General features: G+C 45.3%; 2 protein-coding genes, 1 long non-coding RNA gene, 1 other non-coding gene and 2 pseudogenes across 7 annotated transcripts; 3 read left to right on the forward strand and 3 right to left on the reverse strand.

The window, feature by feature from the left end:
- Positions 1-3,114: 3,114 nt before the first annotated feature.
- Positions 3,115-80,858, forward strand: MAPT (microtubule associated protein tau). 3 transcript variants are annotated; one of them, XM_054709316.1, is made up of 17 exons: positions 3,115-3,155; positions 40,140-40,298; positions 44,256-44,327; positions 46,883-46,969; positions 50,905-50,970; positions 51,799-51,813; positions 52,334-52,665; positions 52,720-53,137; positions 55,978-56,033; positions 58,814-59,011; positions 60,044-60,176; positions 61,667-61,720; positions 63,427-63,692; positions 72,800-72,892; positions 75,858-75,939; positions 78,505-78,617; positions 80,387-80,858. In XM_054709316.1, exons 2-17 carry the CDS (start codon positions 40,157-40,159, stop codon positions 80,600-80,602), a joined length of 2,343 nt encoding a protein of 780 aa, XP_054565291.1. In that variant the 5' UTR covers positions 3,115-3,155; positions 40,140-40,156; the 3' UTR covers positions 80,603-80,858. The 3 variants fall into 3 exon arrangements, with proteins under 3 accessions (XP_054565291.1, XP_008147688.1, XP_008147690.1); XM_008149466.3 differs by lacking the exons at positions 44,256-44,327; positions 46,883-46,969; positions 51,799-51,813; ... (2 more) ...; positions 58,814-59,011; positions 61,667-61,720; XM_008149468.3 differs by lacking the exons at positions 44,256-44,327; positions 46,883-46,969; positions 51,799-51,813; ... (3 more) ...; positions 61,667-61,720; positions 72,800-72,892.
- On the forward strand, positions 30,097-31,928 carry LOC103293255 (E3 ubiquitin-protein ligase TRIM38-like; annotated as a pseudogene).
- Positions 77,981-80,491, reverse strand: LOC129147376 (uncharacterized). The gene is made up of 2 exons (XR_008554752.1): positions 80,407-80,491; positions 77,981-78,597 (listed from the first exon to the last, which is right to left on the reverse strand). It is a non-coding gene; the product is annotated as an uncharacterized LOC129147376 (long non-coding RNA).
- A 4,572-nt stretch (positions 80,859-85,430) lies between the features above and the next one.
- KANSL1 (KAT8 regulatory NSL complex subunit 1) lies at positions 85,431-236,925 on the reverse strand. Of its 2 annotated transcripts, XM_028157465.2 has the most exons (15): positions 236,322-236,925; positions 215,577-216,942; positions 147,654-147,795; positions 136,919-137,017; positions 122,694-122,806; positions 122,025-122,220; positions 103,965-104,136; positions 94,903-95,085; positions 94,285-94,473; positions 93,801-93,949; positions 89,514-89,635; positions 88,831-88,888; positions 88,512-88,624; positions 87,526-87,778; positions 85,431-87,219 (listed from the first exon to the last, which is right to left on the reverse strand). In XM_028157465.2, the coding sequence occupies exons 2-15, from the start codon at positions 216,857-216,859 to the stop codon at positions 86,992-86,994; spliced, it is 3,300 nt and encodes a 1,099-aa protein (XP_028013266.2). In that variant the 5' UTR covers positions 216,860-216,942; positions 236,322-236,925; the 3' UTR covers positions 85,431-86,991. The 2 variants fall into 2 exon arrangements, with proteins under 2 accessions (XP_028013266.2, XP_028013269.2); XM_028157468.2 differs by lacking the exon at positions 94,285-94,473.
- Positions 158,003-158,109, reverse strand: LOC114234429 (U6 spliceosomal RNA). The gene has a single exon (XR_003620631.1). It is a non-coding gene; the product is annotated as a U6 spliceosomal RNA (small nuclear RNA).
- On the forward strand, positions 159,135-159,517 carry LOC129147382 (60S ribosomal protein L31-like; annotated as a pseudogene).
- Positions 236,926-261,500: the final 24,575 nt, after the last annotated feature.

The following is a 261,500-nucleotide window of genomic DNA, read 5'->3' on the forward strand; positions in this document are numbered from 1 at the left end:
GTAGCAGCCATAGCTTACAATTTAATGAAACTCTTGCTGTGTACTCTGATGGAAGTTTTCCCTTTGGAAGACCAGGGCCTCTGACCCTGCAGGGCCTACAGTTGTGAGGATGGGAAGCTCAGATTCCCTGGGGGAGTCACTGGGAATGCTGGGAAGTAGGAGCACTTCAGCTTCCAACCCTTGGTTCCCAAATCCATGTATTATTTTCCTGTTTGGACTTGTATAAATTCTATAGGTATCTGGATCTCATTGCCAGTCCTGCCTGGGACACTATTACATTAAAAAATTGAAACCCAGAGAAGTTAATGAAGTTGTCTAAGGTCACACAGGATGGCTAAGATTAGGACCCAACTCTTCTGCAACCTCATCCAGTTCTCTTGCCCTATGCCATTCCACCTTCTATGCTTCTGGATGGTGGACATGGTATGCTGAATTACTTAGGAGACCTCTATCGCAACAAGAGGGAGGGGCAGGGAGGAAGCAAGAGAATGCATTTTCTTGGCCTGAATTAGTGAGCCATTAGCTACCCCCAGTGATTAAATTATCTGGAATGAACACTCAACACCACATCACATACAGTTAAATGATGGACCTTCTTAAGATTGTTTCTAGCATTCATTATCTCAATTTAATGCAGGCAAATGTGATCATTCAGTATCTAGAGGCCACAGTGGCATCAGGTTCCTATCGGTTCTCGGTAATCCTGTATCTTAAAGAAAAGAAAATGAAAAATGCCAATGGGAAGAGTGTTTGTTTGACTGCTGAAGTTTATTTTACATATAGAAATAAAATAATGTGTAGCAAAAGCATTGATGGTGGTGATGAAATAAATAACTACTATTTATCATTTAATGAATGCCCACTATTTGTGAAGCACTGTGTAAAAAACTTCACAAACACATACTGTATAAGAAATTTATTTAAATATATATATATATCTTATCCCTTTTATCAGTCACTCACACAATAAGTGTCTATTTATTGCTCATGTTATACATATATGTACTTCCTTGTGTTTTTTCATTCTGGGGCCTCAGCTAAAGGAGTAGTCCTATAGAGGCATGCCATTCTGGTGGGGGAAGACACAAGTAAAAGTGTAGAAACTCAAAATGCCTCTTAAAGCTTCTGCTCAAACATGCCTATATCACATCCATGTTCACATGTCGAGGCCAAGTATCAGTGGAGGAGTGAAGGGGGAGGGCAGTCCAGATCACATAGGAACAGGAGAGGACATACAATCCCCTCACAGGAAAGGGGGCAAGGAAACAATTGGGGAGAACAATGAAACTTAAAACAAGGTGGCTATTAATTCCACTCCCCTCTCCACTTTCAGAGAGAAGATGAGTAACTGCTAAGTTTCTCCTCGAGTTTGAAAATATCCCTTCCAGTTGGGTGATTAGGTTAGGTGTTGGTAAGATTTGAGCTAGGGTTTGAAGGGTGGGTAGGATATTGGTGCATGGAGAAAAAGCAAACACACTGTAGGCAGAGGAAAACCCCAGAGTTCAAATGGCGCTAACCACACTGGTGGCCAAGACCTCGCTGCCTGCCCCGCCCCTGGGGAAGCTCTCGCTGCTGCTGCTCACACCATTCGAACCTTCATCTAATTTAAGATTTTATTCTCTGGTCACTTAGATAAATAACAGATTCGAAAGTTCCTTGTTAAACACACACACACACCCACACACACACACACCCACACACACACACACACAAACTTCACTACTGGATTACTACTGAATTAGCCTGTTTTTAGAGGGTTTGCTAAGAAAAGCGGTAGCCTTGGTCAATAACAAGAAAGGTGGAAAGAAAACAGGTGGAAAGGAAGCAGGTCCAGGGAAACGTATCTCCAACAGGGGGACCATTTCCGGAGACTCAGGAAAGGGTCAGGGTGCCCACGAGCCACAAGCAGGCTGAGGTCCAGGGTGGAGGGACTGAGGAAACAAGCCCAAGACCTTGCCCAGATTGGATATCGCCCCCGGAGGATGTTAACACATTCAAACCTGTGAAGAATTTTTTGTGAGTTTATTTGAGCCAAACTGTGGACACCTGCTGGGAAGCAGAATCTCAACAGATTGAAATAATGCTCTGGAGAAGGGCAGTTTTGCACCCTGTTTTATACGTTGCATTTGAAAGAGGGGACTAAGTGGGTTACAGAAAATCCATTGGTGATAGCTTAGGGAGGTGGGAGAAAGCAAAGCAGGAAACCTCTGGGATTGGATAAAAAGTAAAATAATAGGCACATACTTCTTTTACTTAAGAGGGTGCAGGATCGTTAACAGTCAACAATTCACTCAATAACAATGAGGGGATCTGTGGTCTCTGAAGAGCGGTGCCTGGGCTTTGAGGGGTCCAGAAAAAGGAACGGTACTTTGACATTCCAACCATATATCATAGATGCAGAAAGAAAATGGGCTCAGTTAAGGTAAAGACTAACCTTTGTCAGGAAAGATACCGGCCTAGGACATGACTACTCACCATAAACTGCTTTTTAGTTTTAAAAGTTTTAATTTCAGACCATCCTTTGTGGTTACTTCAGGTCTCTGAGTTTGCAAGGCCGCCATGCAGGCCTGCCCTGAGCTGGTCACCTTAGCACGTGGTCCCTTTTCGTCAACCACGGCGAGAAGGAAGGGAGCAGCAGGTCTAGGGGCAGGGCACCCAGCCTCTGCTCCACCCGAGGCAACAACCAAGCCTCCCTCCGGGGGAGAAAAACCCGCTGATAAAACAAAGGCTCCAGCCGGGGCGGGAAGAGACCTAGAATGCGCGTGCGCCACGGAACGCGCGTGCGCGTGGCGGCCGGTGCCCCAGCCCGAGGGGAGGGGTGGGAAAAGGGAGGAGCCAGCCAGGAGGCCGGAGACCGCGGTGGGCGGGGCACTCGCGCGCGCCCACTGGTGGCCGGAGGAGAAGACGCCCGCGGAGGCCTAGCCGTCCGCCCCGCCCCTGGGGAGGCCGCGCTCCCGCTGCTCGCGCCTGCGCCGCCCTCGGTCTCGGGAGCGCGCCCTCCGGCTGGTGCGCGCGCTCGCAGTCTCCGCCACCCACCAGCTCCCACACCGGCAGCAGCGCCGCCGCCGCCGCCGCCGCCCACCTTCTGCCGCCGCCACCACAGACACTGTCTCCTCTGCTTTCCTCTACTGCCCTCGCCCTCTGTCTACTGTCAGGTAAGCGCAAGGCTCTAAATGGTGCCTCCCCGTCCGCCCCCTGCGCCCGCATACCGCCGGCTCAGCGATGGGTTTCATGAGGTGGACATTGGTGGGGGGCAACGGTGGGAGCCACTCCCTGTGCTCTCTTCCTTCGGGAGCTAGGTCTGGGGTGGCTTGGAAAGGGACCCATGCGAGGGATGCACACGTGCGTGTAAGAGTGTATGTGTGTGCACAGGTGTGTGCATGTGTGCGCAGGTTGCGCTTGTGTGTGCGGGTGTGTGCATGTGTGTGCGTGTGCGGGTGTGTGCTGGGGGTTCCACACGACCTGCTTCGCGCGGACCCAGGCAGAGGCTGTGCCCGCAGGGTGGGGCGCGGATGGCGGTGACCTGGGGGAGGGGGCTGCCATGCACTCTGGATCGCTGCCTTTTGCCGCAATGGGCGTGTGACTATATGTGTGTATGGGGAGGGGGTCCAATGACGACCCCCGAAACCGAACCTGTAATCCGTTTTCTCTGTCTCGGATTGCCATCGGCTCTAAGGAAGATATGGATCGGGTTCTAGAAGAGATGACTCCCTGCCTGCCCCTCCCTCCACGTCCCCGGCAGCGATTCCAATGGGGCTTTCGCTGCCCCTGATCTAAGGCTGTAGTCCATCCCCTCCCCGTTTTCCTCCTTCAGGAAACCGCTGGGGACATTTGGGGGCTGGGAGTGGAATCGGGGAGATGGGGAGGGGTCCAGGCGCTGTCACTTCAGTTGCCCTTCCCCCTGCACGCGCCTGGCGCCGAGACGCGAGCAGCAGCGCCGTGCCCGAGACAAGGTGGTGCGCGGATGCCAATGTGGAGGCTCCGAATGGCAGGGGTCACCTGGCCTTGTGCTATGGAAGGATCCCGGCCGCAGCCGGCCCGACTTGCGGGGCTCACAGCCTCCGGCCGGCGCCGGGGCTGCAGGTGCACCTCGGGGCGGCCCCTTTCTCTGCGCTGCGCCGGGCGTCCGGGTGTGCGCTCCCTGCCGGAGGCGCGGTGCCGGCGCGCAGGGCTCGCCCCTCACTGCGGCAGTGGGTGTGGACCCGGGTGGGCGAGAAGGGGGAGGGTAGACTATGCCTCCTCCCACTACCACCCCCCTCTTTTTTTCGCCTCCGAACGCGAGGTGCCATCTTTTTACCGCGTGTCACGTCTTTACGGTGCCATGCCCAGCCGGGTGGCTAGGCTTCGGAGGACCAGACGGGACTGTTATTAAGGAGGGAGGCGGCAATCGGCGCGGAGATCTTGGCGCTTTGCGGCTACGGGGTTGAGCACTGGACGGTCACCCGGGATCTTCCCTGGGGCTCGCGGCTTTGTTTGTGGGGCTGATGTGAGCAGTGTTGCCAGCCTGGGTTTTTGCCTTTTATTCTATAAGGATGTTTAACCAAGGTACCCTCCCCACCTCCCCGTGTTTGGCCCCTTATTTCCGAGCCCTTTGTTAGATCTCGGGGCTTGCTGGGATCGATGAACTCGAATCGCGGCCCCGCGGTCACGCGTGGATCGGGCGTGACACTGAGCGGCCCCTCCCGGAGCCCGGCCGCGCGCCAGGGAGCATCCACCGACCGAAGGGGTGGGATTCTAGGTCCCCGCGCGCGCTGGGAGGGTGTCCGCGAAGGGACGACGCCCCAGCCCATACCTGGAGCATTCTGGTGGCCCCGCCCCACCGGGCTGCCCACGGAGGAGCACCAGCCACCCCCGAGGCGCGGGGGGGGGGCGGGGGGGCTCTCAGGCGAGCCCCTCTCCACTTCGTGCCCTGTTGCTTCCCCAGGAGGGAAAATGTGCGGAGGGGGCATGAGGTGTCCTTCGGGGCTGCGAGCCACACCCATTTCCCCCCCTAGCAGACTGAGAGGGGCCGCCGAGGGGCGGTTGCCTTGGAAACCACAAGCGTCTTGAGAACGGCCTTTAGGCATAGCCCTGCCCCTTCTAAACACAGATCAAGAACCTTGGGGTGCACGAAGCCGCGCCTGGGGGAGGGGGGCACTCTGGAGGGAGGCCCCCAATCCTGAGCCGGTGGCTCTTCCTCATCGGCTTCCTGTGGCCACGGCCACCAGATGGGCGTCCCCGAGGTATCGGTGGACAAGCACTATTTTAGAAACGTGCGGGATTTTCACTGAAGAGCCCGAATTCACCGTCGCCCTTGAACCGGGGAATGCGGGGAGAAGGATGGCTCCTGACGACCCCTGGCGACCAAGGCCGAGGCTGGCCCTCCTGTAATGAGCCGGTCCGCGCGGCTCTCCGGTTAATTCTGCTGCTGAAAACGGGTGGGGAGGGGCGCGGGGGAGGGAGCTCAGTTCCGAGAAGGAGAACGTTTTAGGGGCCAAATCATCCACGCGTGCCGCGCAGATGGAAGCGAATGTCCGGGGAATGGCTCGCGTCGGGGTCTAAGAGCGGTAGAGACTCAAGGATGGATCGAGCATCGCTCCCTTCTCTCGCCATCCCACCCGGCCCCGAGCTGGGCGTGAGATTCCGGTACCAGACAGACAGACAGACAGACAGAGGTTCCTGGGGCAGACCGCAGGCAGAGGTCCCTTCCTGTCGGTTTCCGGGGAGCATTTAGCCCAATGCCGGGAACAAAGCACGGTCCACGCGTCCGAGATTTGGTCGGTTTTGGAATCTGTTGCCGGTTTGATGGGGCGCTCCGGGTTCACAAAGCCTGGGGGGCTGTTAATAGAGGAATCCCGGGAGCGGGGTTCGGGGTCCTTCATGTGCCGGGGAGGACACGACATCCCTGGCTCTGCGCGGGAGGATCTGGAGGGAGGTAGCGTCCGCGCCCACGCTCAGCCAGCCGCTGCGTCCCCAGCGGGCGAGGGCTATTTTCCGCCTCCGAAGACCCCACTCGGCCTCTGGCGCTCAGGAACCTGTAACTCCACGCCCGGTTGGTTGGTCCGGATTGGGGCGGATGTTGGCACCTGGGACAGCGACTGCCAGACCTGCCCTTACAGCCACCTGGAGCTTAGGCTCAGCAGGACGGCTTTGAGTTTCCTGTCTCTCCAAATGGCTCATCCTACGACAGAACAGAACGAGAAATGCCTTTCCTCCCATAATTAATTAAGGTATTATTTTACTTTTAAAACCTTTATTGTTGAAAGTATTACAAATGACCCCCTTTTTTCCCCATTGACCCCCTTCTACTCTGCACTCACCCCCCGCCCCAGGGTATTCTTTTATTTTTTATGATGCACATAAGCAGTGCCTATGTTTATCCATTCCCCCATCTCCAAACCCTTCCTCTGAATGAATAAATAAATTAACCACACACACCCCTCCACCCCCACTGCCCAGTCCCAGTGACTCTTGAAGCTAATCAGTTCCTTCACCAGCGTTTGCTTCTGTAACAGGTTTCCTGCAGTAACCTGGCTTGACCCTTTGGGGTTAGCCTTTGGACAATTTGGGGGGATGGTTGTTGTTGTTTTTGGATGAGTGACAGTCTATAATGATGAGTCCCTAACGTGGTCTGCATGTGCCCATCATGGAAGGGCATGGCTTTTAAGTGGTTTCTAGTATCAGGCACCAATCCCCTGAGAGGAACAAAAGAGATGGATTAGTCCCACAAATTGCAAGAAGAAAACACAGAACCCGTTTCCTTGAGGAAGGGTCAGATTTATTCCTTTTATTGAACATGCTCTTTCGTCCACGTGCCCTCTGAGGTCAGTGCCAGCCTGCAGACGTAATAGGATTGTAGTGCCCTTTGTTTAGGCTGAAATTTTTTTTTTTCTGTGCCTTTAACATCGGTTTATGAAGCTCATTTGCTGAAAATTTTAGAAATTGTGTTTTATTCCACCCTCCCTCAGCATTTGTCTATGATTTGAGTGGCTCCATAGCTGTGCATATGAACATGTGTTAGTTTTCTAAGTGAAATGGTGATAGTTTTCCAACTAGGCAGTGCCTTCTATTTAATTAGTATCTTCCTTACTCCCACTTGGAAAAAGAATTACTCAAAGGCAAATTAAAACAGCTTTAAGGGCTTAATACAGTGCTGGATATACAATAGGTATTTTGGCCCATACTCATTCAACAAACAAATGGGTAAAATGGGGAAATGCAGGTCAATAGGTGGAGAAGAAAAAGCAGAATGGGAGGTGAGTTTTACTCAAGGTCATGGCATCAGGAGGGTTTGGGGACAAATCCAATCCAGTCTGGCCCCGACTCTGTATCCAAATGATACTCGCAAAGCTGCCTGTGCCGCTCTGTGCACCTTCACTCCCTCCCTCTCCTCCTTCCCCGAACCTTCCACCTTCTCTCGGCAGCACTTGCTGTTTATGGCCCCACAGCCTGGTCCTCTCTGGTCACCTCACCCCCTCACCCCAGGGGAAGGAGGACCCTGCCCCACCACCTTTGCAGCTGCAGGAGGTATGTGTGTGGGGGGGGGGAGACAGAGGTGGGAAACCCCATTTGCCTCTGTTCCTTCTACTTCCTTCCACCCTGCTTCTTTCATCTTCCCACTTCAGAGACCCCCAACCCCTCCCTGAAGCACCCACCTGACTGATGACTCCTAACTTGCCCTAGGCGCTTCCCTAGTGACTTGGAGCTGGCTTAGGGCGGGGGGCACCTCAATTGGTGGTGGGCTGCAGCAGGGAGACAAACCCTCCCACCTTGCAAAGGTGTTGCTGCCCAAGAATTATTTTCCTGTCTCCAGGTGCCATACTCTTGCCACCTCTGCCAGCTTCCTTTCCTGTACAGATGACCCCCATCTGAGTGTGGGAGGCAGTGCAAGGCCAGCCCAGGATGGCTTTTGAGTTTTTGGGGTTCTTTGATTAGGAAACATTCTTTAAGTATGCAGCTAGACTCGGCAACCACAAAATGCAAACTTGACTTCCAGGTGGATTATTTTAATCGTGTTTTTTTTTCTTTGTTGCTATTTCAGCAGGCTCTGAGTGTGCCCCAATCAGGAGCACTATAGGATTAACCCCTAGAAGTGTCTTTTGTGCTTCAGCTACGCAGGGAGATGTGTGAGTGCTTTGAGGGCAGATGGTGGCTTTTCCTGGATACCCCGTGCAGGGCAGTGTCCTGCAAGTGTAGAGAGAGCCCTTAGGGTTGGCCTAGTGGACTCAGAATAGACCTCCTGAGTGCAAACCGTGGCTCCTCGCCTCGCTGTGGGACCGAAGCCATGTTGTTTTAGCCTTTTGGGGCTTTTGGAGTTTTTCATTGCCTGTAACTTGGGATTCAAGAGTACCTCTCCCCAGGGTGATGCAGTGCTTAGCCCAGGGCCTGGTACTTAGTAACTGCTCAGTAAATGGCCTTTTTGGCAGCAACCTCTGGCTCAACACTGGTGATTGGATAAGTGTACAAAGGCGTCGGCTGACCCTAGTGATGGAATCAGTTGTATCAGATAAATCCTTACTCTGTATAGGGATCAGGATGGGAAAAGCAGGCAGCTGCCCAGCTCCCCTGGAACCAGGCATTGTTGTTTGGGTGGAAGTGGACCCCCCCCAAAAAAAAAAAAATCGCACACACCCATGTTTAAATGTACACACAGGACCTTGCCACAGGCGAGCAGAGTGACTTATCATCTGTTGTCCCTGCTTCTGTCCTCTTCCTTCCTGAAATCCGCTCCACGCCAGGAATAGACTGTGTGCTCTCCATGCCAGCCGGAGCCGAACAGCCCTCCCTCCCACCCTCCTGGGATTGGAGACCTGGTTCAGCATCTCGGGTTTAGAGATCTTACTAATTTACTCATTGACTACCAAGTGAGCACTGATGGGGGCTGAGAAATAAGGGAAATAACAGAAGGCAGTGGAGGAGAGCTTTTTACAAATGAAATGTTTGAGTGTTGATGTCAGTAAACCGTCAAGCATGCTTCACGGTGGACAGTTCAGAGTAGAAAATGTTAAATAAAGCAAACTCTAGCCCTAGCCAGTTTGGCTCAGTGGACAGAGCGTCAGCTTTCGGACTGAAAGGTCCCGGATTTGATTCTGGTCAAGGGCATGTACCTAGGTTGCAAGCTCGATCCCTGGCCCTGGTGAGGGCATGTGTGGGAGGCAACCAATAGATGTGTTTCTCTCACATCGATGTTTCTCTCTGTGTCTCTCCCCCTCCCTTCCATTCTCTCTAAAAATCAATGGAAAAATATCCTTGGGTGAAGATTAACAACAACAAAAAAGGCAAACTCTACAGAGAACTTCAAGTATTTGATAAGCACAGTCATGTCTGATTAATCAGTTCAGCTTAAGAAGCCTTCTTACCATGAGATGAAGACTGTCATAATACATCAGTTTTTAAAAAGTCATTAAAGCAGAAAATCACAAAAAGGGATACATATATATTTCAAACATTTTACTTTAACTTAAACTGGATAAAAGAACATTTATCCCCCTTTTTTTTAATTTAAATTCTTTATTGTTAAAAGTATTACAGAAGTCTCCTTTTCCCCCCATTGACCTCTCCCCAAACCCCCTGTTTTTTTATATAGGGCCAAGCCTTCTCTTGGTGTGTGGTCAGCTGGTTGAAATTCCGGTTGTTTTTGTGGGTGTGTGTGTGTTTTGCCTAAGCCATACTCATAGTGCATTGCATAGGACTGCCGATTTAACTTTCTTGGGAAAAGGAGTTACATTGAGGAGTAATCTAGAATCCCTCTAGAGTTTTACTATTATTTTATGGTCTTTATCCCATTTGACAGTATAAAAAAAATAATGATTTTAAGAATCCATCTTTTGTTTAGTATTTGTGTTTCATCAGCTTGCACCTTACTTAAGTTATATGACTGTTGTAACCACCATGATGGACCTAGAAGGTTGGCTGTGGTAGGAGGAGACTGCTGTGGAGGTGAGGCCCTGTGGACCCAGCCTTGAATATTTCCAGCCCTTCACTTCTGCTTCTCACCCGGTATCAGTTAGGGCAGTGGTCGGCAAACTCATTAGTCAATAGAGCCAAATATCAGCAGTACAACGATTGAAATTTCTTTTGAGAGCCAAATTTTTTAAACTTAAACTTCTTCTAATGCCACTTGTTCAAAATAGACTCGCCCAGGCCGTGGTATTTTGTGGAAGAGCCACACTCAAGGGGCCAAAGAGCCGCATGTGGCTCTCGAGCCGCTGTTTGCCGACCACGGAGGTAGGGGACAGCCTAGTGTGAAGACCCGCATGGCGCCCTTTTCCTGCCTTCCAGGACTAGCACAGCCCTTTGAATTCATTCACATAGAATTCCAACTTAAGGGGCGTTGCAAAATTTCTACCGAGGACTCAAACTAAATTAAATTCCCTTAGAATATTAACTCCCCTAAGTAAAGGAGTTTTAGGTCAAGGTCTAACATTTAAAAAAAATTGTTTAAGATCATCGAGTTAGAATTAAACCTGAAGCCATTGATAATGATGTTTCATTCGTGGCCCTCCTGTGATCTTGTCCACTCCACTGCTAAATCAGGCATCAAAGAGAATAGGAACATAATTATCTCTGGTACCAGCTGTTAGTTTTCCTTGCGGCCTATGGCTCAGTTTCCTGGTTTCCCAGGAAGGCTGGTGATGTTGTCTTGGGACCTAAGTCCGAAGTTGTGCTACAGAAAGTCCAGGGATATACTTTCATCCTTGTGTCCTCCTCCCCTGGACACCAAGGATATTAAAGGAGCCCTGGGCCCATAATCACCTGTCATGTGATGTAGAGCCAAAAAGAAGGGCTGGGAAGGATCGAGCAGTTCATGGAACCATGGAACCTTGCCCCGCCCCCAGCATAAAGGCCAGCTCTTCCCCCTGAGTTAGAACCGTTGTTCTAAATTATGTGTCAACAGAATTGTCTTGGATCAAAGCCAATGCCAACATTATTTATAGGTCATTTCAGAGATGCTTATTTTTAATTGTTCTTAATTGGACAGTGACACCAAACCATTGTCTTACCTCACCCTTCTCCCATGGCCTCCCCCTCAAAAAGAGGTTTATTTGATAATTAATCATCTAAAGACAAATGTTTGCCCTAGCCGGTTTGGTTCAGTGGATAAAGCGTCAACCTGTGGACCAAAGGGTCTTGGGTTCGATTTTGGTCAAGGGCACGTATCTCGGTTGCAGGCTCCTCCCAGGCCCAGGCCCCTGGTCCGGGTGCATGCAGGAGGCAACCAATCAATGTGTTTCTCTCACATTGATATTTCTCTCTGTCTTTCCCTCTCTCCCACTTTCTCTAAAAATCCATGGGAAAATATCCTCGGGTGAGGATTAAAAAACAAAAGAACAACAACAATAAAAACAGAAAAAAATAATAATAATAAAGCCAAATGCTTAAATGCCCAAGAGAAGGTTACAATTTAAAGAATCTCTTTGGTTTAAAATACATATGCCTATAAATATTACAATGACATATCACATATACTTATGAAAGTATAAATATATATTTACGTGTGAATATTCATTACCTCATATTTGTTGTATATCTGGATTTTTTATATCGGGTTGAGCGGAAAACCTGAACAGCTTTCAGCTTTAGTATTGGTAATGCATCAGAATTTAAATCAACATGTTAGTAAGCCAAGCCAGGGTTATATACACAAACAAAACAGTTATAGATGACCTGCTACGTTGGGGCACAGTAATCATCGTGGTGTGGACCCATATGAACCCGTCCCTCTCAAAGCTGCCCATTGTGGGGACTCACCAGAAGGAGCTGCTTGGGAGCCTCAGGAGCCCTTCTGCCATCCCCTTTCTGTCCTGTCCCTTCCCAGATACCGGGGAAATTGTACCCTGGCCCCACCTTGCCACCAAGCAGATTCTGCCTGTGCTGTCACAGGAGGCCAGCTTAGAAACGAAGGATTTCACAGAACATCCCTAAATCCACTCGAATAATGGACTGATTATGCACAAACGCACCTGAACCTTCTTTAAACCTATTTAATCTTTCCCCTGGGGCTAATCCTGTGGGGACAATGTGCCTCCTGGTGCCTCTCCACTGGGTTCAGGGCTCTGAAGCCCCGCCCTTCTTAGCACACACCGGAAGTGATGGCTGCACTCTGTTCCCTGCAGAGTGTTAATGAAGAGGGGATAAATTGACATAAATCCCTTTCAATGTCACGAAAGTGCTATAAATAATTATAAACCAGCGTTTGATGTCTGATGGGAAATACACGGCAATTTTTTTTTTTTTGACTGGTGGGATTCATGTTATAAGTTGGCAATCTGGGCCAAGTTAAAAAAAATTTTTTTAGGATCTTATCACTTATTGCCAGCAAGACTGAATTCCAGAATTTGGCCAGCCCCTCATGTTGTGGGCTTCTGCTATCACCGCAGCTTGGGCTTGCCAAGCCCTGAATGTAATTGCAGCCTTACCTTCCTATTTACCAACTAAGAGGCTTGTGGCAGAGATTAAAATTTCCTGAGGTAATGTTGTATGTCAATTACACCTCAATAAAGACAAATTCTCCTATGAATGGGCAAAATATAAGATTTCCTGTGCCTCCATTTTTCCATTTGTAAAACAAGGATTATGCCATCTCCGCCCCCGTCCTCAGAATAGCCAATAATGTGGCCTCACGGGATAGTCACAGAACTGAAATAAAATAGTCTGAGAATTCCTTTGGGCTTCTCAGAAGACAATTGCCACGCGGAGGGGGATGCCTCCTGGGGGCCACAGTCATGGGCTGAGTGGAGCCTGACGTCTGATATAGAGCAGCTGCCACCACCTCCCTCCCTCAGCACCAGCCAGATGGTGACCCCTGTCAGCAGGGCCCAGGCCGGGGATGGATGCACAGACAGCCTGGTCCATCCTGTACTGGCCTGGTCTGTCCCCTTTTTTTGGAAAGGAGCCCCAAAGCCAGGGTGCAGGACAGGGCCGAGGGTGCCCTTAATGTCACCGTAAGTGATAGCCACCCCCTGCCAATGCCGACTTCTTCAGAAAGGGGCTGGGACTTCCTGGGCAGTGTGACTCTCCATGGAATTTCCTGGGAGCCTTTCTGTTTTCTCAGGAAGGGTGGGGGTTCCGTTTCCTCCTAATCAGACTGGGACTTGGTGAAGAAGCTCATCTTCTAATTATGCCCAGGGGGCAGCCTCTTCCTGCCACTCAGTGTTTAGCACGTGACGGGAATCGATTAAGGCAAGGGTGATTAAATTAAAGGCCGGATTTGACTTTGATGGTATAATAAATACTCTGATGGCTGGTGGTGAGAGACAAGGTGAAGGCTCATTCATTGAACCACTTGCACTTGGCATTTGCATTGAGCTGGAGCTGGGCTGCAGCCACTCACCTCTGCCCTGTGCCTGGAGGGTATCTCATGAACGTGGATGGTGGGAAGTGTTTCGGGGCATGTGGGTCACCCCCTCCTGACAACAGCTGCTCTACTTGTGGCTGCCTTGAGCAACATTCCTGGGCGTCTGTGGGCCCCACATCATCACCCCCCCACACACCTTGTTATCCTACTCTCCCCAAAGCTACCCTCATTACATCCTGATCCCTACCACTTTGGTCATTGAAACCTGCCATCTTCCCGTCCCCATGTGGCAGATCTTGGAGTCTTAAACTCTTCTTCTCTACCGACATCTTAGAACAGCCTTAACCATCAGTTCCTTCCTCCTAGACATGGCCCTTCCCTTTCCCACTTCCATCCTCACCGGTTCTAAAAGGAACGTGGGCCTTACTGTGTCACCCTCAATGATTACGGAAACAATAATGAATTGTTCCTAATTTCAACTCCAAAATTCACATCCAATCCACTTTGCAAACCATTGCCAAATTGTTCGCCCCAGAGTGGCCCTGTCATGTGCCCTGCCCCATCCAAGCCCTGTCCTTGACTGGGGTCTGTGCCCCTTGCTAAGTTACGCCAAGACCCACCCTGCACTGCCCACCCAGGTCCCCATGCCTGGGCTCAGACTCCCTGCCCAGTCAGTCCTGATGGTCCAGTCCCACTGCTGGCCAGCCTGCCTCTTGGCCCCTTCATAGACATCAGGCTCTCTCTTCCCCTCCCCGTTTTTAAATCACCCTGACCTTCCCCAGTCTCTGTCCTGCCTAAAGCTGTTGTTACAGTCAACAAGATCTGGAGGCCTCTCCTCTTTTCATCATAAGATTTCATCTCTCACCAGTCATCAGCACCGCAGGGGTTAAGGCTTAATTATTTTCCCTCCTGCCTTGAGTGCAGAGCTCAACTCCCCCACTGGCTCTGGGTCCTTGGAGGGCAAGGCTGTGTCTTATACGGCTTTCTGGCTCCCGAGTGCCTTGCCTGTCACAGAGCTGGGCTCCTACAAAGCTCAAAATAACTACTCTCGATTCATGCAATTGGATGCTAATAAATCAAATAGGCTGATATTAGATGAGTTTTACCTGTTTAAATAAAGCAATCCCACCACCTATGAGTACGTGGTTCTATTTATTGCTCTATATGCTTGAAAATAACAAAAATCATATTTCCTTCAAAATAGTCTATAATTGTTGCTTTGCTCTACTTACACCCCCTGTTGGTCCAAATTAGTTTTGCTGTATGAAGAGGCTGATAACAATGGTAGTCGCAGTTGCATTTCTTTTACTAAAAACATGGTCTCCTGTCACCCTCACTCCCCCACAGGCGGGGATTCTCATCCTCCTTGTGCAGAGGAGCAAACTGGGACCCAGAGCTGTCACAGCGGTGGAGGGAGCCAGGCGGCACCTGAGCCCAGGACCTCGCCTTGCTGCCTCCGAATCCTCAGAGCCTCCTCTCAGGCCCCGCCCTCCACGCCAGTGCCCGCAGACAGACATGCCCTCAGTGCCAATGACCATGGGGGCCGTCCCCTCCAGCCCCCGTGAATGGGTCACATGTAACCTGAGCCTGGAGAAAGTATTTTAAACCGAAAGCTAGCCTCTAAACTGGGCCACTAAATTTGGTTCTGTCGCCGGTGACGACAGGACCAAATTTAGTGTCGTGGGCAGGTCCACACTTATCAAATCAGAGAAGCTCATTTTCTTCCAGCTCAGACAAAGTGCGAATAATGTTCACACCCCCTGCACTTCCACGAAGGGGTACAGGTGACTGACCAAGGCTGGAAAGCGTGGCCGAGAGGAGCCCAGTTCACAGACTCAGGGATGACATTCAGGTTCCCAGGCAGCGTCCACAGGGAGAATTTCATTCAAAGAGGATGGTTTCCTTGGGCCAGGCAGACAGAGCAAGCACCCTGCTGTTAGGGAAAAGGGCCACAGCTAAGCGGGTAGGGGCTGAGCCTCATCACCCAGCCTCCTGGGTTACTGCCTCACCTCCCCCCACAACCCCGCCCTTACTCAACAGTCCACTTTCTTTTCCTCCTGTCTGCACCAGCACAGCCACACTGTGGGACCAGGAAAATGGGGAGTGGTGGTGAACAGAGACGGGAAGGGCAGGCCTGGCTAAGTAACACATCTTGTAGTACAAGTCATATTTCCGTAATTAAAAGCTAAAATGGTTGCTAGAATTTAGAGATAATTAATAAATTAATTGGGTTTCTCTCTAAGCTACTAGTTTTAAAGCAAATCCATTAAAATGTTCTGCTTTCACATTACTAAGACCCATTATTTTGTTGTTTAAATTTCCACAGTTTGTCTGATCCCACTTTTTGGGGCTTCCCCAGGGAACCAGGCTCCCCATCACGTTCATCAGTTGGGCGATGTTTTATTCATCTGTGTATCCTCAGTGCCTGGCGCAGCGCAGGGCACAGCATACACACTCAGTGATTGTTGGGTGAATGCATGAATGGGTGAGTGGGTTCAATACTGATTAAAAATTAAGGACTTTCCTAAAGAGACCTGGGAACAGAGAGAGAAACAGGTACATTGCATACTTGTTCAGCCTTCTACTTTCTTGGAGGGTGGACGGGTACAGGTCTGCATTTGGAGTTTGGAGTGCTAACCATGGAAATACATGCACCATTTGCCATAACCTTTTAAACGAGTTGAATCTTCAGACTAATCCAAGCCTTTCGATTCTGAAAACCAGAATGACACCATCTACCATGAGCCCTACTTCAAAGACAAAAGACCTTGGCCCGGCCAGTGTGACTCAGTGGTTGAGCGTCAAACTATGAACCAGGAGGTTGCAGTTTGATTCCCGGTCAGGGCACATGTCCGGGTTGCGGGCTTGATCCCCGGTGTTGGGGCGTGCAGGAGGCAGCCGATCAATAATTCATCATCATCATTGATGTTTCTATCCCTCTCTCCCTCTCCCTTCCTCTCTGAAATCAATAAAAATATTTTTAAAAAAAAAAGAGCCGAAACCGGTTTGGCTCGGTGGGTAGAGCGTCGGCCTGCGGACTGAAGGGTCCCAGGTTCGATTCCGGTCAAGGACATGTACCTTGGTTGCGGGCACATCCCCGGTTGGGGGTGTGCAGGAGGCAGCTGATCGATGTTTCTAACTCTCTATCCCTCTCCCTTCCTCTCTGTGAAAAATCAATAAAATATATATATATATATATATATATATAAAAAAAAGAAAAGAAAAGAAACAAGACCTTGATGAGCAGGGTTGGCTCTGTAGTCTGATCCCCACGCTCATATCACTGAGGAAAGATGGTGAACCGTTGAAGGCAAACCACTTAAGTCCCTACCAGCTCAGCCTAGGGAGGGCTGTCAGATGCAGCAAATTAAAACACAGGATGCCAATCGATGTGCCTCTCTCACATCGATGCTTCTCTCTCTCTCTCTTTCCCTCTCCCACGCCCCTCATCCTTTCCACTGTCTCTAAAAACAAATCAATGAAAAAAATGTCCTCAGGTGAGGACTAACAAAAAACAAACAAACAAAACACGGGATGCCTAGTTAAATTTGGATTTCAGATGAACAACAAATATTTTTTAGGGCAAGTATATTAGTGCTACCTAATGTTCCCAAAAGATATCAGATATCAAAGATAACCCCAGAACCTGTACATGTGACCTTATTTGGGGAAAGGATCTTTGCCAATGTGATTAAATTAAGGACCTTCTGATAGAGAGAGATTGTCCTGTATTATCTGGATGGATCCTAAATGCAATCACCTGTGTCCTTAGATGAGCAAGGCAGAGAGATTAAAAACACAGAAGAGGTGTCCTTATAACAAGAAGAAATCTGGAGGTGGACAGATACACAGGAAGAACACCACGTGAAGATAAAGGCAGAGATCAGGGTGATGCTTCCATAAGCCAAGGACACCACAGATTGCCAGCAAACCTCTAGACCTAGGCAAGAGGCATGGAACGGATTCTCTCTCAGGGCCCTCGGGAGGAGAGCACCCCTGCTGACGATTTGATCTTGGACTCTAGCCTCCAGAACTGTGAGACAATCAATGTCCATTGTGTGAGCCACCAGAAATAATAAATAAAAATAAGAGCGCAGCAGAGAAGATGATGTGAGCACGGAGACAGATGGACATCGGCGAGAAGCAGATGCCGACAGCCACCAGAAGCCGGAAGAGGCAAGCACAGGATTTTTCTCCTAGAGCTTCCAGAGAGTGTGCGTCCCTGCCAACACCTTGATTTTGGCCCAGTAATACTGATTTCGGACTTCTGGCCTCCAGAACTATGAGAAAATAAATATCTGTTGTCCTAAGCCACTCAGTTTGTGGTAATTTATTACAGCAGCCACAGGAAACTAATACAATAAGTATGTCCCATGCAATCTTTGGGACATACTTCACTAAAAAAATAAAAATAAATTATTTGTTGTTTATCTCAAATTCAAATTTAACTGGACATCCTGTATTTTTTCTGGCCACCCTAGTTCCCAGGGCCAAAGAAAGGGCTTTTGAAATGTGCAAGAAAGCTGGCGTAGGCTGTCAGAAAGTAGCCTTCTGTAAGCTAGGAGTCTTTGTAAGCACAGTCAACTGAGCCAATTTGAACTTTAATAACTACCCTCTGAACAAAAAGGGGGGCAATTAGAAAGGTGTTAATGATTTATTCTTTCAACGGTCATTTGAGCACTTCCTATGAAACGAGCTCTGGGTAAGGGTGGAGGCGTTAGGCATGAATCTGGTACATCTAGGCTGAGCTACAAGCCATGCCAGAGAAAGCACGTGAAATACTGCCCTTCACAGAGCTCGAGTGGTTCTGCGGTGCATTTCTGATACCTGAGCTGCCCCTGGGAATCTCGCACCCTTTCATTGTAGGATGGTGGGGCCCACGCCGCCCGCCGAGCAGCCTGGTCATTCCTGGTTGCTGAATGAGGGGACTTTGCAGCAGACCTGAAATGGAGCGAGAGGCAGATGTGGCCGAACATGCTGGCTCTGGATTCCCAGGAAGTAGATGCAAAATATCTCCCTCGTTCCTATCAAATGACACTCTACAACGAGTGGGACAAAGGGGCAAATGTTAAAGACAAGCATGGCCCCTCTTCCCCTGCAAAAAGGGCTGTCCCGCCCAGGCCAGGACCTCAGTCTTCCTGCGGAGGGTTCCCCTCACTTTGGGTTCTATGAAACCTGGACAGGCCCTGGACCCTCAGGCTTTTCATGATGCTCACGAATGTACAGTGTTAGAGCTTTAAGGGGACTTGGGTCACCCAGAACAGACAGGGGGGTCCTACGACAGCCCAGAATTGTTCCAGATACTTTACCAAAATACCCATCCCTGGGAAAAGAGAAAAACAGGTAGTTTACAGGGGAAATGGGGGAATGGAGTGGCTAAACATGAAAAGACACTTGACTTCACGCATAATTAAAGGACTGCTGATAAAACCAGTGAGAGGCCACTGTTGGTAGATCAGATGGCACCGGTCCAGACAGGTAATAACTGCAGCTGAGCTAGGTGGGTAGGGGCAGGAGACATCATTTTTATTTTATACTATTATCTACTTAATTTTTTTTACCATGTATATAGTGCCTTTTAGAAACAAAAGATAAATTCATATATATATGCTCAGGCCCCAGCTCACTTGAAAAGGATTGAAATATCTGGAAGAAGGTTCTTTCAAAGGCTCCCCAGGTGATACAGGTGTGCCTGTCACCCCCTAGCGAGAAGCTGTGACCTGGCCTCACCCTCTCATTTCACAGAGGGGACCACAGGTCTGTTTCTAGGCCTTTGTGGGCTGGCCTGGGCACTTCACCACCTTAGACAAAGGAACATTCCAGGTGAGCTGCAGGAATAGAACTCACAGGAGCTCACACACGCGGTGTATGGAGCACAAACACAGTACGTAATGGAGTGCGGGGCACCGTTGGGAGTGCTCCCATGGAAGTAGAAGTGGATGGGGTAGGAGGCCAAGGGGAGGCAAGCTCCTGTGATTTTTTTAAAAATATATTTTTATTGATTTGAGAGAGAGGAAGGCAGAGGGAGAGAGAGATAGAAACATCAGTGATACAAGAGAAACATTGATTGGCTGCCTCCTGCACGCCCCACACTGGGGGATGAGCCTGCAACCTGGGCATATGCCAGGACGGGGAATTGAACCGTGCCATCCTGGTTCATAGGTCGACGCTCAACCACGGAACCACACTGACCAGGCGCCCTGTGTTATTTAGTGTCTGACCCTTGTCGGTGTTTGTGACAACCCCGACTAGCCCCATGAGCCACCCTGGTGCCCAGAGTGCCTGATAATCTGCATTCCAAGTGAGAACCCCGTGGGCAAGTTCCCTGAGGCCAGGCTAGGTGACGATTTTAATGCCCAATCCTTTTATATCAGAAACAACCGCAACAGTCTTTTTTTCTCTTAGCGCCTTCACACAAACGACTTCATTTCATCCTCCAGCCACTCCAGGCCAGGTGGTGGCGCTTCCTGTTTGGAAGGGGAAGTCAGAGAAGCTTCCATTCCAGAATCTGGGCCCCTCCGCAGTGGGGACAGGGGTGAGGCGCTTTCTGGTCTCAGGGCCTGGGTCAGGGCCTGTCTCCCACCTGGCACCACACCTGTCTCTTCTGGAGTAACTTCCGTGGTGCAGATCCCACACCCTGCTCCACGGGCCTTCCCAGCGCGCCTGCAGGATCCCCCACGTGCCTTCAAGGACCAAGAGCACAGCCCCAAGACCCTGCTCTGTGGGGACGCTGCCCACACCCAGAGAAGCAACAAGACACTTCTAGTCTTCCCTTTCTGATACAGGCGGTCCCAGCCAGTCCTCCAGGGGCCTTGGCTCAGTTTCCGTTATTGGGGTGTCCCGTGGGCTCCCTCCAGAGGGGCTGGCAGGCACAGCATGGCAAGAGTGTCGGCTTCCTGCCCCATGGCCTGAGTGTCTCCCCTGTTCCTTACTCACGGGCCACTCTGCTTGGCCTGTAGGACCCAGAACTCCCAGAGCCATGGAGGTGGGAGAACCCCCAGAGGCCAACCTGGTCCCACCCCTGCCCAAACCTCCTCTTCTGCCTTCCTTACAGAGTCACCCCAACTTCTTTGTGATGGCCGGTCACAGCCTCAGCAACCCTCTAACAAGGGGGCTGGGAGGGAAGAGAAAGGTGGGACCAGCAGAGAAAGATATAAGTGTTGGGAACAGCCCCCAAACATGTGACATCCTTAGGATGAGTCACCCACTTTCCCTTCAACTGCCTTTTCTCCTCTAGGAAGGACCCACCCCCCTTCTCCTCACACCTCCCCTGCTTTCTGAGGTTATACGGAGAAAAGTCCACAGAGGTGCCAGCACAAGGTGTTAATGTTAACAGATGCCAGAGCCACTTGAGAAATGAGGTAACAGCCCAGAGAGGTAAAGTGACCTCCCCAGAGTCACACAGCAAGTTCATGGCAAAGCTGGGCTAGCACAGGTCTCCTCCTCCACACTCAGACCCCCTCCTGGGACCACATTCTCTTCATTTCTTGGGATCTCCTATACTGGTCCTTCCTGGCAGGCCTCCCTTCAATGGCTGGAGGGGGACCTCAGACCCACCTGGCAAGGGGCCAACCTGAGGGGGAGGGAAGGAATCTAGAGCACGGGGTTGGGGAGAGCCTGGCCTTAGCGGGTCCCTAAGAGCGGCCAGGAGAGGTGCACAGAACACACTCCAGCCAGAACAGAACAGTGCTGACATGGGTCATCCAAGCCAAGCACTTTGACCTCTGGGGGTGTGGGCATTTGCTTCTTCCTTCCTAAAATTCCCAAATCTCAGAACGACAGAAATCAAATGAAATTGTCAAATCACATTGGTTATGTTTCCAGCATTCCCTTCACCTCTTCCACTCTTCAGAAAGCTCGCTTAGCTTTCCTTTTTCCATCTGTTTCTGTCCTCTCCTCTCCTGACTCCTTCCTGTCAGCATTTAGGAGGTTTAAATGAGTCCCCTCTTTAAAACAAAATACATGCCCTCTCCAGTCAACCACCTTAGTTCTCTCCTCCTCTTTGATGTGTTGTTGTTGTTGTTGTTTAATATAGTTTTAATGATTTCAGAGAGGAAGGGAGAGGGAGAGGGAGATAGAAACATCAATGATGAGAGAGAATCATTGATTGGCTGCCTCCTGCATGCCCCACACTGAGGATGGAGCTCACAACCGGGCATGTGCCCTGAGTGGGAATCGAACCGTGACCTCCTAGTTCAGAGGTCGATGCTCAAGCCACGCTGGCCAGGCGTGGTATGTATTAAAGTGTTGTCAACACTTTTTCAACCTCTGTTTTCTCCCAACATGCCCACCCTCCTCAGCTGAATCCAGGCTGGACTCGGCTCCCTATCTTTCTACTATAACCACTTGTATTAGTCAGCAAGGTCAGGTTTATGCTGCAGTAACACACATGTCCCAAATGCTAGTGGCTTCACACATCTGGCACCACAGCTTCTCTAATCTTCCAGCCTTAAGGGTCATCCTAGAGTTCCTTGAAAACACTCTGGCTTGGGGCCTTTGTGTATGCTGTCCCCTCTGTGTGGAATGTTCTTTACTACCCCCTCCCTTTCACCTTGCTAACTTTATTCATCCTTCAAGTTTCAGCATAAGCATCCCTTCCTCAGGGAAATATTCTACAACCCCCAGACTACATAAGTCCCCGTCTCACACTCCTATAACCCACTGTGCTCTCCTTGTGACCCTTGTCTCACTTGATTGTTGACTGTGTCCCTCACTAGGTGCATTCACAAGGGCAAGGAAACTGAGGCTCAGGATGGTTAAGTCACTTGCCCAAGACCACACAGCCAGTAAAATTGCAGAATCAGAATTTGAACGCAGATTTCAAGTCCAAAGCCTGTGTTCTTTCTACTATCCATGGTTAATTTTTAAATTTCTATGATTAAACTGTTCCTCTATCCATGATACTGGCTTCCCATCCATAGAAAAGGGTGAACACTGTTCGGATTTTCTAGCACAGGCTCATTCCAAATTTGTTTAATTTTGCTTTGTCACGGTTGCCCAGATCCCCGACCAGAAGACTGGGAAGTAGGTCAGGGCTGCAGGGACCACACATTCTGGCTGCTGTGAGGGCTGGCCTCTGGTTTCCACGATGGGCAGGGGCCAGATCCTGCCAGGAGCGCCACCCTCTGCCAGTCCTGCAAGGATTTCTCATCCTTGGCCCTGAGAAGTCATCATGAACCTTCACATCACGGAGCTTTACATTCTAAAATGCATTGTCATGGTGGCTGCTGTGTGAGGTGGTAGATGGAGAAAGGATCATTGGGCATCAACAGGGACATTGCTAGTCTGGGGAAAAACTCATCTTCATTCTTTTACAGTTTTGTGGATGATTGAAGCTACTTGATCATTGAAGGGGTTGGCTCACATGCCACTTTACGGGACAGTGGCACCAAGCCATTTAACACCAGTCACTTAACAGTCCCCTTCTTATGTGACAACGTTATTTTCAGAAATAATCATGAAATGAAATGGTCATAATAATGGGCAGACAAGAAACACGGATAATAAAATGTTTCTTTTCTTAAACTCTAGACATATAATTACACCACAGTATTTTTTTTTTAAATAAAAGTAAATATTTTAGTACAAAAAAAGAAAAAAAGCACAACTACCTACTAAATAGTTTTTACATCTACTGAGTTTTGATCCATTGGTTGCAGCCTGATATAATATTTTATGTAAATCATTGCTCAGTCACTAATAGGTGAACTTTAATAAAAGTGAGATACCTGCAAAGGTTGCCTATAATTTAGCAACTACTAAATTGTACCACTGATGTACTGCTTTATTTTCTTGCTTAATTCCTTCGTTTTAAACACTATCCTATATAATAAAAGGCTAATATGCAAATTGTCCCCTCGGGAGTTCGACTGACCAGGAGTTCAACCGCTTGCTATGATGTGCACTGACCACAAGGGGGTGGCACGGAATGAAGGAATGCCCTGACTGGCAGCCGATCCCTGGCCAGGCCTAGGGACCCTACCCATTCACAAATTTCATGCACTGGGCCTCTAGTAACAATATAAGAAGAATAAACTTCCATTTTCAAAACATTATTCAAACTCAGTAACATATATCTTGTTTAAGTAGAAGTTGTACTTACCAAGCAAAAATATTACACTTTGCAGTTCACACTCAGAGTCACCGTTTGAAATTTTAAATAAATAAAAACACCAAATGGCCACCCTGAGCCCAAGGCCTTTTCTGAGTTTTTCCCTTTTAAAAGGACCTGTGCTCCTACCAGCTACTTAACAACCTGGGTTAATAATTGGGGAAAGCAAAGGGACCTCTTCTGTTTAGATAATTATGCGTGTTTTTGTCCTCCTCTGGCCGGAAAAATGTAAGCCTTACTGTGGAAGTGACTGCCCGCAGTTACAGCCTTCCAGGGGAGGTCTCTCCGGGCAAGGCTGCTGCATCCGAGAGCCCATCACCAAAATATGAAAACTGACCGTGGTGGGGTTTGCAGACTTCGACAGCTAATTGTGTGCTGAGAATTGTCCCTCCAAGGAGGCCTCCCATTCCCTCAGGAGACAGGGCATCTCCTCTTGGGAGCTGTGATGCTGTTCCCTCCCTCAGTCCCCCACCTCAACCTTTCCCCTCCTTCCCTGCCCACCCCCCGCATTCATCTCACAAGGCTTTATGCTGCTGCAGCCTTTTCTAATGAGGGCGTTCTGGCCAGGCCTCTTTGCAGCTCAATTATGTAACCTGCCGCTGCTTCTGGTCCAAAGATCTCCCTGGAAAGGTGGTCAGAGGTGGGCACACAGCCAGAGCCAGTCTAATTATGGCCCCGCCCCCTCGGAACTAGGGGGTGGTGCAGGAATTTGGACTCTGCAAGAATTAACAGTTCCACTGCCGGGCCCCAGAGCCAAACCTGCAAGATGCATGCTCTTCATTCTTTGTTAATTTCCAGCAAGCAGGACTGTCACAGAGAGAGCCTGTTGGCTGCCCTGGCTACTTAGAGAGTTGAGCCCTGATGTTGGCTTGAGGCTTTAACTGCCACCTGGCCTTACATCTCTCTGTCCTGGGCTCCTCCAATATGTCTGGTCTCTCAACCATCACCCCTTTAACCAATGATGACCCCTTAGCCTGATAATGACCCTGTCACGGCCCCTCTCTTTGTCCCTACAAGCCTGCCCTCCCGTCAAGTCTTAGCTAAGGTCCCCAGAGCCTTCTCCAGTCTTCTTAACCCCTTCTCCTTGCAGCTGCTGCAGCCTCTGACTCTAGCGCCTGTTCTATACTGAGCTCTCGGAATCATACTCTTGGGGCACAAGCCAATCTGCTTTCTCTCTTCTGACCTGTTGCCTTAAAGTGTATTTAGGTCCTTGTCTCCCCTCCCAAACCAGACCCCAAGAGGGCAGGGAGCCCATCTTCCATCCCTTTGTCCAGCCTGGAGCCCATGCACATGGTAGGCAGCATCCCACAAATGGAGCTGACCATGGGTCCTTTGTTCCGAAATCATTCAGAATTCGTGTATGCATCTCCCTGGCCAGACCGAATAGACCCACGGGCAGTGGCCACATCTGCTCCGTTTTCTGGGTCCCTGGTGGGGGCTGGTACATGCCTTCCTCATAATCTGCTCACTGCCCTGGTCCCTGAGGTCTCCCCAGCTGCTCAGCCAGGGCTGGGCCAGTGCGACAGCTCTGTCATGTTTGTATCATCCTCTCCTGGCCCGCTCTCCTGTCCACAGGTATCCTGGGACCGCCTTCAGGACCAGAGGGTATATGTGCACATGCGTGGGCCAGGTGCACACACACACACACACACACACAGCCCCTGAGCACAGCATCAATAATGCATGTTGTGCACAGAAAGCTGCTATGAACTTTATTTATCACCCAGCTGACATCTCTGACCAGCTCCCAAACCTCTCTCCAAGCGTGGGGTGATTGGTGAGCCTCTCACTTAGGAGCCCACTTTTCTCTCTGTGTCTGTTAATAATAGATGCTTCCTACAGCCTCAGCGTGGCAGCTTTGACTTAAACGTGATCTTCACCGAAGAGGCTAATGGATGGGTCTGAAGTTGTGCCTTTGAAGCACAAAGCATTGCTCTTAATTAACCAGGTTCTATCTTTTGGTTGGGAAAAGGCCCTCCCTCCACGGCATCATTCACTACCCACCTCTGGACAGCGCCCAGAGCCAGCTCCTGTTTCAGGCTAATCCAGGGTGTGTGCCTGCACGCCCGTGTGAGAACCACGTGTGCCACCTGAGCACACAGGGAACTGGGGTGGCCCACACAAGAGAACAGGCCGGCTGTCGCATTGAAACAGGCCGTGAGCTCTGAGCTAGGGACGTGTCAGTGATGAATGCTGTCGCATCTCTTCCATCCCACCAAAGCCCGCCCCTGCCCCTGCCCCACACCCTCACTGGTTCAGCAGCATTGACTGGGCACCTTCCTCATGCCAGGTCCGGGGCCAGTGCTGAAGACACGGTACTGTCTTCACAACCTCACAGCATTATCATTCCAGCCCCAGAGACAAGAAACTGTCGGATTACAGCGCCGTGCACTTGGGAAGGGCGTCTAGAAGCAATGGCTGCTTTGATCAAGTCTGAAGCTTGAGTAGGAGTTAGCCAGACAAAGGGGAGGGGAAGGGAGAAGGCTCTCTGGGAGGGGAAATCAGCATGTCTGGGAGTGAGAGTGAGTGTGGCAGTGAGCACCTGTCACTTGATGGCGTATGAGGAGTGGCTCTCAATTAACATTCGTCCTTTCGTTCATGCATGCGTGAAGGTATACTGAGCACCGAACCCATACCAAGCACTGCACTAAGTACCGAGTTTAGAGTGGTTAAAAATAAGTTCCTCCTCCCTCACGGGGCTTACAGTCTAACGGGGGGACTACTGGGGCTCAATTAGAGTGGGAGGGGACAGGTGCAACAGTAAAGACTGGACCAGATGCAGAGTGGAGGGAGGTGGGGAGGTGACATGATTCCTACTCACGTCTCGGGAAGGCAGGAGTTTCCAGCCTCGTGCCGCAGAGGTGGGGTCAGGGGGACGCGTGGTGAACTCTTCGGAGTTGAACGAGTTGTGGTGTTCCCATTTCCCCGAGACGCCTCACAGGTTTTGCCAACACGGGAATGTATTTGTTGCTTTCCATCAGACTATAGCATAATCCGTGTTTATAAAACAGATTAATAAAATAAACAAGTAGACACCAACAAGATCAAGTCTCTATAACTCTGCTTCCTTCCCAGAGAAAGAAAGCCTGTGTTCTGCGCATGTACGTATATACGTTACCTTCTTTTTATAACAATTCTGTGCGCACACATTTCTGAAACTGCTTTGTTCACTTGGCGATACAGGGTGGGCCTCTCTGTCTGCCCCTACGTTTCTCCCCCTTCCTCCTTCCCGAGGAGTCAGCGTCGCGCAGGGTGCCCCAGGACACGGTTTTGGCCGGGTCCCCAGGCATCACGGGACCAGGGGATGATCTCACTGGGTATGCCATCTGCCCTGCCTGGCCAGAGGCGGCATCGGGAGGGCCAACGGGCACCACGTGTCGTTGGATCCAAAGTGGGTGGGGCTCTGTGCCCTGAGAAGCTGTTTAGTCTGAAAATGCACAGGGTACAGGAAGGCTTGGCCAAATGAAGGGGTGGTAAGGTCCTCAGATAATAACCCAGCTGACACTTAAATGGAGTTTCCTGGGAGCCAGTGCCGGTTCTTAGCACTTGACTCATTTAATCCCCAGATTTCACAGACAAGGCAACGGAGACTCTGAGAGGTGGAGTGACTCACGCAAGGCCCCCCAAACTGCACTATTGTTACCTCTGGGCCTGAGGCCACCGTGCAGAAGTGCCCACGCATCTCTGTCAAAGAGATTTGGGGACGGTGAGCTTGATCTGCTGTGGCATTTCTAGCGTGTGTTCAAAGGACGCTGTTTATTTTCCGTCCTCCCCAGCCCAGGCTGCGTTCAGGTCGTTCATTACTGAGGGACAAGTTCTGATTAGCGGTCGGCTCCCGCCGTCCTCCTCCCCCGCGTCCTCCAGAGGATGTCCTCAGACTCAAAAAATAGAAGTGAAAACATCTTCAAAACTACCTGCTTTCCTTCCTAAATTCCCCTCTCCCTCCATTTCTTCCGGTGGTGCCCATCTCACCAAGTGGCACGGCAAGAAGAGCCCGTTTCTGGCCATTCCTCGGGGCCTCTCAAATCCCCGCCTCGCTCGCTGATCCTGGGCAGGTTCCCAGCAAGCTGAGACTTTGTGCTGACACGGGGCCTCTGTCCCTCCCCAAGTCACCTGACGCGTCCTCTCCGTGCTTGCCCATCGCGTTGTCTGGGCACTAGTGCTTCCAAGACCTTCCTAGAAGGACCCCCTCACTCCTCCTCCTCTTCACAGGCTATCGACCCAAAGCTGCCTTTCTCTCCTGCCCACTCTTACTCCTCCTCCTGCAGGACAGAGGCCCCTCATTTTATCCCTTCGGGGTAAGCCCCCTCTTCCCCGCCTTCGCACATCTTCTCGTTGCCCATAACTCACACGTCATGACAACATTCCTCACATCAGCCTAGACCCGTGGTCGGCAAACTCATTAGTCCACAGAGCCAAATATCAGCAGTACAACGATTGAAATTTCTTCTGAGAGCCAAATTTTTTAAACTTAAACTTCTTCTGACGCCACTTCTTCAAAATAGACTCGCTCAGGCCATGGTATTTTGTGGAAGAGCCACACTCAAGGGGCCAAAGAGCCGCATGTGGCTCACGAGCCGCGGTTTGCCCACCACTGGCCTAGAACATCCAAGGTCACCAAAATGCCGCCTCGTGTGCGCTTTTCAGTGACCCTCATAGCCTGTGAGGCGGGTGTCCTCAGACCCATGTTACAAATGATGAGACCAAGGTTCAAGTGACTGGCCCAGCATCGACCAGCCAGTGAGTAGTTCCCACTAAGCCTCGAACCCAGGGCTTTTGACTCCACACCAGGCGTCCTTTCCACCCAGACGCATGGACAGATCTGGACCAGGAACAAGGGTCCCTCGGGAGGACTTGGAGCCAAGCCTGCACCTTGGAAGCCAAGGGCTCAGGGAGTCTGGCCATCCTTCTTAACTAACAAGGAGGACTCGGTGCACTGCACAAAAGGAGTGGGGGTGAGTGGCCACGCAGGGTCCTCAAAGTGCCTTGGGGAGGCAGCAGCCTAAGTGCTATTCATCAGCCCAGTAATGGCTAATGGAGGAGCAGGTGCTTCTAAGAACCCATAATGCCCTTTGGCAGGGGCCCGGGGAGCATCTGAGAGGCCTCCCAGCACCCGCAGTGCTGCTGAGGCAGGAGCCCGACTGCGGAGGTCCATTCATCATCAGATGTCTGGACAAGTGGCGTATCCAGCTAGACCTGGGGAAAATGAAAAAATGCATTTGCCAAGTAGAATTTCATTTCCTGTTCTGTGTCTAAGGTCTTCATACTTCTTTCTTGACAGCCTTTACTCTTTCATCTGCTCCTTCTCCCTTCCCTCCTTCCTCGACTATTTCTGTTTCTGAACATAAACGTTGTCCGGGCCTTTCTGATGGATAATGGACACTGTGCAATGGACAGAGGCTGCTGGGCTTTTCCTGAAATAGGTTCTTGGGGCCCAGAGACTAAATGTGTGCCCTTGGCTTTGATTTACTGTCTCCCACTGACCCAAATTGCTGATGTGTCAATTTTCATTGATCCAGGTAGCTATATACCTGGATTGGACCTGGTTCCACAGTTGTGTTGAAATTCTTTTTTTTTTTTTTCAAGATAGTTTCTTCACCCCATACAGTGTCTTCGTGTCCCTGACATGGTTCCGCCTGGTCCTTCTGCCCAGAAAGCCCCATTCCTAAGCTGAGCTGTCCAGCAAATCTTCAAACACCACACTCTGTCCCCAGCTCTACCACTATCTCTACGTCCGTGTGAGGTCCCTCTGCCTCTCTGTGACTCAGTTTCCCCAGCTACACAACGGTGCTGAGATGCTCGTGCTGGTATGCTCGAAAAGGTGTAGTTGGGGTGGCTCCTCCTACATTAGGGCTTTGGGGTCAGGCTTCATGATTTGATGGTGGAGGCCTCCCAAGACCCCCCTCACTCCCCCCCGCCCCCCCCCCTCCCAGTGTCAAACTGAAAGCTAGGACTGCAGATTCAGAGCCTGTGTGCCCTCCCTCAGCCTGGGCAGCAGCATCAATGCATAACGTGGGGATAATATTCGTTCCTTCACATGGGTTGTTGTGAGGATTGAATGCAATATAATGGGCAAACAATGCCAGGCTATAGAAACATTTTTTTTTTCTTTTTAAGAGGAAATCATGGATGGTTAAAATCGGGGCTGGGGGAGACTTAAAATGTGCTAGGGAAGGGCTCTTAAAGTGTAATCTTGTGTTGGTTTGTAGAACATTTGCTGCCTGTTAGATCTGGAGGGCAGAGACACAACAAATTGTATCCACTGACGATCGGCCAGAAATTAAGATAACACTGATTAATACAAGCATGTTATTAAGTGAGTAAAGTAGGCTACAGAAGAACTGGTTTAGGGAAAATTACACGTGTGCATGGGAGGGATGTTTGCAGGGAAGTTCCCTAAAATGTTAACGGTGGTTATTTTGCTTTTCTCTTTCACATTTTTGTATTTCACTTTTAAACAATGACTCTGAATCACTTTTATAAAAGAATAAATTCTAGATTTCTGCTTAAACCTCCCGCCCAGGACTTGGGAAGTGGCTGCTCCAGGTGACTTCCTCCAGCAAGTGCTTAGCATCAGTGGTGGCCCAGATAAGACCTCAAGGCTCGTGGGGGCCGTGGCAGTGGGGTGTCCACGGGAAGCGCGGGGTGGGTGCGCCGCCACTGCCGTGGGGAACCTCTGGGTCCGGTATTGCAGCTTTTTGGCAGAGGCATGGTGTCGGCCACCACCAACAAGAAGATGCGGGAGGAGGCCACCTGCTCCACCTGCCTGCACCTGATGGCCGAGCCCGGGAGCATCAGCTGCGGCCACAGCTACTGCCAGGCCTGCCTCCTGCGCCTCATGGGCCTGCGCTCCTTGTCCCCGGAGCCAGGACACGGAGCCCTTCTCCTGCCCCCAGTGCCGGGCTCCCTTCCAGAGAGGCAGCCTGCGGCCCAACAAGCAGCTGGGCAGCCTCATCGCCGCCCTCGGCCCTCCGGGAGCTGGAGCAGGAGCTGTCCTGCCAGGAGCAGGGGGAGCGGCTGCACCTCTTCTGCGAGGACGAGGGCCAGCTCATCTGCCTGCGCTGCGAGCTCGACCCGCGGCACCAGGGCCACGCCACGGCGCTCATGGAGGATGGGGGGTCCCCGGCTACAGGGAAAAGCTCCAGGAAGCGGTGAGGAAACTGAGGCAAATGGAAGATGAATGCACGAACCAGAAAGCATTCGCAGCAAAGTAGATCGCCGAGTGGAATAAGAAGATAAAGGCTCAGAGACAGAAAATCCAGGCGGACTTCCAGAACCTGCACCGCTTCCCGAGGGAGGAGGAGAGGCCGTACCTGTGGAGACCGGAGAGGGAGAAAGCACACTCTGAGGAGGCTGAGGGACAGTGAGGCCAACCTGGGGCAGCAGAGCCGGGAGCTCCAGAGCCGCATCCTGGAGCTGGAGGAGCCATGCCAGGGCTCCGCCGAGGAGGTGCTGCAGGACGTGAAGGGCCCCTGAGCAGGAGCCAGGCTGTGCGGCTGGAGACGCTGCAGGCCCTCTCCTTGGAGATTCAGTCCGAGTGCGAGGTCCCCGAGCACTTCTTTGCCCTGAGGAAACGGCTGAGGAGCCATCAAGGACTCTGTGAGGATGACCCCCCCCCGCCCCCCGCGCTCTGTCGTATTTGTTTGGGTTTTTGGGTTTTTTTATTTTTTTAAAAACATGTTTTTATTGATTTCAGAGAGGAAGGGAGAGGGAGAGAGAGAGAGAGAAACATCAATGATGAGAGAGAATCATTGATCGGGTGCCTGCTGCACGCCCCCACCGGGGATCAAGCCCACAACCCAGGCACGTGCCCTTGACTGGACTCGAACCTGGGACCCTTCAGTCCGCAGGCCAACGCTCTATCCCCTGAGCCAAACCAGCCAGGGCTTGTTTGGTGTTTCTTGAACCATCTGACAGAGCTGCCTGGCAGTTATGAAACTGACATGGAACAGTTTGCAAAGGCCCTGAGTGACCATTAGCTCACAGAGGGCCAGCTGCTGCCCAGTGCTCCTTCAAACATGACAGGCTGCGCATGGCCTTAGAGATCAAGCTGCCGCGGGGGATGAAGCAACTCGGAGACAATTCCATGGGTTCGTGCTCTTTCAAGGAGAACTTGATCTTCCGCTGGAGATCGAAGGGGCAGAGGGACTGGCTCTAAGGACAGCTGTTCTTCAGCCTGCTCTTCAGGGGTTGTTGGATGCCCTCCTTCCTAAGCTGTGCCCTAAAATTACTGAAGTTGACGGGCCCGCGTTGGCACATGACTGGACGGGACGAGGAAAGACGGACATGGACGAAGTTACCCAGAGGATTAAAAACGTTGCCCCGGGCGCGCCCTGCAGTGTGGACCTGAGGCAGATGCTCTTGAAGCTTGTAGAGCTCCGGTCAAGAAAGTGGGGGAGAGTCCGTGTCACCTCAACATTCAAGAGAAGCAGCACCTGCAAATGATCCCAACTATTTTATGACTGACCCACCATTGGGTACAGCGATGGTGTTCCTCTCTCTGCAGCTGATCCCCATGACCACGATTCATACCAGGAGTGACTTGAGGGCGGGAGAGGGAACGGGGGAGGGGGGAAGGACATATGTAATACTTTCAACAATAAAGATTTATTTTAAAAAAGAGAAAAAAAAGAATAAATTCTACACACACACATACACACACACACACACACCTTTCTCTCTCAGGATGAAGAGTGGTTTGCCTAAGAAAAGCAATTATTTTTTTTGCTCTGGTTTTCTTGGCTTTGACATCCCAAAAGACTCCTCCTCCTCCTCCAGTTAGTGCTCTGAGCTCAGGGAATTTATCTCGGGTAGAATTCATGTGGTGACCAGGGACACGGGTGGCCCCTGAACAGGACAGAGGCTCAGCAGCCCACTCCCACCGCCCATCAAGGTGTCACATGACAGCACTCCTGCCTTGCAGGCGAGCAAGGGGGTTGGAGGGGAAACTACTGGAGTTCTGAAAACACAGGCCACCCCAGCAGGATCTGTCACGCTCACAGGTGTGACAGCACTAGTATTTGGCTATACCAGCGCTTACAAAGGCGGCGAGAAGCCTTCAGTGCAAAAATCAAAACGGAAACCTTAGGCTTAAAACCAGAGCGTCCTCAGGTCCAGTCTGTGAGTTCTCGTATGAGGGTGGACAGTAGCCGCTGACATCAGCCGGGGCACATCGTGTGTGTGTGTGTGTGCGCGCGTGTGTGTGTGTGTGTGCGCGCGCGCGCGCGTGCCCGGCAGCACCGCCTCCCCGCAACGCGGTCTTCATTCATGCTCCCTGACAATTGTCGATTGTTCTCTTTGGATTGAGGCCCAGGATGATTCCAGTTTCTCCTCCCCAACACAAGGCTTTCCTCTATGTGGGCCCCTTTACCTTCTCCCCACTTAATTTGGCAGCACTGCCTGAAATCCGGGCATTACTATTAGTCAGCTTTGGTTCTAGAACGTTCTGTGGTCCGCCGTGATGGATGTGACCACAGGTTCACACTTGAGAGCTCCTCTGAGGTTTGCCGTGCTGTCTTCCTTCCAGCAAGTCCTACGGAGGACTTCCCTGTGCTGGGAGCCCGCCGTGGGGACAGGAGAGAAGACAGGTGACCAAGGAGGTGCAGCTCAGACGCTCACACTGGGACCAGCTGTTAGGAGAGCGTCTGAGGCATCACAGTTGCCAAGATCCAGCCCCCGGGGGGTGTTGACTGAAGCCCTCCAGACTCTTTCTCTTCCTTTAGGTACAAGTTGGCTCCCCGTTCCCTGAGCACAGGGATTTCCTAATGGCCTTGGCCCCAGACTTCACCTCAGCTCAGGAGGCGCGTATGCCTGCCCTCTCATTCATCTTTCTATCTTAAAGTAAAACGGTTGGACCATAAGCATTAAAGAATAGAGTGTCAATACAAAGAGAAAGTTTTCAAATAAAACCAAAGCTTTAGTTCATTTGAACATGTGTCCTGGTATTCCTAAACTGGCATCCCAATCACTCCTTGATTTAATCACCACTATCAGCTGGCTTACTGAGATCTGATTCTGGTGCCAGGCTGCCTGGGCCTGGAACCCTGAATCCATTACAGGTCTACTGTGCAACTTTGGGGAACTTACTCAACCTTTCTGTGCTTGACTTTCCCCATCGACAGAAGTATGCATAACAATAGAGGCAGTTGTGTGAATTAAATGACTCAGTACCTGGAGAGGCTTGAAACATGGGTCCTATCACTATGTGGAATCCTGTTTTCCACCCTCATGAAATCACTATTAAATTTGTGACCGTGCAAAAAAAAAAAAAAAAAGGAGGGGGAGGGAGGGAGACCAGAACAAAGGAAGTTGGGTGCAGGAGCCAAAAATCATCTTGGAGGACAAAGTTCATGCCAAGGTTATTTTCGGATCCTAGATTCACCCCATACTCGCTCTTCAGCTATCTGAAAGAGATCCATTGAGGGTGTTTTGTTTTTTAATAACAGCTTGTAGGACAAGGCCTCAAATTCACCCTTTAAAGTGTATAATTCAGTGTTTTCAGCAGATTCACAAATTGTGCAGTATCACTACTCTGCATTCGGTTTGGGTTTTTCACTGGAGGGGAGTCTAAGCGCGCTTTTCCTCTCCGGACAGAGCCACCGGCCTGGCCTGGCGGCGGCGATTCCGCTGAGTCACCGCGGGCGGGCCGGCAGCCTGCTGTCATTCCCAGAAGCCGGCGGGCCACCTGGGCTGCAGAGAGTGGGCACCCGGGCCGGCGTCTGCTGCCCCCTAGCGAGGGCTGCAGCCCAGCCCTGAAGCACCCCGCCAGGCGCCGCCACCGGAGACGGCCCGGATGCGTTTGTTTCAGCCAGACTCTGGTTGGGAGGGGCGCCTGGCTTGGAGTGCGGTGAGCCGGGGCGCAGAACCAGCCCCTGACGCAGGCTTTCCCTTACCTCTGACTCCAGCCGGACAGGGTCATTTCACCAAGTCCTGGGTGAGGAGAAAGGCTATGTTTGTTCAACTTTCTTTTGGGAAGGCGCTGGTGTGATACGGTAGGGTAGAGGTGAGTTTTAGCATCAAAAGGCCAGAGTTCAAACTGCTCTGCTCTGCAGCTTACTAGCTGTGTGACCCTCCACAGGTTACTGAACCTCTCTGAGCCGTTTCCTCATCCAGAAAGGGAGGACAGTCATCCCTCTCATGGGCTGTCATGTTAGAGATACTCTCTTCCTGAAGCCACTGTGACCGGCTCACAGTCAGTCAGAGCTCAAATAAACAGGTGCATTTAACCATGTGTACGCCATAAGCATCTATAGACGCAAGCGGCGGACCTTTTTAAATTAATATCCCAAAACTGCCAAAAGGGTGTCCAGTGCTGCCCTGGCTTGCCCAAGGAGCTTTCTAGAACCTAAGTGACTCATTACCAAAATGCGTTGCTTTGGTTCTAGAAAGTTCTGTGGTCCGCCATGGGTAAGAAAATTAGATGGAATAGGAAGGGCGGTGGTAGGCGCAGGAAAGCTCTTTGGTCTTCACCTCCTTGAGGTAGAGACCACCCCACGTCCGAGGAAACCTACAGAGCCTGGAGGAGCAGAGGGCTGGGTGGGGAGTAGCCGGGCATCACGCTTGCTTCCCGTGTCCCAGAGGGCAGCAGGGCCAGGGGAGCCGAATCCTTTCCGGTTCCCTTCTCTTCTCTTCACCTGCCCTGTCTCCTTTGTCCCTCCGTCCCTCCCAATCTGTGGACATTCTTCTCCCTTTCTTGGCCCCTGGCTGGGCCTGGGATGTGACCCTGTAGGACGAGGCACTAGAGCGACTCCACAGGCCCCTGCGCCTCAGGGGCCTCCGTCTACGCGGTTACAAAATGGCAGGGGCAGACTCCAGGAGCCTCTGGCTCACGCTTTCTCTTGTCGGGATGCAGTCCTTTTCCCAGGGTCCCTAAAACGTGGCTCCTTTTTGTTTCCAGGTTTAGCTCAACTTCTGTGCCTCTCCTGAAATTCCTTCCCTACCTCCCACCCTGCTGCCTCCGAGTCACTGCCTGGGGGGGAGGCAGGAGGTAGGAGAGCAGAGAGAAGGGGAGAGGGACAGGGGAAGAGGGGGGCGTGGAGAGATTGGTTGATTAGAAGAATAAGAAAACGAAGGGAGACATCTCTTGGTGTGTTTATTTTCCCGTCTGTGTGTCTCCTCTAGATTATAGGGGTCTGGGAGGTGATGGCCACGTCTAGTCTGTTGTTTCGCCGGCCGTTGTTGCATGGAAGTCTTCGGGCCGGGGTGTGCGCTCTGCCCGTGGTCAGTTGGTTTACATGTTCTTTGTCCAGTTATTTCAGAGAAATCATCTTGCCCTGGTTCTCAAGGAGGAAGATGGCAGGGGTCAGGGCGGAGGGGGAGGAGGAGAGGAAGGAGGAGGAGGACTGATATGCGGGGGTCGCCTGCCTCTCCCCCAGGCCTGGGCTAGAGACCTCCTCCTGTCCTGTGAATGACCTCGGGCTCCAGGGCTGGAGGGGACAGGCCCAGGGGTCCCACTTAGAATAAATTGCCAGAGCAAAAAGGGAGCTCAGAGGTCACCGATCATGGAACTGGCGCCTTTCAGAAGAGGGGGTCTGTTTGGGGGCTAAGAGTGGCATTTCGTGGATGAAGAAGGTTGAGAGAAGTGACTTGTTCACACAGCTTCAGGGTGAGTCCTGGACAATGCTCCTTCTCCACCCAGACCTGTGCTCCACAGGAAGGTGGGGGACATTTTATGGTCCAGGACGGAAAAGCAGGCCGTGCGTGTTCTATCAGGACGCGGGCTTTGCCTCCTGGCATCGTCTCCTGCTGGTTGTATGACCTTGGGCTGTGTGACCTTCCCAGATTACTCATCTATCCACTGGGAATCTTAATATCTGTGCTGACGACTAGCTACATCACAGGATTGCTGTGTGTCCTGTGACACGCCTGTGAGGTGCCCACACAGAGCAAGCTCCTTCTTTGACAGGGGCCGTGGGGCACCAACTGCGTACCAGGCTCCGGGGCTGCGGCCTTGTTGATTCAGAAGATCCATGAACCCAAGGGCATTGCTGCCCGGGGTTGGCAGGAGGGTGGCATGGTGAGCCTCCCTGCTTAGGGAGTTCTTCCCGTGCATTTCACTTTTTTTCCAAAGGAAAATATTGGCCCTTGAGAAGCACACAGTTCATTTATTTTGCACAGTGAATAGCTGCCTGTGTTTTTAAGGATGATTTCATTTCTCCAGCAGCCCCTATAGTTCATTCAGCTTCCTATTGGTGCATCTGACTTTCTCCAGCCCTGCGGGGTGGCGCCGGTGGGAGGGGGAGGTCATCAGAAGCCAGGGCCCCCCGAGAACAACCACCCTCTTATCTGCTCCATGGACCCAGACGAGGCAGCATGTCCCCAGTCCCCAGTCCCCAGAACAATGGGCTGCTGCCTGAAGCTCCAGGAATGACTTGAAACCTTATGGAAAACACTAGATGAACAAAACCCAACATCAAATGCAAAAGCCACACTGAGAATTTACATTTTTCAAATGGCTGAGGGGAGAGGGAGACAGAAAAAGGAAAGTTCATGACACATGAAAATGATATGCCTTTCCAATGTCAGCGTCCACATATAAAGTTTAATTGGAGCACAGCTCATTCATTTATGTGCGAGCAGTGGATGTCTGCTTTCCCACTGCAGTTAAATTTAATACAAAGCATTAGATCACTAAAAAACATAGCAGAAAATGTCGATCTTTATGTGTCACAGAGCAATGGGATAAATCACAGAAGAAAATAGACCTGACTGTATAAAAACTAAAACCTGTCCATCGGAAGCCGTAAGAAACCAAGATTAAAGGCAACCAACTGGAGAAACTGTCACAAATAGGATAAAAGGTTAATGTTGTTCATAAAAGAAGAGCTCACTCCAGTCATTACAATGAGCACCGAGACCCGAACAGAGGAGGGAGGGAAGGATAGAAATGGAAGCCAACTCGTCCGATTCTTACTTTTTTTACACCTTCATCCGCCTGTCATTGAAAGGAATCCATCAAATCGCAAGACAAAACCATGGGGCGCCTTAAACTTCTGAGCGTTCGCTAAAACTTTAGTTGGCTGGCCTACCTCACCTGGGCCAGGTATCGTGTCTCCAGCAAGTTTGGGAAGCCTCAAGCTTCTGGGCCGATTCCACCCCTCCAGGGTGGGGCACCTGATAAGTCAGCCAGAGGAGGCGACTCGTGGGCCAGTCCCAGGGATGTGCAGTTGGGCAGTGAACCAGGAGGGCCTGAGAGAGGCTCCATCAGGAAGCAGTGAGGAAGGCGTTACTTCCTAGAGGGGTGGGAAGCTTAGTTGCGTCCTCAGACAATGGAACTGGTGCCTTTCAGAAGAGGGGTTCTTATGCTTGGGGGCTTTCTAAGGGAAACAGACCATCAGCATATCTAAGGGTAGAGAATATCACCCCCAGATCCTAAACCTTAAAGGGTGAATTTGGACTTTTATCTGCTCGTCCTTGGGGAGATGTCCAAGGTTTGGAGAAGCTCAGTCTCAGATGCCTTTCCCGAGAGAGCTCTGAGGGGCCGGGGCCTCGGGCCTCAGTCAGAATGAAAACGCGCCCCCTTCTCTATAAACAGGAGCTGCCTCAGCGGGGCCAGGCCACCACCTTCTGCCTCGCCCAGCAGAGGTCCTGCTAACCTCACTCTTTTGGGTTTTTTAAAAATAATTCTTTATTGTTGAAAGTATTACATATGTCCCCTTTTTTCCCCATTGACCTCTTCCCTGCCCCCCCCCCCCACCTCAGGCCTTCAGCACCCTATTGTCTGAGTCCATGGGTTATGCATGTATGCAGACAAGGTCTTTGGTTGATTACCTCCCACCTTCCTCCACCTTCCCTCTGAGACCTCGAATTCTGTTCCATGCTTCCATGTCTCTGGATCCACTCAGTCCATCAGTTTTAACCTCACTCTTAAAATCTTCCTAGACCATCCCAGCTCTCACCAGCTTCTTATCCTGCATCGTGGATGGAGAAGAGAGCTCAGGCACCCACACCAGCGGGCCCTGCCCAGAAGGGAGAGGAATGAAGCTGGACATGAGTATGCCAGTGGCCAGCTGGTAGCAACACAGAGCCAGAAGCTGGCTGTCCCACCACGAACACCAGTCTTGGAAAAATTAGGTGGAGGGTCTGCCCCAGGTGCACCCTCCACCTTGTAGTACACCATTTGTACGAGTTGCCCAACACCTGTAGAGATGAGACTGTGGATTTTAAATCATCCTGCAACTCCTAACTCATTTAGAGGACGCCTGTCATCAGGTGTGTCCTCCACCCCTTTCCCATGGAGACATTGTTAATTGATCACCGAAACTGAGAGCTAGATGCCTCCGAGGCAGGAAAGAAAAAGGCCCCGCCCACTCCAGTTTGCGTTATCAGCTCTTCCCTAGACAACTGACCCACTTCGGCTGCTCCCGTGTGCCACTGAGAAAAGTCCAAGTGAAAACAGAAACATAAGGAGATAGCTGCTACAGATTATAAAGGAAAATTAAAGACTACATTTAGATTGTGAAAAATTATAAAAGTCACAAATATAAAGAGGAAAGAACGAAAGAAAAAAGCAGCCTAAACGGATAGAATGATAAAAGGTAACACAGGGAAATATATTTTAAAGGAATTTCAAAAGGTTAAAAATTGCTAAATGACCCGAGCTGCTGCTTTTACAACTCTCCTGTAAGTCTAAAATTATCTCAAAAATAAAAACATTAATGAATGAAAAGCTAATATAAATCTGGGGTGAAAATTAAAAGTAAAAATAATTTAAACAACAAGGAAGCAAATCTATGTAAAAGTTTAAAGGGAGGAATTGAAAGCCAGTAAGACAGGGGCGTTTCAAAAATAAGTAAAGAATATGTGCTATGAGATAATTAGGTTATATAAAGGGAGGTATCAAAGTAAAAGACAGGGGACTAAAAACTTCCAGAGCTAAAAATGGAAACTGATGGAATCATCATCCAAAGTAGCATACATGAACCAGGGCCAAGTGGCATACTGAAAAGTCCAGAAACTCTAAGCTATGAGCTATTTTTTAAATAAAGAAATATTCTCACTGAAGATGAGAACGACGGCTGAGTAAATATCATTTCTACCGCGCTCTGTTGGGCTTTTGCAGGGAAGGGGTGCATGCTGCTCCGAGCCTCACACCCGCTCCGGGCACAGCGCCGTTAGGGGTTCTCTGCCCGCCCTCAGAATGCACAGCTGAGTCCTGGTGGGTGCCAGTGAGGTGAGTGGAGGCCACAGCTTTGACCTCCTGGCAGGGCGGGGGGCTACCCCACTCGGAACTGGGGGAGTCAGGACACCGGTCAAGACGTGGTTCTGCTGTGCAGTTAGTTGCGTGAGGTTGAACAACACGTGCTTTTCTCTGCTTCAGTGTCCTTACCGGGGTGCCTCCTGACGCCTTCCTTCTCCTGTTTGGTCCTACCCTCTGCATTAAAAAAAAACTAAAAACAAACAAACAAAAACATTAAACTCCTAGTCAGCAGCATTTACTTCTTAATGAAGTTGAACACGTGCTGGGCATAACAAGTCAGGCTCGCTGCACCTGTCCACCTGGTGCTTTTGAACATGAGCTGGTGTGATGTTTGTGAATTAAAGGTACACATACATGTAAATGACACTTTGGCAGGGATGCAAAGCTCAGGCTGAGGTTGCTGGGGCGGGAAGTGGGGAGGTGGGGATATGTCTGCCATGAACTAGGGAGGTGGCACTTGACTCTCCCTGACCCCCAACTCCACACACCCACCCCCCAAGCACTTAGCCTCATCTCAACATCCCAGCCTCAACCTCCCATCTTTCCTTCCCCAGGTGGGCCTGGAACCAGGATGGCTGAGCCCCGCCAGGAGTTCAACATGATGGAAGATCATGCTGGGACCTACGGGCTTGGGGACAGGAAGGACCTCCCCTCTCAGGGGGGCTACACCCTGCTGCAGGACCACGAGGGCGACGGGGACCACGGCCTGAAAGGTGAGTGCACCCCCTGCACGGCAGGCCCGGGTCTTGGGGGTCACAGCCGGTCCGCTTGCTTTGGAAAAGGCTGACAGGAAGGGCTTGCAGCCAGTTTTCTAAAGAAGTTTTAAGCGCTTTATGGGGTTAGATTGCCAGTAGAGAGAAGCCTCATCATTTGAATGAGCCAAGATAACCCAAATGTGACGCTCTTTGACAATGTGACGCTCTTTGACAATGTACTGTTCCAGAGGAGGGTTTGCCACCTGAGTGGATGCCATGTGACAACGACAGCAGGGCTAGTCAGTCTGTTCAGTACAGGGTGCTCTCTCGAGTCTTCAGCCACACCCGTTGACCTGTAAATCAGCAGCACTCATTCGCATGCCAACTATGTGGCCCTACACATTATCTTCATCTCTCCCTCAGGGGCCTGTCTGGGCCCTATTCGGCATGTTGGTGAGCGCTGGGATTCCTACTGTACCTACATTAATAAACTGCATCGATTTCTACGTGTTCTAAAACACATCTTTTGGGCCAATCGGCTTGGCCTCCTCCTGTCCCATTCCAAGGCATACATTTCATTTCACTGTCTGGCCACCAAATTCAGGAATCACGCAGCCTCTCTTCCGCTCCACATGCCGGCCAGATTCCCGCCAGGAGCACCAGGCTGGCCTCAGTGTGAGAAGGACCCTGCCCCTTGCCCTCCGGACCCACTCCTAAGGAGACAAAATGGCAAGCAGCCTCCTTCCTCTTTTAGAACTAAACATAATTTAAAAAACACTTTGCAGCCTGGGATGTGGGATAGTGACTAGAAGCAGTGCAGCAACTAGGTGGGAAACGACCTTCTCTGGGTGCATCTATCCAGGAGGGCTCCCTGGAGGAGGCAGGTCACCAGGAGGTGCCCTGGGTGCAGGAACAACAGTCCCTGTCTTGGAAAGGTTTCAGGACTCACTGGGGGCCTTGTGTCAAAGGCTGGCCTCTCTGTATGTGTGTAAGCAGAGAACACATTGGAGTCACAGGAGCTTGGAAATTAGACACGCGGGCTCCCAGTTGGAGGAAGTGGAGGCAGAGTGGGCCTGCTGTCCCCGGGCTCAGAGGCTGCCCAGCCAGAAAGGGTGATGGGAGGGGAGGGGGGCGGGTGGGGGGGAATGGGTTCCCAATGGGCCTAGAACTCCCTGCCTGGTGTCATGGTAACAAGAAATGTGCATTCTGGCCTCCCCGCAGGCCACAGCCTGGCTCCAGGCCTAGTTGCTAAGTTTCAGCTCTTGGCGCTCCCTCGTCTGAGGACCTGAGCCCACATGCCCTCCAGCCCCCGCCCCGCACGCCTCTCATCACTCACTCTCTGCCAAGTCCCCGTGGAACTCCAGTTATTAAACTCTCATGGATGGAATCCAACTTAGAATCACAACATACTGAATTTTGCCCCGGATGAATTCTGCCAATGAAAAATGATGCTCTATATAGGGTTGCCTGGTTTAAAAATTAAGTTAAAAATATAGATTATGTTGCAACAAATGTACCATAATAATGAAGGATGTTAATAATGGGGAAACTGGGGTTGGGGTACACTCTCTGTCCTATCTTTGCAATTTTACTGTAAATCTAAAACTGTTCTCAAATAAAAAGCTCATTTTTTTTAAGTCCAGGGGGAAAAAAAAGCAGTTTTCACCAGCCTTATTGTTTAAAGGGAAAACTAAATTCAATTTGTACAGTAAGAACCAGCTGACTGAGTTATTTTGTGTCTCAGAGTTGCCTAAAGTATATCCGCTAAAACTACTCCATTCTTTCACATAAAACATGATCAAAAGTTCTAGGCCAAAACAGACATATTATAATATACATACAGCTGACCCTTGAACAACTTGGGAGTTTGGGGTGCCAACCCCCCAAAGTCATCGAAAATACATATATAACTTTTGACCACCCCCCCAAAAAAAAAAAAACAACTTAACTACTGACAGCCTACTGTTTGACCATAAGCCTTACTGATAACAGTCGATTAACACCTATTTTATGTTCTATGTTACATGCTGTATTCTTCCAATAAAAGGGAACTGGAGCCCTAACCGGTTTGGCTCAGTGGATAGAGCGTCAGCCTGCGGACTCAAGGGTCGCAGGTTCGATTCCGGTCAAGGGCATGTACCTTGGTTGCAGGCACATCCTCAGTAGGGAGTGTGCAAGAGGCAGCTGATTGATGTTTCTCTCTCATCAATGTTTCTAACTCTCTCTCCCTCTCCCTTCTTCTCTGTAAAAAATCAATAAAATATTTTTTAAGAAAGGAAGCTGGAGAAAGTAAAATGTTATTGTGGAAATCATAAGGAAGAGAACATACACTTACAGTATTTACTGAAACAAAGCCGCATGTAAGTGGACCCACACAGTTCAAATCGTGTTGCCCAAGGGTCAGCTTACATGCAAGTTTGAAGCGGCTAACCTTTGTGTCCCTGCTGTGAAAGGGAAGCATTCGAAGAGAGTTTGCTTATACTTGCCAAGGAAGCAAGTAATACCTAAAAGATTTCCCTAGTTCTCCTCAGGCTTGTTCTTGCTGCTAAGGATTTAGAATGAGTTGTTTTTATATGGGGAGCAAGGGGTGTCACTGTCAGAAGGTGCCACTTGACCTGCGACACTTTAGGTAAGTGGGACAGAGACTACTTTGGATCATGACAGGAAACCACATGTAAAATACTAGGCAAAGGGTGTCTAAGTAGGTGCTAAAGGTTGGGAAAGGACTAGATGCGGCCAAAGAGAGCTGCAAAGGGTGCAAGTTGGTTAGCGGATCAAATAGGACACCCTACTGAATGAAAAGGTGTTTCGTGGGTTAACTGGTTATACCTTCTAGATAAGACACTCGGAAGAAGCCCTTCCCTTCCTTCCGACCTCCAAGAAATTTAACAAGGATAACGCAGATGATAAGGGTTGCAGGCTGAGGACGGACTGGGGGCAGGGCTGTTTGGGGACACGTGGCTAGAGACCCGGTCACGCCCATATGTGCCGGTGCCCTGCCAGTCCAGGCTGGTTCGTGATGACAAGACTCCGCGGACAGTCTGCATGGTGTTTGCAGGGTTTTGCAGGCTCTGGGACCAGGGAACTGCACCTGCTGGTGGCTTGTTTGGAATTAGCGCTTCTGTGACTGGATGGGCGCAGCCAGGGCTGGTGTCCCGGGACGGCGTTTTAGCAAAGGGTCCGGGGTATCTGACCCCACGGCGCACTAGGACTCCACTTGCCTTTTTTCATCTAGGGGTTCTGTTTTGTGCACAGAACCAGCCCCCTGTCACCAAACCGACCCCACGGCTGCCCCCGCCCTGGGTGGAGTGGCTCTCCCAGAGGGCGCCAGAGCTTCCTGGCTTCAGGTTCTGAAAGGACAGTTTTCTTCTAAGTGACTCAGGCTGGCATTTCAGGTGCCACTCCAGGCTGGTGAGGCCGTACTTAGCGGTCCTTCCATGAGAGGAGCTGAGCGCAGTCCAGACACCAGTTGTCCAGTTAGAAGTGGGCACTGGGTCTGCCCTGAGCTACTTCCTTTCTAAAGGAAGGGGTTGGAGGGCTGTGTGTTTTCCAGGTGTTTTCTGCTTGCCCTTCATTAATGGCAGTGATCTCCCATGAGTCTCTCCGGCAAGGGAAGATGAGGCCCCAGGTCCACGGGGCATAGCTTTTTGGTATCTGCTGCCATTAGTCAGGAGAGCCCTGCCTCAGCCGGAACCACAAGCTGATTAACAGGCGCTGTCTCCTCTCGCCAAGACCAACTGCTCCTCACCTGTGTCTATGCCTGATCACCCTGGTGTGGGGCACCGTTGTGTTGGGGGGAGGGGGGATTGGACCTCTTTGTGGTTTTATCATGCGGCCACAGTCCATCCCTCTGGCTTCCACACTGAGTGACTTTTGGCTCCAAAACAAACTGCTCCCGAGTTCCTCCTGAGGTCCAAAGCGGGGCGGGGGGTGGGAGAGGCGGCCATTCTGAGGGACTCACTGTGTATGTTCCAGAACCTCCCCTGCGGACCCCCGCCGGTGACAGATCTGAAACCGCTGATGCTAAGAGCACTCCGACCGCCAAAGGTGGGGCCTCCTTCTCTCATTGCTCCACCCAGCCAGCCCCTCCCATGCTCCAGCCTGCGTGTCGCCGTGCTTTGCGCCCTTGTGTGCCACCCTTCCTGGCTGCATCGCTGTTGCCTCTCCCTCTGGCTGAGAGGTGTGCTCGCCCCGTGCTTTGCAGGATGGCTCAGGCTTGGCTCAGGGATGCTGGCGGAGCCAAGCCCTGCTTTGATGCCTTGCTCGCTAGTGCCAGCCATGGGCACCTTCATCGTGTGGGTGCTTTGAGGCAGCCACACTTGCAGAGACTGGGGTCTGTGGCAAAGCAGGGCCCAAGCACAACTCCTCAAAGCCCCTGCTTCATATCAGTTGACCTCCCCAAACTTCTTCGAAAGCCCCGCCCAGCTCCCTCTTTCATGAGCCACCAGGTCCCAGAGCAGCCGTGTGGCTGAGGAGAGGAGGTCAGTGCCTGGCTCCCAGCTCACACGCTGGGACTGGTCTTGGTTCAGGGTCCTTCCGCTTTTGAGCAATGGGCTTGGCTGGGCCTCTGGACATTGGCCACCATGTCAGTTCCAGCCCATCTCCCGACCCGTTCGCTCTAGACATTTGCTGTCTAGGTTGTTATGAAGCTCCTCGTGTATTTCCTGAGGCGCTCCTGGGTCCATGGTTTCGACCACCTTCTCTTGCTTCCCATCTATGTCAGTCAAGACTGAATTTGATTGCAGGTCAAGGAAAACCCAAGGAACTGTGGCAAATATAGGAAGAGATTTGTTTGTCTCGCATAATAAGATATCCAGACGTGGGCAGTCCCCAGTCTCATCCATGTTCTGCTGTCTTTATCGTCTGCCGTCCTGTACGGTTCTGCTGCCTCGTGGTTACAATATGGCTGCTGCACTTCCAGGCATCACATCTGCCTTCAAAACAGAAAGAAAGTAGCAAAGCCAAGTGGCCAGAAGAGGCCTGACATCCAAAGTGTCCTCTTTTGATCAGGAAAGCAAGAGTTGCTCTGCAAGCCCCACCTGGCCAGCTTCTGCTTGTGTCTCGTTGGTCAGAACCGAGCCTCGTGGCCCAGCCCTGGCTGGGAGGGAGACTGGGCCACCACGTATTTTGCTTTACCGCCTCTTCAGTAGGAGGAATCAAGAGACAAGGGAATTGAGAATGGCTTCTGAGTAACCAGTCCGTGGTATCTGCACCTCCATCCCTTCCTCCTCCCCAAGGAGGCTCCCGGTTCTGTTCTCAGCTCTGCTCGGGGCCCTGCCCGTCGCTGTACCTGTGTGTCACGGGATGAGACCCTGGCCCCGGCATCCACCTTGGATGAATTCAGAAAGTGACTGCCATGTGCCTGCCAACTGCTTGGTCTCAGGGTGCATCTGTGGAGGACAGGGTGGGCATGGCTTCACCCCCCACCCCCAGGTTCTCAGCCCGGTGACGAGAATACCAGGCCAAATGCTCTTTGCTCTCCTTAGAGCCGGTGATGCAAGGCTTATCCTGCTGACCTTGTGAGGGCAGCTGCACAAGTTGCCTACCTCCCTGAGCAAGTCCTGAGACGCTAATGCCAGAACCCCGGCCAGCCTTCCACATCATGGTTCTCAGTGTCCCGTCAACCGTGTTCTGGAAGAATCTTCCAACCACGTCTCGCTGCACGGTGGACCCTGTGCGTGTGTGGGTCCCAAGAGCTCAGCTCCCAGCCGACAGGGAAGGGGCCGTGCTGGGCCGGGCTGCTCGGCCTGCTCCCGAGACCATAATGAAAATGGACTCCAGTTGTCTCAACTGACCAGGCCCTCGGACAGCTTTCAGCACTGACATCCCCTTATGTTCACCCAGAACCGCCTGGGAGTGTGCCAGCGCATTGCTCAGGGACCAGTGCCGATTGGGAAGCATGATGAGAGACCGACAGCCACTCCTGGTGGGGCGTCTTCACCTCCAGACTCTGCTCTGAAGGTGGCCCCGCCCCAGTCCTGTGGTCAAGCACCTGACCCTGGACAGCACGGGCCTGTTCCTCGCTACCCAGGGGGCTCTGTGCTTCTTAACCAGGGGTCATGGCCTCGGGGACAGGGCCAGCTGGAGGAAACCTTGGAGGCTACCTGGAGATGATACTCCCATTTTGCAGATGAGGAAACTGAGGCCCAGCGAGGACAAAGGACTCACAGCAAAGCCATAGCCTCCATCCCTAACCCCAGAGTTCCTGCCCTGCCTTAGTCCCAGTTCCTCTCCTGCACCACCTTAAGGATCAGGCATCTGTGAACAGTCATCTGATTGCCAACATTTCTTCTTCACCTCTCCCTGGGACCGGCCCCCGCGGCCTCTCGCACTGCGTGCTTACACAGGGCCGTCCCTGGCTTTCCTGGCAGAGGGCCTGGGCGTCTCATGGGCCCGTGCCACTCAAGCAGAATATTAATGTGCTTCCTGGGAGATGCCAGACAGGGTGGCTCTGGGCCTGCTTTGTGGTGTGGCTTTTTTGCATGCGGCTGAGTTCCCTTCTGCCTCCCCTCCCTGCCCTGCTGCCGCGCACACGAAGCAAGGTGAGGGGCTTGGCACGGCTCATCCTGGGCCCCCCAAAGGTGATTTTCAGTGGTTTCCAGACGTGACAGCGCCCCTAGTGGATGAGGGAGCCCCCGGCAAGCAAGCCGCCGCTCAGCCCCACCCGGAGATCCCAGAAGGAACCACAGGTGAGGGTGACCCCAGGGCTGGGTTCCCGGCTGATCTGCTGCAGGAAAGGGTGTGCGTGAGGGTGTGCGTGGGGTTGTGCTCATCTCGGGGTGAGGCGGGAATGTGGGCGGTCACCGGCTCCTGGGACAATTGGGCTGTTCTCAGCTTGACGCCTGGATGTCCGGCTGCTTCCATGGCTGTCTGCCAGCCCCCCGGGGAGAGGACCTTGTGCATTCCTTCTCGATTCCCCCTTCCCGCCCCGGTCAGACCCTGCCTTCACCTGAGGCCAGTCCACCCTCCTGCAGACTCCGCCCAGCGACAGGCTCACCCTCAGGGGGCGGTTTGCCACCAGCAGCACCGAGTGTGCAGCCGGGTCCAGATGGCAGACCCACACCTTTGGAGGACAAGCCCTGAGGAGTTCAGGATATAATCCAGCATCCAGTCCTGCAACTCTCCTTTCACACGTGTCTGCACGGAACAGGCATGACGCCGCTGTCCTGTCCACGGTGATGGGGAAGAGCTCAGATATCTAGGCACCGATCAGAAATAGCCCTGAACTCAGGGCCCCCAGAGTCACCCGAGAGCTGCCCGGCCCTGAGGAAGCGGCTAGCACAGCCCAGAGCTCCTGCTCTCATTTCCTCCGCATCCCCGCCCCTGGGCTGACCTGTAGACCCCACAGGCCGCGTGGTGGTGGGAGTGTGCGCGGCAAGAAACGCAGAGGAGTTCCGGACAGGATCTCACGCGCAATGGAGAGTGGGGACATGTCCCAGGCAGGAGAGTCTTTCCTTCCCGAAGACGGTGCTCACAGCAGCACGTGGGAAGCCACAGCCTCTCAGGGCACCACGTGCTGGGGACCCCGTGCAGGGCCACGCAGGGCCGCCCTTCCAAGCAGTTTCGGCTTTGGAGTTGGTCCTCTGAGACGGCGGAGGGGAATGCTCTCGAAGCCCGCAGGCCCCATGCTTGACAGTGCAGATGGTTTGGAGGCCGAGAAAGGACTCATGGGATGAGATCATGAGTCACCTGGTGTTTGTCCCTTCCTCTTCATCCAATGCGGGCCCTTCCCCTGCCCGGGATGAACACCGTAGCCCACGTCCCATCACTCCTAGTAATCAAAACGATTGTAGTCTCATTAATCACAAAGCACCGTCTGCAAGCGCTGATCAGAAGGCCCACTCCGTGTAAAGGTCAGAGCTCATTCAAGGTTGCAGCCCTCCCCTCTGGGCTGGGGAGGGGGGGAGGCAGGAATTCTTCCTGGCTGGCACTGCTGAGAGCCGCTGCCTGCATCCTCTCTGCACTGTTCAAAGCTGACGCTCTCTGTGGGGACCTTTTTTAATTCTAGTCTCTCCCCAACCCCCCACCTGGTCATCCCCCCCTGAAGGCTCCTCCTGGCACTGGATTCAGGCAGACATTTCCTCTCCGCTGCTCCTTGGGGCTGCTGATCTACCTGCAGCCTCACCTCTGCAGAGGTTACTCGCTCCAGCTGGGGACCTGCTGGACATAGTCTAAAGCACCCCCACACGGACGCTGCCCTGAAGGAGACACACGGACATTCTTTGCCCAAACTGTGGTTTGCGGACTGACAGCGGGGCCTCCACCATATTCCTTGTCCACCCCCACCCCCATCCCCAAAAGCAGGGCTGGCCTCTCCCCTCCTCAACTTTCCAAGGTAGGGTTCTGACAGCGTCCGCCATGTCGCTAATCATAGAGTATGGACACTCACCAAGGGCCTCCAAGGGGTGCCTTGAACCCCTTTCACTGGGACTGAGGTGGGGGGGGGGTGTCTACATGGCCAACCCCCCCAATCTGTTCTTCCTAAAGAAACCTCCTCAAAGATACCCTCCCTCCATCCTCTCGCCTCCTCAGTGAGGCGGGAGGTGTTAGAGTCTCAGCTGTTTGACTTGGACAATATGCACCTTCGCTTGGCACCTCAACTGGCAGGTTCCATTTGCTGTATCTTGGTGTCCCCCTGAGCACTTCTCATTTGAGGTCCTATTGGGGGTGCAGTGTGGCCGCCCCTGCAGGAGTCACTGCCGTGCTGGGGGCGGGAGGCCCTGCCTCTTGGGACTTCAAGGATACAGAGAGGCCGTCTAGTGATGTGATGGCCCAGCCAGGGTCACACGCCCCCCCCCTCCCTCTGACTTCTCGGAGCCCTCCCTTGCTGGCGTTGGGGTCGTCAGAGTTCTCGGCACCCTCCGATATCAAACTGGTGCCAGGGCCAGGGTATCACAACTCTGCATCGGCATGTGAAAGCTGCCGACTTCCCGGGGCCACGATGGTGACATCATCCTGGCATGCCTCTCGGGTGCTCTGCCTCCCGGATCCGTGCCATTCAGCGGGACTTGCCGTCACTGAGTTCTCCTTCCATAACCTCGACAGAAACTCAGAGCGAATCTGTTTTTGGAGCTGCGCCTCCTGGACAGTAGTGTCACATGACACGGCGTTGTCACCATTAGACCTCACGGGCAGCACAGCGTCCGCTTGGGGCCCCCAGGGCGGTTGTCCTACGAGCTGGTAGACGGGGCGTTTCCTGAGCTCCCCGCCGGCCCCCCTCACCACAGCTGCCCGGAGACAGCCAGTGGCCGGTGTGAACAAGGCCGTCCCGGGCCTATCCGGAGACCAGGGAGTCCTTCCCTTCCCTCCTCCGTGCTCTCCGTGGTGGGCCTGTGTGACCAGGGACGGTAACCTGTCATTTCTGCCTTAGGGGTAGAGGCTGAGTCATTGCAGGTGTGGAGAGAAGACTGGTGGCCCAGCCAACAGCACACAGGCATTTCTCGGGGGGCAGGGGCGGGGGGCGCTGTCACTGGGCTCCTGAGGCCAGCGCGTGGGAACGGATGGCTGACTGGCCATATAGGCTCTTTCCTCTGGACAGTTACACTCACTGTCCTGTAGCACTATCCTGATGTATGGTGATGCTGAAATTGGCACTGCGTTAAAGCTTACTGATTTCGGCTCCATTGAGATGTGCAGAAACCTTTGCTCGGTCTTCTGTGTTTGGGCTGAGCTGTGGCTCCCTAAGCAGGAGCCCAAGTCACCCCGGAAGCTATCCCTGGCACTGCTGGCCGCCCTCGAACCAGGAAGTGCCTATTCTGGGCATGCAGTGAAAGGGTTCCCCGTGGTTGGGAGAAAAGAAACCATACGGCCCTGGGGCACCTGCTATCTGCCAGGCGCTTTGCTAAACACGTTCACACAAATTCTTGTGTTAACCCTCACCGCTCTCCTGTAAGAGTAGAACCGGTATCGTCACCTTGGGATTCTAAGGAAATGGAGACACAGAGGTTACATCAATAATGGCACCTGGGTGTGAATCCCAGCCTGACTCCACAGCCCAGCCTCGTCCTTCCCTCCACCTCTGCCCCGCGCTGGGGCTGGGACTCAACACCCGGACACGGATCCCAGGGCCGTGCCCGGCAGCAAATTGCTCCTCTGGCCCTGGCCGGTTTGGCTCAGTGGATAGAGCATCGGCCTGCGGACTGAAGGGTCCCAGGTTCGATTCCGGTCAAGGGCATGTACCTTGGTTGCAGGCACATACCCAGTGGGGAGTGTGCAGGAGGCAGCTGATCGATGTTTCTCTCTCATCGATGTTTCTGGCTCTCTATCCGTCTCCCTTCCTCTCTGTGAAAAAATCAGTAAAATACATTTTTTTTAAAATTGCTCCTCTGACCTCACCCATCCTGTGTGTCTTTGTCCAGTGGGGCCCTCAGAACCCCGGGCCCACTGCGGGGAAGGTCTTTCCTGCTGGCCTGTGGCCACCCGTACGGCGTGAGGGGTTTGTGTCATCAACATCCCCAGCAATAACATTTTCAGCGAGTCAGCGGGACAGCCCCTCGGGGCCGGTAAAGGTGCCTTCTTTTGTAACGTTTTCAGAAAACTCCCGGAAGGTGCAGACAGCTTTGTGTTTAGCACACAGTAACCGTCTGTGCTTTTTATCTCCTTCGCTTGCCGACACCTAAACCAGCCGAAGAAGCAGGCATCGGAGACACCCCCAACCTGGAAGACCAAGCGGCTGGACACGTGACTCAAGGTCAGTGGCCGGAATTGCCTGCCAAGCCTTGGGGGGTTGGGAGGAGGGAGATGGCAAGTCTCGGATGGACGCGACCCTGAAAAGAGAATTTGGACCTGGGCCCTAAATCGCAGGTCCAGCAGATTTTCAGGAGGTGGTACTTATTCGAGCGGGGCTGTGCGGATCTAGAAAGAGCTTGAGCATGTTTTTCCCAGGACTATTTCTGAGTCATCCCTGAAGTGTTCAGTGTTCTTGAAAAAAAAAAAAAAGCTGGCCTTGTCCCACTCGGGGAATAGAGAGTGAATATCCAACAGAAACGCAGATATGTGTGACGGGCGGTTCTCCCTGCAGGCTGTGCCCTCTGGTCTGTCCCAGGAGCAAGGCCTCAACCATATCCCCAACAGGCCGTTTCTTTTCCGTTTTCTTCTGTGCAAACTTCAAACCCTGTTATGATTTTCTCCTCAGGGACCAAAACTGCCGTGTTCAAGAAAAGCAACTTTCTGTAATCATTTAGCATACGTCCTTTAAGAACTTAATTTTTTTTTTTTTTAAGTCCTAGAGATTCCTTTTCTTAGGAAATGGAGACCTCTGATATAACCTGGGCTGGGTTGGTTGGCTATCATTTGCTGCATAAACGAACTTCAGAGTCTACTGTGTCATGTGGAAGCTTCTAGATTGCAAAATAGCTAGGAACGAGGGGCTCTGTTGTTTTCTCCAGGAAGTGATATGGGATTTATCCAAGGGTTAGCACCACCACTGAGGAGGCCACCTGGCTTTAGGAAGCGTCTGAGCCTAACACCAATGCTAGATGGGGCCTCGGAAGTCTCCAGGTCCAAGGTGAGAAAACAGGCCCGCAGAGGGGAGGTGCTCCCCCAGGTCCCCAGCCCCCCGCGTTGGTGGCAGGTAGACCAAGAGAGCTTTCATTCCAAGCAGACCAAAGCTACGAGGGTGAGCACAGCGCCTGCGGGCTTGCGACGTGGTTCAAATGTCCTTTTCTTGTTGCAAGAAATACGTGTGCTCCCTCTTAAACAATCAGTGAGCCCTTGCTAACCTTTTGCCACCGCTGCCTCTGCAAACCCAGAGGAGGGGAGAGTTCCCGGTCAGCGGAGGGGGGTGCCCGAGAGGCCCCTGGCCGATGGGCTTAGCGCTCGGGTTCAGCCTGGACACGGCAGAGAAGTTTCTGGGGTCTCCGTGCTGCCTCAGGGAGAGAAACAGCCAGAAGTCCAAGTCTCTCACCGTCCTCAGCATCAACCCACCTGCCCACCGCCTCTTCCAACAGGAGGCCTCCAGGAGCCCCTCCCGGAGTGGGGACCAAAACCAGGGGCCCGGGCGGAGGAGGCCCCCGCGTTCCCGGAGCCCAGCTCCCCTGGGCATCTGCACACAGAGGTGGTCCAGGAAGGCGCCCTCAGAGAGCCCAGGCGTCATGGAGATGCGGCCACGGGTCTGACCCGCCAGCACATGCCCGACGTGCCTGGGGCTCCCATCCTGCCTGAGGGCCCCAGAGAATCCGCGTACCAGCCCCTGGGGACAGAACCCGAGGACACAGGGGGGCGTCGCCGTGGCCTGGGGCTGCTGGGGCACCAGCCTTTGGGAGGCCTGCGCCAGGAGGGGCCGCCTCTGAAGGGGCATCAGGGCAAAGAGAGGCTGGGGGGTGAGGAGGTCGATGAAGACCGCGACATCGACGAGTCCTCGCCCCAGGACTCTCCTCCCTCCCAGGTCTCCACTCCCTCCCAGGTCTCCCCTCCCTCCCAGGTCTCCCCAGGTCTGCAGAGCTCCCCAACCCGAGGCGGGCCAGCCCCCCAGACAGTTTCCAGAGAAGCCACTGGCACCCCTGGTTTCCCAGCTGAGGGTGCCATCCCCCTCCGTGTCGATTTCCTCCCCAAAGTTTGCACAGAGCCCCAGGCCTCAGAGCCTGAGGGGCCCAGCACGGGGCCCACGGAAGGGCCTGACGGGCCCCCCGAGTTCACGTTCCACGTGGAAATCAAAGCCAATGTGCAGAAGGAACAGGGAGGCTCCCAGGTGGATGTGGGAGGGGCTGCCCCTCCGGGGGCCCCTGGAGAGGATACAGAGCCCCCGAGCCCCTCTGAGGGAGGCGACACAGAAAAGACTGACCTTCGAGAACCACCTGAAAAGCAGCCTGCGGCCGGGCTGCCCGGGAAGCCCGCCAGCCGGGTCCCTCAACTCAAAGGTCTGTGCCAAGAGCTCCTTAGCTGCTTCCCGGGAGCCCCGTGTGCCCCCCAGGCTGCGGGCACTGCCACTGAGCTTCTGGCCCCCGTGACTCCTGCCGCTTCCAGGTGCCCACGCACAGCCACTGAGCGGGCCGCCTGGGTCCCGCTGCTCACCCTCCCGCGGCCTCCTCCTGCCCTCGGGCCCTGGACGCACGTGCCCCTCTCACGCTTGCCCGCCGTTCTGCATGTCACCAACACCCCCACCCAGCGCTTCCTGCCCTGTTCAGTCCCCCAGCCACTGGGTTTATCCACACAGTCCATCCGCCCACGGGAGGTTGGTGGGCCGCACTCCAGAGAGGATAACAGCTGCTCCTACTTCTGAGGGCCTGTCATGTGCCTTCAATGTATAGCCCAGACCCCTCCCGACCCTCCCAAGTGGGTGTAATTAGCCCCACTTGGCAGATGAGAAAACGGAGGCTCAGAGAGGTCAAGTAACTCACGGGAGGTTACCGAGTCCCAAGTGGCCGAGCCAGGTTCAGAATCCAGGTGGGTCTGCTGGGAAAGGAAGCTCTTCCTCGTACACCACAGTGACTTCCAGAAGGTTCTGACGTGAAACCTCCTAGCCCAGAGACGCAGAGGGCACGAGCTGCCTCCTGCTGCTCTCGTCAGCGGACAATGACGTGCGGCAGGTGGCACACACAGCACCTGGAGTGGCCAACAGCCCACGCTGAGCCTCTGACCCAACGACCCCATCCCCCACTCACCCCGCAGGAGGGGCAATGAGCAGGAACAAAATTTTCCTGTTCAAAGCACCCCTCCCCACCTTCTTGAGCCCTAGGAAGCAAGACCACAGTAGCCCTTTGGGGGCTGGAGAGATGGGAGGGGCAGTTCCCAAGTGTCCTGTCTCTGTGTCCTGCCAGGGAGGGGACAGTTTACAGCCCAAGGCGGCTTCCTGGCCACGTCAGGTGCATCCACACATTTAGGGCCCTGAGCATCTTAGAGTTATTTTCAGGGCTCAGGCATTGATGCTACGTAAGCTGTCAATGGCAAACATCTGTTGAATTTTTATTAGCTCCTACATGTCAAGAAAACTTGGGCATGTTGTAGATAAAGGAAGCTGGTGCCATTTTGGAGCCCAGCCCATCTGGTATCCAGATGGCCTAATACATTTATAATCCCTTAAAATTTAAAACAGAAAAAGAAAATCCTACGTCCATTTTAAAGTATCCTAAGTTCCAAAACAGTAGGAGGCAAATAACTGCGGCTTGACACATTACAACGCCGCTTGCTGGAAACGGTGTTTTATAGGATCCTGGTCCACTGGATGCTCACTGGTCCAGGTCCATGGTCCAGTAAGCTTAGACCAGTGATGGCGAACCTATGACACGTGTGTCAGCACTGACACGCGTAGCCATTTCTGATGACACGTGGCCGCATGCCGAGGATGAAGCATTTGCTGCTCCTGAGGATGAAACATTTGCGACTAGAGTCTTGGAGTTAGTTTTTTCCTCAAAGTGACACACTACCCGAGTTATGCTCAGTTTTTTGGCAAAGTTTGACACACCAAGCTCAAAAGGTTGCCCATCACTGGCTTAGACTAAACCAAGTTAAACAGGGTTTGCTGATGCAGGACTTGTCCGCGTCTTTAATAATCTAATGCACATGTTGACCCTCTGAGAAGGACCCAGAGGATGAATTCCCCAAAGTTATTTGATCTCATCTGCTTATATCTCCTGGAAGAGGCCTGTTCAGTAGTCCCCCAATTTGGGAAACGCTGATTTAGCAGACGCCTTGGTTGTGACATGCATGATGGTTGACTTGGGCAAAGGCTGTGCACCAGGTCCTGGGCCCTGGCTAAGGGTCTCAGGGTGGTCTCAGGAACCTGCATTTTAATAACCTCTCCTGGTGGTTCATCACAGTAGAGTCTGAAAACCTCTGGTCACTCTAAAAATCCAGTCTCCAGTAGCCTGTGAGCAGCTCCAAGAGGCCCCATTGTCCTCGGGCAAGGGGACCTCAATATTGAAATCAAAGACAAATCTATAATCAATCTTCAACAACGAATGTCAATAGAAGGAGAAGGTCAGGCAGAGGTGACCCTGGTAGACCAGTAGACTAGAAAGCCACACCCCTTGATGAAACCAAACACAAAAGCAGTCAATGGTTTAGTCCTAAAATCCAGAGGTCATCTGTAGGCTGTTTGATGGTAACCAGTTATTAGCTAATTTGTGGAAATGCAAGGATTAACCCCTTGGGAGGGCCACCAGGTGGTGAGAAGACCCTCCAGGGCTGGGTCAGGGGCGGGTTGGGCTCATTGGAGAACAGCTGGCGCTGGTGCCCAAAGCCCCCATTAGTGAGGGGCTGGCTCTGGGAAGACAACTCCTTCACCCTGACCCTTGGGTGACAGCATGAGCAGGGGTCCTGCAGGGGCCAGAGCCTGGCTGAGCTGCCCCATCTGTGGCCCTGGGACTTTCAAGTGCCCCTCCTTGGAGAGGAGTTGGCCCCAGCTGCGGGGGGACTGGCCCAGGCAGAGGCAGGGAGGGAGCCTGTGAGAGGCAGGGCCTGCCTTCCCTGTGCCAACGTGTGCCCGGAAGTTGCCTCCGCGTCCCCTCTGCATGTCCCCACCCTCGGCCAGCCTGCTGCCCTCGTCAGGGTGCTCCAAGCCACGACCCCAGCGTGCTGTGTTGATACTAACGGCGAGAGACCTAACAGGTTCCAGGGGAACGAAAATCAGTGGTTCCCACTGAGCCCGCCCGAACAAAGCACGTGGCACTACCCTGAGAAATCCGCCTGGCGGCCCCGCGCTCTGTCCAGGCGCCGTGCACACGGGTGTAACGTCCGTTCTCGTTTTATATCTCATCAGCTCGCATGGTCAGCAAAGGCAAAGACGGGGCTGGAGCCGATGACAAGAAAACCAAGGTAAGCTGCCGAAACCACGTGGAGGCTGCCGTGCTTTATGTCTGAATGAGTTTTTATGGACAGTGTGTCTGTGTACGTGCCACCGAGGTACCACTGCCGTTCCCAGGGCTTGGTTTCACGCCAGCGTAGAACTCCAGCGCTTACCCATGTTGCTGCTTGTGCCGGGGCAGGGCAGTCGGCGGGACCAGGAGCTCGCGCTCCTAGGTGCCGTCCCATTAGCCTAGTTCCGTGGTCGGCAAACCGCGGCTCGCGAGCCACCTGCGGCTCTTTGGCCCCTTGAGTGTGGCTCTTCCACAAAATACCACGGCCTGGGCGAGTCTATTTTGAAGAAGTGGCGTTAGAAGAAGTTTAAGTTTTAAAAAAAGTTGGCTCTCCAAAGAAATTTCAGTCGTCGTGCTGTTGATAGTTGGCTCTGCTGACTAATGCGTTTGCCGACCACTGGCCTCGTTTGAAGGGGTGTCCATGGTACATGAAGGTACGTTTGGCTTTTCTGAATTTTGCACATCTCACACTTCTCGCTGCAGGTCTGGGCTCAAAAAAATATGTACACACACACACACACACACACAGGCTTAAGATATATAGAAAAATACCATTTCCTTAGCGGGTTGAGGGAGTGTTGAGCAAGGACGTGATCCCCAACCTAAGGCGGAGGGTTCTGGGAAAGCCCTAGGAGAGCGGGCCCACATAGGAGGGTGGGCGAGGGGGGGTGGGAGAGGCGTTCTCAGGGCAGCAACAGCGCAGCAAGGACCGGGAAGAGAGGCCTCGTGCCTTCCCAGAACGCTAAGCAGCTTGGCTCGGTGGCTGCAGAGCTGGAGGGGGGTGGGGGGCGCGGCTGGCAGAGGAGGGGAGCCTGGCACACACCTTGAATGCTAAGTGGACACGTGTGGCGGCCATGGTGCGGTAGATGCCAGCTTCCCATCTTGCCAAGGCGGGGATTTGATCATGTGCTGTAGTCAGTCTTCAGAAAGGAACCCCAGGATCAGTAAGCGAAGCAGCCTGCCCCCCCACACCCTGCCACCAGCACTGCACCCAGGACTTCCCACCGGCTGGAGTTACTGCCCTCAGTGGCTTTGCGCTCCTGTAACTGCACAGGAGTGTTTTTCCAGGAGAATCCCACCGTGGCCCTAGACGAACGCCTGTTTTTCTTAAAGGTGCCGACAATTCCTGTTGTCAGTTCCGCCTGAAAGGTCTGGGCCTTCATCGGCCCCGGAGCCCTGATGGAGCCCCCAGGTGCAAAATGGTAGGGTGTTGAGGGCCACTCCCCAAAGCGCTGTCCTGTAGACGTCAGGGTTCCCCATCCCAAGACCCTGGGAGTCAGCTGAGGGTCCTGCAGAGACTTGGGGGATGGGGCTCTGCCCTCGGTGCTTGAAGCAGTGGCCATAGCTGCTTGCCAACCATGATGCACATTTAGGGGAACCCAGCCTCATGCATTCATTCATTCAATCATGCATTCACTCCCACACATGGTGCAACGTTCCTGCCCTCGAGTTGCTCATAGTGAGGGGTCAGGTCTCTCAGAAACCTCGGTAGAGAGTGCTGCCTTGTGCACCTGGGAAAGGAGGCGTTGCCAGTACCCACCTCCAGCTTTTCTTCCTTTTCGCCAGCCCCAGGACCTCAGCTCGCATCCCTCCCCTCACACTCCTCCTCCAACCCTTGGCCGTCCTCCTCGCTGAGGCTGGCCACAGAGAGGGCCTCGGTCACTTCCGTGGGGAAGGCAAGGGCGATGAGGAACAAACCCGAGAAACCAGATAAAGTCTCCAGTCAGGACCTGCCCTGTCGTCGCTCAGCCCTACCTCTCCGCTGGTCCTCTAGGGTTTATTCCTGAAAGTGTAGCCCCTCCTCTCCCAGGGCCACACACCTTGGTCAAAGTCCCCCCGCGGCATTAGGACAAACCACAGGTGCCAGCCACACACCCGCCGAGTGCAGCTGCCTCTGTGAGGTCATCCGGCTCCCCGACACCTGTCCCGCTGGCCGCCCGCCCCACCCAGGCCTTTCCTTAAGTGGACCGCGTTCCAGAGGAAACATTGGCCAGATTAGCATTCACCAGATCGTGTTCAGTTCTATGCCAGATTTTATTCAGAGAGAGAGAGAGAGAGAGAGAGAGAGAGAGAGAGAGCGCTAAGTGGTGTCGGGCAGAACCTTTGAGACTGAGAACAGGCACAGCCCTGATTGTAGCGGTACCGACCTGTCAGTGATGGGGAGGGCGCCGGGGTGAGCAGGCCAGCCTGGCTCCGCGCCTGGAATTGGGCAGACGGTGGGGCATGTCGGACTCTTGACACGCTGCACAAGTTTTATTGAGGAACATCCTAGACTCATCTACTTTGGTGATCTCCACTAAGTTTTTGGACATGAAACACCTATAAATCAAAAAAAGTCTCCAAAGTGGGAAGTGGGGGGGAGTCAGCTGAGGGGTCAGCTGAGGGGCCTGCAGAGACTTGGGGGATGGGGCACCAGAAAATCCAATGGGATCGAGACAGAACGTTCTAGAACTTCTCTCCATTTTTCGTCTTCTCTTTTGAAAGTTCGCTCACATGTGCGTTCTATAATGCACTGCATATTTTGGCGTCATGGCATAGCGTTGACCAAATCCGTGCGGGCGCACGTCCCCGCCTGTCCTGGCCGGTGACGGCTGCCAAGGGTACATGATCCAAACAGGTGGAGATCCCCGCCGTAGACCGTTCCCAGCCTTGTGTGTTTTTGTTCCTGTCCTTTTTCCGTTTGTTTCCCTCCCCCGTGTGCTGACTTTCATTTTGATTTTGTTTGTGTTTATGTTGAAGACATCCACACCTTCCTCTGCTAAAACCCTGAACGGTAGGCCCTGCCTTAGCCCCAAAGGCCCCCCTCCTGGTAGCTCAGACCCTTTGATCAAACCCTCCAGCCCTGCCGTGTGCCCAGAGCCATCCTCCTCTCCTAAACACGTCTCTTCTGTCACGCCCCGAACTGGCGGTTCTGGAGCAAAGGAGGTGAAAGTCAAGGTAAGGAAAAACGCCTCCGCCGAGAACCAGGCTGCCCCCGTGTGGTTCTCCAGCGTGTGTTTCTTTTAGCCCGAAAGGCCTTTCTTCAGATAAGCTCTGGCCTAGACGCGCCGCACAGATCATTTGAAATGGGGATGGGGCCTGGGCGCCGTCCTTCTAGTGCCTCCTAGCAGCAGCCCCAAGGCACCTGCGGGGACCCTGCCGTGAAGTCGCCGCCCTAGTGGGGCGCCCCTGCCCACTCCCGGCTTTGGGAACTGGAGTGCTTCCAGATGGCCCCCTCGGGCTGGATACCAGCCTCGCCGGGCAGCATCGCCTGGCCCGCTGGTTGACTCCCTCCGGAGCCATCTTTAGGTCCTTGGTGGATGCCAGTGTCTTTTCCGAGTTATGTGTCAGGGTCAGCGCCTGGGTAACCGAGCCCGGGCACTCCCAGCTGGCGGTGCCGGTGCCCTGCTCCGCCTCGGGCCGGTTTGCTAACCGACGCCGTGTTCACACACCACGGGCTCGTGGCACCCCTAAGGAGGCGCCGAGACCCAGGGTTGCTTGTGAGAGGAAAGCGTATGACTTAGCTCTGGAGCACTCTCGGTCAAGTTCAGCCAACAGCGTGCTCACGGGCCTCTGGTGAGACCAGCCACCACCAGTCAGATCCCTGAGGAGAGGCAGAGAGCGGTGTCCACACGGGAACGGTCTGATGTCCTGCCTGTCGCGCGGCCCTGGTGGAGAGGGAACCTGAGCGTCGCTTTCAGCGCCACTGCCTTTCCTGCCACACACAGCACAGCTCACGCTGAGCGCTCACGTGAACGTCCCTCCGGAGGGAACAGGGCTCGGAGCGCCCGGCGTGCGGGTGGGGCTGTGGGTTTGTGTGCCCAGCAAACCCTTGTGATTGTCGGAGGCATTCGTTGCATCGTGTGGGCAAAGGGTCACCCCACTCGTAGCCTCGTTTTGAATCAAAGTGGTTTTAAGTGGCATCGACTCCAAGTCCCCCAATGACCTTTCCCAGTCGTAAAAACCACTCTCCCATGCTTCGGTTCACAGGGGGCAGATACTAAAACTGGAACCAAGATTGCCACACCCCGGGGAGCGGCCCCTCCCGGCCAGAAAGGCCCGGCCAATGCCACCAGGATTCCAGCGAAAACCACGCCGTCCCCAAAGACCCCGCCGGGCACGGGTAAGAACCTTCCCTGGAGCCCAGCCCTCGTCTCCGAAGGCCCTGACGGTCCATGGCTCCTGGTGGCGCCTCGATGCCTTCTGTTCACCAAGCGCTGGAATGTGCGCTTTCTTTCCCACCTTCTTGACAATTCTCTTAGTTAGATGTTGCATGCCCGCTTTTCATCCATGAAGGCGTCCAGCTCAGAGTTTGCACGGCTACGTCTACCAGCTCGCTGGAAGCAGGAGGAGAATGAGGCCACGTGGCTAACAAGTGGCAGGAAGGGGGCTTCTCTGAGCTTCTCTTGACACCCCCCCCCGCCCGCCAGTCCAGGGCCCCTGGGAGGTGTTCTGACGGCCGCCCGGACATGTCACTGGGCGTGACCTCACACAGGGCGCGGCCTCTGCCCAGCCTCACTTGCTGGGCTGTTGGGGACCCTCTGACAGAAGCCGAGGGTCTTCGCCGATCCGGTGCAGGCTGTCTGTCCTACGCTCCTGTGAGTAACCCGGTCGGTTCAGTAGCAGGAAAGGCTTCAGTGGAGCGATTTTGCTTCCGGTGGTGCTTTCAGAGCAGCAGCCCTCTTTGGGGACTGGGGAGAGCCAGGCTTAGCCCCCCCACCCCCTCACCCCCCACCCCCACTGCCCGGGAAACATGTCGATTCTGCACAAGTCGGGGGGCTCCGGCCCGCGCTGGCTCCGGGAAGGGGCCCCGGGGCCTGTGGGTCTCGTAGGCTGCGCGTGAGCCTGGCCGGGTCCAAAGACGCCTCTGCTGCCCTTGGCCGGGGCGGCAGCTCAGAGCCCTTCGCCGGCTGCAGGCCTTTGTGTGGCGTCTAGCCCGGGTTTGCCCTAGGGCCGTGGTCGGCAAACTGCGGCTCCCGAGCCACATGCGGCTCTTTGGCCCCTTGAGTGTGGCTCTTCCACAAAATACCACGGCCCGGGCGAGTCTATTTTGAAGAAGTGGCGTTAGAAGAAGTTTAAGTTTAAAAAATTTGGCTCTCAAAAGAAATTTCAATCGTTGTACTGCTGGTAGTTGGCTCTGTTGACTAATGAGTTTGCCGACCACCGCCCTAGGGTGATGCCTACAAGGACGGCCGCGCGTTAAGGCGAGCTGGTTCGGTTTCCCATGTAATGTTTTCCTCGTGTGTGGATTCATATGCTATGGGGTGAGGCATTGTGGCTGGACTCTGCCCATGACTTGGATCCTGCTCTTCGTCACTTCACGCGAGGCAGTCGGCTCACACGACTGGAGCCGCCACTGGAAGCACGAACGTGCATCTCTCCTTGGCGCTCGCCTGCTCTCGGGGCAGCGGGGGGGGACCGCCTGCAGGTGGACAGAACACCCCGTGGGCCCTTGACCTTGCTTCCTGACAGACAGGCCTGCTCCCCGGACGCCTTCCCTGCCTCCTGCCTCAGCCCCGTGGTCCAGCTGGGCGCCCCCGGCCTGGGGAAGGGCCCCTCGGGCCCCGTTTCCACAGATTGTAATGGGGCTTTCTGTGGGTTTTTCTTTTTAAGCTGCCAAGCAAGTGCAGAGAAAGCCACCCCCCGCGGGGCCAAAACCTGAGCGAGGTAACGCCTGCTCCGCCAGGGGTCCCCGCCTTGTGCGTGGTTGTTTGTCGGCTTAGGGGTTAGAGCTGGAGGACCTGCTCCTGAACCCGGTTTCACACGCTGAGCCTGAAGGGGAACGTGGGCTTCCGCGCCTGTGCCTGTGTGTGGTTTGATGAGCCGTGCTCTAACCCTGTGTGTTCTCGTTTCCTGCCGCGAGGGAGGGCTGGGGCGCGGGGAGCGCGTGCCTCGAGCTGCCTGCCTGCGGCTGCTGGCGGTGTGCCCGGTCCCTCACCGAGGTTTGCGTGTGACACTCCCTCTGGCGTTTATTACACGTGGTCTGCACAGCCTGAGGCCGGCCCATCTCTGCTCTGGACACTTTTACCTGTCACCACCTCCAGTCTTCAAATCACAGCCCTGGGGGCTGTGCCCACATCCCCCCTTTGCAGATGCGGACACAGGCTCAGGGGTCACTCCGCAATTAGGTGGCACAGAAAGGGTCTGAAGCCACGGCCAAGTCTGGCCTTGTGCCTGGAGGCAGGAGGGCAGGGCAGGGTGGGTGGGTGGATGAGGGGGGGGATGAGCCTAGAGGCAGAGATGCGGGGGGGGGTAGGTGGAAAAGGAGAAAAGGCTTAATTGTCCTGTTGCCACAGAACTTGATGACTTTAGGGTTAACAACAGACGTTCACAGAAGGACCTCGCTTACTCTCCCCTGGACAAGCCGCCTCAGAGCTGAGGGAAGCTGAGCCTTCCCCCCCCCCTCCCCCCCCCGGGCATAGCATGCGGCCCAGTGGCTCTCAGACCCGTCTGCTCAAGATCCACAGGGGAGCCTGGGAGGGACGGCTTGCAGGCCCCACCCCTAGAGATTCTGTCACGTCAGGTGTGGGCAGGGCCCGGGAATCTGCACCTTACAGCTCCCACTCCCCCTCACAGGTCTAGAGACTCTGACGCAGGGTCCCTGGGCCACACTAGGAGAACCACTGAACCACGTGGAGATGGAACAGCAAACGACTGGAGGGCGTGGGGTTCGGGGTGCAGGTCAGGGAGCCCCGGGCAGCGGCCCCCTGGGGGAGGACGGTCCCAGCAGCCTTCCCGGAGGGTGTGACAGGTGCACTGGCATTTGCCCTGCATCGTGGGGAAGGGCCGGGCCCGGGCATGGGCATGGCTTGTTTGGAGAGCTAGGGACAGGTGGGCATGAAGCGGGCATAGTGTCTGGAGTCGGGGAGGCTGGGGAGGGTCTGGCGGGAGAGGGGCCCTGAACTTGCTGAGCAGCTTACCGTTCCGCCTGTGGGGAAAGGGTCTCAAGGGTCCAGGCGAGGTGGCCCTGGGTCCTGCCCTTGTTCAGGGCAAAGGCCCCCTGGGACCGCCCTGGGGTTTCTGAAGCCCGTGCACACGCAGCGCACCCCGGCTCCTCGCTGCGGGCTGATCCCTGTGCTGGGTTTTGAGGCGAGGCCCCTGAGCTCAGACAGGGGCACGGGGCCTGTCGGAGACCACACAGCTGGTTGGATCCCACCTCTCGACCCCAGGGCCCTGGGGCAGAATCGGCTCCCTCTCTGGGAAGGGTGCTGTCTCTTGCCCTCAGGACTAGGCCAGGAAAGAGTCGGGTGAGCTCCAGGGCAGCCTCCTGAGCTCCGGCCTCTCCCACCTGCCTGATGCAGCCCTGCGCCCGGACATGGACCCGGGACAGCAGCCCATTCCGAGTTCTGGCTTCACTCCCTCCTCTTTTCCAGGTGAATCCGGGAAATCTGGGGATCGCAGTGGCTACAGCAGCCCCGGCTCCCCGGGAACCCCTGGCAGCCGCTCCCGCACCCCATCCCTGCCAACCCCGCCCACCCGGGAGCCCAAGAAGGTGGCCGTGGTCCGCACGCCACCCAAGTCGCCGTCTTCAGCCAAGAGCCGCCTGCAGACTGCCCCGGTGCCCATGCCCGACCTGAAGAACGTCAGGTCCAAGATCGGCTCCACCGAAAACCTGAAGCACCAGCCAGGAGGCGGGAAGGTAAGGGCGTGCGGAGGCCCACACCCGGGGCGAGGCGGGCGAGTGACTGCCTCCCCCCTCACACAGTACCCCCCCCCGGAAAGACAGTGGGCTGTGCTTCTCTATTGGGGTCACCATGAAGCCGTGGGGGAGAGAAAGTGCCAGCTCTTTTCCTCCCCATGGCAGCCCCTGCTCGTCAGAGGACAGTGGATCTCTGTGACCCGTGGGTCCTCGAAGTGGGGGTGCCCGGAGGTCTGCCTCGTGTAGGGGTGACACCGCTGGTCGGTAGGTGGGTGTCCGGCGTTTGTCGGACGTTTGCTCAGGTTAGGCTTCTCTTTGCCTTCAGTTCTGGGGAAGTCTGGGTTCCGTTTTGAACTGGTTCTTCCAGGGGCAGGTGGGCGCTCATGAAGTGTTGGGGTCCCCTAAAGGTGGGGGCCGTGAGCATCCGAGGGCCTGAGGTGGAGGGCCCCGCCCTCCTCCTCTTGTCCCTGCCCCCCGAGTCTCCTGGGCCTGACACGGGAAATACCGCGCTGGGAAACTGCCTCCTCCCAGCGCCGAGGCCAGGAGCCCGCGCCGAGGGGGTGGAAGGGCCGCGGGGCCTCCCTCCTCCACTGGAGACGGCCGCCCTCTCCCCGCTGCTCCCGCTCCTCCCTCCCGTGTCTCTGCCCCCCCCCCCTCCAGGGGGCACACCAGGCACGCAGCTGAGGGCTCCCCCTGAGGAGCTGCTCTAACAGAACCACCTGCACAGACCGGTTCCCACAGACAGCCGCGTCCGGAGGCCCTGGGATTAGGACTTGAGCATGTGAATTGTGGGTACACAGAGCAGCCCTCCCCACCCGCCACCCGGGGGCACGGGGCAGGGAGAAGAGGAGGTGTGTGGGGTACCGAGGGCCAAGGCTCTGCTCTTGAGGCCACAGGTGTGTGGGGGCTTTGGGCTGGGCCGTCTGGGGGGCAGTGAGCCTCCTGGTGGGCTGGGAGTCTTGACCGAACCTTCCAGTTGGGACAGCTCGACTCCCCCACAGCGGGCGCCCTCCGCACCACGGATGTCGTTTATTGCTCTGGGCCGGGCCCTGGGCGGCCCTGGAAGAAGGGATCTCGGGGGGCCCGTGTGGCTGCCTCGCCTGGAACCCTGACACCCCGCTGGCCCTTCCCAGCCTTGGGCCTGCCCGGCCGGGGCGGGGGTCCAGGCGCCTCCCGGGGAGCTGTCATTGGACGCCAGGGAGGCCCGGGGCCGTGTTTACTCCCCGCGATGTCGGCCTGTGCGCCTCTCGGTAAAGATGCCCGGCTCCTTCCAGAAGGGGCCGACACAGCCGTGAGGGGTGCTGGTCTGAGGCTGACCCTCCTGTGAAGTTCTGGAGCGGAGGGGGCTCCAGGGACTTGGTTTGTGAGACGGTGGGATGTTCCCTCCGTGCCTGTCTTCATAGCAGGGTGACCGTTTGCCCGTTTTGAAAAATGAGAAGCAACCCTCCCCCCGCGCGGCCCCACCCCCACCCCACCCCCCCGGCCAGTTTGCACCACGGGGAAGATTCTGCAGCTGTGACCAGCGCGCCCAGAGGGGACCGGAGCCCTGAGCGGCTCCCAGCCCGCAGGGCCCTGTCACACACCAGCAAACACCCCGTGTCCTCCTGCCACCCCAGGGTCAGCTGAGGTTGGCTTGGAAGGGCTGGGCACCTTCGGCCCAGTTCTGGCAGCTCTGCTGAGTGACAGGGCTGAGTGGAGGGGGGCTCTCCCAGGGCCGCCCTGCCCCCGCCCGCACTGGCAGGGAGAGGAGGCTGAGAGCCAGGGCCCGTGGCCTGAGGCTCAGAGGGGAGGGGGCAGGGGCCCCAGGCCACCACCTCTCCAGGCTGGGCGCCCACATGCCCTCATCCCCTGGAGGAGAACGGGGACTTTTCTTAGGACTTATCAGGGCGGGAGGTGTGGGGAAGCGCAGAGGGAGGAGCGACAGCCGTCCCTTAACTTCCATAGAAAACCTAGACCAGGGGTCCTCAAACTACGGCCGTGGGCCACATGCGGCCCGCCGAGGACATTTATCCGGCCCGCCGGGTGTTTTTGCCGCCGCCGCCTGTCCTGCTTAGCAGCCGACTTAGCAGTGTGCATAGGCATTTGTTCATAGTTTTTTTTTAAACTATAGTCCGGCCCTCCAACGGTCTGAGGGACAGGGAACTGGCCCCTGTTTAAAAAGTGTGAGGACCCCTGAGTCCTAGACCATTGTCTGAACCAAAGACCACCTCAGCCACCGCTACAAAGAGCACGGTCAGTCTCCAGGGGAACGGAAACGGGAAAGGGAGCGCTTGGGATCCATGGAGGCGGCTTGTAAAGCGAGCCGTGTCCTCCGTCTGGACTGGGCCGGCGGTTCCTGGAGGCGAGCTCAGACCTTGGGGGGCTGTGGCGTGTTGGCTCGGCAGCACTGGGCACAGCGCTCGGCTGAGGGGCGGCTCGCTCCGTGGATGGAGGCCCGGGAAGAAGCGAGAGCAGCCGGCCTGGCACCCTGCAGCCCGAGAACCTCGGCTTCCTGCTTCCGTCGTTTGCTGCAATGATGGGGCCCAGCTTGCAGAGTCCAAAACGGAATTCTTAACTTTTAAAGGGACGTGCGGAAGAACCGCTTGGCCCCTCCACAGAACTAGAGAAAGATGGGAGCCAAGGGGCGGCGAGGCCGGCAGCTGCGAGTCATTGAGAGCAGGGAGCCTGTTCCGGGAGCCGGGACGCAGTTCTCATTCCCCACCCGGCTGCCAAGGAGAATCACCTGGTGGGGGTGAGGGGGCGGGGATTCTCTTACAAATCCTGACGCCAGAGCCTTTCCCAGGTTCGTAATAACCTCGGGGGGCCTCCCCAGGTGTTCCCGATGTGTAGTCCAGGCTAAGACCCAGTGTCCCCAAATGTCAGCTCAGGCCCAGCCAGGCCACCCCCTCTGTCTTGCACCTCCCTCCCCAAGAGTCTGTCTGAGCCTTACTCTTTGTGAGGGGAGCAGGGGAGAGTTCCGTCGTGGAGACAGAGAACCAGCATTTCAAACATATTTTAAAAGGCCCCGGCTGGGTAGCTCAGTTGGTTAGTGTCATTCTGATACACCAAGGTTGCAGGTTCCATCCCCAGTCAGGCCACATACAAGAATCAACCAACTAATGCATAACTGGAACAACAAATCCATGTTTCTCTCTGGCTCCCTTCCTCTAAAATCATTTTTTAAACATTTTTAAAATGTAAAACATTTTTTTTAAAAAAGCTACTCACTGCCGGTGAATAATGTGAGTTGGCAGCCTTACGTCCTGGTGACACGGAGCACGCAGGGAGCATCAGAAGCTGGTTCCCACCTCTCTGTGCTCATTCATCCGACACTTCTGGGGCACCCCTGAGTGTCAGGCCCTGTGCTGAGTCCCTGCCCCTGGGACCCAGGCCCGGGGAGGGACATACAAAGGGAGTGGAGAGGTTGGCCAGGGGTGCAGCGGGGAGCAGCCCACACCATCGAGGGTCCCCCACACGGAGAGTCACCCGTGTTGTGGCGTGTCACCCACAGTCTCATGTGTTACCAACAATTCAGAGAAGGCAGGGCAGACCCTTGATTGGGACCATCACTGGCCTTGGAAAGGACAGCCCCCCCCCAGAGTGGGCCCGGGGCTGGAAGGGGGCTGGAGATGTTCAGAGCAGAAGCAACACAAAGTTAGAGCTGGGATGGGCAGGGGAGTGGGGCTTAGGCCAGAGCTTTGTTCGCTCCCACAAGAGCCGAGGAGAGTGAACAGCTGCTGGAGGAGGTCTGCTGTGACCCAGCGGGTGTCTGCCCTGGCCCACAGGACTCTGTCCTCCAGCCAGGATGCAGAAGGAAGAGGGAGCTGGAGGGACCCGCGGCAGAGAGCCCAGGCTCAGCTGTCAGCGGTCGTGGGCGTGAGCTCGGGAGGCCGTCAGAGTTGAATGCGAGGGCAGATGGGGCAACACCAACCCCAGCCGCCCCTCTGTGTGGTCAGTGGGGGCACAGAAGGAAGCGCAGGGGTCCCGGTGCCATCCAGGGTCAGAGAGAAGCTGCCCTTGGCGCCAAGGCTGCCTGGTCAGGAGAACAGGGGACCCTGTGGCTGCCAAGGGTGAGCAGGGATGTGCAGGGTCATAGCCTGAAAAGGGCGCGGCGGCCCGGTGGCCTGGCTGGCTCTGAGCAGACAGAGCTAACGTCACTTCCTCGGAGGGGGCCCTGGCCCGTAGCTGGAAGGCAAAGGCCCAGGCTGGACAGGACCTAGGAGCCCAGGAAGGTCAGGAATCTGCCAGAGCTCAGGCTGCGAACGACCTGGGCTGCAATGTTCCCAGCGGCCACAAGATGGCGATGGAGCGCTGTAAGCATCTGTCTGCATTCAGGAAGTATTTCTAGATTCATTTTATTTCTTGACAAAGTCCCAGCTCGTATTTTAAAAAGCACAGGTGAGGAACATTTCTGTGGAGCGAAGTGAATGTTTGCCTGGGATCATTTGCCTGTCCTGGACTCGGGTGAACCTGGGCTAAGGTGTCGGGCCCTGCAGTGAGTGGCGGGCAGAGCCAGGCTGGGACCCTCCCCGTACACAGCGCCTGTGTTTGTGAAAAAATCTTGTGTAAATCATTTTAAAGAAGCTTGGGGCAGTCACTGTTTAAAGGAACAGTGTAAATAATTCTACAGGCAACTTCCCTGTTATTTGACTTCTTCTCTGGCTGGTTGACTTAACAGGACCTAGATAAGCTTTCCCGTGTCAGTTCTCAGGCTGGCGGCCTAGCCTTTCCCACCAGAACATCCCACTCCGAATCCTCAGTCCTAAACTTGTCAGGAGAGGGCTGGGCCACCTGGAGTACCTGGAGCAATCTTAGCGCAAAAGGAACAAGTTCAAGGTCTAAGGAAGGCTTGGGACTTCCCTCCAGGAAGTAGATTAAAGCAAAGTGGACCCGCCCACCTCACCCCACCCTCTCCTCCAGGGCCAAACCCTGACCACAGGAATTTCTTGCCTGACTAGGAGTCTCCAGACTAAAATTTGGAGCTTCCAAAACATTGTTCTTTCCTGTGATGGGTATGGTCAGTGTCTGGCCAGACCTGAGGCTCAGTATCACACATGATACTCCAGATGAGAAATTGTTAGGATTCCAATATCAGAATGCCAAAAGTTACCCTTTTTTCTCCTTTCTGTAAATCTAGCATTCTGTAAAGGGTGTTGGCTTAATTTGATGACTAACGGTAATTTGTGTCTGCTTTGTACATATTCTTTTGTCTATTTCCAAATCCCATAAAAGGGCTACTGAGAGTTTGTTGTCTTTTTTGTGGGATTGGAAAAAGAAAAAGTCACATGGCGGGGGAAAAATTTCTATGTGTTATAAATTTTATTACTTAATGAACTCTTGGTTTGATGAATTTCTTATGTGGATTTTACAGAAAACAGGTTATTTTCCTTGCAAAACTGGTAAGTTTTCTTTGTCAGATAAGAGGAGTTATGTAACCCATCCTGTTTGCCTTTTTGCCTTGGCTTCCAGGAAGCTCAGAGTTAAATGTAATGAACCATCTTGTTTGTGTGTGTGTGTGTGTGTGTGTGTGTGTGTGTGTGTGTTTAATGATTTTATTTATTTTTGTGAGAGGAAGGAGAGAGCGAGCGACATCGATTTGTTGTTGACTCATTTATGCAGTCATTGGTTGATTCTTATATGTGCCCTGACCAGAGATCAGACAACCTTGGCATATAGGGATGAAGCTCTAACCAACTGAGCTACCTGCCTGGCCAGGGTGTAATAATCTGTCTTGTAATTGTCAGTGCTAATGGCCTCCTGTTCTCTTACCATTATCCTCTTAATTTTCTTGTTTCATTACTGTGTGTGTGTGTGTGTGTGTGCTCTAATTCTAAACTGCTCTTTGTGCAAGTAGGCTAGTCTCCCTCTGGGACTTATCCAGTTGAAAGTTGTAAGTAAAAATGATTGCCAAGGAAGAAGTTCGAGTGGGACTCCTTCCAACCTGAGGGCGGCACAAACTGATTCAAAGACACAAAGCAGAGGGTGACAGCAGCTCCTCAGGCAGCAGCGTGAGAAGGCCCACCCCTCACCTGCTCTCCGCTCCCGCCCGGCTGAGGCTGGGTCCCTGTGTCTCCCTGCTCCGGGAGAGAACGCGGTGTTCTCCGAGGGAGAGCGCTGTTTTATTTGACTTATGACACAACAGCCTCGAGGACAGACAGCTCAGGCAAAACACCGCGGTCACATCCGTCGCCTGTGGCCACAGACACACCCAGATCCAGATTCCTGTGCGGCTCTGCACTGGCTAGAGAAAGTGGCTGAACTTCCCTGGCCTCTATCGAGCTCCTCATCCGTGAGGAAGGGGGTGGTGGTGAGAAAGGGGATGTGGAATTAGATATTCATCCGACCGCTGGCAGAGGGGTGGTTTTCACATTTAAAAAACAAAGAAGAAATTACAAAGAAAGGAGCCGAACAGGTGTTTGTTAGGAAGAAATACACTTACTAGCAACAAGGGGGCAGAGGGGCAATTTTAGTAGCAATGAAAGGCCTGCAGAGGAAGCCAGCAAGGCAGTGCCGTCTGTTAGTCAAGGAAACAAGCTAAACGCGTTTCTAAATGCCCAATACGGGCAGCTCCGCGGTGGAGCTTCCAGCACCGCGCTCTCGGGGAAAATCGATCCCGTCCTTCAGAAAGCCATTCAAGGGGCTGTGCGGAGCGTTGTTCGAGTATTTATCACTGTGGCCTAGAAATTCTACTTCTGGGACCCCATGCTACGAAAATAATCCAAAGTAGGGAAAAGCTCCTTGCAGAAAGGGGCTCATGGTGAGGCTGTTGGTGTTCTTTAAAGTGGAATCAATAGAAATACCCGAGAGCACAGGTGCCTGGGGCGCGTTACTTGATAAAAACAAGCTATAAAATGTGTGGGCGCCTGATGACTACCATTCCTCGCACGTGGTGGTAGTTTAGGCCTAGATGCGACTTCAAGAGGATGCAATGAAATAGGATGGCAAAAACACTTGCGTTTTTTTTAACCTCTATTTTCAAAATCATAATGTTCTGGTATTTTTCTCATGGAAAAAATACATAGCTTTTAAAAATATATATGTTTTTACTGATTTGAGAGAGAGGAAGGGAGAGGATGAGAGTAAAATTGATGAGAGAGAAACATCGATTGGCTGCCTCCTGCACACAACCCCCCTCCCCGCTTTCCGGGGATCTAGCGTGCCCTGGCCAGGAATAGAACCACAGAACCGGGGACCTCCCGGTGCATGGGACAAGGCTCAACCACTGAGCCGCACCAGCCAGGGCATAGCTTTCATTGTAAAGGACCATAAAAGAATAAAGAGGTGGGTTAGATGTCTCCCAGGTGGTGAGGTTCATGCTAAAGAAGAAGGCTGGGGGTGGTGTCCTCCACAAGACGGCTATCTGTTTACACAGCCAGGTAAAGGACAATAAAAGTAATATCTATCAATGTGATGTAATGGCTAATAATCTAATAAAGGAAAGGCCATTTTAACACCAGAAAGTAGGATGGACCAATTTCGCTATCATATCCTCAGTTCTTCGTTTTGCTGAGGAAACTGGGGACCCCTGGGCGGCCGGCTCTGGCTCCTTCCCCCTGGACAAGCCCGGCCAGGGCCCTCGCCCCCAGCCACAGCCCCCCTAACCCTGGCCTCCGGGCAGCAGCCCCCAGCCAGGCCCTCGCCCCCAGCCACAGCCCCCCTAACCCTGGCCTCCGGGCAGCGGCCCCCAGCCAGGCCCTCGCCCCCAGCCACAGCCCCCCTAACCCTGGCCTCCGGGCAGCGGCCCCCAGGCATTGTTCCCAAAGGCAGCACAGAGGAGGTCTCAGTGCCCTTTTCAGGACTTCAGAGAGCGATGCTGGTTCTTTCCTTTTTAAAAAAAAATTTTTTTTTTCTTTTTTGAGAGAGAAAAGGAAAAGGAGAGAGAGATAGAAACGGCAATAAGGAGAGAGAATCATTGATCGGCTGCCCCCTGTACGCCCATCGAGGACCGAGCCTGCAACCCAGGCATGTGGCTGGTTCTTAAGTGGGAACGCCGGTTGGTCCTTTATATCATCGCGGTTCGTGGAACCCGGGGCTGAGGGGAGACACCTGCTGGCGGGGGCGTCGTCATCCCAGCCGAGCGGAGCGTGCCAGCTCTCTTCTCCGGGCCACGGATGTCTGAGTGGTTCGTAGTTTTTAGACAAATTGAGTCAAAATCATTCCCCACTAAGATGTCACTATCCCCACCCGGAGCCTCACAGGACGACGGTGGGACCGCGGGGCCACACCTGCTCAGGGACGCTGAGAGGAGACACCTGGCCCCTTCCCCGTTCCCTGTAAGCACCCGGTGGGCTGTGGACGAGGGTGAGCCGATGGCTGGAGGGGCGGCACTCACCCTGCTTCTTGGGGCAAAGTCCCCGCAGCCGGGGGTGGGGTCTGCTCCGTCTTCTCCACAAAGCGTCCGCGTGACCTCGGTGGCCCTTGGCCCAGGTGTGCAGGCAGCACCACGCGCTTCGCAGAGGCAGAGCCCGAGATTCTAATTCTAGATCTCGGTGGGGCCTGGGGTTTTCTGAAATACTTGCAGGTGGTTCCATCGCCTGACAAGCTTGAGAACAGCCACGGCAAGGTCCCGGGGAAGGTTCTGGTGGGCCCGAGGGGTGTGCGTGAGGGCCCAGGCGGGACTCTGTATTTGTGCATTTAATAGCCTAGGTGGGCCTGGCGGGGGGCGGGGGGCGGGGGGCGGGGTGATCGTTGGTTGAGCATCGTCCTGTGCGTGGAAAAGCTGCCAATTCGATTCGAGGTCAGGGCACATATAGGGCAACGATAGATGTTTCTCTGTCTCTCTCCCTTCCTCTCTCTAAGCATGTCCTCGGGTGAGGATTAAGACAAACAACACAAGTGAGCACAGTTTATTGCCCCCTGATGGTGTGAGCGAGCAGTTCTGGTTTATGGCCTCAGAGGCGCCCGCCCAGGGGCCCCCGTGACCCACCCTGTGTGGGCGAAGGGCTGCCTCCGGATGGCTCTGTCTTGTGAACCCCGAGCTGTAGGGTGGGTCCGCCCAGGTCAGCCGGTTGGGGAGCGCCTTCCTGGGGCGCTGCCTGGGCCTCCGGTCCCCGTCTTGCCCCCAGGGGTCCTCAGTGCAGAGCAGGTGAGCTGGGGGTGTCACTCATCCTTTTTTCTGGCTGTCAAAGGTGCAGATAATTAATAAGAAGCTGGATCTTAGCAACGTCCAGTCCAAGTGTGGCTCAAAGGACAATATCAAACACGTGCCCGGAGGCGGCAGTGTGAGTACCTCACACGTTCCCTGCACCCGACGGGCGTCTGGTGTTGAAGGAGTGGCATGCGTGTGCGCCCCCGTGAGACATTGCATAGAATAAACCATCCTCAGGCTCCGTGCCCAGTTCCCGGAGGGGTGCCCAGCACCCGGGGGTCCCCGGCCTGCACCGGCAGCTTAGGGAAGATGGCTGGTCTTTCCCTGGCCCATACCTGGAAGTGGGGTCCTCACAGCCTTCACAGCCACCGTGACCCCACTCACCGCCCAGCTCGGGCTCCCGGGAGCCCCGCAGCCAGCGCCTCCGAGGTTGGGCTGGAGTGGCAGCACCTGGCTCTGTCACCCCCTCCCCATCACCTGGGCAGGTCCACTCTGAGTGGTTCCACTGTGGACAGCTGGCCCTGTCCTGACAAGGGGACAAAGGTCGTACTGTTGTACCTCAGAGCAAGCCACGTCGGGCCTCTGGTCTCATTTGTCTCCGGGGGGTGAGCCGGGCCTCAGCCTCTGGCTCACGTTCAAACCAGCTCCACCCCTGGCAGAGGCTCAGATGCAGAAGTGCCTGACAGAAGGCCCCAGAGGGACCCCCTGCAGCCCCGGGGGGGGGGGGGGGGAACGCCGCTTCGGGCCCCTTTGGTTCTTCATTGTATTTGCTTTGGGCCCTTTTAAGTGCACCCCCACTGCATGTGTCCCCGAGACCTGGGCTGCACCCTCACCTCCCCACTTGGCCAGCTCTGCTGCTGCCCTCCTGGCTGTCCTTTGTGGGTGCAAACCCATCGTCCTGAGGCTCCCCCACTGCCCCTGCCTAACACAGGGGGAGCAGGAGGGTCGAGACCCCTGAGGTCCACTCCCGGGGAGAGGAGGTTCCTGAGAGCAGGCACCCGCTCCTGGCTGGCAGCCGAGGATGGCAGCAATGCCCCAAGGGGCTGTCTCTCCAGAAAATGCCCAGGCTGGGCCGCCCGTCTTCTGGATCCAGCCGAGGGTTTATTCTTGCAATGTGCCGCTGCCTCCGCCCTGCGCACCGCCCCGGCTCTGCCCCGCCCCGCTGTGCGGGACGGGGGCGCTCACCGCGCGGCTGCTGCATGGCGCTCCTGAACGCTTCCTCACCAGCGCTGCTGTCTCCCCAGCCCCCGCTCTCCTGCCCCGGCCACCCGCCCCGCCCCGCCCGGCCCGGCCCGGCCCTAGCTCTGCCTCCTGGCTCTCTGGCTTTGCTGCAGGCTGCTCTGGGCCAGAGGAAGAGGCGCGTGCTTTCCTGTTTAACTCGTGTCTGGTCAGCTGGTGGGAGGCCGCGCTGGAGAGGCTGAGCCGGGGTCCTGCGGGGGGAGTGGGGAGGAGAGGGTACATCCCACTGCTGCCGGCAGTCACAGAACATCGAGGAACTTCCTCGGGGCGCCTCCCGGCTGCCCCGCACTCCCCGCGGGCCTGTGGGTTAGCCTGTGACCTAGCAGAGAACCGTGGGCGACCCCGGGCTGGCCAGGCCCTGTGCTTGGCCGGCGCCTGAGGCTTGTTTGCAGGAGGAGCCTTCGAAGAAAGCTCGTCTGGAGGAAGGTGGCTGCACAATGTCAGCCTCAGGTGATTCGGGGGCCCTGGACCCCAGCCTGGGCTCCGGCCTCTGGCCTGCCCTCCACTCTCCGGTCTGGAGGTGGCTGCCCATCCAGGCTGCAGGGAAGAGCAGGAAGGCGGGGTCACCCCATCCCTTCCACCTCCCTCCCGCAGGGACGAGTCCCCAAAGCTCCTTGACCACCTCCTGGGTGCCCACCCGGAGCCCAGCTCCCTCCCAGGCCTGTTCTCAGAATCCTTCATCACCCATCCAACCTCGAGGTGCAGGCCGCCAGCCCTGGGCCTCCCACCCCACGCCACACACGGGCACACAGCCCAGGTCCACCTGTCGGCCTCGATCAGCTCTCCATTGACTAAGGGCACGCGCCAGGATGATTCTGAGTAACTGAGATAATTGGGGGTGTTCCAGATGATTCTGACCAAGGAGAAACCTCTCCTTTTTTCCTGGTGTCCCTGGTTAAACCCATTCTCAGGCCCGAGGCCATCTCCCTCGGGTAACCTCCTCCAGGCAGGGAGCGGGAGTCCCCTGGGTGACGCCTCCTGCACCCTCTGGTGACCTCACACAAGGTCACTGCTGGGAAGAGTCCCTCAGTGACCCGCTGGGGGCCCCTCACAGCCATGGCTTTGTGGGAGCCCCCTCAGGAAAGCCGGTTCTTGGGCTGAGATCAGGGGGCAGTACAGGGGCCACCGTCCCCTCGGGAGGATGTCAGTGTGGCCCGGCCACAGGGTGGGCTGGGGCAAGTGGAAGCCCTGGGCCTCGGGCGGGCATGTGTCGGAGTCTGCTCTCTGAGACGCTAACCCTGGGGGTGTCTGCTGGGCCGCCTGTCCCCCTGCCAGTGTCATTTTCCAGGACACTCAGGCGCCAACTGGCTCTTCCATCCGGGTCTCCCCACGGCTCTGGGTGCTGCTCACTGACTGTCATTGCTCTTGCTGTGAGTGTGCCGGGGTTTCTGGAAGCTTCTCCTGGGAGAGAGCCTCCTCTCCACCCCCGCGGCCCTCTCCTCTCTGAGGCCCAGCAGATACGCTCTCCGCTTTTCCAAAACTGCACACTGGGTCGCACTGGCCCTCTCTGTGTCCTCACTGAGTGATGTCTGTGTCCCGTCAGCAGTGACTGCTCGGCGTGTGTTTGCTAAGCAAATGGCACGGGCCCTGCACAGGGACAGAGACGCAGGATCCTGTTTTCCCCGCAGGCCCTTGTCCTGGGGACTGGAGCGTCTTCAGCCCCCAGTCACTTGTGCAGACCCGGCTCCCCGGGGGCAGGGTTGGCAGAATTCCAACCCAGCGTTTCCACCCGGGCTGGCTGTGTGCCCCGGGCAGACAGGAAGCCTGGTCCAGCCTCGCCTGGCTCCCACAGCGGCTTCTCACTGTGCTCCGCCCGCAAATAATCCTATTTATTCTTTGCCCGCCCCTCTCCCCTCCAGGTGCAAATCGTCTACAAACCCGTGGACCTGAGCAAGGTGACCTCCAAGTGTGGCTCATTAGGCAACATCCATCATAAGCCAGGTAGCCTTGGCGAGCTCGGGGCAGGGTCTGGGGCAGGGCGGGGCGTTCTGGGGTGTTTGGGGGTGTTTTGGGGCGGGCTGGGCTGGGTGGTGCCTGCTCCCGAGGGGGCTGGGAAGCAGCGATGGGATGGGCCATGGAGAGTGTTGAGGGGGGAAGGGGCTGCCCTATCTCATTCCTGAGCAGGGAGGGCAGATGCTGATCCGACACCCTAGCCCGTGGCTCGTGGTGCTCCACGCAGGCTGCACGCGGGGCCTCGAGAGCTGGGGAGCGGCCTGGCCTGGCCCCCGGAGCTTGGCTCTATGGATGTCCCAGCTTGGTCCCCAGCCAACATGGGGGACACTTCACCAACTGCACAAACTGCAACACGGAGCCCTGGGCCATTGCTGTGTCCCCTCTGTGACTTTGTTTGAACAGAAAACGATACTGTTGGCGCTTTACCATCCCCCCTCCCCCGCTCCCCCTCCAAAAGAGACCAGTGAGATCCATAGAGCTTGTTGCGATGCTGCAAATGTTGTACACCTGTGATGCCCAATGTCGAGGCCACTGACCACGTGTGGCTGTTGAGCATATGAAACGTGGCTAGGGCAGTTGAAGAGCTGAATTTTATTAAAATTTAAAAGTACATTTGCACGATGGAATACTACTCAGCCATAAAAAAAGAAGGAAATCTTACCCTTTGCAACAATATGGATGGACCTGGAGAGCATTATGCTAAGGGAAATAAGCCGGTCAGAGAAAGACAAATACCATATGATTTCACTTACGTGTGAACTCTAATGAGCAAAATAATTTAACAAACAAAATAGAAACAGAGGCATAGATACATGGAACAGACTGACAGCTGTCAGAGGAGGGGGTTGGGGGGGCTGGATGAAAAAATGTGAAGGGGTTAAGTAAAAAAAAAAATACACACACACACACACACACCATATATATATAAATATATAAAAGGCTAATATGCAAATTGTCCCTACGGGCAGGAGTTCAACCAACCGGGAGTTAGACGTGCGTTGACCACCAGGGGGTGGTGCGGAACATGGTGGGTGTTGGCGATGGGGCAGGTGCTGGGGGAGACGGGAGGCCCCCCTCCCCAGCCGGTAGCCGCTAGGGACCCTACCTGTGCACGATTTCATGCACCGGGCTTCTAGTATATATATAACACACAGACACAGACAACAGTATAGTGATAGCCAGAGGGGAAGGGAGGGGAGGTGGAAGTGGGTAAAGTGGGGGGGATGGGACAAATGTGAACAAAGAGACTTCACTTTGGGCGATGAGCACTCGATGCAGTGTGCACTTGAAACCTGTATGGCTTTATGAACCAATGTCAGCCCAATAAATTCAATTAAAACCCCACAAATTTAAGTGGCCATGTGGCTGGTGGTTACCACGTTGGACAACACAACACAGTGCTAGGTTCCAACTCCCGCCTGGTTCAGAGTGGGACTGTGCCGTGGCCAGGCTCTCAGGGCGGATCCCTACGGAACCGGTCCTGTGGGGACAGAGGCTGTCAGGAGCCTCGTGCACAGTGTCCCCTTGTTTTCGGGCTCCCTTGGACATTTTGTGCGAGTTTCCCTCCCAGGGAAAACTACCCTCCACTGGTGTCACCCACTGGGAGCAGCTTTCTTGGGTGGCTTTGTCCTACCCAAGCAAGTAATGCCTAGTTGGCCCTTGAACAACGTGGGGGGTCGGGTGCCACCCACTGTGCAGTCAAACACATGCAGTTAGTTAGTACCTATTATGCATGTCCTGTGTATTAAATCCTGCATGATCACAATGAAGTAAACGAGAGAAAAGAAAGCGTTACAGCCGAAACCGGTTTGGCTCAGTGGATAGAGCGTCGGTCTGCGGATTGAGGGGTCCCAGGTTCGATTCCGGTCAGGGGCATGTACATTGGTTGTGGGCACATCCCCAGTGGGGGTTGTGCAGGAGGCAGCTGGTCGATGTTTCTCTCTCATTGATGTTTCTAGCTCTCTGTCCCTCTCCCTTCCTCTCTGTAAAAAATCAATATAAAATAAAATAAAAAAGCGTTACGAAGAAATTCATAAGGAATAGACACAATATTTATTGAAAAAAATATTCGTATAAGCGGACCATGCAGTTGTTCAAGGGTCAGCTGTCGTTTCTCTCACCCTCAGACCGTGTCTCCGCCGTGGGTGTGGGTGGCATCGAGTGTCTAAGGGGGCAGGAGGGCCAGGGCCCTTCTTTATTTGGGGTGCCTTTTGCCTTCAGTTTAATTCCAAGGTCTTGCAGGGCGGCAGCTTCCAGGATGTTGACACAGAAGGACTTCCCTCTCTGGAAGCCATCCAGTTTAGAACGGGGAGTAACTTCTCCCCGACGAGCGGTCACTTACCTCTGCCTTATCTGAGGAGGAAGTTTTCTGCGTAAACATTGGATGCATACCTTGATTAGAGAGAAGAAGCAAACTCTTCCCAAGCCCTTTAGAAGGACTGACTGGTGCCCCAGCTACTTTCTAAGTGAAGGCGCGTCCTCGCTGCTCCCAGAGGTCGGTGCTCCCGGGAATGACTCTCGAAACCACACTAATTCGTGTGTGCTGTGTTCCAGGAGGCGGCCAGGTGGAAGTCAAATCCGAGAAGCTGGACTTCAAGGACAGGGTCCAGTCGAAGATCGGGTCTCTGGATAACATCACCCACGTCCCTGGGGGAGGGAATAAAAAGGTAAAGGGGGCAGGGCCGGGCGGGGGGAGGCTGTACATCTACGAGACTGGCCCAGGCTTCCAGGGGAGGAAGCTGGAGGCCCCGCGGGGCCTGGCGTGATGTGGTCTGCAGCAGCCACCTGGGGGCGCCATGAGACTGGATGCCGGGGCCCCACCCTGGAGGTTCCTACTGGTCTCAGGTGTGGACACCTGGAGGTTTTAAAACATGGTCCGTGGGGAGATCCGAAAGGTGGGCGACCACTGCTTTAGTGCAAATGTGAGAGCCGCTGTCCTAGGCCCCGCGGTTGCCAAGCAGCCACAGAAGGCAGCAGCCATCCCAAAGCCCGCCCAGGGCACCAAAAACAAGTCAGGGGGACATAACCTCACTTCCTAGATGGGTCACCAGGCAGTTAGAGCAAAAGAGTGACGGTGAAACCCAGACCTCAGCCAAGCCGCTGCCAGGGCGTGTCCACGGGGAGGTGCTGGGCCAGGACCTCGGCAGCCCCGGCCGTTTCTAGTCTCTGGGTCCTGCCGGAGTTCCCTTCAGTTTGGGGGGTTTGGGGACATCACTAGGACCCTGTCATTTTTTCTCAAGAACAAAGCTTTTACAAAACATGAATGATTTTATCAAAACTTAGGTGAAAAAGGCCCTTCAAATACAGAAATAGGGAAGGGTCCTTTGGTCAAAGCGGTGGCCCAAATGAACAAAATCAGCACATCTGTGGCTTCGATGGGAGCCTAGTCTCTCTCTACAGCCACACGCAGCCCATGCGGTAGGGGCCCTTCACCTGGGCCCCCGGCCTCCTGAAACTGAATGGAGAAACGCTGTGTGTTTTTATGGTTTTATCAGACCCTCAGAGAGGTCTTAGGACCCCCGAGAGGCTGAGACTCACTGTGTCCATCACTTCAGGGCTCATCAGGAATCACTGTGCTACCTGCCTCTCTGGCTGGCGCTTCCTGAGTTTCCCAGGTACCACTGGCGCTCTGCCCTCCGGGGCTGCAGACTACGCCGTCGTGTCTCTACTTTTATAAAAGGGCTTTATCACACCCATCAGTGCTGCCCACAGTTGCTGCCACCTCCAGACTCATTAGTCGCGGGCAAAGGGGAAGGGTGTACGTGGCTCATGGCAGGGCAGCAGTGGCTCTGGGGACGTCCCTTGGTCTTCTCCAGCAAACTTCAGCCCTTACACTGCAACTGGGCGGCATGTGCACCCTTAGGACCTGCTGGCAACTCCACTTGGAGGACACGCCCACACGGTGTGAAATGATCTGTGTTCAAGGTCATCCAAGGTTATTCACACACAGCATTCTTCGTCACAGCAAAAGCCTGGAACAGCTGAAATACCCACCCCCAGGGGAGCAGATACACGGGGGTACATCCGCCCTGGGGGAATGCCAGGCAGCCATCAGCAAGCCCGCGGGAACTAGTGCCGATAGCAGAAGGTTTAAGTCTGCAAACCAAAGTAGAGAGCCAAGTACAGTGCATATTGTTACATATGTATTAAAACAGACAGGCACACATATGTTTTACATGTTCACACATACGCCTGTGCGGGATATCTCGGTAAGGGTCCAAGACACTTAGGACGGCCACTGCCTCTGGAGAGGGGAACAGGGGCGCCGGGAGGCAGGAGGGAAGAACTGCACACGTGTTTGCTGTTGGGAATGATGAAACCACAGCTACCACCACGTCATCGGGCCTCCCCCCCCCCCATCCCGGGCCAGCTTGGCAGGGCTGGTGCCCCTTTCTCCAGCTCTTCCTCTCAGCCTCCCTCCCCTCCTGTCTCGCAGATCGAAACCCACAAGCTGACCTTCCGTGAGAACGCCAAAGCCAAGACGGACCACGGGGCGGAGATCGTGTACAAGTCGCCCGTGGTGTCCGGGGACACGTCTCCGCGGCACCTCAGTAACGTGTCCTCCACGGGCAGCATCGACATGGTAGACTCGCCCCAGCTCGCCACGCTAGCTGACGAAGTGTCCGCCTCCCTGGCCAAGCAGGGTTTGTGATCAGGCCCCCGGGGCGGTCAATAATCGTGGAGAGAAGAGAGTGAGAGAGTGTGGAAAAAAAAAAAGAATAATGACCTGGCCCCTCGCCCTCTGCCCCCAGCTGCTCCTCACAGATCGGGTAATCGGTTAATCACTTAACCTGCTTTTGTCGCTCGGCTCTGGCTCGGGACTTCAAAATCAGTGATGGGAATAAGAGCCAATTCCATCTTTCCAAATTGATGGGTGGGCTAAGAATAATAAAATGTTTTTAAAAACACGTTAAAGATGGCCACACCCAACATTTCCTTGGGCAATTCCGTTTGATTCTTTTCCCCCTCTGAGTAGAAGAGGAAGAAAGTCAGGCTCTGAAAGGTGCTTCTGGGAGTTTTCAGGGGACTGGGGGCGCCCTCTGGCCCCATCCTGGGGATGTCACAGAGGCTGTGGCAACAAAGGATTTGCAACTTGGTCTGTTGGTGTGAGCTGGACAGGTGGGGGAGGGGGAGACACAGGAGAGGCTGAGGCAGCGGGTGGGCAGGGGAGCGGGAGAGGGAGGGGGGAGGTAAGAGCACGAGGGAGAGGAGACCCGCTCCCTATGGAAGGGCAGCAGGGAGCACAAGCAGCCTCCACTGGGGCCTCCTGCGGTTGGTGGCCGGGGTCTGTGCAGGTGGGTGTGCCTCCCTCACGGGCAGGGCAGGGCAGGGCAGGGCAGGGCAGGGCAGGCACCTGTGGAAAAGGGCTCCAGTCCCTCCCACCTGCCTGGCAGGAGAAGGGAGGGTGGCAGCCGGTGTGTGACTTCCTTAGAGAAGACGCCTCCAGTCCACTGTCCCCCCTGCAGGGGCGGGGCGGGGCGGGGCGGTCCTGACCTGAGGGGCTTCCCTCCACCCCACGGAGACCCTGTTCAGTTGCGTTCTGAAGGTTGGAAGTGCAGCCACGATTTTGGCCACCTCACTGATCTGGGACTTTAGGGCTAACCAGTTCTCTTATAAGGACCTGTGCCTCTTGTGGGACACCCGCCTGTTCCCAAGCCTGGGCCGCTGGCATCTCTAGAGTGTGCGGGGGGGGGGGGGGGGCCGGAGGGGGTCCTGAGCCTCCTGTTCCTCCCACCCCACTGCAGCCAGCTGCCTGCCCCCACCACACCCTGTGTCTGCTGGGTGGAGCCCAGTCACTGCCTGTACCTCTCATTATGTCACACTGTCCTGAGTCCCCAGCCTCACCACCCCCTTCTCAGTAATTCACATTGTTTGGATGTGGGAGGCACCTACTCTTAACTAAGGGGTGAAATCAAGGGAAGGCGAAGTCCGTGCTCAAGGCGGGACCTCGGTTTCTAGGTCTAAGTGACACTCATCCCACTGGCCTGTCCCTCATGATGAACCCGATGACCTGACCTCCCATCCAGACGTGGGGCTTGGCAAGGCCAGGGTGGGGCTCAGCAGTGACCCTGGATGTTGGCTTGGAGAGCCTTTTCCTCCCAGAAGACCAGCCCCTTCCTGTGTTGAGCTGCAGCAGGTTGGGTGTCTGGTTGTCAGATGGCACCAGGATAGGCAGGCCCCCGGGGAGGGACCACGCTCCCCGTCCCTCACTTCCTCCCCAGCCTATGACTGCCAGCCTCGCAGAGCCCCACGCTGCTCAGCCTCAAGTGCATATAATCAGCCCTCCACACCCCCACCAGGGGACACGCCCACTTGGAAATGGTTCTCCCCGTCCCAGCTGGAAGCAATGCTGTCTGTCCCCTGGAGCAGCTGAACATATACATAGATGTCGCCTTTCCCTCCCCGTCTGCACCTGTTGCATTGTCGTCAGATTTGTCTGTTTATGCTTGGATTCACCCGAGTGACTATGATAGTGAAAAGAAGAGAAAAAGAAAAAAAAAAAAAAGGACGCATGTATCTTGAAATGCTTGTAAGGAGGTTTCTAACCCACCCGGTGGGGGTCCTGGATAGCTCTCCCCTGTGCTGGGACTCCAGGCCAGTGTGGCTCTCCCCTGCTTGGCCTCCAGAGAGGTTTCCTTCGGCTGTCCTGAGAGTCCCAGCTGCTCTTCAGGTTCTGAGCAAGAAAAAGGAAATGTGGTGCTGAAGGACCAACAGAGCACAGATTCTGACACCGGGGGACCCTCGGCTGCAAGAAGGCCTGAGGCACAGGATGAGGACCAAGAAAGCTGGTGCCCTCCTCATCCCGGGCTCCCCTTTGCGGGGCAGAGCTGTGTCTTGGGCTGGCGTGGCTTGCAGCATGAAAATGCCCTCTCTGGCCACAGCCTGGAGAAGCCCCACAGCAGCCCTGCATCACCAGGAAGATGAAGCCAGTGCCAGCTGGGGGAAGGTCCCAGGGCCTTACCACCACAGCTGCCTGGCAGAGGAAGGATGACGCGCCGGGAGACACCATTCCCGAAGCCTGGCCAGAGCCCCCGCGGACCCTGCAGGACTCCATCTGCTGCCTCGGGGAAAGGGAAGCAGCCTCTGTGGAAATTGCTGCTTAAATTCATTCAGCCTCAGGACTGGTTCTGCCACTTGCGGTTTAGATAGTTGAAGGCAACTGGGCTGGAGGCTTCATTTGCAGTCAGAGCTTTCGGCTGTCCTGAGAGTCCCAGCTGCTCTTCAGGTTCTGAGCAAGAAAAAGGAAATGTGGTTTAAAGGTCGGGTAGCTGTTAGCGACGTTGGCCCGTCATTACTGCCACTTGTGTGCTGCATCTCTTCCGGCTTCCTCTTCCTGTAGCTCCTGTGCCCTGTTCTCTGACACCTGACTCCGAGGGCCCTAGAATCTCCCTGGGAGGGTGGACTACTTGGGTCAGCCTCAGAATTATGGTTTTGGGTGATCAGGTCAGTGTTGGGGAGGAGAGGCGAAAGGGTGCTGGCTTGTGACCTTAAATGAGGACAATCCCCCAGGGCTGAGTTCTCCCCATTCCCCCTCTCCAGTCAATGTCCCTCGGGTGGGCTAGGTATGCTCTATGCCTGGTTCCTTCAAGCTCTCCATTCTATCAATAGTTCCATTTAAATTGACTTCAATGGTGAGACTGTATCCTGTTTGCGATTGCTTGTTGTGCTATAGGGGTTGGGGGGAGGAACCTGTAAGATAGTTACCATGGGCAAGGGGAAGTCTTGGAGCGCAGCAGTTAAACCTCGTTGTAACCCTTTTCTTCACCATTTCAACCGCATTTGCTAGAGGTCCTGGGGGTGCCGCCTTTTCACTGACTGGATTCCCAAGTGCAGTTTCCCTTGTCCTTCCCAGCCAGGTGCAGGCGGTGAGGCTTGTGGAGGAATCTGGAGATGTGGTTGCTCTGGTCTCTTGCTGGGCCCCAAGCCCACAATCGTGCCTCCCACGGACCCTGGCAAACTTTCCTGTAAGCCGTGGGCACCTGTGTGTCACTTTTCCCACTGACTCTGGACACGCAGCCTCTATCTAGCAGCTGCCAAGATCTTTTCCTTCACCCTCTTTTATCTTTGTCCCCCAAGGAAAGCCAAGAGGCAGGGATGAGGGTAAAGGTGTAAGTCACTGTGTCCCATCTATAGATCCGTGGCTTCATGAGGCTTCTAGTTGCTCTTCAGTTTTGAAAAGGGTTATCCTGGGCACTGACCCAGTCTCACCTCCTAATGGACTTAGCCCATGAATTTGCAGTGTCTGGCAGGACAATTTCTGACACTTGCAAGTCCCATGATTTCTTCAGTAATTTTGAGGGTGGGAGGGGAGGGACATGAAACCATCTTAGCTTAGCTTCCTGTCTGTGAATGTCCATATGGTGTATTGTGTGTTTCCACAAATGATATACAAGGACTGTTGCTGTAAAAGTGAATTTGGAAATAAAGTTATTACTGATTAAATGAGGTCTATGTGCATAAATTCAAAAGACAAAGAAATGATATGGGATGTATGATTTTCAAGTCCTTTCTCTGCTTTGGGAAATTGAGCTCCGAATAGGGAAAGACAATGTTAAAACTGGGCCATGAGGGTTTACCAGCTCTCTCTAGGGCACAGAAGGTGAAAGAAGAGTTCTCAACCTTTTCATTTTCAGCCCAATTGTCTCATTCTGGTGCTCACAACAGTCCTGGTCAATACCCTTGGGGCTGACCCATTCTAGTGATTTCAAACCTGAAAAGACTGGGGTTGGTATATTCTTCCCTGGAAATTAGCCTCGAGGCCTGGGGCTGAAGCAGAACACCAGCCAATCAGCTGAAGGAATGGCTTAGCTCTCTTGCAGGCTTACAGAGCTGCCTTCCTCCTAGTATTGGGGAACAGGTCTGCTAAATTAAGACAGGGATACCAGCCAACCCCTAGCAATGTCACAAAGGGAAACAGTAACAAAACAAACCATCACCTTATTGTTTCTCAGTAGTAAGTTCAAGGTCTTAACACAGAGCCTATAGACTTTCCAAGTTTCAAAATATGACTTTGCTCAGCTTTTCCTTAGCCGCTGCAGACAGAAGCTTAAGTAGAGATCTTAACTGTAACTACAGGAGCAGCAACAGGGCAGCCACAGAGACACGCAACCTCGGAACTGCTGCTTTCGCGACCAGGATAGGCAGCTCATAGGCTGTTTCAACTTGACTGCCATGAAAAGGAAAAAAAAAACAATAAAGAACCAGGCCCACCCACTTACTCATCTTTATGTAAAGAAAATCCAGCACCTAGCCTCCTCAAAGATACTATCATCTCAGGTAGCAGGTAAGAAGCAGCTCAGGCTCCATGCAAAGTATATATTCTCATTGGCCCCTACCCTCTTTCTGGTGATCATACGATGACCCTGTGAGGTGCCTGTAAGACAGAATGAAGACATCCCAAAGTCCACAGCAAGTCAGGACACCAGAGAACTGTGCAGCAATACCATGTTCAAGTGTCAAAAAAGGCCCAGCACACAACATTCTGTAACTTTTTTTTTATTATTTTTTTCACTTTTTCCTTCCTTTTTTTTTTAAGCACTAGTCTGTGCTTTGCGAACAGAATCAAGACATTAACAAAGATCAGCTTCTCTGAAGAAAAGCATTTCTATAGAACGAAGACAGCTACATGTTTCGCTGCCAATACACAGCTCAAAGCAGAAAAAGAAAATATTTACAAAATACAAGGTTTTTTTTCCATTTTTGTTTTTGTTTTTTTTGTTGTTTTTTTTTTTACAATGCTAAAAGGGTTATTCAGAATTTTCAACCTTATAAATAGAAGAAGCACTTTATGCATAGGGATATGGTGCATTATTGTTTTTTTAAAGAAACAATGACAAACCCTTTAACTTGCAAACAGAATCAAAAAGAATCACTAATGTTGAAAATTGTGAAAAAACCCCAACCATTAAGCAGCTTGCTTACTATTTTTATATGATTACAAAATGGGGGGAAAAAAAGTCCTTATTGCCCCTTTTGGTAATGTGATCATACATGAGACAGGCACAAGGTTAACAACCAGGGAGTGATCACGGGGGAGTGATGGGAACCACAGCTGGGACCAGACAATGTTCCACAGGAAAGGGAAACTTAAAAGAGGAAGGGCTGAATTGACACTGACAGGGAACTGGAGGGGGAAGGAAACGACTGAATAAATCAGCCGGAGAAAACAGAATTACACAGAAGAAATGGCTGCTCACTTCCCAGACCTCTAGTTTGCAGAGGTGGGAACAGAGGTTAAATAGTCCTAACTCTAGCTTCATGGAACAGGAAAGGGTAAAGAAGTCCGAGTGGAAGAACTGGTGTGCGTGGGTATGAATATGGCATGGGGCAGCAGACAAGAGGGCACGAAGGGGCAGGATGGGGACCTGAGCAGCCGCAGCCAGGTTAACTGCAGTTAAGGAGTCAAACAGAGATGACCAGATGCAGAGGAAACCCCACATCAGTCTCCGCGATCTGGACGACAGGGGACGTCATTCTAGCTGGCAGTTACGGTGAAGAGGCTCTGGCGCGGTGCTCCAGCACAGATGGCCAAGGGAGACCCAGCCAGGAGGGCTGGAGCGGAGCCAAGCCACAGGTGGGAGGGGAGCAGAGGGTGGGGCGGGGAAAGAGCCCAGAGCGGGCTGCTCTCCCACCCTAACCTAAGGTGGCAATACTGAGCTGAAGCTTTCCATTCCCTCTGCCCACTTGGCTGTTCCACCGTGCCCACAGGTGCGAGGGAGAGGTGGTCATCAAACATCGCTAAGTCCAGTGATTCAACAGTGCAGAGGATGTGCCAGGATCAGGCCAGCAGGGTCTTATCCTGAACTTCTGTTTGCTAGCTGGAGGAAGTGCTCAGGTGTGTGACAACAAAACATGGAAACCAAAACCAAAACAAAACAAAAATCAAAATGAGGAAAAAAAAAAAAAAAAGTAGAATCTAAATTCCTTAAATTCACTAAAAACTGTGAAAATTTCCGGCATATGATGTTTGAATATCAAACGCAGAGATTTCTGAAGCTTTAATGCCAATAGTTAGTGAGTCTTTAGATTCTCGTATCCCGCTCATCTGTGAGTTGGACGCTGAGCTGTGACTGTTGCTGCTAGATGCCGACTCTTGAGGGGGACAACGGGAGGTGAGGTGGGTGCCAACTCTGTCTCTCGACCAGTCTTGCTGCCTGAGGTGCGCCGAGTGCAGCGAGCTGCCCGTTCCTGCGCATCCAGTTGGTCCTCACACTCTGCCTGGGGACTGTACGCCAGGGGGAAGGTTCGCCGCTCCCATGGCTGGACAGACTGTGGGCAGACAAGTTGCCTTGGTGAGCACCCAGTACCAGCGGTCTCCTGCCCCAAAAGGTGTGGACTAGAGTCCCTGACCAGTCTCTCTGGAGTTCCTGGGTGGTGTGGGAAGACCCCTCATAGAGTGGGCGCCCTTTTAACAATGGCCAGTTCCATTGTGCCTTCAGAAGGTCAATTTCAAGTGCAGCCCCTCCTCCCCTTCACAATGGGAGGGAGTCATGAAATGAAGATCCATCTTCAGCAGTGCTGCCCCTTCCCCATCTCACACCATCTGCCAACCCATGCAAAGGCAGCACCCCTTACCTGCTCATCCAGCCCCAGCTCTGGCGTGGAACAACGGGTGTCGTCACTGGCTAGGTGTCGTAGAGTGTCCCGTGCCACAGGGGTGAGGGGGGCTGAGTGCAGTTCCGGGCTGATGGGGCTCCTAGGGGACTGACCGTGGGAGAACTCCGACAAAGAGTGGCTACTACTGACATCAGGAGAGGGGGGTTGGGGGGTGGAGGGGTTGGCACTGCCCAGCTGGGGGGTTGTCCGGCCGTCTGATGACCTGTAAGACCTGTACACCAAAAGTGCAAATCTGAGTGCCTGAGTAAAAGGAATTTCTAGTATATTATTGAGGGGGGCGGGGGGGGGTGTTTGCGGGGGAGAGGCTGTAGAGGCATGAAAGCAAGTGTCCCACCAGGGAGTCAAGATAGACCGACACCAACAGTTCTTTCCCAGGAACCACAAATCCCTTCATGTCCTCCCACCGCCGAGTACAGAGGTGGCTACACAATATGACATCTAAAACTGTCATCCCAAGAGAAAGCCAGGGCTGAACAATGGCAGAGCTAATCCCTGCCCAATGCCTAGAATTCACAGGGGAAGGGAAATTAGTTCAGACTCTGAAAATTATAGTCGAAGGAAAAAGCAAAATTGAATCTAAATCCTTCTAGTTCAAAAATAAATAAATACATAAATAAATAAATCCTTCTAGTTGAGAATCCCGAGGGCTTCTGCAACTGTGCACAATAACGGGAGATAAGTTGGGACAGTTCTTTCGAGCATGACCACAGACCCATGCTCCACTGTCCAAAGGAAGGACAGCGTGTGGTGAGGCCTCCGAATGCCAGTCAGACTGCTTCTCAGGAGACCAGACTCTGACTGCTTATACTCTCACTGGTTGCAACAAACACCAAGGAACATCTGTATTCTTGGCTACTGCCAATGGATGAATACGAAGAAGAGCAAAAGCAACTGAGAGGCAGTGGCAATTCCATGGACACGGCCCAAATTCCCTGTCCCATCACCTGCTGCCCCGCCGCTGGGGTGGCACGCTTGTGGTCCACAGCCACCTAGCCCTCTCCATCTCCTCACACTTGGCATGCAGAGCGGCGAAGGCTGCATCAGACAAGTCCTCGATCTGCAATAGAGCAGCTTCAATGATCAACAGTTTCTTCCAGAAAGCTGAGTTTAAGTATGGGTAGGTCAATTCTAGAGCCAGCCCCACCCCACACTAGACTCTTCCCCATCAAAACAGGAATGTGAGCTTGTATTTGACTCCACAGGTCTGGATGTGTGCACCCATGTGTATGTATCTTCTTTAAGAGAGAATGGCCATGCCGTTACCTCCTCGTTCTCTTCGTCAGGATTCCCCTTCAGAGACCGAAGATCGACCTCCCGCCAGCTGCAAAACCAAGAAGGGACCATCGTGAGATGGCAAGTTGCCGGGGCAGGATAAACGTGTCCATGCAAGAATGAGAGCCATGCACCCACGAGTGACACTGCTTTCTGCTGGCAGGCTCTGCCCTCTCAGTTTGTCCTCCTTTGCCCTGGAGGCCTCTAAAAGAGGCCCCACACTCAATCTTCACATGGGCCATAAAACCACTGCAGGCTCCGAGACTGACAAAAACAAAGGAACCACCACTATTCAGCACCAGCAGATTGCTGCCACATGGGACTGCATATACAGGGTCACCCAATCTTCTGATTTGTCAACAAAAGCTAGAAATACAGATTCATACGTGAAGTCCTGCCTTGATGCTGATGACAAATTCAGTATTTTAAAACACATTGTTGTGTCAAACAAAATAATGTCTATCACCACTTTGTGGCCTGTGGTCTGGTTAGACTTATATAATGGAATGAGAGAGAACTAATAAGAAATAATTTCACTTGTTACACACACAACTTCCTCTTAAAGAGAAGACAAAACTCAAAGCTAGGACCCAGAGCTCTGTGACAAGAGACAAAGAAAAAAGGACAGTATCAGGAAGAATAAGGAGAGAAGCCGATTTATTTAGGGCCTCTACCTGGGAGTAAGGATTTCCTTGTATTGCAGTTTCTCTACACGGGTTGTTGCAGCAACAGACATTGGGATGACAATGTTGTTAATGTCAAATGAGCTCTCGCCCCTTCTCCTCCTTATTGGCTGCTGTAAGACAAAGGTAAGTTTAAAAGAGAGGCACAATTCTACAAACATCAAAGCATACCCAGAGACTTAAAACAGGATCACCAATAAACAGGCACCTGGGTCCCACGGGTGAGGGCTGAGCAGCAGCTGCTTGCTTCTAGGAGATGGTCTCCCATAACAAAGCCCTCAGGAGAAATATTAGGTGGGTCCTGATAAGTACCTCTGTGCACAAGTCTCACTGTCCACCCTCCCGCTTCATGGGCTCATGTGAAGAGACTTCTGTGAATTTCACGGGGTGGGTATTCTGGGGCCTTGAGTCAGTTGTAGTTCCTATTCCTCCATAAACACCTTTACTACCCTTCCTACTTACTTGAAAATAATTTTTAATACACATTTTAAATTGATTTTTTTTTAGACAAAGAGGAAGAGAGATAGACATCAATCAGCTGCTCCTTCACGCCCCCTACTGGGGGTCGAGTCTGCAACCCGGGCATGTGCCCTGACTGGAAATTGAACCTGCAAATCTTGGTGCATGAGAAGGACACCTAACACCAACTGAGCCACTCCAGCCAGGCACCTCTCTCCACTTTAAATCCTCCTTTCTGTTCCCCCTTTTTATCCCTACCCATGACTTAGACTCACAGTAGCTCCTAAAAGCAATGCTTAAACCTAGTGGTGACTCCTCGGGTTATAAAGATGATTTTCCCTTATCCTGAAAGATGCCCAAAAAATAAGTCCAGTTCAATAGATCATCTAACCCTGGATGTTATGAAATCACCTCCTTCTTATAGATCTGAACTCTTCAGCTAAATCTGAACCCACCATCTGCTCAGCCACTATGTGATTTCCCTCTTTGTGGCTATTATTCTTGGGGGAAGAGCTGAGAGCTTTCTAGATGAGTGGAGATAAACTGAAGAAGAGGACTGGGTTCTATAGCTCACTCCTGGAAAAGGGAAGTTGAGAAGATCAAATTACTGGGAAAGACTAATGAGGATCCAATGAGAAGGTGGGCACCTATAGCAGCTGGGAGACCAAAGAAGGAATAAAGCCAAAGGGTGGTTACATAGATGGAGGAAAAAGTCCACTAGCTGTTTGTGCCCAGATAGCAAACACCCTACCCTGCCACAGAGACTGGCAACTGAGCTGTGAGAGACCAGAGGGAAACAGTGGGTGACAAACATGCTGCCATGGCGACAATACAGCTGGAAACACCTAAGAGACAGCATTCAAACTCAAACCACCATGTGTGCTTGGCCCAGAAGAGGTTAGTGAAAGAAGATGAGGAAGAGATTGTTCCCTACAACTAACCACTCTACTCTGTTCCTGGAGGGTGACAGATAACTGACTCACCCCATCATTTCAGGACATTCTCAGAGAATGTTGAAAGGCAGTGCACTTCCTGGGCAAGGATTTTAGCTACGTTACCTATGACTTTAGGTTATCACAATGGCTTTCTCACCTCAAGTTCCTTCTCTATCAAGTGAAAATAGACCAGTGATTTTCAACTGTTTCTATCTCACGGCACATGTAAACTAAGCAGTAAAATTTTGTGGCACACCCAAGAATATATTTTTTCCCAATACGACAAAAAAAAAAAAAAAAAAAGTATAATTTTGATTCAGTCACACCAGATGGATATGGTTGTGTTGGCTGTTGTCATTTTCTTATTTGACAATGCAAGGGAAAAGAGGTCAGTGCCCTGGACTACATAGTCAGGTATTGCATGTTTTAAAAATTCTTGCAGCAAAAATAAATAAATAAATAAATAAATAAATAAATACATACATACATAAATAAATAAATACATAAATAAATAAATTCTTGCAGCATAATGGCTGACAATCACTGGAATAGATTGTCACTGTCTGCCACACTTTTGTTGAAACTATATGTCCTACTACAAGAAGAGTTCCTTAAGGAAGCCCCAAGAGATAGCTTTCCATATATCTTTATCAAGAATGAATGCGAGCTTGGCTGGGATGACTCAGGTGGTTGAGTGTCATTCCATACAACAGGAGGTCACTGGTTCAATTCCTAGTCAGGCACATGCCCAGGTTTTGGGCTTGATCCCCAGTAGGGGGCGTACATGAGGCAGCCAACCGATGTTTCTCTTTCTCTCTCCATAAAATTGATTTAAAAAAAAAAAAAGTGAAACTGCTGCCAGAAACAGGTATATATTTCCCCTAAAACGACTCGCCCCCGTTCCATCAGATACTAATTTGGTCAAACATAACTACTCTTCTGTTTAGAATCAGAGGTGGAGAGCAAGTGATGGGAATGGACAGTGGTTCCCAAACCTGGTTGCATATCAGAAGCAAGATACAGAGCTTTAAAAAATAAACATTTCTCAGACTCCCCTTTCTGACTATGAAATCAGAATCTTCAGGGATATTTCTAAGTCATTGAGTTGATTCCGATTCATCCACTATCTTTTGTGAAGCACTAGCATACACACCTCTTCCTGCTCTCTGTCCCCCTAAATGTCTCTCCATGTCCTTTAGCTTCTCTACCTTATTTTAACTATCTGGCCTTTAATTAAATAAATCCAGCTTCTTAGGAAGAAAAAAAAAGGCGGCAAGAGCCTTAATTAACACAGGGCTATGTACAAAATTTATACTTAATAATAAGTTCAGGTTTTCTATCAGAATTCAACTCTCTCTGAAATCCTTTTGTCTTTTGGTTATCTACATTTTGCTGTGGGTAGCTAAGTTTGGGATAGATACTACATACACCTATTTAGACAAAATTTGTGGAATGTAGGAGGTGAAGAGGAGAAAGGAGCATAGAGACTATTCGGAAAAGAGTTTTAAGAGCCAAGACAGAACAATGTGAATTCCTACCTGATCACAGTTACCTAGTGAGCACATTTTGTGGGCTTAGAAGTTTCTTGATGTCAGTTCTGAAGAGGCTTCAAAGCACCTGCATAAGGTGCCTCTGCCATGGGGTGCCCCAGTGGACAACACTGTGTAACTAATGTAAGAGAGCCAGCTCTGCAGCCAGGCGGCCTGGGTTTGAATCACAATTATAACCATCACAAGTTGCCTTGCTTATGCAATTTATTTAACTGTGGAAAGCCTTAGTTTCCCTCTTTACAAAATGGGAATCCTTAACACCAACTACACCTCAAAGTGTGTTATAGAACTGACTGAAAGAACATGTGGAAAACACTTAGCACTGACACATTACAGTGGCCGTGTCTTATTACCATTACCATTATTATTATAATTACTACATAAAGGACCCTTTAGGACAGAAAGCCGCTACAGGAAGATGTGTTCAAGGAGGCACACCTTGAGGAACTAAAGTATTATAACGAAATTCTAATGTGTGTCTGAAATGGCTGTGAGACCAGCTTTCTGTATAGAATGCAGTACTTATGAGGTCACTGTGAGTGTACCACAAGTAAGCACTGCCAGGGTGGCCTGCTGGATCTGTAATTCTGCTCTGTACCCTGGAAAAGCATGGGCTCTACCTTCTCCCTTCTGTTCCAGGCACTCTAACATCAGTCTTTATTCTCAGTACTGTAGCTCCACTCACCAGTAGAGTAAAAGCTGGGAAATCAAGTATCTTCAATGCCCATAGGTATCACTCCTCTATCCCTTCTCTTGGCTTACTTCTTAGACTAAGAGGATTTTAGAGCCATGATATTGTTGAGTGCTATGTGAAACTTAGTCCCACAGATCTTGAATAATCATAGACCACTTTAAGGGTTTTTCTTTGCATCAAGCTTTTTATGGATGGCTCAACACAGATACATCTCCATTATGAAAAACAACTCAACAGAAAATCAAATACCACCACTCTGATTTTAAAAACACACGAAACACCCTAGCTGGTCTGGCTCAGTGGATAGAGCATTGGCCTGCTGATTGAAGGGTCCCGTGTTCGATTCCAGTCAAGGGCACATGCCCGGGTTGTGGGCTTGATTACCAGTATGGGGCCATGCAGGAGGCAGCCAATCAATGATTCTCTCTCATCATTGATGTTTCTATCCCTCTCTCCCTTCCTCTTTGAAATCAATAAAAATATATTTTAAAAAAGTAAAAAGACACATAATATCATGATGAGTTGAGTCCCCATAACTGCCTTGCGCTTCATAATCCACTCTCTAAACTGTCCCAAAGAGACATTTGAATGAGCTGTAACTGCAGAGGGGCTGTCTGGCCACCTCCATGCAGGTACTTACAGATGTGCTGGCTGTAACCTGTGGGCTGGAGCTGGTGGATGCAGAGGTGTCTGATGAGGTGGAGAGCTGTCGCACCAAAGGACTGTGCGGTGAATGGTGGGAGGCTGCCAAGTAGCTCGAACTGCTCAAGTCTGTGTGATGCTTCAACACTGCAGAAGTCAACAGAAAAGAGGACTATGTGGCTACCTCTACCAGCTCTACTTGTAATTCCTAGCAAAGGCTAGGAATTCCAGCAATACACAGTAAAGGTAAAATGCTTTCTTTCTAAACCTGGAGGATAAAAAGGTGAAGCAAACTGGTAAGGGGCTGGGCAGAGGTTGCGGCAGCAGTAAGAAGTGGCCTGCATTTAGAAGCAGTAGGGTCCCTCTACTCTGCCTTCCTTGAGTGAAGGACAAAGCTGGGGGCAATTAAGAGAAGCGCAGGCTGCCCCAGAAAGCCCCGAGCAGGTGGCAAATGCAGGTAGAGGTGCCGGGCCTGGCCCTACCTTCACTTCTCTCAGATGAATGGTCTCGCAATCTCATTTTGCTGTGGTTTGGGTCATGCACAAGTGGTGGTGGGTTGGGCAAGCGCTCTGCTTTTGGCGCTGTCACTCGCTCCACCACAGGCACAGACCCCACATCGTCTAAGTGCTGCCTGTGGGTCCTGTCAGGCCGGGTTTGGTGATGGGACAGCTCTGAAGAGGGGAACAGAAAAAGAGCTGTGAAATATCTTCTCTTAATCTTATTTAAGTTCCAAGCTCTTGAGTTCTCTCTAGGCCAATGATAGACACCTGGGGCAGCAGGACAGTCCTCTGGGGCTGATGCTTCTAGCAAAGAGCAAAATGGGTAGGGAGCCCATGGGGTCCTCAACCAGAGAAATGTGAAACCAGGCTACAGAAGAAGACAGCCTGTTCACAGATGGACCCAATGTCGTGCCACTGATGGCTGTTCACTGAGCATTCTGGGTCCATCTGAAAAAATCCAAGACAAGTAGAAGTAGATTGTAAGCTGACTTTGTATAGTCAATTCCCAAACCCAACATACTGCCATAGCAAACCAGTAACTTGAGACTCTAAAAGGAATAGAAAAATAACTAGAGGACTCCCTGGTCCCCTGAAACTTACTGGCTGTTGTTAGGAAGGAGTTGACCAACTTGTGCCTGTCTTTACGAGTTGGATCTGGCAGACTGCCTGGCATGGGTGTTCTGTGCTTAAGTGAAAATTTTTTGGGAGGTTTGATTTTGTCAAAAGGTTTATTCTGCCACTGAGATTTCAGCATGCTCTGGAAGTGCAGGCTTGTGGGAACATCTGCAAGAAACACAAAACACCTAAAGGTTAGTCCAAACACCTGGCCTATGGGCTCCTATCTCATGAAATGAGGTGAGTTCACCAGTAACTCTGGCTCTCCCAGTAGGCAAGATCTACATCACACCCTTCTTTTGTTGTTTTAATATTCACCCCACAATATTGTTTCCATTGATTTCTAGAGAGGGGGAGAGTGGACACATTGATGTGCGAGAGACACATTGAATGGTTGCTTCCTGCATGTGCCCCAGGGCAAGGGATCGAACCCGAAATCCTTGGGTGCACAGGACAACGCCCCAACTAACTGAGCCACACCAGTCAGAGCAACATCACACCATTCTTTATTTGCCCAGTGGCATGATGACCTGGCAGGACAAGCACTATCATACTGAACGGGTCGCCAACCTTTTGGACCTCATGGACCACCAGTTTGGCGACCGCTGTTCCAAAGGTTTCCTTAAACCAGCGGTCACCAACCTTTCGGACCTCGCGGGACCACCAGTTGGCGACCGCTGATATAGAATATCTCTTTACCTGAATCTTATTGAAGGTCCTTCTCCTATTCACAAGCAAGTCACTTTGGCCTTTTTTATTCTCCAAGTTCAACACCAAAATACATCTAAAACACCTTTTGTTAAATCGATGGAGTTTTCTGTTCATATTCTGATAAATTTAACTTTATTCGTTCGAAAGACTGATAAACATCCTGTTTCTATTCTTCTAGAGACTAAAACATTTAAACCTACTTCCATCAATACAGATTTATCAGGATATAACCATTCAATATCCACTCTCTCCTGTGTAGCAGGCACTGTATTGTGCACTACATCTTTCCCCCCAAATAAGAACTATACCATCTTCCCCCACTTTCTTCTAGAGCCCCACCACCCCCAATTGAGATTATCTGGGTTTTTTAGCTGATTAGTTGATATTCAACATCACAAATTAACCTTTTTAGACTTATCTCAGACTTTTAAGGCTTTACTCCATTGTATTCTAAGATCCAGTGTTGCAGATAAGACAAACTGATTCTTACTCACTTGTAGGTGATCTGTTCTCCTCTTTTAAGCTTTTGAAAAAACAAGCAGACAAACAAATAAAGCTTGTTGTGGCATTAAACTGATACTAATAGGTCAATGTGGAGAGAACTGCCATCAATACTGAGTCTTTGAATCCATGAACATGGTATCTCTCTCCATATTTTGAGGTTTTCTTTAATTTTCTCTCAGCAATGTTTGTCAGTTTTCAATGTATAGCTCATATTTACATTTTATTAAGTTTATTAAGTATTTTGTGTGTTTTTATAGCACTTAAAAAAATTTCAACTTTTAATTAATTGTTCATTGGTAGTATAATAATAGAGTAATTTTAAAAATATACTAACCTTATTTTCTGTGATCTTGCTAACCTCATTACTAATAGCTTTTCATTGTTGTAGATTCCTTAGGATTTTCTACATACACAGTGTTTCATCTACAAATAGAGGCTGTTTCCACTTCTTTTCAATCTATATGCCTTTCATTTCTATTTCTTGCCCTATTGTTCTGGTTAGATTCCTCTAGTGGCAATCTGAAACTTAGATTTTCTTTTTTGTAGTCTCAATATGCTGGAATTTCACCACAATAGACATAGGTGTGGTTTTGTTTTTGTTTTGTTTTTTCAGAGTTCTGAAAAGCTTCCCAAGGTTCTTTTAAATGTGAAGACCAGCACATTTCTCTTTAGCTCCCAGTTCCTCCTGGGAACCATTGAACACCTGGGACATACTAAAAAAAAAAGTTCTAGCCTCAGAGTCCATACCATTTCTGCAGCACAGAAGGATGGCAATAGGCACAGATGGAGCAGAGGTACAAGAGGGGAAAATCCAATGTAGCTATTCCAACACAAATTCAAATTCAGCACCAGACAAATGCCCAGGTCCAATCCCTGCTTGTGTCCTTCTTTGTTGGCAAAAAACCTCCCTGTAACAGCTCCTACCCCACAGTTATCCTGTTTTCCATCATTCAAAAAATCATTCTAAACTCTAGTCACTGATGGCCTGCCTTCTTTTTTCAGCACTACTATAAACATACTTTACTTAACGCATTTTCTAAACATATGAGGGAGGGAGGAAGGGTGAATATGTGTTCAACATAAACTAGGATTGGGGTGTGGGGGGGGGGCCAAGAAAAGAGGAATAAATGTTCATTTACTGAACCCATTACTAGGTGGCTGGCATTGTGTGTATATACCATTCAATCTTCCTAACAATTCCATGATGTAATCATCATTATGCTCCTTTTAAAGATAAAAAACCAGGTTCAGAGAGGTGAATTAACTGTCTCAGGTTACACTGTTTAGTTAGTAAGAACCAACATTCAAAGTCAGGTTTGCACAATCTTAAAGCCCATACTCTTAGCCACTATATCTAAGATTATTCTTTGGCTCAAAGAATGGAGAGGTTTAACTCTCAGGTGAAGACTGATGTTTCTCAAATTATTCCTAAGGAACTAGGGAGTACAGGGTATTTTTCAAGGGAGTTCTGCAGTTTTAAAGAATTTTACCACTCTTTCTTATAGTATAGACCAGGCGTTCTCAAACTATGGCCCGCGGGCCACATGTGGGTGTTTTTGCCGTTTTGTTTTTTTACTTCAAAATAAGATATGTGCAGTGTGCATAGGAATTTGTTCATAGTTTTTTTTAAACTATAGTCCGGCCCTCCAATGGTCTGAGGGACAGTAAACTGGCCCCCTGTTTAAAAAGTTTGAGGACCCCTGGTATAGACCATGGATTTCATGACATTTCAAAAACCAAGTTTGAACACTAACTAGATCTTTCAGGACTAGAATGAATACTTAATAGAATATTTCCGCCTGGCTGGTGTGGCTCAGCGGTTGAGCATCAACCCAGGAACCAAGAGGTCGCCAGTTCGTTTCCCAGTCAAGGCACATGCCTGGGTTGTGGACTCAATCCCATGGGGCAGTGCAGGAGGCAGCCAATCGATGACTTCCTCTCTCATCGATGTTTCTATCTCTCTCTCCCTCCCTTCCTCTCTGATATCAATAAAAAATATACTTAAAAAAATATTATTTCCATTTTCAGGGATGATTGTTCCCAATGGGCAAGCAGTCTTAGGACCAGACATTATTTTCTAGTTCTGAGAATAGACCACTGGCCCTTAGGAAATAAAGCATTGTCTAGAGGCATTCTGAAAGCTGGGCCAAGCTGGAACATATACAGGTGTAAGAAAGGGGAGAAAACACTTCCCTCTATATCCCAGATACCCCTTTGTCACCGGAAGAGTTACTCCCACTTGGCAAAGGCTATATAATGGGACTACAAAACCATAGAGATTTATTTTTTTCCTTTTATTTTTCTCAGTCACTGCTCTCCCAAAACTGAAAATTAAGCCAGGGGAAAAAGGAGACAGTGAAAAAAAGCAATGGACTGGAAGTAGACCTGGATTCAGGTCCCAGTACCATCATTGAATAGGAGGAAAAAACAAGAACAAGTAACTTAACCAGGCATTAGCTTCTCCATCTGTAGATGAGACAGCAGGACTAGATCAGGGCTGGTAACCTAGCTCTCCCCTCCTCTGTCTACTGGAACATAGGTAAGCAATCACAGTTTCTGCTGGACCCAAAGACCTCAGACTCTTCTTAAAAAATTCAATCCAGACAGCCACTATCAAACAATTTGAGTAAGCACAAGGGAGGACATCCTTGGAGTTGAGGTAATAAATAGAACTAAGAACTCCTTCTCCTACAAACCCACTGAATAAGCAGTTAGGGATAATAATGAACTACTAGTATTTAGGAAACTCAGACAGCTATACTTTGCTAGAAGTATGCTGTGTTTCAAGTGCTTTCATATAAAAGTGAACAGGTAAACTCTCCAGTCAGTGAACAAAAATGATCTCTTAGGAATTGCTGATGTGAACTCATGCTCTACCTGAAGAAATTAAACCTAGGATCCACGTAGAGCTAAACCTATGGAATAGATTGGATCTACAGAAGCTGAAAGTAAGTAAAGAAAAAGATATGAAATGAAAGAGAAAATGATAGGGACCCATTCAGCTAGAGGACTTCATACATTCTATACCTTCACAGGCAACTGCATTGAAGTGATATTATTAGAGAATAAAGATTTTGATACTTAATCAGGTCAGTAACAAGAAAACAGAAGTGACTACAAACATCTTAAGTTACTATTTCTGCAAACAAAATGAAAAGACCTTGTACAGGCTCACCAGGGTTTTGCTCATACTCTTCCACCATTTTCTCAAAACACACTTTCTTGGGGTTTTGCAATGCTCACTTCCTCCTCCTGCTGGCCAGTTGTGGTAGCCTCCTATATAGCTAGTTGTCTTGGCAAGCTCTCTCAAAACACAGATCTTCATGGCCAGCAGGTGGTGCTCCTATTAAACCCAAATCTAGCAAACACTGTTTTCCCCAAGGTTATATATCCTCTGCATTTCAAGTAAAGATTAACCCGGATTAATTAAGGTGGTAAGGAAACAAGCCCCTCCTTCTGGAACACTAAAAAGTGATTACAACCTAATGGCCTCACATTCCTGCCTGTTTTACAGTTCCTCAAATTCTATCATCTCTAGCCACACTTACTGGGAGTGAATGAGGTCAAGGTGGGAGACAGAACTCTAGTATTACGTGCCGCAGTTGGTTCCTATCCTCACAAACTACACAACTGGTTCTACTTAAAAATGAAGAGGTTGCAAAAAGGTGACCCTGATGCACGTCCGACCCACACAGTATTATTCTGGCTGCTAGTCTTCACTGTTATTAATTATTCTACACAATGATACACAGAGAATCTCAATACTTTAGGGGGAGCTATTCACATAGGATGGTGCCCTGTGGACTTGTGGCCCTGCAAATCTTCCAGTTTACAAATAGACTGCATTCAGAATGTGGGAGTTGTTAGGACAAAGCAAAATTACCCGAATAAGAACAATATTAATATGGTATCTAGGACCCCAGGTCAACTCACAGAAAGTCTAATTTATCCATAGGCAACTATGTTCATCCATCCAACTTGGTATAGTAAAAGATACATATTCTCCTTTATATGAATTATCTTCAAATAAGGAGAATTTAATGACCATTTCTTGTTCAAACCCGTGTCATGGTTAGGAGCTCTGTGTGTATATAAGACAGAGACAAAGGGAGAAATAATAGAGGCAGGCAGGAAAATGATCTTTCTTTCTCTTCTCCCTTATTGCTACCTCGAGTTGCTTGGAATGGGATGGAGTGGGGAAGTATAAGGGCAGTGGTTAGATCTATAGATATGAAACAGTCCGAAGGACAGTTAATAGGGAACTATTAGCTATTCGATTCCAGTCAAGGGCACACGGAGGAGACAACTCATAACTGTGCATGGTAATACTGTTGCCAAAGGAATGCTCACCATGTTTATCAGTTGATATTCAATGAGTATGGAAGAGGCCTTATGGGAATCAGAATGTAACTACCAGTATAGGCTTCAGACTTCTTTTTCAAATATGAGACTACACAATTCAACATGGTAAACCTGAGAGAGTAACTAATCCGAGAACTGTTCCTAAGTCTTCCTGGTGGCTTCATCTGCACTCAGAGTGTGGAATCGAGTAGAAACCTGACTTCTCTTAATAACCTGGCTGGGGAGGAACACAGAATAGAGAAAAATGAAGGTCAGACATTAGATGACCCGAGTCTGAATTCTACAGCCATCTACAGTCTTTAGCCATTTAGCCTGAGATAAAACTACTACCTCTCCAAACCTATTTCTTAACCTGGAAAGCTGAAAGCAACACCTTACAAGATTACTGTGAGAAGCAATTAAGGCAAGTTGTGAGAAAAGTGCTTTTTAAACCACAAAATGCTATACAAATAGCAGGTGTATGAGCTATAACCCAAATGGCAAGAGAAGGTAGAACTTAATGACCCTGAAATTTGAAGCAGAGGAAAATGTTTTAGTGTCTTCAATTAATTCTGTTTTAAGCTAATTTACAGCTCTACCATTCCTGACTTAAACCCCTGCCTAGCTTACTATTCATATGTTCCAAGTTTTCTATGTGTTTCTACTCTTGCTAAAAGTAAATGGCAGCAAGAATATAATACCATGTTTTTTCTTTAGTCAAAAAGAGTTTTGATAACAAGTCAGGGAGTAGTTACAGAATTTAGGTGGTTAAGAAAGAATTCAGCCCTAGCCGGTTTGGCTCAGTGAGTAGAGCATCGGCCCACGGACTGAAGGGCCATGGGTTCGATTCAAGTCAAGGGCACATACCTCAATTGCAGGCTCGATCCCCAGCGCTAGTCAGTCAGGGCAGGTGCAGGAGGCAACCAATTGATGTGTCTCTCACATAAATGTGTCTAACATCAATGTTCTCTCTCTCTCTCTCCCCCCCCTCTGTCTTCCTCCCTTCCTCCCTCTCTCTCTCCCGTCCATTCTTTCTAAAAATCAATGGAAAAAATGTCCTCAGATGAGGATTAACAAAATAAACAAAAGAATTCAATAATTTAAAGAACAAATATCAGTAATGATTTTTTAAAAAATGTTTTTACTGATTTTAGAGAAGAATGGAGAGGCAGGGAGAGAAGGGGAGAGAGAGAGAGACATCAATCAGTTGCCTCTCATATGCATCCCAACCAGGGATTGACCCCTCAACCTTTTGGTGCACGGGATGACACTCACCAACTGAGCCACACTGGCCAGGGCCTATTAATGATTGTTGTTTTTTTAAAAAAATCTATTTTTATTGATTTTAGAGAGGAAAGGAGGAGAGAGAGAAACTTCAATGATGAGAGAGAACCATTGATTGGCGCCTCCCGCAGCATGCCCTCCACCAGGGACCATGCCCGCAACCCAGGCATGTGCCCTTAATTGGAATCGAACCTGGGACCCTTTAGTCCGCAGGCCAACACTTTATCCAATGAGCCAAACCAGCCAGGGCACTGATTGTTTTTATAAATAAAGTTTTATTATAACACAGCTACACCATTTGTTTACATATTGTCTATGACTGCTTTTGTGCTACTATGGCAGAGTTGTGTAGTTGCATAGACTAAACATAGTACGGCTCAAAACATCTAAATTACTGAGCATCTGTCCCTTTAAGAAAAAGTTTACATACCACTCATGCTAAAACATTTTTTTCTCCTACAAACAAGTAAACCTTACATCCCACATAATTCTCATTCCTCAGGGTCCTATTTCAGTTATCTTTTAAGTATTCCTACCTCAATTACCCTCCTTGAAAAAAAATTGCACAGACTATCTGTGAGGTGTTATAAACAGAATAGGAGGAAAAACATGGTCCCTTACCCTCAGGAAGCTTACAATTTATGTAACGGAAAGTAAATTTAAAAACAGCCATAACATAATAGATAAAATACCAGTGATCTGAAAGGAAATGCTTATATCTGTAGGTTGGAGCCAGATCCTGAGATTATTTGAAAATGAATGAAATAATCTAGATTATGAAAGCACTGGATTCTTGCAGGCAATATCTAGAGCAGTGGTTTTAACATTTTTGCTCATGGACTTGCACCACATGAAATGCCATTAAAAAAAAAAATCATAAACTCAGAAATATTTTAATCGACACCTTGACATGTAAATATATTTAGCTTAATTAGCTGAAGGAAAAATCTTTCTTTTAAACCTTAGTCAATCAGACTTTTAGTTAGAATAAAGTCTAACTTCAGTTAGTTTCTTAATATTTAGTCTAGGATGACAAACACAGAATCTACACAAAATAAGGTTAACTCCATCTTCATTAATTTTTTTACTTAATTCCCACAGGATTCTCCTTCAGGAGCCATGAATTCTTGGAAATGGTCCCTTTGGTGTCCCTACTGCCTAAAGTTTTTATACCCTGGGGCAAGACCCACATTGAGACTTAATATGAAAAAACAAAACAGAAAAGAGACTCAATATGGGTAAGAGGAATAATTTTCTTTTGTGAAATGGGAGAAAAGGAAAACTGGCAAACACAGAGGCTTATCAGGTAGGTTAGTCTTAGAAAAATAGTACATGCTAACAATGAAGATCTATGCTCATGTACACCTTGGAAAGCCATCATGTAACCACCCCCAGTAATACATACACCCCCAATATGAAGACATTCTCTCAGAAGAGTGCTGCCCACCCTATTTTACATCATGGGCACACAGGCAATACATTTTTAAAGATATACAGGGATGTAACACAGACCACTTCGCTTGTGGCTGAAGGCAACTGTCCTTAGCCCTGCCTAGCCATTTGAAATGCTGGAAGAAATCTTTCTCTTAGCAAATCTGATGGATCTATTGCATCCTATCTATAAAATTCTGAGAAGACTGTTGACAGATAGAATACAATCATAATATCTGAGTTGTACCAAGATCTTGGCTGACTTCCTTTCACTTTCAACCTTTTAAGTCTCATTTATTAGATTACTAGTGGCCCGATGCACGAAATTTGTGCGGGGTGGGGTGGGGTGGGTGGTCTCTCAGCCCAGTCTGCACACTCTCCAATCTGGGATCCCTCTCACCTTCTGGGACTGCTGGCTTCTAACCGCTCGCCTGCTTGCCTACCTGATTGTCCCTAACCGCTCCCCCTGCTGGCCCGATCGCCCCCAACCGCCCTCCCCTGCCGGCTCGATAGCCCACAACTGCACTCCCCTGCCAGCCTGATGGCCCACAACTGCCCACCCCTGCTGCGACCCACCTCCTCCACGCAAGGAGGTGGAGATGTCGGGACCAGCCTCCTCCGCACTGCACGGAGTCGCAGGACCCCCAGGCCTCACCGTGCACAGCGGCTGCTGGGCACCACCTCTGCTGTGCACGTGGCCATCTTGTGACGAAGTCACATGCGAGGACCACCTAGGCTTTTATTAGTATAGATAGATATTCTGTGTCCTTTCTTACCATCTGGAAATGCCAGAACTGGGTGAACACAAGAGTCCAATTGGGAAAGGCGTTCCAACAGAGGGGCTTCGTAGTGGATTTCTGGAGGCATGGTGTTGGCACTGCCTGAGCCACACAGTGCACAGAAGGGATTCACATCACAGCCAGAGCGCATTGGGCTGTTGCGATGAACCTGCAAAGAGCCAGGCAAAAGTGACAATTGAGTGTCTGATAAAAACCCAGCTCCCCACTCATTACACCAAAGATTTAAAAGGCTCTTTCTAGATGACACCGATATACAAAAGTTTATTAACATTTCCATTTCTCCAACACATGAACCTTCAAAGTAATTAAGTAAACTTGATTATAATGAAATCCAGGTTTTTGAAGCCCTAAATGCTTACCTAGGTATCAAACTTGTTATACTTTAAAGCTATTGAAACTGCTTTCTAAGAACACTTTACAAAACCTACATATGTTTCTACCATCTTCATGGTTCTCAACCCTCTGCTAAAGTGAATAGTGGGCTCCTGATTCCCTGGTAGGACATGACTTGCTCTCGCCAGCAACTTAATCTACCTAAGAACCCTAACCTTTTGCACTCGGATGTCGAGTGTGACTCGACACGGTTAGCATCAGTAGCAGCTCTTTTTATACTCTTTGAATGTATCAATAATTTGAAATATAAAAAAATCCAAATAAATAAGTTTGTATGAAAAGAAACTCCAGTTTTTTATTCTATTGCCGTGCTTTGTAAAATCTGGGGTATTTAAAAAATTAAATCACGAGTAGAATAAAGGAATCGAGAAAAAAGCAAGCAAGTGCAAAGGGTTAATAATCAATGACACCTAACATCTCTTCCTAAAAAGACTTTCAGGTGGCTTCAAATAAGGTGGCAAGTTTTCCTGGACTACATGGAACTCATTAGCTACACTTTAGAGCAGGGGTCCTCAAACTACGGCCCGCGGGCCACATGCGGCCCGCTGAGGACATTTATCTGGCCCGCCGGGTGTTTTTGCCACCGCTGCCTGTCCTGCTTAGCAGCCGACTTAGCAGTGTGCATAGGAATTTGTTCATAGTTTTTTTTTTTAAACTACAGTCCGGCCCTCCAATGGTCTGAGGGACAGTGAACTGGCACCCTGTTTAATAAGTTTAAGGATCCCTGCTTTAGAGTAAGACTAGCATTTGCCAAATCATGACCACCCCCCACCCCCAGCGTCCAAATTAAGTGGTAGCACACAGTCCTAGAAGAAAAAACTTGCCTGTGGAACGGCACTATGAGAGGGGATGCTAGGAACAAGGGTGGTATCATAATCTATCTATATAAAAAGCCAGTGGCCGTTATGACCAGGACGACCAAACGACCGGTCCGGCTCTCACAGCGTGGTGGGGCGGGGCCTGTGAGCATGGAGCTTCACGGGGCAGCCGAGGTGGAGGAGTGTCACGGCATGGGGGCGGCTGAGGCTGAGGAGCCCCACGGGGTAGGGACTGCTAGTGTGGAGCTTCGTGGGGTGGCTGAGGCAGAGGAGCATCGCGGGGTGTGGGCAGCGAGCGTGGAGCATCGAGGGGCATGGGCAGCAGAGGCCAAGGAGCCTTGGAAGGGTAGAGGGGGCGCGGCAGTTAGCGTGGAGCTTCACGGGGCAGGGGTCATGGAGGTGGAGGAGCAATGCTAGGCAGCGGACATAGCCCTGATTGCAGCTAGGTCTAGGGACCCTAACCGTGCACAATCTTGTGCACTGAGCCTCTAGTAAAGACAGAAGAGTAGCATCAAAAATCTGTTATCAAAAATTCTGTAACAACTGTAGGAGCTAAATTTAGTTTTAGCACTGATATCTCTTTAAAGCTGTTTATCTTTATGGTCATGTATAGGAGAAAGATACCTATGAAAAGATACATATATGCTCTTTATCGACATTCCTCAAATGCCTACTTTTTGCAACCACATATATGGATGGCATGCAAAGAAGGTCCTGTGAAGGTTAGTTGTATGACCTTTGGTAAGTTATATGGCCTCCTCAAATGTATTCAGCTATCTATATAAAAGCCTAATATGCCAATTGTCCCCACGGGAGTTCGACCAGGAGTTAGATGGCTCGCTATGATGTGTGCTGACCAACAGAGGACGGCGTGGAACGAAAGAAGGCCCCAGCCAGCAGCCGGGGAAGGGAGGCCCTGGCCAGCAGCCAGAAGGCCCAGACTGACCCCGATCACGGGCCAGGCCAACGGACCCTACCCCGTACAAGAAGTTTGTGCACTGGGCCTCTAGTCTGTTAATAAAGGTCCAGCAATATCAATTTCATAGATTGTGGGAAAGGTAATATGATTTCATAAACTGTTAAAAAGCCTATAAATGCTAGCTAAACTTGTATATGGCAAGATTTCTCAAAAACAGCACCTACTGATATTTTGGGCTGCATAATTCTTTGTTGTAAGGGCTGTCCTTTGCACTGCAGATAAGTAGCAGCATTCCTGGCCTCTGCCCCTGGTGCAAGTAGCACTCTCCTTCCTCCCCCTGTGTGACAATCAAAAATGACTACAGACACTGCCAAATGTTTCCTGGGAAAGCAAAATTGTTGAGAACCACAAGGCTCAAATTATGGTCAGGCCGCCTAGAAAAATTCAAAGTGTGGGCTCCTATTAAATATTAATAGTGAAAAATAAGAAAGCTTTCAAGATTACTGCAGCCAAGGAAAAAGGACTCAAGAGCAAGCCTGAAGAAGCTTCTACTAATCAAAGATGACAATCTGAACATAAAAATTTCAATAACTTGAAATAACCCAAATAAGTTTAAATCAATGTCTTCTGTAATCTATACACATCCCCCCTCCTACACCAAAGACTTCATTGATTGTTCTTAGAAGATAGTAGGAAACCAACTTGTTATTTTGAAAACTAGTAGACAAAAGGAAACAAACACGAATCATGCCTTTTTCTGTATAAATTATGACGTTGGTTAAACCAATATTGCAAAAGGGTTACTTTCTTTGTATAGATATAACCTCGCTAATAAATGAAACAGAAATGATACAAGTAGAATACCCCTAATCCTTCAACTCCTAATGAAATAATAGGTGCAGGCAATGACCACTAGAGGCTGATAACAAAAAAAGAGATAAGACATTATGTGTCTTCTGATAAAAATTCCCAAGATGCCTTTTTTTCCCTTGACAAAGATCAAAATTAAATTTGTTCAAGCCTCTATATTCAACTACCAGTTTTCAGGAAATACAGCAGAGGAATACCACTGACTTTTAATGAACTAAAAATAATGTAATTAATGAATGAATGGAAATATGGATATGTGATATAATGTGGTAAAATGTTACTGCAGGTAAATATACTGTAAAATCATTCAACTTTGCCACATTTGAATTATTTCATAATACAATTTTGGAAAAGAAAACAATACCACCACAAGACTACTTCCAGCCATTAAGGAGTAAGTAACAGTGACCAGATATATATATATATATATGTGTGTGTGTGTATTTCCTATATAATAAAAGGCTAATATGCAAATCGACTGAACGGTGGAACGACTGGTCGCTATGACAGGCACTGACTACCAGGGGGCAGACACTCAATGCAGGAGCTGCCCCAGGGTGGTCAGTGTGCTCCCACAGGGGGAGCACCGCTCAGCCAGAAGCCCTGAGCCGGGAGCCTCTCCGCCTTGGGCAGCACTAAGGATGTCTGACTGATGGGGAGCAGGCTTACACCGTCAGTCAGACATCCCTCTCACAATCCTGGACCGCTGGCTCCTAATCACTCACCTGTCTGCCTGCCTGGTTGCCCCCAACTGCCCCCCCACCAGCCTGGTCGCCCCCAACTGCTTCCCCCCGCTGACCTAGTCACCACTCACTGGCCCCACTGCCAGCCTAATCGCCTCCACCTGACCCCCCCTCTCCTCCACCAGCCTGGTCGCCCCACAACTGCCCCCCTCTGCCAGCCTGGTTGCCCCTCACGACCCCCAGCCGGCCTGCTTGCCCTACGCAGCCTGCTGTTCAGTTGTTTGGTTGTCCCTCACTAACCACCCTGCCGGCCTGGTCGTAGGCAGCCATCTTGTGAGGGTTAATTTGCATATTACCTCTTTATTATATAGGACGTTTTTATTGATTTCAGAGAGATAGAAACATCAATGATGAGAGAGAATCATTGATCAGCTGCCTCCTATACACACCCACTGGGGATGGAGCCCACAACCCAGGCATGTGCCTTGACCGGAAATCGAACTGTGACCTCCTAGTTCATAGGTCAACACTCAACCACTGAGCCATGCGGGTCATGCAACAGTGATCAGATTTATCCCTCATCCATAAACTAGAAAATGGACAACATACAGCTTACAACTGAGACACACCTGAAGCAGCTTCTGTGTTAGCCCCAGCTTTCTGCATGGAGATACACTGCAAACTGCACAGCAGATAGAGGGGATCTAAGCAAAGTACAGTGGTTTCATGGAGTTGAGGAAACAAACTCCCAGAGGTGAAGTTTAGAAGCTCAGGTGACTGGAAATTGTGAAGTAGAATTCTCCAGAAGAGGGAGCCATACAGAAATCTTCATGGCATCCTCATTCTGAGGCCCACATACAGGGTGAAACTCCATCAGGTAAGGTAAAGAACAAACAAGGATCTGTGAACTGAATGATTCTCAGAGTTCACACAGGTGGGAGGCTTTTGAATTTTGACCAGCAAAGCGGCATAAAGCATTCAAGAAAGACCCCAGAAGATCCCTACTTATTAGTGGACTTAACTATTAAATAAACTACTCTACACCCTCCCTGGCAAAGAAAAATCTGTATCTCAAGGAACTTACTTGCCAACAAAACAAAGCCTCTTTAAAGGAAGGTAACACAATCCACATATGTCAAACAAATAAAATTAAATGTCCAGCATCCAATAAAACATTGTAGATATACCAAGAGGCAAGAAAGTTACACTATAGGGATACAATCAGAAAAAAAAAAAAAAAAAAACAAGCCACAGATATGAAGGGATAAATGAGTTTTCACAACAAATAAATTATGAGGATAAGAGGTAGTTTATAGCAAACCAGAACTCTGAGAATAACTAGTAAGGCCAGAGTTTAAAAGGACAAAACAAAAACTTTAAGCTATTAAGAGAAATGCTAAAACAATGACAATAATGAGCAGCCAAGATGCAGAGAGGGAAGAACCACTGAAGTGTAGAGGTACTTCTTGAGAACAATGGGTGATTTTAGAAAAAATGCTTAGAATTTGGTTGTCTTGATAGAGGGCCTCTTCTGGGGGCAGAGAAATGACTAGAGCTTTTGATGGTTCTATAAAAGGGCAGAAGAGAGAACATTAGACACTTGAAGTGCCAAATTCCCAATATGACACATCAGGTATTCACCCTTCTAAGCCAATTCTGAAGCTGCAATGGGTTAGAAACTAAGCAGAAAGCCTCTGAAAAATAGAGAGGAGGTTTGAGGCAGTCTCACTTTGCTGAGGAAACTAGAATTAGAGTTCAGGGGACAGGACACTGGTCAACATACCAGGCGTTTTCAGATGGGGGTTAAGAAACAAGGCTATGCCCTAAGAATGGACCAGAGAGGGACCAAGTCTCATCAAAATTGTAACCCAGGTGCAACTCAGCTCAGATCAAACTTGCACACTCAAGTGTTCAGCCCCCCTTTATATATGCCTAGAAAAAAAAGTGGATCTGCACTGGAGAGCATCGAAGCAGCCAAAATCTCTTAAGAATAATACCTTACAGTGACTGAAAACAAAACAGAGAGTGCCCAGTGATCCAGATTTTGGAGTCAGCTGACAAAGATTTAAATATAAATGATTAATATGTTGAGGAAAAGATGGGAAAGAAAAATGAAAAGACTCAAAGACTGTGTGTGTATGTGTGTGTGTGTAAATGAATCAAATGGAAACTTAATAACTCAATAAATTTCACATGAGGTACAAAAGAGAGAATAAGAGAACTGGCAGATAGTTTAATAGGAACTAGAGAAATTAAGAAACAGAGGAAAGAAAAAAATCACAGTAAAATACAGAATAGAATGTAAAGGGCTTGCAGGGCACTGTGACAAAGCACAATGTACTTGTTACTGGCAACCCAGACAGAGAAGACAGAATGGGGGGAAAATAGTATTTGAAGAGATAATGGCCCAGTTTGTACTAAAACTAATTAATGACACAAACCCACAGACTTAAAATTGCAAAACCCAAGCAGAACAGAAATGCAAAGAAAATCACATCTAAGCATATCATAAAAGTGTTTAAACCATAAGGAAAAAATTAGATAAAGGGGAAACCTATAAAATTACATTGAAAAGACTCACTGGAATGTATGGACCGTATCTGAATCTTGATAAACAAACTTTAAAAATAATTTTAAGAAAATCTTGGCCATCTGAATAGAATAGTCTCTGATAACAGTAGAAAATCACTGTTAAAAGTAAAAGTGTTACTGGTGGTAATAATTACCCACAACACGAGATGGTACTACCTGATTCAATCTTAATATAGCCTCAACTTGCAATATACAGAACTAACAATAGCAAACTCTTCCTTTTTAGAAACTAGATCCCCAAGGAAGTAGCTGATGATGCAATCAAAGGAACTTAGATGACAATGGAATAGGGTAAGATTTTGAAATTTGTGCCAAAATTCCCATGGCTTACCTGATATATAACAGTGAAAAATAAACTGTGGAATGGTTAAACAAACTGTGGCATCATTTCATATGCAGCATCTAAAATGCCAAGTACTGTGCCCATTTGGCTCAGTGGATAGCGTTGGCCTGCGGACTGAAGGGTCCCGGGGTCAAATCCAATCAAGGGCACATGCTCAAGTTGTGGGCTCAATCCCCAGTAGGGGGCATACAGGAGGTATCCAATCAATGATTCTCTCATCATTGATGTTTCTCTCTCTCTCTCCCTCTCCCTTCCTCTCTGAAATTAATAAAAATATATTTAAAAAATAAAAAAATACCAAGTACTAATATTTAAAAATATGTATATGCAACTCAAAAATCTAAAGTATATACAAACAGCAATGAAAACAAATGTAAGTGTATAAAATATTGATAGGAAATGTGCAATCATTTGATCTTATTAGTTTACTAGCGTTCCCGTTGCAGGAAAAATCCTGCAATAGGGTTTCCTGCTGCACTCTACCCAGCCCTGCCTGTTCTCCTCCCTTGTCCCCGGGCGCCCCGCCTTCTCCGCCAGCCCCCCTGCTTTTCTCCCTTCTCTGCCAGCTGGCCCGCTCTTCTTCCTTCTCCCCTGGCCCCGCCTCTGCTCCTCCCTTCTCCCCCGTCCCGCCTTCTCCACCAGCCCGCCTGCTTTTCCCTTCTCCCCTGGCCCCGCCTCCGCTCCTCCCTTCTCCTCCCCCCCCCCCCCCCCCCACGGCTTGCTTGCTTCTCCGCAGCTTTGCTCCCTTCTGCAGCTCTTGGCTTCTTTCTATGCTGTCTTGATATGCAAATTAGCCGCCATCTTTGTTGGGGTAATTTGCATACTCATACTGATTGGTTGGTGGGCGTGGCTTGGGCATAGCGAAGGTGCGGTCAATTTGCATATTTGTCTATTATTAGGTAGGATTTTTCTATAACATTAGACTATTTTTGAACCTAAAATGGAATCAGTAACTAAGTCAATGTTGCAAGTATATCATATTTACTTTATAATATCTGCATGTAGTCATAATTTAAGAATGAGATTTTAAGTGAAAAATGTTGATAGGTAAAAGTTTCATTTTTAAACTTATTTCAGTATTGCCAAGTATACAAATATCACATACAAAGACATTACAGAGCAGAAAGCACAGATGTCCTAAAATGTTTCTCTTGGAATTCTACTAATTCATGAGCATGTTTAATAGGTATTACTTTACAAAGGTTCCATTGTCAAATAAGTTAGGGAAACAAATTAAAGCATTTCTTCTTTTTAACAAAAGACTTTTAGGTCTTTAACATCTTTTATGAATCTTTGAAGTGCTCTCCAAATTGATTCACCCATCATACTTCACAAAAGTGTTTGATGTCCTGAAGGATCTTTATGCTTGTCACTACACTTTACCCCTTGAACAACACGAGTATGAACTGTGTGGGTCCACTTACATGCAATTTTTTTCAATAAATACAGTAAATATATTTTCTCTTTCTTATGATTTTCTTTTTCTCTAGCTTAGTTTATTATAAGAATATATAATACACATAACATACAAAATACGTTAATCAACTGTTTATGTTACTGGTAAGGCTTCCAGTCAACAGGCACGTACCTCAGTTGCAGTCTCTTTCCTGGCTCGGGCCCTGTTCAGGGCACATGCAGGAGGCAACCAATCAATGTGTTTCTCTCACATCGATGTTTCTCTCTCTCACACGCTCTCTAAAAATCAATGGAAAAATATCCCCGGGTGAGGATAAAAAAAAAAAAAAAAGAAAAGAAAAAAGAAGTGGGGATGGGGTTGAGGAAATGAGAAATATTATATAAGGGTACAAACTTACACTACTGGATATTAAAAGTCCTTGAGATCTAATATATAGTATAGTGATTATAGATAATACAACTGTATTTTAAAATATCAACTGTGATAAGAGACCAGATCTTTTTTTTTTTTAATCCTCATCTGAGGATATTTTCTCCATTGATTTTTCAGAGAGAGTGGAAGAGAGAAGGAAGGACAGAGAGAAACATCGATGTGAGAAAAACACATCGATTGGTTGCCTCCTGCACAAGCACCGACCAGGGCCTGTGCTGGGGAGGAGCCTGCAACTGAGGTACATACTCTTGACCTGAATCGAACCCAGGACTGACACTCTATCCACTAAGCCAAACCATCTAGGGTGAGACTAGATCTTAAGTATTCTTTTTTCATTGTTTCATCACAAAAAGAAAATAATTATGTGACATGACATAGGTGTTAGACAAAGGCAATAATACCGCAATATAAATATCAAATCAACATGTTATATACCTTAAATTTACACAATGTCACATATCAAATATATTTCAAAAACAAACAGAAAGCAGACCAAAGGATACAGAAGATATGAATGCAATTTTAATAAGCCCAAGATATGAGTTAAATTTTGCACTCGGATGTCGAGTATGACTCGACACAGTTAGCATTAGAATAAAGGAATCGAGAAAAAAGCAAGCGAGTACAAAGGGTTAAAACCTGAAGTCAACAAACAGGATATGAATATACTCACACCCAAACAGTGTCTTTCTTAAGGAAACGTGGACTACTAATGAAAGCTGAACTAGCCCTGGCTGGGTGGCTCAGGTGCCTGGAGCATCATCCTGTACCCCAAAGGGCTTCAGGTTCAATTCCAGGTCAGGGCACATACTTAGGTTGTGAGTTTGATCCCCAGTTGGGGCACACATGGGAGGCAATGGATCTCTCTCTCTCTCTCTCTCTTTCTCTCTCTCTCATATCAATGGAAATATATCCTCAGGTGAGGACTTAAAAAAAAACAACAATGAACTTAAACCACATATACTAATACAGAGATTTTTCTGATTTTTACAGAGAGTAGAGGGAAGGGGCGGGGGGATGAGAGAGGGAGGGGAGAGAGGGGGAGAGAGGGAGAGGGAGAGAGAGACAGAGAGGGAGAGAGAGAGACAGAGACAGAGAGAGAGAGACAGACAGAGAAACAGATTGGTTGCCTACCACATGCATCTGATCAGGCCGGGGATCGAGCAACGGAGATTCATACCCTTGACCAGAATATAACCTGGGACCCTTCAGTCCGAGGGCTGATGCTCTATCCACTGAGCCAAACCGGCTAGGACAACACAGAGATCTTGAAAAACAGTGAATCCTATATAATAAAAGCCTAATATGCTAAGTGTCTGGTCGTCTGGTTAGCTGTTCAACCAATCAAAGTATAATATACGAATGATATGCTAAGGCCACTTAACAGCTCGCTATGATGTGCACTAACCACCAGGGGGCAGATGCTCCAACTGGTAGGTTAGCTTGCTGCTGGGGTCCGGCCTATCAGGACTGAGCAAGACAGGCCAGACACGCCCTGGAGACCTCCCATGGTCGCTCCCCAGCTGGCCAACCTCCTGTGTCCCTCCCTGGCCCCTATCGTGCACTGCTGGAGTCCCTCGGCCTGGCCTGCGCCCTCTCACAATCCGTAACACTTTGGTGGATGTCAGAGAGTCTGTTTCGGCCCGATCCCACAGGCCAGGCCAAGGACCCTACTGGTGCATGAATTGGTGCACTGGGCCTCTAGTTAAAAAACAAACAAACAAACAAAAAACAACCCACCAACCAAGTAGCAGAGTATGTACACCATGACAATATATATATATATATACATTAAATGAAACAATACTGCATTCTGCTCATGGATACATGCATGTAGTACAAATAAGAACCTGAACTGGGAGTATACATATCAAATTCATGATAGTTGGGGCAGGGGGCAGGCTAGAAGGGGTCAATGGAGGAAAAGGAGAAACATATGTAATACTTTCAACAATAAAGATTTTAAAAAATAGATATAAAAAAATTCAGGGGGGCAATGGGGGAATAAGGACACATATGTAATACCTTAATCAATAAAGAAAAAAGAAGACACACACACACACAAATTCAGATAGTGGTTGCCTATGGAGAAGAAAGCAGGTGAAGGAGATAACAGAAAATAAAAGGAACACTGTTTATCTGTATTTTTCTTATAAACATGAATTTCTTCACACAATAAATTCAATGGTACACAAGAGTCCCAGGAAACAGTCAATGGGAGTGAAGGAAGTCCAACCATTTTAGAGCAAACACAAGAATTGAATTGGGAATAGCACCTATCAACCCATCTTCCAGATTTAGAATTGAGAAAATGATTCAACTACCATGTAGCAGAGACAAGGAACATACAAAGGCCAGTATATTGAGTAGAATAGTGTCTCCTCTCCAGACCCTGCCCCAAAATCCAGACCCACCCAGAACCACAGAATGTGGCCTTATTTGTAAACTAGAGGCCCAATTCACAAAATTCGTGCAAGAATAGGCCTTCCTTCCCCCAGCCGCCAGCAGGCACCCGGGACCCGGGCTTCCGTCACAGCCTCAGCTTCATCCAGAAGGCCATCTGGTCTAATTAGCATATTACGCTTTTATTATTATTATAGACTACAGGCCTGGTGCACGAATTCGTGCATGGCCGGGGGGAGGGGCCACTGGAGGTTGGCTGGCTGCCCCTGCTGCCCCACTGGTTGAACTCCAGGTCGAACTCTGGGTCGAACTTCCAGTCAAAATCCTGGTTGAGAGGACATTTTGCATATTAGGCTTTTATGATATAGGATAGGGTCTGTACAGATATAATTACATAGAAAGTAATACTGGATTAGGGCGGGACTCAAATCCAAGGACTGGTGTCCTTATAAGATCATGTGAAAATGCAGGAAGCAGAAATACAGACACACAGTAAGATGATCATGTGAAGACAGAGGCAGAGATAGAAGTTATGCTGCCACAAGCCAAGGAATGCTAAGAATTGCTGGCAACCACTAGAAGCAGGAAGAGGCAAGAAAAGAATTTTCCTAGAGCCTTCAGAGGCAGCAAGCACTGACACTTTGATTTCAGACTTCTAGCCTCCATAATTGTGATAGGAAACTAATAGTGAGCTACTAAGTTTTGCTAGTGATAAACACAAAGTCTGGATAGATCAAGATACTTTTAAAGAATGATGAAAGAAAGAAAAATTCACGAGCAGAACACTGCAGAACAAAGGAAAAGAAAGCAGCCCTAACCGGTTTGGATTGGTGGATAGAGCATCGGCCTGCGGACTGAAGGGTCCCAGGTTTGATTCTGGTCAAGGGCCATGTACCTTGGTTGCGGGCACATCCCCAGGAAGGGATGTGCAGGAGGGAGCTGATCAATGTTTCTCTCTCATCGATGTTTCTAATTCTCTATCCCTCTCCCTTCCTCTCTGTAAAAAATCAGTAAAATATATTATAAAAAAAAAAAAAAAAGGAAAAGAAAGCAAACCTGAGAAATACAGAAAGAATATACCTATCTCTGAAAAACCATTAAAAATTTTGGTCAATTAGTGAAACTTTTGGCATCTCCAACAGAGTAACGTAAAAGATAACATAGCCTTTATTATACAGTAACAGGGCAAGCGCAAAGGGTAATAAGTGACATAAAAAAGACATATTAAATCTGAAAAGAAAATCTTAACCCATTGTAGTAGAAATAGAACCTACCCTGATTCTAAAGGAAATTAATATACTGATGATAAAGGAAATAAACATAGGAAACAGGCAACAAACTTGTCTTTTTCCTTTATGTTATATGAGAACCAAAGAAAACAGAGAAAAGTTAACAGTTAACATCTGAATACTCATTATGTGCAGCCAAACTGTGCCAATTACTTCCCTTATCTATAATGTGGAGCAGGTAGTAAGAGCTAGAAAAAAATAATAGAAAAATAACATAGATAATTGGTTACTTAGAGAGGCAATTACAAATTGAAGGGAATCAAACCCCAAAGCTATTATAGAAGAAACCTAGACAGAGCTATATTTTGCAATGATGGAAATGGTCTGTATTTGTGCAACTAAATATGGTAGCTTGTAGTCACATGTGACTACTGAACCCTGGAAATGTGTCTGGGTGCCATAAGGTACTGAATTTTTAGTATTAATTTTCAAAAGCTACATTTGGGGCCCTAACCGGTTTGGCTCAGTGGATAGAGCACTGGCCTGCGGTCTGAAGGGTCCCAGGTTCGATTCCGGTCAAGGGCATGTACCTTGGTTGCGGGCACATCCCCAGTAGGGGGTGTGCAGGAAGCAGCTGATCGATGTTTCTCTCTCATCCATGTTTCTAACTCTCTATCCCTCTCCCTTCCTCTATGTAAAGAAATCAATAAAATATATTAAAAAGCTACTTGTGGGTAGTGGTTATCATATTGTGAAGCACAGAGTAGAATCAATTTCCAATATAAAGGAATGAAAGTAAGATTGATACCAGTCTAATTCTGCTCATGGATACAAATAAGTTTACAAATGGTATTTAAAAAAAAATATGCCTTGAAATTTTGGGGTTGGACTTAGCACTTTTCTTACAAACTAGTTTACAAATAAGTTTAATTCTATGCGAAAACAGAATAAACAATTGCTCTCTCCCCCCACCAAAAGACAGCGGAACAGGGTTTTCAGGGACAAAGGTTATGGTCTGAGAATTTGAAACATGATGAAATTGTTGCTCTAATCACTGAAAAATTAAAAATCCAAATTAGGAACTCAATAAATGGACACATGAAGGTATAAAAAAGACTGCCACTAAATAATAAAGTGTTACAGTAAAAATAAGCCTTTAAATCTAGTTTCAAAACTGAATATAAAATTAAAACTAGTTTCTATTTATATTTAATAAAACAGAGTTTCTTAAGAGATTTAAAAGAAATACCTAAATCTACTCCTATGATGTTTCAAAAAACACACAGAATACAAAATCCTAAAAGTAAATGAATGAGAAAAATGCATATACTGTATAACATTAATATAAAGAAAAGTTGAATGTAAGACAAAAACAACTACTGGAAAAAGAAACTGTAACTATGAGGGCATAATTATATAGAACTTTATACTAGACAACAATGAAAATTTTAAAAAAACAACAACACATAATGGACTATTAACAGAAACTCATAAAACATTTTGACCAAAATGCTATACTATACACTTGATCTTAGCCAAAAGGCCAAGAAGAAATTGACCAAAATGCTATAAAAATTAGTAATTAATAACAAAAGATTTCAAAAGAAAAACTAACCATTTAGAATTTGGAAACTCAATTCTTAACTCTTAAGAAAATAACTAAAAAACTCAAAGGCAATCTACAAACAGCAAAAGAAACACTTCCCACATCAAAGGCTGTGGAATGCCATCCAAAACTACCCTCAGAAGAAAATTTTAAAAGTTAAATGCTTTTATTATTGTAATAAAAGAAAGAACAGGCCGAAACCGGTTTGGCTCAGTGGATAGAGCGTCGGCCTGCGGACTCATGGGTCCCAGGTTCGATTCCGGTCAAGGGCATGTACCTTGGTTGTGGGCACGTCCCCAGTAGGGGGTGTGCAGGAGGCAGCTGATCGATGTTTCTCTCACATTGATGTTTCTAACTCTCTATCCCTCTCCCTTCCTCTCTGTAAAAAATCAATAAAATATATTTAAAAAAAAAAAAGAACAAAAAAATTAACTAAGCCATCTGAATAAAGGCAAAAAAGGGAGGGGAAGTGAGAAGACCACAGGAAGAAGGAATTAACAGCAAAGAACTGATCTTTGAAATGACTAATAAAATAGAAAAACTGCTGAAAAGGTTAATCAAGAAAGAAGACTAAATATAAGTAAGACTAAGAAATGGATATAACCACTGATACAGGGATTTAACAATTAAGAATGCTTTCTATAAAATTCTGTATGTGAAAATTTAAAAATATCCAAAAATGTAAGGCTATATTCATCATTCTCTGTTAATCACCAAATATTAGTTCAAAGCATTAACCCTGTGCACTCACTTGCTTTTTTCTCGATTCCTTTATTCTAATGCTAACCGTGTCGAGTCACACTCGACATCCGAGTGCAAAAGGTTAAAAATCCTTTTGTCTTGAGGAGAGTTCATTAGCGCTTCTACTTTTATTTATTTAATCTCAATTTTTCAAATTGTATAGTGCATATATAAAACACTCATAAAAGTTTAAAGGTTGGTGCTCTAAGCACTGGGTGATTTCTGAGTATTCTCAGTAGCTTTAATTCCTAAGGAACTACAATTTTCCACATGGCGCTCTTTCTCCTTCCCAAAAGATTAGTACTGCAAAGTTGGGCCTCCAAAGTCTATGACAGGAATCCCCTATCAATAAAGAACACATCCCACTTGATATAAAATTATTCACTTTTAATACAAATTCATAATTATTTTGGTTCTTTAGTCCTCAACCACAAATATCATGGCACTAGGCCTTAAGAGAATGTCCTATATGTCCTCAAGTATGATGTAAGAGGAAAAAGTGGAGGCCCACTGGGAATTCTACAGAAGCTAACTTGAAAATTTATTCCAAAGCAATCTTCCTATATAATTATACTCTTCCAACAGACTATGAAATTTTAAAATCATGCCAAACCATTTGATAAGAAATGCTATTTTTTTTAAATATATTTTATTGATTTTTTACAGAGAGGAAGGGAGAGGGATAGAGAGCTAGAAACATCAATGAGAGAGAATCATCGACCAGCTGCCTCCTGCACACCCCCCACTGGGGATGTGCCCGCCACCAAGGTACATGCCCTTGACCGGAATCGAACCTGGGACCCTTCAGTCCGCAGACCGACGCTCTATCCATTGAGCCAAACCGGTTTCGGCAGAAATGCTATTTTTTAAAAATTAAAAAGTGCTAAGTCCAACCCCAAAATTTCAAGGCATATTATTTTTTCTTTTTAAAATACCATCTGTAATATGATTTACCCAATTTACATAAGCATTCACTTGACAAAATAAAAAGCAACCCGACACTGGTCCCAAACTTATTTTTTAAATTTGTTTGATCTAAAATCTCACTATCTAGAAACTAATGTTTTAGATTAAGTCATAAATATCTACCTTACAGAAGCAGCAGGGCACAAAATAAACATGACATATATTATAAAAACTTCCCACTTGAATATTTCTTTACTGGCTTAGCTAATTCACTAATATCTAACATATTAGACCCTTAAAGTGATGAATATAAGTAGCAATATAGACAATTTATAATGATCAGCCCTTATATTACCATGAAATCGTGATATAGGGAAATAACCCAAATATAACACATAAAGATGACAGAAGGCAAGATGCTTACTCAATAGCAAAGATCACTGATACTGGTAAACAACCAAGATAGAGAGAATGGCCTTTGTTTCCGACTTTGGCAGAACTCCAGTATTTCTGCTATAACCAGCAAATGGTTTATTTTCCAAACTCAATTTATTTCTTTGTTTTATTTTCCATGCAGCTTACTTTTGCATATGCCGGGATGACTGTTTTATTTATTTTACTTACTTACTTATTTATTTATTTATCACCCAAGGATATGTTTATTGATTTTAGGGAGGAAGAGAGAGGTAGGGAGGGAAAGAGGGAGAGAGAAACATCAATGTGAGAAACATTAATCAGTTGCAGATTCAGATGAACCTTCAAACTACTTATGTGCCCTGACCAGGAATCAGATTCACAAGCTTTTGGTGTATGGGACAAACAGGACAATGCACCAATCAACTGAGCCACCTGGCCAGGACAGGATGATTGTTTTAGAAATTGGTACTGGAATCAAAGCGTCTTTATTATGCTCCGTGTGTCTCCTCCTTGCCTCAACTATTTTTTAAAAATGTATGTATACCTTCAAATATTAATGAGAAACCTGCAAAATATCTTATTCTTTTCTGGTATTTTGGTAGTTCAGGCAGTCTGAAGATTAAACAAGAGAAATGGTACAGCCTGACAGTTAATTTTCACTTATAATACTTTTCTTTAAAAAAAAAAAATCATGGTAACATTATATAGTTTAAATGCATACTATAACAAAATAAGCTAAATACTGAAAATCCACTGTCCAAATATTAATGGTTCCAACAAATCTCTTCTCTACCCTTCTCCTTAATCATTAGTTTTTCTCATCAGCAAAACTATTTTAACAGTTCTCTCTTAAGAAAGATTCCCCTTGAAACAGGCTCTCGGCCTACCTTTACAGAAAACATTCTTTTGACAGTATTATCTACAAGTTTCCTCAATTCCTTCCCTCCCATTCTCTCCTGTACCTACTCTGATCAGAATTCACTCTTCTTCCTCTAACAAAACTGCTCATAGAGTTCTCCAATAACCCTGGCTCCCATCATATCCAATGGTCAAGTCTCAATTTTTTCTAACTTGACCTATCTGCAGCATCTAAGAGATGATCTTTCCTTCCTCTCTGAAACACTTTCTTCACTTGCCTTGCACATACCACACTTAGTTTTCCTTCTACTTCACCAGTCACTCCACTCCTTCCTCCTACTCTCTTCCTTATCTTTATCTACAAGCTTTGGAATGCTCAAGGCTTAATTCCATCTGAGCAACCAGATGTTCCTCATTCCTTTCCTCTGCTGCATTTTTTTCTTCCCCAGCACTTAACATTATAGGACATAATATAAACTTCATTTATTATTTTTTTCATGAGATTAAGGATTTTTGTGTTTTTGTTTAGTGTATTCCCAGCACACAGAACAGATATAGCTCATTGGAGGAGCTCAAAAAATATTTTTGGATGAGTGAATGAACAAACAAAAACAAGTACTAACAGCTACAGCCACTCGGTACTAGTAACTTATGAGCCAGACATCCCAATAAGCAAGTTACATGCATTTCATTTAACCCTCCAACAACCCTATGAGATCTCAGAGGCTGGGAGTAGGAGTGTTGGAGGAGGTATTAACTTGCCCCAAATCACAAAACTAGCGGCAATGCCATGATTTTAACCCAAGTTTATCCTTTTCAAAGTTAGTACTCTTAACCATTACATGACATTAATTTTACTGGAGTATTAATTATTTCATTAGTTTTGAAATAAATCCAACTTTGCTATTTGAAGAGTCAGCAATCAAACTTCCTATAGTTGTGAATCAATCTCCATTTTCCCTGTGAAGACATTCATTTAGCAACCAATTTAGAAATTTTAATGGAAACTCGTATTTAAAAGAAAAGCATTCCACATTGCCATTTTTAGTGATACCAGTACAAATGAAAAGACGCACCAATGTTTTTCAAAATGTTGTGGCAGCATTTCAATTTTCTCTCTCCCATTTCAATTAAAAAGCTCAAGCCAATGGTTTCCAAACCTGGCTGAAGAGTCACCTAGGAGTTTTTCGTTTTTTAAAAACAAGATTTCACTCGAGAGCAAGTGAATCAGAATCTCTGGGAAACAGGGTTAAGGAGCCTAGTATTTTTTAAAACTCCCCAGGAAACCTTGGTGGTTGGCCAAGTTTGGAAAACACTAGTTAAATGAAGCAAAGTTGGCAAAAGACTAATACTTCTATCTGAGCATCTGGCTCATGGTTTAATAATGATCAAACCTCACTGGTACTGACCTTCTTGGAAAGAGGAACGATGCTGTTGGGTCGAACAAGCCTCCGTTTCTTACAGCTTAGCACAGGACGTGTTCGGGCTGCCACACAGGTGCCATCAGTTGATGAAGAAACTAGATTCAGTCGTTGTTTTTTATGTAATTGTTCCTCAGCATCAGAGTTGTCACCTGGAATGTGGTCCGCCAAGACAGGCTGCAGACTACACAAGAGGAAGAAATAATATTCGCTTTTCAGAAGACTCAAGGAAACAAAGCCTCTAATACTGGTTCAACCTCCTCTACTTGTAAATGTCCACAGACACACGTAAGTATTCTGAAGCAGAAGGAGTTCATCTCCTGATGCTGATATCTGCCAGCCTTTAGGAATTTAATTTGTTCCAAAAAAGAGGATTTTATGTAAACACTTCTGAGGAATTCTACCAACCCTATGACCAATCACAATGTTTCACAATAATTGTAGGACCTTTTACTTTTCTACACGATGAGTCAATTTTAGGCGTAAGTAAAAGGGAAATACATTAGCATGCTAATTATACTTGCTACAGTAGAAGACGTGCACAATATTATTATGTGATGAGGTTTCTGTCTTTAAACCAGGGTTAGTCCTGGCTAGGAATAACTAAGAGCTCTTTTACAAGCATACTGAGTGTAAGAAGTGGAAGAGATAACTTACGTGTTAATAACTCCATTGACAGGTCTCAATGCTCCATATGATTTGGTAGATAATGACTCTGAAGGATGACCAGAGGCACCATGGTTTTCCAGTGGCTGAGAAACAGACTCAGTCTGAATAAGGAAAAGAAAACAAAAATACACTATCAACAACATTTAACCAACAGCACCCAGTCTGAAATACAGCACCATTTCATTTAAATAAAATACATAAAATTTCTGATGAACAACTAGAAAAATGAAATTTGTACGACTAACAACAACAAAAAAAGAAAACAATTAATTAGCTTTTGCTTTGGGAGAAGTTGGGTGTGCAGAACCATAATATTTAGCAGATTAATAGTAATAAGTGCCTACACCTTGAGAGGGAACTGACCTAAACCAGTGGTCGCCAACCTTTCGGACCTCATGGACCACCAGTGGTCCATGGACCACGGGTTGGCAACCGCTGACCTAAACAATTCAATGGAACAAAAGCTTAGCAAAACGATTACATAGTAAATAATAAGAATCTTCAACTAAAGGTCAAGAAGAATATTTAAGTTCAGTACTGAGTCAAATAAGAGGGCATTTAAATTACTTATTTCTGCTTAACTTCACAGTGTTTGCTGAAAGCCTGTTTCCAGAAAACCATAATTTGTATAAAAATACATATATATCTGTTAAAAATAAAAAATCAATAAAATATCAATGAATAACTAATTACCCAATATTATCAGGTAGTAACTATTTTCTTTGGACTATACAAATCTAATATATGCTTAGTAACAGCAAAAACTTTTTAAAAAGGAAGGTGGAAAGAATATGGAAAGTTTTCATTTAAATATTTTGAAATGAATTATATATTTACTAGGCTCAGATATTTACTAGGCTCAGAAGGGATAGGGTCAGCCATGAGATGTCAATCATATGGAGTCTCTGAAGTATCTATAACAATAAAAGCGTAATATGCAAATAGACCAAACGGCCGAATAGCGGAATGACCATCCAGACAACCACGCTACGACATCCACTGGTGCCAGGCTAGCCAAGGCGGGTGTGATGCGAGTGGTCAGGGGCCCGGCCATCACCCCATGATCACCCTGCAAAGGGAGGCCCAGGCCACCAGCTGGCAGGGTGATGGATCAATCAGGGAACTCCACGATCGCCCCAAAGAGGGAGGCCCAGGCCACCAACCGGTGGGCTGCGGTGGGTGGGTAGGGCTTCCCTCTGTGCGGCAATCCATCACAGAGCCCCAGATAGTGAGTAGGGCCTACCTCTTTGGGGCAATCCATCACGGAGCCCTGCAATCAATCGCCCCAAAGAGGGAGGCCCAGGCTACCCTGTGGTGGCGCTGCAGCGGGTGGGCAGGGCCGACCTCTTTGGGGTGATCCATCACAGGGCTCCCAGACTGTGAGAGGGCACAGGCCAGGCTTAGGGACCCCCCTCCCTCAGTGCATGCATTTCGTACACCAGGCCTCTAGTAGGCAATAAAGCCACAGATGCAGTTATCCCTCAGTTCTGTGAGTTGTTGGAATACCACAGTATGGCTGTGCTCCTTGTCACCTTACATTTAGAATGACTTAGGGGGTGTTCTGAAGTTCTCCTTCCTGTATAATAAAGCCAATATTTTTAATTTTAATTTTTTAAATTAATTTCAGAGAGGAAGGGAGAGAGAGAGAAACATCAATGATGAGAATCATTAATCAGCTGCCTCCCGCACATGGAATGGAGCCCACAACCTAGCATGTGCCCTGACCGAGAATCGAACTGTGACCCCCTGGTTCCTAGGTCGATGCTCAATCCCTGAGGCACACAGCCAATATTTTGAGCTGAAATTCTATTCAATATTGCTCAATTTTGTTTTTATCAAAATAGCATATAAACAGGTATCCTAATATATAAAAAGGCACGAGCCATCACGACCAAAAAAAAAAAAAAAAAAACCAGATGGACGAATGAACAGCAGGCTGCATGGGGCGACCAGGCTGATAGGGGGGTTAGTGAGGGCCGACCACATGACTGAACAGCAGGTTGCGTGGGGCGACCAGGCTGGCAGGGGGTGGGGAGGTTGGGGGGGCAGTTGGGGGCAACTAGGACGGCAGGCAAGCAGTTAGGAGCCAGCGGTCCCAGATTGTGACAGGGATGTCCCCCGAGGGGTCCCGGATTGGAGAGGGTGCAGGCTGGGCTGAGGGAACCGCCCCACCCGTGCACAAATTTCGTGTACCAGGCCTCTGGTACCAGTATACTTCAATGAGTGAACACTGGGAAACTCTCCGTCTTCCTTCTCAGATACTCTATACATCTTCTAAGTTATCACAAATATCTTGAACAATTACATTAGTTTATGATGCCAAAATTATGGTAAATTGGCACATATCCTCATTGCCTTAAATGCTATACTGATTCTCTTTTGAATAGTAATGTGACATTAAGTAGTTATAAAGATGTTCAAATCTTTTGATAAAGTATTTTATTCAACACTAAAAATCTATCTTAAATAATTCAACCAACACATTCCCTAAAATCTTAAAATATACAAAGGTGGTCACTGCAATTGATATTAATAAACTAAGTGTTCAACATTAGAGGAATAGTTGTAAATTGTGACCACATGAAACCAGAAAATTAAAAATAATCATAAAGGACATTTCTTCCTTTATGCCAGAAGAATACTTAAAGATAAAAAATTAATAGTCTTCTAAAGATTTTGGAAAAGGGCTAAATTCAAGTATTTTATTAAATACAATCTTTAGTGTCTAAACATATACATACATAGATAATAACATGTTATAGAAGTAAAACTATCCTGAAAATTCCTTTATATTTAGATAATTATTTTTACATTAAAAGAATAGATAAACCCAAATACCCTTCTGAATAATGCTAGTGAGGACTTACCATTCAGGGGGAACCCCAAAAAGCCCAAACAAATATTATAATGTGACAAATGATTGGAAAATCTAAAGTACTTAAGATTCAGGTTGGCATTAACTAGCAGATGTGTGACTCCAGGCATATTACAGCTTTTATAGATTTCAGAAGTTCTGATTTAGAGGAAGAATTGTCCTTTGAACATGAAAATGCTGAGACTGAAAATTCTGCTGATATATGGATCTTAAGAACTTCTATCAATTTCACCTTCACTTAAAATAACAGCTTTTAGTATTAAACTGTGGCAGATCAGTTTAAGTAATAGATTGACTACACTTAAGATTTTTTTTGTAAGAATGATGGGGGAATTATCTGCAAGGACACCTGCCAAGACAAAATATTGCCATTTTTTAATACTCTGATTTCCAAACAAATTTGTCATTCTTATAGAAAGTCTAAAGGAAAAAAAGGCACAAATCACCAGTAATCTTACCACCTATAGAAAACTACTACTAAGAGCCTAGTTTTTCATGCCAACATCAAACTCTCTGAACGCCTAATAATCTGGCCACTCAGAGAGAGAGAGAGAGAGAGAGAGAGAGAGAGAGAGAGAGAGAGAGAGAGAGAGAGAGAGAGAATCCTACCTAATAATAGACAAATATGCAAATTGACCGTACCTTCACTATGCCCGCGATTGGCCAGGAGGCGCTGGGGGGGGGGGGCGGGGCGGGACTCGGGGTGGTTGGGGTGGCCGATTGGGGCGGCTCGAGCTCAGCGTCTGTGCCATGGCTGTGCTGCGGCACAGAAGGGGCATCTGGGGCAGTGAACTCACGTCCCACCGCGGACCATCAAAAGCGGGGGAGCTGGGTGCCTGTCCGCTCAGGCCTGGTGCACCAGCGGACAGGCACCAGGTCTTTCAGAAGCCTTCGCCACGCCCGAGGCTTCTGAAAGGCCTGGTGCACCGCGGACAGGCACCCAGCTCCCCCGTGATCGAAAGCGAAAGCGAGTAGGGGACCCTCTAATATATATATATAAGAGGCCTGGTGCATGAATTCATGCATGGGTGGGGTCTGGCCAGGGCGAGGGGACATGGCCTGCTGCTAGTTGAACTCCTGGTCGAAGGGACAATTTGCATATTTGCCTTTTATTTATATAGGATATACACTGAGTGGCCAGATTATTATGCGTTCAGAGATCATAATAATCTGGCCACTCGGTGTATATGCCATTAATCTTCAAGGTGAACTCTATGGATTTTCTTAGAGGAACCCAAACTTTCCTGGGGGGTAATTCAGGCTCCAAATTAAAATTGAAGTCAAAAGGCAAAACATTATTTAGAACAGAAATGTTTGTCAAGGATATAGAGGCACACAGCAATCAAAAGCATGAACATTAGTGAGGAAATGTGCCTGGACTCCAGTCCCTACCACAAAGAAAAGCACTGACTATTCATCAAGGACCTGCTCAGAGACCTTGGGATATCATGTAATCACACGGATCCAAAAGCAAAACATTGGGACACTCATTCTTAAAATATTAACACCAATCCTCCATTAGTGTCCTATCTAGAAAAGAAAAACCCAATCACATGTAAGTTTACTTGAGCTTTTAAATGCATTCACATTGCCTTAAAACAAAAGTGAACACGCCCTTCTCTTCCAGTACAAAAGGCTGCAAATACAGAGGGTAGAAAAACATTAACAAATATCTTACAAATATGAAATCCACACACTAATTTAAGCTTAATCATTACTACTGCAGTTTTATATCATTAGTATTTTCAAGAAACTAAAGCATGACTCAGATATTTGTCATCAAATGGGAAAATAAAAAGGATGAAAAAATTTAAGTCTCTCCCATCAAGAAAGGATACAGAGCTTCTCTTGACTTTTATACGATGTTCAGATACGTGATGAGCAGAGTAAAAAAGGTGAAGTGATAGTACAGAATATTTATGTAACATATCCCCCCCTTTTCTCCCACAAAGCAGAGCCCCAGTAAGTTATTGAAGTGATTTTTTTACCCCTGACTGAAAGGGGCTGGGGTATGGAATAAAATTAATACAGCAATGAGATTCAAATTCGTTATTCATATACAGCAGGCATCTGGTTCATTACTCCACCCTCTTGGCCACACATATTAAGTGTGCCAAAGAGCCCTTAATGGAAAGCTAGATAATAAATTAAGGTTTCTATGAATGTGACTACTGTAGGGATCTCACATAAGTGATCTCATCAGTATTTGTCCTTTGGGGGGCTTGCTTATTTCACTCAGAATGTCTTCAGGGATCATCAGGTTGCAGCATGTGTCAGAATTTCTTTCCTTTTAAAGTAAATTCAGTTTTAAAATCTCCCAAATTATCACATAGTTTTGCAGTGAGCCGGGAGGGTATCCGCCTACTTCTGCTTGTATCTTCCAGGGTTGCTGAGGGGATCTGATGAGACAATGCACAGGAACCACTGGGAAACTTTGTGCTGCGTGTGCCAGTCTGGGTGGTTTCATTCCCACTAGAAAGGCCTGCGTGGCCCCCATGGGGTTGTTCATTGGCCATCATTCAGTGGAGCCTGACTTCATGAGCCTCTTCTGTTCCAGAAGGACCGGGTCCTGCAGCTTGTCTGGGGCGTTCAGAGTGTGGTGGCCACCAGTCTCCCCTTCCTATGATTGTCTTCTTGATTAACTGATGCCTTTATCATTGTGAAATGTTCTGTTTTTTAGCTCTGGTAATATTTTTCATCACAAAAACTATTTTACTGACATTAATATACCCACAATAACTTTCTTATGCTTACTGTTCACAAAATATAACTTTTCCTGTCCTTTTATTCCCCATAAATCTGAGTTTCCAATTGATATTACTTGCCTTCAACCTAAAGAAATGTGTTTAAATGCAGATATTCTGCCAACAAATTGTCTCAGCTTTTCTTTATCTAAAAATGATTTTTTGGCTCAGTGGTTGAGCATCTACCTATGAACCAGGAAGTCATGGTTCAATTCCCAGTCAGAGCACATGCCCGGGTTTTGGGTTCAATCCCCAAGGTGGGCGTGCAGAAGGCAGTCAATCAATGATTCTCTCCCATCATTGATGTTTCTAGCTCTCTCTCCCACTCTAAAACCAATAAAACTATATTTAAAAAGAGGGAAAAAAATAAAAATGACTTTATTTCATCTTATTTTTAAAAGACAATAAAGTTTTTGCTATTATAGAATGTTGAGTGGCACCCTCCACCCCCAATTTTAAATATCTCATTCCACTGTTTCTGACAAGACGTCACCAATCATCACCAATGTTTTCTTATATGAAATGTATCTTTCTTCCTTCCTCTGGCTACTTCCAAGATTTTCTTCACCTGATTTTCATCACTTTATATTTCTCATACTTACTATTCTTTGAATTTCCTGAATCTGTAAATTGACCTTTCTCATTAAAATATCCAGTTACTTTTTCCTCAAAAATTTGTTTCTTGTACCATTCTCTCTCCTTCTGAACTTGAATTATATATATTCACTGTTTCTCCAAGACTATGTTCATTCCTGAACATTTAAATCTTTGTTCTTTGGATTAACTAATTTCTACTGACCTGTTGTCGTTATCTGACCCTTTCTTATGTAGACTTCAATCTGCTCTTAAATTTATTTGAATACTGAACTTTTAATTCTACAATTTTTATTCATTTCCATTTGATTCTTTAGTTTTCATCTCTCTACAGAGATTTCCCCATGTTTGCTCTTTATATTCTATTTGAAATCTCCATGCACATTTTTATTAGCTGCTTTTAAGACTTTATTGCCTAATTTCAACTTCCGAGTCATTTCAGTACGTTTCTATTGACTACCTTTACTCATGTCTAAGGGCACATTTTCTTACTTACTGATACATCTTTTCTGGTGGTTTTTTTTGGTATGATATATTGTGGAGAATTTGAATTAAGTTAATTTTCCTGAAGCATGTAAATTTTTGCTCTAGCAGGCAAACTTCTAATTAGTTAGAAACCAACTAAATACTAATTTTGTGGAGCTGGTTTTATGTTCTTGTAGAAACATATTGGAGTCTATTTTGGATTTCTCCTTAATCTTCTGGTGAGGAGTTGCTTAGTCCTGGGAACATCTTTATATCCTAAAGCATGAGTCTTCTTTGGTATCAATGTAAGGCCCAAGGTATTTACCAAGTCGTGTGTGGATTCAAACTCTAAATTCTATCTTCCTTGCAACGGGCAGGCTAATTCTGTGCTCAACTCTTCCAACCTACCAACTGTTTATTTCTACTAGGCTCTATCAAATCTTCCATTAACGTGTGCAGTTCAGGGCTTAGATTAAGATCTGAGTAGGATTTATATAGATTATGGGGCCAAGCCCTCTCCTAACCCCATAACTCTTCTCTCTTTACCACTATTCTCTCCCTTAATTTCTAGCTCTGCAAGGCAATGATATTGTAGCTCTCTAGTTAAGTTCCAGATACCCTGTGCTACAGGGACTGAAGAGACCCGTCATCTCTGAGAATATTTTTTATCTGAAATTTTGTTGAGTTTCTTTGGTACGTTTCAAATAGTCTTCACATACCTAGTAACACACATAGGGGATCGGGCCTAAACCGGCAGTCAGAGAGCCCTCTCATAATCCTGGACCGCTGGCTCCTAATCACTTACCTGCCTGCCGGCCTGGTCGCCCCAACTGCCCCCCTCACCAGCCTGGTCGCCCCATGCAGCCTGATGTTCAGTCATTTGGTCGTCCCTCACTAACCCACCCGTCGGCCTGGTTGTAGGCAGCCAATTGTGAGGGCGTGAGGGTCAATTTGCATATTACCGCTTTATTATATAAGATTATGTATAACAGGATACTATAAAAATTAAGTTATGATTTTTTAATTAAAACATTTCTTACATACCATTATATTGGCTGGACTGCAAAAATATTCACTGTGGGCCACATGTGGCCCATGGGCCATGGGTTTGGCATGCTTGGTATTCAGGATGAAGCTCCAACCAAATGAGCCACCTATCCAGCCAGGGCTGCATCCAGTGGTTTTTTTTTTTTTTTTTAATCACAGGTCAGGCCCCTTTAAAATAACTTAATTTCAGCCTTAGCAGATGTGGCTCAGTTGGCTGGAGCATCGGCCTATGCAAAGAAAGGTGGCGGGTTCAATTCCCTGTCAGAGCACATACGAGAGGCAATTGATCAATGTTTCTCTCTCACATCAATGTTTTCCTCCCTCCCTCCCCCCCCCCCCCCCCCGCCGCCCTCCCAAGGTCAATAAAAAAAAAAAAAATCCAGTTGTGAGGATTTAAAAATTTATTTTTTTAAATATATTTTTATTGATTTCAGAGAGAGAGGGAGAGGGAGAGAGAGATAGAAAGATCAATGATGAGAAAGAATCATTATTTGGCTTCCTACTGCACGCCCTCTACTGGGCGAAGTTTGACACACCAAGCTCAAAAGGTTGCCCGCAACCAGGCATGTGCCCTTGACTGGAATCGAACCCGTGACCCTTCAGTCCACAGGCCAATGCTCTATCCACTGAGCCAAACCAGCCAGGGCTAAAAATTTTTTTAAATAAAATAACTTAGATTCAGCAATATCTGTACTATGCTCATAACCAAAGCAATATATACGTATGTTCTCTTTTTAAAAGTCATTCAATTTAGAAATGAGGCAAAAGGATTATTGTGTCCTTTCAGTGTAACACTGGAACATTATCTAACAAGCCCAGTTAAAGATCATTATGACTCTCCATCAATGATTTAACTTTTTTTTACTTTTTTAAAAAATAAATCTTTATTGTTCAGATTATTACAATTATACCCCCCCCCATAGCTCCCCTCCACCCGGTTCCCACCCCACCCTCTTACCTTACCCACCCCGCACTGTCCTCATCCATAGGTGTACGATTTTTGTTGAGTCTCTTCCCACACCCCCCACACCCCTTTCCCCCCTAGAATTGTCAGTCCACTCCTTCTATGCCCCTGATTCTATTATATTCACCAGTTTATTATGTTCATCAGATTTTTTATTCACTTGATTTTTAGATTCACTTGTTGATAGATATGTATTTGTTGTTCATAATTTTTATCTTTACCTTTTTCTTCCTCTTCTTAAAGAATACCTTTCAGCATTTCATATAATATTGGTTTGGCGGTGATGAACTCCTTTAGCTTTTTCTTATCTGTGAAGCTCTTTATCTCACCTTCAATTCTGAATGATAGCTTTGCTGGGTAGAGTAATCTTGGTTGTAGGTTCTTGCTATTCATCACTTTGAATATTTCTTGCCACTCACATCTGGCCTGCATAGTTTCTGTTGAGAAATAAGCTGACAATCATGTGGGTGCTCCCTTGTAGGTAACTAACTGTTTTTCTCTTGCTGCTTTTAATATTCTCTCTCTGTCTTTTGCTCTTGGCATTTTAATTATGATGTGTCTTGGTGTGGTCCTCTTTGGAATCCTTTGGTTTGGGGTTCTGTGCACTTCCTGGGCTTGTAAGTCTATTTCTTTCACCAGGTGGGGGTAGTTTTCAGTCATTATTTCTTCAAATAGCTTTTTAGTATCTTGTTCTCTCTCTTCTTCTGGCAACCCCATAATTCGGATGTTGGTATGCTTGAAGTTATCCCAGAGTCTCCTTACACTATCCTCATTTTTTTTTTTTTCTTTTCCAGTTGGGTGTTTGCTTCTTTGTATTTCAAATCTTTGACTTGATTCTTGCGTTCCAATAGTCTGCTGTTGGATCTCTGTATATCAGTGATGGGCAACCTTTTGAGCTTGGTGTGTCAAACTTCGCCAAAAAACAGCGTAACTCGGGAAGTGTGTCACTTTGAGGAAAAAGCATTATTTCGCAAATGTTTCATCCTCAGGAGCAGCAAATGTTTCATCCTCGGCATGTGGCTGCCTCAGCGGCCGCGTGTCATCAGAAATGTCTACACGTGTCAGTGCTGACACGCGTGTCATAGGTTCGCCATCACTGCTGTATATTATTCTTTATTTCAGTCAGTGTATGCTTAATTTCTAGATAGTCCTTTTTCATATCCTCAATGGTCTCACTAAATTTATCGGCCTTTTCTAGAAAATTCTTGAAAAACTTTATAACCGTGGTTTGAACTCTATATCCAGTACTTTGCTTTCCTCCATTTCTTTCCTTTGTGACCTGTTTCTTTGTCTCTGCATTTTGGCTGCTTCCCTGAGTTGATAGAGTGGCTTTGTATGCTAGTTGTCCTATAGGGCCCAGTGGCTCAGCCTCCCCAGTTACCTGAGGTGGACACTCTTGGTGCACCCCTTGGTGGGCTGTGTATACAGTCTTTTTGTAGTTAAGCCTTGATTGTTGTTGGTATCACTGAGAGGAATTGACCTCCAGGCCAATTGGCTATTAGGATCAGCTGTGCCTACGATGTGAGAACTTCTGTGCTAGAGACACCCTTATGAGACAAGACTTGCTTCAGTGGGGCTTTGGTGCTGAGTCTGCCCCCTGAGTGTGTCCCTTATGGATCTGCGGAGTTGTAATCTGGGTGGTCCGACTCTGACCCCTAGGTACACTGGCTCTTGGATCTCCAAGGAGGTGCTAATTTAGCCTCTGCCTGAGGCCACCCAGCAGGAGCTACAGAGAGATCTGCAGATTCCTCTTCGTTTGGGTTTTGGAGGTGCCCAGATGAGGCCCAGCTGTGAAGCAATCAAGCTGCTGTGGGGCCTTGGGCCTTCTTTTGGATGTTCTGGGTCTCAATGACTCAGCTGCAGTTTGTTAGGTAAGTTTAGATTTCAAAGGACCAGGCCATTCATATGCAAAAGCCTCTGAGCACAGCTTGGATGGGGCGGAGTCTCAGGGTGGAGCAAACAGCAATGGCTTCCCGTCAGCCCTGCCCTAAGAGGCCCCCGGGTCTCAATGTCCCTTGGTAATTGCTGCAAGCACCTCTGAGAGAAAGCTGCCCTCGAGTTCCACCCGCTGCCAGACAGATCATTTTCTCCCTGTATGAGTCTGGGTCCCCAGAATCTCGCCCGGAACTGGAGTTCAGAGCAGTCGGGAGCTTGTGTCTCCCTCCCAATTGAAAAAGACAGCCGCCTCCTCAGTTGCCAGCCCTTTCCGCGCGCATGCGCTTCCGTACCTCTGCACTTTACTTCCGCAGCTCCTCTGAGTCTCAGTGTGCTTTTCTCTTCCCTAGTTGTAGAATTTCCACTTAGCCAGCCTTCCTGTGGTTCTGGATGATGTATGTTTTGTCTTTTAGTTGTAGTTTTGAAGTTGTTGTGTGAGGCAGCAAGTTCAGGTGTTTACCTATGCTGCCATCTTGGTTTCTCTGTTTTACTTACTCTTTATAACTGATGAGTGACCAGAGGCCTTAAGTTGGATGTTTATATTTAAAATATTAATAAGCTAAAATGAATTTGTGTTTGTTTTTTAATCCTCACCTGAGGATATTTTTCCCCATTGATTTTTAGGGAGAGTGGAAGAGAGAGGGAAAGACAGAGGAAAATATCAATGTGAGAGAAACATCAATTGGCTACCTCCTGCACAACCCCCAACTAGGCCCTAGGCCTGGGGAGGAACCTGCAACCAAGGTATGTGCCCTTGACCTGAATCTAACCCAGGACCCTTTGGTCTGCAGGCTCACTCTATCCACTGAGCCAAAAAGGCTAGGGCTGATTTGTGTTTAGTTGAAAACATAACGCCAAAGAGTTTATTGCTCTATTTGTCTGCAGGATATTAATAAAGTTTGCATGCTACTGAGTAATCTTATTTTCCAGCACTCCTCCCTTTCAATGACTACATATACAAATCAGTGTCTAGTATCAACATACTGTTACCAGTTATGCCAACATTCCCACCTTAATCAGTTACTATGTATTTCTTTAAGAATTATGTCTAACTTCTTGAAACTATATTTTGACAGTTTTTAAAAAAATCCTGGGTTATTTTTTGTTGTTAATCCCAGTGAGTTTCAGAAATGAAAATACAGAAATCAACAAAAGAAAACAAAAAAATACCTCTGACAATATTTTTAAATGACAAGTCTTCAAACTGGGGAGGAAGAAAGAGTAATTAATATATAGTTCTATTTTAGGGGGGGGGAAAAAGGAGACTAGGGACATTAAATGTGAGTATGAAAATTTACAACTGCCCCTGTCAAATGTGACCTAACATTTTTTTAAAGCAAAATTGAGAAGTCAAGGTACAAATCACTTTTCAAAAAAAAAAAGCCAAGCTGGATAACAAAAAGGCAAAATTAAACAGTGCCCTCCTACAATGAAAAACTGTGTAGCAATTGACATATTAGGCATGCTTGGCAAATATTTGGCATTTAAAAAAAGGAAGTGCCTGGCTGGCGTGGCTCAGTAATTGAGCATCAACTTATGAACAAGGAGGTTGAGGTTCGATGCCCAGTCAGGGCACATGCACAGGTTGCAGGCTTGATCCCCAGTGTGGGGGCATGCAAGAGGCAGCCGATCAATGACTCTCTCTCGTCACTGATGTTTCTCTCTCCCCGTATCCCTTCCTCTCTGAAATCAATAAAAATACATTAAAAAAATAGCAATTAAAAAAATTTCTTGGGGCACAACAGTTGAAAATCGCTGCAATAAAATGGAAATGTAATGCCTTCTGTCTGCATTTGTTTTCTTCAGAAAGGCACTTTCTAAAGATTAACCTCTCCTTGAAGACAGAGTGACGGTGTATACTTGTTTTCATACTTACTATCAATTTTAATGAATCAAAAAGCAATCTACTGTACAATATAGAAACTACTGTATTCAACAACAATGAAGAATGAAGAAGATAGTCTTGATCTTTAAGAACCTTACAATCTAATATGGGTCATACACATGCAAGTGAGTGGTGAGGTAGGAAAAGGGACAAGTCAAGTCCATAAATGGAGCACACATGTGCACATATGTGAATGTGTATAAATATAACAATAAGAATGAATAACACAATGACACTGTTATATCTTATCCTCACAAGTGCTGAGTACAAGAGAGCACCAGATAAATTTTGGAATCCTTAAATACTATACACAAATATATAAATGTCTATGCAAAACTGACTCCCAATCACATATGCTTCAAGTCTCATGTTTCCAATAAATAACATACCACCAGCTGACCTTCCAAGTCACTAATATGTTCTCTCTCATCTGTAACAAGTTTTATCCTGGTTAGAACAATCACTAGAATACGTACACAAATGATTAAAAAAATATATTCTGTAGATTGAATAGTGGCAAATTTTGGCCTTCTGCTTTTTTATTAAATCTTTATTATTGAAAATATCATATATGTCACCCTCCCCCCCTCCACGTGCTCTTTGATTTATTCAAAACTACTTTCCAGTTAAGAACCATCAACCAATCTCTAAATGTCTTTGCATTTACTCCTAGTATCAGTGGCTGGCTTTATTTAGGCACTCTCATTAGGAAAGTTAGTTTACACCATATCATATGCGTTCCTGCTAACAATGATAATGATTAAGGATAACAAGCTTTGCTGATCAGCAGATGAAAGAAGACAAGCTAGTTTAACCCACAATTTACAGAGCCGGCCCTGCTTACTAGCCTCCCAAATAATTGTCATGGGACTTTGGAATTTCTAACAAATTACTTAAATCAGGAAATGCAAATATTCATAAAAACCAGTGACATTCTGAGGGAAGTAAAAAAGTGAAAGAAACAAAAAGTGTACTTGGAAATCAAAACGAAAAGAAATTAACCTTGGTGTTGAGAGAAACTGGACACAGAAGACTACAGAAAATGACAGCGTTAACCTTGTTACTGAATTAAAAGGGGTAACCCATAGTGAGCATGCAGCATGTGAATGAAACCTCTATTCCAACCTTTGATTTTATAGTGGCCCAGAAAGGTTGCCTTTCTTGTCAAAGGTGCCAGAGCCATGTTTTCCTGATTCCCAGTAACGCTCCCTAATGCCACAATGCTCTGGCTGTGTTGTCTTGAGTTAGGTTAGGAGCTAATTTTGAACTCTTAAGGTCAGCTACACAACAGCAGGAGGAGCTATGTACTGCCATATTCAGGAATTCAGATCTTTAAATGCTGAAAGGATAAAAGGGGATACACTATCCTTCCAGTCAATGCAAGGATCCTTCTAATAGAATAAATTGTGTGTTCATGCCGAAACCGGTTTGGCTCGGTGGATAGAGCGTCGGTCTGCGGACTGAGGGGTCCCGGGTTCGATTCCGGTCAAGGGCATGTACATTGGTTGCGGGCACATCCCCGGTGGGGGGTGTGCAGGAGGCAGCTGGTCGATGTTTCTCTCTCATCGATGTTTCTAGCTCTCTCTCCCTCTCCCTTCCTCTCTGTCAAAAATCAATAAAATATATATAAAAAAAAAAAAAATTGTGTGTTCATGCTACACCCCAAATTCGCATTCATTTCCCCCTTTCTGTATTTATACTTACCAATTTATCATTCCCATGATCTGTCTTCACCTCAGAACTAAGAACTAAGTCTGCTATTGCATTCTCTGGAGGAGGCGCCTCTCCAAGAACTACCAACCCCTACAAGACATAGAGAAAAAAACAGCACAAGTGAGTGGTATTAAAAGTTACAAATTTAATTTAAAAGTTAGTATCAAAAGGGTTAGGGGAAGGTGACTGGTTTACCAGAGGCCTTTTCCCTCATGCTATGCTTTCCCAAGAGTTGTTTCCACAAAAAGCCTAGCAATAGCTGTAAGGTCTAAGACTCAGACCCAAGCTTCTACTTTCTTCCATTTGAATGTTTTGGCCTACATGGCTTATTACCATTTAGCATCTTTTAGATCTAGAATCTTTATCACAATATATGGTATTTTACATGATATTACCAACCAAACTATATTATATCAACAGCAGCAATGCAGCCTTTTTAGTTTACTTGATCACAAATGTGGCTTAAATATTACCAAACTAGAAGTGCTACAGTTATAAATGACTAGAGGTCCAGTGCATGAGTTTGTGCACCAAGTGGGGTCCCTAGGCCTGGCCTGCAGAATCAAGCTGAAACCAGCTCTCCGACATCCATCGAGGGGTCCTGGATTGCAAGAGGGCGCAAGCCAGGCTGAGGGACTCCACCAGTGCACAATCGGGGCCAGGGAGGGACCATGGGAAGGCTCCAGGGCATGTCCGGCCTGTCTTGCTCAGTCCGGACCCCAGCAGCAAGCTAACCTACCAATCGGAGCGTCTGTCCCCTGGTGGTCAGTGCACGTCTTAGTGAGCAGTTGAGTGCCCTTAGCACATCATTAGCATATTACACTTTGATTGGTTGAACGGACAACCAGACGACTGGACACTTAGCAAATTCAGCTTTTATTATATAGGATGAGCTAAAATACATCATGAGCAACCAAAACTACTAAATGAGAAAAAGGTGGAACAGTTCCTATAATAGAAACCAAGAATTATTTAACCCTTTGCACTCACTTGCTTTTTTCTCGATTCCTTTATTCTAATGCTAACCGTGCTGAGTCACACTCGACATCCGAGTGCAAAAGGTTAAAAAAGAAAAAAAAAAGGTATTCCAAAGGCACTTGTTTTGCATAAGCATAAATATTACTCCAGATTAGTTTCCTGCTTGACAATTCAAATTCAGAAAATACATTCATCCCAGGAAATTGAAAAAATGTGAAAAGACCCAATTCACATGACTCCAAAATCCTCTCCATAATCAGCATGGGTCCAGCTTGGTTAAAGCATAAGTTAGCTTACTATGAAAAATAAACAAACAAAAACAAAAAACCAAACACATGAATCCACCTCCCATGAATTCAAGTAAAGGTGACCAAAATCAGGTTATAATGTGTAAAAGAAAGACTGATGAAAGTGATCAGGGCTTTGTGGTTTTGGTTCTTTCTCTGGTCTAGAAAACAAAAAAAAATCTAACTGATAAGAAGAACTTAACAAAAATTTTGTATTAAATTACCTGGGAAACTTATCAAATGATACCTACCCAGGTCCGACATCAAGTCTATTCAGAATCTCTAGGGTAAGGGGCTGAATTTTTAAATAGCTTCCCTGGTAAAAGTCCTAACATAAACTCTAAACTAAAAAACAAAACAAAACAAAACAAACAAACAAAAAACTTGATCAGTCTTGATGCAGCATCAGAATTCTCCAGATAACATCTTAAAAATCCCCATGGAGGGAGATGAAAGGGTGGAGGGGCATTAAGAAGGACAATGAAAAATTTTACCTCCATTTAACGTCTGTTTTTCCCTGAAAACAAGAAACAGAATTTACCTAATCTGGATTTAAGACCATACCTAGCAGACTCCTCAGAAAAGAGGGAAATGTCATTAACAAGCAAGAAACATTTGGCCTGGCCTTCAAAATCAGGTTTCTCTGGCTAAAAAAACTGCTGCTGCCAAATACTTTCTTGTCTTAATCACAAGCATAAAATACACTTCATAAACTTTATCATTTCAGCCAAAGCCGGTTTGGCTCAGTGGATAGAGCGTCGGCCTGCGGACTGAAGGGTTCCGGATTCGATTCCGGTCAAGGGCATGTACCTTGGTTGCGGGAACATCCCAAGTGGGGGGTGTGCAGGAGGCAGCTGATCGATGTTTCTCTCTCATCGATGTTTCTAGCTCTCTATCTCTCTCCCTTCCTCTCTGTAAAAAACCAATAAAATACATTTATAAAAAAAACAAAAAAAAACTTTATCATTTCAAAGTAAAAACTATTTGTAAAAAGCAGCTATCCTGCACACAATTCCCGTCTCAAAATATTGCATTCAGCATCTTCCCTGCTTAAGAGCCTAAACCCGTGGTCGGCAAACTGCGGCTCGCAAGCCACATGCGGCTCTTTGGCCCCTTTGAGTGTGGCTCTTCCACAAAATACCACGGCCTGGGCGAGTCTATTTTGAAGAAGTAGCGTTAGAAGAAGTTTAAGTTTAAAAAATTTGGCTCTCAAAAGAAATTTCAATCGTTGTACTGCTGATATTTGGCTCTGTTGACTAATGAGTTTGCCGACCACTGGCCTAAACCATCTCCCCATCCTGCATAAAATTAGCCCCAACTCGTCTTGTCATTCCAAGTCCCACATAATCTCTCCCCACCTTATTTACCTATTTCTAATTACTTTCTCCAAATATTGTTACAGTCATATCGGTCTCATCCCCTTTAAAAATGTTTGAATGTATATGAACTTGTTGAGAGGTGGAGGCTATTATAAAGTAGTATGTAATCAAATGCAATTAGGTTACAATATACCTGTTCTTACGTCTTTATTCATATTGATTCTGCCCCTTTCTTATATTTATCTAAAACGTCATTTGTCCTTTCAAAGAGCTTGTCAAGTCCATGTCCCATCTCCTTCCAAGAAAATGTCCCTGGTTAACTGAGCCCCTATTTGCTTTATCCACATGGTCAAACTTCCTAAAGCACCAAAATTGTATCTTCCATTCTGTGTATTTAAATCTCATTTCCAGATAAAACTTTCGGCCAAATTATTTCATTTCTTTTTGCATCAATTTGCTGTTTAAATGTTAACTAATGGTAAGTTCATTGAAGAAGAAAAAAAACCAAAACACCCAAATATATTTGAACCCCCCAACATTTCCTAGCAGAAACATACACCAAGAAAGCAAATACATAAAAAAATTTGAATTTTTATGTTAAAAATTATTTTCTCAAACAAGAAAACATTAAGTATAGCCAGGAGCCTAAATAAATTCTACTATTAAATATAAAGCTACTCCATCAATTTTTTTAGGTAAGGTAAGTCAGGATATAACGGGCAATGTTTCCAAAGGTAAAAATTTTCCCTTAAACTACTAAGTAATTTCTAAAAAATACCTCTCTGACAGACTGCAAAGATACCCTCCTAAGAAAGCTTTAGAAGATTTGGTAGGGACCACTTATTCTACATCATTTTATAGAGCAGAGATGATGCAGGTCAAAGGTCAAGTGCCAACAGGCCAATCCAGGCAGAACTAGGGCAAAGAATTATAATGACAGTACTACAGAAGAAGTTTAGAGAATATAACATGAGAGCAGAAAAGAGACAGAGCCTAAGTAGAGATCGATATGATGACTGAAAATTCCTTAAAATATCTCTATATATAAAAGGCTAATATGCAAAGTGTCCCCTTGGGAGTTCGACCGACCAGGAGTTCACTCGCTCACTATGACGTGCGCACCAGGGGGCAGCACGAAACGAAGGAAGGCTCGACCGGCAGCCGGCAGGCCCTGATCGCCGGCCAGACCTAGGGACACTATCTGTGCATGAATTTCATGCACCGGGCCTCTAGTGTTTAATATAGTAAATAGCAATGAAAGCAAAGGTTATTATTAGCAAAGAAAACTTCATAAAGTTCTGCTCCACACCTGTATTGGCAACCCCAAGCTGGGTTTACACTGGGTCAATTCTGCATGACTATGGCATCAGGCCCAAGTGGCAATAATCTCCAGGCTATTGTCCTCTAAAATAAATAGCAACTAGCACAGGCCAAGGTAAAAGGCTGGGAGAATCTAACCCATCCTTCACCAATACTCCCTTAATCATAACCAAGATCATGCTTGGGCTACCCAGGCCTACAGAAAGCCTACATAAAGACCAAAGGAGCCGAAACCGGTTTGGCTCAGTGGATAGAGCGTCAGCCTGTGGACTCAAGGGTCCCAGGTTTGATTCCGGTCAAGGGCATGTACCTTGGTTGCGGGCACATCCCCAGTAGGGGGTGTGCAAGAGGCAGCTGATCGATGTTTCTTTCTCATCGATGTTTCTAACTCTCTATCCTTCTCTCTTCCTCTCTGTAAAAAATCAATAAAATATATTAAAAAAAAAAAAAAAAAGACCAAAGGAACTGGATGGGTCACAGTTGCATGTAGTCAAAATATATCCTTAATAAATCATTCCTCTGTGAAAACACAGAGCTGTCCTACGTAAGTTTAAAAAACACACAAAACAAAACTGAAAACGGTAGAAGGGATTACATTAAACTTGATTACAAAAACAGGGCCAAACCAAGCAAAAAGGAAACAAAAGAAAAAACTAAGTTGTACACCTGGGTTTATTGCTCCCCCTTTACCAATTTCAGATAATGTATGGAGTCAAAATACAAGATACACAATCATCCCTTAATTTGTAATATAGAATAAAGATGTAATTTCACATATTCATTCCCCTATTCATCGTGAGTAGGTCAATCTTCCCTACTCATCTTACGACTCTATCTAGATGGGAACTCTAGCCCTGGCTGGTTTGGTTCAGTGAATAGAGAGCATCAGCTTGCAGACTGAAGGGTCCCAGGTTCGATTCTGGTCCAGGGCACATGCTTAGGTTGTAGGCTTGATCGCCAGCAAGGGGTGTGCAGGAAGCAGCTGATCCATGATTCTCACTCATCATTGATGTTTCTATGCCTCTCTCCCTCTCCCTTCCTCTCTGAAATCAATAAAAAATATATATACATAAAAAAAAAAAAAGATGGGAACTCTACATTAATTTTGAAGACAAAGGTGTTCTAGGATTTTGCTATTCCCATTCTGCTCCTTTTCTACCTAGAAGCTCCAATATTCTTTCACCTCTCATTCCTAATATTTATATCAGTAGTTAGCAATTGTGTTATTTCACAGATCAATCAGAAGAAGAGATAAAAAATACGGATTAAAAAGGGATATGATGTTTTGTACTAGACACGAAGGAAGACTATGTGTTAAGAGAAAGAAGTCTCAAGTAACAGAACCCGCTTGGTCCTTTGTGCTTTCCCCGTTTCATTTACCAGCTGTAAAATTTCAATAAATATGCTTGAGAGAAATGATGAAAAGGATACAACAGCACAGTGTGTTAGACAAAAAATGCTTTGGAGTCAGATAAATAGCCCTGAGTTCAAATTTAGCTCTGCTTCTTTCAAGTCTTTTGAGTTGTTAGATTTATTCTGTGCATTAAACAACAGCGTGTGTACCTGTGTAATAGCACACACATCTAGCCTGGAAGGTAATACCAAACTTTTGCCAAAACAAAAGTTGGTAATCACCTAGCAGTTTTCAAATACTTTCTTCAAATACAGTCTTCAAAATACATTCCTTCAAGAAAACTAACCTTAATATCCAAGAGAGCAATCCTAAAAAAGAAAAAGAAAACGAAAGCTTTACCTTCCAATTCCCTATCCAAAGACAAATTATTTACAGTCAAACCTAAGTTCATCTCATGAAAAAACTCTGGAAAATCTTGGAGCAGGATGGGAATTGAGAACACCAATCCATTTTACTAAAATAAAGGTGGTTAAAAACTTCCTATTTCTATAACTCAAAAAGTCAACCACTTAAAGCAACTGCTAACTTGAACAACAAGAGTCAGATACTCAAATCTTAGCTATGTACTCACTTGGCTGTATGACCATGAACAAACTACTTAACCTCTTTGCCTCTCCATTTGTTTATCTTTAATGCATAGTAAATGTTAATACTTCTATTATAGTGATACATGAAGACAAAATGCACAATAATATATCTTTGGGGGAAATTCCATTGCTTATTTGTTATACTGGGTGGAATAGTATATCTCCCCTAAACTTATGTTACCCAGAACTTATGAATGTGACCTTATTTGGAAACAGGGTCTTTGCAGATGTAATCAAGTTAAGAGCTATTTAATAATGGGGCTCTAAATCCCAACATAAATGGTTGTCCTTTTAAGAGGGAAATTTGGCAATAACCTCCAGGATACTGGAGGTTATGTGAAGATGGAAACAGAAATTGAAGCGATGCAGCTGTAAATCAAGGCACACCAAGAATTACCAGTACCACAGAAGCTTAGGAAGGATTATTCCCCAGAATTTTCAGAAGTAGCCTTGTCCTGCCTACACTTTCATTTTAGAATTCTAGCCTCCAAAACTAATGAGAAAAAAAAATGTTTTTTTACATTTACCACCCAACTTGTGAAACTTCGCTATGGTAGTCCCAGGAAACTAATGTATTTGCAAAAGTAGACATTGTATAAATATAATTATTTAATAAAGCTGTGAATTTCCTTGATATATTACTTATTGGGATTACCACTCTACATTTACTCTTCCTATCAGAATTTTGTAACAGACACTGAAAATGCAGACAAAGAAAATGTATTAAAATCTGGAATGTCGCTGAAACCGGTTTGGCTCAGTGGATAGAGCGTCGGCCTGCAGACTCAAGGGTCCCAGGTTCGATTCCGGTCAAGGGCATGTACCTTGGTTGAGGGCACATCCCCAGTAGGGGGTGTGCAGGAGGCAGCTGATCGATGTTTCTCTCTCATCGATGTTTCTAACTCTCTATCCCTCTCTCTTCTTCTCTGTAAAAAGTCAACAAAATATATTAAAAAAAAAAATCTGGAATGTCAAATGAGGCTCAGAAATGTTCAGTAACTTTTCTTTCCAAGGTTATATAGCTACTAGTGGCCCAGGATCTCCTTCCACAGATCCTGTTAGTACTTCAGCCTCGATTATGTTAGGTCACAATCTTTTGATAATAAATCTAGTACCATTACAAAGATCCCATTTACTATTAAGATTTCTCAATAGCATGATGATTGCACCTACTTTCAATTTTAATTTATGACACGGCATTCCTGAAGGAGTAATACTATTAAGAAATTGGATGGGAAAATTTTCCTTTTCAGCATCATCCATTGAATCAATGGAATCATCACTCAAATAGGTGTGAAAATCTCCATCGAGTATATCCAAAATTTCTTCATTTAATTTATGAACGTGCTCATTTATAGGACAAAAAATTGCACATTTAGATATATTTTTAATATTATCTATAGATACCAGAGGTCCGGTGCATGAATTTGTGCATGGGTGGGGGCCCTAGGACTGGCCGGTGATCAGGGCCAATTGAGGCTGTCTCACCCAGTCCTGATAGGGGCCGGGCCAATTGGGGCCTGCCGGCCCAGGGGCCGGGTGGGGGACCATGGGTGGTTGGCTGGCCAGGGGGAGGGACTGTGGGAGGTTGGCTGGCCGGCTGGGGGAGGGACCAGCTGGGGGCAGGAACTACGGGAGGTTGGCTGGCCACGGGGAGGTTGGCAGGCCACGGGAGGTTGGCTGTGGCAGCACACTGACCACCAGGGGTCAGCTCCTGCGTTGAACATCTGCCCCCTGGTGGTCAGTGCACGTCATAGCAACCGGTCAACCGGTCGTGATGGTTGCTTAGGCTTTTATATATATAGAAGATACTATTTCCAAAGGTAGCTTCAATAATAGATCCATTACAAATCATTTCACGGGGACTTCAATAATATTCATTCCAAGAGCTTTATATGTATCATGCATGTGTGAGTCAACGTTTCTTTTTAAATTGCCAGTGCGCGTCATATGTACCAGCTGGTCGGTCGGTCAGTCGGACAGAAAGACGGTCAGTCACTCAGCCTTTTATATATATAGATACAGTAGCAAAGCCAGAAATAGAACCAAAGATTACCAAGCTTAAGTCTGGTGCTTCTTTAATATATTATGCCCTGCATGACAAAACTCTTGGATAATAAATATATACACAAAATTCCCAAAAAACTACTTTCCAGATACTTAGAAATATTTAAGACTTTTGCAAGTTTCCCAAAACTGCTCTGTCATTACAACTGAGTTATGAGCTAAAGAATGAAGCAGGAACCAAAAATGAAGTAAGACTATCTTCTCACATAGCTAATGAGACTGTAAACTGAGTCAAAAAACTTCTCTCAAGCATGCATCAAGAACATAAAAATATTCATACTGCGACATAGGTGAGAATGTTTATTGTGCGTGCTTTATAATACAAGCATACCTCGTTTTATTGCAGTTCACAAATATTGAAGTTTTTACAAAGTGAAAGCAAGAAGACCCTCCACTTTACTGAGGTAGTTTAGAACGAGCCTGTGGTATCTCTGAAGTATGCCTGTATAATTTTAATAAAGTACATAACTGAAATAATCAACCAAGAAGGGTAATAAAATATAGTCAGTAAAAATATTATCCAAAAAATGACAGAAAAATGTAAATGATTATATTTAAAGAAATTATTTATGTGCATAGAGAACTAATAGTGAACTAAAACATGCCCAAATGTTGAGTTTGGGTTTTGTTTTTGGGATGTCTTTTTTTAAGAGTAGTTTTAGGTTACAGCAAAACTGAGAGAAAGGGGTGTTTCGTCTTGAAGGGTGTTCACTGGTTTCTGTTCTGAAAGAGCTGCATTTAATACCAGTCTTTGCACATGACACACATCATGATCTCAGCTACTCAAATTGCTAATCATTGGACTTGGTTTTGAAGAATAACGCAATACATTTTTTGTCATTTGTGAGCTGATGTCCATTTATGAAAAATACTGGGAGTCAGAGGAAATCACCATGACACTAAGAAGAATCATGGGGGTGTTTCATTAACAAGAATCAAACTGATACCTTAGTAATGGAAAAACCAACAGATACCAGCTCAGTAGGATTTTATATTAAACCTGGAAGCCTTTGGGCCTTTTTATATCCGGAGCCTTTTTAAATAGAAATAAATTCTTACTTTAAAAATTTTAAAAAGAGAAAGGTGCCCCTCCCCTTTCCTCTTTTATACTTTCCTGTATTTTGCAAGTTTCCTAAGAATGGATAACACAGTTTATCAATTCTAAGGCATACTTTTCCACATCCTAACATCTTTTAAATCAGAATGTATCTTAACAATTGATGACATGTCTTGGTTTAATTGAAATCATTTTTTAATGGCACATAAAATAATAGTGCATCTTACAATTAGTAGCATCTTCAAGTATATGAAATACAGTAATTTTATAATGGGGAACAATTAGCAAAACATATGCACACATATAAACACACACATATTTATGAACGTATATATAAAAAAGGCAACAAATATGATTACCATTGTACTAATCTCAGTTGTTACTAAGAGACTCTTGTTCTCAAATATGGAAGTTCCCACTTAACTACTGGCTATAATAACCTAGAAACAGACACTAAAGTTCCTGACCATGCAAAACTGTTTTTTTCACTCAGGATAGGCACACCCAGTCATTTCTACCACCATTCCAGCTCACGTTCTACAATCTCACCGAATCTCCCTTGTGAAGAAGAGCAAAAGAAAGCAAAATATTTGCCACCCTTGAGGAATATTTTTAGTTTTAACTCTTCATTTGCTCTAATTTTTAAACTAGTCAGGATTTTATTTGTTCCTTATTCTAAAGGAACAAATAATTTTTTTTTAAAAAAGGTAAGTCCTCTGAACTTTGCCCTCAATTATAACATGTCTTACTGAACTTTTGGAGAATTATATATAGTCCATTTGGAAAGAAGCTGGAAGAAGTGGAAATTTTAAAATAAAAAATTAAAGGGGTTGAGGGGCTATAAAACTTTTACTTCAAACTCTCATCATTTTGTTCATCTTGTCAATTGGTCATCCTTTAACTTTTGGCCTACATTAATTTAATGCACAGAGTTCACAGCACAGCAATTTTCTGAGGGCTTTGACCAGCACTAAGACAGGACAAAAACATGTCGTGACACTTATTTTTAGGAGCAGTAGGTTCTTCATCTAGACCAGCGGTCGCCAACCTTTTCGGACCTCATGGACCACCGGTTGGTGACCGCTGATCTAAACCCATGTGTGCAGTCATGAAGCTCAAGTGCAACAAACGAATACAAAAAAATACCCTGCAAGAATTTAATTTTCACGAAAGTAGGATTTTTATTTACCACTATGACCTCACTAAGGAGAACAGTGCTTGGTATACAGTAGGCACTCAACTATTTGTTGAATGGATTTATTTTCCATGTACACTTATCCCTCAATCAAAGCCAAACTGAGCAGAGAATTCTTCTAAGTTTAATTTTAAGAAGAAAAATTGCACACAGTGTCACTGTCAAAGATAAAAGTGTGCACTAATAATCAGCTCTCTGCAGATAGAAGTACACAGGAAAATCAAAATCTTAACCACCAATGTCTAATTCTGTCTGAACAACTTTTCAGGGAAGACCCTATTTTGCTTCAAGAAAGCAAGGGAAGCTTAGTTACCGGGAAAAACAGAATGTATCTATTATCTTCACTCCACTAAGCAATATCAGGCTCTTAAACAAATTAAACCACTGTATCAGATCATATTAAACCATTCTCTTGGACATAGTTAAGTCATCGAGGGATAGGAGAAAAGGTATAATGGTAGTTTTTAGCTGGGCTGAAAAAGACCAGACACTTATCCCTTACCTTATTAGCACGTATCTGTTTGTAAATATCTGTTTGCTGCCGAATTCGATATTCCAAGTCTGAAACATGAGCCTGAAGCCAGTTCCAGCGGCTGACAATAGCCGCGCGGTCTGCAGCCCATCTCCATTCAGACCTGCGCCTCCTAAAAGGAAATAAAATGAGTGAAATCCAAGAGTAGCAGCAACATTTTTAAAGTATGTTTAATATGACTACTTAAATATCAAAACAATCACAAAACCAAATTATTTGCTTCTGTATAGATACAGTAATGTCAAAAGAGAGAGATGAGATTGGAGGATAGGGAATCAATGTGGAGTTTCATATGATTCATTTTGCTATTTGCAATGAGAATATCCTCATGTGTCATTTGTGTGTTTAAATATTTTTGGAATGAAAACTTTTAGAATGATAATGGCTGCAGGCTATCATGTTAAAGCAAAACTAGACTCTTACTATTCTTACCCAAAGTTCAGCAATTTTTACTAAATAAATGCTCCTCAAATTTGTTGTATGCCTTTGGTCTATTCCAAAGCTCTGAAATAATTGTTTTGCAGTAAACATTTTATATAGTTTTATAGTTGTTTTGGGGGAAGATGATTTGCCAATCTTTTCATCCACCATTGCTAGAACTCAATCATTTCATTTTTACTTGAGTTGATTCTTTATCTGAGCCAATGTTTTTATTTTTATGGAGTTTGTATTATCTTCCCAGGGTTGCCATAACAGGTATCCCAAACTGGGTGACTTAAAACAACAGAAATGTATTTTCTCACTGTTATAGAAGCTAGAAGACTGAAATTAAGGTGTTGGCAATGCCATGCTTCCTCCTAAGGATATGTCCTGTGCCTTCTCTTAGCTTCTGGTGTTGTTGGCAATCATTGGTATTCTTAGCTTGTAGATGCATCACTCTAGTCTCTACCTCTGTGATCACATGGGGTTCTCCCTGCCTGTCTTCATGTCTTCGGGGAGTGTGTGTGTGTGTGTGTGTGTGTGTGTGTGTGTGTGTGTTTATAGCAGCAACAGTTATACTAAACTAGAGGCCCAGTGCATGAAATTCGTTCACGGGTAGGGTCCCTAATGGCTGCCGGGCAGGGCCTCCCTTCCCCCAGCTGCCTGCTGCCCCTGCCAGCCAGGGCGAGGGGCCATGGGCAGTTAGCTGGCCGGCCTGGCCCCCTGGTCGAAGGGACAATTTGTATATTAGGCTTTTATTATATAGGTTGGAGGTGGGAGGTTTTTAACATCTCAAGGCCCTTAGATAGACCAACTCTATGGCAAAGAAAATCAAACATTTTGTTTGTCTGCCTCCCTATCGATCACAGAACATACAATGATAAAACTATTCACATACAGATACTCCCCAAATAACTAATTGAAACTGCTTTCTAGTATCCTGATCCTGTGGCACATAATTTCTCTGAAATAGCTTTAATTCTCCAGGAAATAGAAATATTTTCTACTTTAACATAAGACATATAATCAAGAATTCAGCAATGTTGCCAAGTAAAGATTAACATATAAAAACTAATAGCGTTTACATGTGACAAGTAAAAAATACTCATTTAACCTTTTGCACTCGGATGTCGAGTGTGACTCGATACGGTTAGCATCGGTAGCAGCTCGTATGTCGAATGTTTCAAAAAATATCACACCACGAAAAATTATAGAGATTAAAATTACTCTTTGAATGTATCAATAATTTGAAATATATAAAAATCCAAATAAATAAGTTTGTATGAAAAGAAACTCTAGTTTTTTATTCTACTGCTGCGCTTTGTAAAATCTGGGGTATTTAAAAAATTAAATCGCGAGTAGAATAAAGGAATCGAGAAAAAACAAGCGAGTGCAAAGGGTTAAAAAAACTATTCACAACACCAACAAATGGTAATACTATACACAAAAGATCTTTACAGAGAAAATAATAAAACTTTTTAAAAAAAAGACCTACATAAATAGTGAATTTTTTTTCAAAAGATAGCCATTTCACATATATCTATAAATTCTAATAAGTTCCAATTCTCTACAGGGTTTTTTAAAAATAAATTTTATTGATTGATTTCAGAGAGAGGAAGGGGGGAAGGAGAAACATCAATTTGTTGTTCTACTTATTTATGCATTCATTGGATGGTTCTTTTTGTTGTTTTTAATCCTCACACAAAGATATTTTTTCCCATTGATTTTCAGAGAGTGGAAAGAAGGGAGGGAGAGGGAGAAGGGGAGAAAGGGTAGGGGGTAGGGAGAAGAGGGAGAGGGAGCGGGAGCGACAGAGAAACATCCATTTGAGAGAGGGGAGACATTGACTGGTTGCTTCTCACAGGCGCCCCGACCAGAGCACGGAGTCGAGCCCACAATCGAAGTATCTGCCCTTGACCAGAATCGAACCCAAAACCTTTCAGACCACAGGTCAACGCTCTATCCACTGAGCCCAACTGGCTAGGGCTGATTCTTTTTTAAAAAATATTTATTGATTTTTTTTTTTTTTCTTTTTGAGAAAGAGAGAACTATCAATGTGAAAGGGAAACATGGATCAGCTTTGTCCCCAACTGGGGATCGAGTTCACAACCCAGGCATATGCCCTGACTGGGAATCAAACTGGCAACCCCCCAAGTGCATGGGACAATGCCCAATCAACTAAGCCACACCAGCCCAGAATGATGATTCTTGTATGTGTCCTGATGGGATTGAATCTGCAGCCTTGGTGTATTGGGATGATGCTCTAACCAACCTGGCCAGGGCCCCTACAGGGATTTTAATGGAAGCTGACAAACAGAACCAAAAACTTACACAGGGAAAAGGACCAAAAGCAGAGAAATTCTAAACAAAATATGATGGAAAAAAAATCATATTACACAATTATGTAAAGTAAGATAATTAAGGCAGTCTACAAAGACAAAAGACCAATGTGACAGAATACAGAGCCCCAAAACTTAAAACTGGATATACAAAAAATGGCATTCATACCAGTGGGAAATACTGAACTATTTAACAATTGGCCAGTTCTTTACATGGAAAAAGTAAAATTAGATCCCTTCTTCATGATATACTTGCATAATTTTAGAGTTTCTCAATCTGAAAAGCCAAACTTAAAAGAAGAGTATCTTTGGAACTTCAGAGCGGGTAAAGTTTTAAATAAAACACACATAGCTAAAGATTAAATTTCAAAATATATAACTACAGTAAGTAGGTTAAAAAAAGACATTCTAATAAAAGATGAACAAAGTGAAAATTCACAAAAGAGAATTCCAAATGGCCAATACATACATAAAAATATTCCATGTCTTGTTAGATTTTGGTTAAAATATTAGCATTAGGTCAAATATTAAAAAGTAGTTTTAAACTCAGCTTGGAAAAACCACGTGTCGTGAAATGTAAAAAACAGCAATTCATGAATTACTAATGACAATAAAAACTGGCACGACCACTTTTGAAAAGCATTTTGGAAATACTGCACTTGGGTAGATGGAAAATGTGCATACCCATCCATCATGAAATTTTATTTCAGAGCACATAACCTATAAAATCTGTAAGAACAAACGTTCATTGCAATAGAACCTGTTACAACTAAAAATCAGTTAATCTAATCTGCTAAAGTATGGAAATAGATAAACTATAATTTATTCATTTTATAAAAGTTTCTATAGCAATAATATTAACTAGAACTATCTGTATCAAATGACTATATCTCAGAACAATGTTCAATTGAAAAACTAAAAACAAACTAAACAAAAACATGGTATAATACATACCAGTAGAGGAATTCATGGAATACTGTTTATCAGTTTAATTATTACATGTATCAACATGACTAAATCTCAGCAATGTGAAATAATAAAACTACAAAAACTAAAAAAGAATAAACATACAATAAAGATTGTCAACAATAGATAAATAGTAAATGTATAAAACATGCCCAGACCAACCAGTGTAGCTCAGTGGTTGAGTGTCGACCTATGAACCAGGAGGTCATGGTTCCATTCCCAGTCAGGGCACATGCCTGGGTTGCAGGCTCAATCCTAAGCAGGGGGTATGCAGGAGGCAGCTGATCAAGGATTCTCATTATTGATGTTTCTATCTCTCTCTCCCTTTCCCTTCCTCTCTGAAATCAATAAAAATATATTTTTTTAAAAATTCACAGAACTAATATACAACAAATTCATGAGTAAGGTCCCCTACCCTCTGGGAACGGAGAAGTTGGATTTTAGCTCTACCGCTTATGTAATGCTTGATTTCTCTTTAATATACGTGCTGCCAAAACAAGCACATTGACTGGCTTCTCTTTAAATAAGAAAAAGAAAAATGGCAACATTTTAAAACTTAAATATTAGAGGGGTAGCATGGCATCTAACATAATTTGTAATCATAGTATTTCATAATATCCCACAAAATTATTTTTCAAGAGAGAAGCAACAGTTACACTGTCCTTAGCCCACTTCCAATTAAAATATACATACTCCTAAAATTGTAAGTGACTATAAGTAAACTTTAACATAGCCCACTGATAGGGTGTTATGTTATCAATAATACAACAAATTTAACCATAATAGGTTTAGAAATGAGTTAATACTTAATCATATCCGTACTAGAGGCCTGGTGTACGGACTCGTGCACTGGTGGGGTCCCTCAGCCTGGCCTGCACCCTCTTGCAATCCAGGACCCCTCGGGGATGTAATAATAATGCATGAACCAGCAGGCAGCCAGGGAGGAGCCTGCACCTGCTCATTCCAGTCCCGCTGGGCCTGCCGCCACTGCTCAGTAGTGCTGCCGTGGGGGCAGGAGAGGCTTGAGCCGCGGCAGCTGTGCTAACAAGCCTTGAGCCCAGCGTCTGGCGCTCATTGGTCAGCTGAGCGGTGCACACTGACCACCAGAGGACATTTCCTGCATTTAGCGTCTGTCCCCTGGTGGTCAGTGTGCATCATAGCAACCAGTCGACCTGTTGTTTGGTCGCTTAGGCTTTTCTATATATAGATAATTAAGACTAAGGGTAGTAATTATGTCCTACTAACTTTTATATGGTCCAAATATAAGCCATTCAAGTCAACCACTGTGATAAAGTATTATCCAACTAGAGGCCCGGTGCATGAAATTCTTGCACTCGGGGAATGGGGGAGGTGTCCCTCGGCCCTACCTGTGCCCTCTTGCAGTCCAGGAGCCCTTGGGGGATGTCCAACTGATGGCTTAGGCCTGTGGGAAGCAGGCCTAAGCTGGCAGTTGGACATCCTTGGCACTGCTGCAGAGGCGGGAGAGGCTCCTGCCACTGCCGCTGCACTCGCCAGGCATGAACCTGGCTTCTGGCTGAGCAGTGCTCCCCCTGTGGGAGTGCACTGACCACCAGGGGGCAGCTCCTGATTTTAAGCGTCTGCCCCCTGATGGTCAGTGCACGTTATAGCAACTGGTCAACAGTCAACTGTCTAGCCCCCTGATGTTCAGTGCACAGCATAGCAAGCGGTTGAGTGGCCTTAGAATATCATTAGCATACTACGCTTTGATTGGTTGAATGGACAACCGGACACTTGGCATATTAGGTGTTTATTACATACGATTATTTCTTTTAGAAACAAGGCATTTATAGGTTGGTAATCTTGATGGAATCAGCAAAAGCTATAAAGATACTTTTTATATGGATTTCTTTTTTTAAATATATTTTTATTGATTTCAGAGAGGGAGAGAGAGAAAACATCAATGAAAAAGAGAAACATCAATGATGAGAGAGAATCATGGATCGGCTGCCTCCTGCACACTCCCTGCTGGGGATTGAGCCCACAACCTGGGCATGTGCCCTTGACCAGAATCAAATCTGGGACCTTTCAGTCCACAGGCCAATGCTCTATCTGCTGAGTCAAACCAACTAGGACAAGATACTTTTTTTTTTTAAAGCAATAATCACGCCATCGGATAAACCTCATGGCTACGATACTGCCACTGCGCAAGGCTTAGGATACTTTTTAAAAAGATACTTTCATTTTTAAGTACAATTATCTGTTTCCATGCTGGCTGCAAGCCTACTTCTAGTCCAATCCAGTCAGGCACCTAAATTCTGTAATTTCCAGGTTCTTTAGATGTCTTATAAAACTAATAGAATACAGTAAGTAAAACTGATATCATCCCCAAACATCTGAGCACATAGCTGCTAGATAGGACAAGAATAGAAAATCTTGGCATTTCTGAAAGTCACATAAAAAAATGTAGATACCAATATTCACTACTTAGCTCAAGAGCAATGTGAAACAAATAGGGGAAAGAGCAGGAAGACAAATTGAAACCAAGTTCTCACTTTTTAAAAAATGTGTATAGTCTGACAATGTAAACTGACTTCTAGAAATGACAGCAGCATCTGCCTCACAGGATGTATTCATAAAATTATGTAATCGTAACTGCAAAGTATAGTATGTGTATTAGAAAAGAACAATGTTTAGCCCTATGTGGTTTGGCTCAGTGGATAGAGCGTCAGCCTGCAGACGGAAGGGTCCCAGATTCAATTCTGCTCAAGGGCACATGCTCGGGTTGTGGGCTCCATCCCCAGTAGTGGTCGTACAGGAGGCAGCCAATCAATGATTCCCTCTTATCATTGATGTTTCTTTCTCCCTCTCCCTTCCTATCTGAAATCAATAAAAATATATTTTAAAAAATAAAATAAATATAACTTAGGATTTCAATTCCCTATCATAAAAGACATAAAAGGGGACAGGAAAAGAAAAATAAAAAGGAAAAAAAAACTCTGAGGCAACTAATTCAGGAAATAGGTGTTCTCAGTTAGCAACAGAATCCTGAGTTTCTTGAGGGTTGGGCTTCATAGGTCATCTGAAAGGAAGTTCGACTCTAAATAGTAAAACCAGTGACTGACAGAGACTTGGCCAACAGCAGCTGCCCTCTCACTCCAACAAGAATTGTTTGAGTTGCCTTGTAACCGTGGTGTGGGGAAGTGGGTTTACGATATCTAAATCCAGCCTACCACCAGGAATGCTCAGGACCTACTCAAGAAGGCAAATAATCCCTTCCACTAATATTTACAGGACAAAATAAGATTGTTGTTAGAGTAATAAATTTGACAGTAAAATAGTAGTCAAGTTTTCAGGCAAATTTAAATTGGCTAGTTAAAACAAGCGAATATTCTAGAAAAATTAATTGTACTGGACAAAAAGGTGTTCCTAAAGTGTTAACTAAAATTTTTATTGGTACTTCATCTCATGATAAAATTGTGCACCATGTAATGAACCTAAAACAGTAATATTATAGTGCAAAAAATTAAAATTTAAAAGCCATCAAGACTACATTATAAAATTTTCAAAAGCCTCCTAACATTTAAATCAAAAAAGGAGGGGATAGAAGATCATGTAAGGAAAAATATCCTGGAAGTAAATTATATCTAGAAAATTAATACTTTAGAAAATTAATTGTAAGGCTAAAAGCAAGACACCCATGAAAAACACACAAGTTGTCAAAACAAGCCAGAGGAAAATTATTTGGGCAAAAAATGCAATAGGATCCCAAGTCAAATTTATAGAAAATATTCCTTTATTAACTTTTGGTCGAGAATATGTTTGTATATTTTCAGAAAACAACTCCGAGACCATGTGGATTCCAGCAACAGAGAGGAATCTACAGGACTACTCCAGCCATGAAGACAGAAGAGAAGCAGTCCAGAGATGGAAGACGCTGATGTGGCCTTCCCATACTAGCAGGTAGCAGCTGTGCATCCCTGCAGGTTGCCCAGGACCAAACCAGAGAGAGTCGGACCTGCATTACCACCATTTGTCCACCATTCAGAACTGTAATGTCAGTGCTGACATGTACACATAAGGAACTGTTGGACATTGAAATTGGGTCTCAAAAGAACTGTTGGCCCAGAAAGAAACTCACTACAGACTGATTCATTTGCCTGTCACCATAACCATTATTGCTTGTCTCATTTTCGGTTCTTATAAGTGTATTTCTAATAGCACATGATCTCACTCATCTAGGGGAAATAATGAACAACATAGACTGATGAACAAGAACAGACCCAGAAACAAGGAGGCATGGATCAGACTGTCGGGCCTCAGAGGGAGGGTAGGGAAGGGTGGGGGTAAAGGGGAGAGATCAACCAAAGGACTTGTGTGCAAGCATATGAGCCTAACCAGCGGTTAGGGACAACAGGGGTGTGGGGGCATGTGTGGGGAGGGGTGTGGGATGGGAATGGGGGGATGAGGACAAATATGTGATACCTTAATCAATAAAGAAATTTTTTTTTTAAAAAGAGTAAAACCAAAGTAGTTATATTAGAATAGACATTGTGTTCAGCCACAACTTCAATGACATTACTCCCTCTCCACCAAAATTTAAAGATGGAGGAAATATCCCATATGTTTTAGCTGGAAAACAAAACTCGGATGAGAATGGGTTAAAAAACAGTTTGTATCTGTCACTCTAACTAGCTTACATCAGCTTTTTATAGGTTTGTAGTAATAGGAAACAAATGTGCCAGAGCCAATTCTAAACTGCCAATTCATCCCTATACTCTGAAGAATGAACACTTAACTTTTTTGTGTTACTACTTAAACCAGATTATCTCTGAAACAGAAATAAGTTTTGTGCATTTTGGCAGATTTCAGACAAGCTTTCAATCCACCATGAACTCCTGAACTCTTCTTCCCCTCCCCCTTCCATTTAACAAATATATTTTTTCCCAATTACAGATGTCTTCATAAAGTCATTGAGTTAAGACCTGGGATTTCAGCAGTGAGCTATATGAAGTCCATTCCTTTTTTCATAGAGCTTATAATCTTGCAAAACAAGCAAACATTAAATAATTACAAACTTAGCAATGATTGTGATATAAGCCAACATTGCAAGATGCAATAAATGTGTATTATGGGGTAAAAGAAAACTAATTGGAGTGTAACAAGGAAGATTACCAAGACACAGTGACATTTAGAGGAATAAGAATGAAAGTAGAAGTTTAGCTATGGCCAGTGTGGCTCAATTGGTTGGGCATCCTGTGCACCTGGGGGTTGCTGGTTAGATTGTTGGTCAGGACACATGCCCGAGTTGCAGGCTCAATTCCTTGGTAGGGAGTGTGCAGGAGGCAGCCAATTAACCTACCTATCTCTCTCTCTCTCTCCCTCTCTCCCTCTCTCTCTCTCTCTCACTCCCTCCCTCCCTCCCTCCCTCCCTCCCTCCCTCCCTCCTTCTCCCTCCTTCTCCCTCTCCCTCTCCCTCTCCCTCTCCCTCTCCCTCTCTCAAAATCAACAAAATGTGTTGTTGTTTTTTTAAAGTAGAGGTTTCCCAGGCAAATAAATGAAACGATTAGTAGTTCAAGCAGAAGAAACACAATCTGTGAAAGTGCTGAGCAAGGTGCTTGGCAATCTAGGGACTAAGAGAAAGCCAGAGTCTCACAAAATACCCAAGAAGTAGGTAAGTAAAGGCCTTATCATTTGAGGCCTCAGATAACATAGAGTATGTTCGACTGTATGCTGGGAGCAAGTGAATAGCACCATGGGATTTTTAAGCAGAATAGGATGATTTTATTAGGATAAAAACACATTGGGAGGGGGAGGTAATTAAAATGTTAATAGAGACCCAACCAGGAAATTATGTGATACCCATGTGAGAGAGTTTGGTGACTAGTGGATGGTAAGTAAAGATTAAATATTTAAGAGCCTATTCTTTTTTTTAAAAATGTATTTTTATTGATTTCAGAGAGGAAGGGAGAAGGAGAGATAGATAGAAACTATCTCTATCTATAGAGAATCACTGATTGACTGTCTCCTGCACGCTCCACACTGGGGACTGAACCCACAACCCCGGGCATATGCCCACTGAGAATCGAACCGTGACCTCCTGGTTCATAGGTCGATGCTCAACCACTGAGCCATGTCGGCCAGGCTAAGCACCTATTCTTTACCAGAGTTTTATTAAGTGCTGGGGATACAATACTAACAGACAAGAACTGTGGCTCATTAAGCTTAGAGTTTAATGGGGAAGGCAAATGTTAACAAATAATCATACAAAATATCAGGTAAGAGATAATAACTATGACATCAGATTTAGATGGAAGAATCTGTACTATAAACAGTTAATCTGAGCTCTAAAGAATAAATTAGGAGTTGAATAGGCAAATTTGCCTGGGATGAGGAGTAGGGAATGTGGAGACATAGAAAATACTGGAAATTGTGGTGTTTTAGAAAGAAATGACATGTATACAGGTTATGGAGATGGAACTCAGACAGTGAACAAGGTAAAGCATGCACTGAGGTTCACACTGGATATAGGTAGTTAGGGCGAGATTGTATAAAATCTGTAATACACGTTAACGTTTTTTCATTTTAATTTTTTTTAATCCTCACCCAATGAGTTTCCATTGATTTTTTTTAATATGCTTTTTTAAATGCTTCATGAATTTGCGTGTCATTCTTGCCCAGGGGCCATGCTAATCCGCTCTGTATCATTCCAATTTTAGTATATGTGCTGCCGAAGCAAGCACTCCATTGAATTTTTTTAAGAAACAGTGGGAGGGAAGGAGGGAAGGGAGGAAGGGAGGACCAGGTGGAGAGAGAAACATCAATGTGACAGACACATGGCTTCGTTGCCACCTGAACGCACCCCAACCAGGGGTAGGGATCCGACCTGCAACCCAGGTATGTGCCCTTGACTGGGAATCAAACCCAAGACCCTCCAGTGTGCAGGCCAACACTCTAACCACTGAATACCACTGGCCATGCCAACTTCATGAAACAATATAAACTGTCCTGATCTTGGCCCATTATTCTGTCATTTATCTTGGACTCTTTCTAAATAAAAAATTTCAAATACAAACTAACGTATAACAAACTCTCACATAACCATCAAGCAACTTCAACAACTAGCAACTCTTGACCAATCCAACCTCATCTATAACATCTATCCCCCATCCCCATGGATTAATTTTGAAGCCAATCCCTATCATCAGATCATTACATCTGTATATATTTCCATATGTATCTCTGAAAAGTTAAGTTCACTTAAAATGTATACATACTTCCATAATTTAAAAACCACTAATTCCGTAATGTCAAATATCGGTCAAATTTCCTGATTGTCTCAATTGGTTTGTCGAAATTAAATAAGATCCACACGCTGCATTTAGTTAATACATCTCAAATTTGTAACAGATTTCCTCTTTTTTTTTCCCTTGCAATTTATTTGTAGTAGAAAACAAAGTTATCTGTCCTTTAGAATTCCTCACATTGTGGATTTTGCCAATTAAATCCTTGTCTCAAAGTCTACACTTTTGAACTTTACAAACAGACACACTTCTAAACTACCTTTAGTTTGTTAGTGTTCTATAGATCAGCTCATAAATTATTTGTACTTTTGTACATTCAATTTTTACATATTTAAGACTATATATTAAAACACACCCAACCTTTAAATGATTATTTAAGGTATTTCAAACACTTCTCAATGACCACCTGTCAACTTTTTATTAAACATGGTAACATTTTTTCTTTCCAACTTGGACAGGGCATAATGGCTCCCACAAAGAAGGGTGGTGGTAAGAAGGGCTGTTCTGTCATCAACGAAGTGGTGACCAGAGAATACCATCAACATTCACAAGCGCATCCATGGCACAGGTTTCAAGAAGCATCCCACTCGGACACTCAAGGAGATCCAGAAATTTGCCATGAAGGAGATGGGAACTCCAGATGTAGGCATTAACACCAGGCTGAACAAAGCTGTCTGTCTGGGCCAAAGGAATAAGGAACGTCCCATTCTGTATCTGGGTACAGTTGTCCAGAAAATCATAATGAGGATGAAGATTCACCAAACAAGCTCTATATACATTGATCACCTATGTACCTGTCACCACTTTCAAAAATCTGCAAACAGTTAATGTGGATGAGAACTGCTGATTGTTGAATAAAGTTATAAAATTGCAAAAACAAAAACACAACCACGGTAACATATACATAATACATAATCTACCAAGCACAATAAAATAATAATTCCCCTAATACTCAGACCAATCTGTTTGTCATACCCTATGTAAGCCTCCCACCTGAAAATATCTAGAACCAATTTTATCCCTAAAACCCACCTCCCTGTGGAAAAGTCACTCCTGGTGAATTGTACCTCATAATTCATAACTTCGTTTTCTTCAAGCTCAGTGTAATCCTATTTTGTTATTTACATGTTATATATTTCCAAGTCATGGCATACATGAATGACTGGTCTTCAGCTAAATTATGTCTTCTTAGGGACACCACCTGCCATGTGTTTTAAATGTAAATCAATTGTCAATAATATATTGGTTTTTGCCGAAACTGGTTTGGCTCAGTAGATAGAGCGTCGGCCTGCGGACTGAAAGGTCCCAGGTTCGATTCCGGTCAAGGGCATGTACCTTTGTTGCAGGCACATCCCCAGTAGGGGGTGTGCAGGAGGCAGCTGATCGATGTTTCTCTCTCATCGATGTTTTTAACTCTCTATCCCTCTCTCTTCCTCTCTGTAAAAAATCAATAATATATATATATATATATATATATATATATATTTTTTTTTAAATAATATATTGGTTTGGTTCAGTGGATAGAGTGTCAACCTGCAGACTGAAGAGTCCAGGTTCTATTCTGGTCAAGGGCACATGCCTGGGTAGCAGGCTCAATTCCCAGTGTGGGGCGTGCAAGGGGCAGCCAATCAATTAGTCTCTCTCATCATTGATGTTTTTCTCTCTCCCTTTCCCTTCCTCTCTGAAATCAACAAAAATATATTTTAAAAAATAATATTATCTTAAAGATGTAAATTCCTAGGAAATATGAGAAATCTAAGATTTGTTTAGCTGTTTGTACTGCTTAAAATTTCAAACTGTTAAGAAAACACAATGAAGTGTTCTCATAGAGAAAACTACAGCATGAGAAAAAAAGATTCAAGTGGCTTATAGTTCTTGTCCAGCTATAGGACTGGACATGGAATCTGAGCATGAAGATTCAGAACAAAAATGGGCTTAGTTACTGAGTAGGACTCTGCTATATTGCAAGAATAAAGCAAAATGACAAAGTTAATACTAAAAGGCTCTCAATTATTCAAAGAACTGCTACTCCAGAGTGGCTCCTCCAGATTAAACCACCATTTTTCTGCCCACTTTTCTGCCTCAAGAGTTCATCTTTTTAGAGTGGATTCCACTTTAGAACCTTTTAAAAAATATAAATCACACTGAGGATAGAATATTGACATTCTGTGAGATTAATTCCTCCTTTGAAACCCCTAAATAGTTAAATAATTCCAGTCACTCAATAGTCATAAATTAAAGAACAGCTATTATTTTATCCAGTTCACTCACCTAAGCAAGAGACTGACAAGGATCACATCCTACAACTTAAAGCTTCTCACAAACATTACAATTTAGATAATAAAACAATCCTCCTCTCTTCACCATTCGCCAACTCCCCAGCCCTGGGCTCCTTAAAGGAGAGTGAAAGAGTAGAAAAGTACAATGTACATATTGACAGGGAGGAGGAAGGGGGAGGGAGCATGCCAGCTCCTCTTATTCCATGTTTCTGGCTATCTCTAGAACAAAGAAATCTTTGTATTTAACTGAATAGATTAACTGTATATTAACAGAATCCCTATAAAGAAACATCTTTTCCTCACTTTAAAAATAAAATATAGCTTGTTGTAAAGAATATGGTGTTGGAGTCAGTGAACACTGAACTCCAAATTGTGGCCCTGCCACTTAAGTTACTACTATCACTTAGGCAGCTACTGAAAGATCAAAGAACAACATGTCTTTATCAATGTTCAACCTCCAGGAGTGATGTTACAACTTCAGTGTGTATAAGAAATACCAGAGAGTTGAAGTCCTGGGGACCTGCATGAATAAGCTTCTTAGATAGTGCTTATGCAAGAAGTATGTAAGACCATACTTTCAGAAATATTACTGAGCTACTGATGGTTTAGAAACAAAGAATACATCTTAAGAAAATGAAGTCTAATAAAAAATAAATTTGTCACTTCACAAAAATAAATATAAGAACTCTGGTCCAGGCAAGATGGTGTAGACTTCTTTCTCCCAACTCATACCAGTGAAACAACTATAAATCCTAGAAATATTGTAAGAGTCAACCAAATAAAACTACAATGGAAAGAGAAAGGCGAACTGATAAGGAACCTCAGGACTAGAACACCATAGTGACAGGGCATTTAAAAAAAATCCCATTCAATAGAAGGTAACCCAGGCATGGCATTTCCTGACTTTCAATCTAGCAACAGAAAGCTATCCGGATTGGCTCTTCGCTCCCCTGGTCACACAATACCAGGCAAACCCTGCAACAACTTCAAAGGAGATGGAACAAGGGTCCAACTAACAATAAGAAATAAGAGCCCAGCCAGCGTGGCTCAGTGGTTCAATGTTGACCTATGAATCAGGAGGTCACCGTTTGATTCCCGGGCATGGCATTGCCCAAGTTGCAGGCTCAACCCTCAGCGTGGGCGCGTGCAGCTGATCAATGATTCTCTCTCAACATTGGTGTTTATTTTTTTTAAAAAAATTTTATTGATTTCAGAGAGGAAGGGAGAGGGAGAGACACAGAAACATCAATGATGAGAAAGAATCACTGACTGGCTGCCTCCTGCATGCCTCCTCCTGGGGATCGAGCCTGAAACCCGGGCATGTGCCCTTGACCGGAATCGAACCCTTCAGTCCACAGACCAACGCTCTATCCTCTGAGCCAAATCAGCTAGGGCATTACTGATGTTTCTATCTCCCTCTCACTCTCAATTCCTCTCTGAAATCAATAAAAATATATTTAAAAAGTAAGAAATGAGGCCAGGGGAAACATTCTTACTCCATTTCTCTCTTTCCTTTTTGTAACAAATATTCATTATATCTATTTTCTCTCCTCCCATTATGTCTAAAACCCAAGTTATATCTCCTATTCTCCTCAAGGCTCATTCCACTGAGCCACTGCTTTCACTGACATGCCAGGCAAGCTATTGACCACAGGCCTTTTACTTGGTATTCTCAAGGCAGACATCCTCACTTTCTTCAGGTTTTTTCCTCAAAAGTCATTTCAATGAGGCCTTCCTTCTTCCCATGGCTATCCTTAAAACTGAAATCCTTCACCCTTCCCCAACACACACACACATTCATTCATCCCCCAATGCTCGCTCTCTCGCTCTCTCTCTCTCTCCCTCCCTCCTCCTGGTTTTATGATTAGAAGTTACATATAAAATATTTTAATTATCTATCTTATTGTCTTTTCCCCCCACTAGAGCCCTCTCCTATGAGAGCAGCAGGGATTTTTGTCTTGTTCATTATCACATTTCTGGTGTCATAAACAATATCTGGCATGTGGTCGGTGTTCAAATATTTGTTGAAAGGAAGGGAGAAAAATAGGAAGGGAAAGAGGATAGAAGTTATAACCATGATCCTAACTTTTTCTTGCAATAGATAAAAACCAAAGTAATGCTACAGTGAAACTAACCTCTTTCCCATTTGGTGCCAATTGATCTCATAAACCACTCTGTTCTCTTTTTCCCAAAGTGGGTTACACAAAATTATACTCCACGCTCTTAATCCAGACATACAATGATCAGGGAAAATAAAGCTGTATTACAAAGTGAAAACTGCCAGCAAAGTATTTTCACCCATATTCTTAACACCAATCACACACAACTTGAATGGATGCTTACTTACTGAGGGTATTATGACATAAAATTCTCACTTTCAAACCATTTACTAATAGTTAGAATCCTGAATTATGTGATATACATAAGATACTCTCAAAGTATTCTTTGTAACTTTGACCATTCCTTCATATGAACTTGAAAGTTATTTTGTCAGGTTATTCTTTGCCAAATAGTATATAAATCTCCTCCCCACCTCTAAAAAAAGAACCCAAAACTTTAAGAAATAATTTTTAATGACCTAGTCAGCCCAGAGACCAACTAGCTTATAGTAAAAACTTACTGAAGGCACAAAGATAGGCATTTTCACTGCCCTAACATTGAGAGATACCAACAAGCAGTGATACATTTATAATGCTAAGCACAATGCCTAGCATTACAATAATTACTCAATCAATAGTAACTGCTGCTGCTCTAACTTCTGGTTGAACTCAGCTTTCAGCTACCAAAAGGTATTCCATGCCCTTCCGTTTAATGACAAACATTTGTTTTGGTAAATATGTATTCCTTAAACACACTTGAGAAACAGAAAACTGAAACCAAATGTCTTTTATTCTGAATCAAATTAAAGCATGCTCAGCAAGGTATATATGGACAGGCCATACCGCATTTTTAGTGGGCAGAGGCCAATAATGCTGTTAAAGTACAATACATAGAAACTCTCCACAACAAAATGTCAATGGGAACCCTGTCTCATTTATTTTTTCCCAAGTCTCTGTTTTTAATTGAGTGGTTATCCTTCCAAGAAATGTGTGTATACACACACACACATAAATCAGAAAGAGACCATTACACTAGGTCAAAAAATGATTGCAATTTATCTTCTGAGCGAATGATGAGTCTTACTGGTTCCATTCGGAGTGTATTTTTCTTACCAACTCTCTGTGGATGAAGAATTGTATTAGCCTGTCATTCACATAATACACATAACAACGATATAGGGACCATCCTTCAACAGCAACATCATCTCTCAATCTACTGGCTCAGTTCCCCTGGTGGTTGCCTGGATGGCAGTTAAATAGTTGCTGTAACCCCTGTGCTCTATGGATCCTAATAGAATTGGCCAAGGTTTTAAGTGATGACATCAAGTACCTCATAGCAAAGGTGGGAACCCTGTTTTATATGAGTCACTGGTAAGTATAAAAACCTTACCTTTCCCAAGTAAACACTTCCTTTTGGCACTTCATGGCCCTACATTTTTTGTAGGCTTTTTGGCTAAGAAGCCACAAAAGTCTTAAAGGTTCTTTCATAGTAAGATGAGTGGCAAGGGAGAAGTTCAAACTGTGACCCAACATTAAAAAAAGAAAAAAGAATACAATAGAAAATATTAGGGTATGTAATATGTACTATATATATGCAGTAAGGGTAAGTAACTTTTCATTTAGGCATATGTAAGCCAGTGAGTCTTCAGATTCACCTGCAAGTAGAATGAGTCACATACACTGTGTATCTTACTGTATGTAGATCATGCTTAAGACAGACCTTAAAGCCACAGATGTCATTTATAAAATTAGTGAGTTGGACTTAAAAAACTTTACAAGGCTCTTTCTTTACAAGATGTGATGAACTTATAACCATCAGCATGAAATACATCCTGTACGTACAGCTGTAATTTATACTGGGGTACGAGGACTAGATAGATACCTGCAAGATCCAATTCACTCCAGATGCTTCAGTAAAATTGTCTCCCTTAGTTACTAATTAGACTCATATAGACTAGGATCTTGATGCCAAATCTAAATCTAAGTCACCCTCCCAAAACATGTCAAAAAACTTTTAAAAACAAAAGAAACATTCAAGATTTTCTCTAAGCATCTCAATTTTTTTTTTAATCTCTAAGTGATTAAGATGGGACCCAAAAGAGTAAATGACTGTCCCAGAGTCATAAGTCAATTTAGTCAGTCAAGCTCTTAAAGGAAACATTAGAAAAAGATCTCAGAGTCTGGTCTGATGACATCAGCTAAGTTACATTCGAATTTTAAAAATTATTTTGGTTTCTTTAACTAATTGACCAGGTAACTATGACTCAAATGTCTTTTAAAAATTTAACTACTGCCGAAACCGGTTTGGCTCAGTGGATAGAGCTTTGGCCTGCGGACTCAAGGGTCCCAGGTTCGATTCCAGTCAAGGGCATGTACCTTAGTTGCGGGCACATCCCCAGTAGGGGGTGTGCAAGAGGCAGCTGATTGATGTTTCTCTCTCATCAATATTTCTAACTCTCTATCCCTCTCTCTTCCTCTCTGTAAAAAATCAATAAAATATATATATTTTTTTAAAAAATTTAACTACTTTACTGACTCAGATATAACACCGCTTGATCAGTACTCCCATGTTCGACAATTTTCTAATATATAAAATTAAGCATAATAATCTATTTTTAGAAATAAGCAGGAACCATATAAATAGAAAAACATACACAGTGCACGGGGATGAGGCCCAACCAACTGAGCCACACAAGCCAGGACTCAATGATAATTCTTGACTGAAATGTTTTTAAAGAACATGCAAATCATTTTTAAATTAGATAATGAAAGCAATGCTTGACTAAGTAAGTCATTAGACTCTTGACTGACAGTCAACAGAGTGAACAGGTAACTAGTTTAAAAAAAACAAGTCTTAATCCCATTAAAGTTCATCAGATAATTGCTTCAGCATTTTAACAGAGATGTTAATTCCTTCACAGAAGAAGGTTATAAATTACAACACACAGAAAGATTCTGACCAGATAAAGTTTAGAACAATGAAGTTTAGGGCACTATCGGGTATGGCTCAGTTGGTTGAGCACTGTCCCATGCGCAGTAAAGTGGCCAGTTTAATTCCGGTCAAGGCACATACCCAGGTTGTGGGTTTGATACCCCAGTTGGGGAACATAAGGGAGGCAACTGATCAATATTTCTCTCTCACTTCGATGTCTCTCTCTCTCTATCCTCCTCTCTCTCCCTCTCCCTTCCTCTCTCTCTAAAAACTGAAAATAAATAAGAACAAAAGGTGTTAAAAATTTTTTTTCAATTTTAAAGGTGGCTGCAAATTCTTTAACACTCCTCCCATTGAGAGAGGTGGTATTCTCTTGTCTCTTCCCCTTGAATCTGAGAGAGCTTCTGACTACTTCAGTCAATAGAATCTGATGGAAGTGACACTAGGTGACTTCCCAGACTGGTTTATAAATGAACAGGCAGCTTCTACCCTTGTTTTGCTAAATATAGAGTCTAACAGCCCTGAGGCTGTCATGCTGAAGAGTCCAAGTGTAGGCACACTTTGCCAAGGGTGCCCAGTTGAGCAAAGTCCTCTAGGCATCCCCAACAAGGTGCCACACAAGTGAGGGAAGAAGCCATCTTGGGAGTATTTGCATCTTCCCAACCTGAGGCCTTAGACATCCTGAAACAGAGATAAGCCACTCCAACTGTCCCCCTGAATTCTCACCCAAAGAATCTATGAGAAAAATAAAATATAGCTTGTCTTATACCATTCATTCAGTTTGAGGTGGCTTGTTAAGCAGCAACACATAATAGAAATAGTCATTCTCCAATCAAGTTGAAATCTGCATACTTTACCACCTAGCAATTCTTTTTAAAAAAATATATTTTATTGACTTTACAGAGAGGAAGGGAGAGGAATAGAGAGATAGAAACATCGATGAGAGAGAAACATCAATCGGCTGACTCCTGCACGCCCTCTTATTGGGGATTGAGCCCGCAATCAAGGTACATGCCCTTGACCAGAATCAAACCCGGAACCCTTCAGTCTGCGGCCAACGCTCTATCCACTGAGCCAAACCAGTTAGGGCCCACCTAGCAATTCTACTCATGGATATAGACCCAAAAATCCTTTTAGCCCAAATGTAGCAGGAGGCATGTTAAAAAATGTTCAGAATAACAGCACAGGACTTATTTTTTTAAAAAAAGGGAAAATCCAAATGTACACCAACAGGAGAATAGATAAATTACAGTATATTTGCTCAATGAGGCAGTGAGTAATGAAAGGAACTACAGCTACATAAAATAACACAGATGAATTCTAGGAATAATGTTGAAAATCTAAGTCCAATAAAATAACTTATAGTACACTCTTTCGAAAAATTTAAAAATAAGTGAAAGTAACCTGAAGAAACTTTAAAAAGCTGTCTGTATGTTTTACAATTGCCTTAGCATTTCTGCCCTTCCAACAAAGATTTTATCTGTTGGTTTCCCTCTAATTTTTTAGGCAAACACAGGTATATAATACAACTAAAAAAGAAAAAAAGAGACAAAGAATTTAGGATAGAAAATGGGGGTGGGAGGGGTATCTTATAGATAAGTTTTTGGTAATAGCAGTTGAGTTAGGCAGCACTGTCATAGGTATATCCAGAATCATACATTACTTCTCACACTCTTCCACCACCACCCTGACCCAAGCTACCATTCTCTCTCACTAGGATATTATAATAGCCCCCAGTTTATCTTGTTTCCCTGCTTCTTCCATAGCAGTCACTGTTTCCTTCAAACCAGAGAAGATCATGTCACTCCTCTGTTCAAAGGTTGACACAGGCTTTTCTTTTTTTTTTTCTTTACTATATTTTTATTGATTTCAGAGAGGAAGGGAGAGCTAGAAACATCAATCATGCTGCCTCCTGCATACCCCACACCGGGAATTGAGCCTAGGCATGTGTCCTAACCAGGAATTGAACAGCAACCTCCTGGTTCATAGGTCAACACTCAAGAACTGAGCCACATAGCAAAAGCTATCCTATGTAATATAAGCCTAATATGCAAATCGGTGGAACAACCAGTTGCTATGATGCACACTGACCACCAGGGGGCAGGTGCTCAATACAGGAGCTGCCCCCAGCCCGCAGGCCCCAGGCCAGCCAAGGCAGGTGCCAGCAGGGGCCCCTGATCGCCCCGCCGGGGGAGGAGGGGGAGACAGGGCAGGGCCCACCAGCGAGTGGGCGCCGCCGCCCCCCCCAACACCCCACCGGTCACCTCCACGGTGGGTGCCAGCAGGGGCCTCCCGATTGCCCCACAGATCGGCCCTGATCACCAGCCAGGCCTAGGGACCCTACCCGTGCACGATTTTGTGCACTGGGCTTCTAATAATCTTTATAATAACTATTAGTTTCCATATGATCTATTATCTCCACCGACTCCTTTCCCCCTCTGACTTTACCTCCTACTAGGTACCTCTCCCTGTTGAAGTTACACTTCCATGCAGGTTTTGTCCTTTTTGTTTGTGGGGGTTTTTGCACCTGCTGTCACCCCCTACTCCCAGCCCAAAATATCCTCCTCACAGATCCCCATGCCTACACTCTATTTAATATTGCATCCCCTCCTTCTCTACATTTCTTACCCCTCATCTGCTTTATTTTTTCTCCACAGCATTTATTGCCATTTAACATAAAACATATTCTACTTATTTACTGTCCTGACCTCCAACTAGAAAATAAGGGCAGGAATCTAGATTTTGTTCTCTGCAGCAACTAACATGTACCTGGCCTTCAACAATAAGTAATGGGTGCTAAAGGTAATATAATGAATACTGTTAGGAAATTAAAACCAGAACATAGCTGCTAGCACCTACAGTCTAAACAAAGTCCCAAATTCTCAACAATTCAGTGACTCATGTAAATACAATAGTTCCTTTACTCTCTTAAAGACTAGAAAAAATGTCATCTGAGTTTGGGCTTCTGCTTTCATGAAATTTCCCATCGATTTTCTAATCCCATATATAGCCGCTAAGTATACCAGACAGGAAGAGATTCATGGGTAACAAACACAAACATATTTAGGCTGCTATTATATAGACAAAGATTAATTTAACCACATATACTTAAAGATAAACAAGTTTTCTCATTGTAAAATATGGAACATTTCTAAAAAATGGGGGGAAGGTTCTGACTGGTGTGGTTCAGTTGGTTAGACCATCGTCCCGTGTACCAAAGGGTCCCAGGCTCAATCCCCAGTCAGGATTTGTACAGGAGGCAACTATCTCTCCCCTCCTCCTACCCTCTCTAGAATCAATTAAAAAAATATCCTTGGGTAATGATTAAAAAAAAAAAAATGCGGGTAGGATCTTCTATTAACTACAAGGATGGTTAGAAATAGTGAATTTATCCATCCTGATCAAACAATTTATACTCATTAAGTATCGAGCTTTAATGCAAATAAAGACACTTACACAGCTACATTCAGCAGAAACTTCTTATACTAGGTGTACCGGTTAATAATGGCGGATTTTGTAATCAAAGAAAACACGATAATTTCAAGAGAAACATCAAAAGTGCTTTATTTCAAGCAATGTCCATCGCTAGCTAAACATTCCCCTCATCTTTCAGGTAATTTGAGGATACCGTCCCAATAGAACTTTTCTTGTTTTGAGGCAAACCATTCAGAGACCCAATTTTCCACTTCTTCGTATGTTTTGAAGTGCTGCTCAGAAAGTGCGTGTGCCATCGATCGGAACAAGTGCTAATCTGAAGGAGCAAGGTCTGGTGAATACAGCGGGTGGGTTAATACTTCCCAGGCAAGATCTTTCAACGTGTCTTTAACTGGTTTTGAAGTGTGTGATGGTGCGTTATCATGAAGCAAAATTACTTTGCCATGTCTTATGGCACATTCTGGTTGTTTCACGATCAAAGCGTGGTTCAAATTGATTATTTGTTGTCAGTAGTGATCAGTATGAACAGTTTTCAACTGGTTTTAGAAGCTCATAATAGACCATACCTTCCAGATCCCACCAAACGCAGAGCATTGTCTTCTTTCCGAAGCGATTTGGCTTGCAGTCAATGTTGATGGTTGACCTGGATCAACCCATGATTCTGTGCATTTGGGATTCTCAAAATAAATCCACTTTTCATTGACAGTCACAATTCGATGCAAAAAAAGACTTTCGTGCCGTTGAAGCAACATTTTACTGATGACTTTTCGGTTTTCCATTTGTCTTTCATTCAGTTGATTTGGCAACCATTTTCCTTCCTTTAAAATCTTTCCCCTTGCTTGTCAACAATAGGAAATTGTCTGCTGAGCAACGTTTAATCTTTCTGCAAGTTGTTTTTGAGTTTGACACGCATCTTCATCCAATGATGCTTGTAATTTCTTCAAACTTTTTCAGTTGACCTGGATGTTCTTTGTCTTTCACATCGAAATCATCACTTTTAAAGCATTTAAACCAGCGTTCACAAGTATCTTGAGATGGAGCATGTTCATCATAAGCTTCCCGAAGTATACAATAACTTTTTCTTCAAAATAAAGTAATGAATTAAAACTTGCCGCAAATGCTCTTTTTTGGCACAAAATTCAACATTTTTAAGCGTAAAAATATTTATGATGTTAACCCCTTCAGCAAATTTGACATATGAAGTTTTGAAGCTTGCTGTCAATACAACAAAATAGCATACATATCAAATCGCATATATATCAACATATGTGTAACTCTATCTGTTGACAAAAATCCAATTAACCGGTACACCTAGTAAAATGAGAATAAGGAAACCCTACTCATTAATACAATAAACTCTTACATACGAGTGCACTGATTAGGAGATGAATTAAAGAACAATGTAGTTGAACCAACATTTCAACCTTTCAGACCAATTTGTGTGGCTGTGTTCAGTAATATCAGGTTTTACCCTCACTACTGCCCATTACATTTCAGTCCCCAGGGTTTAAAATCCGAAAGAAAGAGATGCTAGTATTATTAGTAATATTAAAAATAGCTCCCACTTTTTGAAACCTGAAGGGCCTGGTACTTGACATATATAGTTTTCTAATCTTAGAAACAATCTAAAAAAGTTAATATTGTTTTCCAAGGCTATTCAGACTGAGCAATTTGGACAAAGCCACACAGCTGACTCTACCAATAGGAATTCAAACTCAGTCTGACTCAAAAATCTGCATTCTAAAATATACCTCAACTACAGGCCCAGTGCAAGAAATTCATGCACTGGTAGGGTCCCTAATGGCTGCCGGCCGGGGGGTCTCCCTCCCTTCCCCTGGCCAGCTCCCCACCCGCCCCACCCCCCCCCCAGGCTCCCTGGTCGAACTGGGGGAGGGGGGGGAGAGAGAGACACGGACTCCAGTTGAGATCATTTGCATACTACGTTTTTATTATACAGGATAAAGCTATTTTTAAAAGAAGAAGTCTGGCCCGGCTGGTGTGGTTCAGTGGTTGAACATCAACCTATGAACCAGGAAGTCACAGTTCCATTCCCAGTCAGGGCACTTGCCCAGGTTGTGGGCTTGATCCCCAGTAAGGGGCATGCAGGAGATAGCCAATCAATGATCTCATCAGTGATGTTTCTATCTCTCCCTCCCTTCCCCTCTGAAATCAATAAAAGTATATTTTTTAAAAAGTAGTAGTCTGCATTCTTTCCACTAGACCACACTGCTTTTCTTAGTCAAAACTGAAATTCTTATAATTAATATATAAAGCATACTGAGTTCTGGACAATATCAAGGAGTCCCAATCAGTAGAAAATTTGAGCTAAATAAATTAAAGGGGGGCTTAAAATCTGAAAATATTTACCTAATAAGAAATGTAATAACTTTTCTTCAAGTTCAAATTAAGTGAATTTTAAGTCTCAGTTTTCCAAAGTCCTTTTCTCCAAGACATTTGAGTATCCTAAAAATAAATACATAAATAGCCTGGGTATTTATCTCCTTTGATAAGTATAAAAAAGTAATATAAAAATGTTCCTGGCTCTACTATGCAACAAAAATCGCTCACCAATATGTAATCTTTCCTTCAAAAATTGGTCATAGTCATTACCCAACTTCTAAGTAATATATCCAACTGGATTATCATGCTAATAAAGAAAAGGAAAGCCACAGGAACTCAAGAGGTAATTTATAACTGGCTCAGAAATTTGGTGACATAGTGGGATTATGGGAGCCAGCAAAAACTGTTATGTAACAAAATGTCTTTTACAGAACACCACCACATTCCCTATAACAGAGTTCAAAGGGTTATTTTCATTCTTCAATCACACTAAGGATCAGAAGGCCAATCACAACAGAGAGTAACCAGATTTCCTAAAAAGGGATTCAATTCTGTGTTCTCTTCAGAATCTTCCTATCCCAATAATCTACATATATAAAAGCCTAAGCGTCCGGTCAGCCAATCTACCAGTCGCTATGATGCGCACTGACCACCAGGGGGCAGACGCTCAATACACAGGATTGGGCTCCCTCCTGTCTGGATCAGGCTTGCAGGGATCAGGCTGAAACCAGCTCTCCGACATCCCCCAAGGGGTCCTGGATTGTGAGAGGATGCAGGCCAGGCCAAGGGACACCACCCCCCCCACCAGTGCACGAATCTGTGCACCGGGCCTCTAGTCCTATATAAAAGGCTAATATGCAAATCGACCAAATGGCAAAACAACCGGTTGCATGATGTGCACTGACCACCAGGGGGCAGACGCTCAATGCAGGAGCTGCTCCCTGGTGGTCAGTGCACTCCCACAGGGGGAGCGCCGCTCAGCCAGAGGCAGGGCTCACAGCTTGCGAGTGCAATACATATCTCTCACACACACACACACACACGCGCGCACATCTCCCTTCCTCTCATATCAATTAAAAAAAAAACAAACTGTAGCCCTAACCGGTTTGACTCAGTGGATAGAGCGCCGGCCTGCGGACTCAAGGGTCCCAGGTTCAATTCCAGTCAAGGGCATGTACCTTGGTTGCGGGCACATACCCAGTAGTGAGAGTGTGCAGGAGGCAGCTGATCAATGTTTCTCTCTCATCAATGTTTCTAGCTCTCTATCCCTCTCCCTTCCTCTCTGTAAAAAATCAATAAAATATATTTTAAAAAAATAAAATAAAAAATAAACTGTAATGTGATCCTAGCCAGCAGTTTGCTCAGTGGATAGAGCATTGGCCTTCAGACTGAAGGGTCCCGCGTTCGGTTTCAGTCAAGGGCACGTACCTGGGTTGCAGGCTGAATCCCTGGCCCTTGGGGTGAGTGCGAGAGGCAACCTATTGATGTCTCTCTTTCACATCGATGTTTCTATCTCTGTCTCTCCCCCTCCCTCCCTTTCACTCTCTCTAAAAATCAATGGAAAAATATCATCGGTATGCATACACTATGCATAACCCATGGTTGCAGACAGTGGGGTGTTGAGGGCCCAGGGCAGGGATGGGCTGGAGGGGGTGGATGGGGGGCCATATGTAATACTTTCAACAATAAAGATTTTTTTAAAAAAGAAAATAAAAATACCGAGTGAGGATTAAAAAATATTTTTTTAAATTGTGATATTTAAGTTATCTTTCCACAGAAGGATGAAGAACTAAACCAACAGATCAGCAGAAAGGTTCTCCAGGTAGAGGGACTAGTAAGTGTACAGACAGGAATGCACTTGGCTTATGGAGTAAGAAGACCAGTGTGGTTAGAGCACAGTGAGCCAAGGGAAAAGAAGTAAGATGATATGATACCAAAGAGGTAAACAAAAGCAAACAGAACCTGCATCCTTGTGGGAGGACCTTGTAGCCTACAATAAGGTGATTTGTGTCTATGCAGACTCAACTTTGCCATTTACTTGCTGTGTGAACTTAAACAATTTATCTAGCCTTTTAAAAGAGGATAATATCTACCAATCACCTTGAGAACCAAACAATACAGTACATATTAAGCACTATGTACAATAGCTGTACATAGTCGCAAATACTGGCTATTAATCCTAGCAGGATTATCTGATTATGAAGTCTAGTGGTTCTCAATGTATGTTTCCCACCCCAGCAGCTTCAGCAACACCGGGAACATTTTAGAAACCCACATTCTAATGCTCCACTCAAGACATACCAAATCATAAAATGAATTGTGGGCCCACCAGGTGATTCTGATAAGCACTAAAGTTGAAGAACTTGAAAGCTGGAGATTCTAGTCAAATCTCCGAATTTCACACATAAATAAATAGAAACCTAAAGAGATTTAGTGACTTGTCCAAAATAACAACAATGGAGACCATTTGTTTAGGTCCATTATATGCCAGATATTATGCTGGCCACTTTACATTTGTTATCTCAGGTCCTCTTAACAATCCAGCCAGCGCCCCCCTCCCGCCCCCCCGCTTAAACAAAAGAAAAACTGAGGTCCAGAGGGGTAAAATAATTTGTCAAAGTTTGCTCAATTATTAAGTGGTAAAGTCAATGTTTAAACCCAAGAATGTGATCCCCAAATCCTTAGTGGAAAAATGACTGACTGGTGTAAGGGAGCAGTACTGAAAGCACCCTAAGATTTCACTCAAACACACCGGTCTTATTACTCTATCACAGCACTTTAGCTGCAATAATTTTACTATGAAACATACCAGAAATTACCACTACTTTAAGCTCAGAACAGAGGTGATAATTTGTTCTTTACTCCAAATAGAAAAAGAACAACAAAGACATACTATAAAAACAGATTATGAGATAGGAAAGTCAGTGCTTAGAGATATTAGTATGGCATAATTTTGCAGCATAAATGTTAAGAAAAGCGTAAGAAAATATTTGCTATTCAATCTTCCTGTTATCACTATTCCCAAGAACCTACTACTTTCTTTTTTTTTTTTTATATTTTATTGATTTTTTACAGAGAGGAAGAGAGAGGGATAGAGAGTTAGAAACATCGATGATAGAGAAACATCGATCAGCTGCCTCCTGCACACCCCCTACTGGGGATGTGCCTGCAACCAAGGTACATGCCCTTGACCGGAATCGAACCCGGAACCTTTCAGTCCGCAGGCCGACGCTCTATCCACTGAGCCAAACCGGTTTCGGCAAGAACCTACTACTTTCATATAGTGAGTTATCAACTCCCTAAAATGGCTACAGATTTATAAAAGCCCAATGATAACAGTAAAGTGTTTTTATTCTAAAATAAGTGTAATAAATTTTTAATTCTAAAAATTTTAAGTAAACAAATTGGGTAACTCTCTTCTTCACCCTTCAATCCCAAATTCATTTAAACAAGTTGAATAGTATTCCTTCTGCATACTCCAGTACAAATGGTAAAAAGGAACCAGAAGAAAACAGAAAAACAAATTTTATTATTTAATTTCTACCTTCTCTACTATCTTCATTCACACAATAAATACTGTTTGGAACCTTGTGTTAGGCAGTGGGCTACAGATAAGTACCACAATGCAGCTTACACTGTAGTGGATGAGAGACAAAAAACTGTAATGGGTAAGAGACTAAAATAGCCATGCTAAGAGCTGAGGAAAAGATGTCAGAGGGAACAGTAAGTCCAAGAGCTGTAACTTAAGAAAGATTTTGATTGGTTCAAGGAAAGGGGGCCAGAGTACTACAAGGCAGAATACAGCCCTAACCAATTTTGGCTCGGTGGATAGAGCGTCGGCCTGCAGACCAAAGGGTCCCTGGTTAGATTTCGATCAAGGGCATGTACCTTGGTTGCAGGCTCCTCCCCAGCCCAGCAACCAATAGATGAGTTTCTTTCACATCAATGTTTCTCTCTCTTCCACTCTCTCTAACAGATAAATGGAAAAAGTATCATCGGATAAGGATTAACAATAAATAAAGAAAATAAAAGAAAACAGTTAAGGTATGTGGCTGAAAAAAAAAACAATCAGGAATAAAAGAAAAACAGTTAAGGTATGTGGCTGAAAAAAACAATCAGGAATAATGGCATTATAAGGCTTAAAAGGCTATAGCAAAAAGTTTAGATTTTATTCTAAAAGCAATTGGAAACTAATGAAAGTTTTTTAAACAAGAAAGTAACATTAAGTTTAAAATGACCACTTTGCTGCAATATAAAAACCAGACTTAGGAAGAAAAAGTGAATACAAGGAAACCAGTTAGGAGAGGTTCTCAAGGAAAGATAATTATGGTTGTGAAGATGAAGTCAACAGATCAAAATATATTTTAGAAACAGAACCAGAAAGTCATGTAAAAGACTGATAGTAGGAATGATTAAATACAAATCAAGGTCCTTATAAAATGAGGGTGGAGCTCTTATGAATGGGATTAGTGCCCTTATAAGAGACCTCAGGGAGCTCTTCCTCTTTACTATAATGAGAAAGAAGTATGAAGTGTGCGATCCAGTATGGAGCCTACACAGAAACTGGCCATAATGGCATCCTGATCTTCGACGTCCAGCCTCTGAAACTGTGAGAAATAAACGTCTATTGTTTATAAGCCACCCAGTCTATGGTACTTTGTTATAGCAGCCTAACCTAAGACAAAGGTGGACTCCTAGACTTTATTACATACTGTAATGAGGAATGAAGTGGAGATGGGGAGGTGGAGTTGGTGAGAAGTGAAATAAACTGGATTTTAGCAAGGGTAATCAAGAACTCACTTTAACATACTAAATTTGAAATACCTACAAGACAGACAATTGGATATGAATCTAAACTTCAGAAAGAATATATAGTTGAACTAAAGATACAGTTCGGAATTATTAGTGTATGGATGATACTTAAAGGACAGGAAGGGTATAAGGACGGGGAGAGGAGTGTTTGAAAACTAAACCCTGAAGTACCATAACATTCAATGGGTAGGAAGAGAAGAGGGCCCAGAAATCTGTATAGAGAATGCAAAGAGGAAGGAGGGAGGGGGAAGAATGTGCTGTATTCTAGTTGTTATCTCCTTTATAGTTCTGGGTCTACCCAATTTTCTTCTTTTGAAAGTCAAATTATCTAGTTGAACCTAATTTCTACTCTTTTGCCTCTACATCACTCCTACACATCTTTATCAATAAACAAAGGAATGCTTTTTAAAAATAAACAGATATGGCTTTTAGAGACAGATTCTGAAATATATAGAGATGAAAAATATGTTGTATAGACTTGGCTTCAGAATAATCGAAGTGTGTGTGTGTGTGTGTGTGTGTGTGTGTGTGTGTGTGTGTGTGTGTTGTTGTGGGGTGTCTAGATAAAACCAGAATAGTTATGAGTTAATGCCTGCTGTAGCAGAGTGATACACACATGGGGATTTAACTGCACTGTAGAAAAAGGAGATGACAAACACCAGCACAAGAGTAACGTCTCAATTTTATTCAGAGTAATGAGAGGTACAACCCAAGGATTTACAGGGTTGACCCAGACATTCTAGAAGTTTAAAGGCACACCCATGGACTTTAAGGGTGAAAAATTTTTTCCCCTAAACTATATATTGTTATTTTTAAATAATGACTCACAATTCTCCACAGAGCTATGGCAAAATAGGCTCTACTCAACACTCATTTCTTAAGACATATACTTGAGTTTGAAAAATTTTATCATTTTGAGAATCTCTTACATTAACTTGGAAAACTAGAGAAACCTTCACACATTAACTGAGTAGACATCAAGTGTTCCTACAATAGTTAAAAAACCATTCATCACACATATTCTGTGAGATACACAAGGTCAACAGTTGCTAACCAGTGAGAGGTTGGGTGCTGCAGGCTCTCTCTGGGTCAAAACCCTACACACTAGTCAATTAGGATACTGTATTTAAAACAGAAAATAATACACAGTAATCTTCATATAAAAGACCACAATTTCAAGATGAGAATTGCTAATCTACACATTCTTTAAATATTACTTTTCTCTTTTTTTAAAAATTTATTTTAGAGAGAGAGAAGGGGGTAAAGGAAGAAAGACAGGGGGAGGGAGAGGGAGAGGGATGAGGGCGAGGGAAGGAGGGGGAGAGGGAAGGAGGGGGAGAGGGAGAGAGAGAGAGAGACTGACTGATCAGTTGCCTCCCGTACACACCTAAGCTGGGGATCGAACCCGCAACCTAGGTATGGTGCCCTGACCAGGAATCAAAGTGGCAAACTTTTGGTGTATGATGTTCCAACCAACTGAGCCATTCAGCCAGGGCTAATGTTCCTTTTCTTGATCAAAGTTTTCTTTCCTAAAACCTGACAGTTATTATGAATTCACCACTAAATTTAGATTAAATTTTATTTTACATATGCACGTACATATTCACATACCCATAATCATCCTTCTTAGTTGTAAGTAGAGATAAACCAGGTCTTTACCCTCTTCTACTAAAATAAAAAAATTTCCCTAGAAATGCTGAGGATTGAAATGCATCACAAAAAGTAGAAATTTGACAGTATCAACACTCACATTTAAATTGATATCCTCAGTGGTAAAATGTATGACATAAATTCTCTACATAGACTGGTTGCTCAAAGGTCAATCCCTCCCTCATTTCTTCTAGTCATTTATCAACCAAATCCAAAGGCCTTTTCGATCGCCCACCTAATTCGAGTTCTCTGTCCCCAGAAAGTTCCAAGAATATTCAGAAAGAAGAAACAAAAGGGGAAGGGAAAGTTTTTATTAAATTCACATAGTACCTTTCCTCTCAGGCTTCACAATTAATAAAACCAAGAAAATCAGAAGGTTCAAAGCATTAATGACCTAGAAGGCAAAACACAAGTGCAATTTAACTGTCATTAAGGACCAAATTATGCCAAACACAGTATTTCCTAAACCTGTGTAAATTAAAAATAAAGCAAAATGTTCAAGGTTTAGTTTGTCAAGGTTACTTTTATTTTCTGGGCTGGGAGTCGAGTCTCACAAACAGTATAAAAAATATGAAGAAAAAATACCACAATTCTTCAATTATTTTCAGATTAAAATACTTATCCTGAACACTTGTTTTATTATTTGGGGTGGGGGGTACAACAGAGCTAGAGTACAGTGTAACACCAGGAATAGAAAGCAGATGATGCTACACAGTAAGACTGTCAAACTTTTCTCTCAAAACATTATGCTAGCCTCTTCTTCTGAGCTTCTATTCATACTTGACTCGCTTGGCTCACCTCTATCCCCTTGCCCCCCTTCATCCCCTTTTTACTCTACTTACTTATTCTCTACCCAACCTCATCCTCTCTAATGTATGATAGTCAAAATAGTTATCTCATGCTGCCCTGGCCGGTGTTGCTCAATGGTTAATATTATCAGACCTCACACACTGAAGGGTAGTGGGTGTAATTACTGTTCAAAGAGCACGTGCCTGGGCTGCAGGTTCGATCCCAGAGGCAGCCAATTGGTGTCTCTCTCTCTTCCTCCCTCCCTCCCTTCCACTCTCTAAAATCAATGGAAAAAATACCCTCGAATGAGGATTAACACACACACAAAATATTTCATGATAAAACATTCTCTGAAATACTGTGATTTTACAACCAGATATTATCTCCCCCTTTCTTAGAGTTGCATATTGCAAACCTACATCCATGTATAACTTATGACTCCTCAAAAACTTAACTACTAATAGCTTACTGATGACTATTAGCATAACCTTGCTGATAACATAAACAGTCCCTTAATACATATTCTGTGACATGTGAATTATAATGTATTTGTACAATAAGCTAGAGAAAGAAAAATGTTATTTTTTTTAAATCGTTAGAAAAATACATTTACAGTATTTATTGAAAAATAAAATCTATGTGTAAGTGGACCCATGCTGTTCAAATCCATATTGTTCAAGGATCAAATGTACTACTTATGTATCTCACTTTGTATCCTCAAAGTTTAACAATAGCATGTTACCTTCAGAGTTCCCTCTCCAAATCCTTATAATATAGCAGACATTGAATATTTACTGAAAAAAATGTTGAATTCACCCCTCTAGATACAAACAATTTTCATGAAACTTTTCAGTTTTATGACAATGAAGTTTTATGACAACATGGCTTCCATCTTCCTGTTTTGAAAACTATTTCACAAGAATGACTCATCCTTCAGTGGAAAAATCCAGATGTAAAGGTGGCTAAAATGTGTTACAATCAGCTCCCTAGGCTCCTCAGACATGAACAGTGGCTAACGGCTGCTAAAGCTAGTTAAGTAATCTCTGCCCTAGGTACAGCAAGTTATCCAGGAGTAGAATTCACATTTCCTGACTACTGCCTTGACTTCAGAAGAACATTATTCACACACCGCAAAGAAAATATTAGCCTTCAAGTCCCTAAATCAAGAGCAAGCCTGGCTGTTTGAATTTAAATTTGTCTAAAGGTTCAAATATCTTTAAAAATGCTAAGTCAAATTCAAAGATAGTAAGTCAAATAAAAAGGTAGTTAAGTATTTTTCACCTGACAGCAAGGACTGGAGTCAAAGGATCATCATAAAAGCCCACCAATATACAAGATTAGAACTCATGAAATAACAGAATTACAGGACTCACACTAATCTTACCTCTAACCAGGAATCCTGTGATAAATTCATTAAACCTATTCACACTCCACTGCCCCCAGTGGGCTAAAATCAATCCTACATGCACCAGATACAGTCTTACCATTAAAAGTTTCTAATTTGTTATTAAGTCTTAAGTTTTGAGTAGAGAATATAGTGTCAATTCAGTAAAAGGGAAAACAGAAAAAAGGAAAACTAGAAGTCTTTCTTACTGCGCTATCACCAAACCTAGAGCAATAATACCTGAGATATTGTAAGAACGTATCTCTATTTACCAAATAAACGAAGGAAAACCTCATTTTTATAACGTAAACTCACAGTATTCCTATTATTTTTTGTCTTCTCACCACACTTGGCCAAATTTTCGAAACCAAGTTTTAAATCTTTCATAGGTAAAGAAATGTATAATGCCTACCAGGCTTTGGATACAGTGACAAATACAATTAAATATTTGCTCTCATCAAGTTCAAAAGTTTTCTCAAGTCATTTTACTTCCCATACTAACCTTCTTTAGTTTTTAACAACTATTTCTTCATCAGGGTTCCTCTACCCATTATATCATTCATCCATCTATATAAAAATATGCCTATCCACACATTCAATGAAATGCTTATTATGTATTAATCAGCACAAAGAAGAGAGAAAACCCGAAGCTTTAGAGAAATAAAACCCTGATTCTACCTCATGCTTTTAATTATTAATTATTAAGCTATGTGATGGTGGTTAAGTCACTTATTATGTCTAGTACTCATTTTTTCCTACCTGCAAAAATGTGAAGGATTAATAAATCTCTCTATATAAAAACCTAATATGAAAATAGCCCGAACGGCAGAACAACTGAACAAGTGAACAAACGGTAACTATGATGTGCGCTGACCACCAGAGGGCGCATGTGGAACATGGCAGGTGTCAGCAGCAGGCGGCAGAGCGAGGAACATGGTGGGCATTGGCCACGGCGGGATGGTGGAGCAGGTGAGCGGGGATGCCAGACTGAGGCAGGGCGCCAGTTGCTGTCATCAGAGCGAGCCTCTGGTGGTTACTGAAAATTCTTTGCTACTGTGCACCACGGTCCTGTCCAGCACTCCCACGTGCTGCCGGGCCCGATCACCCCTTAGGGCTTCTCCACCTCCCCCTGCTCCTGAGGGACGACAGGGGCCAGCAGCCACCTCTCACACCCGCTGCCAGTGCTGGCCCCACTCGCACCCGCTGCTGGCACTGGCCCCAATCGCCCTGTGCGATCAGTGTGTGTGAGTGGGGCCACCGCCATCAGCGCATGGGAGTAGCAGCAGCAGGAGCAGGGCTGCCGGCAGACAGGACAGAGGGCTGCAGCTGGAGGGGCCAGGCAGAGGCGTGGAGGAGGGGCCAAGAACCACCCCTGTGCTCACCACAGCCTCAGAGCCCACAGTTCCTTTCAAGGTGCACGAATTCATGCACTGGGCCCCTAGTATGTATATAAAAAGCATAGTGTCAATAATAGCCTCTAAGGGAGTGTTTCCTTTCCTCTTCCTTCTCCTATAATAGCAAACTTTGACTCTGGAAAGTATCACTCCAGCAACAGAAAGCATTCTTAGAAAACACTGTCTTAAAAACACACACACACAAAATCCTAAAATTAAACAAGCACTTTTGGCCCTGGTCTAAAAGCAGCCATAATAATTTAAGTAAATCGGCATGATCGAGAGAGACAATTATTTTCGTTTCTCTCTTTTTTAAATCCTTCACCCGTCCCGGAGGAGAAACCAAGATGGCGGCATAGGTAAACACCTAAACTGCAGTCTCGCACAACAATTTCAAAAATACAACTAAAAGACAAAACGGACATCATCCAGAACCACAGGAAAGCTGGCTGACTGGAAATCCTACAACTAGAAGGAAAGAGAAAACCATAAGGAAAATCAGAGGAGCTGTAAAAGACTGAGGTACAGAGACACGGGCGGCTAGTGCCTGGCTGGCGTTCTCTAGCGGAAAGGAGACAAAAGCTCCAGACTGCACTGAACCCCAGTTCCGGGCAAGAATCTGGGAATCCAGATTCATTGGGGGAGAGACTAGACTGTTTGGCAGCGGGTGAAACTTGAGGGCGCCTTTCTCTCAGAGGTGCTTGCAGCGAGTACCGAGGAACACTGAGACCCAGGAACCTCATAGGGCGGGGCCGACGGGAAGCCAAGGCTGTAGGCTCCACCCTGAAGCTCCACCCTGAAACTCCGCCCCATCCAAGCTGAGCACAGAGGCTTTTACAATTTTGCAAGTCTAGTCGAATAAGGCTGTCTCCCAGCGTAGACACAGCTGATCCTCACAGCCAATTGGCCTGGAGGTCAACTCCTCCCACTGATACCAACAACAATCAAGACTTAACTACAACAAGGCTGTACACACAGTCCACAAAGGGGTGCACCAAGAGTGTCCACCTCAGGTAACTGGGGAGGCCGAGCCACTGGCCCATATAGGACAACTAGCACACAAAGCTACCCTACCAACTCAGGGAAGCAGCAAAAATGGGGAGACAAAGAAACAGATCACAAACCAAAGAAATGGAGGAAAAGAAATGACTGGACATAGAGTTCAAAACCACGGTTATAAGGTTTTTCAAGAATTTCCTAGAAAAGGCCGATAAATTTAGCGAGACCCTCGAGGATATGCGAGAGACCCTCGAGGATATGGAAAAGGACCAACTAAAAATTAAACACACAATGACTGAAATAAAAAATATTATACAGACACCCAACAGCAAACCAGAGGAACTCAAGAATCAAGCCAAAGATTTGAAATACAAAGAAGCAAAAATCACTCAACTGGAAAAGCTAAAAGAAAAAAAAAAAGAATCCAAAAATTTGAAGATAGTGTAAGAAGCCTCTGGGACAACTTCAAGCGTACCAACATCAGAATTATGGGGGTGCGAGAAGAAGAGAGAAAGCAAGATACTGAAAACCTATTTGAAGAAATAATGACTGAAAACTTTCCCCACCTGGTGAAAGAAATAGACTTACAAGTCCAGGAAGCGCACAGAACCCCAAACAAGAGGAATCCAAAGAGGACCACACCAAGACACATCATAATTAAAATGCCAAGAGCAAAAGACAAAGAGAGAATATTAAAAGCAGCAAGAGAAAAACAGTTAATTACCTACAAGGGAGCACCCATACGATTGTCAGCTGATTTCTCAACAGAAACTATGCAGGCCAGACGGGAGTGGCAAGAAATAGTCAAAGTGATGAATAGCAAGAACCTACAACCAAGAGTACTCTACCCAGCCAAGCTGACATTCAGAATTGAAGGGCAGCTAAAGAGCTTCACAGATAAGAAAAGGCTAAAGGAGTTCATCACCGCCAAACCAGTATTATGTGAAATGCTAAAAGGCATTCTCTAAGAAGAGGAAGAAGAAAAAGGTAAAGATAAAAATTATGAACAACAAATACATATCTATCAACAAGTGAATCTAAAAACCAAGTGAATTAAAAATATGATGTACAGAATAAACTGGTGAATATAACAGAATCAGGGGCATAGAAAGGGAGTGGACTGACAACTCTCAGGGGTAAAAGGGTGTGAGGGGTGCGGGAAGAGACTGGACAAAAATCGTACACCTATGGATGAGGACAGTGGGGGGAGGTAAGGGAAGAGGGTGGGATGGGAACCTGGTGGAGGGGAGCTATGGGGGGAAAGAAGAGGAACAACTGTATAATCTGAACAATAAAGATTTATTAAATTAAAAATAAATAAATAAAATAAATCCTTCACCCGAGGACACTGGGGTGGGGAAGAGAAAGAAAAACATCGACAAATAACATGCAACCCAGGTATGTTCCCCAACCAGAAACTGAACCCTCAATCTTATGGTGCAAAGGATGACACTCAACCAACTGAGACACTCTGGCTGGGCTCTACTTGTTTTAATTACCAAAATAAAACCTCATAATAAATTTTAAAAGTATAAATGTAATGAACAAACATTATTACTTCCCCTTCCTCTAATCACTGTAATACTCTGGTGTATGTGTATACAGGTGTGTGTGTACATGTATATATATACCCTATCTATTAAAGATGGAATATGCAAATTGACCGTCACGCCATCACAAAGCCGGCGGTGCCCAGTCCCCTCAGCCCCGCCCAAGTACCCCAGTCCCAGGGCGGGCAGCAGGTCCACGGTGCAGCCGGATCCGCCGCCAGAGTCCCCCAGTCCTTTCAGCCCAGCCAGGGGGACACCTGCTGCCAGAGTTCCCCAGTCCTTTGACAGAAAATGGGTTGCTGCAAAAGTTGGTTAAGCTTCTTAGGACAAAAAGCATTAAAAATCTTTGAAAAGGGAATTCCAATATTTATAAAAGTTTGGACTAGACAATTCAAGGTTATTTCCACTACAACCTTCTATGATTTTGTGATATTAACATTCTGAATTCACATAGTACCAGCTGTATTGTATGTAGGCAGATATTATTTAAAGGAATGGCCATTATTATTAACCCTTTGCACTCGCTTGCTTTTTTCTCGATTCCTTTATTCTAATGCTAACCGTATCAAATCACACTCGACATCCGAGTGCAAAAGGTTAAAATAACTCATAAAACCACACCGTTTGTATGTCAAGGACATTCTGTGTGATTTTCCTAATGGCTGGAATTAATGCCCCTAAACCAGCAGTCGGACATCCCCCGAGGGGTCCCAGATTGGAGAGGGTGCAGGCCAGGCTGAGGGACACCCTACCCTCATTGCATGATTTCAAGCACTGGACCTCTAGTCTATACTAACAAAAGGGTAATATGCTAATTAGACTGGGAGACCTTCAGGACGTCCTTCTAGACAAAGCCATGGTGGCGGGGCCGAGGCAGAGGCAGTTAGGGGCGATCAGGCCGGCAGGGGGGGCAGTTGGGGCAAGCAGGCTGGCAGACAGAGTAGTTAGAGGCGATCAGGCAGACAGGCAGGTGAGTGGTTAGGAGCCAGCAGTCCCGGATTGTGAGAGGGGTGTCCCAGATTGGAGAGGGTGCAGACAGGGCTGAGGAACACCCCGCCCCCGTGCACTGGGCTACTAGTATATATATAATTTGTTACAGATAGTAACAAAGTTGTATAAATATTTGAAAAATAAAAAATAGGATAAAGAAAATATCACCTGAACCACCACCAAAATTTTTAAAAACAAGTATGTTTCCATTAAATAATTATATTCGTTTCCATTTTAAAACACATGATGGGGAAAGAATAGTATTTTCAATTAATGATGCTGGAACAACATGCAAAAGAATAATTTGGACCCCTACCACACACCTTACATAAAATTAACTCAAAAAGGATCTAAGAGCTAAAACTATAAAACTCCTAGAGGGAAGCATAGGAGTGAATTCTTCATGAACTTGGGTCAGGCAATAATGTCTTATGCTATGCCACAAAAAGCAAAAGAAACACACACACAAAGATAAATGGATTGTATCAAAAATTTAAAGCTTTTGTTAAGCATCAGAGATATACAAATGAATATACTAATAGAATCAACATCATAAGTTACTAAAGAAATTAAGTGAAAAGCAAAAAGTAGGGTAAGAATACTCACTTAAAGAGTCAAATATTGCCCTGGCTAGTGTGGCTCAGTTGGTTGAGTGACAACCCATGCACTAGAAGATGGCAGGTTCAATTCCCAGCCAGGGCACATACCCAGGTTCCAAGTTGGATCCCCAGTGGTGGTGCATATGGGTCCCAACCTACTGATGCTTCTCTCTCTCATCAAAGTTTTTCTCTCTCTCTCATATTATCTGATCACACATTAAAATTTTCACAGCAATTCTGTGAGGGTGTTGTCTTCCCAAAAGAGATGGGAATACTTCAGGTTCAGAATAGTTAAGTGATGTGCTGAGAACCATAAGTTGGGATTGGAAGCTGTAACTTGAAGTCTATCAGATCCCGAATCATGTGCTCTTTATACTACCTCAAACGAAAGGAATGTTTTTACAAAGACATTACAACAGACCAACTAATATTAGAGGTAAACATTAGAGATAAGTTTCACATACTTATGGTTCTTTGCTTTTCGTAAGAAGTTTTTATTACTTTGTCATCAGGGGAAAAGGCAATACTTTTTAAAAAATTAGCCCAAGGAAGGATGAGATTATAGAACTATCATTTTTAAGGGAAGAAAGGTTTACTTACTTTCCAAGTCCTTTCAAAATCCCTACTATTTACAATAGCAGATACAAACTGTACAATTCTAGATTTCACATGGTGTGTCAAAACTCTAGGGATAATTAGGAAATGTTTGTTGAATGAATGAATGAATGAACGAACGAACACTAATTTAAAACAGATCAAGAAATTCCAGATTTCCACCTCTGTACAAGAGACCTACAACAAACTTCTGAAATTCCAATATATTAACTGCATGTTCAAATTTAAACCAAAGACAAGTTGAATCAAACTTTGCCAATTTCTGTGGCTCTCTAAATGAACTCAATACAAAAATACATACCCAGATTCAGCATTCTTTCTAATCATTTATGAAAATAAAATCACGTAAGTACATGTTCTCATGAACCTTTATAAAGAGCCCTGAATTGCAGATGCAGGTTTGCATTACATAACCTGTATACGACAATTTGTTTTATTGAGAACACCATCTAGAAAGAACCCCTGCCCCCAATAATATAGCTAAGGGACATAACACAGCAAAAAACAAATCCCAAAAATGGAATTAACATTCCATTAGTGTAGCTAGTGATGATAGTTTGCTTTTGTAGTCCCCTCCTCAACAAAGAAATGATAATGACACTGTACTTAACATTCTACCAGAAAAGAGAGAATATGAAGCCTCCGAGGCCAAATTTATTGCTAACTTGTGTCTTTTTCCAATAGGATGTATGGTACTTCTTCTAACTCCCCAAATTATTTAAAATTACAGTATATATATATGGCCCATATTAATGAATAAAGTATCAAGATAAATACTAATTTGTTTAAAAGTTCACTAGGAGCTGGGTATTCTAAAATGCATTTCTAAATCTTAACAGTGGTAACAAAGTCAAACTCTGTAAGGTGGTAGAAAGAATCTGGCTAAAAATAGATCTTTTAGGACTGACAAGTACTACACAAATTCCATCAACTCATCCAAAAACCTGCTTCTTATATGCTGCTTTAAACCCACTCTACACAAAAAAAGCCATGGTGGAATGGTTTTGCATGAAAGTGAAAAACTCTTGTAAACTCAAGAGCCCACTTTCACTTAATGTCATGTTGCAACTCACCCTCTATAGACCCATCCCTTATTTCTTTTTTTTTTTAATTTCTTTATTGATTAAGGTGTCACATATTTGTCCTCATCCCCCCATTCCCATCCCACCCCTCTCCCCACGCATGTCCCAATCCCCTGTTGAACTTAACCGTTGGATAGGCTTATATGCATGCATACAGGTCCTTTGGTTGAACTCTCCCCCTCCCCCCACCCTCCCCCTACCCTCCCCTATCCTCCCTCTGAGGCCCGATAGTCCGATCGATGCCTCCTTGCTTCTGGTTCTGTTCTTGTTCCTCAGTCTATGTTGTTCATCATTTCCTCTAGATGAACGAGATCAAATGTCACTAGATATATACTAATTAAGAACTGAATGTGAGACGAGCAATAATATTTATGCTGACAGGCAAATGAATCAATCTGTAGCGAGCTTCCCCCTGGACCAACAGTTCTTTTGAGACCCAATTTCGATGTCCAGTAGTACCTTATGTGTACATGTCAGCACTGACCCCTCAGCTCTGGATGGTGGACAAATGGTGGTAATGGAGGTCCGACTCCCTCTGGTTTGGTCTCGGCCAAACCCAGGGGCACGGCGTCACCTGGACTAAGGGGCACGTGGCCTCACCCATACCCAAGGGGCGCGTGGTCTCACCCGGACCTGGGACCCAGCCTCACCCGGATGGATCCAGGGGCGCACGGCCTCACCCGGACCCAGGATCTGGCTTCACCCGTACCCAGGGACGCTTGGCCTCTCCCAGACCCAGGGGCACGTGGCCTCACCCGGGCTTAGTTGCACAAGGCCTCACCTGGATCCAGGGACACATGGTCTCTCCCGGACCCAGGGACGCCTGGCCTCTCCCCGACCCAGGGCCACTTGGGCTCACCCGGGCCTAGGTGCACGAGGCCTCATCCGGATCCGGGGACGCATGGTCTCACCCGGACCCAGGGACGCTTGGCCTCTCCCAGACCCAGGGGCACGTGGCCTCACCCGGGCCTAGGTTCACGAGGCCTCACTCGGATCCAGGGACACATGGTCTCACCCAGACCCAGGAACGTTTGGCCACTCCCAGACCCAGGGCCACTTGGGCTCACCCGGGCCTAGGTGCACGAGGCCTCATCCGGATCCAGGGACACATGGTCTCACCCGGACCCAGGGATGCTTGGCCTCTCCCAGACCCAGGGCCACTTGGGCTCACCCGGGCCTAGGTGCACGAGGCCTCATCCGGATCCAGGGACACATGATCTCACCCGGACCCAGGGACGCTTGGCCTCTCCCAGACCCAGGGCCACTTGGGCTCACCCGGGCCTAGGTGCACGAGGCCTCATCCGGATCCAGGGACGCATGGTCTCACCCGGACCCAGGGACGCTTGGCCTCTCCCAGACCCAGGGGCACGTGGCCTCACCCGGGCCTAGGTTCACGAGGCCTCACCCGGATCCAGGGACACATGGTTTCACCCAGACCCAGGAACGTTTGGCCACTCCCAGACCCAGGGCCACTTGGGCTCACCCGGGCCTAGGTGCACGAGGCCTCATCCGGATCCAGGGACACATGGTCTCACCCGGACCCAGGGATGCTTGGCCTCTCCCAGACCCAGGGCCACTTGGGCTCACCCGGGCCTAGGTGCACGAGGCCTCACCCGGATCCAGGGACGCATGGTCTCACCCGGACCCAGGGACGCTTGGCCTCTCCCAGACCCAGGGCCACTTGGGCTCACCCGGGCCTAGGTGCACGAGGCCTCACCCGGATCCAGGGACACATGGTCTCACCCGGACCCAGGGACGCTTGGCCTCTCCCCGACCCAGGGCCACTTGGGCTCACCCGGGCCTAGGTGCACGAGGCCTCATCCGGATCCAGGGACACATGGTCTCACCCGGACCCAGGGACGCTTGGCCTCTCCCAGACCCAGGGGCACGTGGCCTCACCCGGGCCTAGGTGAACGAGGCCTCACCCGGATCCAGGGACACATGGTCTCACCCGGACCCAGGGACGCTTGGCCTCTCCCAGACCCAGGGCCACTTGGGCTCACCCGGGCCTAGGTGCACGCGGCCTCACCCGGATCCAGGGACACATGGTCTCGCCTGGATCCAGGGGTGTGTGGGCTCTCCCAGACCCAGGGGCGCTTGGCCTCGCCCGGGCAAGGGATCCAGCGTCATCCGGGTCCAGGGGCACTTGGCCTCACCCGGACCCGGAGTCCGGCCTCACCTGGACCCAGGGGCATGTGGCCTCACCTAGACCCAGGGACGTGAGGCCTCACTTATACCCAGAGGCGTGTGACCACACCCGAGCCCAGAGGCGCGCAACCCCGCCCGCACCCGGGTCTCAGCGGTGCCCCGTCTTCCCGATCCCAATTCCTGCCGGTCAATCCCCCCTCAGCAATTCCCCTGGCCATCCTTCCAGAGCTCCAGTATGGCTGCTGCAGAACTCGTCGGGCGGCGGCTCGGCGAAGCTCCGGTGCACCCGGTGCATGGCAGTGGGCCAGTCTGGCGTCGCTGCGTCGGCCCTTGGGTCTGCATCGGTGGCCGGTCGCCGAGCATGCGCACCTGGCCGCTTCTGGGGCGTTGAGATTCTTGACGGACTCAGAGGTCAGCAAGCGCGGAGTCTCCCACCCCATGTCTCATAGGGGCTCATCTGTCCGTACTTGGCTGCCAGTGGAGCCGTCCCCTCAGCCGGAGACTGCCGGGGGAACTGCGCCGAGCACGTTCCAGGCCGCTGTTGTATCGCCTGAGCCATAGTTCTTTTGTGTCGCCTGAGCTGTAGTTCTTAAAGTGTGGTCTTTGGGTCACCGGCATCAGCATCATCTCACATACCCCTCTTTTATTCTAGTTGTAGAGCATCTACTCAGCCAGCCCTATGGTGGTCTTGGATGGTGTCTGCTCTGCTCTCTTGTCGTAGTCTCAAAGTTGTTGTGGTAGGCAACAATCAGGCTTCCGCCCTATGCCTCCATCTTGGTCCTCCTTTGTATAGTTAAGTCTTGATTGTTGTTGGTGTCACTGGGGGGGCGCTCTTTGTCTATAAAGGAAGAGTTGCTGTGCAGGAGACACGTTTATGGGCCGGGTCTTGGTGCAGCAAAGCTTTGGCGCTCACTGAATATTCCCGTTGAATGTGTCCCTTATGCACGTGGTTGAAATCTGGTGTCATCTCCCACAGACCACTAGATGCCCTCGTTTCTGGGTCTCCAATGGGGTGTAGATCAGCTACTGCCTTAGGCACTCAGCAAGGATTACAGTAAAAACTGTAGTTTCTTCCTCCTGTCTGAGTGGCCCTGGAGCAGTCCGACTAGAACAGCAGATCATCTGGTCCGCTGCCAGAGGGCAGGCCACCCACATGCTTAAGCCGTTGCTTGGGGCGCAGGTGTGCCTGCAAGACTTGCGGGGCAGGTCTTCAAAACGTGCGGGGCAGGGTCCCAGGGCGGGGCGGGGTCTCAGGGCACCAACAGGCCATGGTGCTGCGAGCCTCGATGGCTGTGAGTCTGGTCCTTCTGCCTTCCATGTATCTAAGTCCCCTCGTTCCGCACCCCAGCGCAGCAAACACTGATTGCTGGGCGCACCTCTGCAAGAGTCCCGCCTCTCCCCGCAGGCATCTGGGTCTCCCGGGGTTCGCCAGAAGATGGGTTTCAGGGTGATGGAGAGCTAATCTCCCTTAGGTTTGGAACAAAAGCCCCTTTCCCCCACCACCAGCCAGACCCACGCACCTCCACACCTCATCCCCTCCGATTTCGCTGGGTGCGAGGCAACAGAACAGCCTTTAACCTCCGCAGCCATCTTTTTCAAACTTCTCAATTTGTACTTCTTAATCCCTTCATTTCAGTCAACTCTACTGAAGTCTAGCGCCGCCGGGAGGTGCACGGAAAGGGCGCCCGGGCCTCCGTCCGGTGCGCGGTGCACACGTCCCGCGGAACCAGGCGCGCGAGGGCCGCGCGGCTGGGACGGGCGCTGGGCGGCCGCCGAGCTCCAGGCACCGCCATCGCCGTGGTCCGGACGTTGCCGCCGCGGCGTCCCCCCAATTTATACTTCTTAATCCCTTGAATTCAGTCAACTCTACTGAAGTCTAGCATCGCCGGGAGGTGCACGGAGAGGGCGCCCGGGCCTCCGTCCGGTGTGCGGGGCACGCGGCCCGCGGCAGCAGGCGCGCGGGGGCTGCGTGGCGGGGACGGGTGCTGGGAGGCCACCGGGCTCTGGGCGCCACCACTGTGGCAGCGTCCCCAGCGTCCGGGGCCGGGCGGCCTGCGGGGGCGGCGGAGTTGCGAAAGTGAGTGAGTTTCCCAGAGTTTCGCCCGGAATGGGGTTCAGTGCAATCGGAGCCGGTGCTCAGCGCACTCCGGAGCCTTTATCTCCTTCCTGCCAGTGAACTCCGGCCAGGTCATCAGCCGCCCCCCCTCCTCCCCGCAGGCGCGTGTGCTCGTGTCTCCGCCCGTTTCTCCATACCTCAGGCTTTTACGGCTTCCCCGACTGTCCCCGTGGCCTTCTCCTTCCCTCCAGCTGTGGGCATTTCAGTCCACCAACTTTCCTGTGGTTCTGGACGATGTCCGTTCTGACCTCTAGTTGTATTTTTGAAATTGTTGTGCCCGGCTGCAGGTTAGGTGTTTAACCTATGCCGCCATCTTGGTTTCTATCCCATCCCTTATTTCAAATACAGACACCACCACCTGGCCTTTCCTATTTCCTAAGATTCTTTCAAAAACAAATCTGCCAATAAATTTTCTATTCCTACTTAATTAAGTAATGTAGTATCTATCATGGAAATAGTTCTAGATTCTCTAAACATTCATTAGAATTTTGAAAAGATAATAGCTATCCAGAAAAGTTATCTTCCTGAAGAACACTAAGGTGCTATGATGAAAAACAAACACAGCCTTTTTAACTCAGGACTAAGCAACTACTTAGGTCAGAATTTTCATGCAATAAATAGCTCCATTAGAGTTTTTTAAATTAAAAAAGCATAAATTGTCTAGCTAATACAACTCACAAAACCCTTTCTATTATGAAGCAGGAATTCAAACTATAAATCTTACATAAAGTGGCTCCAGCCGGTGTTGCTAAATGATTAGAGCATCAGACCGCGCACAGAAGAGCCTCCAGTTCCATTCCTCAGTTCAAGGGCACGAACCTATCCCTGGGTTTCAGGTTCACCCTCCTCCACCCCACCCCCTGTTGGGGCAGGTACATGAAGCAACTAATCGACGTGTCTCTCTCACATCCAATCTGTCTCCCTCCCGCTCTTCCACTCTAAAAATCAATGGAAAAAATAACGAAAGGTGAGGATTAACAACAACAACAACAACAACTTATCAAAAGTGATTCTAAAATAACATAATATGCTCCAAATGAAATGAAGAGCATGGGGGGTAGGGTAGTACATTCATTTTAGCTTCTTAAAGCCTTTTTTTTCTCCATTCTAGATAGCTAAAAACATCTTCCAAAGAGACAATTAACATGCCATCATATAACCCCTAAGTAACCACTCATGATTGAGACTAAATTGTGAAAAGCACTTAAATGCTGTTAAACACCCTACAATGCACAGGACAGTCCATACAAAGAGCTATCTGTCCCGAATATGTCAATAGTACCTATGTTGGGAAACCTTGCCTAAACAAATTCATGTCTGGAAAACCACAAAAATATGGGAGGAAGAAAACAGTATACATAGTCCCTATACCGCCGCCTATAAGAAACCTATTTAGAAGATAGTCTAAAAGCAACAATTCTATATTATAGCAGCTATTTATTACTCAAATGACAAAAATGTCGCAAATATCAGAAAAGTTTGTAAATGTCAAAAAAGTAGTTTGTCCTCTCAAGTAGTATTAAAACAAATGCAGACAACGATCATTGAGAACCTATTAAATTCATTTTTCTAAATAATAGTAGTAACATGAATGTTATTTGAAGTTATACTCCTACTATCATTGAGAGCAGAATCAAGTGATACAACTCTTTCAGAAAGCAATCTAGGGATAAATATAGCCACCAAAATGGTTTCCTTTAATCTCAGAGCCCAATTTATAACAAAGAACACAATGTACAGAAATACTCACTGTATAAGGTCCAATTATGAAAAACTGACAATAATGTCCAACAATGGATATACTCAAAATCTAAATATTATTACTATTATTTATGTGCCAGACACTGGAATAGGTGGAATAGGATATAGGCATTTTACATACATTATCTCCTATACCCTAAAAATACCCCATAAGGTAAATGTTTTAAGTCCTATGCTACAGAAAAAAGAGTAAGGTGCAATGATCACAGAGCTAGCAAGTCAGAGAACCTAGATGCAAATCTAAACAGACCAGACTCTAAAGCTTGCTTCAATTGAATGCAAGATTGGTGGTTGCCAGAGGTGTGTGTGTGTGTGAGGGGGGGTAGAGTGGGTGGGGTAGATGCACACTGCCTAATAAAACAGGTGAAGCAAGTCTAAAGGTACAAACTTCAAGTTACAGAATAAATAAGCTCAGGGAATGTAATGTACAACACAACAACTATCTATCTATCTATCTATCTATCTATCTATCTATCTATCTATCTATCTAAGCCAAGCAACCTGAATGACCAGAATGACCAGTCGCTATGACACGCACTACAGGCGGCCAAACAACCCAATGGGGGGAGGGCCGGCCAGCCAACCTCCCGCGGACCCGGCCCTATCCGATAGGGCGTGGGGCCAGAGGCCAAGCTCCCACGACCCCTCTCCCCCGGCCAGCCGGACCCCACCCGCTATATTCACCAGACCTTGCTCCTTCAGATTACCACTTGTTCCGATCGATGGCACATGCACTTTCTGAGCAGCACTTCAAAACGTACGAAGAAGTGGAAAATTGGGTCTCTGAATGGTTTGCCTCAAAACAAGAAAAGTTCTATTGGGATGGTATCCCCAAATTACCTGAAAGATGAGGGGAATGTGTAGCTAGTGATGGACATTACTTGAAATAAAGCACTTTTGATGTTTCTCTTGAAATTAACGTGTTTTCTTTGATTACAAAATCCGCATTATTAACTGGTACACCTAGTAATTAAGAGTTATGAACATAGTAAACCTTAAAAGTTCTCATCACAAGAAAATAAAATTCTGTAACTATTTATGGTGTCAATATTAGACTTATTGTGCTAGATCATTTAGCAGTATATACAAATATCAAATCATTATATTATGCACCTGAAACTAATATAATGTATGTCAATTATACCTCAATTTGAAAAAAACTTTTTTTAATCTTTAAGAGCTAAACATAAAAGTTAAGCATAGTCATTCCTCTTAGGGAAGTCCTTCTCCAACAAAAGGCCTTTAACTCCAAATAATTTCATTCCATTTTCCCCCTCCCCATACACTGACATCTCTTCTTGCCCCTCCTAGTTCCATCAATAGTCTGCCAACTTTCCAGGATCAAAATCCAGTCCCATTCCCAAGTTTCCTAAAGTGTGTTATCAATGAAATATGTTAGATGATTTGGACTTAAAAAATCTAGTACAACCTTGACTCTTATCCTAATAATCTTTAGCACAGTCACTTGACCTCTCTGCACCTACATTTCTCATCTATAACTAATAAGTCTGTGCTTATGTCCAGAGAGAGCTCTAAAATTCTCTATTATATCAATCTTGCATCTCAACCTTTCTTCCCATTTCATGTCCACTGCCCTGATTCTAGACTTTTATTCACAGCTAGAATATTGCTTTTAAGCCTTGGCCTGCTCCAAACCATCTTAAATCTCCAGTCCATCCAAACCACACCACTACCAAAAACTATTATGAGCACTTGAATCATGCCATTCATGTTCATGATTGCCCACTATTCTTAGGATAAAATCCAAATGCACCAAATGGCATTCAAAAACAATGTGATCCTAACTTACTCTTCTCCCACTTCGTCTTCCATTTTATTGAAACATTTCTCTCTGGTAGATAGCTCTCCTCTCAGTTGCCAACACAACATCCTCACCTGAGGTCCTTCATCCTTGCAACTGAAACAACCTATTTCCTTTTAGAAAGGTAAGTGACATCACTGATCCAAACAAAGTGCCATCTCTTCTCAGGTATTCTGATCACCTGAGACCATAGTAATCACTCCATCTTAAAGTTCAGCAATCAATGCCTCTACCATCTATCTAGTACTAAATATATACTGCATAATTTTAATGCTTCCTTTTCTACTTGAAAATGGTGGGGAAGAGGGATCAGTAACAGAAATTATTCCTTGAAGGAGAGAACCGAGTTCTCAATTCTTTTTAAGTGTTTTCATCATTTATTTTACTACTAGACGCCCGATGCACGAAGATTCGTGCAGAATGGGCCTTCCTTACTCTGGCTGCTGGCACAGCCTTTGTTCCGGCCTGGAGCTGCCTTTCTGCCTTCGCTCCGCCCAGAGCCGCCTTTCCGCCTTCCCAGGCTGCCCAGAGGCCCGGAGTGGCTGGGGCGGTGCGAAAGGCATGCATCGTCGCCATGGTGATGGCGCAAGCATCCAGCCCCCAGCCACTGGGCACCTGAGTATGCAAATTAACCCGCCATCTTTGGTGGGTTAATATACCTAACTCACTCCTGATTGGCTGGTGGGCATTGCGAAGGTACGGTCAATTTACATCTTTCTCTTTTATTAGTGTAGATCAGAGAAGTGTTTCCTTGCCCTTTGGGGCAAGGGTAATCTTGATGGTAGATGTTCCTGAAAGACTAGTCTCCAAATAATTGAGTTACCTTGAAACTTTTTACATTTATTCTTTGTTAAGAGAATTCTGGATCTCATTTTCTGGAACTTCCACAGAGATACTTTTAACTACCCTCAATGATGACACATCTTAGTTTCTACTCAGATTATCAACAAAGGTAGCTCCTCTGATCACTGTTGAAGTACTATCAAAGGAATGAGGAATGTAAGCTCTTTGAACACTGGTCTACTAGGAAACACCCAAATATGTCAGCCAATCTTAATGTTCATGGATAAAATTAAGGAAATTTAATTCATCAATACTATCAATCTATTTACAATAAACCATGAAAGTGTAAATAATCTAATATTGCTTCACACATTAAGTAAAAATACTAACCTCCCACACCTAATAAAACCAAAACCCATATACACTTGCAAATATTAAAGTCACCTCACAGTCTCAACTCTTGGACCTGAGACCTACTTACTTTCTATCAACTTATCATTACGAACAAATTGGGAAGACAATCATTGCACCAAGCAAACCTCCTGCAAATACAAAATTGGCCTTTCCACTTCTGTGAATGCTTGAATTTGCATAAGAGATAAATTTCAAATACAGTTGGGTAGAAGCAAGTGAGTCTTAAGCAAGCCTCACTCTGTTTTCATCTTACTATGTATAGGGTGTGCCCAAAGAATACTTGCTGCAAAAATCTGCTAGGGGAGTGCCAGTTCAAAAAGAAAAACATTTTCACCCAGTTGGAAATGTGGGGAAACAATGATTGCAGCAACCTGAGAAAACTCTCAAGATCTGAAGAAAATTGTTAAAGAAAAACTCCAGATCTTTTCATTCTCAAGAGTAAAATCCCCTGAAAGACAACTAAATGTATCAATGAAGGATTCAACTATGTCAATTCTATGTATCTAAAAAGCAATCACTGAAATTCTGCTTTTATATTTGGCAGTGTCAAAAGGCAGCTGGTCGCTTATTTTTTCTATGTAAATAAACTTTACAATCTATTAATAGTTTTTAACCAATTGTGTCTAAGAAACAGGAATAAAAAAGCTTTTCTACATATTTTTAAAATTAAAATTTTTTTATTGTTTTTGCTTATCTGGGGGAAGGGAAGAGGATAGATGACTGTTTCTCATTAGAGATATTTATTTCCAAAGCATAACATTATTAACAGAAAAGGACAGAGATCTGGTAAAGCCTTTGTCTTCACTTCTCACTACACCCCAGCCTCAGGGTCTATACTTTGTAACCTTACTTTCAGGTTTCTTCATTGCCATAAGTGGAACACAACAAAAATATAAAATAAAATAACAGTGACCACAAACAGGCACACACACTGGTACCAGGTTGCCTCATGAGAGAAACAGTGAGCAGACTGCTGCAGTTCTGCCACTAACTCCGAGGGGACCCATTTTGCAGACTCCCTATAGAAATGCAGGTAATAAGAGCTACTCAGAGGGTCACCTGGCCACTCAGCATATCTCAGCAAAACAGACAGTATGCCTAAGACTGACAAAAGCCTTTCCCATCCCAGCCTGAGTCTCATCATTATTTAAAAAGGTATAAATAATACTTTTAAAATGAGGAATTTAAGCCTAGGAAGATTAAAACACAAAACTAAAATTAACAATTCAATAGTAGCCCAGAATCCTTTCTACTATATTGCTCCTGATTAGTACTAATCCCACAAATAATAAAACCTCAAGTTCATCCTTCAGGTTTGTCTGGTGACTATCAAATCAATAAAAATAAGATACTTAATGTTAACCAGACACTGAAACTACACAAATTCATATAAGTGGGTAGAAACCAATCAGGATAGTATTCAATTGCTATTTCATGCCCCTCAAGTTCTTAATTTCCAAAACAATGTAACCAGATTTACAAGAGATTTCTTGAGGAAAATATATTCATAAACACTAAGTATATGCTTACGATTCATATGTTACCTGTAAGCATAAAGGAAGACTAAAAAAGGAAGAATATAAAAGAATAAGAACATAAAATATTTTCACATCTTAAAATATTTCTTTTTCCAGCAACTGGGGAAATAAAAGGATTTTTCCACATAAGTTAAAATACAAATCATCCCTTTAGCATGTCAAAAATGTTTTTTCACCCATTTGATGGGGGAGGGGGATTACAAAATAGGTCACTTCTCTAGATTATTTACTACAGTAGAGAAAATCTATTTAACCTTCCCATTACCCTTCCTGGTCAATGCTATGTCCATCCATCAGTGTAAAATGCTGTCAGAGAGGCTTCTAAAAACCTATGTGCCTTCATGTTGCTCCATTTCTCAAAACAGAATCTTCCTCCTGCTCCTTCCCAAAAAGTTCCCAGAGAAAAACAGAAAGAACAGTAACAAAGAAATAGTTTTTATCTTCACCTTGACCTCAAGCAAATTATTTAATGCATCTATAGTCTTGGGACTCAAATGTAAAATGGTGATACCGCTTCATCATATTTTAAAGGTTAAATAATGTAAACCACCTAATATAGAAGATGTAATCAATACATATAAATTCCCTTGGATTTTTTTTTTTTCTTTTCTAAAAATCAATTTAGCTCCTTCCCAAACTATCCAAGTTATAGTTCATGAAAGAAATGAGCCCTAACCGGTTTGGCTCAGTGGATAGAGCGTCGGCCTGCTGACTGAAGGGTCCCAGGTTCGATTCCGGTCTAGGGCATGTACCTTGGTTGCGAGCACATCCCCAGTAGGGGGTGTGCAGGAGGCAGCTAATTGATGTTTCTCATCGATGTTTCTAACTCTCTATCCGTCTCCCTTCCTCTCTGTAAAAAATCAATAAAATATATTTTAAAAAATGAGTAGCAGGGTATTATTGCAGGCTAAAGGATATAGACCATGTACCTTTCCTCAAAATACATTACCAAATTACTTAATATTACTATAAAGTCTCTTGAATATAATGTGAAATAACATATTTTACATGTTTAGATTTCTTTTCATCAACCAAGTCTAAAGCACAATTTGATTGTTTCTACGAATAGTGTTTGTGCTCAGGCTATGGGTGAAGAACCTATATTAATACTTTGATTTCTTATGTATTAGATTTATTAGCTGTGTGACATTTAGCAAGTTACTTAAACTTTTCATTCTTCAGTCTGAGTCTATAAAACTAAGATACTATCTACCTCTTTGTATCGTAAGATTAAATAAATTAATGCATGTAAAGCACTCATAACACTGCCTACCTCAAAATATTCAACAAATGCAGGCTATTATTTTTGCCCTACCAATATGTCTTAACCCTTTGCACTCGCTTGTTTTCTCGAGCTGCTACCGATGCTAACCATGTCGAGTCACACTCGACATCCGAGTGCAAATGGTTAACTCTGTTGTCTAATTAGGCAAAGTTGGTTCAAATGTTGTCTCCTACCTCTACCAAATCAGTTCAGTTAAAATCCTCCTGGGACTCTGATCTCCCAGGTTTCAGACTAAATCCCAAAGGTCCTAAGCGCTCTCTCTCCCAATTTCTATTTTCTCAGGATGCATCTTTCAAGTACCAGAAGCACAAATAGGAATCAATTAAAGGGTGAGCAAGAAAATAGTCACTACACTTTCTATATTCTATTAGACAAAAGTAAAACATGTATAAGAAAACTAGAGGCCCGGTGCACGAAATTCATGCACGGGGTGGGGGGGTGGGGTATCCCCACTCAGTCCAGCCTGCGCCCTCTCATAGTCTGGGAGCCCTTGGGGGGATGTGCAACTGACTGCTTAGGCCTGCTCCGTCAGTCAAACATCCTTAGCGTTGCCGCAGAAGCCGGAGAGGCTCCCGCCATCGCCGTTGCACTTGCCAGCCCTGAGCCCTGGCTCAGGGCTTCTGGCTGAGTGGCATTCCTCCCTGTGGGAGTACATTGACCACCAGGGGACAGCTCCTGCATTTGAGCTTCTACCCCCTCGTGGTCAGTGCGCGTCACAGCAACCGGTCATTCACCATTCGGTAGATTTGCATATTAGCATTTTATTATATATGATGATAATGTAGTCCTAACAGTTTGGTTCAGTGGATAGAGTGTTGGCCTATGAACTAAGAGTCCCCAATTCGATTCCAATCAAGGGCACATGCCCAGGTTGTGGGCTCAATGCTCAGTGGGGGCGTGTAGGAGGCAGCCTCATCATTGATGTTTCTATCTCTCCCTTCCTCTCTGAAATAAAAATATATATTAAAAAAAGAAAAAAGATGTAAGCCTGGCCAGCATAACTCAATGGTTAAGCACTGACCTATGAACCAGAAGGTCATGGTCTATGACAGTGGTTGGCAAACCGCGGCTCGTGAGCCACGTGTGGCTCTTTGGCCCCTTGAGTGTGGCTCTTCCACAAAATACCACTTTGGGCGCGCACGTACAGTGCGATTGAAACTTCGTGGCCCATGCACAGAAGTCGGTTTTTGGCTCTCAAAAGAAATTTCAATCGTTGTACTGTTGATATTTGGCTCTGTTGACTAATGAGTTTGCCGACCACTGGTCTATGAAATCAATAAAAATATATTATTTTTTACAAGACACTTAATGCTCTATTTACATTAAATATATGTATATAATTTTTAATACACAATGGGAAATAGGAAAAAGACAATGAAACTAGTAGATATGTAAGCACATAATCTTAGGCATAAATTTCTGCCTAGCTTGCAAAATAATCTAGTCCATTTTAGTCTTTGTCTAGGAAGAGAAAAAAGAAACTAATGCAGACGGAACATGGCGGCGGGAAGGGAGTGAGCAGTCTGCGCGGCCCCGCACCCGCAGGAGGAAATAGAGGGAGCAGCTGAAACAAGAGGAATCCAGCCCGAATTGGCGAAGGAGAAGCAGCTGGTGAGACAGTTTGCAGCTGGGAAGGGCAGAGATCTCCTGGAAAAAGGAATATATCCTAAGAAACTGGAAACATCAATCAGAAAGGATATATGCACCCGTATGTTCACAGCAGCACAATTCACCATAGCTAAGATTTGGAAACAGCCTAAGTGCCCATCAGCAGATGAATGGATTAAAAAACTGTGGTACATCTACACAATGGAGTACTATGCTGCGGTAAAAAAGAAGGAGCTCTTACCATTTGCAACAATATGGATGGAGATGGAGAACATAATGCTTAGTGAAATAAGCCAGGCAGAGAAAGATAAATATCACATGATCTCACTTATTTGTGGAATATAAGGAACAACATAAACTGATGGAGGAAAAAACAGATCCAGAAACAGAGAAACATCAATCAGAATATCAAACCTTAGGGAAGAAATTGTGAGGTAACCAGAAACCCAAGAATGCACGAGAACACCTTTCCAGCCATGCTAGCAATCATCAGATGTAAGGTAATTTTACCCGGGACAAGAGGGTAAGTATTTTGGACTTATGCTCCTGACTCTTCATGGGTAAGACCACTCATATAGGCTGATCCCCTGACTAACGTAGTCACCAATAATACCAAACACCTTGGTTATCCAGGAGGTCCATGGGGGGTGGGGGGGGGGGGGTGGGGACAAGAAAGTATAAATACACAGGGGTCTCCACCCAGCTTTCCTTTTGTATGACACAAAATCAAAACAATGCCCCTTTGTGTGTAAAATTAAAGAGAGGTTTCTGGCTTGTGTGGACACCAAAGAAAGGGTGTCACTACTATCACTACTTGCCCGAGGTAGAAGTGCAGAAAATGTAACCAAGACCTTGTCTATACAAAAAGAAATAGCCAGTTTGAAAGGGTATTGCCATGGACTAGAACAAAGAATATCCTTACATGATATTATTCTACACTGTCATTAAAAATTTTCCCAGACTTGGATCACCCCCATTACATATAATAATTCCTCACATCCATGGGGGGGGGGGGGGGGGGGGAATCATCTGTTTGGTGCTTGGAGACAAACGTAACACATCTCTAGATATTTTAGAATTACAACAGCATATTATATAATTACCCCAAACAAACTTACAAACTAATTCTTTGAATGTCTGGCAGCAATTTAAAAAGGACATGAAAGGGTTTAATCCCTTCCACTATGTAGAGGGCCCCCTGGGAAGGCACCTGAGCATTCTAAATTGGCCCCTCTTGCCCTTTTAGCCAAGAGGGACCCGCTTCTCACAATCCAATTGTCCACAGCTGTTGCCTGAGCTTCTGTTCATGCCAAGGGTGAAACCTCATGATGGCTGGTACCATGGATGTGTCTCTCGCCCAGTGGGGTGAGCTGGGCCTCCTTGGAGAAGAAACCTGGGTTCCACAAGATATGTGATCAGTGCTGGGACCCTGCTAGCAGGCGAGGGGATCCCAAGACAGGTGCTGGGCGCGGAGGCCATGGGGGCATAGGCGACCAAGGAGACAGAACTAAACCTCACATCACCCTGCTTGGCCCCGGAGGATGGCTGGTTAGCCAGAGACGGGTAAGATTCCTCAGGGAAGGAACAACCTAAGACAGGCACAGTCGCACAGGGGCCATCAGGAGAGAACTTGGGGGTCAACAGAGGTGGGGCACAGACCTTCACCCCCCCAAGTTTGCAGGGGCCTGAACCCTCACCCCTGCTGAAGGAGATCTCCTGCCCCCATGGCTGCTCAGCTTCACATGCCCAGCTCAAATCGGGACCCAGGTAACAGAGACTTGGCCGACAGCAGATGCCCTCTCACCGCAACAAGACTTGATGGAGATGTCTTACACCCATGATCCGGGGAACTGGGGTCTATGATATCTAAATCCAGCCTAGCACCAGGAATGCTCAGGGCCTACTCAAGAAGGCAAATAATCCTCTCCACTAATAATTACAGGGTAAAACAAGATGGTTGTTAGAGTATTAAATTTGACAGTAAAATAATAGTAAAGTTTTCAGACTAATTTAAATTGGCCAATCAAAATAAGCAAATACTCTAGAAAAATCAATTGTACTGGACAAAAAAGCTGTTACTAAAGTGTTAACTAAAATTTTTATTGGTAGTTCATCTCATGGTAAAATTGCATAACATATAATGAACCTAAAGCAGTCACATTTTAGTGCAAAAAAGTAAAATTTAAAAGCTATCAAGATTACAGCATAAAATTTCCAAAAGCCTCCCAATATTTAAACCAAAAAAGGGGGGATAGTAGAAGAATATCATGTAAGGAAAAATATCCTGCAAATAAATTACATCTAGAAAATTTTTACTTTAGAAAATTAACTTTCATTTGTAATGCTAACAGCAAGTCACCCAGGTAAAACATACATGGTGTCAAAACAAGCCAAAGGAAAATCATTTGGGCAAAAAAATGAAAAAGGATCGCAAATCAAATTTATAGAAAATATTCCTTTATTAACTTTTGGTCGAGAATATGTTTGTATATTTTCAGAAAACAACTCCGAGACATGTGGATTACTGCAACAGAGAGGAATTGACAGTAGTGCTCCAGCCATGAAGTCAGAAGAGAAACAGTCGAGATGGAAGACGCTGACGATGCCTTGCCATACTAGCAGTCAGCAGATATGCGTCACTGCAGATTGCCCAGGACCAAACCAGAGAGGGTCAGACCTGCAATACCACCATTTGTCCACCATCCAGAACTGAAATATCATTGCTGTTATGAACACATTAACAACTGTTGGACATAGAAACCGGGACTCAAAAGAACTGTTGGCCCAGAAAGAAACTCACTACAGACTGATTCATTTGCCTCTCAGCATAACCATTATTGCTTGTCTCATTTTCAGTTCCTATAAGTGTATTCCTAGTATCACATGAGCTCACTCATCTAGGGGAAAAGATGAACATAGACTGAAGAACAAGAACAGCATCCATCAGACTGTCAGACCTCAGAGGGAAAGTAGGGGAGGGTGGGGACAAGGGAGATAGATCAACCAAAGGACTTGTGTGCTTGCATATGAGCCTAACCAATGATCACGGACAACAGGGGGAGGGGGGCTTGTGTGTGTGGGGGATTGGGAAGGGAACGGGGGGAGGGGGTTGATGACAAATATGTGATACCTTAATCAATAAAGTAATTTAAAAAAAAAAGAAACTAATGCAAATACTATTCATTTAAAATAGAATGTGGTCCCAAGCTTTTCCTTTTCTAGTAAAACAATTTATTTTACCATGATGATGGAATCTAATATGGTTCTCTGCAAATGACACTGAAACCTCTGGGTATACCAACAGCCAAAAATGTTTATATTATATTTCCACTGCAGGTAATAACCTGCCCCACCTGCCCCTTCCCCATCTCAATACATCCATTTAATCCAGTTACTCCTGCAAAAAATCTGGGAATCACCCATAATACCTCTTTACCTCTTTCCACTGCATCAAAATCAGTCACAGGTCCTAGTGACTCCACCTCTAATAACCAATTCTCTCACTTCCCTGCCAAAGACCAAGTCCACCATCAGAATCTCTTACCTGGGTTACCACAACAGCCTAGCTGGTCTTCCGAAGTCCATATCCATTCCTTTCTTCACACAGTAAGAGAGGGGTCTTTTAAAAATCCAATGATATGTAAACCCTGTCAATGGCTTCACATTAAAAATTTAAACCTGAGCCCTGTTCGAAAGTTTGCCAGTTCGATTCCCATCAGGGTATATACCTAGATTGTGGGTTCGATCCCCAGTCGGGGTGCATACGGGAGGCAACTGCTTGATGTCTGTCTCTCTTCCCTCCACCCCCGCTCCTCTCCCTTCCCCTTTCCTCTCTCTCTAAAAATCAATAAAGATATCCTTGGGTGAAGAATAAAAAGAAAAAAGTTAAATCTGAGATGACCTACAAAGCCACCCATATGACCTGGCTTCTAGCTCCCTCCCTGACCTTACTGGTATTTCTCACCACTCTCCTTACACTTTGCTCTGTTCTTTAAAGTATCAAGCACCTCCTATTCCCAAGTCCTTAGCAAGCATATGCTGTTTCTTCAATCTGTAACACACTACTCTTCTGCACCACCAATTCCTTCTCTTCATTCAAATCTGTTTACATGTCACTTCTTCAGGATACCATCCCCACCCATCTTAATTAGATGTCCCTATATGGACTCTCATAGTACTCTGAACTTCGTTTCTGTGGCACCCAGAAATTTATGGAATCACTTGTTTAAATAATTAATATCTTTCTACCCTATATTCCCCCACGAGAGCAGGGCAGGGATTGTATCTCTTATTCCCCACTATATATCCCTAGCACCTCAGCTCATAGTAAGCACCCAATATATCTGATAAATGAATTAATTCCAAAGCCTCCAATGTGTGTCTTTGAGGCCTCTGTACAAGTCCACTCCTCCCTCTTTTCATAGAGGATTACTTGGAAGTCTATTGTCTGATTTTTAACACTTGCTGGACCTTGTAAGGAATACAGAAACCTTCACTTTTTTTTAAAATATATTTTATTGATCTTTTACAAGAGAAAAAGGGATAGAAATAGAGAGTTAGAAACATCGATCAGCTGCCTCCTGCACACCCCCTATTGGGGATGTGCCCGCAACCAAGGTACATGCCCTTGACCGGAATCGAACCCGGGACCCTCCAGTCCGCAGGCCGACGCTCCATCCAACGAGCCAAACCGGTTTCGGCAACCTTCACTTTTTAAGACACTAGTAAAGAACCGGGACCCTTATGGGCTATTAGGGTTATTTAATAAACTGTACGCTTATAACACAAGATTAAAACTTCAATCATCTATGATGATCCCTCTTTCACTGCCCCATACATCTACTGTTAAGTCCTATTAAATCTGCTTCTGCGTCATCTCTGGAATTTTCTCTTTTCCTTTTTACACTAGATTTATCAACCTTATTACTAGGTCTCTAATATAGCCCCATTCTAGCCACCACAGCCCCAGGCCTTTTAGCCTCTGTACTGTTTATGCTGTGCCTTCTACCTATAAAACCTACCTCAGTAGGCTACAACCAAAAGAAAACTTTCTATTGAAATCCTAGCCACGCTTCAAGGCTCATTTCTACTATCCTCTCTTTCCAATACCATCAACCAGCTATAATATCTTCCTATTTCATTTGTATCACCCAGCATTCAACTTTATATCACTACTAGTGACCCGGTGCACGAATTAGTGCACATTGAAAGGAAATTAATTAGAAGGTGGCTGCGGGATGGGACTGGGTGAGACAGGCCAGACACACCCTGAAGCCAACCTCCTGTGGTCCCTACTCAGCGTCTGTGGAGTGAGCAGGGTCCCTCCGGCAAGTGGGGTCCCTTGGCCTGGCCTGTGGGGATCGAGCTGAAACCGGCTCTCTGACATCCCCCAAGGGGTCCTGGAGCATGAGAGGGCACTCTGCAAAGTTGCTGTCATACAGGGTGTGGACCACAAATGCAAGTGTGCAGTAAACCAGATTCGGGGCCAACAGTGCCCCATCAGCCACATAACCCACTGCTGAAGGTAGAATCACGCGGCCCGGCAAGGAATCGGGCTCCCTCCTCTCTGGTTTCGGGCTGCATCACCTGAGAACTGCTGCTGCCAAGTCACTGCAGCTCGGCAGCTCCCATGTTGAGGCTCTGCACCTTGGCAGTCAGTGAGCATCATAGTGACTGGTAAGATAGTCGGACACTTAGCATATTAGCCTTTTATATATATTGACTAGAGGCCCGATGCATGAAGATTCGTGCAAGAATGGGCCTTCCTTCCCCTGGCTGCTGGCAGCGCCTTCGCTCTGGGCGGAGCCACCTATCCGCCTTCCCACACTGCCCAGAGGCCCAGAGCAGCTGGGGTGGTGCGGAATGCCTGCGTCCCGCCCTGCCCCAGCCACTTGGCACCTATGTATGCAAATTAACACACCATCTTTGTTGTGTTAATTTGCATACTCACTGATTGGCTGGTGGGAGTTGCAAAGGTATGGTCAATTAGCATGTTACTCTTTTATTACATAGATGTGCAGGCACTAAGTATTCACCTTTGTCTTGCCATATCTCCACTCCACAACAAAACTTTAAACTTCTTGAGGACAGAGACTCAGTTTATTTACCTACTAGAGGCCTGGTGCACAAAATTCATGAACAGGAGGGGGGGTCCTCAGCCCGGCCTGAACCCTCTCCAATCCAGGAATCCCTCTCGCAATCTGGAACCACTGGCTCCTAACCACTCACATGCCTGCCTGCCTGATGGCCCTAACTGCTCTCCCCTCCTGGCCTGATCCCCCTAACTGCCTATCTGCTCTCCCTTCCTCTCCGCGCCCTTCGGACCCCCAGCACAAGTGTGCTGAGAGCTCTCCGCCGCAGCCCCGCCCCCATCCTGATCGGTTGTCACGTGACGGCGTCCTGGCCAATTTGCATATTCCTCTATTATTAGTATAAATGGCAGCACCTGTGTCTCACACATTTGTTCATTCAGCAAGTACTTATTACACGACTACTTAAACACTAATTATAAAAGAATCCTTAAACTCAACTTTAGAGAATAAAACACTGGTCACAAGGCAACAAAAAACATTTGTAACAATTAGATCTACAGCAAGTAGGTAACCCAAATTCCTGTTGCCTAACTTTCTTCCGAATCACAAAAGGAGCACCAAGAATAATTCTCATTATTGACATGTATATATATATTCTCAAGAAAAAAGGGGGACAGGGAAAAGGGAGTAAATACAAAAGTTCCTGTTTCTCCCACTGGATGTCATAGGCAGGCTAACAGAAAAACAAAGGGCTTTAAATTAAAGGTGTTCACAAAATGAAAGTTTACTCAGCTCTGAAGTAACTTGTATAAGAACACAATGGAATTAGTTTCACATATGTATCCCACACACAGAGAAATACAATAATCACTTTATGGACAGCAACAAAAAAACCTAAGGCATTAGAAGAATCAAAGCTCTGAGTCACAAGCCAAGAAAGCTGTTTTGTTTCAAGTTACACCAGTGACTTAGAGACTTTTGCCATCAATGTTATTTAAAGATATAGTAGCACAATTCAAAGTACTTTGAGCCCTAGAGATCATCTAGATCAGTTCTCTCTTTTTTATTAGAAAAGTGATTACATGGTTAGCCCTGGTCTTTAAAACACCCCCACTCTTGCCACCAAAGCCCCATGCCGTTTAGCCTCTGTCCTGTTTATTCTGTGCCTTCTACCTGTACTAACCGACCTCAGTAGGCCACAACCAAAAGAAAATTTTATATAAAAATCCTAGCCACCCTTAGATTTTAGGTCCTGGCTAATATTCCCCTCACTCCATCATTCCATGAAAAGATAAATCGGGAAATAAGCACAAGTCAAAATGACTTTGGCAACATCATCTGTGTATACTTAATAAATTCAAGTAGGAGCTACAACACAATGCATTCCAGAGTACCTAAAAAGCAAAATCTACAAACATACTAGTAATTCATTGTATCTGGAAGTTTTCTTCATTAACAACTCCAAAAGTGTAAAATTCCTCAAAAGTAAAGAATCACCACAATCAAGATAACCCAAACTTCAAATAACTTTAAGTGTCATTAAACTGAGCATCTAGTTTAATTTCTACCCAACCCTGATGTGGACTTCAGAAGGCTACCTGACAAATAAAAAATAGGTTAGAATAAATTAAAGAAGAAGAAATAAAACCAGGAAAATTAAAATAAGAACTAGGAGCCAAAACCGGTTTGGCTCAGTGGATAGAGCGTCGGCCTGCGGACTGAAAGGTCCCAGGTTCGATTCCGGTCAAGGGCATGTACCTTGGTTGCAGGCACATCCCCAGTAGGGGGTGTGCAGGAGGCAGCTGATCGATGTTTCTCTCTCATCGATGTTTCTAGCTTTCTATCCCTCTCCCTTCCTCTCTGTAAAAAATCAATGAAATATATATATTTTAAAAAAAATAAAATAAAAAAAAATAAGAACTAGGAGAACAAAATGAATCCAAGAATGCAGCTTTTAAAAAGTACAACAATAAGCTTGGCTCTAAAGTTCTAAAGCCAACAGGAAAATAGAAACCTTGTGAACAACACAAATCACAGCATCCAGGTAATAAAAACGGACTTAAAACCTTAGGGAAAAACATAATTACTCTTAGTTGCATGTCTTTCTCCCAGAGGTCCTTATAGAGAAGGCATTATACAATACTAGAGGCCCAGTGCATGAATGAATCATGCACATGTAGGGTCCCCTACACGCTTTCACTTTCGATCACGGGGGAGCTGGGTGCCTGTCCGCTGGTGCACCAGGCCTTTCAGAAGCCTCCGGCGTGGCGAAGGCTTCTGAAAGGCCTGGTGCCTGAGCGGACAGGCACCCAGCTCCCCCGCTTTTGATGATCCGCGGTGGGATGTGAGCTCGCTGAGGCCCCTTCTGTGCCGCAGCAAAGCCATGGCGCAGATGCTGAGCTCGAGCCGCCGCTGGCGATGCGAGCTCAGCATCCCGCCGGCCCAATTGGCCACCCCGACCACCCCGAGTCCCGCCCCCCCACGCCTCCTGGCCAATTGCGGGCATAGCGAAGGTACAGTCAATTTGCATATTTGTCTATTATTAGGTAGGATACTTAATATATAAAACACATTTCAATAGTCACAATGAAATGTTTTGTGGGATGAATTTTATGCTAAACACCAAGATAAGCCTATTGTAACAGTTCAGTAAGAAAAAAATGTTTTAGGGAAAAGAGGTCTACATTAATGTCCAGGTACCCAGAATACTGTTCTACCTGAAAAAAAATATTTTCTTAACAGCAAGTACTTACCATAGACGGATCAAGAAAATAAAAACCAAATTCAGGAATTCATAACAAAGTAACAGGACAAAACTCTTAGAAGGAAAAGAAAAAGAGAAATATAAAGATAAACTAAAGTTTAGATGAGATCGCACACACAAGCACACACTCAAGTTATTTTACATACATATGAGATAAGTAAGTGCTTTTGTTTCTACTTCTACAATTAAGAATTAAACATTAGCCCTGGCCGCGTTGCTCAGTTTGGTTGGAGCGTCGTCCCATACACCAAAAGGTTGCAAGTTTGATTCTCCATCAGGGCACATATCTAGATTGCAACTTCAATCCCCAGTCAAGACGTGTATGGGAAAAAAACAGTAGATGTCTATGTCTGTCTCTGTCTCTGTCTCTGTCTCTCCCTTCAAAATCAATAAACGTATCCTCAGGTGAGGCTTTAACAAAAAATTTTTTAAACATTAAGGTATTTATTACAACACAGCTTTCTTGTTAGTTCCTTGATTTTCAAACTAGTAGTGACATGTACCAAGACAACTACATAAGATTTCCCCAAAAGAGCTTAAAATAAAAAGGCATGACTGTTTTAAACTAAACATAAAATTAGTTAACCAAAAATATTAATCGGCCCCAGCCAGTTTGCTAAGTGGTTAGACTGAAGGGTCTTGGGTTCAATTCCTGGTCAAGGACATGCACCTTGGCTGCAGGTTCAATTCCCGGCCCCAGTGCGGTAGGCAACTAATTGAAGTGTCTCTCATCAATGTTTCTCTCTCCCCCTCCTCCCTACCTTACACTCTTTCAAAGAAAATCAATAAAAAAAAAATATCCTTGCCCTAATTGGTTTGGCTCAGTGGCTAGAGCAGGGGTCCTCAAACTTTTTAAACAGGGGGCCAGTTAACTGTCCCTCAGACCGTTGGAGGGCCAGACTACAGTTTAAAAAAAACTATGAACAAATTCCTATGCACACTGCACATATCTTATTTTGAGGTAAAAAAACAAAACGGCAAAAACACCCGCATGTGGCCCACGGGCTATAGTTTGAGGACGCCTGGGCTAGAGCGTCGGCCTTGGGACTGAAGGGTCCCAGGTTCGATTCCAGTCAAGGGCATGTACCTTGGTTGTGGGCACATCCCCAGTAGGGGGTGTGCAGGAAGCAGCTGATCAATGTTTCTCTCTCATCGATGTTTCTAATTCTATCCCTTTCCCTTCCTCTCTCTGTAAAAAAATCAATAAAATATATTAAAGTCCTCAGGTGAGGATTTTAAAATATATCTATATATATTAATCAAGAAAAAGGAAATAATTTTTCTGACACACCTTGTCTAGTAATACAGAATTTACTATGTGTAAAGTATAATCCTATATAATAAAAGGCCAATATGCAAATAGACCAAACGGCGGAACAACTGATCACTATGATATGCACTGACCATCAGGGGGCGCACCCTGGAACATGACAGGCATCAGCAGCATGAGGCAGAGTGCAAAACATGGCAGGCGTCAGCTGCGGTGGGATGGTGGAGCAGGTGAGTGGGGGCACCAGACCAAGGCGGGTGCCAATTGCTGTCATCAGGGCCTCTGATGGTTACTGAAAATTCTTTGCTCCCACATGCTGCAGTCCCACCCAGCACTCACACCTGCTGCTGGTGCCGGCCCTGATCGCTCAGCACTATCAGTAGGTGTGAGCGGCGGTTGCTGGTACCGATCACCCCTCAGGGCTTCTCCACCTCCCCCTGGCTCCTGAGGGGCAATCGGGGCAGCAGCCGCCACTCACACCTGCTGACGGCACCGGCCGCACTCGCACCCACTGCTGGCACCAGCCCCAATAGCGCCATCAGTCAGAGGGTGCGAGCGGGGCCGGCACTGTCAGCACATGGGAGTGGCAGTGGCAGGAGCGGGGCTGCCGGCAGACAGGGGACCGGTGGGGGGGGCGGTGGAGACAGCGGAGGGGGGCGTGGTGGGAGGGGCCAGGCAGGGGTGCAGAGGATGGGCCAAGACCTGCCCTGTGCCCACCGCAGCCCATAGTTCCTTTCAAGGTGCATGAATTCCTGCACTGGGCCCCTAGTACAATGATAAACAATTTGCCAAAAACTCAACATATAAAAATCAATTATTCTGCTACTGCTAGCATGTGTCTAGGACTTAGTTTTTCCTCTTGAGAGTTAGAAAAAACAAATGATTTCTTAGTGAAGGCTTGCAATTTTCACAGAACAATCCACTTATAATTTAAGCAGCATTATTTCAAAACAATTCATTTCAACAGTCTCCTGTACTAAATATTTTCATCATGGCTGAAAATATTTAGTACAGGAGCAACTTTATCTCTGGCAGAAGTACTTCAGTGAAGGAGTGAAATATTAGACAGACTACCAGAAAGTGAAAACAAGTTGAAACTCACCAGTTTTATTTATTGTACGACTCAAGAATTCTAAATGTGGTTATGGGATTTGGAAGAGACTACTAAATTACTAAGATCCAAAGACTTTCCCCTTTTTTTCTTTTTTAAGCAATACCTCCACTCTCATTGTCTGGCCAATTACTGAAAAATCTTTAAAACACTCAGAAGGTCAACAAACACCTGCCTACCACCCTGACTGGGTAGCTCAGTTGGTTAGAGCGTCCTCCCAATACACCAAAGTTGCAGGTTCGATTCCTGGTCAGGGCACATACAAGAATTAACCAATGAATGCATAAATAAGTGGAACAAGAAATCAATCTCTCTCTCTCTCTCTCTCTCTCTCTCTCTCTCTCTCTCTCTCTCCCTCCCTCCGTGTGTGTGTGTGTGTGTGTGTGTGTGTGTGTGTGTGTGTGTGATTAAAAGGTAAATAAGCCGAAACCAGTTTGGCTCAGTGGATAGAGCGTCGGCCTGCGGACTGAAAGGTCCCAGGTTCGATTCCGGTCAAGGGCATGTACCTTGGTTGCGGGCACATCCCCAGTAGGGGGTGTGCAAGAGGCAGCTGATCGATGTTTCTCTATCATCGATGTTTCTAACTCTCTATCCCTCTCTCTTCCTCTCTGTAAAAAATCAATAAAATATATTTTAAAAAAATAAATAAATAAATAAATAAATAAATAAATAAATAAATGGTAAATAAAACACCTGGCTAGATACTTGCATTATGAGTCAATCTCATGACCTTGCTCAACAAGGTCTTTGAAGTAGTGGTGCTTTATTGGTGCCTTTACTTTGAATCAATTACATAAAAATGTGCAAAAGTATATTTATTCACAGTACCTTTAGTTCTCCCTATTTTTCTTACTTAAATTGTAAGTGGGTTCAACTGATCCCTAAAATATCTGTGAACTGTCCTTGTACTTCACACTCTTCCAAATGAACAAACCATTATATGAGAAGGCCCAGAACTAAGTAGTGAGTGAATAGACTAAGGTCTTTTTAAATCACTAGATTATCCCATGGAATAAAATAAGTTCTCTCATAGTTACTTTTATTTCACTGGATTAGAAGTTACCCACATTACCAAAACTTAAAAGCTTTTCCAATACAAGGTATACTGAAAACTAAGCTTCTAGATTATTTTCTCAAATACACAAAACAAGCACATGAAACGTAGCATGCTTCAACTACAGTATTTGTTATATGAAATTACTATAAAACACAAAAAATTCAATATTAACTAAGAATTCTTAACATATTTTTTATTGATTTCAGAGAAAGGAAGGAAGGAGAGAGAGATTGAAACATCAATGATGAGAGAGAATCATTGATTGGCTGCCTCCTGCACCCCTGCTACTGGGGATTGAGCCTGCAACCCAGGCATGTGCCCTTGACCGGAATCGAACCGGGGACCCATCAGTCCGCAGGCCGACACTCTATCCATTGAGCCAAACCAGATAGGGCTAACATTAACTAAGATTTTTTCTGTAGCATTGGTTTATGCAGCAAACTCAGTAGGGATAATGCCACAAATATTCACAATAAGAAAAAAGGAAATTTACTTAAACTTAAAATACAGCTGTCTCAATTGTCTCCAGTGAAAATCTTAGTTACCTTTTTACTACAAGCAAGAAAAAAACAATTATTCCAACATAGCCACCTATTTGAGCCTTCTCTAGTAATCCAACCTTTACAAAATCCCAACCCAAAGTAGAAATGAGAGAGGATTTGCTAGTCAACTATCCTGCCCTTCTTTTCCAAATTATGTTTCCCTTTTCCACAAATTTAACACTTATAAGTAGACTAGAGGCCCAGTGCATAAAAATTAATGCACTGGAGGGGGAGGGGTTTTGCCCCCTCTCACAGTCCAGGAGCCCTCAGGGGAAGGAGGCGACCCGGCGATCAGGGGTAGGAGATGGCCCATCACACCTCTGCTGCTGCCACTACCGGCAGCACAAGCCTCGGCTGGCCCTGGTTACCTGAGCCTCGGGCCAGCCCTGGGCGGCTGGGGGGCTGAGTGACTCCGGAGGCAGGTGCACGCAGCGGCCAGGCCTGCCCCCAGGCTTGCCATGCGCCTGCCACCATCTTTGAGTGTGTGACAGTCAATTAGCATATTTCCTCTTTATTGGCAGTGAGCGCCACCATCTTCAAGGGCAGGACAGTCAATTAGCATATCCCCTCCTTATTGGCTATGGGCGCCGCTTTATTTGTGATGGCATGAGGGTCAATTAGCATTTCCCCTCTTTATTAGATAGGATAAAATACTGATTGCCCTGGCCAGGTGGCTCAGTCAGTTGGAGTGTTGTCCTGTACACCAAAAGGTTGCAGGTGCGATTCGTGGTCAGCACACATAACAAGGTTGTGGGCTCAATCACTGGTTGGGGTGCATATGGGAAGCAACTAATCTATGTTTCTCTCTCACATGAATGTTTCTCTCTCTCTCTCTCTCAAATCAATAAAAACATATCCTTGATTGAGAATTTTTTTTAAAAAGTAGACTGATTTATCTTTAAGGAGATATATTTATACACTGTACTTCCTTTTTTATCCATAAGGAGCCAAATGCAGAATTAGGAGGGAAGAATATGAGCTCCACCACACCAACTGAGTGCCACCCAAAGCTTATGCAGAATTTTCCTCAAACAGATTTGGAAACACCAGTAAGAATTTATCCCAAATAAGCCAATACATTTAACTTAGCTGAGAGAAAATAAAATCCAAATCTGATAAAAGTGGGCTATTTTAGGTAGAGAATCAAGTTGTGAAAAAGTGGATTATGCTTAGATGTAACCTATAAAATACTCAGCATTTTCTGATTATTAGTCCTTTTTAAAAGGAGAGGAAACCTCAAGTGTTAAAAGTGAAGACTGGGTACATTCTCAGCTGAAAGCTCAATTAAACCAACTATAAACTCCAGCAAAGTGAACTAGGTCAACTGAATTTCTGTCCCCATCTACTAAAAGCAACAAATTCTGAAGTCAAGTCATAGAAACTTATAAAAATATCTTATGTCCAGTTTAAAAAAAAAAAGCTATTCACTCACAGTATGGGTATAGTTTTACAAATAGACATCTATTTTTAATAAATTAGTTTTTAAGAAGAAATTAGCTTTTCGCCTTACAGCAACACAACACTATACTAGAAATATCTTCCATTTCACTAACAAGTGTATGCACTCACCTACCAAAAATTAGGAAAAAGACAAATGGAACCGAGGTACTTATAAACAAAGAAGCCCATACTCCCCATAATGGGAATTCCAAGTCTTTCTCCTGTATTCCCTCTCAAGAATGTCATTATGCATGGGTTCTACTCACAGAGGTATGTGGCGCTGCCCAGGATCAGCTCTGGTCAGTTCTTCCTCTTCAATATCAGACTCTCCTCCTGAACTACTGTCAGTGACATCTGAATCAAATGCTTGTTCACTGCACCTCAAGCTGGCTATACCACTAGCTGTAAATCTCTCCAATTCTTCTGAAATGGAATCACTTTTCAGGAAGTTGCTAAGTCCTTCTGAAGTGGTGGTCTCACTGGCAGCTTTTCTCAATGCAGCTTCAGCCTTTCGAGTCAGCATCAACTGGCTTCGGGGCCTCAAGGATTCCAAGTTTGGCAGTTTGCTCAAAGTTTTTTCTAAAAATCCACCCAGCTGATGCTGAATGTGCCTCTCCACCTGCTTGGCTTGCACAACCTGTAAGCGCTTCTGTAATCTGCGGGCACGGTTTTCAATATCAGCCTGCCGCCGTAGTAAAGCTGTTATCCTTGTGTCAGAATCTAAAGCACTAAAAAGAATGGAAGACAGGGGAGACTTTTTACCCTCTAACTTGACGCCCCCCAAATTAGAACTGGAGTCTGTGCCAGGTGATAACCTACTGCTTCCTTGAAGTGCTGGCTGTTCCATGGAATTTACAGAAGATTTGTTTGCAGTGCTATTATTGCTAAATATAGTTGTGTGTTCTACATCAAGGCTTCTATGTGGAAGAGTGCAATTGGTCATACCCCCCTTCAAGTCCCCTGATTCAGATGCCACCATTTCACCCCCCTGAGAAGATGAAGTAAGAGTTCGTTTTCCCCCATTGAGGGAACTGGAATTGTCATGATCAGAATGTGTTGAACTTTTAGTCAATTTCTTAGCCAACCCATTTACAGGTGCTTGTGGCAGAGCTGTCTGACCACTGGTATTCATGGTTCTAAGATTTTCTAAGGAAAACTCCAAAACTGGCTGTCTCCCCAACAGCTCAGCTCGGAGTTCATAGGACTGAGATAAGAAAGGGTGAGATTTAAGGACTGTCTGCTTGCTGAAGACACCTTGCAATTTCAACGATTCCTTCGAGGAAACAGGTGTTACATCGGAGCAGAGATAAGACGCCACCAATGGTTGCAGCTTTCCCAAATCTTCCTTAGGATTATTTCGGAAGTCTAGACTGGGATCCTCTGCAGCAATGGCTTTTCTTTTGGTTCCGTTGGCAGCAATAAGGATGTTGGCGTTGCCGTTGTTTTCGGCACTGCCAGGGGACAAAGTGGAGGATGGGGGAGCCAGTTTGAACCGGATATGGTGTGCTTCAGCTGCTGCGTCAGTGAGAGCGGGCGCCATCGCAGCCATTCAGCACAGAGAGACAGGAAGTCCAGCCTCTCCCGGTGCCGAGGCCAGCTCCACGGCCCCTTTCTGCCTCCCCAGAGAACAGACTAGAAAAAAAAGAACAAAAGGAAGTTAGAAATACAAGCATATTAGACAACAACAACATTTTTAATACAAATACTCCTTGAGGCTATAATCCAAACTCTGCCTCCAGTCATTCACTCTGGAGACCTGAATATCCTTCATCAGGGAAAAGGGGGGGAGGGGGGAGCAGAGAGAGAGCACATACACACACTCTTCTGTACAAGAGAAAGAATTCCACCTTTTTTTGTCACTTGTTACCACAGATTGAAAGTAGCTAAAACGGAAGTTACACAGTGAGAGAATCACAGATTATTAAAGTCAAATCACCTGCATTTAAGAGAAAAATCTCTTTAAATTTCTTAAAATTAGTGGATTTAAAGCAAATGAAGCAAACTAAACACCTAGCAATTAATTAAACAGAAAAGAATTAGTAAGGAACTCCCCATCCCTATCAAAAAGTTTGTATGCCAAATGTCATAGATCTGTGTATTTTTCTGGCCAAACAATCCAGTGTTCAGCAGCTTCTCACTTCTCGGCAAGACAGCTCATACTACAAGCTTAAATGTATCACACTTGTCAACTTTCTTTCACTGTCCTCAGTACAACCCACCTCTCAAATTAATTGCCCAAGTTGTCTCTTCCCTTCACTCCAAAACTTCCTAAAAGAATAATATAAATAGCTGCCTCTGCACTCTAATCTGGCTCCTACCGCTCTGGCAAAAGTTACCAGTAATCTCATTATCAAATCTCAATGGTCAAGTCTCAATCCCCAATCTATTTGACTTCTCTAAAACATTGGGTAGTGCTGACCAATCATTCTTGAAATTCTCCTTTCCTGATGTCCTTGATACCAAGGTTCCTTCTTCTGTCCTCTTCTCTCTGAACCCACTTCCTTATCAACAACAACTAGTATGTATTAGTACAGTGAGGCCTCTAGTATGTATAATGAGGCCTCCTAATACTCAGAAAAACTTGCTGAGCTGCACTAGTCAACATTCCCACCTCTATGTTTCTTAAGCTCCCTGGAACTCAAAATTCACTTTCTTCTTTCAATACTTACTCTTCAACCAGATTTATTATCTCTGGTAATGGTATTCTTTCATTTAGTAACCTAAGCTAAAAGCCTCAGTCATTTACCTCTATTTGGTTTGAGAGCAAAAGAAAATCTATGTAAAGAACTAAGCCAAATGTTCTTGTAAGTGTGGTTTACAGAATTCTTGGGAGCTCAAAGACCATTTCAGGGGTCCACGACAGATATTTTCATAGTAATACTAAAAAATTATTTGCCTTTTTTAATTTTTGTGTGTGTTGATATTTGCAATGAGGGTACAAAAACAAGGCTGAGCACCTGTGTACCGGAAAGGTCGCAGGTTCAATTCCCGGTCAGGGCACATACAGGAGGCAACCGATTCATGTCTCTCTCTCACATCAATGTCTCTCTATCCGTCTCTCTCTCTCTATCTCTAACATCAATAAACATGTCCTTAGGTTAGGATTTTTTTAAAAAGCTAGTTCCATTTATCAATGTCCTTGATGAAATTATGAAAATTATACATTTATTAAATCTCTACTCTTTACTTTTTTAAATATTCTTTGTGATGAAAGGGAAAGTACGCATAAATTACTTCTGAAGCTTTAATAAGTCTGAGAGCCTGGTCCGTGTGCTCAGTGTTTAGAGCCTTGGCACACCCACTGAAGGGTCTCGGGTTGGATTCCCAATCAAGGGTACACACCTGGGTTGCAGGTTCGACCCCCAGCCCCAGTCGGGGCGTGTGCAGTAGGCATCCAATCAATGTGTCTCTCTCACATCAATGTTTCTCTCTCTCTCTCTCTAAAAAAAATAAAATCAATGGAAAATATATCCTCAGATAAGAATTAACAACAACAAAAAGTAGTAGTCTGAGAAAAAGCACCTGTACAACTGCATTGCAAGGTGAACTAGAAGCTTTTCTCATCTAACACTATTTTTAGTTGGCAGAACTACTTATGTAGTTAGCAGACATTTTCCCAAAAATGAACAAAGTGAACCTGTCACTTCAAGAAAAACCACTGGCAATGTTTATTGCCAATTATAAAATCTGAGTTTTCAAGCAAAAATAAGTATTTGAAAACTTGTATCCACCATCATGAACTTAGACATATTCTCATTATTTTAAAAAGTCATTTCTAATTAAATATACTACTGCTGATATCAATAAATGTGAATTTTTTATACCATATAATGAAATGTGTAAACATTTGGAAGATCTGGGAAACTCAGTAAATGACCAAGTGACCTATGCATGTTAGAAACTCACACACAGGTAAAAGTAAGCTCAAGACAGACCAATAGATTTTATTCTAATAGCGATTTTTCAACCCTCTTCATCTCATGGCACACTAATTAGTACTAAAACCCTGCAGCACACCAAAAAATATATTTTTTTGCTGATCTGACAAAAAAAAAATAGGTGTAATTTTGATTCATTCACACTGGACGGCTATTGTTGTTGGCTGTTATTTTTTTATTAGAGTATCTAAGGGAAAAGAGGTCAGTACCCCTGACTAAATAGTCAGGTATTGCATGTTTTAAAATTTCTTGTGGCACACTAGTATGTTGCAGCTCAGCAGTTGAAAATCAGTGACCTAACAGAGTACAAAAGGTTCATTGATATGGTTTTAGAATCCATACTGCAACTAAACTTGATGAAACTACGACTTGTCAAATTTGGGTGCAATGTCAAAGAAGATCAACACTTATCTACAAAGACTATTAAATACTCCTCTTTTTCCAACTATCTAGCTGTGTGAAGCCAGATTTTCTTTATATTCTACAACCAAAACATACCACAATAGAATGAATGCAAAAACAGATATGAGAACCCAGGTGTTTTCTATTAAGCCAGACATTAGAAAGATTTGCAAAAATGTAAAACAATGCCATTCACTTAAAAGTTCTTTGTGGTTGTCTCAACATGTTTTAAGAGTGAAAAGGGGTCTTGAGAGCAAAAAACTAGTGAACCACTGAACTAAAGCAACCTCTTCCCTCCTTAAAAAACAAACAAAAAACCAAGAGGACAACTTCCAATTTGGTCAAACTTTTTTATCTTTATACTAGTAGCCCATTTGCAGGAAGAATCCTGCACGCGGGCGCCGCTGCCGCCCGTCCAGCTCCGCCCCGCCCCGCCGCGCTCCGCCCCGCCTGGGCTTTCCCTCTGGCAGCCACCTTGCTTTCAGCTTTTCCTCCCTCTTACTTCTAAGTTGTCTTCAGTCTTCACTCCTCCCTCCCTCAGTGTATGCAAATTAACCACCATCTTTGTTGGGTAATTTGCATACTCGCCCTGATTGGCTGGTGGGCGTGGCTTGGGCATAGCGAAGGTGCAGTCAATTTGCATATTATAGGATGGTAGTCCCTATAGGACTACACAAGGTGCTTTTTTTTCACACTATGACCATTCAAATCATTAACATATTTAAGTAAATGACCAAGATAGCATCCATACAAATGCCAATATACTTACAGTTCAAATTTATCTATTGCTCTACATAGCTGCCAAAAGTTTCTCATTCTAATATTATATTTTAATGAACTTCCTATGAAATAAGTAGATCTTCTGGAGCTTATGAGTTTTATCCTTACTGACTTTCTGGTATATGGCTTTCTATGTAACACAAACTGTTGTATTCCACATTTTCTATTTCTGATCTTAACATAAATGTTAACTCCTAATCCTATCTAATAATAGACAAATATGCAAATTGACCATACCTCCGACACGCCCACAAGCCACACCCACCATCCAATCAGAGCAAGTATGCAAATTAATCCAAACCAAGATGGCTACAGCCACAGAGAGCAAGGTTTCCTAGGTAACAGAGGAAGCCAGGCTTTCCGCCTGCCCTTGCCAGGCCTAAGCCTCCACTCAAGCTACAAAGTTTCAATTATAGAAGGTAAACAAATTCAAACAGAATGGCAGCAGAATGGAGCTTGAGAGAGCAGGCCAGGGTTGCCGCCGGCAACAGGGGAAGCAAAGCTTTCCGCACACCCTGGCGGGGCCCACCCGCTTAAGACAACAAAGTTTCAATTATAACCCCAACAGAAATGGCTGCCGGCATCGGAGGGAGCCCCAGGCTTGGCTCCGATACAGGCTACAAAGTTTCAATTGTAGAAGGAAAATAAATTCCAGATACCAGGGCCCCCGCTTGGGTTGCCAGGGGGCGTGGCCGGCCTGCAAACCACCACAGGCCCCTCGCTCAGGCTGCCCCACACCCCAAGGGAACCCCCACTTGATCTGGGATGCCCTTCAGGGCAAACCAGCTGGCCCCCACCCCTGTACCAGGCCTCTATCCTATCTAATAAAAGAGTAATATGCAGATTGATCATCACTGCAACACACAATATAGCTGCCCCCATGTGGTCAAAGATCCTGCCCCCATGTGGACACAAGATGGCCACCACAGGATGGCCAGCAGGAGAGGGCAGTTGGGAGGCACCCGGCCTGCAAGGGAGGGCAGTTGAGAAGGACCAGGCCTGCAAGGGAGGGCAGTTGGAGATGATCAACCCTGCAGAAGAGGGCAGTTAAGGGTGACCAGGCTGGCAGAGGAGGGAAGTTCTGGGCAAACACGCTGGCAGCAGAGTGGTTAGGGGGTGATCAGGCTGGCAGGCAGAAGCGGTTAGGGGCAATCAGGAAGGTAGGCAGGCAAGCAGTTGGGAGCCAGCAGTCCTGGATTGTGAGAGGGATGTCCGACTGCCCTCAAGGGGTCCCATATTGGAGAGGGTACAGGCTGGGCTGAGGGACAACCCCCCTCCATGCACGAATTTTGTGCACCGGGCCTCTAGTATAATATAAATGACTGTGCTATAGACCAATAGACAGATGAACCAATGCAAAATATGCTGAGTCAGTTTTGTAGTACACAAAGCATTTTCTGCCATAAACAAAAATCACTATCAGGTCTTTCCCATCAATCCAATATTCTCCTCTTTTAAATTGATAGCAATACGTTGTTACTAGCAATGCAAGGAGGAACATTATCAGTGCCAGATGAATAATACAACAGGTGAGAAGAGTAGTTATAACCTACCCGAGAGCACTATATAGTAAGTCTCAGCAATGGCAGGAAACAGCCTTCCTCTGGGGACCCAAGCAAGGACACTGAATGTTACACAGCTTACACAAAACTTAACTCAGGAAAACCCAGGCTCACACAGCACACGTAAAAGAGGGTCATAGCCCTAGCTGGTTTGGCTCAGTGGATAGAGCTTCGGCCTGCAGAATGAAGGGTTGCAGGTTCGATTCCAAAAGGACACATGACCAGGTTGTGGGCTCAATCCCCGGTGTGGGGCATGCAGGAGGCAGCCAATCAATGATTCTCTCTCATCACTGATGATTCTCTCTCTCTCTCTCTCTCTCTCTCCTCTCTCTCTCTCTCTCTCCCCCTCTTCTTCCTCTCTGAAATCAATAAAAATATATATTTTTTTTAAAAAGAGGGTCATAATTAACATCATGCTACTGAAGTACTTAAGCAGTAAATATTCCATCATTATTTTAGAATTATTTAAAGTTCACAACTTAAAGAAAAATCTGCTGGCTCAAATCCCGTATCTTTCAAGATTTCTCTGACCCTGTGAAAGTACATCTGTGAACTCAACATTAATGACGCATATCTCAGCTCAAAGGCAAGAGTTTATTTTGTTTACACACTCTCTTTGGTCTCTATATCCCCGTAGGATGCACTGCAGAGTAGTTACTAAAACTATCATCTAAGTAAGTAGGGAGAGGAAAAAGCAACCTCTTCAGAAGGAATTCCATTTCTAACTCCTAAATCTTTATCTTTCTACACCAAAATAATACTACTTATAGGAAAAGATAAAAATCTACAACCATCTCCCTTAGTTGATTTGTAATGCAATGCTGAGATTCAGTATTACCCCCAAAGGCATTCCCAGGTAAGGAGAGTAGGTCCAAGGTCACATAATGGCTCCACCCTCATTTAAATTATTTAACTGTTCCCTCCATTTCCTCATCTACGAAAGATGAGCCTATCTCACAAGGTTGCTGTGATGATTAAATGAAATATTTTCAATTACTTAGCACAGTGCCTGGCAAAAACACCCATTATTTGCACTATTATAAATAATAACCTATAGACTAAAAGCAAATATAAAAATAAATTTCTATGAGACTTCTTAATGCACAGAAAAAATATTAAGCAAATATTTCTCTAAAAGGTCTCTGTAGCCGAAACCGGTTTGGCTCAATGGATAGAGCGTCGGCCTGCGGACTCAGGGGTCCCAGGTTCGATTCCGGTCAAGGGCATGTACCTTGGTTGCGGGCACATCCCCAGTAGGGGGTGTGCAAGAGGCAGCTGATCGATGTTTCTAACTCTCTACCCCTCTCTCTTCCTCTCTGTAAAAAATCAATAAAATATATTAAAAAATAAATAAATAAATAAATAAAAAATATATAACAAGTTTACTATATAAATGTTTAAAAAATAAATAAAAATAAAAGGTCTCTGTACTTCAGGACTTTTCACTTAGGGAAAAAAGCACATAAATGGACATGACAAATCTAGTTAGCTAGCACTCAATATTAGCTTTAATTGCCATAAATCATCACCTAAGCTTAGGAATTTTAAAAATATTTTCACTGTATGTCCAGATTTTATTTTATTTTAATATTTCATGATGTTGTTTCTGATAAAGAGAGCAAACCAAATGCCCAACCATTTAAATTATGAAATATCCATACAATGGCCAAAACCGGTTTGGCTCAGTGGATAGAGCGTCGGTCTGTGGACTGAAAGGTCCCAGGTTCGATTCCGGTCAAGGGCATGTACATTGGTTGCGGGCACATCCCCAGTAGGAGGTGTGCAGGAGGCAGTTGGTCGATGTTTCTGTCTCATCGATGTTTCTAGCTCTCTATCCCTCTCCCTTCCTCTCTGTAAAAAATCAATAAAATATATTTAATTAAAAAAAAGAAATATCCATACAATGGAATACTATGCAACAATATTAACAAAGCACACTTGTATTTACTGACATGAAAAAGTTCCTGCTTCACTGTTAATTTTTTTAAAGGTGTTATAAAACAAAACAAGTACTATAACCTCATTTTTGTTTAAAAAGTAGGTGGTAATATTCTTCTTGTCTTTAGTTTTCTGGCTTATGTAATTGTCTCTACCACAAACATGAATTACTTATATAATAATAGGGAAGGACGCAAAAAGAAAGTAATGCAAATTTTTAAAGAGCCAAAAAATCTGAGTAAGGCAAAATGTTACAGTGACTTCCTTAAAAACTGAACATACTCCACAAAATGTTGATTAAAACAATTATTCCCATCCCACTTTAAGTCCTAAAAGTTTCACTGTCCAACAATTTAAATCAGAGAAGACTGTCAAACTTTAGCAGTTTTACAAAAACAGCACAACAGCTTATAATAAGTCACCTTTCTCCTAAGAATACAAAGCATTAAAGCTATAATTAACTTATTAATCCTCAAAACAGCCTGGACAGTAGTAGGTTTCAGGCTGGGATTATAATTTCCAATTTGTAGGTGGGGTTAGACAATAAAGTTATAGTGTACACTCAAAGTAAGAAATTTAAAATACCCCAATTTTTAATTCATCTAATAAACCACAATCTGACAAATGCAGATGAGGCTAACATAAATTGAGATTTTCCCGTAAGTTTAAAGAGACAAAAGAACCTATCTGCTATAAAAGGTTGGGCTAGGTAATTAATGGTTTCCCTACCAGTTCCAGGGAAGCATCTGGAGACTGGAAAATGTTAAATGGGTTCAGCAGGCAAACACATTTGGGGAAACACTTCCTTGATGGAGATCCACAATGTATTTCATCATATTGAATATGCAGATGTTTGCCTTTACCAAACTTACTTAACAAATAAACACCTTTTTCCCATTACACTTATGAATATCTTGAGGAACACTGTTCTGAGGGATACGGTTGGAATAAAGTTCAAATATGTGAATTCTAGGGTCCCTTCCTGTACTTAGGATTCTATTATTCTAAACTGCAGTATAGGTTCAAGGACAAACTTCCACCTAACACAAGTAGCACTTTTGAAGCAAAAACATATCCCTAGGGCAGAGTTTCTCAACACTATTGACATCTTGTGCTGAATAACTCTGTTGTAGGGGGAGGGAGGTCTCTCCTGAGCACTGTAAGATATTTAGCAGGATCTCTGGCCTCCACCCACTAGATGCTAGTAACACCTTTATACAAATTATGACAACCAAAAATGCCTCCAGACATGTCAAATGACCCATAGGGGGCAAAAATCACACCTCCCAATTGAAAAGTACTTCCTAGAGATACAGACCTATATCTTTATGTCTATCTATAAAGATATATTCTTTCCAGAAAGCAGAACACCTGGCTGCTTCAAATACTGCAAGTCAGAACTAACTTCATACCTACAACTGAAAATTTTGCCTTATTCCTCATTAGTTTCCAATAGAGGACTCCCAAATACACAAGAAAAAACTAGCAGCATCCACCTTGCAAAAATGTTGATAAGCTGCAAAAACCCAAGGAGAAGGGTTTGGCCATCTGACTGGCTAATCACCACACTTTCACTGAAAACAAGCAAAAATCAGATGGGGAAGAAACGTTTGCCCATAATGTGGCTTCTACTAACTTCTTTCCCCATTACCTCATTACTCTGCACAAAGGAAAGAAAGAGAAGGAGGAAGGTTGGTTAGGGAAGTGTCCATGCAGTTGTCAAATGTCAGCTGAAATTTTTAAATTAGCTAAAATTTCATTATGTAAGAGGTTAGGACAAGAGAATGGTTACATTGCATTCTAGTGAGAGGAAATAGCATGTGAAAAGGCAAGGCTGTGGGAAAACATAGGACATCCTAGAGGTTAAAAGAAATGATCAATTTTCTTGAAATATAAAGTTAATAGAGGAAACAGTACAGAAAAAGGTAGCAAGACAGTTTGAAGCCGGTTCAATAATGGACAACCTTAAATAGCCAGCCTATACTCAGACTTAAAGGCAGCAGAATGTCATTAAAGGTTTTTCAAATAGGGAGTGACACATCAGAACTGAGCTTTTCAGAGACCAGTTGGGTAGGATGGATTAAAGGAAAATAAAAAGGCAAAGAAGAAGTTACTGCAATAATCCTGACAGCATGCAACAAGAACCTCAACTAAAGTGGTCACCACAGTAGTATGGTCAAAGTTTTCTCCAAGCTTAAATCCAGAAATTGGAAGGTGCTAAAGTTTGCACAAGGGCCAAATAAGTGACACAAACATTAATATAAAGGCCCTTAAGGACAAGAAAAAAGGCTCTCTTTTCCTTCATAACTTTGTCTTCTCTATGCATTGCTCATAAAGCTGTTCAGGTGTGGTATATCCTCTCTATTCTTAACACCACCAACCCAAACCCAGCTAGGTCTTCATCAGCTCAGACCTAAATCATAGCAGCTTCCTGACTGATAGCTCAGATTTCCAATACATTCCATATCTTTTTATCATCTCACTTCTCTATTCTAGAATAACTTCTAGTGCCTTTTCATAAGTCAAAATTCTCCAAGATGAAACTTCCTATATAATAAAAACCTAATATGCTAAGTGTCCCAGGGATGTCGGAGAGCCAGTTTTGGCCCGATCCCGCAGGCCAGGCAGAGGGACCTCACTAGTAAAACAATATCAGAACAAGTGCATCAGGTAGCATGGAGCCAGAACTCCCCCTAAATCCCAAGCTCCACAATCTCTGCCTAGGCTGCTGCTTCTACTGGGACAGCCCAAAACATAATTAATCCTTCAATATATAACATCTCTACAGAAACTTTTCTCTACTATTCGGATTCACATTGCTTTCTTCCTGCTTAAATTGTTCAATGCACTTAAAGTCACCATCACTCAATTCAAATTATGTGTTTGAATGTTCCCTAATTGTCACAATTTATTAATTATATTTCCTGCCGAAACCGGTTTGGCTCAGTGGATAGAGCGTCAGTCTGCGGACTGGAAGGTCCCAGGTTCGATTCCGGTCAAGGGCATGTACATTGGTTGCGGGCACATCCCCAGGTGGGGGGTGTGCAGGAGGCAGCTGGTCGATGTCTCTCTCTCATTGATGTTTCTAGCTTTCTATCCCTCTCCCTTCCTCTCTGTGAAAAATCAATAAAATATATTTTTTAAAAGAAATTATATTTCCAAAACAGGAAGTGTTTTTTAGGATCCTTCTCTTGCATACTCGTTAACTTTATCTAGAGCTTGGTAAACTCTAAGTACTGTAACCACTTACTGACTGAACTAGAGTAGTCAAAACACACTGGTTTGCTCTGGCAAGTATGCTCAATGGTTACAGCACCAACCCTGGGACGGAAGGGTCTCAGGCTCGATTCCCAGTCGAGGGCACTTATCTGGGTTGCAGGTCTCCCCCCCACCCCCCTACTCTCTCTAAAACCCAATGGAAAAAATATCCTTGGGTGAAGATTAATAACAACAACAACACTTGGTGAGGTAGATCTTCAAATTTAAGTAAGATTTTGCTAAGCAGAGGAAGATTAGGAAACTAATCAAGAAACTGACAAAATAATGGGAAAGGATTTAGGAGATGATCCACAGAGCAATTTGGATGAGCCAAGTGGTACATGTATACAGCTTCTCAAGAAGAGTCCTAGCCGGTTTGGCTCAGTGGATAGTGTCGGCCTGCAGACTGAAGGGTCCTGGGTTCAATTCCAGTCAAGGGCATATATCTGGGTTGTAGGCTTGCTCCCCAGTGCAGGGCGTGTGGGAGGTAGCTGATCAGTGATTCTTTCTCATCAATGATGTTTCTATCTCTCTTTCCCTCTCCCTTCCTCTCTGAAATCAATAAAAATATATTTTTTTTTTAAAAAAGAGGAAAGTAGCTATGTATGTAGTAATTTGTGATAATGTACTGAAAGCTACATTATGGGACACAATGCAAAGTATTTCTTTTAAATGGAAAACAATGTAGATATGTTATGAAATACAATAGGGAGTAGAGACATATTTTTTATTACAAGTCAAAATAATAATGTGAACTAGTCCCTAACACTTTCCTATGCCAACAGAGCTTCTTAACCGAAAACGTTTATAATTACTAAGGGAATCATAGCTCTGACTGGAGGTTATTATTATGTCTGCTGCTCACTAACATTAAGTGACCTTTCACTACATCAGTCACTGTGCTAATCGTTTTTACATGTGCTCTCATTTATCTTCACAATAACATTGTAAAGCAAGTACTCTTGTTTTCATTTTATAGATGAGGAAACTTGACAGTCAGAACTTCTAAAATGCAGAAGCAGGATTCCAATTCAAATCCCTAATTCTAAAGTCCACAACTTTTAAACCATCATACTAAGTAATTTAAGGCTAATTTTAAATTGAAAGGACCTTAACTGCTAGACACTAGATTTCAAATTTTAGTCTTTAGAGGAATACCAAATGATTATCTCCAATAAACATTTTATTAAAATGCCTATAACATTAAAAGCACCAAAGTGTCTACAGTGATGACAAAGACCAGTAAAGACACCACTATGTGACCAGGAAATCCTGGGAGGCCACATTAAGGGGACCCTGGCACAGGCTGAGAGTGGGTGGAATCATAGAAGGCTCCCCAGAGGGGATAACATCTAAGTTGAAACCTAAAGAATATGTAGGGTCCAGCATCATCCATACTGCTACTTTAACTATTCCATGTCCAAAATCCATCCCATGCTCCCAACACCAAATCCTAAACCAATTCCTGTTCATCAACATTCCCTATGTGAATGAATCTTTTCTTAAAATATGTTTTTAATGATTTTTAAATAGAGAGGAAGTGATAGAAGCATAGATGAGAGACACATCTATAGGCTGCCTCCCGAATGCCCCCTACTGGGGATCATCAAACCCACAATCCGGGCATGTGCCCTGACTGGGACTCAAACCCAGGACCTCTTGGTCCATGGGATGATGCTTAATCCACTGAGCTACATCAGCCGGGCCCCTCTTCGAATGAATCTTGATTCCAATCACTGATGTATTGTATATCATAGATAGCTCACTTAATCATATACGAATGCCAGACGATTAATAGAAAGACTGCAGGAGTTTATGGTCTAATGTGAAGGCACTAAAAATTGTAACAGTTTCATTAATGCAAAGATAAAAGGATAGAAAATAGCCCTGGCTGATGTTGTTAAGTGGTTAGAGTGTCAGCCCGAACACAGGATTGAGAGTTTGATTCCCAGTCAAATTGGGTTGCAGGTTCGATCCCTGGCCCCAGTCAGGGTGAATGAGGGAGGCAACCAATCAATGTGTCTCTCTCACATTGATGTCTCTCTCTTTCTCCCCCCACCCCCTTCCTCTCTGAAAAGCAATGAAAAACATATCCACGGATGAGAATTACCACATACAACACAAAAAAGATAGAAAATAGGTGCAAAGAAAAACCCAGATGATAAACACTGTGTTTTGCCTGAAGGGCTCCAGAAAGAGATGACATTCTGGTTGAATTTTGAAGGCTGACTAGGGAGAGTTCAAAATAGGAAATAGAATAAAGAGGCGCACTCACTCCATCCTTAATGCCATTGCCTTAATTCAGAACCTAATTATGTACTACAGTAATCCAGGCAATAATAATCTCCCAACTGTTCTTTCTTCCTGTCTCAGCAAGCCTTCAATATAGCATCTACTACCAAAATGATTATTAGAAAAAAGGAAGAGAGGGGAGAAGAGGGAATATAAATCTGACCATGTTGTGCTCCTGCTTAAAATCTTTCAGTGACACTAGGGTAAGGATGAATCCAAACTCCCCACACAGCATATCTACGTCCTTTTTAACCCTCAGCCTCATCTCCAACCTGTCTCCAGCTCCAAACTTCCTGAATTATATTTATAGTTCCAGGCTCTTCCGTGCCCTTGCACCTTTGCTCATGCTACTTTTTCTTCTCCAAGATCACATGCTCTTTCAAGTATTCCCCATTCATCCAAGTTGAATTAGGAATCCCTCTCTCTCTGGGTCTTACGTGCACCCCCGTGACACCCTGGGCAACAGCTCATAATGTAACATAGACTCCCAATTTTGTCTTTCTCTTCCTTCCCTAGACTATGTACTTCCTTAAAAAGGAGTTACTGTTTGTTTTATCTTGATCCCCTACATGCAGCACTGTGCCTGGCAGACAGTGGACTAATATACGTATATATGGTAGTTAACCTGAGCACTGTATGTTGAATGTACCAGCTGGAGATCCATTATGAAGTTAAAGGGGATGTCTGATCATAAAGTGATAATGATCTAACAAGAAGCTGGCACAAAATGAATCTAGGGCAGATTTCATCTAACTCAAGTTCCAGTCATTTATATTGCCAAGCACCTGAACCCAGACTGGCAAATTTTTAACTGTAGCATTTAAACTATTAAATTTGGTTGCATAAGCCTTTTGAAGGCAAAAATATATAAAAACTTTAATGCAATTACCCAAAATTTTACCCAGTAACTGCACTTCTAGGAACCTATCCAAGAGAAATATTCTCATAGATACATAAAGATGTATGTACAATTCTTTCACTGAAGAATTGTAATACAAAAAACCCCTAAACTTAAAAAAGACACACTAGGAAACTATGTATACATCTAAAAAGAAAACTATGTTTTGATGTGAAAATCCTCTGATGTATAGCTAAATGGGGGGGGGGGGGGGGATCAAGAACATAAGTATGATCCCATTCCTGTTTAAAAATACATAAACAGAAAAAAATTTTTGAAGGATGACTACCTATCAAAATACTTACTGATGTTTACCACTGAATTCAAATTTCCTACCAGTCTACCTCACATAAAAACAAAGAGGGGGGAAAAAAGTACTTTTTAATCTCGTCTCTTTCTAACAAGCTCTAACAGTACAAGTGTTTGAACAGCCTTAAAATCAGAGACTTCTTGAAGGGTCCAAGCAATTCAAAAGCAAACAGGTTATTTTTGGCAGGCATCCTTGACCAAATTCCAGGGATCTCACTGAAGCCTACCTTATCCGTTTAGAGTATTGAATTAATGATAAATAAAAATTCATTTTTCCAACACCAGGGAAATGTTAAATATTAATACTACCATCCTTCTTTCAATCCTCTGGGAGGCCAAAGGAAAAACTAGGAGTAAGCAATAAACCAGTAACTGCATAAACAGCTGCCCAATTTTTTTTTTGATATGTGCTTAAGGTCTTTAAAATCCTGTTCTCCATGGTAATGTACGAACAGCTTAATGAAACTTTCCTGACAGTTCAACTTATCAAACTAGTATTTCTTCAAAGCCTATACATTAGCAAACATAAAAAAATCAAACTAATTAGCTTTTTGCCTCTTTGCCCTTCACACCCTTCCATGGAGGTGCTAATAAGCAGTCACAAAGGCCAAATAACAAGTAGCAGGAGAAAACCTGGATGTAAGTTTTTAGCAATTTTTGGTTTAACGTTCTAACAAAATTGTTATTCATCTTTTTTATTCCCCAACGCTTCCCCTCCAACTGTGATTAACCAGTTCTGATCTTAAGCTGATCCTTTTTAAAAAAGAAATTAAAAGGTGAGGAACTTCCATTAAGTTTGATGCTACTCAAGCAACTTTTTCCAAACAAGAGCAGAATCTGCTGTACTTAAAATTCAGAGTGAGACCTCATTTGGGATACCTGGTTCAAGTAACAAGAACCAGAGTTTTTGATAACATTTAGATAAAACTGCACTGAATTTACCTCCACCTTACATTTCCTGATTCTCAAAAGCTTGGGACAAAAATTATAATTCTTAAAAAATTAGAATTAGGGGAAAAAGGCAAGTTTATAGTCAACATTAAAATATATAGCTAGCCCTAGCCCATTTGACTCAGTGGATAGAACATCGGCCTGTGGACTCAAGGGTCCCGAGTTCGATTCCAGTCAAGGTTGCAGGCTCAATCCTCAGTAGGGGGTGTGCAGGAGACAGCCGATCAATGATTCTCTCTCATCACTGATGTTTCTATCTCTCTCTCTCTCTCCCTTCCTCTCTGAAATCAATAAAAATATACTTTTTAAAAAGTATATATATACATATACATATGTACACATATGTATATGTATATGTATATGTATATGTATATGTATATGTATATGTATATGTAGACATATAGTTAAATATTTCCTTAGTAGGTTAGGGCATTCAAATGTTAAAATGTTATGGAGCTAGCTTAATCTTGAAAAAGCAAGGCTTGCAGAAAGTAACATTTATTAAGCAACTGTTATCTGCCAGACTTCCAAAGGGAGACAAGAATTTAAAAGATCTTCCCCCCCTTGAGGGCCTCTTGGCATAAAGGTTTAAAACCTTCTTCTACAAACTTTTACGTTTTTCTTTCAGATTATCCGTTTATCTGCTTTTCATTCATAAATATGAGCTGTGCTTCAAACTTTGAAGTCAGTTTCCTCATAACACATTAAAAAAAAAGTCAATTTCAGTCCTGTTTAGAGTCCAGTCTTTTTGGTAAATTATACCTACTGGTTTATTTTCTCCTACATATTTTACCCTACATCCTAAAAGACAGGCACATGGCATAACAGAGAAACAATAACTGAATTAATAGTGACCCTTGCAACTGGTCTTTTCCTATGACTCACAATTCTTCCCACAATCTGCAAGTGATACCCAAAGATACCACTTACCTCCTACCTTCTTCTTGTGGCCTTCAAATGTTGGAGATCTCTAGTACAGTGGGTATTTGTCTTTTCCAATTTATATTGTCTTTCCTAACTATCACTGTATTTTTAGAGAATGGGAAGTACTGAAAGAGCCTTATTTTGTTATGAATTATTATACTCTGGCAAGAATATTTTTACAAAATTTTAATATGCCCAGAGACAATTTATTAGGGATAGAAACTACAATTTAAAAATACATCTTCAGAACCAACATGCAGACTGGAAAACCAATCTTAATATAGATTTCCAAGAAATAAAGTCCTATTTTAGGGTAAAGGACATGGTCCAAATACTCTTTGCACTGAGACAGAAGGTAGGCCAGGTGGTGTTTGGGACCATCTTTATTTAAGACATCTACACTGTACTTCAAAAAGTGATCAAGCAAAAGGGTACACTAATGTAAAGATCAAGGCAGACACTTAACTTAAAATAGAGAAAGAGGAGAAAGAAAAGGTGCTTTAGAGCTCTAAATAAACCACTAAATGATGAAATCTGCTCTGGGGCAATCAACTAAAGACCACATACTTACCCTCCTTTCCAAACTGAAGGCAATAGAGAGATCTTTTTTTTTTTGGGGGGGGGGGAGGGGTAATCAATTAAAAAAAAATTAAATCTCTCTCTCCAGGAAGGAAGTTACTTAAATAAATTTGTCTTAATAGCCTCAACAAGAAGAAAAAAACAAATCCTACCAAGCCCTCAAGCAAGCTAACTAAATATAACAGGAATAAGTATTACTCTTTAAACGCAGAATTTTCAATGACTATTGTTTAGAAAATACAGCATGATTATGATGTTTTTACATTTAAAAATTGTGTTTCTAATATGACAAGGTACCTAAGCTTTATTCACAGAACTTCCTAACCAGCGCCACTCAAACACTAAAATACCTTCTCCAACCAACACCATCAACCACGTGGCCCTATGTTTACAGGTCACATGAGTCAGGTTGCATCAACAGAACAAATCTAAAATTTGTTTTCACTTTAAAATACAATTAAAATCTTTGGCCAACCCAATAAAATTTAGAGGATGTAGGTTACAGTGTAACAAATAAGATGGAAGAGTTGGCAGTGTTTTAAGAAGAAAAAATGGAGTACTACAGTTATTTTCCTTTCTTCTCACTGTGATAAAAGTTCAAAAGTGAACTTAAGGCTTACTCATTTTCTAGCTTCCAAAATTTTCCTCAACAGGATAATGACAAGTCACTTAACAACCAAAGAATGCTCTGCAGTTTTAGCCATAGAAATAACATGTGTAGGCAAGAAAAAAGAAAATGAGACAAAAAGTTAACACCTGATTTTGGTAAAGCACAACAGTCAAATACTTATGTTCTGAATAAAGCTTTCAGAAAAGATGCAGGAACATTTCTAAATACTTCACTTCAATAAATTCATATAGGCAAAGGAGCAAAAACCCCACCCCACCCTCAAAGTTCCATCAATATTTAATTGATCACTCTTTTAACTATCTACAGACACAAATCAAAAATACTTATCTTACATATGTATCTTACTTCAATGAGGCAGTCATCAAAGACCAACCATAATATAGATGTTAAGAATCTTGGTCACATTTAATATTTCTCTCCAACATTTGAGAAATAAAAAGCTAACCACCTCCAAACATGAGATCACTAACAAATATACCAAATATGCTGAAGTAAAAAAAATTGCATACTGTGTTAGAGAAACCTAGTGGAAATTGAAATCAGAAATATAAATCAGTTATCCCACATTTATAATGCATTTTTTAAATTCCTCAAGGAATGAGCATTTTACCTTGCCTTATTTTTAGAACTACACATCACACTGCACATATCACATGACGTGATGTAACTGTTAGCAAAGAAAATGGCCCAAATCATTGGAAATATATCTAGTAAGAGAACAAGAATCAATGCATCCTTAAGAATCACTACATTTCTTATTTACTTTTTTAAAAGTTTATTAAATCACATTTTTTAAATTGTAAAAGTGGCTAATAACCTATATAGAAAAACAGAGAAATATACTTGGTATTTTATAAAATAGGAATTTACACTATCAGGAAAACTGATATGAAGAAACCGATAAATGAACATTCATTTAAACCTTTAGGATTAAAAGCATTCTCCAGATCAAAAGCACAATAAAAATATAATGAAATACGCTTAGCTAAAGCATAATTATTGCTCAAAAGTATTTACTGTTGTTAGGATATAAGAAAAATAGTTTTAACTGACAAACCTGCAGACAATTGAAAATTTCTAAATTGGTCAGATTATGTTAGAAAAGGAACCAAGTATAGCCTATAGAAGGGGGGAGGGGAAAACACACCCACTTAAGCCTTTGTAAATAGTGGTACTTTAAATGGCCCCAAAGTAGGAAAAACAGCAACTATACTATTCTGAAATATGAAAAACATACCCCGATGTACTACTTTTCCATACTTGAAAGTGCTTTAGAACGAAGTTCAGTAACAATCTATAACTATATCATGATTATGCAAGGCAAAGATTATGTAATTTTATCGGTTTTTTTATAAATGTTCTCCGACTCTACAACTGAAACGTTTTGCTCTCTCCAATGGGGAGGAGGTAGGTTCTTCTGGGCTACAATTTAAAAATATAAACACATCCTAAAACCAAAAAAAAAAAACAAACACACACACAATGATTGCTAGCCACGTGACAAAGGAGATGGCAACATCAGGATTGTGAATGGAGGGGAGGGAAGCGAGGCAAGACCAGGGAGATTTCTCGGAACTTTGGGAACCTTCAGATTCGAGTCTACCGACCCTTAAGGTACCAAACTCTAGCCCTAAGAGTTGTATTGTTGATATTCTCAAGTACAGTTTTATTAATAGGTCACAAAAAATGCACCAGTGACCTCTAGAATAAAGGGGGAAAACGGAGGAGGAAAGAGCAATTTAAAGTGGCGCCATCATGTCACCCCTTCTCCCCTAAGGCAATCCAATAAGCAATAGTTAAGTAACATGTTTCTCAAAAATACCACATTGGGATCCCAAAAATGGAAAACAAAAGGATGTTTAAGTAAAGCATCAGGATATTGTTTATCATATGGAAGAACAATCAAACTATATGCTGAGAATCAAAAGACCGTCAGCCGGAAAACAGGCCCCCCAAACTCACTTAAAAGCAAATAAATGCCTCTTCCTCTTTAGTTTAAAAAAAAAAAAAAAAAACACGTCCGCCTGAGGGAAACTAGATCTGAAAACCTAAGTGACCTCAATTTACAGGCAACAAAAACAATATATAAATGAAACAAATAACCATCGCACAGAACAATCAAGAGTTGTGATATACACCGTGAAACGCGCAAGATGTGTATTTCGAGCAGAGAAAGGCCTTTTGCAGTCGAGAAGTTCAAGGCGAAAGCCAGAGTTTGTTTTTGTTTTGTTTTTTTAACGGGAATAAATCGTGTTCTTAAGGCCTCATTTTTAAATAGAACGCCAAAGGGAAAGCTGGCGAACGAGGCGGCAGCTGGTGGGAAAGGGCCCCCGCACACCCCCGCCCTTGGGGCGACTCCCAGCCCCGGACCCGCAGCGGGGAAGCCCGGAGAGGCCATTTAAAGTTCCGGGGATTTTTCCTGCCCTGCCCTGCCTTTCTAGTTACTACTAACAAAGAGAGAGAGAAATGGGAGCCACAGGGAGAGCGAGGAGAAGGAGAAAGGGCAGCGGGAGGAGGTGGAGGAAAGGAGCAGCAGCAGCAGCACCTACCACGTGATGGAGGAGCGTAGCCCGGGCGGATTCGGCCCCACAAAATGGGCGCAGTTTGCAAACAGCCCCCGGCCTGGGCGCCGAGGGCCGGCGGCGGGCGGGGGCGCGCGGCGGCGGCGGCGGCCCGGGCCCCCCTCTCCTCCCCCCCGGCGCCCGGAGCCGCCCTGACTTTCCGGGCGGGGGGGCGAGGCGGAGGGGGAGGGGAAGGCGGCGGCGGCGAGGAGCGGCTGCTTTTTCTTCTCTTTAGGGCCCCTTCTCCGGCCTTCCTCGGCTCCGGCGGGGCCTGGGCACGGCCGGGGACCGCAGCCCGGCCGGGAGGGCGGGCGGGCGGGGGCAGAGGGTGAAGCCGCCCCCCCCCCGCCCCGCACAAACAAGCGCCGCCGTCTGCAGCCCGAACCCGCACCCCGGCCGCCACCCCCGAACGTCTCTTCCAGGCCGGGGAGCGCGCTCCGGCCGCCCCCCGCGCCGCCGCGGCGAGATGAGTCGGCTTTGCTACGGTGCTCGGTTCTCCCGCCGGTTCGCCGAGCGGTGGCGGCGGTGGCGGCGGCACTGGGAAAATGGCGGCCGAGCTCCTTTTCCCTCCCCCCCTTTAATCTGAAGCGGAGGGAGAATGGAGCGAGCGAGCGAGCGGGCGAGCGCCGGGGACACGGGGAGGAGGGACAGCAGCGCCTCCGCCGGCTGCGGCTGCGGCGGCGAAGGGCCGCTCCGCCCCGGCGCGCCGCCAGGGGGCGCCCGCCGCGCCGCCCCCACGGGCCGCCAGGAGGCGCGGCCGCCGCCGCCTCAGTCATGGCTCCTCGCCGCGGCCGCTGTTTCTGCGCCTCCATCTGTGGAGGCCGCGGCGCAGGGGCCCCAGCGGTTCCCAGACGTGCGGCGGCGGCACGCGACACTGCGGCAGGCGGGAGAGGGCTCTGCTGCGGCCAAGGTGAGGCTAACCTGAGGCACTGACGCCGTCACATTCCCTCCGCGCCGGGGCTGGTGGGGCCGCGCGCCGGCTACGAGGGGCAAGGCGGACTGGCGCGGCGGAGCGAGAGGACGTGAGCGAGGAACTGTTTGCACTGTGTAGGAATGCCTGTGGCTAAGGCCGAGGTTACCACACTATTCCAGGGCTAACGTGCGCTGAACCGGCTAGGAAGCTCCTTGACCAGTGAAGCGCTTCCTACCGCCCTTTGTCCTAGCAGCCTACCTCCGAACACTGCAGCACGCCTGGGCACTAGCCCCAGCGCTGCGCTCCGCAGCCGCCAGGTTAAAAAAAAAAAAAAAAAGCGCACGTCGTCATTGCGCAGGCGCGTGCCAGGGCCCGCGCCGGGCCAGCCCGGGAAGGAGAAGCCGGGAGAGAGAGGGGAAGTGATGGCCCACCAGCGCCGGGCCCGCTGGGAACTGTAGTTTTCGTTAAGCACGCGTCTTGTTTTGGGTGTCACGGCTTGGCAAATCCGCCAAAACAGGCAAACGGCATTACACAATGAGCATTTATGCTTCCTGTCGCCACCAAAAGGAAGTTCACGGCTATGCTAAAAGTTTAACAAAGAACTCCGTAGAGAAACCCAAATCTCACAACAAAAAGCAAACTTCCCACCTTCATACCAGAGTTGGTTTAAAGTAGTGGCACTTTATCATTTCTCATGACCAGTTTGTCAGTACAGTATTTTATTCATTTCCCAAAATAGAGTCTTAAAATAGTGGAACCTTTTCTAGATTTAAAAAAATCAGTAATATAACGCAAAGTGTGACATTTACACAAATACACAAATTATATTCCATCATCCTTTAAAACTAAAGAAAAAGTTGCCAAAAGATGAATTAAGATTTTTTATAAAAAATAATCCTAGGATTCATCTAAATGACTGAATAAAAAAAAATGTTTCCAACAATTCAATCAACATATTCAGCAGATGAGAAGAGTATGCTCTACTACCAAAAATGAAGATGAGAAATGCTCAATACTCTTGTGGCTTACCAGAACCAATATCCGGTGGTATGCCTCACTTCTAGTAAAAAAAAAAACCAACACACAGCTTTAGTCCTCCCACAAAGTTACACTAACTCACCAGCTCCTACAGCATTTGCACCTATATTTCCATGAGTTTCCATGTGTATACTCTTAAAATCACTCTCTCAATTATAGTGGTTTTCAAATATCAAAAACAACCAGCTAAGAAAGTCCCAGCATCTAATTACACAAAGAATAAACATATGTACACATATCTGTATACATATCCAAAAGAGATCCTGCCTTTGTATAATCCTGGGGAAGAATATTTTGTTGATTTAAAAATGTACACAAACATATTTCCACATAATAGTAATTCCACAAAGTATAGCATAAGGGTGTTAAACATACAATTGCAGGACCAATAGATGGCGAACTAGAGCCCTAATCTGAGGCTTCTGAAATCTAAATGAGCAGAATGAAAAACACCAAATAAGGCAAAGCCCTTTGCAGTGTATACTTAAATATTATATTCCAAGACACCCACCACAAAATAATCTTACTACTGTTTCAACCTTTAAAACTCAACTGCCAGATTTAATTAGGCCCCCAAATAACCAAGGTTATGAAGTACATTTTTTTCAATGGATTAGGAAAAAGGTGGAAATGCTCATTTCAAAACATGCGTTTTAGGGAAAAATAAATTCCAACTTTCCTTTTCTCTCATTGGTTAGCTCAGGAGTTCACAGTGCTTATGGCACTTAAATAAGTCAACTTGTTTTACACTCAAATCAGATCTCTTTCAGCTTAGGCACCAAGTTTTACAAATAAGGATATTCAAAGGTGAGCCAGTAGACACAAAAATGTTAGGAAAATAAATATGTTTTCTTAAAATTTCCCCCAGAAACACAGTGGAAGTCAAGACATTAAAAACACACAGACATACTACTCATTTTTCAAATCACTGTTAGAGCAGACATTGTAGTTTACTTTCCAATATCTACTCTATCCTAATGGATTCATTTAAACCCATTCTATTTGCCAATGATTGGTTGGGAATGGGCATGGAACCCAATCCTGACCAATGAGACATGGTGGAAGCCCACCAGATGATCTCCAAAAGAGAATTGTGAGAAAAGCTTCTTCAATCCTAAGGATGAGGAAGAAACACTCCCTCTTCCTCAGACAGTGCTAAACATGACACCTCAAACCACTAGTTAGTTACCTTACAGCAAGCCTGAAGATGCCACCAACATCAAAAGGTAAAAGACAGTTGGCAAGAACTTTGGTCTTTAGAGACAGTATTAAAGCCTTTATATCAAACAATCCTGATATCTGCAAGACTTCTGGACTTCCAGCTACATAGGAACAATGTAACAACCAACATTTATTTTACATAACATTATTTATTCCTCAAAAAGGCCCTTCCTTCCTATACACAACTCTATACCCATCCATGTCAGCTGTGTTCTTGCTGCAAAGAAGAGGACCATCCCTCCTCACCATCATTCCTTGTTCATTCCTCTCCCCCAATCCACCTCCAACTTATTTTTCCTTCAATATGTTCCACCACACAACCATTATCATTTACTTACTTAACAATAATGTAGGTAACTGGTACTACTGGTATTCTGCTCTTGATTATATGCTCTCTGTAATTCCTCTGAGGTTGTTTTCATAAATCATTCTCCCTTCCTGAAGCTGATTTAGAAGCTCTTAAAGGCAAGAACTATGGATATTCCAACTTCAGATTTATTACTCTCATCTATACAATAAACATATTCCAAAAAGGCACTCTAGCCCTAGCTGCTTTGGCTCAGTAGATAGAGCGTCAGCCTGTGGACTGAAGGGTCCCGGGTTCAATTCCAGTCAAGGGCACATGCCAGGGTTGTGGGCTTGATCCCCAGTAGGAGGTGTGCAGGAGGCAGCCAATCAATGATTCTCTCTCATCATTGATGTTTCTAACTTTCTCTCTCTCTTCTTTCCTCTCTGAAATCAATAAAAATATTTTTTTTAAAAAAGGCACTCTAACTTACCCATGATATATCTTCTAATAAGCCAGAAAGAAATTCCTGATCAGAATATTCTATAACATATTCAGTACTTCACACATCCAAACTAATCTCACAAGGACAAGGAATTACTTTGTTTTGTACTTTTTAAAAAAGCAATTATTATATAACTCAGGAGAAAGTCCTAAAGCCTAAACCATTTAGTTTCAAAAGGACAGGGACCTGTTTTTGTTATTTACCACTGCATCCTGAGAACCTAGTCCATAGCCTTGCAAAAAGAGGCACTTCATAAGAATTTGCTGACAATAAAATATATTTTTTTAAAAAAAGAATTTACTGCCGAAACCGGTTTGGCTCAGTGGATAGAGCATCAGCCTGCGGACTCAAGGGTCCCGGGTTCGATTCCGGTCAAGGGCATGTACCTTGGTTGCAGGCACATCCCCAGTGGGGTTGTGCAGGAGGCGGCTGATTGATGTTTCTCTCTCATCGATGTTTCTAACTCTCTATCCCTCTCTCTTCCTCTCTGTAAAAAATCAATAAAATATATTTAAAAAAAAAAAAAGAATTTACTGAAAAAATGAAAACAGTTATAATGTAGGAACCCACATATAGCCCTAGATTTTATTGTCCCTACATCACTTATCAACTATGTTACTTTAAGCAAATTATTTAACCTATAAGCCTCAGTTTCTAGTCTGTAAAAAAGGTATTATAGTGCCTACCTCATAAGTTTAGCTATTATCATTATTATTAACAAATGAAGCTAGCCCTGGCTGGGTGGCTCGGTTGGAGCATCATCCTATACACCAAAAGGTTGCAGGTTCGATTCTTGGTCAGGGCACATACCTAGGTTACAAGTTCGATTCCCAGTCGGGGTGTGTACAGAAGGCAACTGACCCATGTTTCTCTCTCACATCAATATTTCTCTCTCTAAAAAAGTTAACAAAAACATATCCTCAGGTGAGGATAAAGAAGGAAGGAAGGAAGGAAGGAAAGGAAGGAAGGAAGGAAGGAAGGAAGGAAGGAAGGAAGGAAGGAAGGAAGGAAGGAAGGAAGCTATTTTCCAAAGTTTAATAACTGAAAGATTAAAACCAGATAAATAAAGGTCAGTACATCTTCTCTAATTCAAACTTCAAATCCCACTCTAGACTTCAGCAAACAATGTGTCCATGCATAAACTCAGATAACACTATACATAAAATTATTTGAGTTCCCTAAAAACATTCCAATTCTGAAAAGAATTATTTACAATCATAACTCTGAAGCCACATTAAAAAAATTTTTAAATGCATTTATTCAAAAAAATTTAGTGAGTACCTATTAAGCTCAAGACCCTGTTCCAGTCTGGCTGGTGTTGCTCAGTGGTTGAGCATTGACCTATGAACTGAGGTCAAGGTCCTATTCCTGATCAGAGCATAAGCCTGGGTTTTAGGCTCGTCCCCAGTGGGAGGCATGCAGGAGGCAGCCAATCCATATTTCTCATCGATGTTTCTATGTATCTCTCTTCCCTTTCTCTCTAAAATCAATAAAGACATATTTGAAATGAATGAACGAATAAATAAATAAATACATACAGTCGGACATCCCCCAAGGGCTCCCGGACTGCAAGAGGGTGCAGGCCGGGCTGAAGGACCCCCCTGAGTGAACGAATTTTGTGCACTGGGCCTCTAGTTTATGGATAAATATGCATGCTAAAAAGGGAACCTGAACATAGTCCCTTTATCCAGATAATGAAACCTGAAAAGACCTAATCTAAAAATTGTTTTGGGTATCCACTATACTAATAAAAGGGTAATATGCTAATTAGACCGGGTCGACCAGACATCTTCTGGACATCCGACTGGACAAAGCCACGGGGGCCAAGGCAGAGGCGGTTGGGGCGATCAGGCCAACAGGGGAGCAGTTAGGGTGCAACCAGGCCAGCAGGGAACCAGTTAGGGGGTGATCAGACCGGCAAGCAGAGGCAGTTAGGGGCAATCAGGCAGGCATGTAGAGTGTTTAGGGGCGATTAGGCAGGCAGGCAGGCAGGCAGTGATTAGGAGCCAGTGGTCCCGGATTGCAAGAGGGATGGCTGACTGCCAGTTTAGACATCCCCCGAGGGGTCCCAGATTGAAGAGGGTGCAGGCCAGGCTGAGGGACCCCCAACCCGTGCACGAATTTCATGCACTGGGCCTCTAGTATACAATAAAAGGCTAATATTCAAATCAACTGAATGGCAGAACAACTGGTCGCTATGATGCGCACTGACAACCAGGGGGCAGGCTCTCAACACAGGAGCTGCCCCCTGATGGTCAGTGTGCTCCCACAGGGGGAACGCCACTCATCCAGAAGCCGGGGTCACGGCTGCCGAGCGCAGAGGCGGTGGCGGGAGCCTCTCTCGCCTCCACTGCAGCGCTAAGGATGTCTGACTGGCAACTTAGGCCCCCTCCCCACATCCCTGAGGGCTCCCGGACTGCAAGAGGGTGCAGGCCAGGCTGAGGGACACCCCCGCTAAGTGCACAAATTTCGTGCACCAGGCCTCTAGTAATATAAATGAGACCACAAGGTACTGAGAACATGACTGAAATTCAGGAAATACTAAAATCTGTCTTATCTCTGTCACTCATTTACTAAAAAATCATATATCATTTTCTTAACAGCAATCTTTTTTCAATTCTGAATGAGAATGACAAAAATAATGGAACACAATATTCAGTACTTTCAGCCAGATTTCAGATTAATTCCCACAATCAAATTTAGATGCAAATGAAATAATTTCAGGAGAGAAACCAAGATGAAACCAAGATGGCATCATAGGTAAACACCTGAACTTGCTGCCTCGCACAACCAATTCAAATCTATAACTAAAAGACAAAACGGACATCATCCAGAACCACAGGAAGGCTGGCTAAGTGGAAATTCTACAACTAGAAGGGAAGAGAAAAGCACACTGAGACTCAGAGGAACTGCGGAAGTAAAATGCAGAGGTACGGAGGTGCACGCGCAGAGAGGGCTGGCAACTGAGTACGCGGCTGTCTTTTTTCAAGCGGGAGGGAGACACAAGCTCCCGACTGCTCTGAACTCCAGTTCCGGGCAAGAATCTGGGGACCCAGACTCATACAGGGAGAAACTGGACTGTCTGGCAGTGGGCAGAACTCGAGGGCAGCTTTCTCTCAGAGGTGCTTGCAGCAATTACCGCGGGACACTGAGACCCGGGAGCCTCTTAGGGCAGGGCTGATGGGAAGCCATTGCTGTTTGCTCTGCCCTGAGACTCTGCCCCATCCAAGCTGTGCGCAGAGGCTTTTGCATATGAATGGCCTGGTCCTTTGAAATCTAAACTTACCTAACAAACTGCAGCTGAGTCAGAAAGACCCAGAATATCCAAAATAAGGCCCAAGGCCCTGCAGCAGCTTTCATTGCTTCACAGCTGGGCCTCATCTGGGCACCTCCAAAACCCAAACAAAGAAGAGGAATCTGCAGATCTCTCCATAGCTCTTGCTGGGTGGCCTCAGGCAGAAGCTAAATTAACACCTCCTAGGACAGTGATGGGCAACCTTTTGAGCTTGGTGTGTCAAACTTCGTCAAAAAACTGAGCATAACTCGGGTAGTGTGTCACTTTGAGGAAAAAAACATTATTTCGCAAATGTTTCATCCTCGGCATGCGGCCGCCTCAGAGGCCGCGTGTCATCAGAAATGGCTACCTGTGTCAGTGCTGACACGCGTGTCATAGGTTCGCCATCACTGTACTAGGAGATCCAAGAGCCAGTGTACCCAGGGGTCAGAGTAGGACCATCCAGATTACAACTCCTCAGATCCATAAGGGACACACTCAGGGGGCAGACTCAGTGAGCACCAAAGCCCCACTGAAGCAAGGCTTGCCTCATAAGGGTGTCTCCAGCACAGAAGTTCTCCCATCGTAGGCACAGCTGATCCTCACAGCCAATTGGCCTGGAGTTTAATTTCTCCCAGTGATAACAACAACAATCAAGGCTTAACTACAACAAGACTGTGCACACAGCCCACAAAGGGGTGCACCAAGAATGTCCACCTCAGGTAACTGGGGAGGCTGAGCCACTGGGCCCTATAGGACACCTAGCACACAAAGCCGCTCTATCAACTTAGGGAAGCAGCCAAAATGCGGAGACAAAGAAACAGGTCACAAAGGACAGAAATGGAGGAAAGCAAATGACTGAATATAGAGTTCAAAGCCATGGTTAAAAGGTTTTTCAAGAATTTTCTAGAAAAGGCCGATAAATTTAGTGAGACCCTCGAGGATATGAAAAAGGACCAACTAGAAATTAAGCATACACTGACTAAAATAAATAATAATAAACAGAGATCCAACAGCAGACTAGAGGATCACATGAATCAAGTCAAAGATTTGAAATACAAAGAAGCAAAAAACACCTAACCAGAAAAGCAAAAAGAATCCAAAAATATGAAGATAGTGTAAGGAGACTCTGGGACAACTTCAAGCATACCAACATCTGAATTATGGGGGTGCCAGAAGAAGGGAGAAAGCAAGATACTGAAAACCTATTTGAAGAAATAATAACTGAAAACTTCCCCCACCTCGTGAAAGAAATAGACTTACAAGTCCAGGAAGCACAGAGAACCCCAAACCAAAGGAATCCAAAGAGGACCACACCAAGACACATCATAATTAAAATGCCAAGAGCAAAAGACAAAGAGAGAATATTAAAAGCAGCAAGAGAAAAACAGTTAATTACCTACAAGGGAGCACCCATACGATTGTCAGCTGATTTCTCAACAGAAACTATGCAGGCCAGACGGGAGTGGCAAGAAATAGTCAAAGTGATGAATAGCAAGAACCTACAACCAAGAGTATTCTACCCAGCCAAGCTGACATTCAGAATTGAAGGGCAGATAAAGAGCTTCACAGATAAGAAAAAGCTAAAGGAGTTCATCACCGCCAAACCAGTATTCTCTAAGAAGAGGAAGAAGAAAAAGGTAAAGATAAAAATTATGAACAACAAATACATATCTATCAACAAGTGAATCTAAAAATCAAGTGAATAAAAAATCCGATCAACAGAATAATCTGGTGAATAGAATAGAATCAGGGGCATAGAAAGGGAGTGGACTGACAATCCTCAGGGGGAAAGGGGTGTGGGGGGTGCAGGAAGAGACTGGACAAAACTCATACACCTATGGATTAGGACAGTGGGGGGGAGGCGGTAGGGGCATGGGGTGGGGTGGGAACCTGGTGAAGGGGAGCTATGAGGGGGGGGAAGAGGAACAACTGTATAATCTGAACAATAAAGATTTTAAAAAATAAAAAATAGAAATAATTTCAAGTAGCAGAACAATAATAAAATAGCTAAATTTTATCTTCTGTGGTACAAAGAAAAAAAGGGTGGGGGTGGGCTGGAGGTGATCAATGGGGGGAAAAGAAACATATGTAATACTTTCAACAATAAAGAATTACAAAAGAAATAATCCTACATAATAAAAGGGTAATATGCAAATTAACCATCACTCCGCTACACCCACGATTGGGCCGGCGGGAGGCATGAGGGGCAGGACTCAGGGTGGCCGACTGGGCTGGCGGGAGGAGCGGGGGGATGGGGACTTGCTCCTCCCGCCGGCGCAATCGGCCGCCGCGCCGCTGAACAGGGACCAATTGGACCGGCGGAAGGTGCGGGCGGCGGGACTCGGGGTGGCCGCTGAGGGGGGACCGATGGGGCCGGCGGAAGGCTCGGGCAGCGGGACTCTGGGTGGCCGATCGCGCCAGCGGAAGGCACTCCGATCAGCGGGTGGCCAGAGCCAAGGCCAGGGTCCCAGGTGCCAGAGGAAAACTGGTGCCGGCAACCAGATGAAGGAAGGTCTATTGCACGAATCTTCGTGCAACGGGCTTCTAATAATAAAATAAAGAAGAAAATCCTTCTATGTAGGGAAGAAAAAAAACTAGTCACACTTCCTAGAATATCTATGATGGCAAGATCACGTTACTACCCTAATACCAAAACCAAAAAAACATATTACAAGAAAACTACAGACCAAGATACCTTATGTATACAGATGTAAAAATTCTCAACAAAACACTAGCAAGTTAATCCAGCAACATAACCTTTGATAACTGGTTAATCCTAGGAATTCAAGGTTGGTTTAATATCTGAATATCAATTAATATAAGACACCATATTAATACAGGATAAATACTATATAATCACCTCAATACAAACAGGTATTTGACAAAATCCAACATCCTTTTAAGGCAAAATTACACAGCAAACAAGGAACTGAAGGAAACTTCCTCAATCTGATACAAGGTATGTATGAAAAACCCACAGCCCCCATAATGAAGAAAGACTGAATATTTTTCTCCCGAAGAACAGGAACAAAACAAGAATGTCTACTCTCACCACTTCTATTCAACATGATACTGGAGATTCTAGCCAGGGCAATAAGACAAGAAAAAGAAACAAAAGCATTCAGATTACAAAGGAAAAAGTAAAACTACCTCTATTTGTACATGACATTACCTTATATATAGACAAGGAACCTGTAAATTAATTATTAGAGCTAATAAAAGAGTCCATCAATGTTATAGGACACAAGATCACTATACAAATATCAATTGTATTTCAATACACTAACAATGAATAATATGAAAATTATTTTTTAAAATTCCATTTACAATAACATCAAAAAAAAATAAAATACGTAGAAATGTCCGGCCCGGGTGGATCAGTGGTTGAGCGTCGACCTATGAACCAGGAGGTCACAGTTTAATTCCTGGTCAGAGCACATGCCTGGGTCAGGGGCTAGATTCCCAGTAGGGGGTGTACAGGAGGCAGCTGATGAATTTTTCTATCTCTCTATCCCTCTCCCTTCCTTCTCTCTCTAAAATAAAATCAATAAAAATATTTTTTTTAAATAGTGTCCAGCCCTGCCAGCATAACTCAACTGGTTGGAGTGTCGGCCTGTGCATCACAAGGTCACATGTTCAAAACCTAGGTTGCGTGTTCAATCCTCAGTTGGGCACATACAGGAGGTAATCCATCCATGTATCTCTCACATCAATGTCTCTCTGTCTCTCTTGGTCTCTCTCTGTCTATCTCTCTCTCCTCCGCTGCCTCCCTTTCTAAAATCAATTTTTTAAATGTATTGTTAAAAAGGTGTCCAAACAAAAATTTGCACAATAATATTTATAGCAGCATTATTCATAATAGCCGAAAGATAGAAACACCCAAATGTCCACCAACTGATTAATGAATAAGCAAAATGGGGAATATCCATATAATGGAATATTACTTGGCATAAAAAGGAATGAAGTACTGATAAATATGCTACAACACAGATGAGCCTTGAAAACACGCTAAGTGAAGGAAGCTAGTTATAAAGGAGCACATATTATGATTCCATTTATATGAAACTAGTGCACGAAATTCATGCGGGGTGGGGGGGGTATCCCTCAGCCTGGCCTGCACCCTCTCCAATCTGGGACCCCACGGGGGATGTCCAACTGCCGGGGATCGGGTCTAAACCGGCAGTCGGACATCCCTCTTGCAATCCAGAACCGCTGGATCCTAACCACTCACCTGCCTGCCTGCCTGATCACCCCTAACCACTCTGCCTGCTGGCCTGATTGCCCCCAACGGCCCCCTTCCGGTCTGATCACCCCTAACTGCCCCCCCGCCAGCCTGATCGTCCCCAACTGCCACCCCTGCCAACCAGCTGGCCCCCAACTGTCCCCGCAGCCGGCCTGCTCATTCCCAACTGCCCCCCCTGCCAGCCTGCTCACCCCCAACTGGCCCCCCCTGCTGGCCTGCTCACCCCTAACCGCCTCTGCATCGGCCCCGCCACCATGGCTTTGTCCAGAAGGATGTCTGGAAGGTCTCCTGGTCTAAATTAGCATATTACCCTTTTATTAGTATAGATGTCCAACATAGGCATATCAAAGAGACAGAAAGTAGGTTAGTGCTTGTCAGAAGCTGGGGGACAAAAGGGAATAGGGAATGACTATTGATAGATATAAGGTTTTTTTTTGGATGTTAAAAATGTTCTAAAATTAGATTGTGCTGATGAATGCACAACTCTGTGAATATACTAAAAAATATATATTTTAAATGGATAAATTTTATGATATATGAGTTGTATCTCAATAAAGCTATAAAAAATGATTTCAAAATACTTAATTTCTAAACAATTTCACTTTGGGGGAAAAAATGTTGAACCACTTGTGAAAATGTCAGGAGAAGGCATGCCATAATTCTGCCATTTACTAGTATTTCCCTTTGAGAGATTACCTCAGAGCTCTAATTTGCCTTTATGTTATACTTGCAAACTCATTGCCAGCAGTATATATAAAAAAAGACTGATATTTGCCATAGTTTTAAAATTTTTTAATAAAAATCTGTTCATATAAAGAAATAAAAAATAGGACTGGTGATACCTCAAAATATAGGTGTAAAAAATGTAACTATACATTAGAAATATCTGGCACATCATACATGTTCACAAAAATGAAATTTTGCAGCATAATAGATTTCTATAAAGAAAAACATTTCTTTTTTTAAATCCTCACCCGAAGATATTTTTTTCCATTGATTTTTAGAGAGAATGGAAGGGAGACGAAGAAACAGAGAGAAACATCGATGTGAGAGAGACACATGGATTGGCTGCCTCCAGCATGCCCCCAACCAAGACCAAGAGTCTGTAACCAAGGTACATGCCCTTGACCAGAATCAAACTCAGAACCCTTCAGTCTGCAGGCCGGTGATCTATCCACTGAGCCAAACCGGCTAGAGCAAGAAAAACATTTTTTAACTTAAAAAAAAAATAGATTAGCTTCTCATCAAACTGAAGTTACTCTATTCTGTGAGAATGAAATGAGGAAGACCCAACATGTAATTGATACAATCAGTCATCTATAGAAATGATACAAAACCAGGGCATCAGAAGTGAAGAGTTTAAGAAACATAAATACTATTAATGGAAGGGTTATCTTCAGTGAGATAGGACTGGAATGTATCAGTATTTGAAAAGCTTCAACAAAAGCAATAATATTATACTCTCCCTAAGAATATTATAACAGACTAGCGTTCCAGTTGCAGGAAAAATCTTGCAATAGGGTTTCCTGCTGCACTCTACCCCGCCCTGCCTCCGCTCCTCCCTTCTCCCCTGCCCCACCTTCTCCACCAGCCTGCCTGCTTTTCTCCCTTCTCCCCCGGCCCCGCCTCTGCTCCTCCCTTCTCCTCCCCCTGGCTTGCTTGCTTCTCCGCAGCTTTGCTCCCTTCTGCAGCTCTTGGCTTCTTTCTACGCTGTCTTGATATGCAAATTAGCCGCCATCTTTATTGGGGTAATTTTGCATACTCGTCCTGATTGGTTGGTGGGCGCAGCTTGGGCGTAGCGAATGTGTGGTCAATTTGCATATTTGTCTATTATTAGGTAGGATGATTGGCAAGCCTTCTATAAAGGGGTAGTTCAAAGAGAAAGAATTTGGCATTATCATTCCCAGCACTATCCAAAGTATAAAGATGGCACCCTGATCCACAAATACAAGATTTGAGAGGAAGAATATGTGCTAAACAGGAAAGAATATGATGATCAGTCAACTCATTTCCAAGCCAGATTGTTCATTTCATTTTTCTCCCATAAATCAACAATTGTTTGCATATGGTCCTATATAAATGTGATTGGCATCTAAGTTTAGCACCCAGTAATCATTAGACTGATATAATTAATACTGGACTGACATTCAAGTTCTAGCTCTATCACTAAGTAGCTATGTGACTTTGGGCAAATGACCTTACTGCTCTTAGTTTATTCATGTAGAAAACAAGAGAGCTTGACTAACTTAAATCACGGTTTCTTTTAAACTCTAAAGCTCATCAATTCAGAAACATAAAAAACTACAATAACAATTATGAAGGGTTCAATAATCTATGTGTTTAACAACCCAAAACTTTTTGGGGAGGGAACTGATATAAAACTTTAAATAATAAAATAAATCCCATCTCAAAAAAAAAATTAGAACTTACTAAGACATATGCATATAACAGAACTTGGTTCTAAATTATAATCAGAAACTGACATATATGACTTAATAGTAATAGACATAAAAAACGAATAACCTCCCTGGCTGGTTTGGCTCTGTGGATAGAGCATTGGCCTGGGGAGTGAAGGGTCCCGGGTTCAATTTCAGTCAAGGGCACAGGCTTGGGTTTCGGGCTCGATCCCCAGTAGGGGCATACAGGAGGCAGCCAATCAATGATTCTCATCATTGATGTTTCAATCTCTCTCTCCCTCTCCCTTCTTCTCTGAAATCAATAAAAATATATTTAAAAAAAAAACAAACACGCATAACTTGTAAGTCAGGAAAAACTAAAAATGTAATATATGGTTACCCAATTTTAAGAAAGAAAATCTAGACTTTAGTTAGATAAAATTAAAATTATGCTTAAAAAGCAAATATGTAAAACAAAGCCTAGAGATGGACTTTAAAATACTCCATGCAAGAAATAATAAAAGTCAGGTGCTCAACCATAAGTTTTGAATTGCTAAGTAGTGTGGGGGTGGAGGAGGTATGTGGGGGGTGGGCAGGAGAGGAGAAGGAAAACAACTTTTCTCAAAATAGTTAAGATAAACAAAAATAAGGAAAAGTAATAAAAGACCATAAATTGAAACTGATCAGGAGCACTAAGACCTATATAGGCAAAACAAAACATTGCAAGAAAATGCAAAGTCACAAGAGGAGGCTTAAGTATATAAAAAGCCAGATGCTCCTGGGTTTCAGCACCAAAAATAAAAAATCCAGATGCCAAATAATTACTGGATGAGTCATTTGATAAGTAGGGTATAAACAGTGATAAAAGCAAGACAGCTGATCTGCCTAACTTTAATTTGCTTGAATTTTTTTTTTTGCTTGAATATTTATTGAAGATAGGAGGAAGAATACTCTATTTCTAAATTATTCTTTAAAGTATACAAATCAGGGACAGTGAATCACATTCATCACTCAATAAACAAGATGCTTCCAAACTAATATGTTAGCTGTTAGGTAGTTATGGAGTCCCAAAGCATTCTCTGAATTTTAAAAGAATTTAAGTATAACATTAAAAAATTTCACGGAAAAACCTACTGCTGACAGTCACATGAGGGGAGTGACCTCCTATAGACCTAGATAGGAGGATAGAAACCGGATCTGTGTCCTTTATCTACATTTACCCAGCTTCTGGCTTTACTCCTGGCATACTCAGGCATTCAATAAATGTCTACTGAACAAAATGAACAAAAACATGTCATCAATATAACTCCCATCTATTCCAAGAGAAGGGCTCTGCTGTGAGCTTCAAATCAGTCAAACTGGCAAATCTCTTGTAGAGGATGGGATCAGAAGACATAATGGCATGAATAATCTTCTGACAAAAAAGACAAGGCTTCTAAAAGAGAAAATCTCACCACACCAGTCTACCCAAATTCTCTGAGGAGAAAGTAAGTATGTGAATATAATTTATGTGGACTCTTATAAAAGCCTTGATAAGATTCTATAAAAACCTGAGTGACCCTAAAACTGAAAATATCTATATATATAAAACCCTAATATGCAAATAGATCGAACAGCAGAACAACCAAACAACCAGTCGCTATGACGTGCGCTGACCACCATGGGGCGCGCGCGGAACATGGCGGGCATCAGCCGCGGTGGGATGGTGGAGCAGGTGAATGGGGGCGCCAGACCAAGGCGGGGCACTGGCCGCTGTCATCAGGGCGAACTTCTGGTGGTTAACTGAAAAATTCTTTGCTCACTCGCACCCGCTGCTGGTGCCAGGCACTGGTCCCTATCGCTCGGTGCTGTCAGCAGGTACGGTGCTGTCAGCAGGTACGAGCGGTGGCTGCCAGCCCTGATCACCCCTGAGGGCTGCCGGCAGACAGGGGAGTGGGTGCAGCAGCGGGAGGGGCCAGGCGGGGGCATGAAGAATGGGCCGAGACCTGCCCCTGTGCCCACCGCAGCCTCGCGGCCCACAGTTCCTTTCAGGGTGCATGAATTCATGCATGGGCCCCTAGTTTACCATAGACAGAGCATTATTTAGACAGAAAATTAATGGGTGGATACATAGGCATTTTCCCAAATAAAGAAATATAAGCAGAAGATTGATCTTAGGTATTGTTTTAGAAATGCTATATTTAGTAATTTAATAAATTACTTGAGAAATATACAGAGAATTCTCCATTTTGCAGATGGAATGATGAGCTCCCTGATAGTGAAAAATAAAGAGAAATGAGGTGAAAAGGATTTCTAAGTACATCTAATGAGAAACATTTGGAAAAACTACTTGTTTTTTTTCAGCTTAGAGAATACTTTGGCAAGCATGAAAGTTGTCTAAATAGCAGAAGGGTTGTGGAGCAAAAGAGAAACTAGAATAGTGGTTCTACGCAGTTCCTGTATAGACAAATTAGGCCCCAAGTGGAAATTGCAGAGATGCACATTTCAACTCAACATAAGGTCAAGCCTTCTAATTCTTACTCTATATTACTTTGAAGACATACTGAGATACAAGAGGCTAAAATACTGCAGGCAGGGAAGTGGCAGGTGTTACAGCATGCACAAATAAAAAGTAAGACATTTACAGAAAAAAAACCAACAACATCTAAATTGTGCCCTAGCCGGTTTGGCTCAGTGGATAGAGCATTGGCCTTTCAGGTCCCAGGTTCAATTCTGGTCGAGAGCACATGCCTGGGTTGTAGGCTCTATTCCCAGTAGGGGACATGCAGGAGGCAGCCAATCAATGATTCTCTCTCATCATTGATGTTTCTATTTATCTCCCTCTCCCTTCCTCTCAGAAATCAATAAAAAATATATTTTTTTAAAAATCTAAATTGTACCTAAAGGATTCATAGCTTCCAGTCAAAAATGAATTTTTGAATAATTATAAAATGTTCCCTAAAGACAATGTGATGTTCTATGCAAAATAGGGGGGAAGGATTGCAAATTCTATTGGCAACAAGGAAACGACTATATTTCTTCTTTGTGAACTCTGATAATATTCTTTGTCAGTAAGGCTTTTCTTTCTTTTGGCTGTGACAAACTTCGAAAACCAGTTGAGGAGTCACATATTAGTGACTTTAGCTCCCCCTGCTGGCCAAAAATTTGCTACCATGATCAAGACCTAGATTTGAAAAAACAGTAGGTTACAATTACAAGCTTGTCTATTTTCTGGGCTATTGCTACAAACATAGTGATAAAAGATAAAACATTATGTGTCTAAATTCATACTTAACAGATCTGTGATGGAGAAGAAGAGAGGGGACACGTGATCACTAATGTATAAAAACTAATTTCACAAGGAATTCTAAAACTACCATCAGTTCACTGCCAAATATACTACCTGCTTGGAACATCTCAAACCTAAATAATATCCATTTCCCTATACTTTATTCTAACTAATGTGAAAACATTGTAGCTACCAGATGACACTGGGTTGTCAAAAAACAGGTCCTCACTAAGAAAGCAAAAACACCTATGCCCTTCATTATTCAATGGAAGATTATTAAAATACAAACAAACACCTTTTTGCCTTATTCCAAAGCTATGCGCTGCACAGATCCTCTCGTTCCAAAGGGTAAAGCCAGTATTGGTGAATGGATGTAACTAACTCAGCTTTTCCACTGTACCCTCCCTAAAGGTGTACTCCACAGGTTGGGCAAAGCAGTCCTCAGACAGCAAGCAATGATGATAAAAGACAAGACACAGCACCTACTCTCAAAGAACTTCAAGACTAGCTAGCTGGGTGAGAGAAGAAAACCTGCAATCACTGTACAAGAGAAATACTAGGAATGTACACACACTCAAAGGCCACGCCATATGAAGCTGTATCAGCTATTGTTGTTGATACTGTTACTATCATCACTGTTACTTTCTAGAACACGATGGAGGCCATTTTAAACAGAGGCAACTGCTTGTGTGAAGGCCCAGAGGCAAGGAGCAACAGGGTGCACAAAAGAAACTTCAAGCAATTCAGCACTGCTGAGTACAGAGCGCTCAGGCAGGAGTAGCGATGATCTGGCAAGGCCTGGGTGCTGGGCAAAAGCATTTGACATTTACCTCAAAAGCCAGGTAAGCTGTGGGGGAGGAGGCACATAATCATATGATGAGATTTACATTTTACAATGACAGCAACTTGGAAGGCAGTCAAGGAGAATGATCAAAAGGGGATTGAAGGTCATGCAGGCAAAGGGTGACGAAGGTCTACACTCAGAAGGGAGAAGTGGAGGTGACTAGGGAAACATTACAAGCTAGGATCTCCAGAACATGGTGACTAATATGCCATAAGAAGGAATTAAATGACTGGATGGGTGATGGTATCACTCACTGGGATATGAAGATAGGAAGAGGTTGAACTTTAAGGTCATTTTGAAACGAACAAAGGACATCCACAACCGGTGGCCTGCGAGGTCCGAAAGGATGGCGATCACTGGTTTAAGGAAACGTTTGGAGCAGCGCTCGCCAACCGGTGGTCCGCAGACCACTGGTGGTCCATGAGGTCCGAAAGGTTGGTGACTGCTGTACTAACTCATTTCCTCCTCATAACAGTCCTGTGAGGTAGCTGTTATTATATTATCTCATTATTGTTTCCATTTTTCAGCTGAGATAACTGAGGCACAGAGAGGTTAAATTACTTTTTCAAGATATACACAATAAAAAAAAAAAAAGATATACACAATAATGGAAGAGTTGAAATTTGAATCTAGGAGCCTGGCTCCTACAATGCCTCTCAGAAATGAAGACAAGAAAGAGACCAGGAGGGACCACCCCCACAGCCAGAGGGAATGGTCCACAGTGTCAGAAATATAAGGAGGCCTGCCCTACTGGTGTGGCTCAGTAGTTGAGCATGGACCTATGAACCAGGAGGTCACAGTTCGATTCCCAGCCAAGACACATGCAGGAGGCAGCTCATCAATGAGTCTCTTTCATCATTGATGATTCTATCTCTCTCTCTTCCTCTCCTTTCCTCTCTGAAATCAATAAAAATATTTTTTTAAAAAGAAAAGAAAAAAGAAATGTAAGGAGGCCTCAGAAGATAATAACAGAAAGGGATCCTCTGAACTTGGGCAACAGAAATAACTCTGTAAGGGCAATTTCAGTGGAACACATGGGTAGAAGCTAGATGGGGACAAAGGGATGTGGTTTAGGTTTGTATTCCTAAAAAGTGAGAAAGACTAGAGTGTGTTTATAAGCTGAGGGCCAAGAGCTAACAGGGAGGGAATGAGAGGTTGGAATTGGTTGGGAAGAGACACTGTCTGCCAGAGGTCCCTACAGGGGGTTAGAAATAACTCAAGAGACCACGGTGGGCCTAGTAAAGGAATAGACAAAAGCAGGGACAGGGATAGGCCCAAGGAGGCAGTCTTCCTGATAAGGCTTTGTGTGCCCTATGACCTTAGACAGAAAGACACTGGGGGAGGGCAGGTCCTTTACAATCAAGGCAGGTGTTTAAGTTCTGAAGAAGCCCCCAGAGTAAGATGCTTTTAGAATTACAACCTTAATTTATATTTTTATTTAATTATTTTACTCCTGTTTTCACTTCATCTGACTTATTCAAGTCTCACTTATTCAAGTATGATCTAGATTGCAAACATTTCACAAGATGATTTCTTAAAAAAAAAAAAAAACTACCCAAAACTAAAATCACTAGGTTGTTCAAAATAAAAAGATAATTTTTTAAAAAGATAACATTCTTAATTTCTTCAAATCCAGTACCTAAATATTTATTCCCTGAGCTTCCAGAACTTACCAAGGCTAGTCCCTTTGTCCTCTGGAGCAAATAATGCCCAGAGCTGCTCTCTGGCCAACTACCTAACTTCCCTTCCTCACTCCAGCCCTACCAATTGTACTCTGCCTCAGCCTGGTCAGCACTGTCTCAGGACTAGTCAAATGGTCTTTGACTAGTCCTAACAAAATTCCCTAATTATAAACTCCTTCACTCGGGATGGAAAAATAGGAGAAAAAATCTGAGAATAACTGACAAAGCAATTTTATAACATGTACTTATCTAGAGCAGTCCCAGACCACTGTAAAAATCTCAGTAAAGGCCCTAGCTGGTTTGGCTCAGTGGATAGAGTGTCGGCCTGCAGACTGAAGGGTCCTGGATTCGATTCCAGTCAAGGGCACATGCCAGGGTTGTAGGCTCGATCCCCAGAAGGAGTTGTGCAGGAGGCGGCCAATCAATGATTCTCTCTCATCATTGATGTTTCTCTCTCTCTCCCCCTCTCCTTTCTTCTCTGAAATCAATAAAACTTAAAAAAAAAATCTGAGCAAAGCAATGAACCCTTTCTATCCATAAAATGCACATGCGCAAAACCACATCATTTTGCATCAGGCTGCCAAAAACCTGTCATTCTTCATGTATTTTATCCACAGGAAAGTCTCTCCGACCATCATTAAAGATCTATTTACTCTTCTTTGGCAAATAATTTATACAAATTTTATTTGCTGGTATCCTAGCCTATCAGAAAGAAAGCATTAAAATAGAGGGAAGAACAAGGACAGTAACAGCCTGTCCGTGGGGAGCGGACCTAAGCAGGCATTTGGACATCCTTCCTCTCTGTAATCAATAAAAAGTATAAGTTTAATAATTTTTTTAAAAACTATGAAGAAAAAAAATTTTCATTCAGGGTGCTTTCTTTAAGGCAGACAAGCATGTAATAACTTTTGAAAAGATTTTCACCTAAATGATAACTTCTTATTTTTTTATTTTTATTGATTTCAGAGAGGAAGAGAGAGGGAGAGAGAGAGATAGAAACATCAATGATGAGAGAGAATCATTGATTGGCTGCCTCCTGTACGCCCCACACTGGGGATCGAGCCCGCAACCTGGGCATGTGCCCTTGACCAGAATCGAATCTGGGACCCTTCAGTCCACAGGCTCTATCTACTGAGCCAAACCAGCTAGGGCCTAAATGATAACTTTTTTAAGTCTTAACTCTAGAAGTTTCAGGAGAGGTGCATACAGGCCAGTGGTGAAAGGTATGGTTTAAAAACAAAACAGAGCAGGGCGGGAAGAGATTAACTAAAGAACTTATATGCCTATATGCATAACCCATGGACACAGACAATAGTGGGGTGAAGGCCTAGGAGGGTGGGAGTGGGGAGGAGGGGGGCGATGTGGGGGAACGGGGGAGACCTGTAATACTTCCAACAATAAAGATAAATTAAAATAATAATAATAATAATAAATAAAAACAGAACAGAAAGGTCATCGGCAGCCAGATCATCAGGAGTCTATATTCTATGTTTAAAAGTTTGAATTTTAACCTAAACACAGACTGGAGGGGAACACAGCAGAGGGCTGGCCAAATCAGTCAGGCCAGAGCAACTTCCTTACGGCCTTGCTATTTTTGGGGTGCTCCCTACTGCCTATCCCAATGTAATCTGAAACCAAATGTTCGAGCTTTTTCAAATATGACATCTGATTAATGTAAATGTCTCTTTATTCACACAGGGAAGGGGGTATTAATTCCACATTACTGGTATCCTTACCTCCCAACACCCTAGAGACAGATAGATACCTGACCCTAATTCTTACAGATTAAGGAAATCCCAAGGTTCCATCAATTTCTACAAAGGATGAGACATAGAGAGAGCAAGACTGTAATCTTGACCCTAATTTTTCAAATCAGTCTGGTTTGATACCAAAAAAAAATAAATAAAGAGAATAATCTTACCTTCTCAAGTTTCAATTTCATATAAATCTATAGTTTCAATGATAACAAAAATCTATACATAAGCGTAAATGCATAAAAAACCTAAAGAAGTAATCTCCTGGGGGAGGGGGAGAAGGGGGACATCTGTAATACTTTCAACAATAAAGATAAATTTAAAAAAAAGAAATAGTCTAGTTCTTTAAATCATGTTACCAATTTGCACCAATTTTCATTTTCTATGTATAGGTGTTAAGGGTCTGCCACCCATGATAAATGACATCTTTGGGGCTGACTAAGCTACTGGATATTGTTATGGGTTGAATTGTGACCGCCCATCCCCCCCCCCCCCAAAAAAAAGTAAGTTTGGACTCCTAACCCCCAGTACCTCAGAATGTAACCTTAGCTGGAGATAGTGTCTTTACAGAGGTAATAAAGTTAAAATGAAGTCATTAGGTGGGGCCCTATCCAATATGACTGTTGTCCTTTTAAAAAGGAGAATTTTTTTTTTAACACAAAGACAAACATAGGGAGAACTCTATGTAAAGGCTGAATTATGCTGCAAGGAACTACCAGAAGCTAGAAGAGAGGACTGGAATAGATCCTGTCCTAGCACCTTAAAGGGGGAGCATGTCCCTGCCCTTACACTTCTGCCTTCAGATCTGAAGGACAATAAATTTCTGTTAAGTCACTCAGTGTGTGGCACTTTGTTATAGTAGCCCTAGTAAACAGGTGTCATGAAGAAAATAAGCAGCTAGTGTTTATTGAGCACATACCAAGTGTTATCTAAGCACTTGGCATCAAGAAACTCATGTAGTCCTTACAAAGTTTACCCTAGGATCCACATATTATAATTATACCCTTTGACGGATGAGGACACACCAAGGCTCTAAGAGGTTAAGGAACTTGCCCAAAATCAGCCAGCCACAACCCCCACTCTTATCACTAGGCTAAAAGGAACTATTATTAATAGTAGTTCATTAAGCCAGACACTAGGTCCTTTACCGATATAACATACACAACAATCCTCTGAAATAAATATTATTACCAATACAAAGGAGGACCCTATCAGAGAGATTAAGAAATTGTCCAATATCTTACAACCAAGAACCATGATAGCGTATCTAATTTGCCAACTTGAAGGAATAAAAATAAAAATATTTCTATGCTAAAACTTTAAGAGCAAATGAAATTTTTAAGTGCCTGACCTTATAATTTAATATTAGAAATATACATCTATAAATTCAAAATTCTTCAAGATCCCAGGACAACATGTACATGTATTCCCTTCAGCCACTGGTCAAGGGCTGTTTGTGTTCAGATGTGGCCCCTTACTGTTTCTTTGACTTCCAGACACAGGAGAAGAAAAAATGTAAGGATTGAAATACTGGGTTTTTTTGTTTTTAAAAAATTTTGTAACTTTTTTATTTTGATACAAACAGGAAAGTATTAAAAAAAATAATATAGTGATATGTCTCCTTCCCACAATGTCCTCTTCCTGCAAAGTCCCTAGACTTAACATGTAACCAATGTCACCATTTTCTTGTTTATTCTTCTAAAGTTTTTTTTAATGCATATACAAGCCAATACAAATTTTATTTCCTCCATTTCTTTCTTGAAAAAAGGTAACACATCATACACACTGTTCTGCATCTTGCTCTTATCACCTAACTATATCTTGGAGACCTTTCCATATCATATTGAATTATATTTTAATTTCGTCCTTTTGTTTGTCAAGAATACTTTTTACTTGCTTTCATCATAATTCAGTCTAGCACACAGAACAGCCAGAGCTATCTGAGACAACTGATGGGGGCACCGTATCACATACCAAAGACCAGCTATCTATTCTCTCCACCTCATCTTCATTTTGCTCTTTTCTCCAACTCATCCAATTCTCCTCCTCCTTGTTCCTCTCCCATCTCACCCATACCCTACCCTGACAACTAGACCTAGAAACAGCAAACTTCGCTGATATTGCTTAGTCAGAGCTACCAATAAAAAAGCTGGAGACCCCTGATATAGACAGAAAGCAGTACATAATTTCCATAGGAACTTCTAATTAACAAAAATGCCTTCAATTGAGGAGCTGCTGTTTGAAGTTATTTTTCCTTTGTTACTTAGGTTTCCTTTGGTACTTTGGCTTGTGAAAAGGGTGAATATTGGCACTACTTTCTAGAAGCATGGAAACAAGCATATACTCAGGCCTAACATTTAGGTAATGCATTTAGAGTTCATGCTGTAATAAGGTAATCAGAAACAAAGCATAAAAACTATAGAAAATGAACATGTTGGATCCATTTTAATTAGACTACCGGTTTTGTTTTGTTTTTACTAAAAAAGTAAATAGTTATAACCTGAAAATACATCTCAGAAACATTATAAGGATATTTACAACTAAAAAAAGGGAATAAAGTTCTCTCTCCTTTTTTTATTTTCCATCCTGCAAATTCAATGCTATCCTCTTCCCCCCAAAAAAGTGCTTTTTCTCCTGCCCAGATCAAACATTGTAATTCTTAAGTTTTTTTAAGTAAAAAAGGAGGAGAAAAAAATGTTAGCAAATAAAACATTTGTTTAGATTTAGAAGAGGTTTTCCACTAGCAGGGAATATAAAATTAAGGCAGCCACATAACTACATTCTTAAGTAGTTAACAAGTGGCAACTCATACGGTACAGAGGTCTGACTTCCATTCTGTATTCCTGCCAAGCCAGAGGTCTTTGGTACAGCTTCAGGGGTTACAGTGAAACTACAGCTGACCCCTGAACAATGTGAGCTTAAACTGTTTAGAGTTTTTTTTTCCATAAATACTATTTTTCTTATGATTTTCTTAATAAATTTTCTTTTCTCTGACTTCCTTTATTATAAGCATATAATACATAAAACAAACAAATATGTGTTAATCAACTATTTATTATCAGTAATACTGTCAACAACAATGAGTAGTTAAGTTTTGGAGGAGTCAAAAGTCATTAGCTATTTTTGACTGGGGTGAGGGGGAGGGGGGCGGGGGGTTTGATGAGGCAGCACCCCTAACCCCCAGGGTTGTTAACGGGCCAACTGTACATTAAACACTCCAGGTGCAGAGATTTAGAGGTAAAATCTTAAACAGCATATATACCTTAAAAAGCAGGACTCTATGTACCTAATACATTAATTAAAACCAAGGTGACTGTAAAATAAAACCCAATATATTGATCCCAATTTTCTTGGGTTTCTAGGGAACTAGTACCTGCTGATAGCCCTTTGTCTGTATCCTAAAGATAACAAAGGCCACCAGATCCTGGTGCTAAATTCTCAGTACCAAAGAGAAATACTCTTGTACAAAGTCCTCCAATTCCTACGGGTTCAGGACTTCTGGTTGGGTTCCCCTTGCCACTGCTCCAATTCTACAGAAAGAATGACTGGAAAAACTGTGTGACTTTGACTTCCTTTACACTAAAATAAGCCTCATTATCCAACAATAGCAGCTGGAACATAAACGAAGATGGAGAATTCAGTCTACATTTACCTAAAGATTTCCAACAGTCCAAATATTTAGTTTACACAGGTTGCATTATTCTCTGATTTATTCACTGCATTAATTTGGAATTCTGCAG

The sequence above is a fragment of the Eptesicus fuscus genome, chromosome 20 (genome assembly GCF_027574615.1).
Source record: "Eptesicus fuscus isolate TK198812 chromosome 20, DD_ASM_mEF_20220401, whole genome shotgun sequence".
Classification (NCBI taxonomy): Eukaryota; Metazoa; Chordata; class Mammalia; order Chiroptera; family Vespertilionidae; genus Eptesicus; species Eptesicus fuscus.

Bases quoted from the DNA above. Each gene is read 5' to 3' on its own strand.
- MAPT (XM_054709316.1), top strand. From the start codon at position 40,157: ATGGCTGAGCCCCGCCAGGAGTTCAACATGATGGAAGATCATGCTGGG. The intron at 63,693-72,799 runs GTAAGGGCGTGC...TGGCTGTCAAAG, and splicing joins ACCAGCCAGGAGGCGGGAAG to GTGCAGATAATTAATAAGAA. The intron at 78,618-80,386 runs GTAAAGGGGGCA...CCTGTCTCGCAG, and splicing joins CTGGGGGAGGGAATAAAAAG to ATCGAAACCCACAAGCTGAC.
- KANSL1 (XM_028157465.2), bottom strand. From the start codon at position 216,859: ATGGCTGCGATGGCGCCCGCTCTCACTGACGCAGCAGCTGAAGCACAC. The intron at 95,086-103,964 runs GTAAGAAAGGAC...TGTTTCTTGCAG, and splicing joins AGTTCTGGCATTTCCAGATG to ATGTTCCCACAAGCCTGCAC. The intron at 88,625-88,830 runs GTAACGGCATGG...GCTCTATTGCAG, and splicing joins CTGACGAAGAGAACGAGGAG to ATCGAGGACTTGTCTGATGC.